This window comes from Stegostoma tigrinum, chromosome 21 (genome assembly GCF_030684315.1).
Source record: "Stegostoma tigrinum isolate sSteTig4 chromosome 21, sSteTig4.hap1, whole genome shotgun sequence".
NCBI lineage: Eukaryota > Metazoa > Chordata > Chondrichthyes > Orectolobiformes > Stegostomatidae > Stegostoma > Stegostoma tigrinum.
The window spans coordinates 36,535,505-36,818,640 of NC_081374.1; the positions used below are offsets into that span (position 1 = coordinate 36,535,505).

The 283,136-nt window shown below is 42.0% G+C and overlaps 4 protein-coding genes across 22 annotated transcripts; 2 read left to right on the forward strand and 2 right to left on the reverse strand.

Annotated features, from left to right (window-relative positions):
- Window positions 1-15,998: 15,998 nt before the first annotated feature.
- On the reverse strand, window positions 15,999-144,063 carry LOC125463012 (tetraspanin-18-like). 18 transcript variants are annotated; one of them, XM_059653448.1, is made up of 12 exons: window positions 87,977-88,128; window positions 63,953-64,071; window positions 63,394-63,480; window positions 49,762-49,871; window positions 36,621-36,779; window positions 27,857-27,957; window positions 27,303-27,497; window positions 24,504-24,578; window positions 24,314-24,412; window positions 22,534-22,707; window positions 21,726-21,809; window positions 15,999-20,158 (listed from the first exon to the last, which is right to left on the reverse strand). In XM_059653448.1, exons 6-12 carry the CDS (start codon window positions 27,929-27,931, stop codon window positions 20,111-20,113), a joined length of 750 nt encoding a protein of 249 aa, XP_059509431.1. In that variant the 5' UTR covers window positions 27,932-27,957; window positions 36,621-36,779; window positions 49,762-49,871; window positions 63,394-63,480; window positions 63,953-64,071; window positions 87,977-88,128; the 3' UTR covers window positions 15,999-20,110. The 18 variants fall into 18 exon arrangements, with proteins under 18 accessions (XP_059509431.1, XP_059509430.1, XP_059509427.1 ...); XM_059653447.1 differs by lacking the exons at window positions 63,953-64,071; window positions 87,977-88,128 and adding an exon at window positions 143,929-144,063; XM_059653444.1 differs by lacking the exons at window positions 63,953-64,071; window positions 87,977-88,128 and adding an exon at window positions 115,723-115,829.
- A 17,672-nt stretch (window positions 144,064-161,735) lies between these two features.
- Window positions 161,736-201,626, forward strand: LOC125462844 (NADH-cytochrome b5 reductase 3-like). Its single transcript, XM_048553276.1, has 9 exons — window positions 161,736-161,854; window positions 179,711-179,860; window positions 179,946-180,018; window positions 181,173-181,279; window positions 184,451-184,580; window positions 189,562-189,645; window positions 189,834-189,919; window positions 198,347-198,446; window positions 199,987-201,626. Exons 1-9 carry the CDS (start codon window positions 161,840-161,842, stop codon window positions 200,157-200,159), a joined length of 918 nt encoding a protein of 305 aa, XP_048409233.1. The 5' UTR covers window positions 161,736-161,839; the 3' UTR covers window positions 200,160-201,626.
- Window positions 201,627-206,431: 4,805 nt separating this feature from the next.
- Window positions 206,432-238,391, forward strand: fance (FA complementation group E). Its single transcript, XM_048553284.2, has 11 exons — window positions 206,432-206,533; window positions 207,215-207,428; window positions 209,907-210,549; window positions 216,976-217,020; window positions 217,734-217,787; window positions 225,972-226,115; window positions 227,380-227,503; window positions 229,104-229,179; window positions 230,690-230,756; window positions 235,467-235,592; window positions 237,996-238,391. Exons 1-11 carry the CDS (start codon window positions 206,455-206,457, stop codon window positions 238,095-238,097), a joined length of 1,674 nt encoding a protein of 557 aa, XP_048409241.1. The 5' UTR covers window positions 206,432-206,454; the 3' UTR covers window positions 238,098-238,391.
- Window positions 238,392-240,046: 1,655 nt separating this feature from the next.
- Window positions 240,047-264,495, reverse strand: mkrn4 (makorin, ring finger protein, 4). 2 transcript variants are annotated; one of them, XM_048553286.1, is made up of 8 exons: window positions 264,364-264,495; window positions 254,650-254,778; window positions 252,872-252,972; window positions 247,753-247,868; window positions 246,950-247,143; window positions 243,977-244,084; window positions 242,120-242,249; window positions 240,047-240,848 (listed from the first exon to the last, which is right to left on the reverse strand). In XM_048553286.1, exons 1-8 carry the CDS (start codon window positions 264,414-264,416, stop codon window positions 240,651-240,653), a joined length of 1,029 nt encoding a protein of 342 aa, XP_048409243.1. In that variant the 5' UTR covers window positions 264,417-264,495; the 3' UTR covers window positions 240,047-240,650. The 2 variants fall into 2 exon arrangements, with proteins under 2 accessions (XP_048409243.1, XP_048409242.1); XM_048553285.1 differs by having other exon boundaries at window positions 252,545-252,972.
- Window positions 264,496-283,136: the final 18,641 nt, after the last annotated feature.

Sequence of the window (283,136 nt, forward strand, 5' to 3'; positions counted from 1 at the left end):
CCCCTCCTCCCACCTCAAGCCCCACCCCCATCTCCTACCTACTAATCTCATCATGCCGCCGTGACCTGTCCGTCCTCCCTGGACTGACGTATCCCCTCCCTAACTCCCCACCAAAACTCACCTTTATTGGTTCCATCCCCGCCTCTTTGACTTGTCTGTCTCCTCTCCACCTGCCTTCTCCCCTATCCATCTTCTATACGCCTCCCCCTCTCTCCCTATTTATTTGAGAACCCCCTTCTCCTCCCCCATTTCTAAAGAAGGGTCTAGGCCCAAAACATCAGATTTCCCACTCCTCTGAAGCTGCTTGGCCTGCTGTATTCATCCAGCTCCACACCTTGTTATCGCATGTATTTTAATAGGCATGTCTAGTATATCACCTGAGAGTAAACCAATTTTAAATGATGACTTTATTAGTGGCCATACTGATATATCGCAGTCAATTTATTAGAAAGCAGTGGTAAAAATATCAAAAGTTTTCAAAACCACCTGTCAGATGCCTTGGACCTCAGTAATATGGTTTACTTTAAAATTCTCATCAAAGATTAGCCAAGACGTAGCTACAAACTCAAAATACTTCAGTTCTGGGGTGTAGCCATTTTTATAGGTGAGGGCCAGCCTCTAGTGCGGTGTTTTTGTAAGATGGCATGATCTTTCATGGAAACATGAATAAAACTTGCATTTAAAAATCTTGGCCTGCTGTGTTCATCCAGCTACACACTTTGTTATCTTTATTTAAAAATCTACTATCTTTTGCACCAATCTTGCCAATTTTGGATGCATTGCCACGAAGAAACTAGCAGTAATCCCTAGCCTACACCCATCAACATCTAGAATCATTCTTTCTTCTTCGTTGAAATGTGTGTAGTCTGAATCTGAAAGATCTCATTGCAGGCCTTCATTTTCAAATTTACTGTTTTATCTCCCTGCTGACTTTAACATATCTGGGTTGCATCAATTTTTCATTCACTCAAATTAGCCATTGTCTGGTTGAATACATTCACATTTGATATTTTAAGGTCAAGTATCTTAATTCTGAAATCAATGACTCCAAATGCTCTTCCACTGAGAGATTCTCCACTTTCCCCTTTCCATTCCACTGGACTTGATGCAGCTTACGTTTCTTCCTTATTGCATTGCAACCATGCTGATCATAAAAGTGCTTTTATTTGCCTTTGAGGATTTCCCACTTACATTTTACTCTTTATGTTGTCACAGTGTTAGAATAATTGCAGTCATCAATCTTCCTGCAGAGTGCCTGAACAAAATGTTCCTCTACGCCTTTTCCACAATTTGATGACTTTAGATACAGACATGACAGCCTCCTCCCTACTGTTCCTTAAAACTAACTCAACACAATTAACAAGTGGCCAGTACTGGCTATGGCAGGTGTGGGTAGAGGGGAGGGAGGGATTCTCATTGGGTACAGTTTTACTCCCAACCCAAGTCTGCCATTGGGATGTCCCTCCATCCCCTAGCCATGTGTCAGCCCATGGGATTCAGTGAAAATTCTTGTTGGCATGTTCAGAACGACCCCTCAGTTGATATAGCTGATTTTGGTATAGCTTGGACTGGCAGATGTCACTACCTTGGCCTTGCGTTTGTGAAACTTTCCTGGAGGCAGGGCCATAATGGGAAAATGGCACACCAGCCAGTGCTTGGTGATTGCAGACTTGTCCACCTCCAGCCCTCCTTGACCCTTCCACATTTTGCAGTGCCTCCCTGAGCAGTCACTGCCTTGCAGTGCATGTGCCCTAGACCCCCATTTTCAGAGCGTCATCTCCCTCTCCAGTATTGAAAACCACATTGCCATCTAGTCAGTAATAAGGAAGCTAACAAAGTGCAAAAAATCTAATGGAGAAAGACATCTAGACTGTCAAAATTAGTACCCATCAAAGACCTTGGGTAGGATCAGACAATGCCTACAAAGACTGTTGGAAATAGATAACATGGGACATATGAATGTTTAAGTGTGTAATTGAGATTATAGTACACATGACGTATCTGTATATAAAGCTTGAAGTAGTTCTGTAATTCAGCAGAGTACTGATCCTTTTGTTAAAACTTTTGTCCGTGTGTGTGAAATAACCAATTGTTACCTGTGCTCCTGCAGTCCTCTATCAATTTGTTAAGCACTCTGATAACAGGCAGGAATGGTTGTGGGAGTTTGTGTCACTGGCACTGCATTTGGGTGAGTATATTTTAATTGACTGCCCACAGTTAGAGCAGTGAACTGTGACGGACAGATGTAGACCAGATCCAATGGATCTGAAGGAGAGCCCAGAACAGCAGGCACTTTATGAGGAGGCTGAATGCTGGTGTGGTGGCAGAGTGTTAAGTGAGAAAAGTTAACAAACTGCGCAGAAAGGTCAGATGCCTCAGGAGCCACTAATGAAACAGTGTAGCTCAAAGCCACATGATCGGGAAAACCGGTGAGATAAATGAATCTTGGAGCAAAATAAGACACAGTCGCAGATGGAGCCTATTTGGCCCATCATGCCTGCACCAGCTCACTATTTATTGCCAATCTCCTTCATTCCCCACCCACCCACTCTCACACATTATTTTTGTCCTTATTCTTGCCGCCATTATGAGTGGGAACAGTTTCTCCACATTTACTCCATCCAGCCTGCCCATGACTTTGAAAATCTCTCTCAGACCTTCTTTTAGCCTTCTTCTGTCCAAGGAGAAGTTTCATCACCTTCAATTGTTCTTTTTTTCCTTGAAAACAGCTAAAGCCAAGGATCCAAGACAGAATTCAAATAGGACACACATTCAAAATGTATTTTTTAAAGGGTTTACATGATTCTGTGAGTGTGATAAGTCTAACTTCTGAAATGTAAAGGATAAGCATGTTAATGCCTGGGATCAAGTGGAATAGTTTGTTTTTTTGTTGTTAAGAACATTGTAAGGATGATTTCTAAGATTCATTAGAACATAAAAACAGTAAATGTGCTTTGTTTTGAGAACATGGAATATTTAATAGAGACAATAAGAGACACAGGGTGCAGTTTATAGAAGGAGAGCTGTAGGACCTTCAAGTTCATTTGAATTTCATAGTTAAAGCAATTGTGTTGAAGCAGGTAAGCCTTTGGCATTTTACATGATTATATCTCAGAATCACAGAATATTTATGGCGGGGAAGAATGCCATTCAGTCCATTCTGCCTAATGCCAGTTTCCTGCCTTTTCCCCATATCCTGCCCACTATTTCCATCCAAATAACCTTCCAATGCCTTATTGAACCTGCAACCAACACGTTTCCAGGTAATATGTTCCATACTAAACTCAGTGATTCCCAACAGTTTCAATAACTATGATGTGACAAACAATTCCACACCCGCATTTTCAATGGCATCGATGGCACATAAAGGGCACATTTACTTGCATTCCAGTGGTTACGGAGATAATGGGAACTGCAGATGCTGGAGAATCCGAGATATCAAAGAGTGGAGCTGGATGAACACAGGAGGCCAAACAGCATATTAGGAGCACAAAAGCTGACGTTTCGGGCCTAGACCCTTCATCAGAAAAGCTGGAGAGGTTTGAAACATAGTGCCTACCACAAGCTAAACAAGAATCAAATGCACTAATGTTTCAAATCCAACAGAAAAAATGCACTGCCTTTCACTAGGGCCATAGGTACATTTTCAAAATCTGCTCAATTTGATTATTTCTAACTACTCGTGGCCCTCTAGCCTGTCCCACACTCTGCACTCAATTCAGGGGTATGAATTTCATAGATAACAGTTCATTTTGTAACAATGCTTTTAGAATTATGAGCTTTATTAAATAAGTGAACTGATACATAATTGAAATTCAAATCAGATCAAAATACAAAGTAGCATACATCACATTTTCCAGGGTTTGTGGGAAACTATAGATAATATGTAACCATTTGAGGTTTTACATGATTATGTGGGAAAATGAAGTTGAAGGGGGTACATCACTTCAGAAAGAGGGTAAATATAGCATGAGACAGTAATTAAGGAGTGGGTTGCTAGGTCTGCTAAATTACCATTGTGGGCAGTAGTATAAAATGTCAAAGCACTTCAGAAGGACACAGACCTCATTCAGTTAGGTAACTGATGGGTAGTTGAGGCAGCTAAGAAAGCAGTCATAGCAAGCCCTGAGCATTACCAATTCCTTATGTAACTGAAGCATTATACATTTGCCTGTCTTCATGAAGCATTTTTTTATTATGCTTCTTAGTTGCTTGCCGTATCTGCATACTAACTTTATGTGGCACATACACTAGGTCACCCAAATCCTGCTGCAAAAGAGAATTTTGTCATCATTCTCCATCTAAATAACACATTTTTAAAATATTTCCTCCCAAAGTTTTATTCTCTTCACATTTTCTCCCATTATACACCATCTGGCAGATTTTACCCCACTCAATCAATTAATCTATACCTGACTGTTTTCTTTTTATGTCGTCCTCACAACATACTTTCCTACCTATTCTTTTGTGTCATCTACAAATGTAGCTACCATGCCTTCACTCCCCTCATCAAAGCCATTGATACAAATTGTAAAATGCTGTGCCCCAGCATAGACCTTTATGGGAAAATGACACATTTATGTATACTCAATTTTTTTGCCAGCCAGTGAACCTTTTGTCCATGTTGGTATTCTGGACACATTGCAATTGTGGGAGATGCTATGTAAATATGGAATCCTTTCATTATTAGGGAATATCAGTGAAATCAGCTCTCTTCCATTTAGCTGAGCTAGCTGCAAACTTAAGGAATTATTATTACAGAATGATTACCATCTAATTGGCCCAGTGAACACCCTCCTCTGTGAAACTAATTTTTTTTTTAATTGCTGAAAGTCTTTATCAATTTGGACACATCCAGCTTTTCAAACTTTCTAATTAAATTTGTGGAATACCTATTTATAGAAGACAAATGAAGAGAACAAATTAATATTTTAAAAGCTACTTTCCATTATTCGAAGCTTGTGGTCAAGGTTAGGAACTCCAATCATTCATTTAAAGGTATTATGTGAGACATAATTTTCCAATGCATTTAAATGTCCTTTTGAACACAATTCACAAAGTTAACTCATTGGGTGTCTCTTAATAAGGGCTACTACTTGTACGCATGCTGCATGTCTGGGTTTGGATTGCAAAGTAATGTAATTAGTATCTTGGTGAATGAATTAAATATAATGCAGTTTTAACTTTAAGGTGTGCCAGCAATTTATTCTCATTCGGTTTTCTTAAAAAATTATCTTTGTCTCTAGACTAAAGAGAGGCCTTCTTATATTAAAAAAAATCCAAATTGATTTGGACAAGTCAATTTCTGAAAGTATAAGTGCCTGGTTCAAGGATAAAGGTTCAGTCAAAGATTTGCAGTTTCCAGATTACCCAGTAATTTACCGAGCATTATTCAAATACCTCATCCCAGGCGGAATGGAAAGTTTAAAGTTCAGGCGGGTTATTCAGGAGCTTTTTGTTAATTCAAGTATGTGAGTGGAAAGGTTTTTTTTATGCAATTGGGATCCAGAAAGACACCAACGTCCTTAGAAGCACTTAGCTGAAATGCAAATGAGAGAAATGGACGAATATTAGAATCCAATTAGCAAACCTCATGAATTTTAAATGTCCTTCCCCGCTCTTGGAGGAACAAACAGTTTGCATAGTAAGGACTGAACAGTAGAATTTGAAATGGACAGTGTTGAATGCTGCAAACTTTGGAAAATGAATTCTGATTCACACAAAGTTGGTGTACACAGAGATAATGGTGACTGCAGATGCTGGAGAATCCAAGATAACAAAGTGTGGAGCTGGATGAACACAGCAGGCCAAGCAGCATCTCGGGAGCACAAAAGCTGACGTTTCGGGCCTAGACCCTTCATCAGAGAGGGGGATGGGGAGAGGGAACTGGAATAAATAGGGAGAGAGGGGGAGGCGGACTGAAGATAGAGAGAAAAGAACATAGGTAGAGAGGAGAGTATAGGTGAGGAGGTAGGGAGGGGATAGGTCAGTCCAGGGAAGATGGGCAGGTCAAGGAGGCGGAATGAGCTGGTAGGTAGGTAATGGAGGTGCGGCTTGAGGTGGGAGGAAGGGATGGGTGAGAGGAAGAACAGGTTAGGGAAGCAGAGACAGGCTGGGCTGGTTTTGGGATGCAGTGGGGGAAGGGGAGATTTTGAAGCTGGTGAAGTCCACATTGATACCATTGGGCTGCAGGGTTCCCAAGTGGAATATGAGTTGCTGTTCCTGCAACCTTCGGGTGGCATCATTGTGGCACTGCAAGAAGCCCATGATGGACATGTCGTCTAAGGAATGGGAGGGGGAGTTGAAATGGTTCGCGACTGGGAGGTGCAGTTATTTGTTGCGAACCGAGTGGAGGTGTTCTGCAAAGTGGTTCCCAAGCCTCCGCTTGGTTTCCCCAATGTAGAGGAAGCCACACCAGGTGCAATGGATACAATATACCACATTGGCAGATGTGCAGGTGAACATCTGCTTGATATGGAAGGTCATCTTGGGGTCTGGGATTGGGGTGAGGGAAGAGGTGTGGGGGCAAGTGTAGCACTTCCTGCAGTTGCAGGGGAAGGTGCTGGGTGTGGTGGGTTTGGAGGGGAGTGTGGAGCGGACAAGGGAGTCGCGGAGAGAGTGGTCTCTCCGGAAGGCAGACAAGGGTGGGGATAGAAAAATGTCTTGGGTGGTGGGGTCGGATTATAGATGGCGGAAGTGTCGGAGAATGATACGTTGTATCCTGAGGTTGGTGGGGTGGTATGTGAGAACGAGGGGGATCCTCTGGGGGCGGTTGTGGTGGTGGCAGGGTGTGAGGGATGTGTTGCGGGAAATGCAGGAGACGCGGTCAAGGGCGTTCTCGACCACTGTGGGGGGAAAGTTGCGGTCTTTGAAGAACGTGGACATCTGGGATGTGCGAGAGTGAAATGCCTCATCCTGGGAGCAGATGCGTCGGAGGCGGAGGAATTGTGAATAGGGGATGGAATTTTTGCAGGAGGGTGGGTGGGAGGAGGTGTATTCTAGGTAGCTGTGGGAGTCAGTGGGCTTGAAATGGACATCAGTTTCTAGCTGGTTACCTGAGATGGAGACTGAGAGGTCCAGGAACGTGAGAGATGTGTTGGAGATGGCCCAGGTGAACTTGAGGTTGGAGTGGAAGGTGTTGGTAAAGTGGATGAACTGTTCGAGCTCCTCTGGGGAGCAAGAGGCAGCACCGATACAGTCATCAATGTAACGGAGGAAGAGGTGGGGTTTGGGGCCTGTGTAGGTGCGGAAGAGGGACTGTTCCACGTAACCTACAAAGAGGCAGGCATAGCTTGGGCCCATGCAGGTACCCATGGCCACCCCCTTTGCCTGTAGGAAGAGGGAGGAATCGAAAGAGAAGTTGTTGAGGGTGAGGACGAGTTCGGCTAGGCGGATGAGGGTGTCGGTGGAGGGGGATTGGTCAAGCCTGCGGGACAAGAAGAAGCGGAGGGCCTTGAGGCCATCTGCATGAGGAATACAGGTATATAGGGGCTGGACGTCCATGGCGAAAATGAGATGTTGGGGCCAGGGAATTGGAAGTCCTGGAGGAGATGGAGGGTGTGGGTGGTTTCACGGACGTATACAGCTAGTGAGGTATTTGCTTCACAATCTGAGGAGTATAATGAGATGAAAAATGCCATCTTAACTGCATATGAGCTAGTAGCAGAAGCCTATAAACAATGTTTTAGGAATCTAGGGAGGGAACCTGGTCAAGCATAGAGTTTACGTACGGAAAGAACTGCAAATGCTGTAAATCAGGAACAAAAACAAAGTTGCTGGAAAAGCTCAGCAGGTCTGGCAACATCCTTGAAGGAGAAAACAGAGTTAATGTTTCGGGTCCGGTGACCCTTCCTCAGAAACATAGAGCTTGAAAGGATCAGACAAAGTAATTTTGATAGCTGGATAAGGGCATTGAAAATAAATCAAACATCAAAAAAATAACCAGAGGATTAGATAGGGTGGATAGAGAGAGCCTTTTTCCTAGGATGGTGACGGCGAGCACGAGGGGGCATAGCTTTAAATTGAGGGGTGAAAGATATAGGACAGATGTCAGAAGTAGTTTCTTTTCTCAGAGAGTAGTAAGGGAATGGAATGCTTTGACTGCAACGGTAGTAAATTCGCCAACTTTAATTACATTTAAGTCATCATTGGACAAGCATATGGATGTACATGGAATAGTGTAGGTTAGATGGGCTTTGGATTGGTATGTCAAGTCGGCACAACATCGAAGGCTGAAGGGCCTGTACTGTGCTGTAATGTTCTATGTTCTATGTGGTTCACTTGCTGAAGTAGCAAGAACTGAAGTGAAAGAGCAGAGAGCTAAGACTACCAGATTAGCAGCGAAAATGACGGGTGGTTATGAGTTGGCTGATAAATCAAACTTTGACTTCCAATATCATCGGAATATCATTAGGGATAGAAATTGGGGAAAAGAGAAATTCTCAGGTGATAAGGGAAAAGGAGATCTTATTGAGGATTGGAATGATAGTTTACCACATATGAAAAAGGAAATCCATGAAGGGTAAAGACAAGTGAAAAAAACTCAGGTGTTTTCACTGTAATAAAGTAGGTCACATGAAGTCGCAGTGTTGATGGTTTAGAAAAACCAACAGGACGATGGATGTGGGAAAACAGGGTAAGTCAGTGAGCTTTGTTGAAGTGGCAAAGGAAAGCACAGTGGAAGCTAAAAAGCTGCAGCAGAATGTGCAACCGATCAGGGCTTGGTTGATGAGTAAGTGACAGAACTCTTTAAAGCGTTTTCATGTGTGTATGGTTTACTCACATATGGCAGGAGAAGCAAGTAAAGAAATTAATAGTTTAAGGGATACAGAAGCATGTCACTCTTTGATGAAAGATGAGGAGATATGTAGCTCAGAAAGAGTATTGCCAGGAGAAAGAGGTGGTAATATGTGGAATTCATGGTGAAAAGAACAATGTTCCATTATATAAAGTGAGGTTAGGAGTCCATTGAAAAGTGGTAAAGTGGTGGTAGGAGTAATAGAGAAATTCTTGGTTCCATGGTAATGATATAGCTGGGTCACAGATGGGAGTGATGCCTACTGTGTTTGAAAAGTCCGTGGAATATCAGGCAACTGAGATGTTACAGGAAGCATATGCTGGGGTTTGCCCTGATTGTAAAAGAAGCCTACAAAGCCACAGGTGGAAACAGGAGGAGAAATAAAAAACAGATAAGGAATTTGAAGTCCGAAAGCTATATATGATCAAATCATTGAGAAAAAAAAACAAGAACAAGTGGAGGGCAAAGTAGATAGTTTTAGTTCAGAGAAATTCACTGAATTACAACAGAAAGGATGCAAAACTAAAGCAGTTGTATCAAAAGGCATACAGAGAAGAAGAATTTGAGTGTATTGCTGATTGTTGTTATCTTAAAAATGAAGTATTGATGAGGAAATAGAGGCTATCATATATTCAAGCAGATGAGAAAGCGGCAAAAATTCATCAAGTTATATTACTGGAAGGGTCATACAAAGGAGGTGTTGCAGATAGCACATAAATTACCAAGAGGAGGTCATTTGGGTGTAAGGAAAAGGCAAGCAAAAAAAAACTATTTTTATTGGCCTAGACCGCATAAGGATGTGGTTGAATTTTGCTGGACATGTCAATCGTGTCAGTAATTGGAAAACCTGAGGGAGTGATAAAACCAGCGCCCTGAATACCCGTTCCCACATCTGAGGAATCTTTTACAAGAGCGTAGACTGATTGTTATCTAAAACAAAAAAGTGAAAAGCATCATTTGTGAACCTTAATGGATATGTCTACTAGGTTTCCAGAGGATATTCCATTATGCAGTATCACAGCTAAAAGGATTATAGAAGAGTTACTCAATTTTTTTTATTATATACAGTATACTCACAGAAATACAATTGGATAAAGGGTCAAATTTTACATCAAAGTTATTCAAGGAAGCTGTGGAGAGTTTAGGAATGAAATAATTCAAATCCACTGCTAACCATCCAGAATCAGAAGGAGCAGCAGAATGATGGCATCGAACTATAAAGAGCCTGTTAAAGGCTTATAGTCAAGAATATCCAACGGCTTGGGATAAAGGAATTCCATTTGTACTTCTTGCAATTATTTGGAAAAAAATCATCAGGATTCACCTAACACATCAACTAAATTCAGTCCACTTGAATTAGCATTTGGCCATGAAGTGAGAGGATCGCTGAAACTAATTAGGAGAAATTAGGAGTTCAGAATTCAATATTGGATGATGTGTAAAATTTTAGAGCAACTTTAAATAGAGTTGGGTAAGTTAGCTAGATAGAATTTGAAAGTAGCACAGCGTGTGATGAAACAGGAAACAGACAATAAATCAAAAATTCTTAATTTTGCTGGTGGAGATAAAGTGTTGCTACCAGCGGTAGGTGAGCCTTTAAATTCAAGGTTTAGTGGGCCTTATTGAATCAAAAGGGGATATTGAGTGAATTAGGCTATTTGATTAGAACTCCAGATAGAAAGAAATCTCACAGAATATGTCCTGAATGTGCTCAAAATGTAATTTGGTAGGGAAGGAAAGCAAAAGGACAATGTGTTTCTGGTTACAACATAGAGTGAACAACCAAGTTCAGATGATTCTGAATTGGACATTCCTCAAATTAAATTGAACAATAAGGAAGTTCTCAAAAATTGGTGTAAATTATCGTGTTACCTTCCAGAGGAAAATCGAAATGACCTGAAAGAGTTATTGCAATCACATGGGTAGACATTTGGGAAGAAACTGGGCAGTACAGTTCTGTACAAAGCAGATGTAGGAAATGCTGTTTCAATTGCACAACATCTCAAGAGACTCAACACTCTAAAGTTAGCATAAGTCCAAAGAGAGATTGAATGCATATTCAAAGACAACATAATCGAAATGGAAAAATTTAAGAACAAAAATTCTAGACTGTTTGGATAGAGTTCATTATTGCAGCCATTCAATTTGAAAATTATATACATGGCAGGACGAAAGAACATAATTGCCAACATGTTGACACAACTTTGGTGAAGGAAGACGGAGGTGTTCAGTCATGGGAGGAAAACATATTGAAATGGGCTATGGTAGTGAGTGATTCCACATTTGCAGCCAACGTATGTGTATTATAATGTATTAATAGCATAGTGCTGAAGGTTTAAAAAAATGAAGACATCTTTGTATGTTGATGGTTTTAAGGGGAGAGATATGGCAATACTATGGATTGAAGAGATATATTTATCCTGGGGTTTTTTGTATGAAGAAAAGTTGAGACAAATGCACTGAGTAGTCTGCTCAAAGTCAATAAAGTAAACAGCTTGTGAAGTCTTGGGGCCTTATTTTTAAAGTTAGAACAATAGAAGCAGCCTGAAAGGATCAAACTCCCACAGAATCAAGATTTTTAGTAAATAAAACTGAAAGAACTGTGGATGCTGTAAATCAGAAGCAAAAACAAAAACAGTTCTGAGAAAAGGCCACTTGAACTGAAACGTTAACTCTGATTTCTCTTCACAGATGCTGCCAGACCTGCTTAGCTTTTCCAACAATTTCTGTCTTTGTTCAGGATTTTTAATGTTAGCTTTCTGCAGTTGCTGGGGTATAGAAGCTGTATGTGGGTGCTTTTATTCCTCTCTCATTACAGCTAAAAGCTGGGATTCTCATCCAGTTGCTATAATAACGTATGAGACAATCTGTTTTCTGAGTTTGCCTTTGCCAAGGGTGTGTTAATGGAATGTTACTATACTGGAATAACTAATTAGAAGTAGTTAGTGCATATTATTTTGTTAAACATTTCAATAGAATTACAGTTAAACCAATTCTTTACTTTTTATTTCATCCGCATTTTAACTGTAGTGTAAAAATAAAGCGTGTTTTGCGTAAATTCGAATAGTTTGACAAATGACACGCATCAAGAAAGCAACATCTTACACTTACCTTTAAAATAGAAAATGTTATGGTCCTGACTATCTTCTTAATTTATTTTAAGGGGGTTTGGTCTGGTTCTTAACTAGCTCTCTTCCATTTAGCTTAGCTGGCCGCACTCTCAAGCTATTGGTATATCTGATCGAATGTCATCAAATTGGCACAATGAACATTCTCCTCTGCGAAACTAACATTATTTTCTTTTAACTGCTGGAAGTCTTTATCAATTTTGATACAATGTATTTCTGCTTTTTCAAAATTTACAATTGAATTTGTAGCGTAGAATTATTTATTTTGAATGAGAGGAAATCTGTTGAAACATGTATGTTTCTCAGCAGACTTGAAAGGGTAAATGCAGAGAGGTTATTTCCCCTTACAGGAGAGGTTAGAATGAAAGGACACAATAGCAGAGTAAGCTGATTTAAGACCGAGATGAGAAGGGATCTCTTCTCTCAGAGGATAGTAAATCAGTGAAATTTTGTACTGCGGAGAGCTATAGAGACTGAGATAGGCAGATTTTTAATCCGGAACAAAAACAAAGTTGCTGGAAAAGCTCAGCAGGTCTGGCAGCATCTGTGGAGGAGAAAAAAGAGTTAATGTTTTGGGTTCGGTGACCCTTTTTCAGAACAGTTTTTTTTAATTAGTATGGGAATCAAAGATTATGAGGATAAAGCAGAAAAGTGGAGTGAAGATTATCAGGTTAGCCACAACTTCATTGACCAGCAGAGCAGACTTGATGGACCAAATGGCCTACTTGTGCTCATACATTTTATGGTCTGATAGATTTGCAGATTAATAAACACCATATATGTCTGTGTTCTAACAGCTACATAGCCGTCAAATCCGAAGATGGAACACCAAGAATTTGTTTCAAAAGTAAGATTACCTCCTGCTGGCCTCCAAACCTTAACTGCATTATTAGTTGGTGACGGACAAAGATGTAACATTTATAACTCTGGTATCTCAAATAATATGTAACAAGGAACTAGGTGTTGCCTAATGTTGGCCTGCCCTCACCTTCCACTCTTGAATCAGCATGGTGTTCTGTTATATGTCACTCAGGAACTTTGAGTTGCTGTGGAAACATGTGCTTCAACTGGCAGTCTGGAGCTGTGCATATTGATGTTATCGGCTTAAATATTCTCCCCATCATATGTCTGAAAGAGAATCTCTCCTGTTCTTGCTATCTGCTACTGGCACGTTGGAAGGATTTCAGATTGATAAATCAATCTACACAGCCATGTTATGAATGGATTCTTCCTGCCCATCAAGTCGTCATATTTGACTTGAACCAAGCGACAATAGGATATTTTATTGGAAAGTAAACATATTTACACCTGCTCATCTCTCTTAGCCATAGATTCTCCAGCAATGCTTAACATTTGTTTGCTCTCATCTACCATGCTACATCCATTTTGACCACAGTTTGACAGCTAAGGCAAAGCCTCTTCCAACTCTTCTCCTCCTTGTATGTCCCAAAGTTAATGACTCAGATTGCCATCATGAGACAGCAAGAAATTGGCAATCAGAGTCAATAACCCTAAAAACAAATGGATAGGAAAAGTGGGGACTGCTCAGTCCAGTAGCTAGACGCAGAAAGTGCAGAAGGGGCAGATTGACACAGGCCTTTGTCTAGTTCATTATTCTTGACTGCTAAAAACATAAAGACTGCAATATGTCTGTGTATAAAGTGGGCATTTAGCACATCATCCTTGTCCTGATTTCAGTCTGCCTTTACTTTTTGGGTGCATCTTAGAATCTGTACGCTTCTCAAAGTTCAGTCATTCCTTCTGAAATGTTTTCTCTCTCCACCTTTTGCCTGTCACTTGTTTTCTGTATAACAGTTGCTTCTTCACCCCTATGTAAGATTGGCATCCCTCCTTTACCTCTGGGTGTGACTGTAGTACTTTAATATCGTGAAAACTGCATGAGTTACATTGAAGGTGTTTGCCAACAGGGAGCCAGGGGCATGTGTCAACCTGTTGCCACTTCACAAAGACCGAGGCGGGAGTGTTGCCTGGGAAGAGGGAAACAAACATGAGACCTTAGGCTAATGGAAGATGGAGCTCCTAGCCTAGAGCCTAGAGCCTAGGGCCTGGTAACAGAACCTGATGCTGAGGGAGCCTATGACCCAGGATGAAAAAAAATCGGGAAGATGAGAATATGATGGGAACAAAAGGAAAAGTGATAGAATGGGAGTAATGAAACTTATCCTGGGTTCCTAAGTGACAATGATGAATTAAACTGATCCATGCTAAACATGTGACAACGAGGATTTGAGGTAGGTGGTTAATTGTGTTTTATTTTAGTTGTATATAGCTATAGATGAATTATTGCAACATTAGAGGTTGTTTTACTTAATAGCCTCTTGACTACAAGTATTAGACACTAAAAAGCTTTAAAATTATGTTATAATTACCCGAATGAATTTAGAGTCACCAGAATCATAAATGTGATCGCATTTGAAGGGAGATGAATGACACACTTAATTAAAATTTAAAAGGTGAACTTCAGAGACAAGGAGGGCCACCAAGGTCATTTGCAATCAAAATTGAATGGGATAGGAGGCTGCCCGGGAAATTTAGGATTAGAACACAGAATTCCTGCTAGATTCAGTACCAGGCCAGGTGAGGATGAGATTGCCGGATCCAAAATTGGTCCTTCATGACTTTGAATGTCTCTGTATATCTCCCCTTAACTTGTTCTATTCCATGGACAGCAAGCCCAGCTTCTCCAGTCTCACCATATAACTGAATTCCTACGTGCTTATGAGGCTTCCAACTCTAATATCTGTGTAAAGTCACATTTGTAATTTACTTCACGTGGCAATATTATTAGTTAATTTTAGGGTTCGCTAAAATTAAGGATATTTAAATTCCAATCAACGATTGTCAGATTTGTCAATTTTTGCACATGGTGCAGGGCTTGTTTTTTATTCTAAAATGCCTTGAGTTGTACTTCTCTGAAGGCTCATGTAGTTCATCTGGTCAATACCTGGGTTATGCAGACCAAACAAGCCCATATTTCAATCTCTGGTCTGTTGTGTTTCAGATGGCCTTAACTTTACCAACTAAACAAAACCCAAAAGAACTGCGGATGCTGTAAATCAGGAACAAAAACAGAAATTTCTGGAAAAACTCAGCAGGTCTGACAACATCTGTGAAGAAGAAATCAGAGTTAACATTTCAGGTCCACTGACTTTTCCTTAGAACTGTAGTAGGATTGGAGATGCTATTATTGACCTCGTTACTAATTTGGAGATTGGGAGATAAGCCAGAAGCTGATCCTCATGCATTGACCCAACATAGAAGCAAATTTATCGGATAAGAACAGGGTTCCCTCAAAATTTATATGGACTGTTGGCACTTTCTGTCAAATCACTTGGGTGGTTTACCAGTAGATGTCTGGAGCATGTGATATTATTTCCCACCAAGGCGCAGACTGGAAAGAAGACAACTTATAAAATGTGACCCTATGCCACCCACTATAAAAAGTGAAAGTGGGATAACTATCTGTGTCACTCTTTTTTTTAGCTAATCGTAATTCTCACTCCTAACATCTCCCTGTTCTGATGGCTCAGAATGCCAACACAAGCTACTTATTTCCTTAAATCCAACTCATGCAACATGAATGATCAGACTTGCAGCTGTTGTACTCATTGGAATGATCAATGTCAGAATGGGCAGCTCAATAAATACAAGCACTGATAAACTTAGGAATAACTTCTTATTTAGGTTAATTGTGCTGCACATCTTGAACTCAGCCAAAGCAATCACACTTGAAGTTTCCAAATCAAGTTCAGGGATAACTGCAAGTTTTGTGTCAATTGCAGTATAACCAAACCTTTTTTTAACCAGGATATCAGGATGAATAATTGTGATTAGGGCTGTTTATTCTCATGGAAGGTAAATGCAGACATTGACTGACTGTGCTGAATGACAATTTCTTATAATATTTCTTCTTTTCTGGTAACAGAGAACCACAAAATATTATTGCACTACTTGGTTCAGTCCCAAATTTTCAAAGTACCTTCAATGCCTTTCCACAGTAAAAGAATAATGTTACCCATTTTTTGGCTTAAACGTTACCAACTTACCAGATTTATTGAATAGCAAATACAAGTGAATGGGGGCAGTAACTTTTTTATACAACCAATGGTAACATTAGTTAGTGCCTATACAGTAAATTATAACGGTTTGCAACTGCAGTGTGAAAGTATGATTAAAATGTTTCTCTTTTTGAAGATTTAGACAGAACAGGTCCATAAATAGCTTCAAACCAGTAACAAAACCCAATTAATTATATTAGCATAATGTATACATTGCCTAGGAGCAGGACCATGGCTTGTGATAGTCTTTCCATGTGTTTCCAGGCCGCATTATTTTAAATTACAAATAACTTCCTTCAATTGTCTAAACATCTGACATTCATGTTCTCTTCCTTTCACTTTTTCCTTGAGACCTTCCCTCCATACCATCTTTTACAAGCCCTTTTCCTCTTCAGATCAAAGAATTCCTACTGTGGAAGAAGGCCATTCAGCCCATCCAAACCTCCCAAGAGCATCCAATCTGGACCCACACCCGCTATCCAGTCCTTGTAACCCTGCATTACCCTATGGCCCACCCACCTACTCTGCACATCTTTGGACTATGGGAGGAAACCATAGCACCCAGAGGAAACCCATGTAGACACAGGGAGAATGCACAAACTCCACACAGACAGTTGCCCAAGGATGGAATCAAACCCAGGTCCCAGGTGCCATGAAGCAGCAGTGCTATCCATTGAGCCACCATCCGGACCTGGCTCCCTGCTTTTCCCCAGTCATGTTCAACAAATTTCTTTCTTCATTCACTAACACCATACTTCATCACTGATTATTTTTCTCTGTCCAGCAGATCCTTTTCATTCTCCTCCAAATCTGTATTTCAAAACTATTTGGAAAGTTGGTCCCCTCTTTCCACTATGTCCTCATCTCACATCCATACAAAACAATCCTGGAAATCAAGCTGTCTGCAAATCACATTCAGCTTTCTGGTTAGCCACCTCCTCTTTTTAACAGCTACGCCCTTTCCTATTGCCGTCCTTGTTCTTATTTCTTTATTGAACTTTCTAACTGCAGATGTTATTGCTTTCCAGATATTTGAATTCTTGCATCTGTTTTGGTTCTCTTCTTTTTAATGAAATATGAATTTTTTTAGCAATTTTGAGACACGAATCATTTTGATTTTGTCAATGTTCATTTTCATTCCCAAGATCCTGACTGCTGTTAGCAATCTAACTACAAGCACTGTAACTTTTTTCCATCTTTGAGCCACACGCAAGTCGAACTAATGTTATCAGTCATTGCCCAATCTAGATACCAGATTGTGCGTCTTCAAGCACTTCTTTAATCATTGCTTTGTCATTGACATTGAAGAGCACTTGTAATAAACAACACCCTTGTTGTACTCCGCTTCCAATTACAAGTGATTCCAACTCCAAGTTGTAAATCACCAATGGGGAATAAGAAACAATTAATTATGTAACTAATATTAGCACAAGTTAGTAATCAGAAACACATTTGAATAAATCACACAAGATGTTTGTAATTGAATTGAATGACTGCTTCTATATTTGCCAAATGTGAGACAACCTAAGTTGCAAAATATGAATTCAGTTAATTTCCCTCCCTTGCATACTATTACAGAAGCCAACAGCATGATAAATCACAAGAGAGTACTATCTCTTTTACGTCACTGTTCATTCAAAATCGAGTGATTACTCCTCTCATGAAGTAATTCCAGACATCAGTCTGCAATCTGCTTTTTCCTAGTTCTAAGACGTAGTTCCTTATTCAGCTTCCACAGCTTAGTTTGTCATAACATTTTGAGAGTTACCTCAAGTGGAGTCAGCTTGAGAATTTTAAAGAAATACTTGGGAAAAACCCAAGTGACAAGGCAAAACCAAAGTGACTAAATGATGCTGATCAGAGCTAATTAGATTGAAGCAGAAATATTTTAACAGATGCAAGGAGGATAACTGCCAAACGAATTCTGATTCAGTTGAGAGAACCAAAATTTGTTGCCATTTTTTTATTCTTTAATGGGATGTGGGTTCCGTTGCCCAGTCCAACATTTGTCCCCTCCTAACAGCTGTTGAACTGAGAGACTTGCTGGTTATTTCAGAAAGCACTAAAGAGTCAACCACATCGCTGTCAATCTGGAGACATCTGTAGGCCAAACTATGTAGGGATGGTAGATTTCCTTCCCTCAAGGATATCAGTAAACCATTTTTTTAAATATGGCAATCAATGATGGGCTTACGGTCACCATTACTGAGACTTGCTTTAAATTCAAGATTTTATTAACTGAATTTAAATTCCATCAGCTGCAATGGAACCACAATCTCCACTGTATCAGCCTGGATTTCTAATCCATTGGGCATTAATAATAGATCACTATTTTGGCAAAAGATTACTATTAATGGAAATGAAGTTTATGGACAACTGAAAGCAAGGCAAAAGGTCACCGCAGGACATTTTTGGTTTGAGTTTCCAAGATATGGCTGAATGGTTACTTTGCATTGATTTCCACCACCATAGATGATGAACCAGTGCTGTTACATAGAGATGGTGCTAAAATGTAATATATGGAATTAAATGTAAGAATAATTATAAAATGGACCAAGCTGCTAGCCTTAACAGAATGTGTGTTTGTAAAGTTGTGGTTCGTATTGTATCTGCCATTGTCTTATATATTTAGGATCTCCAATAGTTTCATAAAACTGGAGCAATGTCTGTTTTTAAAAGGGAAGTAGGTCAGAAGAAAGACAGCATAAGTTAAACTGTTTATAAGCAAGTTGCTGTAAGAGAATAGATGCATTGCACCATCATCTTGTATGCTTTAAGTTTGTAAAATTCCAATTGATGACCCTGGTATCAGATATTCAAGTGACTTGCTCGGGTGCACAGGTCATAAAAAAATTAGGATAAAAATTCAAAAGGCATATTGATGATTTCCCTGGAAGCAATAATAAGGAAAGTTTCAAACATCCACTCCTAATGCTATTACCCACTGTGAGCTGTGCAATTTTTACCTCATTCTGGCCCAGTTCTGCTTTTCTTAGATATTTTAAAAAGTGTTCAATGTGTGGAGGACTGTCTAACTTTGGCAACAGGATCCTATTTGCGTAGCACAATAAATAGTATATAATCAAGGTCTATGCCTCTGCTGCTGCCTTTAGACACTATGCAGAAAAATTGGCTTCCACAAACTAAGGAAGTGACATAGGATCAGAGCGTGACTAAATAACAGAACAGTTCCCTCCGTTAAGAAAATCTTCATGGAAAGCAACACAGCTTCCACAATCACAATAGCAAATATACATTGGGGTTGTTGTTGCTTGTTACTGCTGTATTAATAATATTAATGTTACCTGCAGATCAAGCACAGGAAGCATGACATAACAACCTCCTACCCTAGCGAACAAGCACAAATGGGCTGGTTGACAAAGTGAATTTTCACTGGTAGGTGGAGGAGGGATGGTGTGTGGGATTGGCATAACAGTGGGGAATGGGGAGGGATTTGAAGGGTAGGGTGTGTGAGTTGCTTGAAAACAGAAATTAACAAGGTGACCCACATAATGCCTGTTGCATGCACTTCCACCTCAAAAGCACAAAGGTGTGAAGAAGGATAAAGGGGAGGTTTAAATTGCAAACTAGAGGGTATAATAAATTAAAAGGGAAGCTTTAAAAAGATATTCACTACAGAGGTTCATCTGTAAAGTCAAAAATACAACTGAGATATCACATTGAAGAAATATGAATATTCATATCACAATACTTATCTATTACACTGTAATATAATTAGCTCAACATTACATTTGTACCTCACTACACAGCCATTTAAAAATGGGCAGCAACACTGTTAAATAGTTAAGTAGCACATTCTTAACAGGACAAAACAGAGATTATAATTACAATAATTACAATTATAATAACTGAGTGGACAATATAAAAATGGCTGGAATGTCCTTTGTCATTATTAAGGTTTGCTTCACTCCTTTTCAAACTCAATTTCACATTGTCATTTAAATGCATTTTGGCTAAATCATAGCTGGCTCTGCACTTCCACCACAGTAATTGTCCTGTTGTCCTGTGTTTCTTGTTGTCAGGTTTCTCCTCTCCCTTCGTTCAAAAGTGATTTGTATGCATCTTCTGCCTGACAATTGCCATTGTTAGTTGTAGGTCTGGTACACAAAGGTAGTAAAAGCCATAGCAACAAGCTGCAAAGCAAAAATAAACAACCTTGGCTTAACATGAATTTTAGTCCAAGTTCATTGAAATGTAAGATGAAACAGCATAGAAGGAAGGTCAATCAGTCCCTTTTTGCACATGCTGGCTCTTTTAACAGTTTCGCTTGTCGGCCCTTTCCCCACAGTTCCGATATTTGTTCCCTTGCAAGCATTTATCCTCGTACCTTCTGAAAATTATTATTTTCTATTTACACCAACTTTTCAGGCAGAGGATTCCAGATCACAAGTCCCTATATGTAAAACAATACACCTTGCTTCCCTTCTGGTTCTGCAGCCGATTACCTTGAATTTTGAGCCTCTTGTTTCTGCCCCCTCATTTAACATTTCCCACACAGATCATCCTAGAGTGAAAGAGCATGTAGTTTGTGATGCAGAACAAGAATTAATGGGACAAAGATTTAATTGCAGAAAAGGAACTCAATTTCAATCAGATGTAATTATATTTTTCAAAAAAACAGAATTGATATTATTAAGTTTCAGAAAGTATTACATTTTAAATTATTTCTAGGCTTTACCTCGTAGTTTGCCTTCTACAGAGCATAATTTCATTCTGGCATTTTGAAAATCTTCATGGGTTTGTTTGTATTCATTGCATGATATTATATCAGCTGTCCAGAACACATCTCTCGATTATAGTTTCATCAACAGGCCGAGATGCATAATGCAGATGTCATTGCCACTATTTCATGCTACCAACCAAAGTTAAGGCCTGTATCTACGTGTTTCTCTTTCCCCTCCACTCTCCGCTTAAATATCGGGCAGGCAAATTTTATCATGGTTACCTTCAGTTAGTAGAAATCAACATCACAGTTTATACATAGCGTACCACATGGATAAAATTTATCCAACTCAGGCACAAAAGTTTGAGTTAAAGGTACATTTCTATTTAATATTTTGACCCACTAATTTGTGGGTTACATAATCAATCATTTTCCCATCTTCGCTTGAGGACACAAATTCTTGTTCCAGCTTGACCAGAATCAGCCACTCTCTTGTGTCTCCTAGGGACCACTGCAAAGCTCAACTTGGCCCGATATAAAGGTACCTAAGATCATAACTGTTCAGGCAAAATTGGAAGGAAAATATTAAGAGCAGAAATTAGTTCCTATATTCTCCCTTCCCTTTGTACAATTTCTCTTGAGAGAAGTACTTTGTTCAATATGATAGTTTGTAACCCAATAACGTAGAGATTGTCTTTTGGATCATGTCTGCTTTAGCTATGTAGTCTCAAAATTGTAAGTGGCCTGAAGCTTCTATTAGGTAATACTCCATTTATTCTGCCTGACACAAACCATCACTTTTCTGCCCAAGCAATGAGAGACTTTCATAGCTTGTGGTAACAAGGTACATATTTAGTGAATAATAAGAAAGTTCCTTTAATGCCATCAAGTGATGGCAGGAGACTTCCTCAACTGTAAACCTAGCTCTGAGAAGTATGCTTGCAATTTTACCATGAGCAATTTCACAACAAATAAGCTTCTCGTCCTATTTTTATGAAGCTTTTCAAACATTTAAATCTGGACAAATGTAGGCTTACCTCAATTAAAAGCACTAGTATACTAAATGCTCCAACCAGATGGACATAATTCCGAAAATTCTTTGCAATCATTGAGAAACATCCCTGAAAGAAGAAACATTAATGATTGTCTCAAGCAGTTACCACACTGCTATGACCTAAAATTTAGTGAATGCCTTCAAGACCACATGCATTTCTTGTATATGTTGCATTGTGATGTTTTGGAACACACTGACCAAAAGAGCAGTTAAGAGTGATTAAAACAAACTCGATAGTAATTTTCGAAATAGACTAGGGTATTTACTAGAACAGGAAAACTTTCACGGTAATGGGAGAGGAGCAGAAGAATGGGATTAACTGAATATCTCTTCCAAAGAGCTAGCACATGTAGAATGGGCCATATGAACTCCTTCTGGGCCTCCTTTCTATGAACTCAACTTGGAATCACGCAGGAACAGGTACAGAAACAGTAAGAGGCCATTCACACCTCCCATGTCTCATCCATCATTCGATAACATCATGCTTGCATAAAAGCAATGGTTCAAGAAGGTGTTCATTTATCATCTTCTCAAAGGGCAATTGTGATGGGACGGTCTTTCCAGTGATGCCCTGTCCATGCAGGAATTTTTAAAAAATTGTATCTCAATTCTATATTCCATTCTGTATCATCCAAAGATCGATGCTCCCTTAACTATACTGCATCAAAGTTACAATCACGTTTGAGCGATTTAAGAAATAATGCACATATAAATCCTAAAATCACACTGAGTTGCAACTAACTGTTAATTATCCTTCCATGATAAATACTCCATGTACATTTTCCATTCACCTTGCTGTTTATGTAGCCAGCACCTCCCTGAAAACATCTGTTCTTGTCCAGGAAGACAAGCGCTGTTTTGTTCTTCTTACAACATGCTTCAGGTAACAGCATATTGGGGAAGAGTTCATGAAAAGTGGAATTCTGTCCAAAATCTTGAGGCCCATTTACACCACAGCAGGAAAACTGAAATGACAAGACATTAATATTATGGCTCTGTTGCAAATTCCACTTTGGTCTGAAATGAATATCAAAGGATAGGGGAAGTAAGCAGGAGATTAGAGCTAGAGTGGTTGGGTGATGCAAAGAATAGCATTAGTATGGAATTTGATGGACTAAATGATCTGTTTATATTCTTGCCATGCACTACAGCAGTGGAGGATCCAATTCTATCATCACCTAAGACTCAACATTCAGTAGCAGTGCAGATGGTATGATGATGCTATCACTTTAAAAGATTATTTTGTCCTTTTGTTTGAAGAGAGGTTGTAAGACGGGAGTACTGAACTGACTACTTGAAGCTTGCTTAAGTATGCAACTTGGAAGGTCTTTAGAATTTTTCAAAAGTTGGAATCATGAAAGCAGCATAAATGGGTGCAGCCAGCTCTTACAGTTCTAGGTTTCTGGGTTTTGATATTTTCATTAACTCCAAAACCTTTAGGATCTCAAAAGAATTGGAGGCTTCAGTGAATGATTCCTAGCTGCTATTGTCTCTGAATTTTCTCTTGATATTTTTCCTCCTGGATTGGAGAAAAGCATGCAAGAATCTGTGTGTGAATTTACCTTTCTGCCAGGGGCTGTGTCTATGAGATGTTAGTATATTGGAACAGTTAATTACTAATAGGTGCTGTATCTACTATTTGGTTAAGTTTTCCAATAGACAGGTTATTCTATTTTCCTCTTTCTTTGTATTTTCATAGAATCCCTACAGTGTGGAAACAGGCCATTCAGCGCAACACCGACACTCTGAAGAACATGCCACCCAGACCCATTCCCCTACCCTATAACCCTGCATTTCCCATGGCTAACCCACACAGCCTGCACATCCCTAAACACTATGGGTAATTTAGCCCAGCCAACCCACCTAATTTGCGCATCTTTGGACTGTGGGAGGACATGGGAGCACCCAACAGAAACCCACACAGACACCGGGAGAATGTACAAACTCCACACTGAGTTTGCAAACCGCTGAGCCACCGTACTGCCCATTTTAACACTCATATTTAAATAAATTATGTTTTTGCTTAATGTCAATTAGCTTGATCACTCACATCTAGAGTCTAGGCTACCTTCGTAAAATATGTTAAGGGGGTCTGGCCTGGTCTGATCCATAAAAATGGTGACTAGACAATGTGACAATGAGCTCAGTGGAACAGGCTCAGTAACATAAACGAACTACAAAACAGCTCACTCATGGTAATGTTACCGAGGCTATATGTACCATAACAATCAACATGGGTGAGCCAATAGGTCAAGCTGACCTGACGTAATTCTAGATAACTGGTCGGCTTTGCCTAAGGAAGCAGCCAACTTGTTATAACCAGAGCTGCTATTCATTTTCCAGAGAACACAAAATGGTTCTGGATACAGTCAAGGCACAACTAAAGGAAGTGTGATGCATCACATTGCCAAGCTGCCTATCGATATCCATATTGTGAAGCATCAAACAGTAAACCAGCACGTCAACAGTCACTTGAGTAAGGCATGAGTTGGCAGCTGATGGCTGTGAATATATAGGCAGCCTGTATCCAGTTGAAATGGTTGGAAGGAGAGAATTTCTTTAAAAACTTACATCCATCATAATGGTGTTCCAGGTTTTTGAAAATGCATCTGTGGAATTGTCTCCTTTGTACTTCATCTGCAATTCCTTTAAGAAGTAATCTTTTCGTATCTGAATATAAATTAGAGGTTTCATACTTAGCTCATAGTAATTACTCTCAAATTGTTGAAAAGTAACACTTTTATTTGTGATCACTACTTACCTGTTTTCTGAAGACTAGTGCAAGGACAGCTGCAACTAACTCCAGGATGAAAATGATCAGAATCAATAGCAAAAACTGCAAATAACACAACACCATCAGTTATTCCTCATCTCTTCAACTAACTCTTTGACTTTCAATGAGGAAAATTCAGCTGTTTGCCATATAGAGCAAGTTCATGATAGCACATAAAAACGTATGATTTTAGTGATACTATAAATATCATTTTAAACATTGAGTCTAAAGGATTATTTTACTTTTTTTTAAAAATGAAGCCTTACACAGGCAACTGGTCTTCGATTTTCTCAAATCTGTCAGCCTGGGCGATTCTGAAAGTTTTGAGTCAAGCTGAAGAAATTCATCTGTAAACAGACCGGCATTACCTTGTCACAGTCAGTGAGGGAGAATTTAAAAACAAATTTATGAACTTGATCGAATTACAGCTACAGTGCACAAATTTATTTTTTTTAGTCAAAGGCACACACTTTTACCTGAATTCAGAGGAATTTAGAACATTCGACAAAGTGATTCAGTTTCTTCAAAAATACGCTGACAGAGTACTGCAGGGAGCAGTGTACGAGATGTAATAATGTGGTGAATTGGAAAATCACCAGCTGGGGTCGCTCACAACCCACTCTTGATGATAAGCTCTGTTATTTTGTGACGAGTAGTTTTCAAAAATGTAACCGGATTCTCTGCATGTTTAACCACTTAGATTCATTGGAACATACTGAAACTTGGATGAAGTGTCAGGAGACACTGTACAGAATACCATCAAAGAAGAGTAGAAAATCAAGAAAGTGAAAAAGGAACAGTTAAATTTATTTTAAACCGTATAGACTGTTTAAAGAAGAAATGCTGAAGGGAAAGCGGGAGAGGGAACTCCATTTATTTGATGCGGCGTGAAACAACAAATTACAAATAAAAAAAATTGTAATCAGTCTACATTTCTAGACAGTTTTAAAGTTTAAGGATGGCAGATTCACAATTATTTTTAAGTAAACTTGAAAGGAAAGTTAAGAGGAAAAATTGTCCATGCTGATGTATGTCAGGAAATCTCCTAATATGGAGTTTTGATACAAGCTGCTTTAAAAAAAATCGTTTGTGCTGGGGCAGCTTGCAAAAGAGTATCAGGTCTCGTAAAATTTTGTGAACATAATGTGGCACAATTCTTTAAATCACAGGTTGTAAAAGGTTTATTATTAGTAACATATAAACAAAAACTGGTATTTACACTGTGTCTCTCACCGGAAATAACACACTTTACAGCCAATTACAATGAAGTATCTTGAAGACGCAAATCAGAATTGTATCTTATTCTTTCATAGGATGTGGGCATCACTGGGGAAACAATTAGTCTTAACAACCGAATAGGCTTTCAGAGAGCAGTTAAGAGTCAAGTACATTACAGGGTGCCTGGAGTCACATGTAGGCAGACCAGAGTCAGTCTGTATTTTATATTGTTATTTTGCAGAAGATTCTAGTTCACAATGTTTGAAAGGACCACCTGCAATACTTATCCAAGGACACCCTTCAAGAACCAGATGGGGATTTTATAATAGTTTCATGGTCACTATTGCAGACAGCAGCTTTCGGCTCCTTTCTTTAAATTAATTAATTGAATTTAAATTCTATCAGTTTCCATGGTGGGACTTGAACCCATGTTCTCAGAGCATCAACTGAGCGCATTATTGCTACAACAGATTCTCCCATCGCATTTATCTTGATTGTCATTTATAAAACGGCCACTGTGCCAATGTGATGGTGGACAAATAGTCTGGCTTAATGATATTAGCTGAGTGATTAAATATTGGGCAGTGGAGACAAAATCCCTGTTCTTCTCCAAATAGCATCTCATCCGTCCAACCATTCAAAAAGTAGTTCTTCCACTTGATTTTGATTTTGTGAGGTGACAAAGCATTTGAGATGGGGTTTAAAATTAGCCACAAGTGAGTTAATCTCAACAATATAGTGATGAATAATAGTCTCAACATGCCTGCATGATGGAGTGAGAAATGTCCACCAATGTTTCTTGGTTCACATTACTGCCCCATGAGTGCTGAAAAGAGCGAAGGTGTGGACTGCAGACAAAAGGGTCATTGATTTTGGTTCTGCTGCTCCAGAGGCCAAATTCTAGCCACCTCACAATGGGTAAGATAGCTATGAATAAAACAAAGAGCTACGGATGCTGGACATTTGAATCAAAAATAGAAACTGCTGGAGAAATTCAGCAGGTCTGGCATCATGTGTGGAAAGAGAGCAGAGTTAATGTTTTGAATCCAGTGACCCTTCTTTAGAGCACAATGCTGAACTCAGAATATGAACTCTGCTTTCATTCCACAGATACCACCAGATCAATATGATGAATATTGGACAAGGGGCCCTAATCTTTGCAAGCCCTGCATCTTCAAAATGGATGAGGAAAAATATTACGCACTACAAAGATGTGCAGGTTAGGTGGATTGGCCATACTAAATTACCCATAGTGTCCAGGAATATGGATTAGGAGGATTGACCATGGGAAATGCAGGATTATAGGATAGGGTAGGGGGTGAATCTGAGTGGGATGCTCTTCGCAGGATGGGCCTGAACTTGATGGGCTGAAAGGCCTGTTTCCATGCAGTAAGGATTCTATGATATCTGATGATATTATCCTAACCAGGATATAATATGCATTTGTGCAATTAATCTCTTAAATTTGGGAATGCAGTCAGGGGAGGGAGAAGTATAGGTTGAATTTTAACCATTCTCTGAACTTAAATCAAAAATAATCTAAAAGAATGAAGATTTCAAGTTACGTACAGTCATAAGCAGTTGTTTGCTCTCTCGGATGGCTCCCCAGCAACCTAAGCACCCTAGGAAGAAGAGAATTACCCCGACTGACAGGATGATGTAAGCCCCAGTATAGATCAACGGGTTTGAAGTCACAATGTTCTTGAAGCCATTGGCATTTGTTGTAACCCAGATGCCAACTCCCAGCAGACATATCCCCCCTGCCTGTAAAAGATCACAATGAGGTTACTGCAGACAGTTGAAGCCTTCAGCGTTAATATTCATCAAGAATCTCACAACAATCTCCTCCGCTCCTGCATACTATTTTCATAACAATTTTTAAGATAAAGTACTCTTTATCTCATAATACAATTAAACTACATTCTGGACTTTAAAAAAATTACATGGTGTATATTTGATTAAAGTTATTGAATAACAATGCCTGTTGCCATGGACACAGCTTTTAATATAATTTCTTGTAATTACCAATCTCATGAATATTCTCAGAGTTTTCTACCCAAGTGTCTGTTTCACGTAAGTAGTCATTCTCAATTGTTCACAAAAATGAGCAAGCAGTTACTTACAAAAATTAAAGTATTGGACAGGAACATGAGATACTTTATACAGGTCCGAGACTTTTCTGTTTGAAATCCAGTCATTTCAATTGCTTTAAGCAGCTTTCAGTCTGAAATGACAATTGTAAGAGAACCACAGTTTAAACTGTGCAATCATTTAATTGCAAAGTTATTTTGGGTTAATGCCTTTGCATCAATCTTCATGTAGTTGAATTAACATGATAGCAAAAATAGTCATTAACACAAAAGAAGTGTAAATCAATTATCCATCTTTAACTTTGTCTTCATTATTTTACAGGATGTAGGTGTCCCTGGCTGGCCAGCATTTGTTGCCAACCCATATTTCTTTTTTCTTTATTTATTCACAGGATGAAGGCAGCATTTATTGCCCAGAGAGCAGTTAAGAGTCAACCACATTGCTGTAGGTCTGGAGTCATATGTAGGCCTGACCAGTTAAGAATGACCGTTTCCTTCCCTAAAGGACATTCATGAACCAGATGGGTTTTTTCAAGAATCGGCTAATCTAGTGGGATTATTCGAGGTAGTGAAGGAAATCCCAGGAGATCCTAGTCACAGGCTGGATAGTAAGATAGCTGCCGACCTTTTCAAGGACGTCACCTGTTTGGGTAAGATTTACTCGGGTAGAACAGGGGCAATAGGTAAAGAAATTAAAATATTGAAATATACGAGAGGTACTCTGTCTGAAATATTGCTGAAGAGAGTGGTAGCCTGTGGAATAAATGGAGTCAGGAGTAGTATTCCCCTGTGTAAGCTAAGGCTAGAAAGTCCAACCAAAACTGGGGAAGTGATAGAGGGACTGATTGAAACAGTGGCTATGCCAGGACTACAGTTTGTTCTAGGAAGTGGTATGGGTGGGTCACAAATGGAGTGATGTTCATTGTCGAGGGAAAGCCCAAAGAAAACCAGGGAATTGAGGAGTTAAAAGAAAAATACTGTGGAATTTTTCTGGACTGTGTGGCAATGAGATCCTGCAGCCATGAGGTGAAACAAGAAGAGAAACAAAAGAGAAAAATGAAGGAACAAAAGCAAAGTTGCTGGAAAAGCTCAGCAGGTCTGGCAGCCTCTGAGATGTGTGAAAGATGAAGGACTTGAGGTCCAGTTAGCTGACACTCTGTATGATAAGATGACAAAGGAAAAACCTGGAACAAAAACAGAAGTTGCTGGAAAAACTCAGCAGATCTGGCAGCATCTGCGAAGAAAAAAAGTCAGAGTTAACATTTCGGGCCCAGTGACCCTTCCTCAGAACTGATGGCAGCTGGGAAAACGTTGTAACCAGCAACTTCTGTTTTAGTTCCCAATTTACAGCATCCACAGTTCTTTCGGGTATTCTAAAGGGAAGACCTCAACAGGTAGAGGATCAGGCAGGGGTGCTTAGTTCTGAAAGATTAATAAAGTTGCAGCAAAAAGATGAGACAATAACGGACTTGTATCATAAAGTCTACTCAGAAAAGGAATCAGAGTGCATTCCAGAATGTTGATACCCAAAGAATAAAACTTTAAGGTCGAAATGGCGACCTTTGCAGGTCAGTGCAGATGAGAAATGGGCAGAGGTTCACCAGATTGTGTTGCCAATGGAATACAGGCAGAACATATTGCAGGTAGCACACAAATTACCTGTAAGAGGTCATCCAGGAATGACAGTGACTCATGTTAACATACTGAAGCATTTCTATTGGCCTGGATTACATAAAGATGTGGTTGAATTTTGCTGTACCTGTCATATATGTTAGATGGTAGGAAAGCCACAGACAGTGACAAAAACAGCGCCTTTGATGCCAGTTAATACATTTGAAGAACCTATTATGTGGGTAATAAATGATTGTGTAGGTCCCCTCCCTAAAACCAAAAGTGCAAACCAGTATTCGCTAACCATAATAAATGTGTCTACCAGGTTTCCACATGCAATTCCATTACAGAATGTCAAGGAGAAAAAGATTGTGAAGGAGTTGCTTGTTTTCTTTAGCCATTATGGCCTACCCAGGGAGACTCAGTCAAAGCAAGGGTCCAATTTTACTGCCAAATTATTTAAGGAGGTCATGGATAGTTTTGGCATCCAACACCTTAAATCAAGTAAGTACCATCCTGAATCCCATGGAGCATTAGAAAGGTGGCATCAGACCCGAAAGACAACATCGTGGGCTTATTGCCGGGAATACTGAAAAGATTGGGATAAAGGTATCCCATTTATAAAGCCCTAGTTCGGCCCCATTTAGAATACTGTGTCCAATTTTGGGCCCCACACCTCAGGAAGGACATACTGGCCCTGGAGCATGTCCAGCGGCGATTCAGACAGATGATCCCTGGAATGGTAGGTTTAGCGTATAATGAACAGCTGAGGATCCTGGGATTGTATTCATTAGAGTTTAGAATGTTGAAGGGAGATCTAATAGAAATTTACTAGCTAATGCACGTCTTAGAAAGTGTAGACGCTGGGAAGTTGTTTCTGTTAGGCGGGGAGACTAGGACCCATGGGCACAGCCTTAGAATTAGAGGGGGTCAATTTAAAATGGAAATGAGGAGACATTTCTTCTGCCAGAGAGTGGTGGGCTTGTGGAATTCATTGCCACAGAGCGCAGTGGAGGCCAGGACTTTAAATGTCTTCAAGGCAGAGATTGGTAAATTCTTGATCTCACAAGGAATCAAGGGCTACAGGGAGAGTCCAAGGAAGTGGAGTTGAAATGCCCATCAGCCATGATTAAATAGTGGAGTGGACTCGATCGGCTGAATGACCTTACTTCCACTCCTGTGTCTTACAGTCTTATGGTCTTATGTTTATTATTTGCTATTAGAGATACTCCAAATGAATCTACTCAGTTTACTCCGTTTGAATTGATATTCAGACATGAAGTAAGAGGGCCTTTAAAATTAATTAAGGAAAAATCGATAGGTCCGAAGTCAGGGATCTCACAGTTTTATTATATACGTGAGGTGAGAGATAGATTATAAACAAAGTAGGTGAATTAAGCCAGACAACATCTGAAGCTGGCAAATACTTAATGAAGGAGAGAAGCAGATAAGAAATCTAAAATTCATACTTTTGCCCATGGCAACAAAATGTTGGTGCTGTTAGCAGTCGGAGATCACTTCAAAGCAAGGTTTAGTGGTCCACATCAGATTGAGAAGGCGTTAAGTCAGGTGAATTATCTGGTGAAGATGCCAGATAGGGAAATAATTACCAGGTATGTCATGTGAACATGCTGAAACATTACTATGACAGGGAAAGAGAAACAGGCATTAATGACTGCCATTCAGAGTGAGGAATCAAATAATAATTTGCGAGTTCACAGAAGCATTGGTGGCGATGAGGAATCAGGATGCCCACCGGGGTTAGGACATGGATTAAGCGGAAAACATAACAGAAAAAAATACTCATTTCCTTGAACACATTTAAATCAGCCACTATTATTCTTTTCCTAGTACTGAGAAAAAGTAGCATATAAGCAAAGGGATGGAGCTAATGGAGGTACTAGAGGTCTTGCCTGCTCGACAAGGAGCATGTAAGACCGGCACATAGCCTCTAACGGGAAGGGCTGCAAAATTAAGCACGACTCAAGCTCTGAGAACCCAGCAGGATATCTTCCTGAGAATTAAAGGTCCCAGAGAAGCAGTGCCTGTAGCTGAAACAACACACACCCAAGGCCCAGGATCATGAATGACCCAAGGGACCAGTGGAGAGTAGGCCATTGAATATATTCACGGCAGGGTAAGACAGATTTTTAATTGATAAGGGAATGAAGGGTTATAGGGGGTATGGGTGAAAAAGTAAAGTTGAGGTCACAATCAGATCAGCCATGATATTACCAAATGGCAGAGAAAGCTCATTGGGCTGCATGGCCTACTCTCGTTTCTTGAAGGGCAGGCCCAAGCAGATTTAGAGGCCAGAGTCAGAAGAACAAAGGACATGATGAGAAGAAGACACCACCCTGAGCACAGAGACTGAGAGAGGCAAGTTCACTGGGCATCACTGAGAACCAAAGTTTCCTTTAATTTTTCCATCCACGTATTGAATGAATTTCATGTTCATAATGGGCCATCTATAGAAAGTTGCATTGTTACAATAGTTGTGAAAATGAACAATCAATATTCAATTTTCATTATTTTACTTTGATATCTGGGACTTTCATTGCCTCAAAAATGAGATCAAAAAAGACACTGCTGGCCTAAAATGGCTCCTTCACCTTATGGTGTTCACCTTAAAAGCCTGGGCAACCACAAGGAAAATGTAAAACTGTTTGCCTCAGAATAATAATCTTAATCAAGAGGCAGCAAGTGTCAGTGAGGTAGGAAGAATCTTTTGACAAATTCAAGTTGCGTCGAGTCTTTCCAGAGGGATTTCCTCTAGGTTTTCAAGTTTTCTTGCGGCGTCTCAGCAAGCACACATCGTTAACTACAACCCTATCCCTCTGGCATCGGTTCAGTCTGTTTCTGGCCCCATTTTATCAAACATCATTCCCAGTGCAATTCACCCCGCAGCAGATATCCACCAAAAGACCACCACACCTTGTGCTGAGTCATCTATAAAAAGGGCCTCGTGCACTTGGCATTCCAATGCTGCCCTGGTCATGAATTAATCCTGAACATTTCAGAGAAGGAGAAGATGGCCCTGCAATTGGCCAACAGGGATCTAAAGGCTCTGGTAGAGGGTTGATGCACAAGAGGGTCATCTTCTCAGAAGAATGGCAAAGCAGGTTATGCCACCCAATCCTGGCACCCTGGTCTGAGGTTGGCAATTGTATCGGTGCTATCTCCATGGTGAGGGGAAGTCAGCCAATAGTGCTGTGAGAAGGTTAATGACCTTCCCTGCTGTGCAAAGGTGAGTTTCACCCTCTTCTCTCTGCTACACCACACCTCACACTCTGCCAAATTTGCCTGTGACACCTTCCCTTACTCGCTGTCACTCCTAACATCAACCCCCCACACCACAGACTCTGCCTCCTCAATACCTCACTACCTTTTGCTCACCTGTACTGTGACCAACAACAGTGCAGCCCACTTTTACCTCACTCAATCCATGCTCTTTTTTCACTGCAGAACAGGGCAGAGGAAGCCTTATGGGTATAGGGGTACCAGACATTCAGCTCTTCACCTCCCCTGTGGACAGTAACCCGGCCCTCGAAGGAAAATACCAGGACTGTCCTTCTGGGGAGACCACATCCCCTGGCTCTCCCCTTTCTATTCTACTAGCTATTTCCTTAAAACAACTCCAGAAAATTTGTTAAGCATGATCTGCCTTTTATGAACCAATGCTGACTTTGTCTAAACCTGTTCATGCTTTTCAATTGTTCTGTTCTGATTTGGTTTCATTTATTATTGACCTAAGTACAGTGAAAAGTTTTGTTTTGCATGCAGGACAGGCAGACCATGACATACAAAGACAGAGACACTGTATTTTATGATAGACTCAAGCATTTTCTCCATTACAGACATTTGGAGAATGGGCCTATAATTCTCCGTGGTCTTCTCTCCCTCCATTTTTAAACACTGGGGTTATTTTAGCCACAGAAAACAGATCCCACTCCTGCTTTCCACTTTCATTGACAAAAATCCAGCGCTTTGTATCTGTGTTCAGGGTAGGAGACATGCTTGCCTGCTGTTATCGCTGTCAGTCTCACATACAAAACAATGAGTTTACAAACAATGAGAAGATTAATGATGCACTCTCCTGATGGATCTGACTGATTGCCTCCTGTCCTGGGTTTTGCTGATTATTAATGTAACTTTTTGCACACATGGGCCCAAGTATTGACCGTCAAATTTAAAAAAGCTCACGGATACTATGGGAAAATCAACGACAGGGCAACAAATATTGGATTTAGTTATGAGTCATCAAGCAGATTGAATTATCAGCCCAATGATATTTCAACATTTATCTTCTGATCGTCATATGGTTGAGGTCAGTGTGGAAAGAGAAATACAAAAGAGATTCTAGATTTAACTTCAACCGTATGAAATGGAAACAGTCTGCAGTAAACTGGACAATTCTGTTAATGGTAAAATCACAACTGATCAGTTGGAGGTATTCATAAGTGAATCGAACATGATCCAGGACTAGATTATACCCCCAAAGGGCAAAAGATCCACTTGCTGGTAAAGAGAGCCATTGGCAATCAAAGAGGTAAGGAACTAATTAAAACTGAAAGAAACAAGCATAAAAGATGCAAAACAAATTACACAGAAATTTAGGTACAGTTGAGTTGCAAAAATACATCTGTTTCCAGGTACTGTGATCGTTAGAAGTTCTTAATCTGGTACAGAAAATAATCAGAAAGAAAATGGATTGCTGGCTGTTGTATTCAGAGAGGTTAAAGTTGCCAACTCTCCCAAAATAGCCAGGGTCTGCCAACAATCTTTCAGTGCCCAAAGCAGGATGGGCAATTTTTAAACACTATTTTAAGCAAATCTGTTACATAATTCATGCAAAAGCCTCTGTAAGGGTTTAAATTTCATTAAACTGGTGACCCCATTGTATTGTGAGCAGACTTTGTTGTATTGACATGAATGCATCATCACTTAAGCCAGGACTGGATGTAATGTGTACATACCATGTGTAACCCATGCATACTGCAGCCATGAGCACCTTGCCTGCTTTCTCACTGACTCTGAGCCTCTCAGAGATAGAAAGGAGAGAGCAGTGGCCGACCAATGATAGCAACAGCAGCAGAAGTATAGCGCAAGGGCAGTGCCAGTGTGTCTCTGAATCTCTTGCTTTTGTGCTTGGATTCAGTTGACAGGTTAATTAATGACATCATCATTTTCAGGAGAACAATCTCCAGGAATGGCTTCTGTCACAGTTGACAACCCAAAGAGGTACAGAGTATAAGGAGACCAAGCTTTCACTAAACAGAACTCTGGCTGCCACAGCCAGAGTACTATGATCAGTTCTCGACACCAACACTTATGAATATTATATTGACCTTGGAGGGAGTGTAGCCTTGATTTAACAGATTGAAATAAAAGAAGTAAATGCTGGAAATATTCAGCAGCTCAGGCTCTCTCGGTGTTGGTTTCAGATTTTCAGCATCTGCAGTATTTTGCTTTTATTAGAGTGAAATTGCTGTTTTTTACCCCATGAGTAAAATGTTTATACCTAATCTAAAAGCTGTAACCTGCTTTAACTCATACTTCATCTGGTTGCAATAGTTTCTTATTCTCCTGTAGGCCAAAGTCACAGGATCAAATATTTCTTCCATGTGCTTTTAGATCAGAAAAGGATAGAACAGGGTACTTTCTAGATTGTATGAAGTTAAACACAGTGGATGCCTAAACAGACTTGGATAAATCTTTAAAATATCACAAACAGAAAATAATCAAGAAAGATAATGGAATGTTGGCCTTTATGTTTAAAGGACTGGAATATAAGGATGGAGTTATAAAAAACTCAGGTTAGATACCACCTGGAGTACTGTGGGCAAATATGGGCACCATACCATAGGAAGGATAGATTGGCCTGAGAGGGAGTGTGCAATGTAGGTTTACAAGATGATATCTGGAGTTCAGGGGTTAAGCTTGGAGCAGTGATTTCACAAATTAGACCTGTTATTTCAAAATTTAGAAGGTAAAGTGATAATCTGATTGAAATCTTCAAGCTATTAACAGGGTAGGTAAACCATTTCCACTAGTTGGGGATTCCAGAAATGGGGAACATAATCTGAGAATTAGGGCCACACTGTTCAGGACGGATGTTTGGAAGCACTTCTACACACAATGGGTGGTAACTGTTTGGAACTCTCTTCCAAAAGCAGCAGTGGATGTTGGATCAGTTGTTAGGTTTAAATCTGAGGTAGATACATTTTTGTGAAGTAAACGCATTAAGGGACATGGGCCAAAGGCAGGTTTCTGGAGTTAGGCCACAGATCAGCCATGATCTAATTGAATATTCGGAAGTGGTTCAAGGGGCTGAATAGCCTTCTCCTGTCCCTGTGTTTCCATATTATTTGGAACCTTGGCTCAGTGTCAGAATGCTGTCTCTCCAAAACTCTCACCCACCTGTGTGTGTCATATAGTCCCTGCTGTACGAGCAAAGTGCATGATTACTGATCAACAAAGCAACAAGTCTCAGATGAAGATAAGCATGATGGGAAAAGCAAGAGACAAAGAAAAAGACTGAAATTGCTCCCGGATAAATGGAAGGGTACGGAGAAGCTGTGAACATAGGGTCGAGAGCTGGGAAGACAGATATGGAAATGGAAATCAAACTGGAAAACTCAAAAAGTATTTAACATCAGGGATAACAAGGTGTAGAGCTGGATGAACACAGCAGACCAACGGCATCATAGGCGCAGGAAGACTGACGTTTCAGGCCTAGACCCTTCCCGAAACATCAGCCTTCCTGCTCCTATGATGCTGTTGGCCTGCTATGTTCATCCAGCTCTACACCTTGTTATCTCGGATTCTCCAGCATCTGCAGTTCCTATTATCTCTTTAACATCAGGGGACTGAAGGTGAGATGAAAGCAAAAAGAAGAATACAAATGTAATTTCCATTTCTATCCATGAACAACACTATAGCAAATTGACGGGAATTTATTATCAGCCATGATTAGGAATGTCTATTCTATATTCTCAGCACGGGATAATCCCGAATCTATTTTCATGTACCTCTCTTGCATTGAATATATTTGCCTTTATTGTCTATTCAAAGTGTGTGTTACCAACATCATCTACAGTTATGTTAATTGTGTTTCATTTTGGAATATATTTACTTCAAGCTTCGGTCACAAAACTTACAGCGATTGTCTGCACTTGTTACTTACTGTTCCCTGATGTTTTCCGGGAAATTCATGAGCCAGTTTGCATGGGATAATTATTTTCACTCTCACGTTTTTGTGAATTTGGTATACACAATAGTTGTTGCCATTTATTTAGGCTGGTATCAGTTTCTGGGGAGTTGGCCTTTTTCAGTCCTGTAGAGCCTTTCAGACAGAATATATTATATTTCAATAGCTTGAAATAATCAAAATCTCATTATTTGGCATAGATGGAGCAATACAATTCCTCAGCTATATAGATGCTTAGATCAAGATATCAAATACAATCATTTTTAAACATTTCCATTCCATGCATTAGCCATGAGCAGGCAAATTAGAAAATATAGAGGGCATTTTTAAAATTTCCCTTCGAATCTAGTTTTGTACCTAATCCTTAATATCACCTTCATAAATGATGGATGCACTTTGCCGTTTAAAGCATTAAATTCCATTTTTTGCTCATGTCTCATTATTTGGTTATTTGAGAGGTATTTACGAAAGAACTTCCATTTGTATGGTTTATTTTATGATCACAGCACATCTACAAATGCTGCACAGGCAATTAAATTCTCAGCAAAATTAAAGAACTGGTCATTGACTTTAGAAAAAAAAGAGGAGGACACACCCCCATCTACATCAACGGAACTGAAGTTGAGAGAGTGAGGAGCATCATGTTCCTTGGAGTGATGATAACCAACGACCTGCCCATGTAAATGTGACAAGCATGAAGGCACAACAATGCCCCTTCTTCCTCAGGTGGCTCAGGAAATTTGGCATGTCCATAAGGACCCTCACCAATTCTACAGATTCACCATTGAAAGCATACTGTCTGGGTGCACAATGGCCTGGTACAGCAACTGCTCTACCCAGGACCGTAAGAAACTACAGAAGGTTGTGTGCACTGCCCAGACCATCATGGAAACCAACCTTCCATCCATGGACCCCATTTAGACAGCTCGCTGTCATGGAAAGGCGGCCAACATCATCAAAGACCCATCGCACCCTGGTAACGCTTGCCTACGACGTCTTCCATCAGGCAGAAGATACAGAAGCCTGAACATACACACAAGCAGGGTCAGGAACAGCTCCTTTCTGGCCGTTATCAGACCGTTGAATGGACTCTAGCCTCATATAAAGTAACCTGCAATGTAACCTGTATGCCTCTGAGTCTTTGTCGATCTGTACACCCTTTGCTTGCTGTGATCTGCCTGTATCGCTCATAAACAAAGCTTTTCACTGTATTTCAGTACAAGTGACAATAAAATCTAAACCAAAAAAAAGTGTAATGTTGGAAAAAGGTATTGGTAATTTACACAAAGCAAGATCCCACAAGAGCTATGCGATGATGACCTAAGAGATTATCTGTCTTCTGTTTATATTGATAAGTTTCCTGTTCCTTCAAAAGGAATGATTTTGAATAGCTGACTGGTAGAGAAGACTAGGTGATGATCACTCAAGGTACCAGTCGCTCCAATGGCAAAGATACACACATGGGAGAGTCAGGGTTAGTGTTAACACAGAATGCTCCTTTTTTTTTAATTAATTTGGTTTTTTCAGAGCTCACGCATTGCTAAAAAACAGAGGCAGGCTGTTGAAGCATTTCACCTTGTATTTACCAGCGCAGACACAAGAATATGAAAGTTCAAAGAACAACAATTGCTACTGTAGGAGTAAAAGGGGGCTGTGGGGAAGTGGCTATCCTAATCAAATTATTGCTTGCTATATGTTGTTCACTCTTGTAAATTAGTTGAAGGCTGCCAGCTTTGGCCACAAAAACTACCTCAAATTACCCTGGCAGGATGAGGTTTCTCAAAAATCTGAGCAACAACTGAAGCTAGCCATTTCATGTTGGTATTATGCAACTGCAATATGAGTGGTATTCTCCAATAACAGGTTATTACCATCTGGCCAGAAAGATCTTCTGCCTACCGCACCAATGTGGAATGTGGCATATGATTTTCAGTTACTGTGTGATGCCTGGTATTTAGGCAGAAAGATTCAATGGCAGGTGGATCTGATCAAACAGTGTGTCCCTTTGACTATATTTAACACTTAGCTAACCCATGCTGTCAAACTCAGAACATAGTGCCCAGCAATCAATGTAATTCTGTGACTTGCTGAACAATCTTGACAGTGCTAAGAGTATTAACAATCAATTTAGGATTTTCAGGTGTACTTGTAATAGAGCTCACTGAGTTGCGGAAAGCTACATGAATCTGTATGCAGGGTCCTGTCAACTGCAAGCCTAAAGAACTTATGCAAGAATTGCACCTCTTTGAATTAAACAAAAGCCTTGGGGAGAACTGTTCCCTGGTGCATTCTCCATATACCATAGGAGAAGCAATGGCCTAAGTAGTATTGGTCAGAAATCACATGACACCGGATTATAGTCCAACAGGTTTATTTGAAAATGTAAGCTTTCTCAACCTCACACCTTCTTCAAGTGTTAGTGAGAGAGGTAGCATCAGGCACAGAATTTCTATGTAAAAGATCAACAGGTCACATCACTGATGAGGATGTATTAAACAAACCTAAGATTCTTTAATCAGGCTTTAATTGATTGATATGTATATATAAATCACCAAATTCCTTTCAAGCCACTGTCCTGACAGAACTAAAGGTTCTATCATTTTATCAGTGTAAAGAAGAGGTGACATTTTAGGTCAAACAGTGCATTATAAGTTTGAGGCCATGTTTAGAATCTGTTTTTGTTTTGGTTTTGAGTCCTCCACATCATGATTAAGTGGGATTATCACTAAACTACTTATTCAGAAACTCAGCTAAATGTCCTGGGGACTTGAGTTTGAATCCTGCTGTGGCAGATGCTGGAATTTGAATTCAATTTTTTTTAATGGAGTTAAGAATCTACCGATGATCATAAAACCATTGCTAATGGTTGGAAAAACCCATCTGGCTCACGAACGAACTTCGGGGAAAGAAATTTTCCATCCTCATCTGGTCAGGCCTGTGTGACTCCAGATCCACAGCAATATGATTGACCCTCAACTACCCTCTGAAATGGCCCAGCAAGCTACTCACTTCAAGGGCCCATGTCACTAATAAAATAAACCAGAACCAGATTCCCCCTGTCAATCAACCAATCAATGCCATTTTACTCACAGTATAAATTACCATTACCAATGAAATTTAATATTCCTGTGTCTGTTTTGATAAAGGCAAGGATTTTAATGATATCATGTACAATAGAGAAATTATACTCATTCTGATTTTCTCGCTATTCTTAATGATCAAAAGAAAATGGGTCACTTTCTTTATTAAATATTATTTTGTTAATATTAAAGATCAATTTGAATGTTTTAACCCTTCATTTATCCCTTCCCTCCTGACTTATGCTAGAGTACATCTGGAGAGTGGTGGTTGAGCTCCAGTATCTCATCTAACAGGACATTTGTCATGTACAGATGTGAATGTCAGGTAGAAGAAAGTTGCTTATCCATAGAGACATTAAAGTCAAGCTTAATTCTTTCCTTGCCTCAAGTCCATGAACGTCAGAAAGCAATCAGGAACATGGATTTAAACCATTCCTACATCTCATTTTAAAAAAAACAGGACATGGGTGTCACTGGCAGTGCTCTCATTTGTTGTCTCCCTTACTTGTACTTGAGAAGGGGCGCTGAGCTGCTTTGTGGGCTGCTGCAGTCCACGTGTTTTATGTACAAGCACAGTACTGCTACAGAGAGAGTTCTAGGATTTTGACCCAGTGACACTGAGCGAGCAGTAATATAGTTCCAAACCAGGATGGTGTCTGACTTGTGGAGGGACTTGAAGATGGAGACATTCCCATGTATCTTCTACCTTTTGACCTTCCAGGCAATAGATATGGAAGGTTTGAAAGCTGCTGCTAAAGGAAGTTTTGTGAGTCATTGACACACATCTTGTACGTAGCAATGAGCACAGTGATGAAGGAAGCGAATGTCAAGTTAATCGAAGAAATACTGATCAAGCATTAACTTTGTCTTCAGTACTGCCAAGCTTCTTGAGTATTGTTGGAGCTCTACTTGTCTAGATAAGAAGGAGAATATTTCATTACTCATCCTTATGGATAAGTTTTGGAAAGTTAGGAGGTGCATAAATCCCCTGTGACAGGGAACAGTTTTAAAATAAGGGGTCTCTCATTTAAGATAGAAATGAGAACAATTGTTTTCTCTCAAAGCATTATGAGTCTGTGGAGTTCTCTTCCGCAGAGAGCAGTGGAAACAGAAACGTTGAATGTTTTTGTAATGTATTTTTAATGTATTCTCAACTAATGGAATCAAAGGATATCAGTAAGAAAGTGGATTTGAGGCCATAATTAGATCAGCTGTGATCTAATTGAATGACTGAATAGTCTCACGGTGCTGAATAGCCTGCTGTTCCTGATGCCTGTTTTTGTAAATATGTACACATTTGCAGAATCCTCAGCCTCTCCCTGCTCTTGTAGCCACAGTATTTACATGGCTGGTGAAATTCAGTTTCTGGCCAATGGTTGTTGTTGATATTAACACATGTTGCTATTCCTTCGTTTTCACTGGGTGAAATCCTGGAACTGTGCTTTGGAGAGCACATAGTTTATACATACTGCCTAATGTACTGTTGGGTTTGGGTATACTTCGTTACAGGAAGAGATGAAAATTAACATGTTGGAACACTATTGATCAGCAGGTAACATGTGTTTGAAGAGTGTTCCTGGAATCCTGATATTCTTCAATAATGATCCCTTTGTTTAAATTAGCAATCATCATGTAGCATTTGGTATTTGTGTTAAAAGTTAATAACACAACAACTCCAAAGATGTTGGTCATTGGGGATTCAATAACGGTAATGCCATTGCAGTCAAGTAATGAACGCAAAGATGACCAGATACTCTGGGGGTCAATCCACCTGATTATCTTTGGTTGTGTATTATATCACGCACTCACAAAGCCCTTTTGTCCCAACATTGCCTTAAAAATAATATCCATAACTTCTCCTATCTTCTTTAACATTTAATCAAGACCTAGCTGTTAGCTGCTGATGGTCTACATCGACATATTGATGGACTCACCAATCCTTTCCCCTACTTATTCTACAAGGAATAGCCTCCATTCCACTGAGAAGGATAAAGACAGCAAACGCATATGAAGACCGTAATGTCCCTACTTGCCTTTAAGTCACAGACTATCCTGATATGAACACATGTTGCTATTCCTTCGTTTTCACTGGGTGAAATCCTGGAACTCCTCTTCTAGCAACACTGCACATGTACACACGTTACAGACTGCAGCAGTCCATGAAAATGACTCATCCCTCACCTTCTCAAGAGAGAAAAAACAGTGGTCTTTTCTATGACATTTACCTCCCAAAAAACAATGAGACACAAAATTCTATTCATTTCAAAGATTTTAAAAGCACTTAAAGGGAAACATGGATGTGATCCCACAGCTATGTGATAGTTGATATACCAATTGTAAGACAGAGATAAAAGTTTAAACATTACAATTGATCTTTTCATTCCAAAGTAAACAGTTGTTTCAAATGTTCTTACAAACTTAATACTGTATACAAAGACCATAGATATTCCCACACAGAAGGAGACCAGTCAGTATATCGTACTTAGAGTCATAGAGGTGTACAGCACAGAAACAGACCCTTCGGTCCAGCTCGTCCATGCTGACCAGATATCCTGAATTAATCTAGTCCCCCTTGCCAGCATTTGGCTGCATCACTATAAACCCTTCTTATTCATGTCCCCATCCAGATGCCCTATAAATGTTGTAATTGTACCAGCCTCCACCACTTCCTCTGGCAGCTCATTCCATACATGCAGCACCACTTGTGTGAAAAAGTTGCCTCTTCTGTCTCTTTTAATTATTTCCCTTCTGACCTTTAAACCTACTCCCTCTAGTTTTGGAACCCCCTACTCTGGGAAAAGGCTTTGGCAATTCACCCTATCCATGCCCCTCATGATTTTATAAACCTCTATAAGATCACCCCTCAGCCTCCAATGCTCCAGGGAAAAAAGCCCCAGCCTATTCAGCTTCTCCCTATAGCTTAAAGCCTCCAAATCTGGCAATATCCCTGTAAATCTTTTCTGCACATTTTCAAATCTAGCAACAGTTTTCCTACAGCAGGGAGACCAGAATTGAACACAGTATTTCAAAAGTGGCCTAATCAATATTTTGTACAGCCACAACATGGCATCTCAACTCCTATACTCAATGCACTGCCCAATTAAAATCTTCATCACTACCCTGTCTACCCGTGACTCCACCTTCAAGGAACTATGATCCTGCAGCCCAAGGTGTCTTTGGTCAGCAACACTTCCTAGCACATTACCCTTAAGAGCATAAGTCCTTATCCCAGTCCAATCTCCAGAATGGACAAACCTATGTTTGCACAGTACATGTCTCGGAAATGTCCCAAAACACTGTCTGTTCTTTGCATTCAATAAATTACTTTTGAAGTACCAATGCTATTACACAAACAAAAAAGCCACTTTATAAATGCCAAGATCCCTTCAAAACAAAATGAACAGAATTTGTAGGTGGACGAGTGAGTAGTTTTTATGATGACACATGAGGTATATTCCTAGATGACCACTCCTGATACTTTGGGGTATTTGCCATCTCTAATGGTATTGATGAAGAATCACTTGATGTTGTTTACTGTCACCAATGCTCCTCTGGCTTTGCTTTGGTTTAAGCCTATCTAATGATCAGTGGGTAGAGAATACACTGGAGTAGGATATCTGTGATGCTCCTCAGAGACAGCAAGAAGGTTTATTTAATAGTAGTGATAAGTACAACAATGTTTGGTCAGGCATAGATACTAGGATCTTAGGGAGCTGGTATAAATATACCTGCTCCCTCCAAAAGCCAGAGGAAAATACCTTGACTCTGATTGGTGCTCACAGAGGTGTGGGCGCACAGAGGTAGTTGAAATCCACAAACCCAACCATCAAAAGATACAACGCATCATCCTCCGACGCTTCCGCCATCTACAATCCGACCCCACCACCCAAGACATTTTTCCATCCCCACCCTTGTCTGCTTTCCAGAGAGACCACTCTCTCCGTGACCCCCTTGTTCGCTCCACACTGCCCTCCTACCCCAACACACCCAGCACCTTCCCCTGCAACCGTAGGAAATGCTACACTTGCCCCCACACCTCCTCCCTCACCCCTATCCCAGGCCCCAAGGTGACTTTCCATATTAAGCAGAGGTTCACCTGCACATCTGCCAATGTGGTATACTGCGTCCATTGTACCCGGTGTGGCTTCCTCTACATTGGGGAAACCAAGCGGAGGCTTGGGGACCGCTTTGCAGAACACCTCCGCTCGGTTCGCAATAAACAACTGCACCTCCCAGTCGCAAACCATTTCCACTCCCCCTCCCATTCTTTAGATGACATGTCCATCATGGGCCTCCTGCAGTGCCACAATGATGCCACCCGAAGGTTGCAGGAACAGCAACTCATATTCCGCTTGGGAACCCTGCAGCCCAATGGTATCAATGTGGACTTCACCAGCTTCAAAATCTCCCCTTCCCCCACCACATCCCAAAACCAGCCCAGTTCATCCCCTCCCCCCACTGCACCACACAACCAGCCCAGCTCTTCCCCCCCACCCACTGCATCCCAAAACCAGTCCAACCTGTCTCTGCTTCCCTAACCTGTTCTTCCTCTCACCCATCCCTTCCTCCCACCTCAAGCCGCACCTCCATCTCCTACCTACTAACCTCATCCCATGTCCTTGACCTGTCCGTCTTCCCTGGACTGACCTATCCCCTCCCTACCTCCCCACCTATACTCTCCTCTCCACTTATCTTCTTTTCTCTCCATCTTCGGTCCGCCTCCCCCTCTCTCCCTATTTATTCCAGAACCCTCACCCCATCCCCCTCTCTGATGAAGGGTCTAGGCCCGAAACGTCAGCTTTTGTGCTCCTGAGATGCTGCTGGGCCTGCTGTGTTCATCCAGCCTCACATTTTATTATCTTGGATTCTCCAGCACCTGCAGTTCCCATTATCACTCATTCAAGATGGCGACTGTATTTCCCATTTTTGGTCCAGGAGTGTGGGTTGGATAGGGAGACAGGCCGGGTGACCTGGGCAGAGTGAAGGAGACTGTTGGTTCCTAATGTGGGCACGCAACAACTCTGCATATGAAATCTGGCACTGCTCAAAGTTTAAAAATAAAAATTATAATGTAAGATGCTCCTCCTGCTCACAATTCTCAATCCATTCACTGCCTAATCTATACCATCCCACCTAATGAGTGGTACCCATCCTAATGACCTGTGCCCACCCTATGATCCCCATTTACTCCCTGGCAATCAATGCCCCAACCAATCCCAGGGCTCCTCGTAACCCTTATGCCAAGGAAAATCCGTCTACCCATTCCCCATGGCCCTTAATAAACCCATGCAGACTTGTACTCAAAGGCCGATCTGCTACAGCCTTCATGCTCCTCATTCCCAAATCACCATCATTGGATCTTTACAGACCCAAAGACAACTCAGTATCAACTCACAACCACTCTCACCACCCTTTGCCCTTCTTTCTCCAGGCCAACTCACCTTTTACCCAGCACAGGCATTCTTCTGTAAGCAGGCTGAAGAACATAAAATTGTCTATTTGTTGAAAATATCACTATTGAGAAAAGAAATCTTTAATTGATACAAAAAGACATTTCAAAACATTGAAATTTGTTCAACTATGTCGTTATGGAAACTAATATTTCACTTAGCTACTCAATCCCTTTTGTAAATAAACATAAAGAAACAAATAGTAATCTGCTCACCACCACCTTCTCAACACAACTCTGGGAAAGCAGTAAATGCTGTTTCAGAGATAGTAGGCACAGCAGATGCTGGAGAATCTGAGATAGCAAGGTGTAGAGCTGGATGAAAGTAGCAGGCTAAGCAGCATCAGAGGAGCAGGAAAGCTGACGTTTCAGGTCCAGACCCTACTTCAGAAGAAGTGTCAAGACCTGAAACATCAGCTTTCCTGCTCCTCTGATGCTGTTTGGCCTGCTGTGTTCATCCAGCTCTACACCTTGTTATCTTTATTGTAGCAGTAAATGCTGGCTAGCCAATGACAGCATTGTCTCACAAATGAATAAAAAAAATAGAATTCTATTCCATTGGCACTTAGAACTGTCCATCAAAATACTTACTTAACAGACATTCATTGTGAAAATGTTCGTTTGGGAAAACAGTCATGCAGCAGAAATCTTATAATGGCTTTTGTCATCAAGAAGGCTGAAGTACGAAAACTATTTTTTTAACTCCACACATTTTTACAGACAGTTCTGTGACAGCTCCAGCAGTCCAGATCACTCTTCAAGTCATCAGCAAAGTGACATGAGAGTTCATCAACAGTACTATTAAGGAGTATTTGCTCAAAAACTTCCCCACGGCTGATCAGCTTGGGTCTGTCAAGGCCATTCACCTCCTGACTCCATTACAGTCTTTGTCCAAACACGGACAAAGTAGATGAAATCCACAAGTAAAGTGCAAGGAACAAGACAACAAGGTAGCTTTTATCTGAGATAATAAAATGTGAGGCTGGATGAACACAGCAGGCCAAGCAGCATCTCAGGAGCACAAAAGCTGACGTTTCGGGCCTAGACCCTTCATCAGAGAGGGGGATGGGGAGAGGGAACTGGAATAAATAGGGACAGAGGGGGAGGCGGACCGAAGATGGAGAGTAAAGAAGATAGGTAAAGATAGTAAAGAAGATAGCGGAGGCTTGGGGACCGCTTTGCAGAACACCTCCGCTCAGTTCGCAACAAACAACTGCACCTCCCAGTCGCAAACCATTTCCACTCCCCCTCCCATTCTTTAGATGACATGTCCATCATGGGCCTCCTGCACTGCCACAATGATGCCACCCGAAGGTTGCAGGAACAGCAACTCATATTCCGCCTGGGAACCCTGCAGCCATATGGTATCAATGTGGACTTCACCAGTTTCAAAATCTCCCCTCCCCCTACTGCATCCCTAAACCAGCCCAGTTCGTCCCCTCCCCCCACTGCACCACACAACCAGCCCAGCTCTTCCCCCCCACCCACTGCATCCCAAAACCAGTCCAACCTGTCTCTGCTTCCCTAACCTGTTCTTCCTCTCACCCATCCCTTCCTCCCACCCCAAGCCGCACCCCCATCTACCTACTAACCTCATCCCACCTCCTTGACCTGTCCGTCTTCCCTGGACTGACCTATCCCCTCCCTACCTCCCCACCTATACTCTGTCCACCTATCTTCTTTACTCCCCATCTTCGATCCGCCTCCCCCTCTCTCCCTATTTATTCCAGTTCCCTCTCCCCATCCCCCACTCTGATGAAGGGTCTAGGCCCGAAACGTCAGCTTTTGTGCTCCTGAGATGCTGCTTGGCCTGCTGTGTTCATCCAGCCTCACATTTTATTATCTTGGAATTCTCCAGCATCTGCAGTTCCCATTATCTCTGATAGCTTTTAGCTGAGTATGGCACCAAAAAGCACTCGCAAAACTGAAACCAACGAGAATCAAAGGGAAAACTCCCCACCGGTTGCATTCATAACTAACACAAAGAAAGATGGTTCTGGTTGTTGAAGCTCTGGTATCCCAGTCGCAGGGATCACTGCAGGAGTTTGACATTTTCCAGCTGCTTCATCAATGGCGCCCCCCCGCCACCCCCCCCCCACCCCGCTCCTTCCTAAGGTCAGAAGTGGGAATGTTCACTGATGATTGCACAATGTTCAGCATTGTTCATGATTTCCCAGATACAGAAGCAGCCCATTTCCATATGCAACAAAAACAGGAGTTGCTGGAAAAGCTCAGCAGATCTGGCAGCATCTGTGAGTAGAAATCATTAATGTTTCGGGGTCAGTGACCCCTCCACAGGACACGAGCCCGAAATGTTAACTCTGATTCCTCTTCACTGATGTTGCCAGACCTGCTGAGTCACCTCTGTTTTTGTTTCTGATTTACAGAATCCGCAGTTCTTTCGGTTTTTATTTCCACATGCAGCAACTCGTGGACAACACACCACATTTAATCTGATAAGTGGTACTTAGAATTTACACCACACAAGTGCTAGGCAATGACCATCTCCAACCAGAGTGAGTTTAACTACTTCCCCTTTAAGTTCAATGGCATTACCATTATTGAATCCTCTAGGTACCAATATCTTGGGGGTTACCAATCATCACAAACTGAAGTCAGCCAGCCATATAAATACTGTGACGACAAGAACAGGTCAGAGGTTAGGAATTCTGTGGTGAGTAATTCATGTTATGTCTCCCCAATGTCTGTCTGCCATTTTCAAGGCACATCAGAAGAGTGAAGAAACTGTCTTCATTTATCTGAACGAATGTAGCTCTAACAACACAAGAGAGGCTCATGACAGAGCAGGACAAAGTAGCTTATTTGATTGCAATCCCATGCATCACTTTCAACATTCACTCCCTACACCGTCAACGCACTGTGGCAACAGTGTGTACCATCTCTGAGACTTGGAACTAAACCACTGTTCCTTCAATGGGTCAAAATCCTGCAACCCCAACCCCTCACTAACTTTACTGCGCCAAAAAGGCAGCTCACCACCACCTTCTCATTTGGGATGAACGATAAAGGTTGACCCAGCCAGCAACGTCAATATTTCAAAAATGAATGAACAAAATATGTTTACACATCGGGCTGTAGAGTCATAGCAATTTACAGCATGGAAACAGACCATTTGGTCCGACACGTCCAAGCCAACCAGAAAATCGGGCTGCTTTGCCCTGGATATTATTCTCCCAAGCCCACAATTACAATTTGGAATACTTTCACTGAAGGTAAGTTTGAAAAATAAATTGCACCACTTGCATTAGCTTGATAAAACCATTGATCACAATATTGACACTGGCTTCAGTGCAAAGTTTACATTGGCGCTCCCAAAGGAGTGAGAAGTGCTGCTTTGTCAGAGCTACAGCTTTCAGATGAGATTTTAAATCAAACACACCATCTGTTCTTTCAAGTGAATCTAAACAATCCCATAACAGTATTTCTAAGAAGATCTGGAGTTATCCCCAATTTCCTGACCAATGTTTTTTCCCTCTGTTAGTAGCACTGAAAGATGCTGTGTTATCACAATGCACTTCAAAAATTCTGTCCAGTTTAGCCCCACACCTTAACTTTGTGCCTATGATCCTACAGATTAATTTTCAAGTATGTGGCCTCTTGGAATTTCCTATGAAACCTGATCCACCACACTGTCAGGTGGTGCATCTAGTATCATAACAAGCTTTGGTGCAAAGAAATTTCTTTGACTTTCCCCATCAGTTCTTTTGCTGATTATTTTACATCTATGAACTCTAGCTACCAACACATTTGCTAAATAAAAAGCTCTTTTTTACTTTAATTGGGGCCCATATAATTTTTTAACATCAGTTAGGTCTCCCCTTAACTTTAAAGAGAATAAACTTCTCTAGCCTCCATACTTTGCTTAAATCTTTCATCTCTGGTGGCATGCTGTTAAACTTCTTGTCCCTCCTCAGGATCTTGACATCCTTCTTAAGATGTGGCACCCTATTGAGGCTGGAGGTTTGATGAAGTTTAGCATGACTTCCTTGCTTTTGCAATTAGTACATGATTAATAAAGCCGTGTCCCTTAAAGTTTTTAAGCCACTTTAACAACTTGTCCTGTCACTTCCAAAAATTTAACAGTGCATTCTAAGATCCCTCTGTTGCTGAACTTGCTACTATTTTGACAATGCTGCCTCTCCATGTTGCTTACCTCGACATGCATCACTTCACATTTATCCACATTAAAACAAGATGACCGTACATTTCATTGGTCTAAGTTCTCCTGAAGTCTGTTATGTACCTCTTCACTTCTTCGAAAAGACTTATGTTGACTGCAAACCTCAAACTTATATTCATGTTACTCAAGTTCAGATTATTTATGTGATAGATGAAAAACAATGACCCCAATGAGAGACATGATGCTCTGTGTCAATGTGTCAATATCACAACAGCAGCATGTGCCAGCAGCTTATGTGGCAAACACAATGAAAATGCTTCACGTGAATGGCAACATGTGAAAGTCAAAAGGGGATGGGTCCTCAGTAGAGTGAAGAAGAACTAGATTTAGTTGGGGTGGTCACAGTCAGGCAGGCACTTGGTCCTACCAGAATCCTAGGAACCTCACCCTTGTTTGGGATTGGGCCATGGTCAATCCTGCAAGTGCAGTCCAGGGATTACCAGCATGTCAGTCAGGAAGCTGTTGAGACATCAGACTGGGAGATGATCTAGTTTTTCCTGCAAAATAAGAGAAAGGGAGGGATTGAGTGTGATAGAAGTGGATACAAGAGCAGTTAGTGGCCACACATATGTAGGAGAGGTGGAAAGGTGTCCCCAGTGTTTGAGCAGTTACGTCAGAGGGCTGAAAGGGTTAGTAATTTAGGAGGATGATGATCCATTAAATCTCATAGGCTGTATGTCTGTACAACTGTAAGAGATATTCTCATGACATCATCGCTGTATCTTGGCATGTGGTCTAAGGTATAAATATTGTACACCCCATCTTAATTCAAATTACTTGCAAGGATGTTGCCAGGATTGAAGGGTTTGAGCTATAGGGAGAGGCTGAATAGACTGGGGCTATTTTCCCGGGATCTTCAGAAGGTGAGGGCTAACCTTAAGAAACTTATAAAATCATGAGGGGCATGGATAGGGCGAATTGTCAAGGTCTTTGCCCCAGGGTAGGGGAGTCAAAAACCAAATCTCAAAGGTTTAAGATGAGAGGGGAAAGGTTTAAAAGAGACTACAGGGCCAACTTTTATACGCAGAGGATAATGCATGTATGGGACAAGTTGCCAGAGGAACTGGTGGAAGCTGGTACAATAATAACATTTAAAAGACATCTGGATGAGTACATGAAAAGGAAACACTTAGTGGATATGGGACAAAAGCTGACAAATGGGACTAGATTAATTCAGCAGATCTGATCAAAATGGATGATTTGGACCAAAGGGCTGTTTTCTAGCTGTACATCTCTATTACTCTATCAGGAGAAAGGCATTACATGTAATAGTGAATGTTGCAGTCCTTGATGCTAGGTGATGTAGCAGAGAGAAGATGGTGGCGCTTATCTTTGCATAGCACTGAAGATTGGTCTTCTTGCAGAATTGCTGGGAGTGCATTTTGAGACAGGACACAGCTCTGTGTCCTGTGCTGCTGTGTGTGTCCAGACTGCCTGGGTCTGTTAGTATGATCTTCACCAGCCTGGCCACCAGAGCCTCCTGTTTCCTGCTCTGGAAGTGGGGAGCTAGCTTTCCTTTCCTCGAAGACAGGGTTCTCGGGATCAAGCTCTGCAGCCAAAGGGGTTGTCTTGCCAAAGGTGAGTTCATCTGCCTCACCCGCCACGCAGTTCCCACAGAATTGCGATCAGCAGCTTAGTGGCGTAAATAAGGAGGTGAAAAGCAGATGAATGCGTGTGGAAATCCAGCACGGATTAGACACAGTGAAACAAACTCGCCACCACACTTTAACTACAAATGGGAAGATCCAGCCCCAGTTAACATTTCAAGTCGATTATAACCCTCCTCTGAGTTTCTCTTCACAGGTTCCATCAGACCTTCCAAGTAATTCCAGGACATCTTGTTTTTAATTCAATTTTTGAGCACCCGTGATATTTTGATTTGCCTTTTTTCAGATGCATAGCTAGGTTGGCATTATAAAGGGACAGCACAATGTAACAAGCCAACAGCAGTCAGCAAACAAAAATTAACATTGGTCCAGTGTTGCCCTTCATTGTAAAAAAATCAACAACTGTCACTGCACATCCTGACAATTACAGTTAAACTGTTCACTCCCACTAATTTGATTTGATTTGATTTATTATTGTCATGCGTACCTAGGTACAGTGAAAAGTTTTGTTTTGCATGCAGTACCGGTGGATCATATGGCACAAAGTGCTTTAGGGTAATAGAACAGAGCGAAGAATACAATGTTACAGCTACAGTGAAGATGCATAAAGAGGGAGATCAACATTGGACTTAGAACTCAGGCACACATGGTTCTGTTCGTTCTGAACTCCTCAGGTACAATAAGAAGGCAGATGGGTTACAGTCAGGGGACGGAAAGGGAACCGGCAGGCAGTGCAGGGATCCCCTGTGGCCATTCCCCTCAACAATAAGTATACCGTTTTGGATACTGTTGGTGGGGGGGGAATTACCAGGGGAAGGCAGTGGGGCACAGGTCTCTGGCACAGAGTCTTTCTCTGCTGCTCAGAAGGGAAGGGGGAAGAGGAGCAGAGCAGTAGTCATTGGGAACTCCATAGTTAGGGGGACAGATAGGAGGTTCTGTGGGGACAAGAAAGACTCACAATTGGTGTGTTGCCTCCCAGATGCCAGGGTGCATGATGTCTCTGATCGTGTTTTTGGGATCCTTAAAGGGGAGGGGGATCAGCCACAAGTCGTGGTCCACGTTGCCACCAATGACACAGGTAGGAAGAGAGATGGGGATTTACGGCAGAAATTCAGGGAGCTAGGATGGAAGCTGAGAGCTAGGAAGAACAGATTTGTTGTCTCTGGTTTGTTGCCCATGCCACGTGCTAGTGAGGTGAGGAATAGGGAGAGAGAGGAGTTGAACACATGGCTACAGGGAAGGTGCTGGAGGGAGGGTTTTGGATTCTTGGATAATTGGGGCTCTTTCTGGGGTAGGTGGGACCTCTACAAGCAAGATGGTCTTCACCTGAACCAGACGAGTACCAATATCCTGGGGGGAAATTTGCTAAGGCTATTCTGGTGGGTTTAAACTAATTCAGCAGGGGGATGGGAACCAAAATTGTAGTTCGAGTATAGAAAAGGTTGAGAGTAGGGTGGTCCGAAATTAAGTTTCAGGGGCGCAAGATGGCACCAGCAAGCAAGAAGTTGGTTTGAAGTGTGTCCACTTCAATGCCAGGAGCGTCCGGAAAAAGGTGGGTGAACTGGCAGCATGGGTTAGTACCTGGGACTTTGATGTTGTGGCCATTTCGGAGACATGGATAGAGCAGGGACAGGAATGGTTGTTGCAGGTTCCGGGATTTAGATGTTTCAGTAAGAACAGAGAAGATGGTAAAAGGGGGGAGGTGTGGCATTGTTGGTCAAGGACAGTATTACAGTTGCAGAGGGGATGTTTGAGGATTCGTCAACTGAGGTAGCATGGGCTGAGGTTAGAAACAGGAAAGGAGAGGTCACCCTGTTGGGAGTTTTCTATAGGCATTCGAATAGTTCCAGAGATGTAGAGGAAAGGATAGCAAAGATGATTCTCGATAGGAGTGAGAGAGACAGGGTAGTTGTCATGGGTGACTTCAACTTTCCAAATATTGACTGGGAATACGATAGTTCGAGTATTATAGATGGGTCAGTTTTTGTCCAGTGTGTGCAGGAGGGCTTCCTGACACAGTATGTAGATAGGCCAACAAGGCGCAAAGCCACATTAGATTTGGTACTGGGTAATGAGCCCGGCCAGGTGTTAGATTTGGAAGTAGGTGAGCACTTTGGTGATAGCGATCGCAATTCTGTTATGTTTACTTTAGTGATCGAAAGGGATAGGTGTATACCACTGGGCAAGAGTTATAGCAGGGGGAAAGGCAATTATGATGAGATTAGACAAGATTTAGGGAGCATAGAATGGGGAAGGAAACTGCAGGGGATGGGCACATTAGAAATGTGGAACTTATTCAAGGAAAAGCTCCTCTGTGTCCGAGATAAATATGTACCTGTCAGGCAGGGAGGAAGCTGTAGAGTGCGGGAGCCGTAGTTTACGAAGGAGGTGGAATCTCTGGTCAAGAGAAAGAAGAAGGCTTATGTTAGGATGAGATGTGAAGGCTCAGTTAGGGCACTTGAGGGCTACAAGGTAGCCAGGAAAGACCTAAAGAGAGAGCTCTGAAGAGCCAGGAGGAAACATGAGAAGTTGTTGGTGGATAGCATCAGGGTAAACCCTAAGGTTTTCTATAGGTATTTAAGGAAGAAAAGAATGACGAAAGTAAGATTAGGCCCAATCAAGGATAGTAGTGGTAAGTTGTGTGTGGAGTCAGATGAGATAGGGGAAGCGCTAAATGAATATTTTTCAACAGTATTCACTTTAGAAAACGACAATGTTGTTGAGGAGAATACTGAGATACAGGCTAATAGGCTAGGTGGGATTGAAGTTCACAAGGAAGAGGTATTAGAAATCCTACAGAGGGTGAAGATAGATAAGTCCCCTGGGCCGGATGGGATTTATCCTCGGATCGTCTGCGAAGCCAGGGAGGAGATTGCCGAGCCTTTGGCATTGATCTTTAACTTGTCATTGTCTACAGGAATAGTGCCAGATGACTGGAGGATAGCAAATGTGGTTCCCCTGTTCAAGAAGGGGAGTAGAGACAATCCTGGTAATTATAGACCGGTGAGCCTTACCTCAGTTGTTGGTAAAGTGTTGGAAAAGGTTATAAGGGATAGGATTTATAATCATCTAGAAAGGAATAAATTGATTAGGGATAGTCAGCACGGTTTTGTGAAGGGAAGGTCATGCCTCACAAGCCTTACTGAGTTCTTTGAGAAGGTGGCCATACAGGTAGATGAGAGTAAACCGGTTGATGTGGTGTATATGGATTTCAGCAAGGCGTTTGATAAGGTTCCCCACAGTAGGCTATTGTACAAAATGCGGACGAATGGAATTGTGGGAGATATAACAGTTTGGATCGGAAATTGGTTTGCTGAAAGAAGACAGAGGGTGGTAGTTGGTGGGAAACGTTCATCCTGGAGACCAGTTACTAGTGGTGTACCGCAAGGGTCGTTGTTGGGTCCACTGCTGTTTGTCATTTTTATAAATGGCCTGGATGAGGGCGTAGAAGGATGGGTTAATAAATTTGCAGACGACATTAAGTTCAGTGGAGTTGTGGATAGTGACGAAGGATGCTGTAGGTTGCAGAGAGACATAGATAAGCTGCAGAGCTGGGCTGAGAGGTGGCAAATGGAGTTTAATGCAGACAAGTGTGAGGTGATGCACTTTGCTAGGAGTAACCGGAAGGCAAAGTACAGGGCTAATGGTAAGATTCTCCATGTACACAGATCCTTGAAAGTTGCCACCCAGGTTGACAGGGCTGTTAAGAAGGCATACAGTGTTTTAGCTTTTATTAATGGAGTTCCGGAACCAAGAGGTTATGCTACAGCTGTACAAAACTCTGGTGCGGCCGCACTTGGCGTATTGCATACAGTTCTGGTCACCGCATTATAAGAAGAATGTGGAAGCCTTGGAAAGGGTGCAGAGGAGATTTACTAGGATGTTGCCTGGTATGGAGGGAAGGTCTTATGAGGAAAGGCTGAGGGACTTGAGGCTGTTTTCATTAGAGAGAAGAAGGTTGAGCGGTGACTTAATTGAAACTTATAAAATAATCAGAGGGTTAGATAAAGTGGATAGGGAGAGCCTTTTTCCTAGGATGGTGACGCCGAGCACAAGGGGGCATAGCTTTAAATTGAGGAGTGAAAGATATAGGACAGATATCAGAGGTAGTTTCTTTACTCAGAGAGTAGTAAGGGAATGGAACGCTTTGACTGCAACAGTAGTAGATTCGCCAACTTTAGGTACATTTAAGTCGTCATTGGATAAGCATATGGACGTTCATGGAATAGTGTAGATTAGATGGGCTTGAGGTCGGTATGACAGGTCAGCACAACATCGAGGGCCGAAGGGCCTGTACTGTGCTGTAATGTTCTATGTTCTATGTTCTATGAACTTATCCAATAACGCTGATTTCTTACAATAATTATGAACGCCCTTTTTAATTTTCCTACAATCCTTGCAGAAATGCTTTGATTGTCGACCACTGTGTAATGCTTTCGCCAAGATGAGAACTTCCCAGCTGCACCCTTCACTGTGTAATCACAGCTTTCGTCACTTCCCCGTTCAATTCACAGTCCCCCAACCTCTAGTCATAAACGCTTACCCTTCAGAAGTGTAAGGCTATAGGTATCATCACTAGATTGGAAACAGCATGCAGTGATTGCTTCAGTAACTAGCACTCAAAACACCAGCATTTCACATCCTCTCACCCACTGGTTACAAAAACATTGTTCCGTTGGTAATTACAGCATTCATTGCTTGATCGTTCAAGCTCGGGTTGATTTTCACCTTTCCTTCATTTAAGTCAGTAAACTTGTCCAACCTTCCTGAACTCAACTCATTCCCCAGCCACACTTCTTGAACATTGAAATACTGGCAGTTACAGAAATACAGTCAACAGAACAAAACTAGAGAAATAGCCAATTATTGCACTGGAGAAAATCAGTTGCGATGAATCATAACAGTAAGTGAATCAGCATCAGCAGAAAATCCCTCTGCAGTCACAAAATTTGATTCATAGCAATATTGAGATAAAGGGATTATTTCAGTTCGTATAAGCTGTTCATGTTTGGCAACCAAAGACTGAAAGACTCAAATCTATGATCAACAGTTAACCATATGCCATTTAGAACAACAAAAGCTTAAGATAAATAGTTTATTACAAATGCATGATGCTTCATACCCAAGTGACATTCAGTTCAACTCACCTTTTTGTTGCCAGTATGTGTCTTTGGTGCTGGAAGCTTAATGTTTTCACACAGTTTTGAACACTTAGCAAGCATAACACTTAGCTACACACAGAATGTTAACCATCCGTCACATTGTAATAGAACACGACATGGACCAACATCGAGGGTGGGAAGCGGGCAGCCCTTTCCCTCAATGCTGCTACACTCAGTGACCAAGCCCACCGCAAAGCATTCTGCAGAGAGAAATATGCAGAGGAGGAGATAAAGAGATAAGGGTGGAAGTTGCTGTGAGCTCAAGCCTTTTATTAACAGCAATAAAAATGAAAACAGACTTTACAAGGTGTTTTTTTTCCTTAATGCAGAAGGACATAGCAACTGACCCATTTGATTAAAGTGAGTAATGTTTTTATCCCTGGAGAGAAGGAATTGTGTTTTCTCCCTGCAGTTGGTTTTTCTATATGGGGCTCAGGGGAGATTTGCTCAATGCTCTTTTTTCAGACAACAAAATTCGAGACTTGTACTGATTGAAGTTTGAGACCAAGCAACCCTGTGCTTGAAAAAAAGTGCAGCTACTGCTGACTTATTTTTGCAGTTCTAATCAAAGCAGTGTCTACATGGTAACTCTTGGCAAAACCTTGCCTTCTTCCTGCTCTGCTGGCCCACCAGCTCATTCACCCTTTGCAAAAGGTTCATAAGGTTTGTGATCATCTTTGAAGCCAGCACGACAGCATTGCAGAGAATGTACAGATAAAGGATACTGCAGGGCAAAGCATAAATCTTCCAATAATTACTTACATAGGAATCTGCATGAAAAGGTTCTTCATCGCCTGGGGTAGATTTTATATTTGTCTGCAATATGCACTCTCTCTTTCTAACATGACAAATCGCTGATATCTAATCCTGAATTTGCAGCACATTGTATCTTTCATGTTTCCGACTGTCAAGCTATAAAAGAGACAAGGGATGAAAGGGCTGTTCATTTTGAAAGACTGAAAATTTAAGGAATGTAGACAGGATTTCTCTTCCTTTCCTGAAGGTGTTGATTCTTACAAGGATACATTTCCAGAGGTACTATCTATTCCCTGCTCATCCATGTGATGATTGTTCTTGCGTGAAACTTACCAATGTAGCAAATGTGGGGAAATAAGCATGAAAGCCAAGGGTTGCCTTAGGCACAGAGGTTGGTCTAGCTAGATTCTGAGGGATCTTGACAGCATTGATACAGAGATGTTTCCTTTCCCAGGAGAATCTAAAACTAGGAGTCACTATTTAAAAAGCAGGCGTCACCCAGATTTGGGGCGAATCTTTTTAGTCAAGTGTCATGAGTGCTTGGAAATCTATTCCTGATAAGGTGGTGGAAGCAGGATCCTTAAGGTAGAGGAGGAGTCTGGTGAAGTAAGTGGGTGAAAGATTACCAGTAGTAGGTGATAATGCGGACTTAAGTTTGCAACGAGATTAGCCATAATCCTATTGAATGGCAGAGCAGACTAGAGGGGCCAAATGGCCTATTTCTGCTCCTCATTCATAAATCCATACAAATGTTTCTTTTCTGACACTATTTGCACAGATTTTACAGAGCAGATCACTGGGAAAAGGTCTGCAACAAAAGCCTTAGGGTTGATCACAATGGGTCATATTGTGGTCTCAAAAAATCAAACATCCTTCTTCCCCCATTGCTAATACTTTATGACATTAAAGAAAAACATTGCAAGAAAACAAAAGTTTGTTTTGCTCCAGTGATTTTTCACACAGTTTGCTCATGGCAGTGCCTAGAGATCATCTTTAATTCAGATGATCCTAGAGGCGTGACAACCCCAAGATGCTGACATATCCCCTTTGTTCACCTCCCTTCCATACTTGTACCCACTGCAGAACCAAGACAAACCAGGAATTTGTAGTGCTTCAACTGTTTAGAATAATGTGGAGTATGGAAGATTGAGGGGTCATGCAATGAGGATCACTTAAGAGGAACAAAGGAATTCATCGAATCCCTTAGGTGTGGAAGCAGGCCACTTGAATCCATACTGACCCTCCGAAGAGCATCACACCCAGACCCACCCTCGACCCTATCCCTGTAATCCTGCAATTCCCACCTACTTGCACATTCCTGGGCACAATGGGGAATTTAGCATGGCCAATCCACATAACCTGCGAATCTTTGGACTGTGACAGGCAATAGGAGCACATGGAGGAAACAGGGAGAATGTGTAAACTCCACACAGACAGTTGCCCAAGGCTGGAATTGAACCCAGATCCCTGGCACTTGAGACAGCAGTGCTAACCACTGAGCTACTGTATCACTCCATAATAGACTAGAGAGTGAGATGTAGAGAGAAAATCCGTTTCTTCATGTGGGGAAGTCCAGAACAAGTGAGCATAGCCATTTCACAGGCAATGGAATTCACACAAATGGTCATGGAAATTTGGAACTCTCGCTTCAAAGAGCTGCTGAGGTTAGGTCAGTCGAAAATGTCAAAACGGAGAGTGATCGACTTTTATTAGGCAGGGGTTTAAGTATAACTAAACCAAGATATTAGATGTAGTTATCTATGCTCTAACTGAATGACAGAAAATGTTCAAGGGGCTGAATGGCCTATTCCTGTTTCTACCATCCCATTTCTGAACTTCTCCTCTGACTGAGATCATTAATGTGGCATGGGTGTTAATAAGTCATCTGCCAAGTAGCTAATTCCTATGTGATCCCAGTTAACTTTCAAAAAGGAAAAAAGGCTGTATGTGGACGTGGACATGCATTTTACAGTTATGAAAAGGATCTGACAAACTAGAGAAGTTTAAGGTAAAGTTATTAGAAAGGACAAGTCAGTAGCTGGAAGGAATGAGTCATGCATTCTGTCCTAAATACTGTCCCAATTTTCCTTAAAAGATGAAGGCATAGATCACACATTGAGAAGTACCTCACTAATATCTCAAAGGTTTGAACCATTCTGGAAGAGACTTACTGACTGTACTGCTTTCCTGAGCCAATCTGTTTCCTCCGTAATAATTTCTTCACAGTTAGACTAACTTACTCACAGTATACATTGCTAACTCCTGACAGAAATTCTTGACTTTCCTAAACTCTCGGGAAGGAATTGGATCAAATACTGGTCTGGCAAAGATCAGAAGAGAGTTGGCCATAATACCAGAAATATTTTTCAGATAAAGAACAAACTGGAAATGTTGGACATCTGAAATAGATTAAGTAAAATCTGTTGGGTCTGTACACCAGCATCAATTACCATATCTCATCAAGTAAAGGCAGGCCAAACATCTCTTTACAAATGTAACCTTTTTTCCTCTATTCTTTCTCCAAATCTCAACAGTTTTTGTTAGCTCGATGTATTCTCTAAAGAAATAGCCATAGTGTTCGACTAGGGCTAAGTCGCACACATATTGAGATGAAACTTCAGGGGTGATGAAGGGGCCTACCCCTAATAGCATTGTTCCTAAGGACATTCGGTAGACAAATTCACTTATGGAAAAGGATAGATTGAAGTTTTTGAAAGGATCAGGTGTACTGGTCTAACTAGACATTTCTTCCTGTGCATGGTTGTTAATATACAGTTGTAAGGCTTAGAGTAATGAGCCTCTGCAAATTGCAAATTGCAAATATAACCCGATGCATTGCCAACATTATTGAATTTACATACAATCTTCAATTGTGGTGTTCCTGATACATTCATTGCTCCATTTTATCCAGAACCATTTGGGCATGTTGTGGAAGATCTCTGAAATCGGTGGGTTTCAAACCCTTGACTCCTGGCTCAGAGGCCGGAACACCACCCGCTATCATAAAACTCAACATTGTCTAGCAGTGGAGGTGGGTTAATTGCCAATTAATAGGACAGTTCAGGACCTCAATAGGCCTGAGGGCAGGCACCTATCGGACACCGTACCCACCCTCCATATAATAGGGAACAGCTCATAGATGGACAGGAAGGAGGTAGGCTAGCATTTTATTTTTGTGCCACCCCCCCCACCAGTAAAAACATGCCTAGCAAGATGTGGGGGGGGGGGGGGGGGGTGGCGGTGGTGAGGGAAGAATGGTGGGCATAATATGCATCCCTTGTAAACCATGCCCAGATATTTTCAGCCTTTGTATGTGGGCTCTGGTGGTGTTGTTTCTCCAGCTATGTTTAGTGACATTGTTCAACTCATTTCCAATTCAAATAAAGTGCTCTTTGTGATAACTAAGAGAATGTGAACCCTATCTCCATCTCCTACCAATTGCCTCTCCACCACATAGTTCAGTGAGTAGATGCATCAAAATGGTTTATAATGTGGCGTTTTGTCTGTTGTGCATTCACTATTTTCAAGCACAGCACAACTTTAAGCTTCAGAGATAAAGTGAGAACTGCTGATGCTGGAGTCAGAGATAACACTGTGTGGAGCTGGAGGAACACAGCAGGTCAGGCAGCATCAGAAGCGAGGAAAGCTGGCATTCAGGTCAGGACCCTTCTTTATGCTTTGTCAATCTTGCACGAGGGATAAAACTTGTTTTTTGACCTTTCACCCTCTATAAAGGCATTGATTCTTGGTGATGTGCAGTCCATGAACATGATGATCATTACATGTCACATTCATACATATTTATTCCCGTGTCAGTTTAGTTTGTGATTGTTAGCAAGCTTTTGGACAGCGTTATCTATAGTTCATGGTGCCCTTTAAATGTAAAGGTGCCATAGTCTTAACAGACCATAGAGCTGCTCTCCCATTAGATAGAGACAACAGGCATTGGTTTAACATAACCTGAGGGTCATCACACGTCAGGTGAGGGGTGAGGTTGAGAAGGTGAGTCCTTCATGATAACCTCAGCTTGAATGCCTGTTGTATCAGATGAACCGAAGAACGTAAGAAACAGGAGGAGTAGGCCATGTGGCCCCTTGACCCTGCTCCACCATTTAGTAAGATCATGGCTGATCTTTCTTGTTGACTCAGCTCCATTTACCTGCCCACCCACTATAACTCTTAATCCCTTTACTGTTCAAAAATCTATCTATCCTGGCCTTAAAATCATTCAACAAGGTCACATCACTCTACATTGTAAACCAGCCATATAGCCAACTGAGCTAAACCATACCCTTTACCAAAGTGCACACACCTATTATGGGATGTCGTGTGGCACGTGGTGTAGTGTTCCTTCAGAACTGTGAGTTCACATTCTATTCTATCACAGAAAACCCCACCCTCCCAACACTAGCCCCCTCCCCAAGAGATGATAGCCAGGATGGTGCTTTCATAATGTTGCCTCTACCATCATTATCCATGCCACCAGGATACAAGATAATATAAAAGTACAGCTTGCAATAGAAAGTCAAGTTCCTTGAGCAATCTTACTCACCAGCACACATTCATTTTTTCAGCAAGGATTAATGGGTTACCTTCCAGGATAATTGGCATTAAACCCATCTACATGGCATCCTTTATAATGCCACATTGGGAAGCAACGAAATTGTTCTTTATTCTCCTCTGTGAAGCAGCATTTGTTGGCCATCCCTAGGCTATTGCACATGTTAATTAAGAGTCAACCGTGGGCCTGGAGTCACATGTAGACCAATCAAGTAATGGTAAGAGGTTTCTTTCCCGAAAGAATGCTAGTGGACCAGACGGTTTTTTCAATAATAGTTTGACAGTTACCATTTCTAAGACAACGTTTTAATTCCAAATTGCTTAATTGAATTTCAATTCAACCAGATGCCTTGGCTACATTTGAATTTATGTCCCCAAAACATTAGCCTGGGCTTTCTGGATTAATAATCCAGTGACATTACCACTGGTTCAGACTGAACCTTGTGCTCGGTAGGGTCACCTACAACTGTGAGTTAGCCGGCTGCAGCCCCAGTCCATTGGAATGCACTAACAAAATGGTTTAAAGAAGCTTAAATTACATCACCGCAAGCATTTTCCAGATATGTATTTGTGAATATTTTGAAAAAAACCCAACATCTATTTCCTTTTGCTTTGCATCCTTTGCCTTGTCACCACCAATTTACATTTGACCAACTTTGAATTAGTAGGAATTAAAATAATTACACATTTGGGATCACTTCCCATTACACTATTTTTTAGACTGTAAGATATCAATGTAGCTTCATGGTTGCAGTTTGTTGTTGTTGGACTGGTAGCAAAATAAGGAATTATCACCAGTAACAGAAACATAGCTTTCCCAGGGTCAAAACACTAAAGGCTGAATCTTATGTTCTTTTGGCTGTGTCTGTTTGGAGCCATTGAGGTCTCTAGAACAAAAAAGGCCCTTCAGCCCATTGAGACAATGCTGTTCAAGACAACCACCTAACTATTCTAATCTCATTTTCCAGCACTTGGTATAAAAGACTCAACAACATTGCAGTACTCTGAGTCTGGTACCTCTAGCTAAGGAGTAGAAGTACAAAAATAGAGAGGTATGGCAGGGATGCGGCCAGTTTTCATGTAGGCTCTGAGAATGTGACTGCTATAACAGCAAGCAAACAGCTTGGTCCAGTCCACATGCTGAGTGTATGTTTCTGAGCACACAACGTCCTGTTGCAGCCCAAGATGCAGCATTTAAGTGTAGAAGAGGTTGGTACATGTCAAATTGGACCAGTAAATTCTAGAACAGAGACAAAATTGAAGGCTTCAAGAGTAGAAAATATCTGAGACATGTGTGAAGTGAGATGATGCTAAAGAGATAGAAATAGACAGTTTGAGTAAAGGTTCACCTGGTTAGAAGCTTATCTCCAAGTCAAATAGAATATCAAGTTTTCAAACAGTCACTTTCTGTGAGATAGCTGGAGTTTGTAGCTACACACAAAATTTTACAGGGGCCACCAAAGACAATGGTTTCAGTCTTCTCAAAATTTAATTGAGACACATTTCTTCTCATCCATTTCTGGAATTTGGATAAGCCATCTAATAGCCTGGTAATTTGGTGGATCAGTTGCATTGTGCCATGGTGGATGTGGGAATGATCAACATGTGAGTGGAAGCTTAGACTCTCTTATCAACAGCTGTCAATGAGAGTTACCATGTGTGTGAGAAAAACCACTCCCTCCTCCCCTGCACCCACCACCTCGACAAGTTGTAACGGTGCAAGAGCAGGATGGGAATCCACCGCACATGATATTCTGGTTGTCATCAGAAGGCAAGCATGTGCATTGCCACCTAGCTGGCAGAGACTGGGGGAGAATGGTTCTTTTAAGGTGTTTGTGCAACCAGCTTAGTAGCACACTGCAGTTATAGGACAAAGCATAACATAAGGAGAGTTGTTTGTGGGTTAACTTGCAGAATACTTATAAAATACTTACGTTCCAGGACCTAAGATGCAGAGGTCAGTGCTAATAATTCAGAGGTTATGGGTTCACACCAGAGTATTTTAATCTAGTTCAATAAATCTGAAAGTAAAACAAAATATAAATAGTGTCAGTATGCCAGAATTGTCAGAGAAACTCAGTTTGTCAAAAGAACATGATTACCAGGTCTGGCATTTACATGGCACCGTTTCCTCATCACTGTGGTTAGCCCTCAATTGAACTCTGAAGAATTCTTACAAGCCATTCCATTTTAAGCAGCAAGGCACAGTGAATGTCAGCCTTTACAGCCCACATCCTATGACTGTACTTTTGAAAAATTCCCCAAGTGGTGAGTTCTCTAGTCATGGAATTTTACAGCTCAGTGACAGCAACCATTTGGTCCATCACACCCATGTTAACTCTTTAAAAGAACTATCCAATTAGCACTGCAGTTTTACTCTCTGAGGGTTACAATTATTCTGTGATTTATCACCACCCAGATCACTGAGTTGTAGATAGGTACTGGATCTTCTACTACATGCAGCAAGATAAACAGCAATAGTGCTATGGGTACCTGCCATCGCCATGTCAATTAGGTGCCAAATCTGACAAGCTCACTTTCAGGAGGACAGCAGCTAAAGGCAAACTGTACATAAGGAAATTTCAGGTAGAACTCAGCACTTCTGACAGCATCTGTGGGGAGAAAGCAGACTTAATGTTTCTGAAATAACTCCACAGAGGCCATATTCCATCATCAAGTCAACCATTGTGTACATGTGCTCGGTACTTCAATTGTTCCAACTTCCTCAGAGCTAACTCTCAGGGTGAACAGAACCTCTGACACTCTTGTTTTGTATTTGTCAACCAGGGTTCCCTAATTGGGCCTGGTTAACAACTCCAGTCAGAGAACTCATATTCTACAAGGTCCACCTGACTCTACCGTTTCAAGTCCATAGTCCATTCTGTTCTGATAAAGTCACTAGACTCGAAACATTTGACTCTGCTTTCTCTCCACAGGTGCTGTGACATCTGTGGAGTTTCACCAGCAATTTATTTTTGTTTCAGATCAGCAGCACTTTCAGTTCTTTGTTTTAGTTCAAGGAATTTCAGGTTCCTTGTGTGTAGCTTGCAATGAATAAATGTAGACCTTTTAGGTGGATGAAAATTGGCATTCAAAGTGAAGAAAATAATTCCCATCAGATGTTAATCTCAACCTGAGGGGTTTCCAAGTTAGGTACTTCACAGTCCAGATGAAAAGTGTTGTCAATTTCACATCACAGCCATGCAGACGTGATGCTAGTTTCTATATGTATCTAATTTTATTCACAATATTTCAAAGTGTCTACAATGTGTTTCTAACTCTGGCTTCCAACTCTTTCTATAGTTTTATTTCCCTGTGGCTAAACCCAGGATTAACTAATTGAGCACCAAGATCATCAATAGTAAACGGACTCATAATTGAACACAGAGCAATGACTTATCCAATACTACAGAGTATGTTCCATCAGGAGAAGTTTTCAGCAAGTTGGAATTTATAAGTGGTATTGTAACCATAACAGGAGGATTCTCTCTGCTCATTACTTGAGATAAAATAGAAGAATAAAATGCTTGAAAAGAAGTTTAATTAATTCTGTAGAAAAAGAAACCAGAGGAAAACCTCCCAAAATTATATTAACTAAATCTCAAAATGATACCTTTTATAGTCTTTTTATTATTCATTCATGGGATGTGAATATTACCAACTAGGACAGCATTTATTGCCCATCCCTAATTGCCCAGAGGGTAGTTAAGAGTCAACCATATTGCTGAGGGTCTGGAGTCACATGTAGGCCAAACTAGGTAAGGATGGCAGTTTCCCTCCCTAAAGAATATTAGTGAACCATACAAGTTTTTCCCAACAAGCAACAATGCATTCATGGCCATCTTTAGACTTGGAAATTCCAGACATTCATCAAATTCAAATTCTACCGTCTGCCCTGGCAGGTTTCAAACCTTGGTCCCAAAACATTACCTGGGTCTCCGGAATAATATAGAACATAAAACATAGAACATTACAGCACAGTACAGGCCCTTCGGCCCTCGATGTTGTGCTGATCTGTCATACCGACCTCAAGCCCATCTAACCTACACTATTCCATGTACGTCCATATGCTTATCCAATGATGACTTAAATGTACCTAAAGTTGGCGAATCTACTACCGTTGCAGTCAAAGCGTTCCATTCCCTTACTACTCTCTGAGTAAAGAAACTACCTCTGACATCTGTCCTATATCTTTCACTCCTCAATTTAAAGCTATGCCCCCTCGTGATTGCCATCACCATCCTAGGAAAAAGGCTCTCCCTATCCACCTTATCTAACCCTCTGATTATTTTATATGTTTCAATTAAGTCACCGCTCAACCTTCTTCTCTCTAATGAAAACAGCCTCAAGTCCCTCAGCCTTTACTCATAAGACCTTCCCTCCATACCAGGCAACATCCTAGTAAATCTCCTCTGCACCCTTTCCAAAGCTTCCACATCCTTCTTATAATGCAGTGACCAGAACTGTACACAATACTCCAAGTGCGGCCGCACCAGAGTTTTGTACAGCTTCACCATAACCTCTTGGCTCTGGAACGCGATCCCTCCATTAATAAAAGCTGTATGCCTTCTTAACAGCCCTGTCAACCTGGGTGGCAACTTTCAAGGATCTGTGTACATGGACACAGAGATCTCTCTGCTCATCTACACTATTAAGAATCTTACCATTAGCCCTGTACTTTGCCTTCCGGTTACTCCTACCAAACTGCATCACCTCACACTTGTCTGCGTTAAACTCCATTTGCCACCTCTCAGCCCAGCTCTGCAGCTTATCTATGTCTCTCTGCAACCTACAGCATCCTTCGTCATTATCCACAACTCCACCGACCTTAGTGTCATCTGCAAATTTACTAACCCATCCTTCTACGCCCTCATCCAGGTCACTTATAAAAATGACAAACAGCAGTGGACCCAACACCGACCCTGCGGTGCACCACTAGTAACTGGTCTCCAGGATGAACGTTTCCCACCAACTACCACCCTCTGTCTTCTTTCAGCAAGCCAATTTCCGATCCAAATTGCTATATCTCCAACAATTCCGTTCCTCCGCATTTTGTACAAAAGCCTATTGTGGGGAATGTTATCAAACGCCTTGCTGAAATCCAAATACACCACATCAACCGGTTTACTCTCATCTACCTGTTTGGTCGCCTTCTCAAAGAACTCAATAAGGTTTGTGAGGCATGACCTTCCCTTCACAAAACCGTGCTGACTATCCCCAATCAATTTATTCTTTTCTAGATGATTATAAATCCTATCCCTTATAACCTTTTCCAACACTTTACCAACAACTGAGGTAAGGCTCACTGGTCTATAATTACCAGGATTGTCTCTACTCCCCTTCTTGAACAGGGGAACCACATTTGCTATCCTCCAGTCATCTGGCACTATTCCTGTAGACAATGACGAGTTAAAGATCAATGCCAAAGGCTCGGCAATCTCCTCCCTGGCTTCGCAGACGATCCGAGGATAAATCCCATTCGGCCCAGGGGACTTATCTATCTTCACCCTCTGTAGGATTTCTAATACCTCTTCCTTGTGAACTTCAATCCCACCTAGTCTATTAGCCTGTATCTCAGTATTCTCCTCAACAACATTGTCGTTTTCTAAAGTGAATACTGTTGAAAAATATTCATTTAGCACTTCCCCTATCTCATCTGACTCCACGCACAACTTACCACTACTATCCTTGATTGGGCCTAATCTTACTTTCGTCATTCTTTTCTTCCTTAAATACCTATAGAAAGCCTCAGTGTTTACCCTGATGCTATCCGCCAACAATTTCTGATGGCTCTTCTGAGCTCTCTCTTTAGGTCTTTCCTGGCTACCTTGTAGCCCTCAAGCGCCCTAACTGAGCCTTCACATCTCATCCTAACATAAGCCTTCTTCTTTCTCTTGACCAGAGATTCCACCTCCTTCGCAAATCACGGCTCCCGCACTCTACAGCTTCCTCCCTGCCTGACAGGTACATATTTATCTAGGACACAGAGGAGCTTTTCCTTGAATAAGTTCCACATTTCTAATGTGCCCATCCCCTGCAGTTTCCTTCCCCATGCTATGCTCCCTAAATCTTGTCTAATCTCATCATAATTGCCTTTCCCCCAGCTATAACTCTTGCCCAGTGGTATATACCTATCCCTTTCCATCACTAAAGTAAACATAACAGAATTGTGATCGCTAATACCAAAGTGCTCACCTACTTCCAAATCTAACACCTGGCCGGGCTCATTACCCAGTACCAAATCTAATGTGGCTTCGTCCCTTGTTGGCCTATCTACATACTGTGTCAGGAAGCCCTCCTGCACACACTGGACAAAAACTGACCCATCTATCATACTCGTATTCCCAGTCAATATTTGGAAAGTTGAAGTCCCCCATGAAAACTACCCTGTCTCTCTCACTCCTATCAAGAATCATCTTTGCTATCCTTTCCTCTACATCTCTGGAACTAATCGGAGGCCTATAGAAAACTCCCAACAGGGTGACCTCTCCTTTCCTGTTTCTAACCTCAGCTCATACTACCTCAGTTGACGAATCCCCAAACATCCCCTCTGCAACTGTAATACTGTCCTTGACCAACAATGCCACACCTCCCCCCCTTTTACCATCTTCTCTGTTCTTACTGAAACATCTAAATCCCGGAACCTGCAACAACCATTCCTGTCCCTGCTCTATCCATGTCTCCGAAATGGCCACAACATCAAAGTCCCAGGTACTAACCCATGCTGCAAGTTCACCCACCTTATTCCGGACGCTCCTGGCATTGATGTGGACACACTTCAAACCAACTTCTTACTTGCCGGTGCCATCTTGCGTTCCTGAAACTTAATTTCGGACCACCCTACTCTCAACCTTTTCTATACTCGAACTACAATTCTGGTTCCCATCCCCCTGCTGAATTAGTTTAAACCACGCAAATAGTCTTAGCAAATTCCACCCCCCCCCCAGGATATTGGTACCCCTCTGGTTCAGGTGAAGACCATCTTGCTTGTAGAGGTCCCACCTACCCCAGAAAGAGCCCCATTTATCCAAGAATCCAAAACCCTCCCTCCAGCACCATCCCTGTAGCCATGTGTTCAACTCCTCTCTCTCCCTATTCCTCGCCTCACTAGCACGTGGCACGGGCAACAAACCAGAGACAACAACTCTGTTCATCCTAGCTCTCCACTTCCATCCTAGCTCCGTGAATTTTTGCCTTAAATCCCCATCTTCCTACCTATGTCATTGGTGCCAACGTGGACCACGACTTGTGGCTGCTCCCCCTCCCCCTTAAGGATCCCAAAAACACGATCAGAGACATCACGCACCCTGGCATCTGGGAGGCAACACACCAACCGTGAGTCTCTCGCGTCCCCACAGAACCTCCTATCTGTCCCCCTAACTATGGAGTCCCCAATGACTAATGCTCTGCTCCTCTTCCCCCTTCCATTCTGAGCAGCAGGGACAGACTCTGTGCCAGAGAGCAGCAGGGACAGACTCTGTCAGAATGGTGCAATAATAACACCATTAGGCCATCGCCTCCCCTACATTCTGTGTGGTGTTATCCCATTGTATTGACCAGGCAAGCTAGTGATCACTCTGACCAAGATTGTCAGTTTTGTGCTGGTGTTGTTGAACAGTGGTTGGGAATATTATTTTCATTTAATTCTGGAAGTGGGTGTCATATCTATCAGTATGGATTGTGTTGGGTGGTAGATTGTGGTTGGTGTGGAGAGTTGCTGCCAATCCTCCTCTCTGTGCAAAGTTTAAATCCTACCTAAAATAACTAGCAATAAGAGGATAAACCAGAATTGAATCTTAATGAGAAGACACAGTTGCCTTACACAACAGTATGTTGCTCATGGCATGATACCAAATGTACAAATTATATTGACTAATTAGGCATTATTGCAAAGATTATCAGGAGCCAGAGATAACACAAGTGTATCCATTGCTGATGCTAGTCTTCAGCCAATTCACTGTACATGATATCAATTCACTGCAGGAGAATGTGTACATAGCCTTGACAACATTCCAGTAATAGTACTTCTTCTCCACTGAAGATTGGGTGGAGCTTAGTGCAGCTTCATTTAAATCTTTCAGAACCATTATCTTACACAACAGTAGGGATCCAATGGAATCAGGTGGAGTGTCACCTTATGATACTTTCTGAGATCAACTTCAAGAGAAAGCTGAGTAGTCAGGGTGCAGAATCACTAATGTAACCAATGTTAGGTTAACATGACAAACATACTCAGTATTTTCAGTGTGTCTCAACAAATTGTGTCTAACAATAATCTGGAGTAAATGAGAGCATGTTTCCAACACATGCACCAGGAGCTCTCATGTTTGGGAGAAAAATCCACAGCTCTTCTCTCCCAATTCTCACAACGCAACTAAAATATGCATTACACATTGCCGGAAAGACGGGAGAAATGGTTATAAGGGCGTGGCCAGTGAGTGCAGACGAGTTATCCCAACTTGAACCAGGATAAACCATATGAGTTTGAAATTTTCATGGAAACACATGATTCATGGAAACTTGCTGCTTCATTGAATGTAGGTTACGGCTAAAACATTGTGCTCAACGATATTCAAGTCTTGCGAAGAAATCGATCATCCTTCACAAAGTATTACAATTTGGATACTGAAGATAATGTGCCAGACAACAGCCAGATGGCTATGACAAATGATACATATCCATCTGCAATGACAGACAGTAGAGGGAAGCCATACTACCACATTCTGGTAGTTGTAGAAGAACTTAAACTAGTCATTTGTATGTCCAGCAAGATGTTATTTGAACACATAGAGACAAAATATCCATGATTAAGGTACAGATTCTAGACTGGAAAGGCATGTACCTTTAAAACAGTTACATGACATCACGACATCTAAAAGATATAAATTTACCTGCCTCAACTTCAGTCACTCTCAGTGTAATAGAGTCAGTGGAGTGTCTTCAATCAGTAGATATGTGGAAGTAATATCAGTAAGCATGGAACCCAGGCTTTTAGTTTAATTCTGTGATACTGTAATTGTATAACTATTTTGTGATACTAGTAAACTCAAGACATCTATCTCAACAAGAACCCAAATTTGTGGTAAATGTTGTGTGGACTTAGACATGAGTTAGGAAGCATGGACTGGGAGCAGTTGTTCCATGGTAAGGGAACTATAGACACGTGGAGATGGTTTAAGGAACAGTTGTTGGGAGTGATGAGTAAATATGTCCCTCTGAGACAGGCAAGAAGGGGTAAGATTAAGGAACCTTGGATGACGAGAGCGGTGGAGCTTCTAGTGAAAAGGAAGAAGGTAGCTTACATAAGGTGGAGGAAGCTAGGGTCAAGTTCAGCTAGAGAGGATTACATGCAGGCAAGGAAGGAGCTCAAAAATGGTCTGAGGAGAGCCAGGAGGGGGCACGAGAAAGGCTTGGCAGAAGGAATCCGGGAAAACACAAAGGCATTTTACACTTACGTGAGGAATAAGAGAATGGTCAAAGAAAGAGTAGGGCCGATCAGGGATAGCATAGGGAACTTGTGTGTGGAGCCTGAGGAGGTAGGGGAAGCCCTAAATGAGTTTTTTGCTTCTGTCTTTACGAAAGAAACCAACTTTGTAGTGAATGAAACCTTTGAAGAGCAGGTGTGCATGCTGGAATGGATAGAGATAGACGAAGCTGATGTGCTGAAAATTTTGTCAAACATTAAGATTGACAAGTCGCCAGGCCCGGATCAGATTTGTCCTCGGCTGCTTTTGGAAGCGAGAAATGCAATTGCTTCGCCACTTGCGAAGATCTTTGCATCCTTGCTCTCCACTGGAGTCGTACCTGAGGACTGGAGAGAGGCAAATGTAATTCCTCTCTTCAAGAAAGGAAATAGGGAAATCCCCGGCAATTATAGACCGGTAAGTCTCACGTCTGTCGTCTGCAAGGTGTTAGAAAGGATTCTGAGGGATAGGATTTATGACCATCTGGAAGAGCATGGCTTGATCAAATACAGTCAACACGGCTTTGTGAGGGGTAGGTCATGCCTTACAAACCTTATCGAGTTTTTTGAGGATGTGACTAGAAAGGTTGATGAGGGTCGAGCTGTGGATGTGGTGTATATGGACTTCAGTAAGGCATTTGATAAGGTTCCCCATGGTAGGCTCATTCAGAAGGTCAGGAGGAATGGGATACAGGGGAACTTAGCTGCTTGGATACAGAATTGGCTGGCCAACAGAAGACAGCGAGTGGTAGTAGAAGGAAAATATTCTGCCTGGAAGTCAGTGGTGAGTGGAGTTCCACAGGGCTCTGTCTTTGGGCCTCTACTGTTTGTAATTTTTATTAATGACTTGGACGAGGGAATTGAAGGATGGGTCAGCAAGTTTGCAGACGACACAAAGGTCGGAGGTGTCGTTGACAGTGTAGAGGGCTGTTATAGGCTGCAGCGGGACATTGACAGGATGCAGAGATGGGCTGAGAGGTGGCAAATGGAGTTCAACCTGGATAAATGCGAGGTGATGCATTTTGGAAGGTCGAATTTGAAAGCTGAGTACAGGATTAAGGATAGGATTCTTGGCAGCGTGGAGGAACAGAGGGATCTTGGTGTGCAGATACATAGATCCCTTAAAATGGCCACCCAAGTGGACAGGGTTGTTAAGAAAGCATTTGGTGTTTTGGCTTTCATTAACAGGGGGATTGAGTTTGAGTCGTGAGATCTTGTTGCAGCTCTATAAAACTTTGGTTAGACCGCACTTGGAATACTGCGTCCAGTTCTGGGCACCCTATTATAGGAAAGATGTGGATGCTTTGGAGAGGGTTCAGAGGAGGTTTACCAGGATGCTGCCTGGACTGGAGGGCTTATCTTATGAAGAGAGGTTGACTGAGCTCGGTCTCTTTTCATTGGAGAAAAGGAGGAGGAGAGGGGACCTAATTGAGGTATACAAGATAATGAGAGGCATAGATAGAGTTGATAGCCAGAGACTATTTCCCAGGGCAGAAATGGCTAGCACGAGGGGTCATAGTTTTAAGCTGGTTGGTGGAAAGTATAGAGGGGATGTCAGAGGCAGGTTCTTTACGCAGAGAGTTGTGAGAGCATGGAATGCGTTGCCAGCAGCAGTTGTGGAAGCAAGGTCATTGGGGTCATTTAAGAGACTGCTGGACATGTATATGGTCACAGAAATTTGAGGGTGCATACATGAGGATCAATGGTCGGCACAACATTGTGGGCTGAAGGGCCTGTTCTGTGCTGTACTGTTCTATGTTCTATGTTCTATGTTTTAATATATAGAAAGCCACAAAACACATCACCTCTGAGTATAAGGTTCCAGTTTCAAGACCCCTCCAGGACTTACAGTCAAAGAGCTGTACAACATGGAATCAGATCCAACTCGTTCATGCTAACCAGATATCCTAAATTAATCTAGTCTCATTTGCTAGCACTTGTCCCATATCCCTCTAAACCCTTCCTCTTCATAAAGCCATCCAAATGCCTTTTAAATGTTATAGTTATACCAGCCTCCACCATTTCTTCTGGCAGTTCATTCCATACACACACCACCCTCTGCTTGAAAACATTGTCCCTTAGGTCCCTTTTAAATGTTTCCCCTCTCACCTTAATCCTACACCTTCTAGTTTTGGACTCCCCCACCCTGAGGAAAAAGCCTTGGCTGTTCACCCTATTCGTGCCACTCATGATTTTATACACCCCTACGAGATCACCCCTCAGCCTCTGACTTGAGAACTAGAAATTTATGCTGCTGTTGCAACGCAATAATGTGAGCGGAGGTGCTGTCAGAGGTGCTGTCTTTTGGATGTGCAGTGATTGCATCAAAGTCAGCCAGCTGGACCTGGGCAAATATGTCCAAATAGAGAAGAAAGCTTTGGCAGTTATCTTTGGTGTGAGAAAGTTCTACCAATTGTTACAGATGTAAATTTGTAATAGTAACAGACCACAAACCTCTGCTAGGGCTATTCAAAGGGGGCAATGCCATGCTGCCCATTGCTTCAGGTCAAATGGGGCAGTGAGATCTCATTCTCAGTGCATACAATTACAAGTTGGAACATCATCCAGGAGGCCACACAGCAAATGTGAATAGCCTTGAGCTGCCTCCTGCTGGCAGTTGCACCTGTGGTGGAGCTGCCGCTAGAAGACCCTGTTCTGGTTTTAAACTTTCTGGACACCCTTCCGGTCACCGCTAACAATATCAGGCTGTAGACACAAAAAGATCTGGCCCTGGCAAAACTAAAACAGCTGGTGGTGTTGGGGCTGACAAAAGGCCATCACAACCAGAACAGAAACTATGCTGTATCTGGCGTGACCAGAAAACAATCGAGAACAGCATTTTATTATTGGAAGCAAGAACGATTGTCCTGGGCAAAGGTCACTGCCAGGTACCAGCTGAATTCCACCAAGGTCATCCAGGGGTGTCCAAAATGAAGATGTTGGTGAGAAGCTATGTCTGGTGGCCAGGACTGGATGTAGACGTAGCTGCATTGGTGAGACAGTGCCCAGAGTGCCAACAGGGACTGAAATAGCCTCCGGCGGCTCCCCCATATGCATGGGAATAGCCAGGTAATCCCTCGACTTGGTTATATGTCTACTATGCCAGCCCTTTCATGAGCTCAACATTCTTAGTGATTGCGGATGTCCACTCAAAATGCTTGGACTTGCATAGGGTTCTGTCATCAAACATGCGGACGACTATAGAAAAGTTGTGAGCATCTTTTGCAATTCATGGTTTCCCTGAGGTGTTGATCACAGATAATGGGCCATCATTTACCAGCAGGGAATTTCCTAAAGTCAAATGGCATTTGGCAGGTAAGAATGGCTCCGTACCATCTTTTGTCCAATAGTCTGGCAGAAAGAACAGGTTCACTCGATACCAACCTGTACTAATTCCTATTTGATTACCAGACAACCCCTCACACAACTACAGGGATAGCTCCAGCACAGCTGCTAATGGGGAGAAGACACCGCACCAAATTAAATCTGATTGTCCCAAGCCTGGGGTGGGGTGGATGGGTGGGGCGCAGTGAAATGACATCAGGAATGACAATTCTGGACATAAGTCTCCTCTAATCGGGGGAGAGAGTTTTTCTTCAGTGCATTATATTTGATGCCAATATCATGGAATAGGCCTGCATGTGTAAGAGACACATTCAAGGTGAGATCAAGCCCCATGATATTCAAAGTTTGGCTCAATGAGGCGGTTCTGAACAAGCACATGGACCAGATGAAAACTGCAAACCTTGCAGATGGAGTAGGAGCAAAACATACCCAGTCCCTGGGGACATCCAGAAAGGATGTCAGAATCCCATGGGTTCTCCCTTTAAGTTAGCATCAAAGAAACTTTGGAGTCTGGGATCGACGTGACAATATCACAGCCTCGATACCTTTACTGACTGAAGAAGAGGATGAATTTCTTCCAAAATGTTCCTAGTACAAGAGGCTGACACTACATGGGTAAGAGGCATGTTCAATATGAGGTGAGGTCCAGTAATATATAAAGTTCAGGCAGGTGTGATGGTCCTGAGCAAGCATGTGTACCATATGAAAGCTGCAAACCCGCCAACAACCTAGGAATAAAACATACCCAGTTCTTTAACAGTCTTTTCGACTGTTCCATAGCCCTCTCTGACATGCAATGAAGATACTGCGGAATCTGAAATGGGCACGGTGAATGTCACTGTCTCAACATCTTTGCTGCCTGAAGTGGAGAATGAACTTCTCTCGAGACACTTTGAGTGCAGGAGGTGAGCTGATGTGCGTTACAGGCTGCCTGTGACAGAGGCAGAGTTGGAGGAACCTGACCCGGCACTAAAACACTCCAGGAGGAGCTACAATAAAACAAAGACCCAGCCTATGTTCTCAGACTCAAAGGGGGAGCGATGTAGTGATGGCAATGAGGTCAGCTAGGTGGGCCTCATAGAACATGAGTTCCTGGATTGGGGCTGTTAATCTGGTCCAATCAGGCAGCCCTGGCTAAAAGAAATAAACAGAACTGTCAGAGGTTCTGCTCACTCTGAGAGCTGGCTCTGAGGAAGCCCAACCAGTGTCAAGTACTTGCATGTGTAAATATAGGGTGACCAGCCTCTGGGATACCAGCCTCAATGGAATTATTTCAGATGAGATATTAATCTGAGATCCCATCTAACCTGCTTGGAAGGATGTAGAAAATCCCACGACACTGCTCCAAAGCCGAGTGGAGGAGTTAATATTTAACCCCAAGTATCATTTATAACAATGCCAAAAATATTTATTAACTATAAGATGCTTTGAGGCTTTTGCTGGTTATAGAAAGTGCCACATGTTTAGGTGTTCCCCATTCTCTGCATAAAGATTGGGCTTAAACTAGTCAAATTTATTTATCAAACAACTCTTATAGCTGGAAAAAAAAAGAAACTTTGGCCCCAACAACATAATTCACCTCGGTCTAATTTTTGGAACATAGATGAATTGTCTTATTATTTAGAGAGCCCAGGATTCCAATCAGGCAGAATCCAATTGAAAATTGCTTTCTGCTAAATGGAAATACAAATGTGAAATATTACAATAAATTCAAGTTGCCATCTCCACTTTTCAATAATCTATTTGTCTTGTCAATTTCTGGATAATTTCTTCAGTAAGGAGAAAGGAGAAAAACAACAAATGGTTTGCGTTCAGGGTTAAAAGAAGAATTGTCTGTGACAAACACAATTCAGAAAATCTATAAAAGGAACAATAATTAGAGAGGAAATTTATCTAATCAACACCATATGGTATCATGAGACCAAGATTCATTTATATTACCAATGGTCAGGAACATTGGAAAATTATGCTTGGGACAGTAGCTGATTCCCTGTCACGATCCCAGTAGTCAGCTCTCCCCCTCCCCCCATTGTTCATACACCACAAAAGGCTGAATGAATTTAAGCCACGATACAACTGACCTGCCACTCAAAAAAAAGTAATGAAGAGAATGTAATTATGAATGTTCAGTTAGAAGGGGCTGAGACAGAATAAAACATTTTCAGATGGGTCGATGAAAAGAGCTGGGAAGAGGCATGTGGCAGCTTAAAACTCTATATTATAGAAACAACATGAAGTAATGCTCTCTGCCTGTATTCTTCTCCCTCTCAGTATGTAAAATATGGTTAGTTAGAGAAAAACTATATAGATATCCATAGAGTCTTTCCTTCTCTCTAACTTTTTCCATACATCCTGCCTCTTTCAGCAGCTTTCCCAACAGCACATAAACAGAGTCTCCAGTTTTATTCATCTCATCAATATGACTGATTTTAACACATGAAAGACAATTATCTGAGTGCTGAAGCCACAAATAAACTTAAGTATATTATAAACACTGCATACAAACTAAGAGCTATGACTCACCTGCCTCTAAGTTTTTTTTCCTAACATTGGTGACACTGCATACCCTCATAAGTTACAATTCTAATGGAATTCTGTGTTTTATCATTTGGTTAACCAAAGAACACATTACAGGCCTATGGGGAAAAAAGCAAAGGGATGGGACCTATTGGTAGTTATTTCAAAGAGTTGACACAGGTTCGATGGACAAATGGTCTCCTCCTCCTCTTTGATTCTATGAAAGAGCTGAACTTTCTTTACATTTTCTATGGCAAAAATAAAGGGCAATTCATTTTCCTCATGTGTTATTTTCTGACACTAAAGCTAAAGCTAACATCTTGCTGTCCCCAAAGCCATTGTACTCAAGCAATATCAGAACTCAAACGAACTGTGATTTACAGCACTGCCTGTGAGACTAGCTGTCTGGTTCTACAGGTTCCTGTGATATATGGCTGCGTACACTCCTGCTGACTGGCTATTCCAACTCTAATGATCCGTACGCAATCTCTTTAATAATATTCCTTCCAACATCTATAACATGAAGAAAGCAGTAATTGATCCATTGGGAAATGGGGTCAAAAGTGGAACTGTCTAATCACTAGAATGCTCATTGGTCCTGAATGCTTTAGGTTTGACAAAGCAAAACACTGCCATTTCTTCAAACTCAAATAAACTGCTCATTGAACTAAGCGAAGACTTTAACATGGATTATTGAACCACAAGGACCATAACATTCTCGGGTTCAATTTTTGGGCTGTGTTGAGGTGATGGATCTACCCTGCATTGAATCAACTGAATTTCTGTGTTGCATGTTTTGAGAGATATTTAGCTAGACTAATGTGGCACATTTTTAAGATGAACTTCACCTTGAAATTATCTAGAAATAACCTTTTCCATTGCTGAAATGTCCATACCTATAAACTCTCTTGACCAATTCAAGCATGTCTTGCAAAACAATAAGATACATAATCTTGAGATTTCTCATTAGACAGTGTTGAAGGATAGAGTTCCCCATCAGACAATCCCCTGCTCTGTTCACTTGGGAGTGAATTTTAATATGGAACAGCCTGTGGGTTTGAGCTATTATTTCGTTGAGGGATGGGGTTAAACCGGCCCAAATTCCATTCAGATCAGTGTTGGAGCACCACACCAATTCACAGAACCTTAAAACACTAATACTTAAGTATTCTAATCACTCCACTGCTTGACATTTGAACTTAACAATGCTTCTGCGGGTTTCCCAACATGACATGGAATGAGAACAGATCTTTGGCCTTACTAAAAATCAGGCAAATACAGTAATAAATAGATAACAAAGTGTGAAGCTGGATGAACACAGCAGGTCAAGCAGCATCTCAGGAGCGATTTGCTTGGCCTGCTGTGTTCATCCAGCTTTACACTTTATTATCTTGGATTCTCCAGCATCTGCAGTTCCCATTATCACTGATACAGTAATAAATATACAGATTTCATTGTCACTTTCATAGCTACCAGTGGGAAAGAGTCTAGTTAGAGCACTGGATATAAAGTCAGTTTCAGATCTGGGTAGCTCGTGCCTCACCAGACAGAGAGCATGGTCAGAGTGGCCAACAGGAATGGCCTCCAATGGAGATACCTGAAAGCAGAGAAGGGAACAGAAGTGTGGGATGGAGATCAATGGAGACGCTATCCATGGAACAGAGGGGTCAGCTAAATGTTCAGCTGCCCTGGCCTCTCAATAAAGTAGGGTTTCCAGTGACTAAGACAGTACCATCAAGTGGTATCAATCATCTGCAGCCTTTCGGAAGACAACCTGGTCCTGTTGAAGTTGGTAGACAAGGAGGACCAGCTAAAAAGTGACCACCTTGCTCAAGGGACACAATAAGGACTGTAGATGCTGGAAGCCTGAGAGAAGCACAGCAGGTCACTGAGGAGCGGGAAAGTCAAGTCTGATGCTGCTTGGCCTGCTGTGTTCATCCAGCTGAACACTTTGTTGTCTCAGACTTATGTCTCTGGCTAGCTTCTAATATTTTAAGATACATGTAGCAATCCATATCCCTGTAGAGCAATGAGGAGAGTTTAAAATGTCAAAGGTTCATTTCCATTAAAATTCAGTTGGTGTGAAACCACAGGTTTATGCAGATGGGACCAGATGCACAAGGAAATGCCATGACATTTTCATCCCATTGGTAGTCCAGGCTCCCTGAGCACTTTAGTCCAGCAAGCAAAATTATTGGATGATTGCTAGATAAGAAAAGAGACCATTTTCTAACTTGGCTGAGGGCACCCATTAGGAATCCAATCAATGTAGGCTAAAATTCACTAGAACAAAAAGTCATGTTACAATCAGCTGGCTCAAAGAGCAACTAGTTAACATGTCATACTCGTACACTTATTAACAGGAGGCAATGAACCATAATTAAAAGTGGAAACTCCAGATAATTTAAACGCTGCCTAGCCTAAGGCTGCCAATAGGACTCTCAATTATTTCCTGAGCTAGTATTAACTAATCAGCTGATAAATGGCTCACTGTGGTACTCAACATATATATATATATCTCTGCAACTATTATACTTACTAAATTTGACACAGTTGTAACATTCTGTTCATTGACAGCACATCATAAAATGTAACAAGATCTTTGCTGCACTGCTTAGAGCTAAACACGGTTTCTGTGTATCATTAATTTCACACAAAGAATAACCTTGGCTGGATGTTCTGCTATCTATTTGCACAATGGTTCACTCATTTATTGCAGTACAAGCAATTTTGCATTACTCATATTTTTTGAATACCAAGTTCCTAAACTGCTGTGCGGAGTCAGGAGATGTATGCTGCCTTATTACCTATCACTTACTTCAAACGGTAGCTCGTACACAGGTCAGAATGGCCCCTGAGCTACTCTTGAGTTAGTTGAAATCAGCAGTCAGGACTTTGTAATTAAGTTAATGTCTTTGAGTTGGAAAGATGAAAATTAACCAGGTAGCCATTCTGCATTGCTTTTCAACGTTTCACACATGAGAAATGTGTTGGCATATCAGAGAATGCCCAAACCGAAGGAAGTGTGCCCAGTAAGGAGTTAATGTTCTTGAAAATAGAGAAAATTGCTGAGAAAAAAATATAAATATTTATGTTTCCAATTTCATTGCAGTGATGTCTGTTGCATTTATGATTACCTGCCAAAAGTAAATATTAAAAATTGCAATGCATTGTAAACTTGTTTACATTGTAAAGAGCCAGCAGCAGTCTTGTGCCTTTATTATTAGGGAATTACTGACTTTGGCTCTACCCCTACATTCTGGGAACTTGTGTAATGTTGTTACTAAAACTGGTGATGACACAAAGAGATAGGAAAGTAAATGGTGAGGAAGGCATAAAGAGTCAACAAAGGGATTTATATAGGTTAAATTACATCTGCAAATATGAGAAATCCTCTAGAAAGATTGTAAAACTACAGCATAAAGGGATTTGGGTACTCAGGTATATGATTCACTGGCATGTAATATGTAGGCTGTTATGGGCCAGACTAGACGCGCCCCCCCAAAATATTTTAAGAAAGTAGTCTAGACCGTAACATTTTCTTATTTTATAGGCCAATGTAAAATGTCTGTTCCAGATGCAATGTGCTTGATCAGACTGCTCAACATCTAGTAAAGCACAATTTATTTAAACACTGTAGTTAAAATACAACCAAAGAAAGAAGAATTTGTCATAATTTAGTTCAACTGTAAAACATAACAGAATGATAGATGTAGTAACAATTACTAATTACAAATTACAAATTTGTACAGTTACAAATACTGTTCCAATACGGTAACATCTCATAAAAGTATCCCATGCATAAAGGCATATTTAAAAACAGATTCTCACATGCACTTCCACTATCGTGGACGAAAAAAGAATCAAGAGAAAATTCAGAGAGTATAGCAGCTAGGAGACATTCAGTGAAGCTTCTAACTCTGTTGAGACCCCAATATGTCTGATGATACTGAGAAACCAAAGCCCAGAAATCCTGGTCTATGAAAGCTGGCCACACCTATTCAGGCTGTTAAAAAAAACCCAAGGCCTCCTAAGCTGTTTACTCAAATGGTCTTAATTAGCCTGCTGAAAGCCCCTGCCCCTCAATCTCATTTTCCAAAAAAAACCAGGATGTAATAACTTCTTAAAGTCACAGCATTGTCACCAGGTAAAGTAAGTGATTAGGAAGGCCAGTTGGAATGCTGGCTTTTACTGCAAGGGAAAGAGAATAATTTTGCATTCATTTTCTAGAATATAGGTGAGACCATATCTAGACTGCGTGTCATGGTCTCCTTTCTTGAGAAAGCCTGGAATAATTAGGAGCAGCTCAAAAAAGTTTCATTCTACAGGTTCAGAAGATGAAGATATTATTTTTGGAGAAAGTTGGTCAGGTTGGGCTTATAGAATAGAAGATAATCTTACTAGAATATATAGGTTCCAAAGTGGAACTGGTATGGTGGATGCTGAAAAAATGTTTCCCATTGTGGGAGAGGTTAAAACTACAAGGCACTGTTTAAAAGAAAGGGCATATTATTTATAATGGGGATGATGAGAATTATTTATTTCTCAGATAGTCATTTATATGTTGAATTCTCTTCCCCAAAGACCAGTGGTGACAAGGTCAGTGAATATTTTTAAGACCGTGTTAGATAGGTAGCTTATTGATTGATTAGGGAGTCGAAGAGTGTAAGAAGTGGAAAGGAAAGTAAGTTAAGATCACAATCAGATTAGTCATGACTTTATCAAATGGTAGAGCAGACTTTGCAAATAAGCCAAAGAACTGGAGATGCTGGAAATCAGAAACAAAAACAGAAATTGCTGGGATAACTCAGCAAGTCTGGCAGCATCTCAAGAGAGAAAGCACAGTTAATGTTTCTGTAGAGGGCTCACTGGACCCAAAGCATTAACTAGTTTCTCTCCAAAGATGCTACCAAACCTGCTGAGTTTTACCAGCAATTTCTAACTAGGAAATTTTCAACTAATTTCTCCAGTCAATCTGTGAATCCCCTTTCCAACTCTGTGTAAAATGTTTGGGACACACATACACGCGCACTCTCACTCACTCACCGATATGTCTTTTCAGGAAATGGAAACAGCAAAGTATTTGCAATATTCGATTAATTGTGGCTTTGAGTTTCATTTCACTAATAATTTGTTAATTTTTTTCCTCTAAAATTATGTTTCATAGAAGATAATGACAAGTGATATTTAAATAATGCTTTTATTTGTTTCGTTTTACCCTCATATTGTGGGTGCTAAATTATTACACATTAGTTCTTGCTGCTAAAATGACTGTTTTTCTGTTTTCCATACAACATACTGCCTCACAGAAGCCATGATTTAACAAATGATTACCATAATGATATTTATAACTAACTTGAATCTCAGGAGTATTGAAAATGGCCTGACAATTTAATCACAATGCTATAACATTGAATTAAGCTATTACATCTTTCTCTGAGGAAAAGAAAGTGGAGTTAGTTTCCTTGCCTTGCCCCTAGCAAGGTTCTGTAATTCCCCACCTCTGTAAAGTACCCCGATAGGCTGTTTAGATGTATTTGTAATGAGTCATTATGCAATTGGTCGTAAGTTGCAACTGTAATATGTTTATAAGTATCAAGATGTAGTAGCTGAAGTTTTTCACTGTCATACACATTCCATTGAGGCAGAAACGTATTGACCTTTTCAAAGCATGTTGTCTATATTTAATTGTACATATAGTCTAAGGACTGTCCACAAGCTGATTGGGTTGCAATTGTAGACTTTACTAATTATTATTGCTTAAAATATATGAAGAGCACAAAACAGAAAATTAGAAAGAACAACTTGCATTGAAACAGGGCCTTCCATGATCCCAGGATAATACAAAACACTTCAAAGTGAATATAATGTAGTCACTGTTGTTTTAATAGGTAATGCAGCACCCAATTTACACACAACATTATACAAAGCAGCATTGTGATAATTACCACGTTATCTTTTTTTTTATATTGTTGAACGTAGGTCAAGATTGTGTCATCTGAAAGGCAGCACTTTTGACACTTCAACTGATCCTCGGCATTGCACTAGAAAATCAGTCAAGAATTTGGATTCAAGTTCTTTGTAGCAGAGAGATAAACCCACAACTTGCTAGGCAGGTTGGCTACCACTGAGCTTAGACTTTGGCACAAGGTCGCGGAAGATCGCAGAAGGGTAAATCATGAATCAATAGTTGGTGATGTCAGGCCAGAGTACTGTAGGAATGAGAGACCCATTGAAGAGGAAGGAGTTCCTCATGTTATAAGTGATAAGCCAGGAGATATCCAGCATCAAAGAGTTTACAATTCTCCTGCTTTAAGCTTCTCTAGAAGTAAAATACAGAGAGAAAAACAATGCCCATAATAATGCTGATTAACTAGTGACAGACAGAAAAAGAAGTTGGAAGCTAAAAGTGAGGAAAGGGCTTACAAAAGAAGGTGAAAACAGTTAGCAGACTGATGGTTGGAAGGCCAGTCTATAATCCGAGAACAGTCATCATTTTTGGGATGGAACTGGACTGTACAAGGAATTAAGATTTGCTCTGAATACAGGGAAAGTAAGAAAAAGGGAAGTAAAGTTGAGGTCACAATTAGATCTTATTAAATGGAAAGAAATGGCCCAAGGGGCCAAATGGCTTACTCCTTCATCTAATTTGTCTATTCATATGTGAATCAAAACAATAATGACTGAAATGCTGATTTACATCCAGCTTTTTCTTTTCGGTTTATCAATATAAATATGTTATTGTTGGGGAGTGGAATGTTTTCAGCATTAATCATTGTCAGGTAAAGGATAATGTGAAATATATGTGGAGTTGGTTCCTTGTGGTACATACGGAGTACTTCACTCAAATAATGCATGCAGAAAAGAAATCCAGTCAATACTACAGTGGCAAGAGTTTTTTTTCTAATTTCCATACCAGCTATCCTTACAATGTAAAATTGGCAATTATTTGCATGCATCTTGTATCAATTTTCTAAAAAGAACATAGCCCGAGAAAATAACATTCCACTATTTGTTTGTTTCCAAAGACTTCTTTTTAAGAAATGCTTGGAAGACTTGTTAGAAAATGAATGTAACAAGAGAGCTCCTCAGAGTAGTTGAATAATAATAATAATACTCTTAGACCACAATTTCAGCCTAGATAAATGGAGTTATTGTTTCCTTCCCTGTACCATCAAAGCTGAGTAAGTACCGTACTGTAAAAGGTGCCATCTTTCAGGTGAAACATTAAGCCGGGGTCCTGTCTTAAGGACTGCGGCGGTTCAAGAAGGCAGCTCACCACCCCCTTCTCAAATGTAACTAAGGACAGGCTAGAAATGCTGGCCAGCCAGCGACACCCACATCCCTCAAATGAATATAAAATGGATTTAAAAGATCCCATGGCATGGTTTCCGAAGAAGACTGGAGGAGTTATACCTGGTGTCCTGACTAATATCTACCTCTCCATCAACATTGCAAACAGATTATCTGGTCATTTCCATATTGTTAATCATGTTCCTACACAGTAATAGAATATGAGTATCAGTCTGAGATACTAACAAAACCAAAGGAAAAGCTTTCAGGGCTATTGGAATATCATCAGTTTTATGCTGCTCATCTTCGTTGATGAGAAAATAAGCACATAATACCTCTGCTTCTTTCAGATACAGTGCATTGCAACATGATGTTATTGTAAATAAAAACCAAAAGCACTGTGGTTGCTGTAAATCAGGAACAAAAAAAGAACTGGTTCTGAGGAAGGGTCGCTGAACCCAAAACGTTAACACTGATTGTTTCCTTCACAGATGCTGCCAGACCTGCTGAGCTTTTCCAGCAACTTCTGTTTTTGCTCATGTTTAATGTATTTCAGCTGCAATGATGGGAGGCCTTCAACAGGATAGGAAAATCTGCCAGTGATTGAGTCAGGATAAGATGTCAGAGGTGGTTTCTTTACTCAGAGAGTAGTAAGGGAATGGCACGCTTTGCCTGCAACGGAAGTAGATTCATTGGACAAGCATATGGACGTACATGGAATAGTGTAGGTTAGATGGGCTTGAGATCGGTATGACAGGTCGGCACAACATCGAGGGCCGAAGGGCCTGTACTGTGCTGTAATGTTCTATGTTCTATGTTCTATGTTAATAAGTTACATTTTAGCAATAGGCATGGATATTGCTGATGGTGCCACAGTGGGTACCTGTCATAAGTTGAGGGTGGAAGTAAATTGTTGAAGCGTCTTGTTATAAGTTGGCAGTCTTGCCATTTCTAGATATAGAGCTAGCAGATTTGAACAAAGCTGAAGCTACCTCTGTAGTTAGACAATAACATCATTCCTCCCGATGTAGGATGGTTCTGAGGTTCAAATACCATATTTCTTTCATTGCTATTCTATTTGAGTTGACAACCCCTAAATGAATGGACATAGTTTGATGTTAGAACAAAGAACAAAGAATGAATAACGTTATTGTACGATATACATGGTTTGAAAACCATGTCAGAAATTTTCTTAGTCTTCTTCCCTCCAATGAGAACAGTCCCAATTTCTTCAATCTATCCTCATAATTGAAGTTCCTCATCCCTGGAACCATTCTTAACAATCATTCCTGCACTCTTTCTGATGCATTCAAATCTTTTGTATAACGTGGCACCCAGAGCCGAGGTCTAACAAGTCTTATACAAGTTCAACAACATCTCCTTGCTCTTGCACTCCAAGTCTCTATTAATGAAATTGAAAATATTGTATGCTTTACTCACTGCTCTTGCCACATCTCTTGTCACTTTCAGTGATCTGTGCACATATACATCCAGGGCTGTCTGTTCCTGTCCCTCTTTTAGAATTATATTGCTATGCTATATTTTGGTTTTCAATTTAATTTTGGAACAGAAACATGAAACTACCCTTTCTTTTCCCCTTTACCAAAGTAATGAGAGATATTGGAGTGGGGTTGAAAAGCAGTATTTCTGGTGTTCCACTGTTTTGGGTTTTTCCTCCAATGTCACATCATGACCAAACCCTTAAGACTACTGATAGGCAGAGGGATCTGGGTGCACAGAAAGTGGCAACACAGGTGGAAAAGGTAGTCAGCAAGGCATACGGCATGGTTGCCTTCATTGGCCGGGGCACTGAGTTTAAAAATTGGCAGGTAATTTTGCAGATTTATAGAACCTCAGTTAGGCCGCATTTGGAATATTGTGTCCAATTCTGGTTGCCACACTACCAGAAGGATGTGGTGGCTTTGGAGAGGGCACAGAGAGGATTTACCAGGATGTTGCCTGGTATAGAGGGCATTAGCTAAGAGGAGAGGTTGGAGAAACTTGGGTTGTTCTCACTGGAACGACAGAGGTCTACTAGATTATGAATGGCATGGACAGGCTGGACAGTCAGAAGCTTTTTCCCAGGGTGGAAGGGTCAGTTACCATGGGCCACGGGTGTAAGGTGTGAGGGGCAAGGTTTAAAGGTGATGTACGAGGCAAGTGTTTTACACAGGGGGTGGTGGATACCTGAAACTCGCTGCTGGGGAAGGTGGTGGAATACTATAGTGACTTTTAAAGGGCATCTTGACAAACACGTGAATAGGATGGGAATAGAGGGATACGATCCCCGGAAGTGACGGGAGCTTCAGTTGTAGCGGGCTGCATGTCAGTGCAGGCTTAGAGGGTCGAAGGGTTTGACAATGATGTTTATTAGAAGAACCATTTTGGGATGGGTTTGACAATGATGTTCATTAGAAGAACCATGACATGCTTCATGTTTTTTTTCTACCTCTGACATCTTATCCTTACTCAATCACTGACAAGAGATGTGGCAAGAGCAGTGAGTAAAGCATACAATATTTTCAATTTCATTAATAGAGACTTGGAGTGCAAGAGCAAGGAGATGTTGTTGAACTTGTATAAGACTTGTTAGACCTCGGCTCTGGGTGCCACGTTATACAAAAGATTTGAATGCATCAGAAAGAGTGTTAAGAATGGTTCCAGGGATGAGGAACTTCAATTATGAGGATAGATTGAAGAAATTGGGACTGTTCTCATTGGAGGGAAGAAGACTAAGAAAATTTCTGACATGGTTTTCAAACCATTAGTGAACTAGAATACAATAAATAAGGAAAAACTCTTTCCGCCTGTAAAAAGAAGAAGAATGAGAGGATGTAGATTTAAAATGATTTGCAAAAGATGCAAAGGTGATGTGCAAGTGGTTAAGCTATGAAATGCGCTGCCTGGAAGAGTGGTGAAGGCAGATTCAGTTAAGGTATTCAAGAGGCCCCCGGATAATTATTTGGATAAAAATAATATTGGGGAAAAGCAGCAGATTGGCACTTGACAATGATGTTTATTAGAAGAACCATTTTGGGATGGCGTATCAAATGACCTCCATCTACACCATAAGACTTCCGTGCTTCTGTGACTTTGGCTATGTTATTCCACTGCACATTGTCTTGCAAATCTAACAAGTATTGCTTTAAAGAAAAATGCTTGGCAGCAAACAATTAGTGAAATGTTATTTTTCCAGACTATGCCCTTATTATATAATTGAAACAAGACACATGAAGCAGGCCAAGGACTATCTCCACGACCTCATGTGAAATCAACGGCACACATGAATCCTCAGAAAAAATGCCTTGGCAACGTTGCAGGATTTTTTTTTATGGAAGATTAGAGTAACAGAATTAAACAGTTCCTGAGTAAAGTCCCCTCCTCATAGAAAAGTTCCTGTCCTCTGTATCTGGTCTGATCATGGGTGAACTAAGCAAGAAGCATCTAACCAATGGGAATCTATCATTCTACCTACCTTGATTTTTGACTTAGCTGCCCATCTTAGAGAGTTTTTCCTATTCTAATAATTTTCATTGCCGGCCGAGTCTGAACCTCATTCATGGTGGAACATGTAAGAGTTAAACGATTTGACTGTCCTTCTGTTATTTACATGAACCAGTTTAAAGAAAAGGTGAAGGAGCACACAAGACACAGCTTTGAACTTAAAACCTGAACAAAAGTCCAATTCAAGAGTAGCAGAGTGAGAAGAATTTCCTTCATTACTGCTCTTATATATCAGAGTACAACTTACCAGATTTAAAATCTAGGATCTGCCTTAAAGACACATATGGATTAAGTGATAACAGTCAATATCACAAGTGGTGCTAACATCTTAATTTTAAGGCTATGCCAGTTATGCAAAACATCTACAATCAGAGATAGATTCAAAAAATACTTACACACAAAGGAGGGTTTTCAGCCTGATATGTTTATGCCAGCTGTCTACATATAAGTGCTCTGCTAGTCCCAATCCCCTTCGCTTTCCCTGTAGTCCTGAAATATTTCCTTTCAGCTGCTTATCCAATTTCCTTTTGAAAGCAGTGATTGAATCAGCCTCCACCGCAGTCTCGGTTCCTGTATTCCAGATCCCAAACACTCACTGCTTAAAAATAACCTTTCTTCATGTCATCGGCTCTTTTGCCAATTGTACAAATTTGGTTTCCTCTGGCTTTTGATCCTCCTGCCAATGGGAACAGTCTCTCTCTATCCAGCCCATGATTTTGAACACTTCTATCAAATCTCTCCTTTAGTAATGACAACCCCAGCTTTGCCAGTCTATCCACATAACTGAACTCTCTCCTCCCTGGAATCTTTCTGATAAAACTTTGCTGAACCGTCTCTAAGGTCTTCTTACAATACCTAAACAGCAGTGCACAGATTTGAATACTGTACACCAGATGAGACTAAACTGTAGTTTTATAAATGCTCACCTAAACTGCTGGATTATGTATTTAATTCATCTGGTTATAAAATTCTGGATCCCACATGTCTTTCAAACACAGCCATACAATTTTAAAGTGCAGTAAATAGTGCAGTCTTTATATTACATAATATTGAGTGCTTTACTCATGGGCTCATACTCATTTCTCTGATCTTTTTGTAAATAGACTGAAAACAGTTTCATGAGAAGCTTCACTGATACCAGCTGTTTGGTTGCTTTATTTTTCCGGCATAAAACAAGCATATAAATTGGTAACTACATTAAACATTACCTTTAAACCAATTAATTTCCTAACTCTCCTCAGGAACACGAGAGATTTTCTTTTTAAAAAATGACAAACTATCCCCATATTCTGGCTCACTGAACTTTTCCTGTTCAGCTTTCTGCTCATGACCAGCTTCAGGCCTGAGGAAATGAACTCATCCCTTTCGCTCAACAGGGTTCTGTTTCCAAAGTCAGTTTGGCAACATCTACCTTTGAGCCTCTTCCCGCCTTCACTGTTCCTGAAGAAACAGAATGACATAAATCCTACTCTTTTGCCATTAAGGGATTCGCCAGCCCCGTAGGGGTACATTCTCAGCAGATACCTGGATTCAAATGAATAGGGTCATTTCCATAGTGATGTGTGTTGAGCCATCAGAGATCAGAGTTTTTAAAACTGCCACCATCACTGTGAAAGCCTTTTTTAATGTCGAGCTCTTTAATAACTTCAACATCTTCTGACTCTTTGGCTGCAGCTTGTTCTTCTTTAACCTGCAGAACCCGATTGGTACTAGCACACTCTGATGTGTAATGTGCTTCCAAATGCTTTCGACTGAACAAAATCTGAAATATTACAGCCCCGTAAATGAAATCTGTCCACGCAGATAAAACTCCATTTCATGTTTATCGGAATCAGGTTTCAAGGCTACGGAGAGATTACAGTTAATTGGAAATTGTGAATCCATTTGTTATTTTCCTCACTATCCAGAGTGCAATATAAGCTGTAGAACGTAGGTCCCTTTCCATGGCCTCCAACTTATTTATTCTTTTTCAGGTTCTAGTTAACCCACGAGATTCCCTGATAAATCTGGTTTTGACTTGCTACAGGTAAACTGTTTTTATGTATTTAACATGAGTACATTAAATCTGTCACTACTCCACTGGAAGCATCAAGCCAGCTGGGAAATAAAATGACACCTCCAATTAAGCTGGTGGTCTTAGAAGCTAAAAAGGTGCCTCTCGTCCACACATTACTTACTTTTAAACAGTTTCTTTTCAATTTGTAGATTTTCCAATTCGTAAAATTATTCATTTGAGCATTTCCAGTATTACCACATGAACCGGTTGATCTGAGGTGGCTAAAGAAGTTGCTAAGAGAAAAAAACAATGGATTCATGGAACAGATGATAGACTCCATTTTGTGTGTGAATCAGAAAGGGTTATTACATCGTGGCGTGCAGTAAACACCACCCATTGTGATGAAGTTTTGAGGACCTGGGGGGACAGTGGTTAGATAATAAACTGCAAAATGTGAAAGTATGTTGCAAAGTTTCTGGACACTTACAACATTCCCACAATAGTGCTGAAGACTTGTGCTTCAGAATTAACCTCTAGCCAAGCCACTTGAGCACAGCTGCAATACTGACATCTACCTAATAATGTGGTAAATTGCCTGGGAGGTATGTCCTGTACACAAAAAGCAGGACAAATCCAAACCAGCCTATTACTGTCTTATCAGTTCACTCTTAACAATGTGTAAAGAGATGGCAAGGGTCATTGACAGTGCTATGCAGCAGCATGTGCAAAGGAATAACCTAACATTCACCAGGGGCACTTTGCTTCTGATCCCATTGCAACCTTGGTCCAAACATGGAGATTGGACATAAACTCCAGAGTCAAGGGTAGAGTGTGTTCCCTTGACATCAAGCAACATATGACTGAATGTGTATCAAAGATCCCTCGCAAAACTAGAGCCAACGGGAATCACGGGGAAATCACTTTGCTGGTTAGTCATACCTGGCACCAAGGAAGTTGGTTCTGGTTACTGGGAGTCAATCAGATCAGCCCCAGAACAACATTGGAGGAGTTCTTCAGAGTAACGTCTCAATCCTAACGATCTCATCAATACTTCATCAATGACCATCCTTCCATCGCAAGAGTGGAAGTAGGATGTTCATTGATGATTAAACAATGTTCAGCACCATTCACAACACCTCAGATACTTAGACAGTCTTTGTCCATATGCAGCAAGCTCTGGACAATATACGGGCTTGGGCTGACAAGTGGCAAGTAAAATTCAGGTCACAATACCTCCAACCAGAGAGAATCTAACCATCGCACATTGTTTTATTGGCATCACCATCACTGAATTCTCCCGCTATAAACATCGCGGGTGATACAATTGACCAGAAACTGATATGGACTAGCTGTGGCTATAAGAAATACTGTTTCTACAAGAGGTCAGCAGCAGCATCTTTGAAATCCTTAACTCTTACCCCGTAGAAGAGCAACTGCAATAGGAACACTGTCACTTTCAGGGTCCTCTCCAAGTCACACACCATTCTGACTTTGAACTATGTCATCATTCCTTAAGAGTCACTGGATCAAAATTCTATATCCAAACAGAAACTAAAATCATGGCATCCTGGAGAAAAGGTTTATTCAGGTACAGACCATCTTCTGAACTCGATACTAATTCAGAAACTGAACAAGTAAAAACTCTCTGTACACAATTAGAAGTATAGCAGATGATGTTACCACTTATAAAGTCATAAAACAAGCAACAGACACATTGAGGAGGGACTAAAAGTTTTTGACAACTGCGTCAGCTTTCAAAACTAATAAAGTTCTTAAATCAGTAACGTTTAACAGATAGCATCCGGGGGAATCCATAGATCACTTCAATAATTACTGTGGCAGGCTAGTGGAGTGATGCAACAATGGTAACAAAATCAGATTTCAGAAGAGACGGTAATGTTGTAAGCTTTACTGAAGATTCTTTATCAGATTTATTATAGTATAAAGAAGACCTGCTCTAGAAAATGTCATTCAGATAATGAGTGAAGCAGTGGTCTGGAAGTAATCCCAAAAGAAGGTCAGGTTTTGCACAGGAAAATTTCAGAATCCATTCAATTTTTCCGTAAAGAAACACAAAAGACATGCATGATAATCTAACAGAGTAGATACTTGTCCTTCCTATTGCTTAGGAGAGAAGTGGGCTCACAGGTGCAAACAGTGTTAAGTTATCAAAAAATGCTTTTATTGTAAAATGATAAGTTAATGTGTTGTAGCAGGAACAACTACAGAAAGGCAAAAGTCTGAAGTATTACTTACATAAAGCAATAAATGAGGTAGAAGAGGGTCTAGTAAAAAATTACCATAAACTTTCTTAGTGAAACTGCTGACCCAGGCCAAATATTTTGGCAAGCTGATATTCATGTTACAGAACATCTCACAAGTTTCGAATACTATCAGACAGTGATTATTGGTTGACAATACACTGGTTGTCGTCAACAGAAACTTAATTACACAGCTTGTGACATCACATTCAATGTTCAAGGCCTCCAACATAGAGGACACTGAGTACTAGGAAATGTAAATGTATTTCACTACTGGTAATTCTAATTCCTGAGTAGGAAAGCATGTATTCACCTCAATCTCATTCAAAGGCTGGAAGGGGTTAAACAGCAAAAGATCAGGGAATAGCTGGTCGAGGAATAGCCAATAAAAGATTTAACAAGGCTCCATAGCTCATGATGAAATATAAACAAAAAGTAGAATCCCCTGAGGCTAATTACACTGGAATAGAAAGTTTGTCTAATTCTATCTACAAGGTGAAAGTTGTGACTTGACAAATTTGGCAGCAATTTGTTTCCACTGCTAACAACACTAAAGACAGTGCAGATTCCAAATGCCAAGAAACTTTGAGAGTAAGATGAAGAGGTGCAACTGAACAATATATCCCACTCAACTCAATTGAAGCATCTGCAAATGATTTATGTTAGATTGCAACACAGTACAGTGTACAGTTAGTTTTGACAAATTTACGTCACTATACGCTGAGGTAACTAGGAAGGGATAAATTCAAGTTGAATATTTGATCTCTCTACCTTCTGAAGAATACTCAGCAACCATCATGGATATCATGTAACACAAGGAGGAACCCTCAGGTGAAATGGTTGGAAAGAAAACAAAGTTCAATTGTTGAGGGCAAATGACAAAGTCCAAATTAATCAACAAGCTAAAGTAATGATCTGCCAACTACCCACTTCAGCAAAAATCTACATCTGGATTGAGGTCAAAAATGTACTGGCACAATTTGAAAATGTCATGCAGAAAACTCTGTAGAAGACACCATTAAGAAGAGATAAACAATGTGTATATATTCATCATGCTGGAAAGAAAGAAATGCTTGCAGTAGCAGGGATAGTTTCCTCTGTGAATGAAAAGCTGTCCAAGACAACTAACTTTTTAGCCTAACAAACTACCATTCTATCCAGCCTGATGAGAACATATTCAGAGAACAAAGGGAAATCTCTATATGATCTGAATTTGGCAAGTTGAAGACTCAGGGGGAGATATTGTAGTGATATGTCTTATTAAATACACTTGTGCACAACAACAATAGTTATCTGGGAAAAGCTTAGGGCAATGTGTGGTATGTAAGTCTGAAAGGGTTAATACTTGACTAAGTGCAATAGGCACGATGCACTGTGATGACATCATGCGGACTTTTGGGAAGTGTAAAGTAGGATTTCATATGTAATAACTCAGGAAGCCTGATTGGAAACAAATATCATTTATCACTGAAAACCAAAATAGAGCCACAATTCATGGCATACAGCAGCTAGTCCCATGCCACGACCGTCAGTTGAGCAGATCCAAACTTGTTCTGCTTTGTTTTTCTTATATCCAGAAATGTTATTACACACAGCTGGATCTTGTTTTTCAACCACTTAATCACTGTGAATTTTTTTTTTGGTTTTTTTAACTATTAACTGCTGCCAGTAAATCACCTGTATGATCAATTGGATATTTACATGCAAAGTCCAAACCAGGCAATGTATACCACCAAACATGACGGAAGGGTAGCGAGAGAGGGAAGGGGCGAAATCAGAATGGAGTTGGAACGGGAGATAAAGCACTGTATCCCTGGCAGTCCACACTTTTCTCTAAAAGTATTGAGAGCATTGATAGGCACCAGGTCTTCCCTCTCCAAAGACACCTGGGCACTGCGAAAGAGGAGCAGACAGTCAGCAGATATAAGCCCCTCTACATCCTGCTGTCCTGTTATTTTCTTCACATATTTTCATCATCAACCTGTTCAGAAATGCTGTTACATACCTCTGGAGAAAATGGAACTTGAGTCCAGGCCTCCTAGCTTAGAGGAATAGACACAAGAGCCCTTTGAGTCTGCTTTGGCTTTATTCATACACAGAAGAATTATCACACAGAACTCAGTGACTTTCCCACCACCAAGGCCACTGTGAGTTTATTTTTTGTTTTCCTTTCTAAACACTAACCAGTACTAGTAAAACAACTGCGTAACCAATTAGATATTTATAAGTAGAGCCCAGTAATGGTAATGCAAACAATCAAAAATGAGTTTGGGGCTTAGTGGGAGTTGGAAAGGACTAAATCAAAATAGAGTTGGAGGGGAAAATAGAGCACCTCATAGGTCAGTTTTAGTTCTTGTGTTTTTCACACAACTGAGCAACTTTCCCACAAACAAAATCATTGTGATTTTTTTAAACTACTAAATGCCACCAGTAATCACCCACATACCCAATTAAGTATTTACAGGCAAAGCCTATTGCGGGCAATACAAACTATCAAAAGAAAAGGGGGTTATGGAGAGGGGAAAGGGGCTTGGGTCTACTAATGAAGGGCAGCTTTATTCTTATTTTATCCAGAAATCACATACAACTGAGCGGCCTTCCCACCACCAAAATCACCAGGAGTTTTGTTTTGGCATTTTTTAAAATTATCAATTATCACTACTAAAATCATCTGTGCAGCCAAATCAATATTTACATGCAAAGCCCATTAAGGATAATACAAACCATCAAAAGTGAGGGGAAGATAGGAACAGGACAAAGGGTTGCTTTATTATTTTTGTGTTTGCTTTTAAACCTGTCTTCTAATCAACCTGCTCTGCAATGTTATTGTACACTTCTGGCACAGGTAGGGCTTGAACACAGGCCTTCCTAGCTCAAAGGTAGGGATACTACCACTGTACTGCAACAGAACAGTTGCTTTATCATTTTTTACTAAGCAACTTGTTTAAAGATGACATTACACGCCTCTGGAGTGGGTCGGACTTGAACCCAGGCCTCTGGGTCCACAAGACATAAACACTACTATTATGCCTCAAGAGCTAAGGGATGTTTTATTTTCTGGTAGAGACCATGGTAAAGGTAAAGATGCCATAATCCTACTGGACCATAGGGCTATCTCTCAATGGAGAGATGACTGATGGCAGCTTAACCTGAGGGTCACTATGCCTCAGTGGTGATGGGAATTGAACCCACATTGTTGGCATCACAAACTAGCTACCAGCCAACTGAGCTAAACAACCCCAAGGGCTACTTTGTAATTTTTTATCTAACTTTTATCATTTAATATAATTTGCTAATCAACCTGTTTAGAGATGTTATTGCACACTTCTGGAGTAAGAGGTACTTGAACCTGGCCCAGGGATAGGGATACAATCATTTAAAGGGTTCAGGTGATGAGTTCCAGCTGGGAAGGCCATTGCTTGTCAACAATGGAACTCATACTCAACAAAGTCCATGAGGAGATCAATTGATTCCCAATGAACCTCCTAGGGGTCATGACATTGTGGGAGTTAGACCTAAGGCTAGGTCCTCCCAACAAACTTTGCAGTAATGTAGAGCATATTCTTACACTCTGTATATAGTTCCAACAATGTAATAAATTTCATCTTATTTAACCAATAAGACTGTTCACATTAGACATAAGGTGGCTATCTTCACACATTAGACCATGTCAGTCCTGGCAAGGTATCAGAGAAGCCATGCAGTGTGGAAACAGACCCTTTGGTCCAATAAGTCCACACTAATCCTTCAGAGCATCCCACTAGACCCATCTCCCTATAACGCACCTAATCTACACATCCCTGAACACTATGGGCAATTTAGTATGACCAATCCACCTAGCGTGCACATCTTTGGACAGTGGGAGGAAACCAGAGGAAACCCACTCAGACACAGGGAGAACATTCAAACTCCACACATCAGTAACCCAAGGGTGGAATTAAACCCAGGTCCCTGGCACTGCGAGGCAGCAGTGCTAACCACCAAGCCACTGTGGCATATGGATGGCAGTACTTGTTGAATCTGATTCTTATTTATTAGGACCTTTTCCATTCTTATTTATTAGGGCCTTTTCCAAAATGCAAAAATTTTTTTCAATACAAGCATATCATTTAGGGGCGACCTAAACTGAGCATTAAAACAATGTTATTTTTAATGCCACTACGATACTTTAATTGATTTCAATATCTGATTCATAATGTTTGTATCTACATTTTGGTATTTTGTTCAGCAAAACTGCTAACTTTTTTTTAAGTAGCTTAACACATCATCTCCGGATGTTCCAAGAAAGAAGGTTTTGAATTAATTAGCACTATTAACAACATTAGAACATGCGTTACAACTCACAAAATCCATTTAATATGTATTCCAAAGCACCATAGATCCTATAAAATTCTTTTAATCTCGATCTAGTGCTGGAAAAAGTGTTGTTATGTAGATGGATAGATGCAAAATCTTTATTTGTGCCAAATTTGTTTAATATTCTTTGCATTTGTACTGAGGGTACGGGTGAAGTTATTGCCTGAAGTTATTGCATATCCCCCTGAGTAGTGATTCTTTTTTATAACTGAATAGCTTGAAAAATACTTTCAGAGAGAATTAAAAATGAACACATGTAGGTTGGGATGACTGGTTTAGCAGGTAGACTAGCTAGATTCCTGTTCTGGAACCCAGAAGCTTGCCTGGGATCTTAGACTGACAATCTCTGGATTACTAGCCTCATACCATAAACGACTATTGGGTTACAAATGGGATAACTTACCAGTCTACCTCAATGATGGTAGCTGTGAAAGGAATATTGTTATGCACAGGTCAGGGGTATAATGGAACTTTTCTGGGTAAGTGCAGCTCCAAAAACCCTCATAGATCTCAACACGATCCGGGAAAAAACTGCCCATTTGATTGAAATCCATGCAATGTCTTAAACTCCCTTCCTTTCACCAGCAGTGCACAATGGCAGCATTGTCTTCTTCCAAGATGCACTAGAGAAACTAGCCCAAGGGTCCTTTGACAGCACTTTCCAAACTTATAACGTCTGTCACCGAAAAAAGTAAGGGAAGCAGATACCTGGGAACACTAACAGCTGCAATTCCCATCCAAGACACACACCGTCCTGAGTTGATAATATGTTGCTATTCATTCACTGTTGTCGCATCAAAATCCTGGAATTCCTTTCCTTTCGGCGTGGAGGCTATACCAACATCACAGTGTTTCAAGAAAGCTGGTCAGGACCATGTCTTCAGGGGCATATGCAACAAATTCCAATCTTTCCACAGCCCTCAAAGCGAAAGGATGGAAACTGTACAAGGTCTCCAAATGATTTCTAATCAACCTGTTCAGGCATATTATGATACACCTGCAGGATAGATGGGAATTGAAGTCAGACCAACAAGTCCAGAGGTAGGGACACTACCACTGCACCAGAAGAGTCCTTTAAAAAAACTCCTCAGTGTCATCAGCTTGTTACCTGAGGCTAGAACCTAAATCCAGCACCTAGACCGCTCAACCAGACTACCCCAGCTCAAAAGGGCGATGCATACCTGCCTTCAACCAATAATATTGGTGGAGGTTTTATAGTTAAGAAGCCAGTTCCGGATTGACCTCCATTAGAATGATTAAGAGAACACTTGCAATGACAAAGTATTTCATCAGAAAATAGGTGTTTAAAATGAGTGATGGGATTCCATCATCAAAGACCATGAGCCAGAACAGCCTGACGCAAGTACAGCAGGTTTTCTTCATTCTCTGTAGCCTACTTCAACATGCATTCCATGTGCAGGGATACAAAGCCTCGAGGTATCCAAAGAATTTGGCTGCCCCTTATCCACTTATCAAGTCATGTCACTTATTTTAGCAGGAGCAGATGAGAGTTTCATTAGAACCAGAATCAAATTAAAATATGCAAAATTTCACAATTAGACTAAATGTGCAGGGGAGGGGGCTATATTAGTGCAGAGGGTTACACATTACATCAATCTTAGTGAAAAAACAATGAATGTCATAATGAAGAGGTAATCAGGTGATTACAGGGATGCACACATATCGGTTTCTCAGTCCTATTCGTGGAGATACATGGATTTGCAGCACAGCAATTTTCTTTAGCCATGAATAATTGGCATCATATCATATTAATGTGGGAAATAGAAAATGTCACCTTGGAGGTATACTTGTGGCTCCGTAACAGTTCACCCACCATTTTTCCAGATTTTCCATCCCAGAGATTCTGATGTGACTTTCCTTTCCCTCTGCAGCGCACATCCCTGCATAATGGACTGCATCTGTCCCATTTCTCACATTTCTGTTCCCATCCTGCCAAAATTCTAATAATATTCTCTTTTTTTCTCCTTTGATCCCCAACAGATTTTGTGCTCAGTAGGTCATCACTCATCATTTACCCCATTCCCAGCAGGAGACTTTTTTCTCTTTCATGTGATGTGGGCATCACTGGCAATGCCAAATTTGTTACCCATCACTCATTGCCCATCAACTGAATGGCTTAACAGGTCATTTCAAAGGCTAAGTATAAATCAATCCCATGTAGGCCAGATTAAGACAGGACTGCAGATTTCCTTCCCTAAAAGACCTGAGTTGGGTTTTTGGTATGAATAATAATTTCACAGCCACCATCATTGAGACTAGTTCTCAATTCCAGATATTATTAATTGAATTTAACTTGTGCAAAATTTGGGAGGCATTTAATACTGTTATCTCTGTTCACCACAAGCTTTCCTACTTTGGTAAAACTGAGTATAGATTGGATGACCGCTTTATGGAACTTGTATATTCAATCCACAAGCAACACCCAGGACTTCCAACCACCTGCCATTTTAATTCTACACCCTGCCCCCACTCTGTCTTCTCTGTTTGTGCAGTGACTGTGAATAGGAGCAATGGCTTGTTTTTTAATAAGGCAATTTACACTCTTCCAGACTTGAAGAAGGGTGTCTGTCTTGACTCAGTGAGTAGCAGACTTACCTTTGAGTCAAAAGATTGTAGGTTCTGAACTTGACTATGAGAAGTTAAGGTCAGTCTCAAAAAAGTGTTCAGACTATTCGAAAAGAGATGAGGTGGGATATCCTCTTTCAGAGGGTGTTATATCTTTGGAATACCTATCCCAACCTCAATGATTGATTATATTCAAGACAGAAGGTGATAAATTTCTGAAAACGAATTACTTCAGTGGATAGTACAGGAAATGGTCTAAATGTTTGAATAGCAAAATGTTGAAAGTTTTCTACCTGAACCTATTTTCTACATTCTTCATGGAGTGCCATTTTGTTTATTTTTCTTCTTTGCTATTTCTTATTTTCCTCTCTTTTTTCCTTTCTTTGATTTTACATACTTTTTGTCATTCTGAAATCATTATATCATGAATCATTCAGATCCTGCTTTTCATGATTCTGCCATTCACACCTCCTTTAGACAAATATTCATCTCACTTTTTTCATGCCACTCTATTTGATTCTGCTTCACTAACTATTCTCACATTTAATATTGTCACATCTTCCATCCGATCACAGGCCCTGCCTTTTGTTCTTTATCCAACTCTCACCTCTTTCAATTTAATAAAGCCCATTCCATTTTCCCAGTTCTGATAAAAAAATCATTGACTTGAAACATTGGTTCTGTTTCTCGGTCCACAGACACTACGTGACATTGTTAAATTCTTCTTCTTGAATATAAATGCACCAATCACAAACAAGGATTCGTGAAATGATAAATGTGGATTCTTTACCTGAAGTATTTTTTATTAATTCACGTGAAGTGGGCATCACCGGCTAAGCCAGCATTTATTATCCATCCTTAATTCCCCTGCAAAAGCTGGTGGTGAGATGTCTTCTTCAACTGCTACTGTCCTTGGGCTGTAGTTGGAGCATAGTAATGTAGGAACAGGAATAGACTATTCAGTTCAACAAGCCCGCCTTGCCATTCACTGCACTCATGGCTCATTGAACACTTCAATGCCTTCATCCCCGTTACCCTGTATGCCACTAGTATTCAGAAATCCATCAATCGTTATCTTTAACATGCACAAAAACTGAGCTTCCCCAGCCCTCTGGGATGAGGATTCCAAAGGTTCACAATCCTCTGAGTAAAAATCTTTCTCCTCACTTCAAAATAAAAGGCATTGCTCTTATTTTTACATTGTGCCCTTGGTTCTGGATTCCCCAACCAGGGGAAATATTTTACATGTATCTGCACTGTGTATCGCTTTAAGTATTTTGTAAGTTTCAATGGGATCACCTCTCATTCTTTGAAACTCAACAGAATAAAAACACAGTTTACCCCAATCTCTTTTCATAGGACAGACATACCATCCCAAAAACAAGTCTGGTAAACATTTGTTGTGCTCCTTCTGTGGTAAGAATATCTTCCCTGAGATAAGAAGACACCAAGTTCACATAGTAATCCAAGTGCAGTCTAACTTTCCGAACAACTGAGGCAAAGCTTCACTGTCCTTGAACTGAAATCGTCTTACGACAACGGCTAACATTCCACTAATGTTCCTATTAATTTGATGCACCTGCATCTTAGCCTTCAGTGACTTATGGAGAAAGACACCCAGGTCTATTAGTAGATTTACATTTTCCAAACTCTTAACATTTAAGAAGTTCATTGTTCATTTGTCTCTCCCACAACAGTGGAAAGATTCAAACTTTTTTCTGTAATATTGTATTTTCTATATTCATCCACAATACTGTTTGGGAAGGAGTTCCAAGACTGTGAACACAGCACCAATAAAGGAGCAGCAATATAGTTCCAAGTCAAGCTGGTGTGCAGCTTGGAGGGGAACTTATGTGTAAGGCATTCCCATGTATCTGCCTCACAGATTTTATTTTATCACAGCTACTTCAGACTGGTCCTCAACTCATGGTCCTTATACATCGTACCCTGTCAAGATGGATATCAATTTAATGCAGTTTAAGATACACCTCCATAAAGGCTTATGCATATCATTTCACAACTGATACTGCCTGACCTGTTGAGTATTTCCAGAATTTTCAGTTTTGCTATCAAAGTCATTTTTGAAGAAAAAAGTGAAAACAAAAACTGTAAATGGGGGTGACATTTGTTAGTTTTTATTTGTAAAGGTTATGACTGGCAATTGAAAAAGAAAGGAAGAGAGTAGTAACGATGATAATATAGCATGAAAACGACACTAGCTCTGTGTTGATTCTTTAAGTCACCTTCATACAAAGTTTTGTCATATCCCAACGCAAGTCTGAGGCAAGTAGATTTGTAATTAGTGTGATGCTTGTAGACCTGAATTATCCTACCAGCCCTGTGGTATCTAGGGTGGTGGTTCATTCTTAATGGGAAAGGAGATATTCAACTGGATCAGCTAATGTTAAAATTAAACAATAATAGGACAGAAACTAATCTTGGGATCAAAAACAGAGGTTGCTGAAAAACCTCAGCAGATATTGCAGCTTCTGTGAAGAAAAAATCAGAGTTAATGTTTCAGGTCCAGTGACCCTTCCTTAGAACCGGGTCAACAGACCTGAAATGTTAATTCCGATTTTTTCTTCACAGATGCTGCCAGACCTGCTGAGCTTTTCCGGCAACTTCTGCTTCTTGCTCCTGATTTACAGCATCTGCATTCTTTTGATCTTAACCTTAGGATGTTGAGGGGTGACCTTATAGAGGTTTACAAAATCATAAGCGGCATGGATAAGGTGATCATCAAAGGTATTTTCACCAGGGTGGAGGAGTTCAAAACTAGGGGGTATATTTTTAAGATCAGAGGAGAAAAATTTAAAATGGACCTACGAAGCAACTTTTTCAAACTGAGAGTGGTTCGTATGTGGAACGAACTGGCAGAGGAAGTGGTAGATGCAGGTACAGCTACAACATTTAAAAGACATTTGGAGTGATACATGAATAGGAAATGTTTAGAGGGATATAGGCCAAATGCTGGCAAGTGAGACTAGTTTAGTTTGGGAAATATGTTCAGCATGGACGAGTTGGACAGAAGTGTCTGTTTCTATGCTGTATGACTATGAATCTGTGTGGCGCTTCTCAATAACAAATATATGTCTTGGTGCAAAAAGGACAATTGGAAATTTGTATGCCCCATTTGATGTGCGACACAATTTTCGCCAAAAAAGTAATGGAAAGAAAGGAAAATTGTATGAGTTACAAAATAGGCTAGCAATTCCCTATTGTGACATTCTTGGCTGAGTCTGAGGTTCTTGGGACTTGAAACAGCTAGAGAAAGACCAGAATGCAAAAGTGTGCAAGCTTCAACAATGGTTCTTTTGTTCAAACTATGTTTTTTCCTGCTTCTTGATACAACTCTCTTTACTGATGCTGCTCTACATGGCAGGTTTAAGTGAACACTATATAGCATCACAAATTCAAATCAGTACTGTGTTATACCTGTTATTCATTTAGTGCGAGTAATCAAGATAAATTTCATGCTCAGTGTTTCAGTAGTTTTAAAGTATTTCAATGGAAAATCTGGGTATCTTAATGGTTTGTTACAATTGTGCTACAACAAATGCGAAACTGAATCGATGTAAGTGTCAGGAACAGACCTGATGACATTGTGACAGCACCGGTTACATTTTGAGAAGCATGTCCTGAGGTCATGGAAGAGGTTGTAAAAATGCAAATCTTTCTTTACCTCTTTATAAACTCTGCACTTTTGCATTCTATATGGCTTTGCCTCCATTGGTAAAATTAGAGGAAGTATTTTGGTAAATGGAATTTGATTAACTTAAAAATTAGCCAGTTAAATTAAAAAGTCTCATTTTCACAAGTTCATCTTTAAATTAAGTTTTATCCATTTTCAGAATTACATTCTTTAATGCTTGCAATTAATAAATAGATTGTGCACATTTCTGAGTTTGTATGTTTTTAAACTACAGGTCAGTCTGATCTATACAAAGCAGCCGTCAGTAGAGCAAACACCTATAATTTAATTTTTCTTGTGAAACCTTTAACAATTTAAGCAATAACTTATTTTCCACAATTGATACATAATCACGAATAGTGTACACTTTTAAGGAGGGGCTCAGTGTCTGTGCCCATACCTCTGAGTCAGAAGTATACCATATATGCTCCAAAGGTTTCTAATAACAAGTCTGAACAGGCCAATTAAAAATTTCTACACGTTGTAATGATTATATATACTACTCTATAATAGAAAACTACTTCTTGCTATTCTGTACTTAGAAAATGATGTAATTGTTTGATAATATTTCAAGATTGCCAATAATATTCAGGCTATTTAAAGATTATTATTTTGGGCATTTGCACTAAATATTTTGCCTTAATTAGTATACAATTAACAAAAGAGTTTCGTTTTACGTGCATGGTTCCAACTTAGGGAATTATGGAGGATTGTTCAAAATAGTTAGCTGCTCCATATTGCAAAGTCAAGAGCCTCCCCACATGGAAAGAGAGTCAATATTCTTTCTAGATTATGCTTGCACAAGCCCTTGAACAACATAGGATGTGGCCTGGGGTTAGTCTTTGGTCATTAGTAGTGAATAAGATTGCTAATCCTACAGGTTGACTCTGAGTTTCCAAGTATTAAAGGCCAATTTCCAGGACCTTGTTGTGAGTAACTCGGCAGAGGGGAAATAAAATTGTGTTTTCTATTATCTTTACAGACACAGAACTATAGGAGGTAGCATAATGAAAGTATGATTTACAATCAACTACCTCCAAGATGCTGATGAGGAGTCCATTTACTTCGTGAGTGCAAAAGCAGAGCACCAAGAGAATGGAAATGTTGACAAACAGGAGCAGGAATGTGGGGGCATGAGGGTTGAAGGTTGGTGATCAGTTGATGAATCCTACAGGAATATGTCCAGGGTTTCCAACCCTAGGAGCTAGCAGAAATTTTACAAAAGAGTACAGCTTATAAACAGAGAAGGATTTTAACTTATTGACTTGTTGAGAGAAGGCTGCCCAGGAAAGTTGCAGGCCAGAATTTTCCCATGTGGCATTGAGTTCTACCTAAATGACACACATGTCAGATCATTAACAGATTCCTAACTGCCCCAAGAATTGAAAAAGAAGTGCCAATTTGATCATTGATCCCAGTTACAATGAGTGGATCTTATTCAAGAGGTTTAAGCCCAGGAAGTAAATCCAATTAATGGTCCAGGTGTCTAATTATTTATTTAAGAGACAGAGCATTTCAGTAGAAGATTGAAGCTTGAGGGATTGAAAACAGGGACATGGGGCAGTCAGGGATTGGGAAGGGATAGTCGGGGAGGTGAGAAAAAAGGGTTAGGAGGTTGTCCAGATGTTGAAGTTTGAGGGAGCTGTTGTATCAAATCCAGCAGGTTAATTGGAAAACTCTTTCCTTTCACATCTAACAACCCTCTCTGGTGAGACTCAGCTGGCCAGAGCTGAATTTAATGTGGTGAATAAACTAGGGATATGTAGTCTCAATAGAACATTTAAATTGCCAACCCTATCTCCTAACCATGGGCTGTTTGCTACACCTGTTTCACCTCCATTAAAACTTGGAAGGGATGGACTGGAGTTAGGCTGTGTCGAAATTCTAGTTTTTAACATGTCAGCCTTCTAGCCAAACCAACACCACCTTTTTTTAAGAAGTCTCACCAACAGTGCATTGTAAAACAGCAACTATCCCACACTGTCTAGGCAACTAGGAAATTGGCACATTCACCAAGTACATAGTATTGAACATTTTACATGGACAGATCTATTTATTATTTGTACAATGTCTTTTGCAAAGCTTTAACACTTAGTTAATAATAGATAGGCACTCATCGGCTACTATACCAAAGGAAGCTTAAGATGCAGGACTGTTAAAACTTAATTCAAAGTGGCCCCTTTTCCTCGTAAAATTGAAATGAATGAAATAATATTTTTCTAACATTTTTCATACACAAACTCAAACCGAAATGTTTAATGTTTTTAATTCCTGAAGATGTTTTCCTGTCAATGTGCCTATGCTATGTTACAGTTAACAAAACATGAAAGAACTAGTAATTTGTAATGCTGGTTTAGTTTCCAACAAGTGCTCTGTTTTCATTAGGATGGTAATCTAAAGGATTCACTAACTGAAAGGGTTCAATGTGCGTCTCTGTCCCTCCAGTTCATATCAAATGTGAACAGCACATGACAAGCTGCCAGTACAGTAAAGCAGATGAGTCGTGTCAATGTAACAGCTTCCTAAACAATAACACAAAGACAGACGTTAATGGCATGTCAAAGGAAAAGAACTAATTGGTAAAGGAATGCAATCTTTCCGCAGGAATATATATGTAAGAAACTTCTTGTGGTTTTGAAGTTATCTGAACTCACTGTGAATTTTAGTTGTGATTGTTGGATATCTGCCTTCACAGTCCCTTTGAGTGTGGTTTGCTTTTTTAATGCCCTGTGGCATATTAGTATGACATGCTTCTGCATGAATGACAGTCTCTTTACCTTGTCATCTGTTATCATTGAATTTAATTATTCATGAACTGGTCACCCATGTTCTTTTCATCTGGGGCATAAATGTCAGATTCTGTAATCTGAAAATGCTTTCAATTTATTAATGTCATGAAAGTATGTTATAAAAACTGTTTTTATTTTCGTGAGAAGATTTTTATGAGACTTCGTATGGAACGGCAATATTAAGATATGCTAAAGTTCAGTGCTCACTCAATTCCAAATCTCATCTTGGATTTGTTCTGATATTTCTGCAATTGGCCAGATGGATTAAGTTGTGCTGAAATTTGACAATCTGTTTTCCTGGTAAAGTGATTGACGTTAGAAGATTTTATCAATGTTCATGCAGATGCACAATTCGAATGTTACTCAATGAAAAGTAAGTGATAGCTTCTCTGAGCCCCAGCCTTGTCTAAGAAATGGATGTCTAATTATGAACCAAAATATGGGATTCATAATCCACAATGTCATTCAAATTCAAATCAATAGAATGGCAATGTATTCACAAAAGCAAATACATTACTGTGCTCCTTTCTGATGTTGACCTCTGAGTTCAGAAGGTTTGAAATTTAACTACTCCAAAGGGTGAATGAAGTTGAGCATCAGTCTATCTCACCAATAATACAGTTCATATTTATGTAATGCCTTACCAGATGGTAAACATCCTAAGGCCTTTCACAAGAATGTTATCAGGCAAATTTTGACCAAAGTTATGTGAGAGACAATCAGGACAAATGACCAAAAGCTTGGTCAAAGAAGTACATTTTAAAGGAGAAAAGTGGCAGACAAGCAGAGAGATTCAACAATGAATATCAGAGTTGAGGTGCATACAGTTAACATAACTACCAATGTTAGGGCAATTTATATCAAGAAAGTGCAAGAAGCCTCAACTGGAGTAACGCAGATATCCCAGATGGTTTCAGACTGGAGAGGGTTACACAGATGCTGAGGTGCAATGCCTTGGAGTGATTTGAAAAGAAGCAGGAGAAATCTGAAATTGAGGAGCTGTCAGATCAGGAGTAAGTCATCTAGCATTAGGGTGATTGGACTTGTCACCAGTTGGGACATAGACAGTAAAGCTTTGGATGAGTTTAATGGAGGATTGAAGTTGGAGACTAACTAAGGGAACATTGGAATCTGTAACAATGGAACGGATCAGGGTCTCAGAGGAGATGAGCCGAAGCTACGACAGAGACAATCAATACCCATCAGTTGGAAATTGTCCATCAAAGTGAAAAGTGAATGTATATTTGAAGGTTTGTCTTGGGGTCAAATACAACATCAAGTTTTCAATTGGTCCAGTTCAGCCTGTGATTGGAGTCAGTAACAAGGAAATTGAATTTCTGGAGAAGACTGAAGCAAAAGGTTTTTATTTTCTTGATATTTAGTTGAAGAAAATGTCTGCGCATTTGTTACAAGCAGTGCAACAAGCAAAAGGCAGTAAACAATGGTGTTACTAACCTGAAACTGTATGTGTAATAAATCAAGTGAAGTATTGGAAGATAAATGTGCAGATCAGCTCAACAGTCTCCAGCCAACATGGGGCTGAGAAAAACATGATGAAAATATGCATCACTACAGAAAGGATCACATTAAAGATCAATGAAGTGAAAGTAATAAAATAAAAGGCATTTGAACTCAATTCAGCTAATGTTCAAGCCCTGTGACTATTTCTTCCTGGTTGTCCAACTCAGTTATATTTAATAGGGAGTCATGAACAACTAATAAATCCTTTAGTGATTAGCTTCAAATCTCAATCTCCAGATTGCAGGGCATTGGAAACTCTCCCACATGTTGGATTTTTCACTGGTAGAAACAGAAAATGAAAGTATTCTATAACAGAAATTTCGCAGAAATTTGAGTTTCAGTGGAAGGTCACAGGACTCAAAATATGAAATTTGTTTCCCTCTCTGCAGATGCTGCCAGACTTGCTGAGTTTGTCCAGCACTTACTGTTTATATTTGAGGCTTGTAATTGGTCATTCAAAGTTGCAACTGCCATGTCTCCATGGAGAAGGTCAAACTTACAATCAACGCTCCTCTAAGATCTCACTTCCCTTTCATCCTACATTCTCTTCTGATTCACAAACTGCAAACGATGAAAATACTTCACACGTTTACTCTCCCCCCATTCCCCTCATGGCAACTCCATCCCTGTGCTGTTCTCTTTGATGAAATCCAGAAATTGCAGCCTGGCCATGATTAGGTGGAAAAGAAAGAGGTTGAAGGAAGATAGCGACGAAGAAAGAACATTGTCACTTTTAGTTATCAGCATAGATGTCAACAATGTGCCTACTTTACAGTGTAACTTAAAGGTGAGATCTGTATGTGATAAGATAGTAGATGCAAGTAGCCTACAGTTAGAGCTGGGGATAAATATACAGACAAGCTAGCTCACCGGGGGCAAGAAATTCTACTGCAAAGGATTCAAATGAGAATGTCGGAGACAGTCTACAAATAAAGGCAGCAGGGTACTCATATTTAAATACTTGAGTTGATGTCTTCCAGATTGCTTTTGTCAAACACATTGGAGAAACCCAGCATTAACTTCGCACATTGCATTGCACAGAATATGGAATCCAGCCTCTCGACTGTGGAAGTAGTGTCCAAGCCCGTGAGAGCATTTTCAGCTCAGCCATGATACAGTGTCTGATGGGTAATAACACAAGTAAAAGCCACTCAACATTGTGAGTGCAGAAGCAATAACAAAAATTGACCAAGCAAGCTCAGCTTGCTGCCATGTTCCCTGAATGACCGAGGCAGAAATGGCCTCCTGCCAACAACATTCCTTCCTCCCTCTCACTCTTCAAGCTGTTTGTCCTTCTCTGTATCACCTCTGATCATTCACCCAGCCATACTGTCATCCCATGGTCTACATTTTCTCCCATGCAAACGATTCACCCATGTCTGTAAACAACTGTCACACCTTTAAAGGCAGGGTTCTAGAGCCACTCTTAGCCATTTCTTATAGGCTTCAGTGGCTTAAGACAACTGCAGACAGCACCATAAACTTCCACATCACAGCAAAACCATCAAATGGTCAGAAAGTAATTGACCAGTGCTTGTAATGATAACAAGGAGATTGAGCGTGGTTGGGGTGGGGGTGGGGAGGGGATCCTCACTGCTGCTGAATGGAAGTTAATCTGTACTTTAACATTGAACAGTGAGAAATTAGCAATGTAGTGGTCTGCCTTCTCTGCATACTTCCAGTGGAAGATCCTCTCACCAAATGCAAGTAGCACCATGCAGCTGCATATACGTCACAGATGTTATTTTAAGGCAAAACGCCCATAGCACTGAAAAAATGAGTCTAATTCTATGTTTTGTATCTTTTGCAATCTACTGTAGAAATTGCAATCAAATGTGTCACTGATCCAGATAACTGAATCCGAGGATTAAATGTTAGGTTTCTTGCCTTTAATTGTTTTCCTACACTAACCTTAGAACCTGCCACATAAATCTTTTCATTTAGGCCCCAATTAGGCAATTACAAACTTGGCTTTGTATCTACCACTTAAATCAAAATGTTTCAAAATTAGTTAATAGTTAGAAACTGGCAAACCAAGGACTATGTAAACAGATTTATTTATTGTGATTAAATGCCAAAATTGTTTCTAAAACAGCTAATCAAAGAGTGTTTCTTTTGTTCAAAGTACTTCCTTGTTTTGTAATACAAAATAGTGTAATCAACTGAATTTTCTTCCACAAAGCTATTTTCCTCAGGGACTGGTCAGAACTGATGGCTAGATGGCTGGCATCCTGGTCAAAACCATACCAGATTTACAAGTTCAATTCCCAATCTAGCTGAAACAGACTAGTTCACTGTAAGTGGAAAGCAATGTTAAGCACCACGAACAAAAACTGCCATATGAAGGAAACATCTCAGATGAAAGAGCATCAACAGATGATGAGCCATCAAACTACCTTTGGGCAGAGAACACATCAATGAAAAAAACCCTTGAGTCACATCTCCCTTCTCACTATGCCACCATTAGGAAGTTATCCCACACTGCCTGCAGCAGCTCCACACAATCAGCAGAACCCCAGATTGCTGAATTGCTCGGTATCATCAGCAAACTGTCAACGCACCACCACTTCCTTAAAAAAATCAAGTGTGAGACAAGGGAATTGTCGCTATGTCACATTACTGTAGCACCCAGCAAGTAGGGAAACATAACTCTGTCATTGTACCTACCAGAGTTTCTCAACCAAAATTTCAAACAAAATTCTACTCTAGGAGGATGGAGGGAGAAAAAGTGTCTCCATGGGACTGTGTCTCAGAGCTTATGGAATTTCTAATCTGTACTTGTTATTTCCAAGCATCCAATATCATTTAACCATTCCGTGGAAGTCCAGCAAGAACCAGAATGTGAGGCCATGCATTTTATCAGCACCTCCGGATCGTTCCCTTGCCAATATTAATCACTGTCTAAAAAAACATTCTTGGACAGAGACTCCACTGGGATCATTCTCCGTCCACAAATCTCCTCACAGTCAAAATCTAATTGTGTGATATTCAACACGCGTGCAAAGAATAGACTTCCTGTGACCAATGACCTGAAGGTAGTTTCCAGACATGAAACTTGTATGTACCTTTTCCCTTCAATGCTTATATTGCAAGTGTTAGAACAAAGAATAAAGAACAAAGAAAATTACTGCACAGGAATAGGCCCTTCGGCCCTCCAAGCCTGCACCGATTGGTTCCCATCACAACAAAGAAAAAAGTGTTAAAGTGAGAAGAGGTGGAACAATATGTTTCAAAGCTTCTTGTTCTTCTGATTAGAATCATTGTAAAAATGCTTAGAAATGTTTCTATAGTAACTGCTGTATGCACCATCATCATGTGATTTCTATCTCACACATTAACTTAATAACACGTTACAACTATGTCTGTTCTCTCTCTCAGTAGAATTTGTGTCAAACTTTGGCTCATATTTCGTACAAGAACTAATAAAATTGTTGCAAGTTGTTTTTAAACTCCTAGCAGCAGGCCTCAAGTTATCTTTACTAAATTGCATACTGACCACCAGACAAAGGTTAGTGACATAATAAAGACATTAAAAATAACATTTACTGGAAGATAATTATCTATTCTCTACACAATGACATTTATCGTAAGAGGTTTACAACCACTTGGGAAACTTAGCATTTATTTAATGACTTCCAAAAGCAATCACTGAGGAAAATCAACAAAGTTGAAAATTACAATTCCCACAAAGCACCTACACTCACCATCACAGGAAATATTTTATGAGTGATATCAAGATTGACTGTACATAGAGAAAGGACTTGTAAATGAAGCAAATCGTGTTTCAATTCAGGCTGTCTGCCAACTATCTGTTTTGGTGGTCAGCAACAACATAGAAACGTTACCACCACCTCTAAACCACAAAGCATCCTGACTTGGAACTATCTCACAAAACTAGCCTGCAACATCTCCCTTCAATACTTAAATAACAGGTGAGAAAGACTGAAAGATTATGTTTTAATGATTCTTGATTTTACTATTAAAGTCACCGTAAAAATGTTCCAAATATTCAAAATATCCCTTCCTTGTAGCTCATTCAAAATCCTGGAATTGCCTTCCTAACCGCAGTATGGATGTATCTCCACGACATGGACTGCAGTAGTTCAAGAAGGTTGATCACCATTGTTGTATGGACAACCCTCACCACTGACAACCATGTGGTAAGAGGTTTTCTGTACTCTTGCTGTCACCTAGGGATAGATCTACTGCCACCGTCCTCTTCCAGGTACGAATCTACAGGACTCTCTTCATCTGGTATGGCAGGGGTAAATCACAAGCTCATCTAATAATAAGAAGTGCTTGTCTTAAAAAGATGTATGTGATTGCATGTTAGCAATCAGGGACAAATTGCATTGATGATAAAAACATTGTTACTTTGAGCTGAAGTTAATATTTCTTTCATTCAATGTGATTTGTAGTGAGTATTTTTAGAGGTTTCTTGCCACTAGACCTACTGGGATTTCTCACTATAATGTAGTAGAAGGTATCAGTTTGGGTGATGGGTTGCCTAGCATTCGGCTCCTCATACTTCATTGGACAGCATCCTGACCCTAACCACCTGGGTGGTTGACTGATTGTGTCCAAACCCGAGCATGGATAGTGGAGGCTGCTCTTGGCTTACTGTGTCAGAAGCCCCTGAAAGAAGGCAGTCTTGGTGTGATCTTATAGAGGCTTATAAAATCATGAAGGGAATGGATAGAGTGAATAGTCAAGGACTTTCTCCCACGGGATGGGAGTCCAGGGTATAAGTTTAAGGTGAGAAGGATTTAAGAGGGCAATGTTTTCATGCTGAGGATGGTGAGTGCAAGGAATGAGCTGCCAGAGGAAGTGGTGGAAGCTGGTACAATAACAGCATTTAAAAGGCATCTGGACGCGCATATAAGTAGGAAGGGTTTAGAGGGATATGGACCAAATGTTAGCAAATGGGGCTCGATTAATTTAAGATATCTGGCCAGCATAAACTAGTTGGACCGAATAGCCTGTTTCAGGGCTGCATTGCTTTATGACTCAATGAGTTGACTGAGGACCACTGACAACCCCAAAAAGCTTCCTAGCCTTGTGTTGGCACTAAATGTCAAGGCAAGAGTGAAGCCAATTTGAGTCCGTTAGCTCCAGCTAAGGGGGAAAACTGCACAGAGGCGAGGCAAGGAAAAGCAGGGGTGAGGATGCTGTGAGTATCCATTTGGGCTTAGAATGAGTGTGCATAATGACAATGAGCAAAGACCCTGGAGTTGCAGCCCTGGTCTAGTTCATGAGCTGGATATGTGTCCCTGAGCACACGGTGTCCTTGCTGCGGCATTACTATGAGAGTTGTGAGCACATCCTGAGGTGCAGCATTGAGATGCAGAAGCATCCTATATGTGGATCAGAGATGTGTAATGAGGGCTCTAAGTGGCTGCCACGTGCCATGCTTTGGAGCATGACATTGCTTGGTATCCAACATGGAGGTCCTTCAGATCAAGCAGCAAGCTGAAGTTGCCAGGTGCCCGTTCTGACTGCCATTTCTAGAAATCTCACATCTAACTTGTTCTGTGCATTTGGCAAGATAGGCTACTAAATATTAGCAAGACAGGTTGGCCATTAGCACTACATTTAACAAATAATCATCCCCATTATTTAGCAACTCACTGCTTCCAAATGAGAAATGCACCTCACCACTCAGAACATGGTGTAATTTGTTCCTGACAACAAAATGGGCTTTGCCAGACTTCTCACCTGATCCCACCATAAATCTCGCTATCACCCACGTCACACAGGCCCCTGTAAGATTCTGCTGAGAGTCTGTGGGGAGGTCCTGGATGGTGAGTCTCACTCCTTAAAGATCCTTAGCTGTTCTTCCATCCTTTCCGTATGACAGCATTATAATGAATGATACTTAAGGCACCCCATAGCATTAACTCTTTCAGACCATTATGCAACTTCTCAAGAGCATTTAGGAATGGACGATGAATGGCTACCTAGCCAGCAGTGTCCACATCCAATGACAAATAAAAAGAAATCCTCTTCCAGGTGATGATTTCTTGTCATCGTCTGACATTTATCAAATTACGTGTGAGGGGTTTCAGGAAGAAGCATAAAAGCTGGTTCTAGAATTCAGAGAGTCTCACTGGACTTGAATTAGTTTTCATCGAGGAAAATACAGGCAAGATTTGAAAGGTGCAAATGAAATGAATGCTTGAATTTGTGCATACGATTATAATTTCAAACCAGCAAGAGCTGAGTACAAAATTAATGAAACTACAAGCAAAGTAAAAAATTTGAAGACATTTCAAAAACTTGTAGATATATTTAATGCTAATTCATTTCATTCCTTTACAAAGGGAGATGAGAAAATATTTGATTAAGAACAGAATGAAAAGTTATAATAAGCATGAACAAAGACTAAATAAATGCTCTTAGGAATGCATTGATTCCCATGATGGAAAATTCGACTGTGAATACAGCTGGCCAGGATTGAACTATCTAACCTGCACGGTTAGATAGATGTCCTAAAGTTTTGCTAGATTTCTTCAGGGAATGGCAGAGAATGTTCACACAGTTACGTGTTTTGGAAAGTTTTTCCTCAGGAGATTAATTATATAGGCCATGAAATTCTGCTCCAGGTCAGGGTGAGGAGTGGCTGCAGCCTGTAATGTAATTACCATGGTAATGCTTTAGGCTGTTGCAAACTTATATATTTGTCAGCATTTACCTTAATTAAGAATAATAGGCAACACTTTAAAACCACATCAAAGAAGGCAACAGGGGGGAAAATAGGAGAGGGGTGTCATGGGTGGCTCATTTCCAAGTGTCAGCTTCCAGTTTTTGTCTCATGAACATTACATCCACCACTGGATTGAGTTCTTAGAGTGGAGGGGTGGGGGGCTGTGCCTTCATACCCTTGGTGAGTTTGTCCCATTGCCCCCAGCAGTGAGACAAAGTATCCATGTTTTCTTACTGACTGAATATTCTATTGGACATTGATTTTGCCAGGCCCTGATTGGCACCAGCTGTTGCTGCCTTTATTTTCACTTTTAAGAATTGTTTTTCTGAAAAAATTGTCAGATACATTTCCGTAGCACATCCTGGAAATTCTTCACTCAGTGATCAAAGCCAGCCTTTTCCCAATCATTGCTAGCTAAAATAAGGCTTCAAAAGCATTAAGCTTACTGGTGCTGCCAGATTCTAATTTCTTGCCCAGGGAACGATGTTCAGTGGCTGGGAAGATTCCATCCAATGGGATTAATGACAGTTCGCAATGGCTCTATTGCAACTAATAGAAAGTCATAGAGTCACAGAGCTGTACAGCACAAAAACACACCTTCAGTCCAACTTGTCCACGCCAACCAGATATTCCAAATTAACCTAATCCCATTTGCCAGCGTTTGGCTCATAGCCCTCTAAATCGTCCCTATTCATATGCCCATCCAGATGCCTTTTAAATGTTGTAACTGTACCAGCCTCCACCACTTCCTCTGGCAGCTCATTCTATATGTGCACCACCCTCAGCGTGAATATATTGCTCCTTAGGTCACTTTTAAACCTCTCACTTTAAACATATTCCCTCTTGTTCTGGGCTCCCCTACTCCTGGGAAAAGACCTTGACTATTCACCCTATTCATGTCCCTCGTGATTTTATGAACTTCTATAAGGTCACCCCTCCTCCTCCAATCCTCCAAGGAAAGTAGTATATTCAGCATTTCTTTATATCTCAAACCCTCTGACACTGGCAACATCCTTGTAAATCTTTTCTGAACCCTTTCAAGTTTCACAATGTCTTTCCTATAGCCGGGAGACCAGAATTGAATGCAATATTCCAAATGCACTGTCAATCATCAAGCTGACTGAGAAATATTGGGTATATTTCTGCTTTCCAGTGGTGGTGAAAATAGGTACAGGTCACTCATACACTCTAAAGCGTCTTTTTACTGTCAAAATAAGATGGGAATCGAACCATTCCTGCTGAAATTAAAATGTAGTGGAAAAGAAGCCGAGAATTTACCAGTATCTGGTGACAGCTCAGTCTGTTTCAAAATGAAATTTTAAAATGTAATTTTTCATATCTTAACCCAGCATGTTCCGAAAAAACAAAGTCAGCAAATGCTATGATCCAGTTGGTAACCTAATAAACAGCCATTATGTGGTTAATCTCACAAGCAAAGATTTCTCCACTATCTCACATGTTTCTTCAATGGCCAGAGTGATCACAGTACTTCAAAAAAATAGCCAGGCACTAATAACCTCAGAACAGCATATTAAAGTTATCAAAAATGACAGTCCCACCTCTCTGGCTTTCTGCTGGTCTCTATCAGCAAGTTTACGCAAAAGAGAGCAGTTAAATTTTGATTTTATAAATTTATGTCCATTTATTGGACAGTTTTAGTAGACCATTGAAAAATCTTTTATTAGTCTTCACAGTGAAACGTAAATATCAGCATGATTTGAATTACTTCTCCTACCAATCTGATCCTTAAAATAGGTCAGCATAACCAGCAACGCAAAGAGTAATGCTGAAGGAAATGTAATCCAAAGAGAGCCTGGCATTTCAATAGCACCTTTCATGGCCACAGGTCATCTCAGAATGCGTAGCAACCATTGAAGTAGTCACAATTATAGCGTCATAGTTGAAGTTTGAGACCGCACAATGGTGGAATTCATTTTTCTTCATTTTATTTATTTTCCCAAAAAAAAGCCACATTCTATCCTTGCACTCTATCACGTTGGAATTGATCAAAGCTGGTAAACACGACTTGAGCCACACAGGCGTATGCAGTTCCAATACTGGCTATGAAAAGCCAAAGAACGTACAGTATTTCACTTCAGCACAGTTCCCCACTGCAATAGCTAGATTAATCTTTCCTGATTAATCTCAGAGCTGTCCTGTTCGTCATCAAGCAGCCACTTTAGAATAGTTCATTAGCATAATCACTGAGGAGAGAGTGCTTAAAATGGTTTCACTAACCTGGTAACTCTCTAACTGAAGGAGGTGAACATCACACACATTTTCAGAGAGATGTAGAAAAGCAGTTGCTGCTCCTGTGTACACAGTGTATTGCATGTAAGGGAAATCTTGGCCAGCTTTGCGGGTTTTAGGCACTCACTTCGAAGCATGTTTAATGATATTTTCCTGTCTACTCTGTTTACTTTGGCAAAATATACACTAGTTCTGTAAGAAAGATCTTTGAAGCAGCCTGTGTAATATCATATTTATGGCACTGCAGCCGACCAGTATTCAGGACTCTGTACATTTTGCAGCAAAGTTAGAATTTTTCAACCATATTGAAAATAGTCAGGAGGAGGTTTCACGTACTTTAAAGTGGTTGAGAACTTAACTTTGATCAAAATTGCCAGTCACTTACACCCAATTAATAAGGACAAATTGCTGAACTCTACTTATTCCATTGGGTTAGTCCCAGAGCTAAATGCTGTTCTTAAATGTGGATTTAAGGGATATGGGGACAGGCAGAAAAGTGGAGATGAGGTTGAAAATTGATCTTATTGAAAGGCAGAGCAGCTCAAGTAACACATGGTGAACTCCTGTCCAAATTTCTTATGTTCTTAAATTCCCCTGTGTCATTTGGGGACATTCGAGCAATTGTTACAATGAAGAAATAATTCTGCTTGTTGAGTCCTGCGCTTACCATATCAACAGGAATGAATTTCTAAACTTAAAATTGGGACCAAGAGTTAGAGAAGTATTTTTCAAATGTAATTTTCTGAACATACAATGTATTTAATTTCTGACCACCCATGTCTTATGTCTTAAAAGCCAAAGCTATCATCAAAGTTTGAATTGCTTTGGATGTAATGTTGTTCATACTCTTCAATGTGATATATTCTTCTGAACTTTACTGTTAACTGAACAGTAAAACTAATACCACTGAGATCAATTTAGACATCATCTGTTTGAAAGTTCAACAAAAACAAAATGTGCAGCTTAATCTAAGGAGTAACATTTCCCGAACAGAATTTGGCACTTTCTGTTTTAATATTTTTCCATCAAACATGGAGGCATTAGTATCTCATTGGGGTGTAATCATTCTGCAGAATGTAGCATCTTGTTACATCTGTATGTGTATGGCGGGACTGAGAGGGTTGGAGGAATAGGGGATAGTGTGTGATGCTTGTTATGTTTGAGATGGGAGAATGGTTATGTGCAGTGTGTGTGTGTGTGTGTGTGTGTGTGTGTGTGTGTGTGTGTGTGTGTGTGTGTGTGTGTGTGTGTGTTGCATGTTTGTGTGTGTGTTGTGTGTGATGTTTCTGTATGTGGCATGTATGTGTGTGTGTGTGTGTGTGTGTGTGTGTGTGTCTGTGTCTGTGTCTGCATGTGTCTGTGTGTGTGTGTGTGTGTGTGTGTGTGTGTGTGTGTTGGCAGACTACACTACTGTGGGAAACATTGTCACTGACCTTCATCCTGTCTTTGTCCAACATTTAAAAAAGCATGTATTTTAAATAAGAGTTATCAACTGCCAATCCCTAAGCTATGCGATTTTAAATTATTCATAACAACTCATCCTCTGCGCAGACTGTTATTAGTTAACCCAGTAAAGATCAACAATTGAACCTGGAATCTTCCTGATCTGGTTTCATTACTCACCAAATTACTGTTCAAATGGTACGTACTGTCACTTTACAAAGAAACTAGTGGATTTTCCATTAGACTTACAGGTTTGTGAAATGTGAGGTGAGGAGAAAGAATGGAAGTAATATGTTTTTGATTGACACTGAAGTAAATTGATTTGATATGTCACACACCAGGCACATATCATGTACCATATACTCAAAACACAAACAATAACTCCTTATATTTATGTGGACATTTAACATAGTAAAGTAAACTGAGCCATTTCCCAGCAGGATTGTGGTGTTGTTACTGTTCATGCCACACACACTTTTACGCTCATGTTCTGGTCCAGCATGGTAAATGGAGACGATTGAGGTCTACCTATCACACAGCTGATGAGGACTCTCACTCCATCACCCCTTATTGTCTACTAATACCATGTTTAGAAAGATTTGCATTTGGCATTCATCTCATACATTCTGAATGTACTTTCCTTGACTATCAAGTGGGACTCAAATCGGGCCCTTCTGGTTTGTAGGCAGGAACAATCCCACACAGCATCACAAGATTTCAATGCATTAGGCATTGATAGGAGCATCAAATGAGATCACAAAATAACACAAAAGTTATGGCCTGGGCCTCACTGTCTGAGAAGCTGTTGGATATATTTTTTTTAGTAAATTACAAAAGAGAATTGGTCAAATACTTGAGGTGAAAATTGTTGTAAGCCTATAGGGAAAGAACAGAGCAGTGGCACATATTGAATCAATCTTTCAAAGAAGCAGCACAGGCGCAATGAAACAAAAGGCCTCCTTCTGTGCCTTGTTATTCTATAATTCTTGCTAACATCCTGGACTAATAAGTGATGACATCCACAGCATGCAATGCATCTCCAACAAGAAAGTGGCGAACCACCCCCTCATAACATTAATCAATATTACCTTTGATGAATTCTTCACCATTCCTAAAACTTCCTTGGCTGGAAATGAGGGTCAACGTGAGCAGAAATGTACCTAGATAAGCCAGGAAAATGCTGAGGCTATAAGAACAAGTCAGAAATTAAATATTCTGTGGTTACATCCTGACTCACCAATGCTTGTCCACCATCTCCAAGAGACATGTCCCAAGTGAGTCAGAACAGTCTCAACTTGTCTGGAAGACTGCAGCTCCAAAACTCTCAAAATATTTGACATCATGTAGGAAAAAGCCATCTCTTGACTAATACCCCATCTTCAAGATTAACTACTGGTGCAATGTGATTCCAGTGAGTACCACCTACAAGGTGTACTGAAGAAAATTACTAAGGCACCTGCAACATCAGTTTCCAAATCCTAATTTCTGCCACCCAGAAGAATAGCAACAGGATGGTACCGTCCCTTCAACATCACTGTGTTTTAAATCAGGAATTTCCCATGGAACAAGCAACATCAAAGGGCATTATACCACACCTGACTGCAGTGATTCAAGAAAATTGCCCACCACCACCTTTCTCAAGGACAATTAGGAATGGGCAATAAATCCTGAACTCGCCAGTTACAGCCACACCCCATAAATGAAAATATACAAAAAGCTCTACAAGATGCAAATACAACACTGGCATATTGTATGCACACACAAAAGAAGACAATTTGCACACAAACACAAGAGAAACACACAGCCGCATTCTTCATATCCATATTTTTCATTAGCATCTCTGATCTTTCTCCTGTACCAGTTCCTGTGTGGAGACAGTCAAGAGTTAACTCGTACCCAGCAATAATCTGTTTCATTGGTCTATAGGGACCATGCCCAGCCATTATTCCTAATCCTAGTGTGGCATTTTGCCGGCCACTCGGGGACTAACTTGCAGGTAGAAAGGCTGTTCAATTGGATACCATGGCAACAGAATGGCATCCATCACCTACCAACTTCCTCTTATAATTTACCAATAGCAACTGAGTCACTGGGGAGCTGACACAACCTTGGATCAGTTGAGGCCAATGAATGGCTACAAAAAGCATCTTCCCACTGCCACTGGCATTTTACTGAGGGAGGGTGGTTTATCCTGTACTCAATGGGGGCAGCGTCCAAAGCTAGAACCTTTTTCCTAATGCTCGTACTACCTCACAAACCTAACACCAACCTCCCTGAGGCCTGCTGGACTGATCCTGACGATACTAAAAACTTAACTGGCTGTCCGGCAACATGGTTTCTGTCCGCTGGGATTGCCCATGGCCCCCAGCAGTGGTCACCACTCCCAGCAACTCTCTCAGGTAGGTTTCTCTCAAATGAGGATGGAGTTCCCACGTGAGCCAATTAACAATCCAATGCAAGTTGTATCACTGTGAGTGACCTGACCAAGTAGAGATGGGTTTGCCCCAAATTTTCAGCCTATGGCTTGGGGGGGAGGTGTGATGGCACCATCTCGGTGCAAATTCAGAACCAAATAGAACACCATGGCTTTTCACTAACTGCAGGTGCAAGATTAATTCTTTGGAACCCCAGGTTATTTCTTTAAACCTAGCAATATAAGAGGTCACAGAGATGCCTGAAGTTCAGAAACGGACACTGCACCTCTGTTTTTCAGTCTATGCCAGTGTTTAAGCTCCACATCTGTTTGGATATGATGGACGTGATAGAAGGAAGTCAGAATACAAAGAGATAACAGATTCATAGACCACTTTATCTGAGCAAGGTTCTGCTGTTGTGATGATTTGAATTCCAGCGATTTTATCCCATGACTTCCTCAAAACCGATGGCTTTGAAACTCTGTGAAGGGTGCAGCCATTAGTTGTTTTTGTAAAATTAAATTTCTTCCTAATATTTTTGCGGTTGCAATAAAAACAAATACACAGAAGTTGTATTGAAGTAAAAACTCTTTCCAGCTCCATGCCATCTCAGCAGTTTGTAAAATCCTGAAAGCATTTCAAAGTTTTTAACTGCTAGATGTGAGAAGCACCACCAAAATGTGCCTTTGGTTTTCACCATTATGTTATTAGAATGAGCGCGAAGAAGGGAACATCAATACCCAGAGAAAGGAAGGCCATATCCCACCACAACAGTCTGAGAATTTAATTTCAAAGAAAATAACATCTCTAAATAAAAAGATTGCGTCAGTAATAGTGTCATAATGCCACAAAGCCCAACTGGCTCACCAATATCTTCATGGAAAGAGATCTGTTGTCCATCCAAGGTCTGGTTGTTACGCTCCACAAGCTCATATAAACCAATTTCACTCGTAACCACCTTGTGAAGAGCCTACCAAGGCATTCAGTTGTGTCAGACCATAGCGCAGGGGTTATAGAAAGGAAGGAACTTAGAACAATCATCATCGCTAGGGAAATAGTACTAAACAAGCTATTGGGATTGAGAGAAAACAAGCCCCTATGGCCTGATAGCTTATATGCTAACATCTGAAAGGAAGTGGCAGCATGGAAGGCTGGTCCAAAAGATAAGAACCCATGGGATCTCAGCCACATTGGCAAATTGAATCCAAAATAATAGTGTGGAGCTGGATGAACACAGCAGGCCAAGCAGCATCTCAGGAGCACAAAAGCTGACGTTTCGGGCCTAGACCCTTCATCAAAACTGGCTTTCAAATATGAGGCAAAATGTGACGGTGAAGGGATGTTTTTGTGATTGTAAACCCCGTGACCAGCGGTGTACTGCAGGGATTGGTGCTGGACCCTTGGTGCTTGTTATGTACATTAATGATTCAGATGTTAACATGGAAAGTAGAATTAGTATGATTAGTAGTGGTGTTGATAGTGAGGAGGATGGTCTCCAGCTGCAGTCTGATCTTGATTAGTTGGTAAACTGGGCAGAGAAATGACGGTTGGTATTTAATCCTGACCAGTGCAAGGTGAAGTGTTTTAGGATGACCAATAATAGAAGGGCATACACAATGAATGGTAGAACCCAAAAGAGCACTGAGGAACAAAGGGGTACCGGCGTATAAGACCACTGATCCCTGATGGTGTAAGCACAGATAGACAGGATGGTGAAGAACGTATACGGGATCTCCTTTCATATCCGTCACTCTCTGGGCTCCATCTCCTCCTATCCATTCACCTCTCCTTTCCCCCGTCTCCTCTAATCATGTGTTCAGCTTAAATACCAGTTCTTCCCAGCTGCTATCCATTCCAAAGGAGAGTCAGTGGTCTTGAAACATTAAATCTGCTTTCTGTCAATAGATGCTGCCAGACTTGCTGGGTTTTGCCGGAAAATTCTGTTTTTAAAACAATGAGGATGAAGGTGCTGGGGATTACAGTGGTAGAGTGGTAAGGGAGCACAGTTGATTCTGGAGACTAGGAAACAATGGGAAATATAACATTCAAAGACATAAAGATGCATTTTAGCAGCAGTAGGGGAATTATAGATTGGCAGAGTGAGTAAGGCAGGGCAAGTGAAAGCAAGCAATCCATTACTGGGTGGGATATGGAGCTTGAAGCACAAATTTGGAACAAAAATAATGTTGATGTCGAGTATGGAAATTGATGGCTTTGATATTCTCAATAGTAAATTGTGCATAATATATCAAATTCTGGCATATTTTAGTCTTAATGTCATAATGGATCATCAGGTCAAAGTACAGAGGTTGAGTTGGGTATTGCATAAATGTATGAGTGTTGATCACATGCATTTGAATACTGTTACAGGAAATTAAATATACAGGATTTATAAGAAGAGGATTAAAAATGAATCTTTGGAGAATTTGAGACGAGGCTGTGCACTATATGGAGGAGAGCCAGTCATTAGTCATCTCTCTAAAATTTCAACTGGAAGGTGGAAATTGATGAAATTGGTGAGGTGATTGTTGATGTTGATGTGGCATTAGACAAAAAAAGAGACTATTTTTGACTGCTTTGCCTCTTACTTTCGAATTTTGCAATGTTCTCAGTAAGGGGCAATAGCAGGGTCAATTGCTCTGTAAAAGATTATGCTTTGTTTTCTATGTTTGCATCATTGTCTGCCATCTTTTCTTTCAATTTTTGTGCTGATCTCATGAGGTCTGCCATATTTCAGGGGTAAAATGAGATTTAATCAGCTACACTAACTTTTTTGACAAGAGTTTCACTTGATGAGGCAGAAGCAACTCCTTCACCATACCTCTGGCCAGAGCTAGAAATCCCTCCCTCCGTCTTTTTTTGCCAATTCAACAAAATTGGTTGCTTTGGTGTGCACATTAGGACCCTGAAAAATCACTCACAGCCCCAGGCCAAACCTTTATCCAACAGGCATTGGATCCAGTTAATTCTCTAATGTTATCAGGGTCTTCAATGATCCCAATTGATGTAAGGATGTTAGATTCTTTCCAGCAATCATAGACAGCGTTGAAAGGCATGTCTCTATGGAGTAGACTTTTGTGTCTGAAACCTCTTCTGGTATGGTTGTAATGACTCGTTGCCCCATTATCTGGATGTGAGAGGTCAGTTTATGGGGGCAAAAACACAAGTTCAATGTCTAGATGCTAATCTGCAAGTGAGGGTGTTTGTCTAGTTGTATTTTTATGGATAAATAGGCTCTAAAATGACCATTCTTTTTCTCTTGATATTATACAGAAGGGAATTCCCAGACCAGCTGAACAGCACTGCAGCTGTATCCAAGGCACTGCATTCTGCCTTCCAATAAAACTGGTGCATGAGGTTTATACTTTTCCTTTCATTTTGGAGGACAGTCTGACCTATAAACCAGCAATGGGCCACATTGGTGCTCAGTGATGATGATAGCTTGTCCTTTGTTGTTTTAAAGATTGTCCTTTCTTCCTTTGATGCATAAGTCATAGGGCCCTAGAGTCATTGGGGTCTACAGCACGGAAACAGGCCCTTCAGCTCAACTTGCCCATGCTGCCCAATTTTCACAAGTAACCTAGTCCTATTTGCCTGCATTTGGTTCATAGCACTCCACAACTATTCCATCCATGTACCTGTTTAAATGTTTCTTAAATGAAAAAAAAGTACTACTACCTCCAGCAGCCAGACACTCACCACCTCCTGTGTGGGAAAAAAATATCACCCCCTGGACCTTTTTGTATCTCTCCCTTCTCACCTTAAACCTATGCCCTCGAGTTTCAGAGATAGTAGGAACTGCAGATGCTGGACAATCTGAGATAACAAGGTGTAGAGCTGGATGAACACAGCAGGCCAAGAAGTTTCAGAGGTGCAGGAAAGCTGACGTTTCAGGCCTAGGCCTAGTTTTATATTGCCTTACTATGGGGAAAAGCTGTTGGCTATCTAGCTTATCAATGCCTCTCATGATTTTATAGATCAGCCTGGCCAACCTTTCCTTATAACTCAAGTCTTCCAGTCAAGGTAGCATCCTAGTAAATCTTTACTGCACTCTTTCTAGTTAATAATATCTTTCTATAGCAGGACAAATTTGATGGCTTCTTCAGAATTCACTAGTTTTGTCTGTGTTAAAGGCTTTCTCTGGCTGGCTTCCTGTGTTAGTGACCTATTCAGCTCTTTCAGGAACTGTTCAGTTGTTGCCTGATTTGTGGATGCTGCAGCTCACTGCCCCCCCCCCCTCACTAATTTCATATTATGCAAAGCAAACACTTCTGAAACTGATCAAACCATTGCATTGTGATTTAAATGCTCTGGACTTCTTCTGCACCTCTTTCACCATCGTTATTATAACCACCACCAGCAGCTCCAGCCCCTACTTCTTTTTGTGTCATTCAAGTGCCTGATTTCTAATTATTGGACCATTTTTTGGCATCTGTTTTTAGCATTGCTCACAAGTCCTCTTGGCAAGTTACTTCTCCATTTCATCCAAGTGTGAATCTCTCCTACATATAGTGTTAACCAAGTAGTGCGACTACTAGAGATGCAAACACCGCCTCTTATTTTAACTTTAGAATAGCTAATACACCTAATTGTTTTGAAGACAGGTCACTGGATTCAAAATGTTAACTCTGATTTCTCTCCACAGATGCTGCCAGCCCAGCTGAGCTTTTCCAGCAATTTCTGTTTTTGATTTCATAGAGTAGTGTGGAAACAGCCCAACAAGTCCACACCGATCCACAGAGCATCCCACCCAGACCATCCCCCTGATCTGCACATCCCTGAACACTATGGGAAATTTATCATGGCCAATCCACCTAGCCTGCACATTTATGGACTGTGAGAGGAAACCAAAGCACCCAGAAGAAACCCACGCAAACGCGGGTAGAACGTGTAATCTCCACGCAGACAGTGGCCCGAGGGCAGAATTGAACCCAGGTTCCTGGCTCTGTAAGGCAGCAGTGCTAACCACTGAGCCACTGTGCCAGCCCAATTGACCCACCTTTTTGGTGCTGATGCTATGATTTCCTGCAGTTCTTTTGTTATTTTCTAGATCATTTATTGTTTGCTTCTATTCAAATGGGACTTCCAGCAGCAAGAGAAAATAAAGCGGGGGGATCACTGAGCAGAGGGGCTGTGATCTCCAACAGTGGTTGGTAATGGTGAGAGGGGGCAGATGGAGAAGTAGAATAGACCTTCTGCCAAGGAAAGTGTGTCCTTGGCAGAGGGAGAGTTCACAGGAAGAGTGAGCAGACAGACAAAAAATTCCTTAACGCAATGTAAACCATAGCCTTCATTCCATATAAATACTGTCAATATTTCCTTCTTTAACCCTAATGTCCCTTCATGTTTGTAATGATGCCTATGGAATAAAGAATCCCTGTTTCATGATCATTCAGCCTTCCATGTGTTCAAATCCCATGTTACATTGTTTTGTGTGGTTAGTAGGATTCCACAACACAGATGTCAAGTCATGTTGATGAGATTGAAAGATCCCTGGCTGAGTTGGTGTGAAAACTGGCAATGTCCATCAGGGAGGCCAAATCTGCACTGGGATCTTCAGAGGCTCAGATATTGCCAGAGGAACTGGGTCTTTAGGCAAAACCCAGGCAGGTGCTCCCCATGTGCATTCCCTTGATATTAAGGAGGGAGGAAGCAGCACTCCTGGTCATATATTCAACTTGCCAATGAGTAGCAAGCTGGACAGTTTCAGGAGAAGACAGAAAGGCTCAATGATCCAGCAATTGAAGATTAGGATTAAGGATGTGCAGCTGGTTATGGTATCCAGGGGCCTCTACACAAATGTGCAGGCAGTATTTATAATGGAACATCGATATGGAAAAGCCCATCTGAGGTATTAAATGACTCCTGTGCATCTGTCTGCACCAATGAAGAAGGTTATACTTGAACCATGTGAAAAAGGAGGTAATTCAGTAACTAGGCATTTTAAGTTGATGCAGAGAAGGTATCTAATAGGTTGTCTGTAATTAAAATGGGCAAGGCATCATTATTGGACGAAATGAAGCAAGGAAATTGACCGGTGAAACTAGAGCTTGCAGAGGCACTGGTCATAATTGTTCAGTCTTCCTCAGACTTATTTTGGTGGCAGAGGACAAGAGGAATGTAAATGTTACACCCATGTTCAAAAAAGGTGTAAACATAAATCCAGCAACTAGAGGCCAGTTGTTTAACTTCAGTGATGGGGAAACATCTAGAAACAATATTCCAAGGCAAAAGAAGGTCAGCATGGATTTATCAAGGGAAACTCACGTTTAGCCAAGTTGCTGCAGTTCTTTGATGAGTTAACAGAGAAAGTTGATGGGGATAATGTAGTTGATGTAGTGTACATGGATTTCCAAAGGTGTCTGATACAGTGTTGCTCAATAGTCTTATAAGCAAATTATAACTTAGGGAATAAAAGAGTCAGTAGCAACATGAATTGTCTGATTGACAGGAAAGAGTTTAGGCTAATGGATATTTTTCGGGCAAGAAAAGGTTTTGTAGTGGAGCTCCCCAGGGGTTAGTGTAAGGATCATTGTTATTCCTAATATAGACCTTAGTGTATAGGGCACAATTGAAAAATTTTCAGACGATATAAAACTTGGAAGCATTGCAAACTGTCAGATGGGCATTGCAGAACTTAAAAAAGAAGTTCTACCAGAAGTGGACAGGTAACAGATAAAGATGGATGTGGAGAAATGTAAGGTGATTCATTTTGTTTGGATGCACATAAAGAGATAATACAAACCAAAGGAAAAATGTCCAAAGAAGGTTGAAGAGATAAGGGTCCTGAGTGTATATGTGCATAAGTCTTTGAAGGTAGCAGGACATGATAAAAGCATGGCTTATAAAGTATACAGCATTCTAGACTTTATTAATAGGAGCATAGAGTACAAGAGGTTGAGTTGAATTTTGTAAAAGTTTGTCTTCAGTTGGAATGTGGCATCCAGTTCTGCACGCCACCCTTTAGGAAGGATGTGAAGTCATTAGACAGAGTGCAGAAGCAGTTTCAGTGATGAGGAACTTCAGCTATGAAAATAAATTGGAGAAGTTAAAAAGTTAGAAGTACTCCTTTGAAGAAAGAAGCTGAGAGGAGACTTGATTGAGATATTCAAACCCATAGGAGATCAAAATAGAGCAGATCGGGACAAATTCTCCCCCATCATCAGAGGATTGAGAATTAGACAGCGCAGATATAAAGCAGTGGATAAATGTAGTAAAAACAACATGCGATAAAACTTTTACACACAATGGGTGGTTATGGTCAGGAATGGGCTACTTAAGAGTGTGGTGGAGACATGTTCAAAGGGGAATAAGATCTTAAAGGAGAAGTGCCAGAAACAGATATTGTTGTCACCTATATTTAATACTTCAGAACAAGGATTGCGTGACAAGAAAGAACAAAGTGCTTTGCTCACAACGCAGAGGTTATCACTGGTGTTTTTGACAATGGTGCTGTCATTGCTGTCGCCAGGGTAAAGAATTAAGTAGTGTCAACGATTTGTAGAAAAGCTGCAAACAAACCTGACAGCCAATGATATTTCTCAGGAACTTGAAATTAAATCAGAATTTAGGGATTAGAAAGTAGCTGGAAGAGAGAGATAGGCCGAGTTTGGCTTTTTTAAAGGAAGATGTGGCAAGGGTGGTTTTTCCAGAACAGAGAAATCCATTAGGGAACACTGGTCTGGAGAAAGGAAACTGAGCAATCACCAGTTAGAATAGAATCCCTACAGTGTGTAAACAGGCCCTTCAGCACCCCAATCCACACTGACCCTCAGAGCATCCTCCTCAGACCCATCCCCCTATTTCACACATCCCTGAACTCTATGGGCAAATTAGCATGGACAATCCACCTAGTCTGCACATCTTTGGACAGTGGGAGGAAATCGGAGCACCCAGAAGAAACCCACGTTAACACGGGTAGAACATGTAATCTCCACACAGACAGTGGCCCGAGGGTGGAATTGAGTCCAAGTCCCTGGCGCTGTGAGGCAGCATTGCGAACCACTGAGCCACTGTGCCGCCCTCTTGTGCAAGACTGGCACAGCAATTGGCCCAAAGCACAGGGAGCTGGACCAAGATACCATTCAACCTGTCAATTTTTAAATTCTCTCCTGGGATGTGAGTGTTATTGGATAGCCCAGCGCTCCTAACTCATCACTAATTACCCGAGAGTAGGTTATGCCAAGCAACCTTGAACCACTACAGACTACATGAGGTGGGTGCACCCACAGTGCTGTTAGGAACTGAGTTTGGAAATTTTGAACCAGCAACAATGAAGGAGTAGTGATATGGTTTCAAATCAGAATGGGTTGTGGCTTGGAGGGAAAAATGCAGGAGGTGGAGGTCCCAGGCATCTGCTGCCCTTGTCTTTCTTGGTGTGGAAGTCACAGGCTTGGATTGTGTTGTTGAAACGGTTTTGATGACGGCGCATCAGTGGTAGAAGGACGAATGTTCAAGGTGGAAGTTGAAGTTCCAAACAAATAGAACAAAAACAAAGTTGCTGGAAAAGCTCAGCAGGTCTGGCAGCATCTGTGAAGAAAAAAAATCAGAGTTAATGTTTCAGGTCTGGGTTCTGAGGAAGGGTCACTGGACCTGAAACAGTTACTTTGATGTTTTTCTTCACAGATGCTGAGCTTCTCTAGCAACTTCTGTTTTTGTTCCTGATTTACAGCATCCGCAGTTCCTTTGGTTTCCAAACGAATGGTCTGCTTTGACCTCGACAAAAGTTTTCTTCAGTATTTTTGGAAATGCAGCTATTCAGGCAATGGGTATGCCATCACAATTCTGCTTTGAGCCTTGTTGCTGGGGAACAGGTTTTGGATAGGCAGGAAGTGAGCTCGGCTCAGATTCCAATCTGCTCATGTAGCCACATGACTGGTCCAGTTTGGTTTCTGGTCAATGCTAATCTCTGCATGTTGATAGTAAGAGATTCAGTGATGGTAATGTCATTGAACATTAAAGAAAGGTGGTTAGATTCTCTCTTACTGCAGATGGTCATTGTCTGTCACTTATATGGCATAAATGTTAGTTGCCACTTAACAAACTACCTTCGATGGTATCCAGGTCTTGTTGCATTTGGGTATAGACTGCTTCACTATCTGTGAAATTGCAAAGGGTGCTGAATATTGTGCAATCATCAGAGACCATCCTCACTTCTCACTGTATGACAAAGGGAGGGTAACAATGAAACAGTGAAGATGGTAGGGCCAAGGAGACTCCTCTGAACACTTCAGGCAGAGACATTCTGGGATCAAGTGATTGGCTTCCAACAACCACAAGCATCTTCCTTTGTGTCAGGTATGACTATAACCCGCAGAAAGTTTTCCCCTATGCATGTTAACTTTAGTTTTTTTGCAGCTCCTCAATGCCACATTTGATCAAATGCTGCCTACATGTCAAAGGCAGTCACTGTCACCTCACCTCAGTGGTTCAACTCTTTAGTTCATTATTGGATCAAGGCTGCAATGACATCAGGAGCCAAGTGACCCTGGAGAAACTCAAACTCAGTCAGCAGGTTATTGTTCAGTAGATGCAGCTTGGTAACATATCAATGACTTGTTCTAATATTTTATTTATGGTTGAAATCTGACTGATGGGGTAGTCATTGGTCAAGTTGAATTAGTCCTGCATTTTGTACACAGAATATACATGGATAATTTTGCACATTGTTGGGTAAATGCCAGTGTTGTAACTGCACTGGAACAACTGGGAAGTTCTCAAGCAGGAACAAAAACAAAGTTGCTGGAAAAGCTCAGCAGGTCTGGCAGCATCTGTGAAGGAGAAAACAGAGTTAATGTTTCAGGTCTGATGACCCTTGCTCAGAACTTCTCAAACAGTCTTTAGTATTATTTTTGGAGAAGCATCAGGGCCCAGTGCAGGCATACTGGATTACAGATTGTGGATGAATACAATTCCGCTAACAACATCTCATGGATACCCAGTTTTGAGTTGTTGGATCTGTATCACAAGTAGGTTACCTACTCAGAAATGAGGTGTATTTGAAGCCTTATACCAGCTTGAAACAGTTCCTGTAGTGCTGGGGAATGAAGGGGCAAAAAATAAACTGGTGGGAGGTGAAAATACAAATCTCTGTAAATCTTGACTATTCAAAAAAAATCTGACTTGCATTCCATGGTGTTTTTGTTTAACATTAGCTGATATTGATGTCTGGTGACAATTCCGGCTGGTTTGGACTGTTTCAGCTATCATGTTTGAAATATAGAAGAGGAGGGAGGCATTCTCAAGGGAAGAGTTCATAACTTTCACTCTTAAACATTCCAAACGCCCTGAAAAAAACTGCTACTATAAATTTCTTATCGCCTGCTTCTACTTCTGGTAGAATATATTGTCAACTTTGCAGGGCCATGCTTAGGCAATTACACAGCTATGAACTCAATGCACGAGTAATTCAAATTTTTCCCTCATCAATTGACTGCTATTCTTTGGCACTAATTTTTCTTCAGCTGTGAAACTGACTTTGTTCACACTGAAACTGATTTTAGTTTGGAACCATGTTGATTGTGTCATCTAAGCTCCAGTTGTTTTATGAGCCAGATTAGTAAGTTCCAGTTGGCTAGCTATACCATTATTCTTTGCAGACATTTTGATTTGAGTAAAACTTAATTTTATTAACAAGCAACAAAAACCAAGCAAAAAAAGAACTTTTTATTCATAACAGGCAAAAGTAAGCAACATACGTTCAAAATACGTCACGAAAGAATTTACACATGATCAATTCCATCATCAAGATAACCAAAAGCACAATACAGCCAGTTAATTACTTCTGAAAAGTAGCTCTGCAGGTAAATAAGGACAGGAGTTGACCATTAGTCTGTTGACCTTCCCTTCAATTCATTGATGGCTTCTCTCTACAGATACAACATAGATCTCCAGAAAATTAATTCTCAAAAAGCAGAGCCCACTTCCATTATCCATTCTGCCTCCCATTTTCATCGAACAACTAACTCAATTCACAAAGTTACCTGCAAACATGTGCTTTCACTTTTGCTGATAATCCCTTGTTTATTTTTTCAAAATTTCTCAAATACTTTCTGCAGGTTCATTTAGATGAGGTTCCGTGGTATTTCCCTATCAACGATATTATAAAAGAAAATTACTAGAACGGCCAGACTTGACCCATCCCTCACAAATTTCCAAGGATTTTGATGAACAAGCTCATAGTTGGCCTCATCTTATCTGGGAAACGTACTGGGAGCAGGCAGTTCAGATATTGTATGGGAAATCCACATTATACTAAATGTGCCTGTCAGTGGCTTTTTAATATGACCACACCATTTTCATTTTTACTTTCATGTTTCCCATTCAAATGATAGCAGACATGACTGAGAACCAAATAAAAACCAAAAGAACTGTGGATGCTGTAAATCAGGAACAAGAACAAAAGTTGCTGGAAAAGCTCAGCAGGTCTGGCAGCATCTGTAAAGGGAAAAAACAGAGTTAATGTTTCAGGTCCGGTGACCCTTCCTCAGAAAGTATCTCTCCTTAGAAAAGAGTAAGACTTAATAACGATGTTCAAAATATGAGGGGTCGAGAAAGATTAGATAAAGAAGATGTTACTGTTGGCAGAAGGATTTGAGAACTAGAGGACATGGCCACATGGATACAGTGTGAATGCTAAATTATAAATGGAAATTTATTTTCATTCAGCGAGTGGTTAGGATCTGGAATGTGAATGGGCATATGTTGGAGGTATGTTCAGTCGGGGCTTTGAAAGAAAATTGTATAAAATCAGAAAAGAAAAATATTTGCAGCTACAGGGACAAAGGCAGGAAAGTGAGTCTTGCTGAATTACTTCTGCACCCTCAACATAGACACAATGAGCCATATGATTTTGTTGTGAACTGTAACCTTTCTATGATTCTATTCTCCAGAAACAGGGGAGAAACCTTTGTCAAAGGCTGTGAGGATATCATTGGGAGTTGCCAAGGAAGTAAGCAGCAGGAGCCGTGGTGTCCATGCTCTTTGATGCCGTGCAAGATGTGTTGAAAGGTGGGGCTGGGGAAGGTAGGTGGGATGGTGATAGGTGAGTGCAGGTAGGCAGTGGTGGGACAGCCTCATGCCATGGGCAACCCTGCCTCTCATCCCCACCTCCTTGACCTGATACAATCTGTCCAACTTCTCTCCCACCTATCCGTTCCTCCCACTTCACTGACCAATCTTCACCACTGCCTTCCTATGGTCACCTATCACCATCCCATCTACCTTTCCCAACTCCATCCCTCCTCTCTCTTTATTTATTTCCCAGTTCCCTTTGCCCTCCCCCATTTCTGATGAAGTATAGTGGCCTGAAACATTAACTTTCCTGCTCCTCTAATGCTGCCTGGTCTGCTGTGCTCCTCCAGTTCCACACTGTGTTATCCATTAAAGACAATAATGGCTAGTATTATGGAGTGAACTTTCAGTAATCTTCCAGAAGTTTCTTAGGAGTCCATGTACCTCCTGATGGGTCAGGAATGCTAACTATTGTGTTATAATCTGGCAAGGGTATCTCTGCAAAAAAAAAGGCACTGCAAAATAGATAGCTAGTTACTACCTATCCTGTAAGGTGTGTTCATGATTTTTCGTTAGACTTTTGAGATGGGCAGTTGGTTATCTACAATTCAAGTATTGATCTCAACTGAACCCATTTTTTCTTCTCCCCACCAAGATGGCCTAGTCACTTGACTCCCACAGGGTTAACCACAGGATTTAACCATAGGATTTTGATACAAGCAACATTTGAGGGGTCAGGGCTGCTCCATATAATATCTTCTGAGAATATCAAAACCCTAACTCTGGGCTGCAGAGGAAAAGCATATGGCCTGCAAAATGCAGCTAACAACCTTCATTTGTGAACTTGGCAAGTAAAACTCTCTTTTACTGAAAAAAGTGATATTTTAACAATATTTTCAGGGGGAATTTTAAAGAGATTTTTAAAGAGAAGAAATGATCTGTGACTCCTGTACTGCTGACTAGCCAGTCTCTCACCTCCAAGAGGAATCCCAGACTGCTAGCACCAGATTTGGAATTTTAGACTCCATTTTAAATGTAAGGACATTGATCAAACTGGTGTCCTTTTGGTGATTTGTATTTATGTTGTTGCTAATTGACTAACCACTTTATTCTTTTTGATTCGATCTCTCCTTTTGCATGTCAGTAAGTGTGCCTGTGTTGTGACGTACTCCCTCAGTATCTGTATCTCAGAGTATGTGAAATAAAACCTACTTCCTGGCTTAGCTTTACCATAGTGTTGTTGTAGGCCTTATAAGGTAAGACGCCATAAACAAAAGAAATAGGAGTTTCTTAGAAGTCAAACTTCAATCATCCACTATTTAAAAACAGGAAAAAAATTAACTCACGCTCGGATTACACACAGATTGTGAGAAAAAGAAGAGATTCGTTGCAAAACTCACATGCCATCTACCAAGTATTATGAAAACCCCTAAAAAGACGCTTAGAAAGTGATACTATGAACAGATAAAGTGAATATGGTTTGCAAAGGTAAAATCGTGTGTAACGCATTTATCAAGGGTCCTTGAAGATACAAAAGGGTGCGTAGATGAAGGGGAAAAAGTATCTTTTCCAAAAGGTATTCAATAAGGCGCCGTACAAAATATTAACATACAAAAATAGAACGCTTAGAGTTGGCAGTAATATATTAGCAATCACAGAGGATTGATTAAATGACAAGCAGAAAGTGATTATAAGTGGGGTATTTTCATATTGCCAGGATATAATTAGAAGGGTGTTACAAGGATCTTGGTGACCTCAGCAATTTAACATCTACATTAACAACTTGGATGAGGGAGCAAGAATAATGTGTTTTTCTTTACTGATGGTACAAAGCTGGGTTACAAAATAAGCTGAGAGGACATTATGAGACTGCAAAGAGAGATAGAAATTTAAGCAAATGGACAACACACTTGCAGGTGGAAGATGTGAGAGATGTGAAGTTATTCACTATTAGTAGGAACAGAAAAACAGAATATTTTTTAATATGCATGAAACTTTTAAATGTTGACATTCAGAGAATTCTGAAAATTAACATGCAGATAAACAAGCAATTAAGTTGATGAATGACATGTGGTATTTCCATATTTAAAAAAGCTCATGCCTTCATTGTAGACAACACAGGAAAGATTCAGTGGTTTGTTTCCCAGTGTGAGAGGCTATGTGAATTTGACCTGTACAGTGGTAGTTTTGGGCAATAAGGTGCTTTACCCATTCCTTTTCCCTTATCTGAGTTTAAGAGTCTATTTCATTTACAATGGTAAAGGCTCTTATCTTCAAGAAAATGTTGTCTATCACATGTTGTCAATTAGCTACAAGCTACATTAGAAAGATAAACATTGTTGCTGAGTCTATGTAAATGCCTGTGGATATAGGTCTTCACTCCACAAGATCCTAAGATGTTCTGTCTTATCTCCACCAAAGCTGTATGACCTTATCAGACTGGGTAAAATTAATGCAGTCACCAATGTTGATTCTTTCAGGGCTATTATTGTATCGATATATGCTACTTCCTAAAAGAATGAGAAATGCCATTTCTGAATGATATAATTTTCAGAAGGGCTTCAAAGGGCACAGACTGAGAGGTTGTTTGTCCTGAACATGGGGAAATATTCTCAGGATATAGCAACATTCCCTCTATGCTGCATGGCTGCACAGTGTTGTTCCAGAACTCAGAATCACAAAGCACTATTGCAATTTGACGAGCAGATTAGGGTTCTTGTCCAAACTGAAGTAAAACATTTATTTTAGCATTCTGATAAGAACAGAAGTAAATATCAAAGCAATTGCAATTATTTGGCACTTAAACTAGAACCTTAATGACACACATTTACCCCAGGGGGTGGAACAATGGCTCAGTGTTTGGCACTGCTGCCTCATAGCACCAGGGACATGGGTTCAATTCCAGCTTTAGGTGACAGTATGAAGTTTGTACATTCTCCCTGTGTTTGTGTGGGTTTCTGCCAGGTTCTCTGGTTTCCTCCATGCTAAATTACCCATAATGTTCAGGGATATGTATGTTAGCCATGGGAAATTCAGGAGGCTGGATCTGAGTGGGATGTTCTTTGGAGGGTTGGCATGGACTTGTTGGCTGAATGGCCTATTTGCACACTATGGGGATTCTGTATTATCTCAAGATGCCATCACAACACTTGTGTAGCATCAATTTAGAAACTTTTCCTCCCATTTCATATCAACACAAAAGTTACACTATTAGCAGCACCAGAAATGGACTAAAAGCATGGGGAGGCATAAGCAACTACATGTCCTTCACATGTCAGCACTCTTTTTTGTCCTTTTCCATTATGAAAGCCGGAACATTCCCAGTTGGAAACGCATGGACACTTCCGGTCTGCCATTTTGGCACATTAGATGCAAAATCCAAAGTCCTTGAATGTATTCACATCTCCCAAAACATGATTAGACTGCTTGTTTAACAGAATTGGGTGAGTACAAAATTTCCTTGAACTGAATATTGGGAAGACTGTCTTCATCCCCACTCCAAATACCAACATGTCGCCTCTATCCCTTGCAATTATTTGTTTGATTAAATCAGCCAATTCACAAATTCCATGGTATGTATGAACTTCCTACAATTTACTTGTACCATCAAGACCAACTATTTCAATCTCCCTGATCTTGTCCAACCATCCTGCCTCTATTCATCAGCTGTTAACGTCATCATCCATTTTTTAAAAATATACTTTTGGTATTGACTTTTCCAATACTCCTTTGGCTGGACTCACATCTTCCATCATCCATAAATCTGGATCCATCAAAAACTCTGCTGCCTATGTTAGCCGCAATACCAATAATGTCTATGCTTTAAAATTCAATCTCTTGTTTCCTTCATGCCCTTGTTCATCCTTATCTCTGCAACCTCCAGCAGCCCTACAAACCTCTGAGGTCTCTGGCCTTTTGAAGACCCTTTTATTTAAATGACTCCATTATTTTCATCTAAAACTTTGGCTGCATGCCTCCAGAAACTTCTTCACCACTCTCTCAGATATTGCTTAAAACCTGCATCTTCTGTCCAAATATTTCATCATGTGATTCTGCATCGAGTTTTCTATGCTAGATCTCTTGAGAAATGCCTTATGTGGTTCTATTGCTTAAAAGGTGCTAGATAAATATGAGATAATGAAATGTGAGGCTGGATGAACACAGCAGGCCCAGCAGCATCTCAGGAGCACAAAAGCTGACGTTTCGGGCCTAGACCCTTCTGATGAAGGGTCTAGGCCCGAAACGTCAGCTTTTGTGCTCCTGAGATGCTGCTGGGCCTGCTGTGTTCATCCAGCCTCACATTTCATTATCTTGGATTCTCCAGCATCTGCAGTTCCCATTATCACTATATAAATATGAGTTATTGTTGTCTTGGAGTGCAGATTCATTGCTCCTTTAAAGTGGAGTCACAGATGGATAGGATAGTGAGGATGGCGTTCGGTATGCTTGCCTTTATTCGTCAATGCTTTGAGTATAGAAGATGTTGTGGCTGTACAGGACATTGGTTTGGCCACTTTTGGAGCATTGCATGCAATTCTGGTCTCCCTTTTGTAGGACGAATGTTGTGAAACTAGAAAAGGTTCAGAAAAGATCTACAAGGATGTTGCCAGGGTTGGGAGGATTTGGGCTATAGGGTGAGGTTGAATAGGCTGGGGCTATTTTCCCTGGAGCTTTGGATGTTGAGGGGTCACTTTGTTGTTGGTTGTCAATTCACAAGGGACATGGATGGTGAAAATAGGCAAGGTCTCTTCCCTGGGGTGGGGAGGTCCAAAACTAGAAGCATAAGTTTAAGGCGAGGGTCAAGGTACGTAAGGGACATAAGGGGCAACTTTTTCATGCAGAGTGTGGTCTGCGTACGGAATGATCTGCCAGAGGAAGTGGTGGATGCTGGTACAATTACAAAATTATTAGGCATCTGGTTGGGTATATGAATAAGAAGGGTTTAGAGGGATGTGAGCGAAATATTTGCAAATGAGACTAGATTTATATAAGGTATGTAGTTGGCATGGATGAGTTGCACCGAAGGGTCTGTTTCAGTGCTGTATATCTCTACAACTCTAAACACGTTCTAAAATCAGGTGTTTCTTGTCTCAACTTAAATTCAGGTGCATTAATTGATTATAGAATCATAGAATCTCTACAGTGTGGAAGCAGGCTATTTGGCCCATCAAGCCCACACCAACCCTCTAAAGAGTATCCCACCCAGACCTAGCCCCCCTGTCCTATACCTGTAGCCCCACATTAACCATGGCTCACCCACCTAGCCTATACATCACTGGCCACTACAGGGTAATTTAGCATGGCCAATCTACCTAACCTGCACATCTTTGGATTAGAAACTGCTCCTAAGGCTATCAGGAGTCTGCACTCCGCTAGATCCCAAGATGTGTTTCCTTATCCCCACGCAGGTATAATTGTCTCCACTCAGTCACTTCATGGCCTCAACAGTTCAACAAAAGTCAGTTCTAGATTCTTCTCCAAACATTTGTGATCATATGTATTCATATATGCTGATGATTTATTTAAAAATAGGCTAAAATCGAAACATCTGGCAGGAATGAGTAGGAAAATCAAAATTTTAGACCTGGCAGAACAATCTACTAATTTATGGAAAAGAAGTTCTCTGGTTACACTCAATGACTTCACAAGCATGTTCTTTCGAAGCATCTTCTCCATACTGTACTGCTACACAGAGTGATCAGAGCTGATCCCTGCTCTCCCTTAGACCCACCCATTAGTTCACAAAGCAAGTGTGAATAACTGAGGTAGCCCAACATCTGTAACAGGGCAATAAATGACCCAATTCCGCAGCTGAAAAATAATTAGTTTATAAAAAATATACATAAGTGATTGCAGAAATGGTCTTAATGCCATGCACTGAGTTCATGGCTGCGCATTTGTGTAAATATTATACTGTCGGGTTTTTTTGCTTTTAAAGATAGGAAGAAGCATGTTAAGAGAGGCTTATATTGAGAAATAATTTCCTTGGCCAGTGTTTTCTGAATGTATGCCAATGAACATCATGAACACTTCCCTCGAGAATGTTTTTACTCTCCCCTAAGAGTTTCCAAAGTATATACATTTCTCATCACAAGACTGGAAGATCTGGCATCCACTTCAACATCTGTAACTATTTTAGAATTGCATACAAAACAGTCAGGCAGGAAATAGTTTTGAAATGATATGGCAGGAGCAGCACATTTTAGCACCAAATTGCATAGTTTGTAAAGTTGCTCCTTGTAGCAGAGGCCTTTCAGTGTAGACATCTACACAAAAGAAGCTGATGTTGGCATTTGAGACAATAGTCCAGTAAAGATTTTAACAGCACTTTTCCCAACAACTGCAACCCTCTTGTCAACAGTGTCTCCCCATAAAACCTCACTCCCATCCCCCACCCTCAGTGCCTCATGCCCAGATGACGTAATATTGGGAAAATATTTTTGAAGTGTTTTCCTGCTGGCATGTCTGCATTTACATCTGTATGGATAATCTAGCAATTCTTCATGTATTCAGGCAGACTTATTAAACAAGCATCCTGGGCTACAAAACATCTATTTTTCACAACTGTCAAGTCTTTCATTGTTATGATTCCAAAATGGGACATGAGGTTCACTGTCATTTGTTTCCCTATCTCTCATTCCCCGTGAGAAGGCCGTGGCTTGTCACCATCTACAGCATAGTAGGGAAGTGATGTCCAAGATCTTGACCCAATGACAGTGAAGGAAGAGCAATATAGTTTGAAGTCATGATGATGAGAGGCTTGAAGGGAAACTTGCAAGTAATGACATTCCCATCTATTTGTTGCTCTTGTGCTTATAATAATGGTGGGTCATGGGTTTTGAAAGGTTATGGCAATGGATCAGTACTCCAAATGCCATAATGGCATTTTCTTTTCCTTTCATTTTCAAAATGTGTCCTTTTTTTTAAGGAAAAGAGGACTGCTACAGAGGAAAGAAAAATCTGTAGACATTAACTCAGTGACAGTCTGGCAAAGTCCTATGTGAAATACAATGAATGTTACTCCTGTAAATTATTAGGGTAACATCAAACAGGGAGAGATCTAACACAAGATAACTAGAGGGCTGAATATCCAAACCCCCTGCCCCCAGCAGAAAGCCATTTCATGCAGACATGCCTGCTTCACCATCCAGGAAATGTATGGAACAAGGAGTTAAAAACTGACTGAAACACTAGCCTAAGATAATAAAATGTGAGGCTGGATGAACACAGCAGGCCAAGCAGCATCTCAGGAGCACAAAAGCTGACGTTTCGGGCCTAGACCCTTCATCAGAGAGGGGGATGGGGGGAGGGAACTGGAATAAATAGGGAGAGAGGGGGAGGCGGACCGAAGATGGAGAGTAAAGAAGATAGGTGGAGAGGGTGTAGGTGGGGAGGTAGGGAGGGGATAGGTCAGTCCAGGGAAGACGGACAGGTCAAGGAGGTGGGATGAGGTTAGTAGGTAGCTGGGGGTGCGGCTTGGGGTGGGAGGAAGGGATGGGTGAGAGGAAGAACCGGTTAGGGAGGCAGAGACAGGTTGGACTGGTTTTGGGATGCAGTGGGTGGGGGGGAAGAGCTGGGCTGGTTGTGTGGTGCAGTGGGGGGAGGGGATGAACTGGGCTGGTTTAGGGATGCAGTGGGGGAAGGGGAGATTTTGAAACTGGTGAAGTCCACATTGATACCATATGGCTGCAGGGTTCCCAGGCGGAATATGAGTTGCTGTTCCTGCAACCTTCGGGTGGCATCATTGTGGCAGTGCAGGAGGCCCATGATGGACATGTCATCAAGAGAATGGGAGGGGGAGTGGAAATGGTTTGCGACTGGGAGGTGCAGTTGTTTGTTGCGAACTGAGCGGAGGTGTTCTGCAAAGCGGTCCCCAAGCCTCCGCTTGGTCCCCTCCCCCCACTGCACCACACAACCAGCCCAGCTCTTCCCCCCCACCCACTGCATCCCAAAACCAGTCCAACCTGTCTCTGCCTCCCTAACCGGTTCTTCCTCTCACCCATCCCTTCCTCCCACCCCAAGCCGCACCCCCAGCTACCTACTAACCTCATCCCACCTCCTTGACCTGTCCGTCTTCCCTGGACTGACCTATCCCCTCCCTACCTCCCCACCTACACCCTCTCCACCTATCTTCTTTACTCTCCATCTTCGGTCCGCCTCCCCCTCTCTCCCTATTTATTCCAGTTCCCTCCCCCCATCCCCCTCTCTGATGAAGGGTCTAGGCCCGAAACGTCAGCTTTTGTGCTCCTGAGATGCTGCTTGGCCTGCTGTGTTCATCCAGCCTCACATTTTATTATCTTGGAATCTCCAGCATCTGCAGTTCCCATTATCTCTGAAACACTAGCCTGTGAGTTTTATTGGTGAGGCATCCTGGTATGTGAACTGGGGTGTTGTGAGGGGCACAGCTTTGAAAGCAGCCTTTTTAATTACCCTTATTTCCACCAACTAGTAAAACTAAAAATCTGAAATCTTCTGCTCAACAGCTAACATCAATTATCGGTGCTATCCAATAAAGGCCGCAACATCGTCTGGCCTTCTCTTCATTAACAATTTGGAGATTGATCTGGATTTTTTAAAAAAACTTTTATTTGTAACTAATAATCTCACTCATTTTGTTAATTCAGGAAAACCTGCTTAGATTGGCTTATTTTAAACATAAATTTAATTGGATATGGCAGGAAGGCATCCACAAGTGAAGGGATCCTTTTTAAATGAACGTTGTTGCGACCAATAAGAATACAGGTGAATACCAAGGAGAGTCATTTTATCTTTCTTCAGTTGGGAGTTTAACAATTTGGCGTATCCCTTCTGGAACCATAATAAACTGGGAAACCTCTGCTTGGGTCTTATTTAACAAAGGTAGTATCAAATGTAGCTTAGTAACTTATTGCAATGCACCTTGTAGATGTTACACACTGCTGCCATATAAATACGAAATGTTTAAGGTGGTGCACTGAATGGTGATCAAGCAGGCTGCTTGGTCCTGGATAGTGTCAAATTTCTTGAATATTGTTGGAGCTGCATCCACCCAGGCAATTGGAGAATACTTCATCACCGTCTTGACTTGTGTCTTGTAGATGATGAACAAGCTTTAGGAAATTTGGCAGTGAGTTGCTCGCTGCAGAACTACCATCCCCTGATTTGCTCTTTTAACCACAGTATTTATATGGCTGACTGATTGAGTTTTTCATGAAACATTTTATCTATTCTTAATGCACAACTGTTACCAATGTCCTTTACTGTTATATTGTGCCTTTTAACATGAAAAGAAAAGGCTGTGAATAGCTTCACCAAAAGACTTGAGGAAAGTAGTTAGCCAGGCAGAAAGACAGGAGTTAAGACTGTACCTGAGTTGAGGAAATGGGTTTTTAAGGAATGTGACAGAGGCAGAAAGTCAAGAAGGATTACAAAAGGAGTCCTTGAGAACAGGACCTGAGCAGTGGTGCCAGTGGTAGGATAAAGTGAGAGAAATGCACAAAGGACAGAATGAGGCAAAACTCGTGTTTGAGATGGGGATGATAGAGCTGGAAGGGATTGCACAGAAAAAGTGAGGCATGTCTGCACAGCAACTTACAGACTAGGGTGAGTGTATTTAATTCAATGTGTTAGTGAGCAAAGGTAGGTCAGATTGGACTGGGGTACCATGAGAAAGGAACAAGTAGCAAGGATTAACGGACATTGCAGGATCAAATATCATTATGGAGAATGTTGGAGGTGACAAAACATGTACAAGGATTTCAATGACAGCACAGTTGAAGTAAAGGCAGTAACAGGAGATATTGCAGAGATCAAAGGATGCAGTCATTGCACTTGAGATGTTAGATAGCTTTCAGTTTAGTTCAGAGCAGAGAAGACTCCAAGTTTTAATCCAGCATGAGTGGTCCAGAGGTGGGGGGAGTTGAATCAGAACAAAGGAAGTAGAATTTGCAGCTTGAAAAGATGATGGCTTCAGTCTCCCTAACCTTGAGCTGCAGAAGGCTGTAAATTATCAAACACTGGATGCTGAGCTAGAATTCTAAAAATCCAGGTGTTGAGGGAAGGAGTGCAAAGGTATAGTTGGGTCTCATAAGCAAATGTATGAAATTTAATCCATGCCTAGTTTCTGTGACGTGAAAAAGTTGCTACATTTGTACTTCCTCCTTGTACAATTTGAAACCTGAAGCAGGCTGTACATTTAAAGAGGCTCTTATCTACACGCCTCCTTAAAGCAATGATACCTCACTGCTTCAAACAGTCACTGGGCAATCAAAATAGTTTATCATCTAAAATTTATTGAACTGAGGTTGCTGCATTGGGTGGCTAAAGAAGAGCAGTTAACTTTGAATCAAAGATGCAAGAAAGAGGAAAAGGAAACCTGAAATCAAAGTAGAAAATGCTGGGTCTATGCCAGAATTTGCAATGCAGAATAACGTTCCATCAGGTGGACATCATCCTTCAATACAGTGATATTTAATTGAAGAGTTGATGAAATTGTGAGCCAATAGTATTGCAGTAAAGGAAGCAGGGCATCTGGGACCTAGGTGAATAGGGTAACCAACTGTATACCTCTTTAAGCAATTGGATTTGGGGATTAAGAAACAAATCATGGAAGGAGTGAGAAGGATGTGATTTTAATGTTAAATCAGATAATGAGAAATTAATAAAGAAGGGGAAATGTAGAAACATACACAGAGAATGCTGGAAAAACTCGACAGTCCTTGTAACATCTGTGAAGAGAGAAACCGAAGAGATTCTCAACTAGAGTCAGTTAGCATTTCAAGTTTGGTGTGACTCTTCTCCAGAACCTGCAATTGTTTTTCTACAGGGGAATGCAGATTGGATTAAAAGGGGAAAGAAAGAGACAAGAAAGAAAATTAAGAAGAAAAAAGCACAGTTGTAGTAAAGGCAGTAACAGGAGGTATTGCAGTGGCATAGCTTTAAGTTCGATAGATTTTTTAAATCTCCATAACATAGCCAAAAATCTGATGAAATGAGATTTGCAGTAATTGTTTTTACAGAGTCAGAGTTGTTGATTGGCTGTAGCTAAGAAATATCATGCCGTTATAAAAGAGTACTTACTCTACAGTACCTACCCATCTGTAGTAGGTTTAGTCTGTAACTAGCATTCAAATACCTAGACATTCACAACATTCACTGCATTTTGAAGGTGAAGTGGATAAAGAACTGCCATTTTCACAAAACTAACAGCAAAGTGGTGCAACTTTGCTGATAATCTGAAGTCACTGTACCAATTATGGACAAAAGTTAAGGCCAATCAGGTTTTCCATTATTTCAACATCAAGGTCTCACTCAGTAGGCTAATCAATACCTCAAAGAAGAAAGGTTTCAATTGGTGCCCTTAATCAAAATTCATCTATTCACTTATTATTATTTAGTTGTAAATTACCTTTCCAGGTGGAGTCATTGTATTCACACAGATGTCTGAGAGCTGTGGACAAGCTGGTGAACAACAGAAGCACACAGGAAAAGAGGATTTGGGAAAAGTTTTTTGTTTTAAGAGACTGATGAAAGCAACAAAGAAGGTGACAAAGTACAAGGTAGAGAGGCTTCTGCAGTGGGTATTGATACTGTGCTTAAAGGACCATCACCATTGAGCCCAGAGCAAAGAGGGAGAATTAACAGTTTGCAGAAGGCACAGAGCATTTTTTAAAGTGAAGAGAGAATCAGCACAGGCAATGATGGATCAAATGGTCTCCTTCTGTGTTGCAGGATTCTGTAATTCTGTATTGCTGGAGGAGATTGCAGAAGAAAGCAGTAGCGAGTCCATGGAGTGATTTGGAAGTGAGGATGAGGATTGAGGCCACATAAGCCAGTGGAACTTGACATGGCTGGAACGATGTGGGAATGGGTTACAACAAATATCATTTTAAGCTGAACATCCTCACCATCCAGCCCCTTTAAACATCTGTTTCACAATTGTTCTCAGTCCTTAAAACCTTACTTTTTTCGCGTCTGGGATCTTGATTTGAAACTGTAAAACTTTGGAGTTGAACACATTTAATCTAATAACATAAAAGAGTAAAGTGACAGGAGTTTGAATTGTTTAGGGTCAAATTGGGATATAAATATACAGGAGCAGATTTATAAAAATAAGGGCCTTGGGTTGCAATGTCTAAGAAAATTTTACATGAACATCTGCCTTCTGTTATGCTGACAGAAGGAAATATCTTGAGAAGATATCTATGAAAAGCTTCAGTTTACTTTCACTGCTTTGCCTGTCCCACAGCAGCAGCCTTCCCATTCAACCACAACAACAATTCTAAAGTTAACAAATACGCAGAGTCAATCAACAACTTCTGGGGAGAATGACAAACATTCAACTCACCTGCACAGTTAGTTCTGTTAAACTCAGACCTCTGCCGTCTGTCTGATTTCTTTTGGCACCTCACCGTTTGCCTGTATGTTCCACCAGTGCCTGAGCTCATCTGTGCCATAACTGGCTCCAACAGCATCTGGGAAATCAGCAGTGCCATAAAATAGATTTGTTTGGCCTGCTTACACTGGGATAGTGTGGGGAAGGCACGTGATGCTGGAAATGATTCAGTGCAATTCTAACCTCAAAGAAATGACTGCAGAATTCAACTATTCCTTAGCTGTGATATTAAAGCAGGCACACTTTTTTAAAGCAGAATACTTTACAAACAGGATTCCAGACTGTGGTTTATTACTGCGGTCATGATTCCTATTGACTGTGAGATGTGAAATAACAGAGTACAAGCTGAATTGGAAAGGAAATACAAATGCCAAAAACTACATAGCATGTCACCGAACTGAACACGCAGTTTACCTTTGTTTAACAGCAGACTCAATTTTAAGATTACTATCTTGATCTTTCTCAGCGAGAATAATGTGGATTGGCACTTTGGTCTATTTTCAATGTATTGAATAGCATTGTTTTCCCTAGTTACATTGTCTGAAAGGAGCAGTTGGTGAAATATAAATGGGTTTGAAAGTCATATGCACTGAAGCTGATCTCCCGTGTTGGTGATTAGGCATGATAAGGTTAGCAGATTGTCTGCCCATTGTAGAACCTGTTCAATTTTTGGCCTGTGAAATCACGAGATGAGAATTAGACATGGAAGAGGTTGGTGATTTCTACCCGAAGCATCGCCAAATTTGCACCCTGGGAGGAGCATTTATATTACCCCAACCCATTCCATTAAGCTGCATCTATTAACCCCTGCTCTGAGTTTGTACATTGACACATCTATATGTCAAAGTGTTATTCTTAATTTAGTTTTACAGGAATATTTGATACAACTCTGTGATTTGGTAGGCTATTTCAAAGACCAGTTGGGTAAATTCAATTGAAGTTAAACACTCTGGGAGAAATACTAATTTCTGGTGATAGTGTAATTCAAACAATATCATATCAGACACAGGTTATATCCTTCATCCAAAACTCATTGTGAACTAATCCTATATTGCTCAGATTGCATAAACACAAAGGTTAAAATGATCTGCACTGTCACAGCCCAGTATAAAACTTACAAACTGATCTCTAAAAAGTGCAAGGAATGCACAGCAGGGCAATAACATTCAATTGGACTGTGTGTACCTTTATCCTGCCCAGTGCCAACGACAATGCTACTCCTGCTTCAATTCTTATTCATACATTTGTGTGTCTTACAGGTGTTATTCTTATTGTAATTTTGCTATAAATTTGATATAATTATGCGATTTGGTAGTTGTTTCAAAGGGCAGTTAAGAGTCAATCATCTTTCTGTGGTCTGGAGGCGCGTATTGGAGGCATACATATAGTTCCCGAAAGGACATTTGGGATCCAGACTGGTTTTTTTGCAATTACCTGGTAGTTTCATGCTCATCATTATAGGTACTGGCTTGTTCTTTTGATAGCTTTATTAACTGAATTTAAATTTCCCAGATGGGTGTGGTGAGAGTTGAAACAATGAGCAGGATTTTTCATACCAGATTGTGGGGGCAAGGTCTGCAGCTGTTCACCTTACCACCCAAGTCTCTCACTAGATCTCCGTTCCTTCAGTAACATTAAGTTAAAATCCTGTAAAAGATCACCTTAACAGCGCTGTACCCACACCCATGGGTAACAGCAACGAAGAAGGTGGCAACTTACCAGCATCTTCTCAAGGGCAGTTAGGTGTAGGGTATAAATACTGTCTTGTCAATGATACCTATATTCCTGAATGAGTAAAAATAAAGATTCAACACCACTAGTCTTCCTTTCAAATAAGTATACACTAAATTTTTTGACAATTTTTTTTCAATTTACATCCCCTAAACTATCCTAAAAACATTTCAGGATATCTGGAATTCTCTCCTAATGTTCCTTGACCCTGGTATAGATTCCAGGAATTTCTTGTTGACACTGTCTAGCCATTCTGTGTAATGTCAAAGGAGAAATAGAGCAAAAGAAGACAAGCCAAGCCCCTCCTGACTCAGAGCTCCAAATAAAGAAAAACTAAGATCCCTCTGTCAATAACTCTTGAATTAATCCAAATCCTACATTCCCACCAAGCTATGGGATACTACAAAAATGTTGATTAATTTTAGCTAAAAATGTTCTTTCTCCTGTCGATCTAAACACGCTTTTCACTTGTTTTAAACCTCTTTCTGGCCTACTATTTTGACATACTCTGCTCCAGTCCTACAGATTTATCCTGTTAGCTCCTTTTTTACTTAAAAAAGGCCAGCTTCAATTACTTTTAAGGACATTAAGAATTATTGATTTTCTCTGCACTATTTCCACAACTTGAACGATTTATATTTTGGTAACCAAAACCCAAACAGAGCACCCAAGGTACTGTACAATTTCAGAATGACACCTCCTGAATGATACTGAAATGGTCCAGCAGCATTACTAATTATCCAAATGTTCTGTTTATTCCTGCTCTTGGTGATAAGGTATCTGAATGATTGGAAGTCTGGGAAGTTAAATCAAGAGAGCTATAGAGCAGTCAGTTGAAGCAATATCACTTGTTTAATGCTACTGACAAAGATTAAAATGCCCTGCTACTTGTCAATAGATCACAGACGGGCTACAGCACAGAAGGAAACCATCCAGCCAATGTATTCATTCTTCTTTGCAAGAGCAACTCAGCTAGACCCAGTCAGCCACCTTTTCCCTAAATGTCTGCAAATATTTTCTCATCACATAATTATTCAACTCTTTTTATGCTAACCACTCACTGTGCAACAGCGTTTTTCCTAGTGTTGCCTCTAATTCTTTTGCCAAAACATCTTTGTAGCCTATACAATGTGGGACTGGAGGAACACAGCAGGTCAGGCAGTATCAGAGGAGCAGGAAAGTCGACATTTTGGGTTTACTGGGAAGGGAAAAGGGAGCTGGGAAATAAATACGGAGAGGAGGGGTGGAGCTGGAGGTGGGTAGGATGTTGATAGGTGGATGGTTGGTGGAAATTAGGCAGTGCGAAGGGTGGGGCACGTAGCTGGGAAAGAAGATGGGTAGGTAGCATCAGATCAAAGAGGCTGGGATAAGAGGGAGAGTTGGACATGGGATGAGGCCAGGGGGTGGGGAGATTTTGAAACTGGTGAGCTCTGTGTTGAGGCCATCAGGCTATAGACTCCCAAGGCGGAATGTGAGGTGTTGCTCTTCCAGTTTCCGGGTGGCGTCCTTGTAACACTGGAGGAGGCCAAGGATGGACATGTTACCCATGGAGTGGGAGGGGGAGTTAAAATGGTTGGTAACCAGAAGGTGTTATTGATTATAGCGTTCAGAGTGCAGATGCTCTGTGAATCAGTCACCGAGTCTGCGCTTGGTCTCACCGACATAAAGGAGGCCACGTCAGGAGCAACAGACGTAGACCAGTTTGGAGGATGTACAGGTGAATCCCTGTCAGATATGAAAGGTTTGTTTTGGGCCTTGGATGGAGGTGAGAGGGGGATGCAGGGGAAGGTATAGCATTTCCTGTGGTCACAAGGGAAGGTGCCGGAGGTGGTGGGATTAGTGGGGAGTGTGGAGTAGACGAGAGAGTCACAGTGTGAAGGCAGATAGGGATGAGAAGGGAAATATATCTTTGATTGTGGGATCAGATTGTGGGTGGCGAGGATGATGCGCTGGATGCAGATATTGGTGAGGTGATATGTGAGGACAAGGGGTATTCTATCTTTATTTTTGTTGAGGGGAGGGGTTTTGAGAGCAGAAGTGTGGGAAATGCAAAAGATGCGGCTGGCAGCATTATGGATCAACAGAGGGGGTATGATGTGGTCCTTGAAGTAGGAGTGGAATGGTCCAACTTGGGAGCAGATACAACAGACACAGAGGAATTGGCAGAATGGGATTGCATTCTTACAGGAGGGTGAATGAGAAGAGGTGTAGTCAAGATAGCTATGGGAGTTGGTGGGTTTGAAATAGATGTCAACGCTGAGATCGTTACAGGAGTTGGAGACAGACAGGTTCAGGAAGGAGAGGGAAGTATTGGAAATGGTCCAGGTGAATTTGAGGTTGGGGTAAAAAATGTTGGTAAAGTTAATGAACTGTTCAAGCTCCTCATGGGAGCACAAGGCAGCCCCAGTACAGTCATCACTGTAGCAGAGGAAGAGGTGGGAGATAGTGCCAGGGTAACATCAGAAGAGGGACTGTTCCACGAAGAGGAAGGCCTCGCTTGGACCTGAACTGGTGCCTATAACCATCCTTTAGTTTGTAGGAGATGGGAGTAGTTATTTCCCATTTCCCTTCCCCCTCCGCAGTCCTGATGGAAGGTGAAAACCCGGAACATTGACTCTCCTGCTCCTCTGATGCTGCACGGCCTTCTATGTTCCTTTGGCTCCACTGCGTTTTGACTCTGACTCCAGCATCTGCCATTCTTGCTATCTCTGATCATACAACACCCTGCTCCTTGGCTGGCATCTCTGTCTGTGGCTTGCTGCGGTGTTCCAGCGAAGCTCAGTGCAAGCTGCAAGAACAACATCTCCTTTTCTGCTTGGCGACCCTGCAGCCCTCTGGACTTGCAAAATGAAGGTCAATAATTTAAGGACCTAACTCTCCTATGTTATCACATAGCCTGTCATTACTCACTACCTATTATTAGTCATGAACAGTCCCCATTAACAACTATTCACCCTTCTCGCCAGATTATTCTCAACTCCTTTGTCTATGCAACTACTTTTCTCTCTCTTTGGGCTCTAACTTTGTGTTTACTCCTTACCCTATTCTCCATCCCTATTTTCTGCATATAAACTGATGTTTTCACAGCTACCATCAGTTCTGAGTGTGGGTTACCAGACTCAAAACGTTAACTCTGATTTTTTTCTTCACAGACGCTGCCAGACCTGCTGAGCTTTTCCAGCAACGTCTGTTTTTGTTCCTGATTTACAGCATCCACAGTTCTTTAGGCTTTTATTTAAGGGTGCCACATTGAAAAGTTTTCCAATCTTCTGGGATCTTCCTGGGATGCAGTGAGTTCTGGAATGTTCCAACCAATATCCCCGCTATCTCTGCAGTCACTGACATTAAAACCTGCGGATACAGGCCATCTGATCATAGTAATTTGTTTGCCTTCAATATCATTAGTTCATCAATTATTTTATCCCTTGTGATATAAACTGTTATAAGGTTGCTCCTCCCATTAGAATCTTGCTTAACCTGAGATCTTTGGAATGTTTATAGTCTCCTCGCTGTGAAGAGCAATGTAAAATATTGATGTTAATTATCTGCTATTTCCTTGTTTCCTGTTATTAATTCCCCGTTGCCTCCTCTAAGTTTCCCACCAGTTACCTCGGCTATTCTCTTCTTATACACACGTAGAATCTCTTGCTGTTTGTTTTTATATTTCTTGCCAACTTATTTTTATATTCAATTTCTTCCCTCTTTATTAGCTTTTTAGTCCTTAAAAAGAATCCCAATCCTCTAGACTACCATTAGTTTTTCAGTGCTTGACCGGTTTAATTTTTGATTTGATAAACTTCTTGACTGTGTTTTGTCAACCATGGATTGTTCACAGTTTCAATGGGTCCTTCATTTTGGGCAGAATGCGTTTTTGCTGTAAATTATGAAATATCTGCTTAAAAGTCTGTCACTGTTCACCCACTGACATTCTTCCTTTAATTGATTTTCCCAGACCACTTTAAACAACTCTTTCTTCACACCTCTGTAAATGCCTTTATTTAAATCGAGGACACTAGTTTGAGACTCAAGTTGCCCTCCCTCAAGATGAATTTGTAATTCTATTATGTGGCTAACCCTTCCCCCACAAAGGATCCTTAACTATGAGATCTCTATTTAATGTCACTTCATTAGACATTACTAGACCCAAAATAATCTGTTCTCGGGTAAATTCTGCAACATCCTGCACTAAGAAACAATCACTGACTCACTCTACGAATTCGTCTTCCATGTTACACTTGCCGATTTGATTAATCCAACCTATGTGCAGATTATAGTCCGCTATGATAATTACAGTGCCTTTCTTACACATCTCAATTATTTCTGGTTTATATATAATGCTCACAGTTGGCTCACTGGTCAGCACTGCTGTCTCACAGCACCATGAACACAAGTTTGATTCCACCCTTGGATGACTGTCTGTGTGGAGTTCATACATTCTCCCCATGTCTGCGTGGGTTACCTCTGGGTGCTCTGGTTTCCTACCACAGTCCAAAGATGTGCAGGCTAGGTGGATTGGCCATGCTAAATTGCCCATAGTGATCAAGAATGTGCTGGTTAGGTGGATTAGCCATGTGCAATGCAAGGTTAGAGGGCTAGGTTAGGGGGTGAGTCTGGGTTGGATACTCTTCGGCGGGTTGATGTGGACTGGATGTGTCGATTGGCCTGCTTCCACACTGCAGGGATTCTATGAACCTCCTATGAACTGAATTCTTCCCTTACCAATCCAAATTCTTTTCTAGCTCAGAACAGATGCCCTAACACTTGGCACTAGGTAGGTCATACAGAATCCTGTATTCTCTGACTTTATTGCAGAGAACAGTATCTACTTCCTTAACTATGCTATCCCTTCGTAATCCAACATTTTTCTGTCCCAAACCCAAGTGAATGGTGCTCTGAACCAATGTGCTGTGGTCAGTTCACACATACTCCCGGCAGTTTGTGCCCCTGTCAAAAGCAGGAACAAGATCTTGAACTTATTGAAGGCGGCTAAGGCTCCTCTAAAGCTATTTTCTGGATCCCTATACCATCCTCATTCTCAGTAACATATTATTGTCCCTGACTTAAGACCAAATTTGAAGTAATGAACCTAAGGGGTGTGGCTGTCTCAAGAAACACAACATCCAGGCACCTCCTTCCCCCTTAGAATCCCGACAGTGTAGAAACAGGTCATTTGTCTGCACTGACTCTCTGAAGAGCATCTACCCTATTCCCACAATCCCACATCTACCATAGCTAATCCACCTAACCTGCATATCCTTGAACATCACAGGACAATTTAGCAGGGCCAAACCACTTAACCTATGCATTTTTGGATTGTGGGAGGAAACCAGAGCACCTGAAGGAAACCCATGCAGCCACAGAGAGGACGTGGAAACTCCACACAGACAGTCACCCAAGACTGGAATTGAACCCAGGTCTCTGGCACTGTAAGGCAGCAGTGCTAACTACTGAGCGACTGAATCGCACTTCCTGTTGTGTTCTGGTGTGACTCTGAGCTGACGTCCCTTAAGCAGCCCACATCTGCTGCAGATGTAGCCATTGTGGATTGCACTTGCATGCACCAGCTCCCACGTACTACAGCTAAAACACATTGCCCTTCTAGCCATGTCTATTCTTACGTAATTAATTAATTTGTACGTTACCTATTTTAAAAATAAATTATTAACTACTCTTCAGCTGCAATAATGAAGCACTTGGCCACACAAACGAGACATAGACAAAATATCCATCAATCATCTGCTTCCTGTTGAAGGGGTCCCCTGCGGCTTGTTTTTATCTCCTTCTGCCACTACCCTTCTCACGCGGGTCCACTCTTCTCTTTATGAAGTTGCTGTCCTGCTCTGTCATGCAGTATGAAAAGCTGCTGACTCCATTGTCTCTCACACAGTATGAGAAGCACAAAGTCCTCATCTCACTCACTCTTTTAGATTTCTGGGTCCTCTGTCCCCCAAAACTCTTCTGTCAACACGGCACAGTTTCTCCCTATTTGTCCAGACCCCTCAAGATTTTAACTGGTGGATTGTAGCAAACAGGCATATCCCCTTTATGTCTTAACAACAAGCTAAATGTACCCAACCAGCCCACACGCGCAAAATCCAAAGCATGGTGTCCAATATTAGGTGTGATTCCATAATAGCATAATATTTGCTAGATAACATTGAGCATGCAAGGTATTACACTGACAACCAATTTTGCATTGTCAGCTAGGCTTGCAATGTGATGCACTTGAATCTGCCAGAAGCTGCACATATTTTTATAATAGAGCCCTGGTCTTTGCAGACAGAAAGGACATGTATACACTGCATCTTGTGAACCTCAACAAAATTGTCTGGTTCATCTCTTAGGGCAATGTCTTGACAAGCAGAGTCAACCTGCCTAGATTAGAATTCAGACCAGCCTTGAAGGGTAACTGTATTATGGATCAGACCAGGCCCATTCAAAATATTTTAAGAAGGTAGCCCAGACTCTAACTTTTTTTATTTTAAAAGCAAAAATAACATGTTGTGTTCAAGGTGCAATTTGATTGGTCAAACTATTGGATGTTAAGCAAAACACATTTATTTAAACAATGTAGTTAAATACAACAAAAGAAAGAAGAACTTCAAATGACTTTATTGGAAACCTTAAGTAAGAGATACAGTTACTGTTAATAATTAATTATTCCAATATAATAACATCCCATAAACATACCCCTTGGCAAAAGAACAAATTCAGGAAAATAGATTTCTCTCACAGGCAACCTAACAACAGAGAGAAACCCCAGCTTCCATCTGTAACCAAAAGAGGAAAAGGATGGCTTCTACTTCTTCAAAACTCCAGCATCTTTTGCCCTGCTGAGACTTCAACACCAACTGCTTAAAGCTAAACTTAGAAACTAAAAATAAAACCACGAATCCTGGTAGGTGAGAGCTAGCCACACACAGCCAGTCTGCTTCTATTGTTCCAATTTTTAAAAAACCCAATGCCTCACAAGCTGTTTACTCTATTGGCTTCTCAAGTTTACAGCTCATTACTGCTTTCTTAAAGTCGCTCTTTAAAAAAAAAGACAAAGGGCACTTCTTAAAGCCACAGCATCGTCTCAAATGTCAATCATAGAGTCATAGAGGTACACAGCATGGAAACGGACCCATGCCAACCAGATATCCTATAAAAATCTAGTTTCATTTGCCAACATTTGGCCTATATCCATATCAATCCTTCCTATTCATATTACCATCCAGCTCCCATTTAAATGTTGCAATCACATAAGCATCCACCATTTCCTCTGGCAACTCATTCTATACACACACCGTAATCTGCGATAAAAAGCTGCCCCTTAGCTCCCTTTTATATCTTTCCCCTCTCACCTTAAATCTATGGTCTCTAGTTTTGTACTCCCCCACCCCAAAGAAAAGACCTGCCTACTAACCGTATCCATGTCCCTCATGATTTCATAAACCTTTGTAAGGTTACTCCTCAGCCTCTGACACTCCAGGGAAGATAGTCTCAACCTATTCAGTCCCTGTCTATTGCACAAACCTTCCAACCCTGGCAACATCCTCATAAATCTTTCTGAACCTTTTCTAGTTTCACAACAACCTTCTGATAGGAAGGAGACAAGAATTGCACAAAAAACTCCAAAAGTGGCCTAATTAATGTCCTGTACAGCCATAACATGACCTCCCAACTCTTATACTCAATACTCAGGATGGACATGTAATCTGACAACTTCTCTTTCAATTTCTCTTACAACTTCTCTTTCAACTCAATGACGTCTCTTTCAATTCCTCCCACTTCCTACAGACAAAGGTGGGACCATGGGCACCCACATGGGCCCAAGTTATGCCTGCCTCTTTGTATGTTACGTGGAACAATCCCTCTTCACAGCTCCACTGGCCCTAAACCCCACTTCTTGATCCGTTACATTGATGACTGTATCAGCGCCACTTTGTGCTCCCACGAGGAGCTCAAACAGTTCATCCACTTCACCAACACCTTCCACCCCAACCTTAAGTTCACCTGGACCATCTCTGATCCCTCTCTCTCCTTCCTGGACCTCTCTGTTTCCATCTCTGGCAACCACCTGGAAACCAATATCCATTTCAAGCCCACCGACTCCCTTGGCTACCTGCAACACTCCTCCTCCCACTCACCTTCCTGCAAAAAGGCCATCACCTATTCCCAATTCCTTCGCCTGCACCGCATCTGCTCCCAGGATGAGGCATTTCACTCCCAAACATCTCAGATGTCCTCGTTTTTCAAGGACCGCTACATCCCCCCTCAATGGTCGAGAACACCCTCAACCATTTCTCCCACATTTCCTGCAACTCATCCCTCACACCCCCTCCCCGCAATAACAAACAAAACAGTATCCCTCTCTCCTCACATACCACCCCACCGACCTCCAGATTCAACGCATCATCATCTGACACTTCCGCCATCTGCAATCTGACCCCACCGCTGAAGATATTTTTCCCTCCCACCCTTGTCTGCCTTCCGGAGGGACAACTCTGTCCGTGACTCCCTTGCCTGCTCCACACTCGCGTCCGACCCCATCGCATCCGGCACTTTTCCCTGCAACTGCAGGAAATGCTACACTGCCCCACACCTCCTCCCTCACCCCCATCCCAGGCCCCAAAAAGACTTTCCACATCAAACAGATGTTCTCCTGCACATCTGCTAACGTGGTATACTGCATCCGCTGATCTCATTGTGGCCTCCTCTACATCAGGGAAACCAAGCGGAGGCTTGGGATCCACTTTGCAGAACACCTACGCTCGGTGCACTAAACAACTGCACCTCCCAGTTGTGAACCATTTCAACTCCCTTTCCCATTCCTCAGACGACATGTCCATCCTGGGCCTCCTGCAGTGCCACAAAGATGCCACCCAAAGATTGCAGGAACAGCAACTCATATTCCGCTTGGGAACCCTGTAGCCCAATTGTATCAATGTGGACTTCACAAGCTTCAAAATCTCCCCTCCCCCTACCGCATCCCAAAACCAGCCCAGCTTGTTCCTGCCTCCCTTTCCTGTCCTTCCTCCCACCTATCCCCTCCTCCCACCTCAAGCCCCATCCCCGTCTCCTATCGACTAGCCTCATCCTGCCCCCTTGACCTGTCCGTCCTCCCTGGACTGACCTATCTCCTCCCTAACTCCCCACCTACACTCACCTTTACTGGCTCCATCCCCGCCTCTTTGACCTGTCTGTCTCCTCTCCACCTATCTTCTCCTCTATCCATCTTCTCTCCACCTCCCCCATCTCCCTATTTATTTCAGATCCCCATTCCTCTCTGCCATTTCTGAAGAAGGGTCCAAGTTCGAAATGTCAGCCTTCCTGCTCCTCTGCTGCTGCTTCCCCTCCCCCATTCCTGAAGAAGGGTTTAGGCCCAAAACATCAGCTTTCCTGCTCCTCTGATGCTGCTTGATCCTGCTGTGTTCATCCAGCTCTACACCTTGTTAAAGCAGAATTCCAGCTCTGATTGCTGTGAGATTCTGTCACTGGTCAGTCAGTATTTCAAGGCCCTGTCTTCAATAATCACTTTCTGATGAAAAGAATGTAACTAGGTCATTATTCAGCCTAAATCTATTTACTATTCCTCAAGATTCAAAATTACTAAGTAGCCTTTTGTGCAGCACTTGAATAAAATCTTTTTTTTTGTAAAAGTCTGGATATCAGTTGGACCGCCATCATCCACTAATTTTGTAACTTCTTCCCAAAATTAAACAAAGCTTGTGATTTCTGTCCTTCCTTTCTCATAGTCATGCTTTGAATAACAAGTACCATTTTCCTTCAAAGGGATCACAGGGTGTATTTTCATATGATCTTTCTTTAGCAACTTGTCCACAACTGAATCACTATAATTTTCCAGTACAGAGTTGTTTCTAAATATAGCTACCACATGGGTACCTCCAGTATTTGAGTTTAATTGTAGAGTTCAGTAAGCAGTGATTCACAGAATATGAAAAAAATAAGAGTTTGGAGGAGGAGTGGGCAATTCAGCTGCTTGAGATTGTTCCACTGCTTAATACAATCACGACTGATCTCATCTCAGCTTCAACTCCACTTTCCTGCTTGCTCTTCATAACCTTTCAACGCACTACTAATTAAAAATCTATCTCCTCCTTGAATTTACTTAATGACCCAGCATCCACTGAATTCTGACATAAGTGAATTCCACACATCCATGATTCTTTGAGAGAAGTAATTTCTCCTTATCTCTGTTTTAAGTCTGCTACACCTAATCTTAAAACAATGATCTCTCATTCTAGTTTGCCCCACTTGAGGAAACATCTGTTCTATGTCTACTTTGTCAATCGACTTTAGCAGCTGATATACCTCAATTAGATCTCTCATTCTTCAACACTCCAGAGAATATAAGCCTAAACTGCTCGATCTCACTTCATAAGCCAAACCCTCATCTCTGGAATCAATCCAGTGAACCTTCTCTGAACTTTAGGATATCTGGTTGGCATGGACAAGTTGAACCAAAGGGTCTGTTTCCATGCTGTACAACTCTATGATTAAATACTTGCCTCCAATACAACTACATCCCTCCTCAAGTAAGGGAACCAAAATTGTGTGCAATACTCCTGGTGTGATCTCACAAATGCCTTGGACAGCTTCAGCAACACTTCGCTTCTTGTACACTTCCTTTCGAAATTAATGCCATTCCTTTCATAGGCCCTACTTATTAGAGAACCATAAGGTAAATGTCATCAGAAGCAGCAGCCAGATCGGTTTTAAGAGCAATAATTCTGTAATTTTGCATAATTAGTCCCAAATGCAGTGAGGGGATCGCGTGTGAAGAACCAACATCCTCTAATTAATCATTTGCCTCATCCATTAGTAGCTGTTTAAGGGACTTTTGAAAAGTAGGTAAGAAGAGAATTAAAGCTGAACAGTGACATCTCACGTTTAAAGAATGTACTACAGTTGTTGTGCATTACAGCAAACATTCTGTCTCAAGTTTGTTAAACTGATTTGATTTTAGTATGGAAGGACATTGCCCTGAAATCATCACCATAGAATAAAGTTTAATGGAGTAAAAGGGTTGAGCTCAAATTCACTGCTTGAGATATTGAATATTGCTGCATTACTGGCTCATGGGACAAGCTACAGATAGTGATAACCTTTTTTTGGAAAGGGATACTTTTATCATGTGGTATGCTGCCACATTATGAGCTTGAGTTCTCGACAACAGATGGAACTTGGAAAAGGCAAAACTAAGCAACGGCCTCAGGATGAGACTTCAAAGCAACTATACCCATTATACTTTCACACTAAATATGGCTGCAGATGGCAATCATAAGTATATCAGATTACGGTGCCAGAGCTACATTAACATTACTAACATCAACTAGTTAAGTCTAATGAATGCGATCAGGGGCCAGAGATGACACAACTATATGCATTATAAAATCAGAAATTGCTGGAAAAGCTGAGCAGGTCTGACAGCATCTGTAGAGTTAATGTTTCAGGTCCAGTGGCCCTTCCTTGAACAGAAATGTTAACTCTGATTTCTCTCCACAGATGTTGCCTGACCTGCTCAGCTTTTCCAGCAATTTCTGTTTTTGTTTCTGATTTGCAGCATTCGCAGTTCTTTTGGTTTTTATCAATTATATCCATTGTGGCCTGGTGCTGCCAGATTGCTTGATTCACTGTCCAAAGACTATGTTACATCATCAGATTGGGCAGAGGAAATGCAACTCCAACAGTACATCTTTCAGAACCATTAACCTATACAACACATGGTGAGCTTCATTTCTATAGTGCAGGCTTGACAAGCGGCATCTAGGATTTGTAAAGGTCCCTTTCACAGTCAACATGGGGCTGTTTGGATTGTTTATTTATCTTGGCCAGGTAATTTTTGGTTTCTTTCTTAATTGTCAAGTTTATTAAATCATCAGAACAATATGTGTTTTTCCACAACTTTTCCACAACTCAAAAGGCATTTTGCTATAACTACAAGGGCAATCTCAAAGCAGAGTCTCACTCAACAGGAATGTCAATTAGAGGGCTAGGCTTGGAGTCAGCATGTCTAAACTCCAAAATATTTCAACTTTGAGTCATCTTGGCATATTTTGCCTTATGTAGCCACACAGAATATGGCTCGCACCAGTTAATATATCAATACAAACTTGTACATCTGCAGCACCTTACAAAAAAGCTTAAGGAACTTCACAGAGAAATGCAAAAGGTAAATAGATATTAATGAAGAATGCTCAAGAATGGAAGAGAATAAACAGAGTCAACTAAAGCCATGTTTGAAGATGTGATTTTAAAACTGGTAAACAACATGAAGAGGTGAGGCCAGCACACTGACAGATGTACATAATTAGTAGTATGAAAGAAAATGCAGAAAAACTAGCAGTGGTTGAGAGCTAAGAGGAAAAATATGAAATGGAGTAAGTTGCCACAATATGGCCTTCAGACATGAAGGGATATGAAGATAGTTAGTTTCCAATAATGCAGACAGTTAATTCACGGGCACCGAGAATACGAAAGCTATAGCAAAACAGGGGAAAAATTTCACAATAATAGTTCTGGATGTAACTTCAGATACATAGATAGTTTGGAGAAGCTGGAGCTGCTCTCACTTGACAAGAAAGGTTTGAGAGGAGTTTTGATAGAGCTATTCAAAATCATAAAATGTTTGGACAGAGGAGATAGTGAGAAACTATTCCCATTGGCACAAGGATCATGAAGCAGGGAAAGGTGGCTGGCCAATAATTACAAACTTGTCAGCAGTGTCCAGATTCCTAGGACAATTTGAAAAACTACAACCTGGGGTTCCACTATCTTTCCCCCTTCCCAGAATGTGCATGTAGAGTATACAACGTATTTTATTATAGATTCATAGCCAACAGCATAGAGGAGGCCATTCGGTCCATTGTGTCTGTGTTGTTCAAAGATCTGACAACACTAATCCGAATTTCCAGCTCTTGGCCCATAGTCTTTGAAGCTCTGACAATACAAGTGAATATCTAAATACTGCTTAAATATTTCAAGAGTTTCTGATTCAATCACCCTTGTAGGCAGTGCGTTCCTGACTCTCACCACCGTCGAGATGAAAAGATTTCTCCTCAATTCTATTCTTGGCCTTCTAACTCTTACCTTAAGTCTATACCTCCTGATTACTGGCACCATACTAAAGTAAAAAGTGCCTTCCCATACACCTAACTATGCTCCTCATTATTTTCTATACCACCATCAAGGACCCCTTGGCCTTTCTGTTCTGAAAAAATCGACCCCAGCCTATCCAATCTTTCCTCATTGCTCAGAACTTCCATCCCTTGTAAATCTTAATATGAATTAAGGACTTTAATGTGAACTGTTACCATATTTCTTTATTTTCCGACTTGAATTGTGTTGGTCTGTGATGCTTAACTTTTTAACTTTGTATCTCTTTTACTACTTTGTACCTAAGTTTTTTACACCTATGTACCTTTTTACATAAGATGGCATTATGTGTAGCGACATTGTACACTTTTCATTGCACTCCTGTACTTCTGTACTTAGTAGACATGACAATAAAATCAAAATCAAAATCTCCTTTGCATTGTCTCTAGTACAATCACATCCTTCCTATTCTGTGGAGATGGAACTGCTGTCATGACTATCATTTTATACAACTCCAGCATAAACCCTTATAGCTCTTACATTCAATGTCATGGCTAACAAAAGCAAGTATCCCATATGCCTCCTTAACCACCTTATCTACTTGCCCTGCTACCTTCAGCAATCTGTGATGATGCACATTAAGGTTCCTCTGATCTTTAGTACTTTCCAGGGAACTATCATTCATAGTATATTCCCTTAACTTGTTAGCCCTCCCCAAGTATATTACCTCATAATTTTCCAGGTTGAATTCCATTTGCTAACGCTCTGCCCACTTCACAAGTCCATTGATATTCTCCTGGAATTAGCAGCTTTATCCTCACTGTTGACCACACCGCCAATTTTCACATTCCACAAACTTCTTGGATCATAGCCCCAGATTTAATAAAATCAGAAATTGCTGTAAAAGTTCAGCAGGTCTGGCAGCATCTGCAGAGAGAAAGCAGAGTTACCGCTTCTTGTCCAGTGGCCCTTCTTCAAAACTGTTTGTAGCTAGGAAAAGCTTGGTATACTTGCTAAAGATGGGGTGCGCCGAGGGCTAAGAAGTAAACAATAGATGAAGCTGGAGCCCAGAGAGGAAAAAGCAGTTGAGCAAAGGAATGGGTAAAGGTCAGGCTGGGAGAATCAATAGCTGCAAATGGTGGCCATCAGAAGCTGGCAGTGGGTTGTTTATAGTAGAAGCCCATATGATGACAAGGCCTGGTGTGAGCGGTTTTGGGAAAGAACATGAGAGAAGTTTTTCAGGCCCTAAAATTATTGAACACAATATTGAGTCCAGAAGGTTGCAGGATTCCCAAGAGGAAAATGAGGTGTTGTTCTTCCAGCTACATTTAAGTCTAACTCATTAATGTTCACCAGAAACAGAAATGGCCCCAGCACTGAGCCCTGTGAAACTTCAATGCAAATAGACATACAGTGATAAAAACATCCATCTACCTTCACCTTCTACTTCCTGCCTCTCAGCTAATTTTGGATCCAATCTGCCATTTTTTTTGGGTCCCACGGACTCTTAATTTCTTGACCAGTCTGCCAAAGGGAGCCTTATCAAAAGCCTTGCTAAAGTCCATAAGGGCCATATGAACTGTATGACTCTCACCAACACTCCTGTCACCTCCTAAAAGAATTAATCAAACTTGTCAAGCATAACCTTCTCTTAACAAATCCATTACTGCCTTATTATTCTTACACTTCTCTGAAATTTTACTACATGTCAGATCCTCTATCTCTCCCTCGCTATTTCAGGCTCTGTAGTACACATTCAACACCATGTTTGCCCCATTGTTTTGTGTTTTCTTAATTCCATGTATGTGGCCTCACTTGATGATCCTTCAAGATATATCTCTGCTCACTTGAATTCCTGATGCCTTGGTCACTATTGCAACCCTCCTCCTCTTCCATTCCCCTATCTTATCCGAATACCCTATAACCAGTAACATTGAGCTGCCAACTCTCCCCATCTTCCAAACAAGTCTCGGTTGCTGCTATGATGTCATATCCCTATGTGTCTATCTATTCCCCCAGCTCGTCAACCTTACTCCTCAGGCTCATGACATTTAAGGATAGTCCACTTAGCATTTAAACTCACATCTTTCTTATCTACCCTATGTTTTCTCTTCCTTCCAGACTCACTTACTCACATTTTAACTGCTAAGCTTCTTTTCCTTCTGAACTATTTGTCAGGATCTCACCCCCTGCCAATCCACTTTAAATCTGCTCCAGCAACATTGAGAAACCTCCCTGCGAGGAAATTGGTCCCATACCTGTCCTGATGTGACTAGTCTAACTTGTACTGTTCCCATCTCCACCAGAAACAGTCCCAGTACCTCAGGAATCTAAATCCCTCCTTCCTGCGCCATCTCTCCAGTGAAACAGTCTTCTACCCTACCTTTCAATTCCTATTTCCACTACTGCATGACACCAGGAGTAATCTGAAAAATTCTATCTTTGAAGTCCTGCTTTTCAATTTCCCACCTAACTCCCTAAAGTCTACTTACAGAACCTCTTTACTCTTTCTTAACGTCAAAGGTCCTGACAAGGACCATAATGTCTGGCACTTCACCCTCCCTGTTGAGGACGCCCTGCAGCTGTTCGGTGGCATTTTGAACCCTGGCACCCAAAAGGCAATATAGCCATCACAGGTTTACATCTACGGCTGCAGAGGTGCCTGTCTAGTCCCCTCACGAATGAATTCCGGACCACTATGAACCTATTACTCTTCTTCCTCACCACACCCCCAGGCCACCCACTAGGCCACGGCCTAGGCCTGGCTGATATCGAGAAAGGGGTTCCTTTGGTCGAAGGAATGATGTTTAAAACAGGTGACCACGCCGGGCAGCGATGCATCTTCCAGCCCGCTGGGTGGCGCTGTCCCTGAACAAGATGTGTCTTCCCGGCCGCTGGTCGGCGCTGTCTTCGGCATCCTTATTAATCTGGGTGGTGCACGCATGCGTACGCGGTGCGTACTGGGAGCCTGAAGGACTGTTGTGGGAGTGTGGATCAGTTCGTAGAGAATCTGCTATCTTGTCTCCCAGCAATGGGATATTCGCTGGTTAGTGGGATTTGTGTCTCCGGGCGACTTAGCTTATGAATCAGCAGTCTCCCCCCACCCAACAAATGGAAGTTAATGGCGCAGTACAACCGGCATTAATTGTAATGTAAATGAGGGTGGGGCTGGGTGGGGAAAGGTGGTCTCTGGGCTGGAAACGCTCGTCTGCACGTAGTTGTCAATGATTATTACCATGGACTATCTGTGAGCAAGTTGCTGATTTTTATTTTGCAAAATGCTTTCCTTTCATTGTTATGTTGTTGATACCCGTTTGGAATCAGGTCTGTAAAACTTGTTTTGGCATTCATTGGCATGGTTATTTAGGATTGCTGTTTGCTTTTGGTTGAAATGACTACACTGGAAGGTGTTGATACATCCTGAGCCGGGGGGGGGAACGTTCATGTTTGCTTTAATCTCATTGGGTGTCGGGGGGATACTCCATGCAGTTATATAAATGTAATGTATGTAGAGGAATATTTGACTAGTGGGTGGATCATTAATGGAGAATACTGCCAAAATGCCAGAGGATCTAAAAATGTGGCTGTGGCACTATGTCCTTGAAATCAGTTTGAAAGTTATTTATCCTTCAAGGAATGACATTGTATGTATTTGAGAAAAAGTTTTATTATTAATAACCTAGAACAGTTGAACTTTGCAGTACTGTTTGTTTGATTGCAATACAATAACTTTCATAAAGTGCTTTGTGGAATCATTGAAGAAATGAATATTATGACTGGCAAATACAAAAAATGTCCAGCTTTCAATTTAAGCTCATTGAAATATTCTGCATTTCTGAGCAATTTTTGTAAATTGCATTTTGGGTGGAAGGCTGACATGCCTGGCTGCCATTTCAAACTATTTCAGTGCTGACTATATGTGTAAAATAATGATGAGTATGCCAATATGACCAATTAGATTTTGCCTCCCTTTTGCCATATTTTGTTCAAATTGCTCTGCAATCTTACACTTTCTTTTCTTATTGCTCCTATTGACATTGGGGAGATTTATGGTTTTTCCATTTGTTTCAAACACTAGTTTGTGCATAGTGTCATAAAGCCTCCTGTGAATCTAAGTAGCTGTTTGATGTTCATTTGGTAGATCTACTAAAAACACTTCAAAGAAATCATTTTGACAGGTCATGGGCCCAATTTACTCCTGACCTGGTTAAAATTGTGGCTTGAGTCTGCTCAAACACATTTCACTACTGTAGTCAGAGATAATGGGAACTGCAGATGCTGGAGAATCCAAGATAACAAAGTGTGAGGCTGGATGAACACAGCAGGCCCAGCAGCATCTCAGGAGCACAAAAGCTGACGTTTTGGGCCTAGTCCAGGGTCAGCTTTTGTGCTCCTGAGATGCTGCTGGGCCTGCTGTGTTCATCCAGCCTCACATTTTATAATCTTGGATTCTCCAGCATCTGCAGTTCCCATTATCACTGATACAAGGCTAAGCAACATCTCAGGAGCACAAAAGCTGACGTTTTGGGCGTAGACCCTTCATCACAGAGTCTCTGATGAAAGGTCTAGGCCCAAAACGTCAGCTTTTGTGCTCCTGAGATGCTGCTTGGCCTGCTGTGTTCATCTAGCTTCACACTTTGTTATCACTACTGTAGTGCCAAGCTGCAAACATTTTATCCTAATTCAGGCCTAGCCTCGAGTGTTGACGCTTGTGTTCTTTTCAACTTGTTAAACTCAGTGATAACTTGCTTGATTTTTTTAACATTCTATTTAGCAAGTCGTATGTGTTTTCCTTCAGATCTATTGGTTTGATTTTGGATTGCAAAATGGCTTCCCAAATAAACTGTTAATTATTATCCTCAAACTGACCAGGAAGACAGCACTGTGAAATAACTGATCTGGCTACCATTGAATGTAAAAGTGACAACTGCTGAATTAAGTTATGCCTATCACTTGCTTGGGTATGAATTACAAAGCAGAGTCTTTTGTGATTTCTGTAGTATAACAATTTTAATTCACTACGGAATCCATTTTATGATAATATAACAGCAAGGTGCTTATTGATAGAATATTTTCCATATTACCATACTAATTATTTCCTGAACAAGTGTCCTTATTGTACATTTTATTTGTGATGAATATAAACAGAAATAGACTCTGCCAGAACTTAGCAAATAAAAACTGAAGAGGTCAGCCACAGAGAAGGCATGAATTAAGGCCATAAGGTGTAGAAGCAGAAATAGATCATTCAGCCTATCAAGTTTGCTGTGCTATTCTTGACTAATCTGATAATCCTCAATTACACTTGCCTGCCTTTTTCCCCATAACCCTTGATTCCTTTACTGATTTAAAAATCCGTCTGTCTCAGCTTTGAACACACTTAATTACACAACCACACGTTCACTACCCTCTGAAAAAAGCTGGCCTAACTGAGTGAGCCCCTACTGTTGAAATTATGCAGTCTGGATCTAGTCTCTCCCACAATGGGATACAACCTATCAACGTCTATCCCCTCAAATCTTTTACCTTTCAGTAAGGTTACCTGTCATTTCTTCTAAATGCAGTGAATACAGATCCAAACTACTCAACCTCTCCACGTAAAAATATCCCTTCATTAGGGAGTATTGCACAAACTAGTATAGAAAAAACCAAGTCAGTCCGGAAGCCTTAGCAAATGTAGTCAAGTTTAAGACACAAGTGAGCATGGCGTGTCATCTTAGCACTTAGTTTCTTGCAAAGAATCTCCCAAGCAAGCCCAACAAACTGACAGTGTGGATGAACAGTGGAAATATGATATTGCTGTCATGGAGTTTTGGTTGATAGTTGGATAGGACTGGTAAGTTCAATATTCTGGGGTATAGCATCTTCAGGTGAGATGAGGAGGTGTCTCAGTATTGATTTAAGGTGTCGGTTACTACATTTGAGAGATGATATCTCAAATAAAGCCAGCTGAATAGAACAAAAAAGTTGTGATCACATTTATGGGAGTCTACTATAGATTCCTAAACAGTCAGGGACAGCCAGAAGAATGAGTATAGGCAAATATCAAGAGTAAAAATAAGATGGTGATAGAAACCGCTCCAACTTCCTCAATATTAACTTGGATAGAAAAAGTGTGATAGGGTTAATGAGGATGGAATTCTTAAAACTGTATCCATGAGATCATCTTTAAGCCAGCACATAGAAAGCCCTACAAAAGAGGGAGTGGTATTGATCCTAACTTTAAAGAACAAAGCTGGTTAAGTGGTAGAAGACAACGGGATCTTGATCAGATGGGCCACTGGGCTAAGATGTGGCAAATGGAGTTGAATTTCGATTAAACATGAGGTGGCACGTTTTTGGAAAGGCACATCAGGTCATGACTTGTACAGTTAATAGTCCTGGGGACTGTTGCTGAACAAAGACCTTGGAGTGCAAGTTCATAGCTTCTTGAAAGTAAAGTTGCAGGTCGACAGGATAGTGAAGAAGGTGTTTAGTATGTTTGCCTTTATCGATCAATGCTTGAGTATAGGAGTTGAGAGGTCGTGTTGGGGCTGTACAGAACATTGGTTAGGTCACTTTTGGAATACTGCCTGCATCTCTGGACTCCCTGCTATAGGAAGGATGTTGTGAAACTTGAAAGGGTTCAGGAAAGATTAGGAAGATATAAGGTTTTAGAGTAGATCTGTAGCTCGGGTTGTGGATGTTGAGATTGGTTGTTTCACTGAGCTGGTTTGTCGTTTCACAGATGTTTCATTACCGTGCTTGGTAACATCCTCAGTGCAGCCTCTGAAGCGTCGGTGTGTTTTCCCACCTGGCTTTTAAACTCTGGGGTCCGTTGCGATGGATTGCCTCACTTCCAGGTTTCCTCCATAGTGGTATACATATGGACCGTGTATTGAACTTCAATAGTAACCATCCCAGCATGCACAAACAAAGCTGCATGCAAACACTATTTAAAAGGGCAATAACACACTGCAGCAACATGGAACTACACCAAGAGGAGGAGGAATACCTCCACCAAGTGTTCAAGGATAATGAGTATCCAGAGAACTGGGTCAGGAGATGCCTTCAGGAACGGCATCAGAAAGATTCTACATGCCCTGGTGCACTCATCACACTGCCTTACATCAGGAACATGTCAGAACACACCACAAGACTGCTACGACCGCTGGGCATCAGAGTGGCACACAAGCCGTCATCAACCGTACAACAATTGAGCACCTGAACTAAAGACCCACTCCCCACCATGGGCAGGACCCATGCCATCTACAAGATCCCCTGCAGAGACTGAGAAACATTACGTCGGACAAACAGGAAGGAAACTAACAACAAGAGTACATGAACACCAACCAGCAACAAAAAGACATGACCAAAACATACTCATCTCAATCCACATGGACAAGGAGAACCACAAGGACAACACCTGGGACAGGCTAGGCAGAGACATGCATGACAATTCCTGCAAGCATGGCACTCCACGAAGCATGCTATTAATAAACATGTTGAACTTGACCCCATATACATTCCACAATGGAGCAAACCCAGAAGTGAGGCAATCCATTGCAACGTACCCCAGAGTTTAAAAACCAGGCAAGAAAACACACCGACACTTCATCAGAGGCTGCTGTAAGGATGTTACCAAGCACAGTAATGAAATGTCTGCAGAACAGCAAACCAGCTCGGCGAGCCAAACAACCTCAGCAGATTAGGAAGATGTTGCCAGGATTGGATTGTTCTAGGGAGAGGCTGAATAGGCTGGGGCTATTTTCCCTGGAGTCCTGCAGACTGAGGGGTAACCTGATAGAGGTTTATAAAATTGTGAAGGGCATAGATAGTCTAAGCAGACAGGGCTTTTCCTTGATATTGGGGAGGAGTGGGGTGCAGTCCAAAACGGAAACAACTCATTGGTCTACAGGGTATGATTCTCGCTTAGGGTTGGGGCAGCACGGTGGCTCAGTGGTTAGCATTGTTGCCCCACAGCATCAGGGACCAGGGTTCGATTCCACCCTCGCCTGTGTGGAGTTTGCATGTTCTTCCTGTGTCTGCGTGGCTTTCCTCTGGGTGTTCCGGATTCCTCCCACAATCCAAAGATGTGCAGGTTAGGTGGATTGGCCATGCTAAATTGCCCATCATGTTCAGGAATGTGTAGGTTAGGTGAGTTATTGGGGTAGGTCTGGGTGGGATGTTCCAAGGGTCGGTGTGGGTTTGTTGGGTCAAAGGGCCTGTTGTTACACTATAGGAATTCTAAAGACTACAGGGCATAAGTTTTAAAATAAGAGAGGAAAGATTTAAAAGAGCAACTTTTAAGAGGGTAGTGGAATGAGCTGGAAGAGGAAGTGCTGGAGGCTGGTACAATTACAACATTGAAAAGGCATCTGGTATATGATTAGGAAGGGTTTAGAGGGATATGGGACAAATGCTATTAAATGTAACTAGATTAATTTAGGATATCTGGTTTGCATGGACGAGTTGGACAAAAGGGTCTGTTTTCGTGCTGCACATCTTTTACAGGTGTGTTTTGGTGTTAATGACCATAACTTGGTTAAGTTTGAGGTACAGTCAGTTCTACTATAATGTGATAGTTTGTGTTCTGCGCAACATTGTGTCATAGAAAATCGCTCTAGAGAAATAACGGGGCCTAAGGGAAAAGCAGGGCTCAGGGCAGACCACCAAAAAAATCACTCAAAATTGCTCAAAAATCACTCAAAAGCCTAATAAAGGACAGAATGGTTTGAATAAATATTTAATTCATATCTAATGAAATAAAATTAAAATTAACGTCTGACCTTTAAAATGCCAAAATTACTTGATGGCGAAGGAGGTTTTGAAGTTGCACTGTTAATGGATGGATGAGGTTTGTTACCACCACCACCACCTTTGGGACAGCTGTGGTTGCAGAGTTAGGATGAAAAAAGTTAATCCAGAAGTGGATGGCTGTGGTTCATTGCCCTCCGTTTCTTGGGGGTTGGCTTAAAGACATTGTTTTGCTGCTTTGCCCCGTCCTCCTTTTCATGACAAAGCTGTTCAAAGGGTGCCAAACAAAATCTTATTCCATGAGCCACTATCCTGCATTCTGCATTGTAATTGTTGCCCTCTAAGAAGCAGTTGCAGCTCTTAATTTCTCTCAGGATAGAAAACAAAGTGGAAAGCTTTTGTGATGCTACATCCTGGACTACTACTGCATCTCTCCAGCTTCGATGTCCCCTGCAGCAAAAAGTTGTGGGTCAGCTTTGGGAGGTCTTCACGGTGGGACTCATCAGTTAACTTTTTTACTGTAGGAGGAAATGCTGTCGTAGCTTTGCCACTTTGCCTTTTGTTATTGTAAAGTTTAGTATTTCTTAAAACTAACAAATCAGCCACTGCTGGTACATCTGTAGGATTTTCAGCTTTTCTTTTAGTTACATCTTCATAAAAGAGAGCCTCTTAAATTTATGGTGTGAAAGGTGATCCCAGATTGATTTCTTATCCACACGCTTAGAAGCTGCTCCATCTCCAGTTCCTTTTGTGCATGACCCAACAGATTTGGCAGCAGTCAGACCTGTTCCATCAATACAGCTTGCCTTAATCTTTTCTTCGTTGTCTCTAATGCTGCACACGACTCCTATGTTCCTGTTCCGTGAACGATATTGTACGTTCTGCCTTTGTGTTCAAAATGCTTAAACATCTAGCTTCACTTCTAGTGTTATAGCTTTTTTATGTTCTTCACCCCCAGTTTTATCACCAGGATGCTGCTTGTTAAAATTCTTGTACTTTGTTCTTGCAATTTTGTGGGCAATATGATAGAATTTTCAAAAATAAGTACTGTACCACTGCTTCACAATAAAATCTGTGAAATGATCGTATGATTTCGGTGTAGCAACTCCTTTGACGCTAATACACCATGTGCTCAGGACAAAGCCTGCAAAACGATCACGTGATGTTAAGACATACTCCTCTGCGCACCAATAGTATTGTGCTAAAGCCAACAAGTTTGTTTTAGAAATAGCTTTCTCCTATTCGTCAGTCAAGTTTTTAGCCAATTCGCGTTGCCGGAACGTTATAGTAGAACCAACTGTGGTCATCGGAAGGGGAAAAAAACATGGGGACCAGAAATGGGGATTTAGAATTCTCAGCAAGGCCGGAGGAAAGCTAATGTGATACCATTAGTCAGCGTTGGCAGGGATAAACCAGGAAATGACGTGCCAGGGAGTGTAACATCTGTAGTAGGGAGAGTATTGTATAAAATTCTGTCCTTCAGAATTAATCTCCACTTGAAGAGGCAAACATTAATCAAGTATAATCAGTCTGGCTTTGATGGGAGAGATCATGCCTCTCCAAATATTGGGAGGAAGGGACTATGCGGAGAGATGAGGGTAGTACAGTTGATATCGTATACATGGACTTCACTAAGGATTTTGCCAAGGTCTTGAGTAGGAGACTGGTCAGGAACATAAGAGAGCATGTATCCACAGCATTGTAGCACTTGGATATAAATTTGTTTCGGTGGTTGGAGGCAGAAAGTAATGGTGATTGAAGGCTGATTTGAACTTCAAACTCTGTCCAGTGATATACACAAGATTTAGCATTGGATCTCCTATTATTTCGAGTACGTGTTAATGATCTGGATGTGAATGTAAAGTCTGATTAGTAAACTCTCAGCTGAGACAAAAATTGATATGGCAAATTGCAAGGAGGAAAGCATTTGACTACATGGCAATACAGGTGGGCTGGTCAGTTAGCTGAACAGTGGCAAATGGAATCTCATCCAGAAAAGTGAGAGGTGATGTGTTTTGGGAGGACCAACAAGTCAAGGGAGTGTTTAATGAATAAGGGCCCAAATGGTTGACCTTGGTATGCATGCTGATAATACTTGATGGCAGCAGGGTAGATACATCAAGTGGTTAAGATGGCAAATGGGATATACTTGCCTTTATTAGTCAAGGCATTGAGTACAAGAGCAAGGAGGTTGTGATGGAGCTATATAAAATGTTTGTTAGACCAGAGCGGGAGTACTATATGCAGTTCTGGATGTGATTGCACCAGACAAGATGCAGAGGAGATTCACCAAGATGTTGCCTGGAATGGAGCGTTTCTCTTGAAGAGATTCTAGGATAGACTGGTATTGTATTCCTTGTAGCAGAGAAGCCTGATTGTGATTTACAAAATTGAGGTGTATGGATGGGAAAGAACTTTGCTCCTTTAGTACAGAGGCCAGTAGCCAGGGGCCATAGATTTAAGGAAGGGATAGGCGATTGAAGGGGTTTGAGGAAAAATATTTTTACCCATTAGGTAGTGGGGGGAAAAGTAAATTTGTATTTCATCTGCAAAGATATATTTTTTGAGGACATGGGCAAAGCATGTTCAAAGCCCCTGTGGTAAAGCAGCATGGTAAGTCTGTGTTTAGCATTGAACTGCTGTAATTGTTTTACTTGGCTGCACAGTTTCCTGTGCAGTAAACTTTGGTCTGTTGACCAACTTCTACTTTCAAAACCTGAAATAGAAGCAGACTTATTCTGCCTCACCTTGCGATTTGCAAATTTTTCTTAGAGCTGCACCCTGATTTTTTTGAGAGAAATGTTGAGTGTAACGTTTGCTATCTTGCCTGCGTGTTAGTGTCTTATTCTGCAGCAACAGCACAAGAAGTGTTGCTATGTCCCGAATTCAAAAGCATGTAATTGCTTTGGGCTGTAGCTATGCAAAGTGCCCCCTGATACAAGTTTACTGTTGCACATTTGGAGATATTTCTAGCTCCTATCCTAGTAAAGCTTGGAATGCTGATTCACTGTGTGGAGCATTCTTGCGCTGCTTTATTCTTCAGCTTTTCTTTGCAGCAGGGACACAATTATCCTTAAGTGTGCACAATTTCTTTTCACCCTGATCTTCTGTCCTGCTCAGTAGTATAGGCTGTTATCATTGCTGTTGCATTGCTACCGTTTTATTTACACTATTTTTAAAATATCTTTTTACTTTTGTGCAAAATTCTTTTGTATCTCAAACTTGTGACTTCAAACCAATTCTTGTGGCTTGTTCCAAAGCAGTTTGTCATGGGGCAGCATTTTGTGATCATGTCCTTGGACTTGAGTAGTAAATCTTCACGATTAAGCTCACGTGTTGGCTGCAGTGCTTTCCCATTGTTAGGTTCGGGTAAAATCTGACTCACTAGGCAATAATTTATTTTTGGCATTAGGCTATATCTAATACATTAGAGGGACCACATCTTGTCTTGAAATGTTAATCATAGGCTTGTGGTTAAAAAATCACCAGGTTTATCAATAGCATTTGGGTGGGGCACTTTGCTTGCAAGTTCCTGTCCTGAGCAAGCTTGAAGGTTTTGATGCAATGAAATCTGTATTCCCTGCTCTTAAATAGTGAATAGCATATTTTTACTCGCTCATTGGAGGTGAATAGGCCAGCATTTAATCACCTTAGAGAATGAAGTGGTGAGCTGTTGCCTTTCATTTGGGTGCAGCTGCACCTGCAGTGTTTGCGATTTTGACTTGACAACAGTTAAGGAGTAGCACAATATTTGCACATCAGGTTGGTGTGTGAATTTGGAATCATGCCGCTGGTGATGTCACTATCTGCTGCCCTTATCCTTCCAGGTGCTAGTCGTTATGGGTTTGGAAGGTGCGGTCAAGGTAGCCTCACATTGCCGCAGTGCATCTTTTAGATGGTGTACACCCCACTGTGTGGTGGGGGAAGGAGAAATGACCTTTTAAGGGAATGTGGGAGGCCAGTCACATTGGTTTTTATCCTGCATACGTTGTCTTGATTGTTGAAGCTATACTCCATCAGGCAAATGGTGGGTATTAAATCACTCTGGATTTTCCCTTCTGAATGACGAACAGGATAGACAGTTGAGTTATGGAATTTATAACTTGGAGGCACAATACATATGTGGTTGACCAGATAATTAGCTGGACAATGTTAGCTCCAGGATGTTAATGTTTGACACCATTGAACATTAAAAGATGGTGGTTTAGCTTTTTGTCTTCTGTTGAAGATGGTCATTACCTGATATTTATGTGGTGTGAATGAGATCTTGCCACTGCAGTCAGAGTTACACAACATTCAGCACTATTTGAAATCATTAGCAAACATCACCGCCTCTAACTTGAGGGTAGGTCATTGATTAAAGCGCTGAAGATAGTAAAGCCTAATACACTACCTAGTGGGCCTCCAACTGCCACAGCTCGTTAGGTATGAATCCACCCTTTGGAGAGGTTTTCCCCGAGTTACATTGAATTGATTCCAAATTTTACGACTTGATTTTACTCTAACTCTCGCCAAATGCTGCCTTGATCCCAAGGGCAGTTAGTCACCTTCTGGAATTCACCTGTTTGGTCCACCTATTTACAAAAAGTTGTAATGAGAAGTTGAGTGGGCATGGCAGAACCTCAGATGAACCACCTTGAAATTCATTCGGGTTGTAAAAAGATTGTATCAAGGTTTGAGACATGCCCAAGTATAATATTTGGGGAGAATGTTGAAAACAAAGTGGTAGTTTCAGAAACAGTTCCGATTGTGTGCACTTAATAGAAAGTGGACTTTTCAATACTTGCGCTTTTAAGAAAAGGGTTTGGATCCACCAATTAAAACCAAGGACACGACTCCAAATAAATGGAGGCAACTGATCCAGCTGCTTACAAAAGACCAGTAAGTTGATAGTGTTATAGGAAAAGGTCATACAAGGACTATTTTCATTTAGATATGATCACAGTGTGGTGTCAGCTTCTGTTCTCAGAGTATATAGCTGGTTTACATATAAAATTTGAGCAAATAAATGGTTATACTTGAGTGCCTGTTGAATGTTCAAGCAAATCTATAACTCCCAGTTTCTATTTTCTCCCATGGAGTTGAAGTTTAAACATTGGCGAAGTAAAAGGCTGTTTTGCTGTGTCAGACACTTAAAATAAGTGTCAGTAGAAATAACCACCTGCCAATCTGAACTTGGCAATGCATGGACATGGAACTGTCAAGCTGGAACCAAGTTAGGTACAAGCTAGGTCTTAATGCTCTTGTACAAAAACAGAAATAGCTGGCAAAACTCTAGTCTGGCAGCATCTGTGGAGAGAAAGCAAAGTTGATGTTTAGGAATCAGTGACTCTTCAGAACTGAATGTTGATACACATATGTTGAAGGTTTGGGTAGGGGCATGAAAGTGCTCCGGGCCCTAAAGTTATAAAAGTCAATACTGAGTCCAAAAGGTTGCAGGGTGCACAAGCGGAAAATCGGATTGCAGTGCTCAGTGCAAGCTGGACGAACAGCGGCAAGCCTGAGTCAGATGTTGGCCAGGGAACAGGATGGTGTGTTGAACTTGCAAGCAACCAGAAGGTTGGGGCCACTTTTGCAAGTAGAACACAGCTATTCTGCAAAACAGCCTCCCCAGTATAGAGGCGACCACATTATGAGCAGATAATACAGTGGACTAAATTCCAGGTGATGCAGTTCATGCAAGGTGTGTCTGGAGCAGAGAAGGCAGTAAAAATGCAGTTGTTACACCTGTGATTGCATGGGAACGTGCTGTGGGAGTTTGGGGAGGTGTTGGGATGGAAGACAAGTGGACCAGGGTATCCTGGAGGAAAGGTGACAAGGGGAATTGGGGGATATGTCTAATGGCATTCTCCTGGAGGTGGCATAAATGGCAGTTTATGATCCTTTGGATAGGGATGCTGGTGGGGTGATAAATGAAGACCGGTAGGGGGGAGCCCTTTGCAACTTCTGAGAAGAGAAGGGCTGAGGGTAGAAATGTGGAAAATGAGATGGATGTAGTGGAGGGGAGCTGTCCCTCCTTTTGAGGAAGTGGAGAGCCATGAAACCATCTTAATGATGGGGCTGGATGGGTAAAGGGATTATATGATAATGAAGACAAGGTGGCTGGTGTCTGTAAACTCAATTTTGAAACTGAGCGTTAGAAGAATCTCGGATATGAGTGAGAAGGGACTGGACAAGAGGAGGAAACAAAAGTCCATTCAAGGTAGGAAGAGACTAGTTCTGCAAGGCAGAGGCAAGCAGAAATAATGGGTCTGTCCAGGCAGTTCACTTTGTATAATTTTGGGAGGGAGGTAGAAGCAGGCTGTGTACGGGTTTAGGGGACTGAGGAGGCTGTGTACGGGTTGGTGGAGATCACGTGAAATTAGTGACTATTGTGGGCACAATAGCTTGGTATTTAATGATGGAGTAATGGTCTGGGGAGATCAGAGGTGGTGTCTGAGAGCTGTCTGTCAAATCTCTACCATGCAGAGGTCATAATGCCAAACAACAATGCCACTTCTGTCAGCAGACTTGATGACCAGAGTCACAGTTGGATCCGAGAGCACAGTGCAGTCAGTTCAGAAGGAGATCATTTCTCTGCTCCTGTCACCCATTTGAAATACAGGTGACTGGAGGCACATTGGTTGTGTGCAGGTAAAAGACCAGAAGGTGTGATGCAGCGGTGGCAAAGGCATTGGAGGCTGGTGAAGGGCTTAGGAGTCGGGAAAGAACTCTTGTCCGACGAAATAGGTATGAAGGCAATGAAAGAGAGTTCAGTGTTATATTGTGCCTGAAATGTATTTGAGGTGGGGCATAGAGGGGTAAAACTAAGATGTTTGAATGCAGAGCATTCAGCATCAGAGCAGAAGGTTGGAAAGAATAATGTTCTTGTACGCCTTTCAATTTATTTCCTACTTGTACCTGTGCAAACATTCCGTGTGAATAGTCAGAGGGAATATGAAGATTGGGCCAATGGGTTGAGGAGTGACTGATGGAATTTAATTTAGATAAATATTAGGTGCTGCGTTTTTTGGAAAGGCATATCAGGGCAGGACTTATACACTTAATGGTAAGGTCCTGGGGAGTGTTGTTGAACAAAGAGACCTTGGAGTACAGTACCCGGTGTGGCTCCCTCTACATTGGGGAAATCAAGCGGAGGCTTGGAGACCGCTTTGCAGAACACCTCTGCTCAGTTCGCAACAAACAACTGCACCTCCCAGTCGCAAACCATTTCCACTCCCCCTCCCATTCTCTAGATGACATGTCCATCATGGGCCTCCTGCAGTGCCACAATGATGCCACCCGAAGGTTGCAGGAACGGCAACTCATATTCCGCCTGGGAACCCTGCAGCCTAATGGTATCAATGTGGACTTCACCAGTTTCAAAATCTCCCCTTCCCCTACTGCATCCCTAAACCAGCCCAGTTCGTCTCCCCTCCCCCCACTGCACCACACAACCAGCCCAGCTCTTCTCTTTCCACCCCCCACCCACCCACCCACCCACCCACTGCATCCCAAAACCAGTCCAACCTGTCTCTGCCTCCCTAACCGGTTCTTCCTCTCACCCATCCCTTCCTCCCACCCCAAGCCGCACCCCTATCTACCTACTAACCTCATCCCACCTCCTTGACCTGTCCGTCTTTCCTGGACTGACCTATCCCCTCCCTACCTCCCCACCTATACTGTCTCCACCTATCTTCTTTTCTCTCCATCTTCGGTCCGCCTCCCCCTCTCTCCCTATTTATTCCAGTTCCCTCTCCCATCCGCCTCTCTGATGAAGGGTCTAGGCCCGAAACGTCAGCTTTTGTGCTCCTGAGATGCTGCTTGGCCTGCTGTGTTCATCCAGCCTCACATTTTATTATCTTGGAGTACAGGTTCATGGTTCCTTGAAAGTGGAGTCACAGGTAGATAGGATAGTGAAGGCATTTGGTATGCTTGCCTTTATTTGTCAGTGCATTGAGTATAGGAGTTTGGATGTCATGTTGCAGCTGTACAGGATATTGATTAGGCCAGTTTTGGAATATTGTGTACAATTCTGGTCTCTGTCCTATAGAAAAAATGTTGTGAAACTTGAAAGCATTCAGAAAAGATGTACAAGGATGTTACCAGGGTTGGCTGTTTGAGCCATAGGGAGAGGCTGAACAGGCTGGGGCTGTTTTCCCGGAGGATCAGAGGCTGAGGGGTGACCGTGTAGCGGCACATAAAATCGTGGATGTGGATAGGGTATGTCGACAAGGGATTTTCCCAGGGTAGGAAAGTCTGGACCTAGAGAGCATAAGTTTAGTGAGAGGGGAAAGATTTAAAAAGGACCTAAGGGGCAACATTTTCATGCAGAGACTTGTGTGTTTATGGAATGAGGAAGTGGTGGAGGCTAGTACAATTAAAACATTTAAAAGGTATCCGGATGGGTGTAGAGGGATACGAGTCAAATACTGTAAAATGAGACTCGATTTATGTAGGATATATGGTCAACATGGATGGGCTGGACCAAGGGGTCTGTTTCTGTACTAAACATCTATGATGAGTCAATAACGATCTGATTTAGTCAGGTCTGCTTGGAGAAATATTTAACTGAATTGAAATAATTAATCAATTTAGATTTGAAGAACCTGTACGAAGTGACTAAACTGAAGAGCAGGCTGAAATTGCAACTTTCCAACCTCATGTGAAGCTGCTACTTTCACTGACAGTTGCTTTAAGAGGAATATCATGTTTCATGCACAGTAACCAAAACTCAGTTATTTCAATATAAGGCATAAAAATAACTTCTACAGATTTAAAATCTATTGGTTTTGTTTATAAAAATGCAAATTCAGAATATCTGAATTCTGAAAGATCAGTTTTTTAGAATTAAAATTCACCTGTCTGAAATTCTGGTTACTAGAATGCCAAATCTTCTGCATGCAAGAACTGCGTTACTGTTTGTCTGCTATTGCTGTTATCTATCCAAAGAATTAAGTGCAATTGGTCAAACTGTGGTTCTCTTTGTTTTGAAATTCATTGTGACTATTGATTAATATTTTTGGTTTAGGCAGCCTTTTTTCTATGCCCATTCTTGAGTAAACCACTTTGAGTTGCAGTCGTGTAACAAAACTAGTCATATTTGTGTTGACTAATTCACTATTTGGATACTCAGCATCAGTTTTAGATGAATTAATCATCAATGCCCACAATTATCAACCTTCTATTCAACTTAAAGCCACTGTGAACACATACCCACATTCCCCTCTTTGATACTATCATATTCAAATTACTGCAACAGGAATAAATCAGCAACAAAAGCTTTTTCTAAAAATAACTGCCAAAAAATACCACACACATGTCACCTTAAATTCATTTTCCACAAACTGATGAAGTCAAAACTAACACATTTGTGTTAGGAAGACTTTAACTGAGCAGTTACTATTCTTACTGCATTTCCAATCGCCATCTCTTTTTAAATTTAATAACTGTTGTTACACTGTGACAGTAGCATTCACTACATTTTCCCCATAGAGTAGCTTCTGATCAAGTACAGTATTAAGATGGAAATCCCACATTCATTTGAAAGGAGTTAATTCTGTTTTTTTTTTAATTTTCCTAGCTCTTAAAATACTTTGGCAGATTTAAAATGGTGCTCTCACATGTGCTTCCTCAGTCTCCTGTCTCCCACCCTTCCCTGTAGCCTGCCAGTTTTCCCACCTCTTGCAGTGTACCCCCCTCTCTCTCTCTATTTGCAGCTTTCCACTCACCACCATCATTTTCCCCTACCTTTTTAAGGTCCATTTGCAACAGTGATCTCCGCAAACAGAAGTCAATGCTGTGAACTGCATCAGCACAACAATCACTTGTGCATGGACTGTTACAACATAGCCACACACTCTCTCTACCGGAAACATTTGCTTACTTCTCCGAAGCCTTTTTTTTTCCTTCCCATGCACCCTCTCCTGACCCAACCCCAAATATTGGACCCATTGATTGCTCCAGTGACTGAATTTTCTCAGGCGTTTTGGAGGCAAATGCAATCACCATCCTTGTATCATAATTACGTGAAGTTTGCTTCTGTTTAAATGATGATCACTACGTTGCTGTGCAGGAAGTTTAACTCATTAATAGTTGTTCCCCTCAATTTATCTGTAACCATCTTTTTCCCCACTAACGAAGCACGCCTGATGGCTGTTAGCTGTTGTTTATTTGCTGGTTACAGTATATTCTCGCCCAGTGACTTTAGATTCTTAGATTAATTGTTCCAGATAAAGCACACTTGAAACTAATCATCTTTTCAATTTATGAAATTGAGCTGTTGTAAACTTCAGTGAACTGGGATTGCATGGTTGCTTGGTGCCTGAGCATACTACTGTGTGGTAAATATGTGGATTCCTCCTCTTCTTTCCCCACCCTAAGAGCTGTTTCTTGCAGTTACGCCGTGGAATTTTGGTGCATATTGACTTTCTGTCCAGGCAAAACTGCTTTCAATTTGTGTAGATAACTGTGAAGCTGGATGAACACAGCAGGCCAAGCAGCATCTCAGGAGCACAAAAGCTGACGTTTCAGGCCTAGACCCTTCATCAGAGAGGGGCATGGGGAGAGAGAACTGGAATAAATAGGGACAGAGGGGGAGGTGGACTGAAGATGGAGAGAAAAGAAGATAGGTGGAGACAGTATAGGTGAGGAGGTAGGGATGGGATAGGTCACTCCAGGGAAGGAAGACAGATCAAGGAGGCGGGATGAGGTTAGTAGGTAGGAAATGGAGGTGCAGCTTGAGGTGGGAGGAAGGGATGGGTGAGAGGAAGAACAGGTTAGGGAGGCGGAGACAAGCTGGGCTGGTTTTGTGATGCAGTGGGGGAAGGGGAGATTTTGAAGCTGGTGAAGTCCACATTGATACCATTGGGCCGCAGGGTTCCCAAGCGGAATGAGTTGCTGTTCTTGCAACCTTCGGGTGGCATCATTGTGGCACTGCAGGAGGCCCATGATGGACATGTCATCTGAGGAATAGGAGGGGGAGTTAAAATGGTTTGCGACTGGGAGGTGCAGTTGCTTATGGCGAACCAAGCGGAGGTGTTCCGCAAAGCGGTCCCCAAGCCTCCGCTTGCTTTCCCCAATGTAGAGGAAGCTTGGGAACCCTGCAGCCCAATGGTATCAATGTGGATTTCACAAGCTTAAAAATCTCCCCTCCCTGCCCCCCCCCACTCCACTGCATCCCAAAACCAGCCCAGCCTGTCTCCGCCTCCCTAATCTGTTCCTCCTCTCACCCATCCCTTCCTCCCACCTCAAGCTGCACCTCCATTTCCTACCTACTAACCTCATCCCGCCTCCTTGATCAGTCTGTCTTCCCTGGACTGACCTATCACCTCCCCACGTATACTCTCTGCTTCTCCATCTTCAGTCTGCCTCCCCCTCTCTCCCTATTTATTCCAGTTCCCTCTCCCCATCCCCCTCACCTGATGAAGGGTCTAGGCCCAAAACGTCAGCTTTTGTGCTCCTGAGATGCTGCTTGGCCTGCTGTGTTCATCCAGCTCCACACTTTGTTATCTTGGGAACTGCAGATGCTGGAGAATCCATTATCACTGATTCAATTTGTGTAGGTTAGTTGGATTACCCATGGGGAATGCAGGGTTACTGGGACAGGGTAGCAGGTGTGTCTGTGTGGGATGCTGTTGAGAGGGTTGCTGTGGACTCTGTGGGCCAAATGGCCTGTTTCTGCACTGGAGATTTTGATTTGAGGTGGTTGACACCTCGCATAAATGAGATTTTGCTTTTTTCCATTTTAATCACGTGCCTAGTAGCATTGATAACAAAGTTGACTTTTGTTTTACTCATCATGTCCTGTTAAGGTAATTAGTTGTCTGTTGGCTGGTTGGCTCATTTGCAATATAGTGATGCCAACAGCATGGATTCACTTCCCACACCAGCTGAGGTTTACATGAAGGTTTTGGCTTCTCAATGTCACCCTCATCTTAGGTGTGGTAACCCTCCAGGTTAAACCACCACCAGTCATGTGTCTCAATGAAAGAGCAGCAATATGGTGTGGTTAGACTGGTGATGACTTTAACTTTCAGCTTGTATTTGAGTAATGCTGTTGGATTAATTCTCTCTCCTAAGTTGAGTAACCTTGACTCCCTTCTTATTAAAAGTCCCTCACTTTACGCTATAATTGTTGTGAAATGTTGTTGTAACCTGTTGCCATAAAGTAACTTTTCTTTTATAGGCCTCAGGCGTGCTCTTTGCAATTGGTGCTGTTCTCGTAACAACAGTTGGTGTTGTTGTGGGACACTATGTTTTGTCAAAAAAGAAGAAACCTGCAATCACTTTAAAAGATCACAATGAGAAGTACCCACTGCGATTAATAGATAAGGAGGTGAGTGTGACAGTAGTATTAGTATTCAGTTTTTTCAAACATTATCAAAACGTGCAACTACTCATCATTTTTGCTTTTTGAACAGATTGTGAGCCATGACACCAGGCGGTTTCGCTTTGCTCTCCCTTCAGCAGATCACATTCTTGGTTTGCCTGTGGGTAAGTTATTTATACTCTGAGCAACAGCTGTACTGGCTGTTCACTGTACAATGTCCCAGGTTCACTTGTCCTGACGCCACTATCTTTCCCTGCATGGTCTAACCAAAATGGAAGTTTCTGCATTAATACATTAATGTGCTGTGTCACATTGTACTAGTGCATTCTGTTTATTTATCCCAGCTTTGTATCTGACAATGAAGTACAGTGCAATGTCTGTAGTGCCTCATCTTTGTCTGTTGATTAGCTAGGTCTTTGTTTATCTTGCTGAACAATCAAAAGCACAAAGCCTTTGTTTAGGGCCACCTCATTGAGGCATGGAGAGTGAGGGAGTAGGACTGATATGACTTCCGTAACCTTCCCAACTGTGCTTTCCTTTTAGGGTGGGAAGTTAGTGGCAATGTCTCTGGTCTAATAAGGTTGACTTTCTGGGGACTTGGTCAAATCCTATACTAGCAACTGATGGAATCTAAGGTCAAGTAACTAATAAATATGGAAAAGAAAGCTGGTCTTGGTAATGGTAACCATAAAACTGTTAGCAGTTATCATAAATACCTATTTGGTTCACTTATCTCATTCAGGGAGGGAAATTTGCCTTTTCTTCCAAACCCAGTGACCTCAGCTGTCCTCTGAAGTGGCACTTGATGAATGGCAAGTTGGGGTTGGAATCAAATACTGGCTTGTCAGTAATGTACACGTTCCATCAAAGGAAGAAAATAATGCTTTTGTTGCTTTGAAAGTTAGGGTAATACATAAATACAAGAATTTGTGTATTCCTTGAAAAAAAAGCCTTGATTGCCTTCAATCTCATTTCTTGCAAAGGCAAACCCAGGTGGGAGTTAAGGGTACTGTTTTTCCCCATGTTTCTTCTCTGCTTTGTTTACTCCATTCCAGTGCTCTACATATTCTCATTCCTATACTTGTTTCCCTTGTAAACAGTTCTCACTCCCTTTTGTGCTGTGTTCCACTTAGCAATTTGTGGGAAAGCTACTCAACAGAAAAAGAAACGTACTTGTGGTCCACCAGACACAACCCTAACTACTTCTTCTGTAAGCAATAACCCAGGAAATCTGCTAGTTTAATTAAAATTCTATTAATTCACCTGTTTTTAGTTTTGTATTGAAGCACCAGTTGTTTGATTTGGAACTTCCCTACAGGGAAACATGTGTATCTCTCTGCAAGAATTGATGGAAGTCTTGTTGTACGCCCATATACTCCAGTTAGCAGTGACGATGACAAAGGCTACGTGGATCTTGTTGTCAAGGTAATACCGATTTCTTTTTCACCAGTCGAAATGTTGTTTCATATAGTTGTAAATAGGGTGAGTTCTGTGAACATAGAATTTTGAAATGGAAAGCAGGCAGACTGAAGAATATTTTTCACCATTAAACAAAAATGAAACTTGCCATTCACTATTAATCTATGAACAGCTGACTCCTTAAAGATTAAGTTTGATTATTTGCATCAAAATGCCTGTTATGTATTTGGGATCCTGATACCAAGTGTTGCATAAAGGTATAAACTTGCTTCACTATTCAAATAATGTTATAGTTGATTTACCTTAATTCCACTATCTTGCACTATCCCCATTACCTCAGTATTCAAGAATATATTCTAGACTTGTGATCCACAATCCTTTGAGTGAAAACTTTTCTATTATCTCAGCCCTAAGTAGCTAACCCTTTGTCCACACTCTTCTCTAAGCACATGAATGCAAGCAGCGGATACTGCTATTGCATAATTTCTAATAATCTGATAACAACACTTCTTATGCCAATCTAATGAAAACTTCTATTGTGCAAATTTCGTCCCGTAACTAAATTTGTTCTGCCTTCAAAGGTAAAATGCACATTAAACTGAATTATTTTGTCATGGTTTTGGTTCCTGTGAAAATAAATGAAGTACATTAAACTTTTCTGACCTGTAATCTCCCCAAAACTAATCGGGCTATATGTGTGCATTTATGATAATTTGTTGTGGCTTGACTGAAGGCCAACAGCTTGACCTCTGACCCTGTTTCCTTGTGTCTGTAGATTATCCAGAAACTCAATCAAACTAGTATTTTTTTCTTTCTGTCCCCAAAATGGGAAGTATCCTTGCAGAGCTATTCACAAGGTTCAGGTTGATGCCTTATCAGTTTAATCGCTGTACCTTCTCATATTATAAATTATCACGAAAACTGATGTGGACCAGACCAAATCTTGGTCTTCCTGCTGTGGCTTGTGATCACTTATTGGTTCATTTAGGAGGGTCTTATCACAAAATAAGAGACACACACTTGTTATCCAAATTAACAATGTAATACAATTACAGGCACAATGCTGTTTTCCACTTAAGCAGTCTATACTTTCTAGGACACAGTGAGTTCCACAACTTGTATGGCCTCTGACCCTCCATTTTTCTTGGATGGTCCCCATCACTGTAGCGAGTCTTGGGTCTGCTTTACTGAGAGCAAAGTCAACATGTTTTGCTTTCCATATCTTCATTTACAACCTATTTCGCATCTCCATTTCTCATTTACCACCATCAGTGTATTTTGCTCTGGCTGCCCTCTCCTGTCAATCGCACCAAAATGCTGCTTTCCAGTCGCTCTTTAGTTCTGAAGGTGTGTCAAGAGTCAGTGTGACTTGAAACATGAATTGTTTCTCTCTCCACATGATGTGGGCTTCACGGGCACAGTCAGCATTTGTAACGCAATCCTAATTGCCTTTGACCGAAGTGGCATGCTACACCACTTGAGTCAACCCCATTGTTGTGGTCTGATAACATGTAGGCCAAACCAGATTAGGAAGGATGTGAGTAAGAAGGGTGTATTTTTTACAACTGTTACCATTACTATGACAAGCTTTCCTTTCCATGTTTATTAATTACTTGACTTTAAATTCCATCAGCTGCCATTGTAAGATTTGAATCCATGTTCCAGACTAATGTTATGGGGACTTTGGACTGTTGGGGCAGCACAGTGGCTCAGTGGTTAGCACTGCTGCCTCACAGTGCCAGGAACCTGGGTTCAGTTCCACTCTCGGGTGACTGTCGAGTTTGCACATTCTCCCTGTGTCTGCGTGGATTTCCTCCAGGTGCTCTGGTTTTCTCCCACAGTCCAAAGATGTGCAGGCTAGGTGGATTGACCATGCTAAATTGCCCACAGTGTTCAGGGATGTGTAAATCAGGTGGGTTATAGGGGGATGGATCTGAGTGGAATACTGAGGGTCGATACGGACTTGTTGGGCCAAAGGGCCTGTTTCCACACTAGGGATTCTATGATTCTGACAGTCCAGTGATGTAACCACCATCCTCCTCCCTAGCTTGGAAGTATCGTGGAAGTAGCCCTAAACAAAGGCCTTATGCTGTGACTGGTCAGCAAGATAACAGTGTAAATGGTCTCCATTAGGTTAGCTTTTAGTTGCAGGTTTTGAATTAAAATCTCTTTTCTGTAGCAAACCTGCATGTTCCTTGACCTTCTAAAAGAACTACTTTGTTTGTCTCCCTGTATTGTAGGATACCTTTTTTGTCTCCTACCCTTCTTTCTAAGCACTGACTTACTCATTTCAGTGCATGTTAAAAACAAAATCAAGACCTGGCATCGTTCATCATAAAACTCTGTGAAACGAAATCTAAATCCTTCCCTCAACTCAAAATATAGTACAAGTTAAACTTAACTTTGGTTATAAGGTGGATAGCTACATGCAGAGGATCCAAGTAATATCATGAACCTTTGTTATTACAAATGTCAGATGGGGTATATAGCTAAAAATCTCAAACTGAGATACTGATTTTGTGCAGGTTTTTAGCCTTTTACATGTGCTAATTAAAAATTGCGACATATTTAGTAACAGTTTGTCTACGAATACTGTTGAGGGGAAGAATAAAAGGACAAAATGTAAAACTGTAGTGCTTTAAACAAATTAAGTGAATCATTGTTTAGAGTTGGTTAGCATTAATCTTGCAGTTCATTGGTCATAAATGTTAAGATTAGCTGGGTTAATAATTCATGGAAACAATGAGCTTACACAAATTAAAAATCCAGTGTCGTTGGGTAACTAGTAAATGATTGAAATAATTGGACTGCATCAGACCCAGCAGCTTTCTGCATACCTTGCTGTAAAAACACTGTATGAAAACTATTGTCTGACATAGGCTTACAAATACTTAATTAGACTAGCCTATGTCATTGCTTAGATCTGCCAGAGAGCAGAAAACTATGATCGTGATTAGATTCTATGTTCGAATATTCCTAAAACACAATTACAAGATTCAGTTTTCTATCTGTATAATTCAGCATTTACAAGATGCATGGCTTTGTATTTTAGATACCCATTCACTCATGCCTATTTTAATTTCCTGCTGAAGCTGATTTTAGTTTTGCATGGTAGCATGAAGAGCATGTGTAAACTAGTTTTCTCAGCTTACTGAAATTGATATTGTCCTCCTGAAGATCTATTTCAAAGGAGTACATCCCAAATTCCCAGAAGGTGGCAAGATGTCTCAATACCTGGAGGACCTGAAGATTGGGGACACCATTCATTTCAGAGGACCGGGTGGATTACTCTTTTATGAAGGAAAAGGTGAAATTTATGTTTGCAATCCCTTGCTACAATTTTGGATTTGAAATAAGAAACCAACTTTCACAAAACCATTAACGTAACATGGTTGTTGAATGGGGGATGAAATTAAATAGCAGAGGAACAACTAATTCTTGTTTTCTTTTGGGTGCACCTTTTTATGGGGTAAGAATCAATTCCACTGTATTGTACAGTGTGTTTCTGGATACTGAAAGAATTTGATATTGTCAGGTTATAGAAATGTTGGAATTCGAGTTATTGAGCAATGGACTAACCTTCATAATCACAAAATTGTTACATTAACATAAGTGGTGTGAGCTTTGTGTTTGGCTGTTTGACTGTTAGCTATAGAAAGGGTTCATAGCATCATTCCTTGTAATGTGTTCACTGATTCAAATTCTAAATTATGTAATGTCTGCTTTTCACTAACTTTAAAATAATTGTTATTATTGAAACAATGCAAGCTGGGCTGTGTTGTTTGTGATAATAGCCACAGTGATGGTAGTCTGCTATAATGATTTGAAGTATTTTAGGGCCAAGCAGCTTGTCACATCCCGTGATAAATTGGCTTGACACATGCATGTTTGACCTTCTCAGAAAGTAAAAAGTGGCAGGCATTTGCACTTGTTTGAATTAGGCTGTCACGTTTTAAACCCAACTAGAAGAAAAGTTTAAGATTTTGGGGGATACAGCCATTCTGAATCTTAGTTGTTGATCTTGCTAATTTTCAGACTTCCTGGGAAGAAGAATAAGGTGCTACAGTAGGTGTTGTAATCAAACCCTGTGCATTTTTGTGTGTAATGGTTCTTCATCTTTGGCTGCATTTTACTAAAATATTAAGTATTAGCGTGGAATTGTTGGACCTACAGGAAGCTAAATTTTAATATAATTTGTAGGTTTCTGAATACTTTCAATTTGTGTTTTAACAAGAGTACAATTTGGAGTGTTTTTTTCCTCTTGGATCTGGTTGACCTTCTGTTTATGTCCATCCTTAATTGCACTGAGAAGGTAGCTCAAGAACGTCTTGTCCTGCTGCTGTTCTTGAGATGCTCTCACAAAGGTAGAGAATTTCAGCATATGGCCCAGTGTTAAAGGAACCAATTATTCATCTAAGGTGAGAATTTGAGGGTATTGACACAATGTTGCTGTTTTTGGTCTTTTCAATGGCTGAGGCTTTAGCAGAAGGAAGCCTGATGGCTTACTGCAGTAGATTAGTTCAAAATTTATGGTGGAGGAATTGGAATTTGAGCTTCCTTTAACTTTGCACCAGCACAGGCAGATGGTGAGTGTTCATCCTGTTACAGCTACTTTTTGAAAATGGTGGGAAGACATGGGTCAGAAAGTGAGTCACTTCTTGAGCACCCGGTCTCTGCTCTACTTTAGATGCTACTGTTCTAACTTCCAATCATAAGTAACTGCCACATCTGGGGTAGCAAAGGTATTGCTAGACTATTAATCCAGAAACCCAGCTCATGTTCTAGGGATGCCCATAGCAGATGGTAAAACTTAAATTCAATAAAGAATTTGGAATTATGTGTCTAATGATAGTAACAAAATCATTGTTATTGGAATGACCCATCTGGTTCACTAATGTCCTAAAGAGAAGGAAATCTGTCATCCTTGCCTGGTCTAGCCTACATGACTATAGATTCACAGCAAAGTAGTTGACTCTTGACTGGGATGGGCAATTAATAGTGGCCTAGCCAGAGACTCCTACATCCCAATAGACAAGAGAGTTATTGAGCACAAGATGGAAGTGCAGATGCCATTATGGCGGTGCTATCAGACAAGAATGCATGGTTAGTAAGTTTGTGAGTGACACTGAAATTAATGACATAGAATACTTTTCACTGTCTACTATGATTATAGAGGGATCTTGATCAAATGAGACAGTGGGCTGAAAAATGGCAGATAGTTAATCTGGATAAATATGATTTGCATTTTGGTAAAACAAACAGGGTGGGCGTATTCAGTTAATGGTAGGGCCTTGGGTAGTGTTGTTGACAGAGGGACCTAAGGTACAGGAAGATAATACTTGGAAATTTCTGTCACATACAGACAGGGTGGTTAAAAACACATTTGGCATACTGCCTTCATTGCTCAGTTATTTGAGTATAGGAATTGGGAAGGTCATGTAGAGGTTGCTCAGGATATTGGTGAGGCCTCTTCTGGAATACTGTGTCCAGTTCTGGTCACCCAGTTATAGGAAGGATATTATCAAGCTGGACAGGATTCAGAAGAGACTCATCAGGATGCTTCCAGGTATGGAAGGTTTGTGTTATAAAAGGTTGGATAGTCTAACTTTTTTCACTGGAGAATAGGAGGTTGATAGAAGTTTATGAAATAATGAGAGGTATAGACAGAGTTAATGTTGTCTTTTCCCTAGGATGGGGGTAGTTTCAAGACTAGGACAAGGATTGAAGTGACAAGGAGATTTAAGACACGAGGCAAATTTTTTGAGGTTGGTTTGTGTGTGTAGAATGAACTTACTGAAGAAATAAATGGTGGATGAAGGTACAGTTAGTGTTTAAAAGACATTTGGATCAGTACGTGAATAGGAAAGGGTTGAGGGGACATGGGCCAGGAGAAGGCAGGTAGGACTAGTTTAGTTTGGGATTATGTTCAGCATGGATTATTTGGACCGAAGGGTCTGTTTCTGTGCTGTATGACCTTCCTTCTATAACATAGGAAGATGACAGCCTTTTTTTTTCTTGAGCAGATCTGTTGTATGTGGGCATGTCGTAAACTGCTCAATTACTTGCGGTACAGCCAGTATCACTGGCCTGATCCCTGCAGCCAGTTATACAGGAAAACATCGAGTCTGCTCCACCATTCAATCATGGCTGATAAGTTCCTCAACCCCATTCTCCTACTTTCTCCCCGTAACCCTTGATAATCAAGAACCTATCTATCTCAGACTTAATTGTACTCAATAACCTGGCCTCCACAGCCTTTTTCTGGCAGTGAATTCCATAGAGTCACCACTCTGACTGAAGTTTCTCCTTCTCTCTGTTCTAAAGAGTCTTCCCTTACTCTAATGCTCTGCCCTCGGGTCCTGGACACTCCTACCAATGGAAACATCTTCTCACCATCCACTTTGTCCAGGCCATTCAGTATTCGAAGTTTCAATTAGATCCTCCCTCCTCCTAAACTCCAATGATTATTGTCCTAGAGTGCTCAGACGTTCTTCATATGTTAAGCTTTCTATTTTTGGGACCATTCTCGTGAACCTCCTCTGAACCCGCTCCAGAGCCAGTACATCTTTCCAGAGATATGGGGCCCAAAATTCTGCACAATATTCCGCATGTAGCCTGACCAGAGCTTTCTAAAACCTCAGTAGTATAATCGCTGCTTTTATATTCAAGTCCTCTCAAATTAAATGCCAGCATTGCATTTGCCTTCCTGGCTATTGACTCAGTCTACAAGTTTACCTTGGGAGAATCCTGAACTGGATCTCCAAGTCTCTTTGCACTTCAGACTTCTGAATTTTCTTCCCATTTAGAAAATAGTCCATGCTCTTTCTTCTTGCCAAAGTGCATGACCTCTCACTTTCCCATGTTGTACTCTATCTGCGACTTTGCCCACTCTCCTAACCTGTCTAAATTGTCTGCAAACTTAGCCAGAATGCACAGTTCCTTTATCTAGATCATTTAATGTGTAAAGTTGTGGTCCCAGCATTGACCTTTGCAGAACACCACTTGTCACCGGCTGCCATCCTGAGAAAGACCCCTTTATCCCCACTCTCTGCTTTCTGCCAGACAGCCAATCCTCAGTACATGCTATCGCCTTGCCTCTAACACCATGGGACCTTATCTTACTCATTAGCTGTGTATATGGAGCCCTATATCTCCCCTTCTGTTCTTTACTGAACCTGACTTGGAATGTTCTAAGCCAGCTGTTCTGCTGTGGCTGGAATACTTCAGAATATTTAGTTTGGGCTGCTAGATTTGTCCTTACTCTATATTTCTCCTCAACATTGTGTCATGCCAGAGTACACAATGGAGGATTTGCTCCTGGTGGATGCAAGACACTGGCCGTGACATGTACAATGTTGCCCTAAGCTATAATGCCCTAAACAGGCTGATTACCAAATCCTGTTCCTTCATTCCCATCTATTAGGCTTAGTCCTTATCCTTGAATATCAAAACTTATTATTGAACTGCCTCTTGGTAGATGTTGAATTCTCCAGCCCAATGGGTATTTGTTTTGCTTCCCTCCAGCAGGCTCATTTAGAAGTTATCAGAAAGTCTTGTTAGTTGTTGAAGTTTGAGCACTAATTTTGGCTGAAGGCTTTACAAACTGAAACATGAAGTTGGTAATGTTCACCTTCAGGTGAATTGCAGATGTTTCATCACGAACGTAAGAAGAATGCATGTTTTCCAGTAATTGAATATATTTTGCCTCTACAAAATTGTCAGCTTAAGTGCAGTGTATTTTTAAGCTTGGACTGTGTAATAACACTAAATGCATTTAGTTAGTTGGACTACTCCTGCGATAGTTCATTTTCAGGCTGTTTTACCTGAACAGTGTATAAGAGTGGCGTCATCAAATATGTCAAAATTTCTTGGTTCTTTTAGTTTACTTTCTATCTCCTTGCTCCGTGCCATCTATTGAGTGAGTGATGCCTATCTCTGCCCACAAGATCAGCCCTGTAATGCTTTCCACCAATGTACTGTTTTAATATATTGCTTTGTTTTTAAAATTCCGAATGGAGACTGAGATTAAATGCTCAGCATGTTTTACCTTAAATCTCTCAAGTTGCAAATATGTTCAAACGTTTGTCTGCTTATAGATGTAAATTAAAGAAAAGGGTATTTTGCATGTATTCCAGATGAATAATTTTCTCAAAGTTATTTATTAGGATAAATGTGTAGCCTTTTTGCTTTGTATCCTAGCATAAATTTAAGATGACTGAAACTCAATTGTATTATGAGTCTGATGGATTAGAGAGGAACAGTTGTACAGTAACTTTCTCTTCTCCTAGGCAAATTTGCCATTCAACCAGACAAGAAATCGCCACCAGAAACAAAATATGCCAAAAAGCTCGGTTTGATTGCAGGTGGATCTGGTAGGTATTATATTTTGTTGAAAACATTATTAAACCTGTTAAATATTAGGTCATTCCCTAACTTCTATCTTGTGGAAATACAGGGATGAAAACAACCTAAATGAAATACAATGTTGGAAATCAGTTGGACAGTCAACTACATAAATTTATATGAATCCCCCACTAATTTATTGCCTTTTGTTCTGAAGGTATCACTCCAATGCTGCAGTTAATTCGAGCCATAATGAAGGATAATGAAGACCCAACTATGTGCTATTTGCTTTTTGCAAACCAAGTGAGTAGACTGGAATTTTAATTGTCCTGAGGCAATCTAAATGCAACTAACCAATTAAAGACATTTGTAATGGGAGCGTATAAGAGTTTCTATATGTGGAACGTTTCAAACCTTAGGATATCCTGAGAGTCACTGTAACAATGTAGGGAAATGTAGCATTTTTCTTGTGTGCAGCAAGGTGTCACAGGACAATCAGATTCATAGTGTTTTGATGTTGATTGAGGAGATTAAATATCAAACATACGAAATAGGAGCAGAGTAGGTCACTTAGGCCTTTGATCCTGCTCTGCCATTCAGTAAGATCATGGATAACCTGATTTACTTCACATTCTCAACTACCCCCAATAATCTTTGATTCCAGCTGATAGAACAATTCCAGAATGAAATCTGTCCTGATGGATTGTATATTTTATAATTAGTAAAGCATAGTCATGCTGTTTCTTCAAGAACAGAACAGAAGCTCATTACGCATTAAAGAAGAAAGATGCTGCCTAGATTTAGACCACAATTAGAACAAAATGTTAAAATCTTAACATTGAAGCTTTGTTTTGCTGGGTTTTTCCCCAGCACCACTTTACTGCAGATCAAAACCAGAGAATTTACCCTTCCCAATCACATCTTTAAGCTTGTAACTAATCCTTCCTAGGTGTCTCTTGTCAACTGAATACTCAAAATTGAGTGCAGACTTTCTCACCTTTTTAACAACATGCAGATTTCTAACCAAATAATACTCCTGGTCTGCAGGTTTCACAAATTAAACTCTTCTACTGATTGTGCATCCCTGAACTGGTCTGTACTTTTTCTTTTAGAAGAGGAAATTTATTTGCTTTTAACCCCAGTTGGATCAGGTCTGCTCTGAACTGACTAAAACTTCCTATTCCTGGGTTTTCTAAGCTACATCAATCTTTGATTATTTTGCTCTTAAAAACAAGCAAATAGCCTTCAATGTTTACACTCCTGTTTTAAATTGGAACAGTACAAACCATAAATACTCCAGGCATTCCTGTACTGGATTAGGTCACTGTTCCAGTAAGACAGACTAGCCTAATTTTTTTCTCTTGAACCCCTCAAAGGTAACCAACTCAAACCATTTCTGGATTTACATTTTAATGTATTTAAAAGTCATTAAATCAGACATCCTTTGTTGCATCTTTCACTTGCTAATCAAAAATTTATCTATCTCTACCTTTTTAATATTCAAAGACTCTGCTTCCACCAAAGACAGAACTAAGAAATAAAAGATTTCCTTAAGATTTCCTTTATCTTTGTTTTAAATGGGCAACCTTTATTTTTAAACAGTGACCTCCCTTAGTCCCTGGTTATTCTAAAAATGGAAATATCCTTTCATCATCTGCCCTGTCCAGACCCCTCAGGATCTTTTGAGTTCAGTCAAGACACGGGCATGTGCGCACACACGTTTATTGCAGTGGAGTGTTTTACATATAACCAAGAGAGCAGGCAGGCAGGACTTTGGTTTAACATCTCAGACTCAGGGCACCCTTGGTACAGCTACCAAGCCAGCCTGGAAAGAGCTCCTAGCCTTCTGATTCTGACTCTGGTGAGAGATGTAGCTGATGTCATGTAAATTGTTTTTGAACTACACTGCCTAAGAGGTTAAATGTAATATTCAGGAAACTGAAAACAGACCTCAAAACAAAAAAGGAAATAACTTTAAACAAGGAGTTAGTTCCAGGAGGCTTTGAAATATCCTTGGCAATAGGATTAAGGAATATCCCCAGGCATTTTATACATACATACAAGGAACAAGAAGGCCCCCAGGGAAAGGGTAAGTCCACTCAAGGACAAGAGGAAATTTATGCATGGAGCCAGAGGAAGTAAGCAAGTTCCTTAATGAATACTTTGTATTGGTATTTAAAAAGGACAAGCACATGATGGATGTGATAATGGGAACTGTGGAGCTGGATGAACACAAGCCAAGCAGCATCTCAGGAGCACGAAAGCTGACGTTTCGGGCCTAGATCCTCATTCGGGGAGAGGGAACTGGAATAAATGGGGAGAGAAGGAGAGGCAGACCGAAAATGGAGAGAAAAGATGATAGGTGGAGAGGAGAGTATAGGTGAGGAGGTAGGGAGAGGATAGGTCAGTCCAGGGAAGACTGACAGGTCAAGGAGGCGGGATGAGGTGATAGGTAGGAAATGGAGGTGCAGCTTGAGGTGGGAGGCAGGGATGGGTGAGAGGAAGAACAGGTTAGGGACGCAGAGACAGGCTAGGCTGGTTTTGAGATGCAGTGGGGGGAAGGGGACATTTTGAAGCTTGTGAAGTCCACATTGATACCATTCCAGTGCAGGGTTCTCAAGCGGAATATGAGTTGCTGTTCTTGCAACCTGCAGGAGGCCCATGATGGACATGTCGTCTGAGGAATGGGAGGGGGGAGTTAAAATGGTTCGCGACTGGGAGGTGCAGTTGTTTGCGAACGAAGCAGAGGTGTTCTGCTCACCTCCGCTTGGTTTCCCCAGTGTAGAGGAAGCCACACTGGGCTCAATGGATACAATGTACCACATTGGCAGATGTGCAGCTGAACATCTGCTTAATATGGAACGTCATCTTGGGGCCTGGGATGGGGGTGAGGGAGGAGGTGTGGGGGCAAGTGTAGCACTTCCTGCGGTTGCAGGGGAAGGTGCTGGGTGGGGTTGGAGGGGAGTGTGGAGCGAACAAAGGAGTCACAGAGAGAGTGGTTTCTCCAGAAGGCAGACAAGGGTGGGGATGGAAAAATGTCTTGGGTGGTGGGGTCGGATTGTAGATGGCGGAAGTGTCGGAGGATGATGCGTTGTATCCCGAGGTTGGTGGGGTGGTATGTAAGAACAAGGGGGATCCTCTTGGGGCAGTTGTGGTGAGAGCGGGGTGTGAGGGATGTGTTGTGGGAAATGTGGGAGACGTGGTCAAGGACGTTGTCGACCACTGCGGGGGGGGAAAGTTGCGGTCCTTGAAGAACGTGGACATCTGGGATGTGCGTGAGTGGAATGCCTCATCCTGTGAGCAGATGCGGTGGAGGCAGAGGAATTGGGAATAGGGCATGGAATTTTTGCAGGAGAGTGGGTGGGAGGAGGTGTATTCTAGGTAGCTGTGGGAGTCAGTGGGCTTGAAATGGACATCAGTTTCTAGCTGGTTACCTGAGATGGAGACAGAGGTCCAGGAAGGTGAGGGATGTGTTGGAGATGGCCCAGGTAAACTTGAGGTTGGAGTGGAAGGTGTTGAAGTGGATGAATTGTTCGAGCTCCTCTGGGGAGCAAGAGGCAGCGCTGATACAGTCATCGATGTATTGGAGGAAGAGGTGGGGTTTGGGGGCCTGTGTAGGTGCAGAAGAGGGACTGTTCCATGTAACCTACAAAGAGGCAGGCATAGCTGGGGCCCATGCGGGCACATGATGGATGGTGAGTTTAGAGTGTGTTTATATGATAAAGGTGGTGGTGTTGGCAGTTTTAAAAAGCATTACGGTAAACAAGACCCCATGACCTGTTGGGATCTATCCCAGAATACTAAGGAAGGCAAGGGAGGAAATTGCTGGGACCTTGTATGAAATCTTTGTGTTCACTTTAGGTGAGGTCGCAGAGGATTTGCTACTATCCAGTGTTGTTCCTTTGCTTAAGGAAATTGATGTAAGGTTCACCAGTCTGTAGTAGTAAGGAAGTGATTGGAGAAGATTCTCGGGGACTGGATTTACTCTCATTTGGGGAAAATTTGGAATTATTAACGATAGGCAGCATGGTTTGTGCAGATAGGGTTCGTGCCTCTCAAACTTTGAGTTATTTTGAGGAAGTGGCAAAGATGATTGACGGTAGGGCAGTGGAAGCTGTCTGCATGGACTTTAACAAGGCCTTTGACAAGGTCCCTCATGGTAGGCTGATACGGAAGGTGAAGTCACATCGGACTAATAGTGATCGGATAAGATGAATACAGAGCTAGCTTGCTCGTAAAAGACAGTAGCAGTGGAAGGGTGTTTTTCTGACTAGAGATCAGCAACCAGTGCAGGTATCCCTGTTTGTAATATATGGGATTTGGCGCAGAAGGTAGGTGGTCTGATTACTAAGTTCGCAGACAACACAAAGATTAGGGAGCGACGGATATTAAGGAGGATTGCCAGAGAATATAGCAAGAGACTCGGATGGAGAAACCTCAGATGGAGTTCAATCCAGACAAATGGAAGGTGATGCATTTGGAAGGTCTAATGCAGGAGGGAAGTATATCGTAAATGACAGAACTTTTTGGAAAAATTAACATAATTCTAGGTGTAGAACATAGAACATAGAAAAGTACAGCACAGTACAGGCTCTTCAGCCCACGATGTTGTGCCGTGGAATAATCCTAATCCAAAACTAAAATAACCTAACCTACATTCCGCTCAATTCACTGCTGTCCATGTGCATGTCCAGCAGTTGCTTAAATGTCAGTAATGACTCTGCTTCCATGACTACCACTGGTAAACTATTCCATGTGCTCACAACTCTCTGGGTGAATAACCTCTATACCTTCCTCCTAACACCTTAAAACTATGACCCCTCATGGCAATCAGTCCTGCCCTGGGGAAAAGTCTCTGGCTATCGACTCTATCCATGCCTCTCATTACCTTGTACACCTCGATCAGGTCACCTCTCTTTCTCCTTCTCTCCAGAGAGAAAAGTCCGAGCTCAGTCAACCTCTCCTCGTAAGACAAGCTCTCCAGTCCAGACAGCATCCTGGTAAACCTCCTTTGCACCATCTCCAAAGCCTCCACATCTTTCCTATAATAGGGTGACCAGAACTGGACACAATATTCCAAGTGTGGTCTCACCAGGGTTTTGTAGAGCTGCAGCATAACCTCGTGGCTCTTAAACTCGATCCCCCTGTTAGTGAAAGCCAAAACACTATATGCTTTCTTAACAACTTTATCCACCTGGGTGGCAACTTTGAGGGAGCTATGCACTTGAACACCAAGATCCTGCTGTTCTTCCACACTGCCGAGAATCCTGCCTTTAATCCTATATTCAGCATTTAAGTTCGACCTTCCAAAATGCATCACTTCGCATTTATCCAGGTTGAGCTCCATCTGCCATTTCTCAGCCCAGCTCTGCATTGTCAATGTCTCGCTGTAGCCTGCAATAGCCCTCGATACTATCAACGGCACCTCCAACCTTTGTATCATCAGCAAACATACTAACCCACCCCTCAACCTCCTCATCCAAGTCATTTATAAAAACTATAAAGAGCAGAGGCCCAAGAACAGAGCCCTGTGGGACACCACTCAGCACTGGCCTCCAGGCAGAATCCTTACCATCTACAACCACTCTCTGCCTCCTGTCAGCCAACCAATTCTGAATCCAGACAGCCAAATCTCTCTGTATCCCATACCTCCTGACTTTCTGAATGAGCCTGCCGTGGGGAACCTTATCAAATGCCTCGAAGTCCATGTACACCACATCCACCGCTCGACCCTTGTCAGCCTGTCTCGTGGCTTCCTGAAAGAACTCAATAAGATTTGTAAGGCATGACCTGCCCCCCTCAAAGTCATGCTGACTCCCTTTAATCATGCTGTGCTTTTCCAAATAGTCATAAATCCTATCCCTCGGAATTCTTTCCAAAATCTTGCTGACCACAAACGTAAGACTGACTGGTCTGTAATTTCCAGGGATTTCCCTATTCCCTTTCTTGAAAAGAGGAACAACATTTGCCTCCCTCCAATCTTCCGGTATGACTCCCGTGGAGAGTGAGGAACCAAAGATCTTCGCCAGCGGCTTAGCAACCTCCCTTCTCGCTTCCCGGAGCAACCTAGGATAAATCTGGTCTGACCCTGGGGACTTATCAATCTTAATGTTTGCCAAAATTTCCAGCACATCAACTTCCTCAATCTTGATCTGTTCAAGCCTGTTTTCCTGCTCCTCAAAGTTCTCATTCACAACAAGTTCCTTTCCTTAGTGAAAACCAAAGCAAAAAACTCATTTAGGGCTTCCCCTATCTGCTCAAACTCCACGCACAAGTTCCCTACGCTATCCCTGATCGGCCCTACCTTCTCCCTGATCATTCTCTTATTCCTCACGTATAAGTAAAATGCCTTCGGGTTCTCCCTAATCCTTCCTGCCAAGCCTTTTTCGTGCCCCCTCCTGGCCCCCCTCAGTCCACTTTTGAGATCCTTCCAAGCAAGCCTGTAATCCTCTAAAGCTGAGCTAGACCCTTGCTTCCTCCACCTTACGTACGCTGCCTTTTTCTTTTTGACAAGAAGCACCTCTGTACCCGTCATCCAAGGCTCCTTAATCTTACCCTTTATTACCTGTCTGAGGAACAAATTTATACATCACTCGCAACAACTGCTCCTTAAACAGCCTCCACACGTCTGCTGTGCCCTTTCTGTACTTCCCAACTCCTGTCTGATAGCTTCATAGTTTCCTTTACCCCAGTTAAATATCTTCCCCTGGTAACTGCTCCTTTCCCTTTCCATGGCTATGGTAAATGTGAGGCTGTTGTGGTCACTGTCGCCAAAGTGTTCTGACACCTGCCCTGGCTCATTGCTGAGCACCAAATCCAAAATGGCCTCTCCCCTCGTCGGCTTGTCCCCATACTGAGTAAGGAAACCGTCCTGAACACACCTGACAAAAACGGCTCCATCACTATTCTCCAGCATCTGCAGTTCCCGTTATCACTAATTCAACTAAGGACGTTCCAATCTATATTGGGAAAGTTGAAGTCACAGTTGAAGTGTACAAGCCTTCAGTTCCCTGAAGGTGGCAACAAGTGGATAAGATGGCCAAGAAGGTGTATCGCATGCTTGCCTTCATTTGTTAGGGCACAGAATATAAAAAATGGCAAGTTGTTGCAGCTGTAAAGAACTTTCATTAGCCCACTTTTGGAATATTCCATATAGCTCTGGTCGCCACACTACCAAAGGAACGTGGAGGCTTTGGTCAGGGTGTAGAAATAGAAGGTGTTAGCAGTGAGGAGAGATTAGACAAACTGTTTGTTTTCAGTTGAACATTGAAGGATGAGGAGTGACCTGTTAGAAGCTTTAAAAATCACGACAGGCACAGATAGAATGGTCAGTCTTTGTCCCAGGGTAGAATTGTCAACTATTAAGGGGTCATAAGTTTAAGGTAAAAGAGGGAATACCTAAAGGATATGAGAGGCAAGTTTATTTTTTAAAGACTGTGTGGTAAGTGCTTAAAATGCACTGGTGGGGGATGGGGGTGTAGAAGCAGAAATAATATTTAAAAGGTATCTTGACAGAATAGGCAGGGAAGAGAGCTATGGAGACAAAAGGTTCTGGTTTTTAAAAAGGTACTATGTTGGATGGGGTTGAAGGGCCTGTTGCTATGCTATACTACTTTGTTCTTTTGTTCTAAAACTGTTAATCTTGGTAAAAGACACTTGAATGTACAAAAGAAAAACTACTGCAAACTCAGGATGTCTGGAATGAAAACAGAAAATGCTGGATGATTCTAGGCAGCCTCTATAGAGATTGAGTTAGCATTCTGCAGATGCTGCCTGACTACATTTTGTTTTTAATTATGCTATATTGATTGGGCAAGTGGATGAAGGAGGATTAGGGAGTTAAATCCTGTGCTCATAACTCAGTTATTTTTTGGTTGGAATTTCACCTTTACAATCACATCATTGCAATTGGATGTTTTCAGGACCACCAACCTAGAACTGACACTTAACTCTGGGTTATTCACTGAAATCAACAGAAGTCTAGCATCAAGTCAGCAAAAATGGATAAAATGTGGAAGTTGTATCAATTCCTGTTTGAGGCCAAATCAAAGTTTATTTGGTCAACTGTTTGACAACAACTTGTTCATTTAGGTAGCACCTTTGAGGGGTAAAACATCAAAATGCTATGTGGGAGCATGTTTTTAAAAAAAGTTGGTACAAAGCCAAAGTTGTTAGGGTAGGTAACTAAAAGGTCAGATAATGCTAGATATTAACATGCCTCATAAAGGAGAAGATAGATTTATGAGGGGTTACATGTCTGGGATTTTGATAAGTGTTAATGAAATGGAAAAGGAATTTGGGAATGCACAAGAGGCCAAGAATTATGGAATGCATGTTTGAGTGTTGAAAAGCTGAAATAAGCTGTCTTGTTCCTCCCTGTCCTCGCAAATGTTTAGAGTTAGAGATTTATAAAATTGAGATATTAGCTGGCCAAGACTGATGCATCTTAAGTTATTGGGTGAGTGGAACTTGACGTGTTGTGAAATATTTCACGTTTTTAGGTGAGTTCATGTTTATAGAGGATGGAAACTCACTGAAAAAACAAGCCCTTAACTGTGGTGATGGGAGTGTAGTCAGGATTTTTCTACCTTTTTCTTAAACTCCTTTGTATTGGATTAAGCCCAGCTGTGGGGATACACCATCTGATTGCATGTTTTTATTCAAAGCAGCAGAAAATTCTAGAGCATGTGGGTTCATCAGAACATTTTGTCAAATATTTTTTGCCTTTAGACTGAAAAAGACATTCTGCTTCGTGATGACCTGGAGGAAATTCAAGCTCAGTATTCTGACCGCTTTAGGTTGTGGTATACAGTGGATAAGGCTCCTGAAGGTAGATTATAAACTTTTTTCTTTAGAGTAAACAAAGCAATTTTGCACTAAACTATTTTTATTATTCTCCTGATAGAGGGCTATTTAATTCATGTTCAATTCTGGATCATATTTTCACTATATAAATAGAAGTGGAGTCACAGTATTCAGTTCTAAATTGTTCTTTGCAGGTACGTAAACTTGTGTATTTAGGAGCCAATCATGAACCTTCAAATATGAATCTTTCTGAGATTGTCTTTGAGGGACTAATTCTGAACTTTTTTTATCTCTCTCCAATTTGCCAAAAGCATTTCCCTGTGTTTTGTTCCAGGCTCCAATACTAGTAATTGAAAATGCAAAATAAATGTTTTAATTTATTGTAGGGAAGGAGGAGGGTGAAGAATAATTAGATGTTTAGAACAAAAAGGAGCAAGAAAGTGTCTAGATGGATAGTTCTTCAAATCAATTGTAGATTTAGGGTTAATTTCTCTCTGCTACACTAAATGTATATTTTTTAGCACCTGTCCCTTTTTTTTTCCTTTTAACCCCAGGAACAATGAGGTTAACCTTAGCTAGGGCACTTCAGTTAACTAATTTAAAAACCTGGATCAGAACAGAATCATGACTTCAGAGTAACTGATATGGGAAACAAATTAATATTAAAAACATAGAGTTTGATCAGAATAAATGCTTATGCAGAGCAATCCCATTAGAACACAGGATGCCCTGCCAAGTTGATCTCAGCAGTTCAGAAAATATCAAGAAAACTGAATAAATGGAATGCTGTCACAGATTAGCTGGGCTGAATGGTCTTAGAATGGCTTGCAATGGCTAAGAGTTATTACATTTGCTATTCACACTTTTAATGGGTAAAATGGAGATTATTCTGAAGAATGCATATTTGCTCTAAAATCTTTCCAGAAAGGCTAATTATAGAAACAAACAGGAATTGCTAGAGAAAGTCAGCAAGCCTGGCAGCATCTGTGGAGAGAAAGTATTAACATTCCAGATCCAGTGATCTTTTTCAGAAAACAGCTAATTACACACTTCCTCCACAATGATCAGAAGTGTTAGCCAGTGCTGTAAAAATTAACACGAAAACAGGAGTTGCCGGAAAGGCCCAGCAGGTCTGGCAGTTTCTGAAGAGAAATCGGTTAACATTTCAGCTCTGGTGACCCTTCCCCAGAACTGATGGTAGCTAGGAGTTAAAAATTACTTTCAGCAGGTTCCAACTATTTCAGTTGTCCTCTATCCTTTTTTGTATAGTTATTTTTGTTTAGCACTTCTCTGGGAGCCTGCTTTTTACTTTTTAGTCATGGATGTGCACATTACTGGGCAGACCAGTGTTTTTGTTTACTCCTAATTGCCTTGATTTAATGTCCAAGTCCACTTGACCATCCATTTCTGTAACAATATCCTGACAAGGTAAATGGTATTCCACTGAATACCAGTGTCAAATGGGTATTTCTGACATTGACCTGAGTAATTAATAAAAGCCCACTCTTGAGAGACAAACTATCCAAAAAGACTGTTGCCTGATGTAAATAACTCTTCTGTTCCAGGTTGGGATTTCAGTGAAGGCTTTTTGAATGCTGAAATGATGAAGGAACACCTGCCACCACCTGGTGATGATGTCTTGATCCTCATGTGTGGTCCACCTCCCATGATTCAATTTGCATGCAACCCCAACTTGGACAAACTCGGATATTCGCAAGGAATGCGTTTTGTTTACTAAGTGTTGAGGTTCCTATATTTGGCTTTGGGGAGGTGTGATTGGCAAACTAAGTGGAAATATTTGCACTCTAAACAGGTGGTGTTTGCCTAACTGGTATTAAGCGATATAAGCTGGTTTGTATGCATGTTACATTCAATACTATCATCCTCCTATATCGAGTATGTTTGTACAGATTCAAATCCACATACAATGTATACAGTGCTGTACTGTCACTTAAATCTGTTTAGAAAGCTTAAAGTTCAGAGCTTCAAGTTCAATGCACCTGTAACCAAATACATAGATTCATGTTTACTACTGAAAACTCTTTATAGATGTCAGTTTGCTCCATTTAAATTTGTAAAACATCTACAAAGCAATCAAGAGGGAATGTGGTGGATTTTGTTAGACATTTTCAATTCTGCTGTCTTTGCTTATTTTAAATTTTTATTTGCCCTTCATGTATTATCGTACTGGCACCAAAAATCATGTAAGCTAGTGATTTCCTGATGCAACCTTTGATGACTAAGTGATGCAGTATCCAGGTTATGCAATAAGTTAATCTTCACTTTTTTAGCAATTTATCTGAATCCAAAGTGTGTGGGACTAGGTGGCGTAATAGACTAGCATGCTAACGGCTTTGTTTTACCCAAAGTTTAAAGGACTGACAGTTTCCTCTGGTACACTTTAAGTAAAATCAGGCAGGCTGGTACACTGTTAGGATGGTAAATTGGAAAGAGTTCTAATTTGAAGCCATATGTTAGGACACATTTTTGGATTTCTCCCAAGTTACAAGCTCACCAAATTTGTATAAGAATGCAAATATCAAACACACTAGCAATGGGATTTTCAGTATTTGCACGGCTGGCTGGATGTAGTTCAATAGCAGTAATAGTCTGAACAGAATCTTTCCATTTAAGGTTTCATACAATATATTCTCACATTTTAGTGTGCCTGTACAAATGATGAATTGCCATGTCTGTCTGAGCTGATCTAGTCATCAATGATCCCCAGTGATCAATTGTAATTCTACCTGAAGTATCTGTGGCTTAAGTAACTGGATTTGTTTTTTCGCTCCAATCCTTCAAGATGTTCAGTATCAAAGCCTGCATTGCTACAGGTTTTTCTTAATCTAATTTATAGAAGTTGTAATGTTTGCTTATTTAAAATATATGCAACTCTAAACTGAGTTTGATTTTCATGATCTGGGAATTTCATTTATTTTGTGGGAGAAACTGTCACATCAGAAGTTGCTCGGCGAAGAAGAAAATAGTATCTCAAATGACTCTTAGCAACACTGCATCACAGTCTATCCATTTCTGTACAAGGCAAACAAATCAGCTGCTTCAATTGTTAGTTGAAGTATAATTGAATGATACATTTTTGGATTTGTCCTGAAGATGCTTTTAGTAAATTTGAATGAACACTGATAATGTTTTTGAGATTCAGATGCATGGCACAGAATACAAATAAAGTTCTTTTGGTGAATAATTTTGTATTGTAATGACTTAGATCTTCACTTTTGAAATTACTGAAATTTGATATGAACAATAGAAGTTTGAGATTTCGAGCACAAGCTATTTTGCATTCCTCTGAGGCATGCTGTAGAAGTACAACGAGTAAACATTCAACACAAACGTTAAGTGAAATTATATAACACCTTTTTTAACACTAAAACCCATTCCGAGGTTCTTCACGGGAGTGTATGATAAGCCGCATGAGATATGGAGAGTGGCTGTTACCCTGGAGGGCAACCTGAATCTGTTGGTAGTCCATCCTATGTTACAAGACTTGGAGGAACTGGATTATCTTTACTTTACAAGCTTTAACTCCATTAATGAGGCAAGTGACCTCAATTTTAAAATGTCAACTTACCTCCTTAAAACCTGCTTGTTAGCTACTCACTGTCCTGCCTCAATTTAACCCTGTGAAACCTATCCATTCAGGTTTTCTTCTAACATTTCCGCCTCTTGCCTAACCTAACTTAAAGTTTGAAATTTGTCCCAATATCCTAAGGGAGGTGGGGGAGAGTGCAATTTCATTAAGTGCATTTACAGCTATACTATGTACTTCAACTGCTGCCTTTTTATGGGTTGGGAGTTGAAGAGAAAATCCATTTGGAGAGAAATTGTATTTGCTTTGAGTCTTGTTGCATTGCATTGGTTTACATGGAATATTATCCGCTAATAATCAACTTCCAGCAAAAGGATTTTATTCTGAGAAGCATCTTAATCTGGAAGTTATCTATGCAAGCTAAAAAGCAACAATCACATTTGTTAACATTGCCCCATCCCTTTCCCATAAAAATATTGCATGTTTTATAACTGGTTCATAATGAAACTCAGCCTGTAATGAGAATTGACTTAACCTTGAGATAATGGGAACTGCAGATGCTGGAGAATTCCAAGATAATAAAATGCGAGGCTGGATGAACACAGCAGGCTCAGGAGCACAAAAGCTGACGTTTCGGGCCTAGACCCTTCATCAGAGAGGGGGATGGGGAGAGGGAACTGGAATAAATAGGGAGAGAGGGGGAGGCGGACCGAAGATGGGGAGTAAAGAAGATAGGTGGACAGAGTATAGGTGGGGAGGTAGGGAGGGGATAGGTCAGTCCAGGGAAGACGGACAGGTCAAGGAGGTGGGATGAGGTTAGTAGGTAGATGGGGGTGCGGCTTGGGGTGGGAGGAAGGGATGGGTGAGAGGAAGAACTGGTTAGGGAGGCAGAGACAGGTTGGACTGGTTTTGGGATGCAGTGGGTGGGGTGGGGGGAAGAGCTGGGCTGGTTGTGTGGTGCAGTGGGTTGCAGGGGAAGGTGCCAGGTGTGGTGGGGTTGGAGGGCAGTGTGGAGCGAACAAGGGAGTCACGGAGAGAGTGGTCTCTCCGGAAAGCAGACAAGGGTGGCGCTGTGGTAGTATGGCGCACTGACCTCCACATCGCCGAGGCCAGACGCCAACTCTCCGACACCACCTCCTACCGCCCCCTCGATCATGACCCCACACCCGAGCACCAAACCATCATCTCCAACACCATTCATGACCTCATCACCTCAGGGGACCTCCCACCCACAGCCTCCAACCTCATTGTTCCCCAACCCCGCACGGCCCATTTCTATCTCCTTCCCAAAATCCACAAACCTGCCTGCCCTGGTCGACCCATCGTCTCAGCCTGCTCCTGCCCCACCGAACTCATCTCCACCTATCTGGACTCCATTTTCTCCCCTTTGGTCCAGGAACTCCCCACCTATGTCCGTGACACCACCCATGCCCTCCACCTCCTCCAGGACTTCCAATTCCCTGGCCCCCAACACCTCATCTTCACCATGGACGTCCAGTCCCTATACACCTGCATTCCGCGTGCAGATGGCCTCAAGGCCCTCTGCTTCTTCCTGTCCCGCAGGCCCGACCAGTCCCCCTCCACCGACACCCTCATCCGCCTAGCTGAACTCGTCTTCACCCTCAACAACTTCTCTTTTGACTCCTCCCACTTCCTACAGACTAAGGGGGTGGCCATGGGCACCCGCATGGGCCCCAGCTATGACTGCCTCTTTGTAGGTTACGTGGAACAGTCCCTCTTCCGCACCTACACAGGTCCCAAACCCCACCTCTTCCTCCGGTACATTGATGACTGTATCGGCGCCGCCTCTTGCTCCCCAGAGGAGCTCGAACAGTTCATCTACTTCTCCAACACCTTCCACCCCAACCTTCAGTTCACCTGGGCTATCTCCAGCACATCCCTCACCTTCCTGGACCTCTCAGTCTCCATCTCAGGCAACCAGCTTGTAACTGATGTCCATTTCAAGCCCACCGACTCCCACAGCTACCTAGAATACACCTCCTCCCACCCCCCCTCCTGCATAAATTCCATCCCCTATTCCCAATTCCTCCGCCTCCGCCACATCTGCTCCCACGATAAGACATTCCACTCCCACACATCCCAGATGTCCAAGTTCTTCAAGGACCGCAACTTTCCCCCCACAGTGATCGAGAACGTCCTTGACCGCGTCTCCCGTATTTCCCGCAACACATCCCTCACACCCCGCCCCCGCCACAACCGCCCTAAGAGGATCCCCCTCGTTCTCACACACCACCCTACCAACCTCCGGATACAACGCATCATCCTCCAACACTTCTGCCATTTACAATCCGACCCCACCACCCAAGACATTTTTCCATCCCCTCCCCTGTCTGCTTTCCGGAGAGACCACTCTCTCCGTGACTCCCTTGTTCGCTCCACACTGCCCTCCAACCCCACCACACCCGGCACCTTCCCCTGCAACCGCAGGAAATGCTACACTTGCCCCCACACCTCCTCCCTCACCCCTATCCCAGGCCCCAAGATGACATTCCACATTAAGCAGAGGTTCACTGGCAGATGTGCAGATGTGGTATACTGCATCCACTGTACCCGGTGTGGCTTCCTCTACATTGGGGAAACCAAGTGGAGGCTTGGAGATCGCTTTGCTGAACACCTCCGCTCAGTTCGCAGCAAACAACTGCACCTCCCAGTCGCAAACCATTTCTACTCCCGCTCCCATTCTCTAGATGACATGTCCATCACGGGCCTCCTGCAGTGCCACAATGATGCCACCCGAAGGTTGCAGGAACAGCAACTCATATTCCGCCTGGGAACCCTGCAGCCTAATGGTATCAATGTGGACTTCACCAGTTTCAAAATCTCCCCTTCCCCAACTGCATCCCTAAACCAGCCCAGTTCGTCCCCTCCCCCCCACTGTACCACACAACCAGCCCAGCTCTCTCCTCCCCCCCCCCCCCCCCCCCCCCACCCACTGCATCCCAAAACCAGTCCAACCTGTCTCTGCCTCCCTAACCGGTTCTTCCTCTCACCCATCCCTTTCTCCCACCACAAGCTGCACCCCCATCTACCTACTAACTTCATCCCCCCTCCTTGACCTGTCCGTCTTCCCTGGACTGACCTATCCCCTCCCTACCTCTCCACCTATCATCTTTACTCTCCATCTTCGGTCCGCCTCCCCCTCTCTCCCTATTTATTCCAGTTCCCTCTCCCCATCCCCCTCTCTGATGGAGGGTCTAGGCCCGAGACGTCAGCTTTTGTGCTCCTGAGATGCTGCTTGGCCTGCTGTGTTCATCCAGCCTCACATTTTATTATCTTGACTTAACCTTGAAGTTGGTTTCTTCCATCACTGGCTGTTCCTTGACTCGAATGGCACCTACCCACAGTTACAAGATTCTGTTGTGGATCTTCGTGTGATTTCAGAGGCTGATTCTCATCCTGCAGATTTTCCAGTGCATTGGGCAGGAGCTGGAGTACAGGATTGGGGAACACTGCCTCTCACCTTTTTGTCGTTGGTGACCATGATGACACATTCGGGTGTGCGTGCACTATTGCCACTTTGTAGTTACATAATTGTTACCATGGGTCCATTACATCTACCTTGTAATTGCATGGCCTCACCATTTGGAGCTCGTGTTCATCTTGTTATTTGACCACTGCGGGGGTGGTGGGGGGGGCGGGAATGATACCTTTGTAGTAAAATGATCTCAGCGTGGGGGACATTTTGTCTCCACCTTTTATTTGTAGATAATTACACCATAGGGGGAGAGCTGTGTCCACTTCAGAATCCCTATGTGGACTTTTGGGCTGAAGGGCCTGTTTCCACACTGACTTTCAGCACCCACCCAGATCCATCCCCATAACCTATCTAATGTACACATCCCTGAATGCCATGGATAATTTAGCATAGCCTGCACATCTTTTGGGCTTATAGTTATGTAACTATAACCATGCTGTGGGGAGTTGGTTTGGGTGTCCTGTCTACATTCTGTAGAACCATGGCAGGGGATGGCTGGTGTCTGCCTCCATGTGATCTCACAATGGACATGGTTGTGGTGGATAATGGGAACTGCAGATGCTGGAGAATCCACGATAATAAAGTGTGAAGCTGGATGAACACAGCAGGCCAAGCAGCATCTATTGTGCTCCTGGGATGCTGCTTGGCCTGCTGTGTTCATCTAGCTTTTTACACTTCATTATATTGGTTCCCTCTCCCCATCCCCCTCTCTGATGGAGGGTCTAGGCCCGAAACGTCAGCTTTTGTGCTCCTGAGATGCTGCTTGGCCTGCTGTGTTCGTCCAGCCTCACATTTTATTATCTTGGAATCTCCAGCATCTGCAGTTCCCATCATCTCTGATTATATTGGTTGTGGTGGGTGCTCACCTTGTAGTTACATGGCTTAAGCGTGAGGGCACTGTTGACAGCCTGTACGGCTATGAGAGCACCATGGAGGGGCGCTGTTCTTACGACCCGCCAAACGGAGCGGAAGTGACGACGGAGGTTTCGAATGGTCCGCGCGGAGCAAGGGAAGAGCCGAAGTAAACGGCCGGGAGTGGTGACAGAAATGGAGGGCATACCCAGAAAAGGTCTGTTTGTTTGTACTGGGACGTTGTCCTTCCCAGGGGAAAGGCAGTAACTCATTACCGTTTACAAGTTGAAAAGGGTGGGAGCAGAGTTTGACGTTTGCCGGTGCTTCAACCGAGCCCTCTGCCGTTATCGCCGCAAAAATAACAATATCGTGTCCAACTGGAATTCATCTACATTGTAAACACGGCTTTTAGTGTAACGTAATTCAGTAGGAAATAACCTATCGAGGGACCAGCAGTCGTGAAATAGAGCAGTAAGATGTGTGGGTCAGGTATTTAACAAGAGATTGACAGGACAGTTGGAGAGGAGGAACATGCAGGAACTGAAGGCAGTGATTAACAGGACAGGGTAGAGGAAGACAAGATGGCAGAAGCAAGGGGCTGTATAATTCCCAATTTACCTAAAGCACAGATAAACTGGAGAGCAGAATTCCAACCAGTATGCATGAGATAATGATGAAGGGTCTAGGCCCGAAACGTCAGCTTTTGTGCTCCTAAGATGCTGCTTGGCCTGCTGTGTTCATCCAGCCCCACGCTTTTGTTATGTCTGCGTAAGATAAACGTGTAAGTTGGAATGAAGATAAAATTTGGAGATGGAGGCTGTTTTTGCTGCTTCGGATAGAAACTCACGTGCGAACTCGATTTAAATCAGCGCAGGATTTTGATTGCCATTTCTCACAGGGGCCATGAGGGACTACAAAGAGCTGCTGGAACAGTTTGAGAAACCATTCCAAACCCTGCTTCATACACTGACCACCGGCATATCAGGAGCTACCACTGCTTTTCACGTTCTACAGCGCATCCAATCAAAGCAGCCTCTACATTGGAAAACGTTCACAGAGACATTATGCCAGCTTGAACCATTGTTGGAAGGGAAGGAGCAGAACATTTGTCTGTAAGAGCCTTTAACTGTTATCATTTCTGATACTCTGCTAATTTCTCCCAATTGGTAATAAATCTTAATCCACTAAATTCATTTTACTCCATATTTCGAACTCCGTGCACAGATTACTGGACTAAAGTTCAAGGTTCTCATCGGAATCTACGATACCTAGGCTCGTGTCAGCTGTGCTAACTTTAACCTTGCTTAGAAAGTTGTACATTCAAGTACTTTACCAGAACTTGAATAATGCAACCTGGTTTGAAACTACAGTACAATGTTGAGGGAATGCTACAATTCTAGTAGTGCTATCTTTTGAACTTTAATTGAGGTCCTGTCTGCTCTCGCCAGTGGATATGAAAAAAAAATTGAGGTGTAGAGCTGGATGAACACAGCAGGCCAAGCAGCATCAGAGAAGCAGGAAGGCTGACATTTCTGAAGAAGGGTCGAGGCCCGAAACATCAGCCTTCCTGCTCCCCTGATACTGCTTGGCCTGCTGTGTTCATCCATCTCTACACCTTGTTATCTCAGATTCTCCAGCATCTGCAGTTCTAACTTTTTTTTTAAAATTTGGTTTTGGGGAGAATCCCAAATCTACTTCAGTGCCCTAGACAATATTTATCACTCAGTCTTCATCCCAGAGACAGATTGTGATTATTGTCACATTGCTGTTTGTAGGAATTTGCTGTGTACGTGTTGGCAGCTGTGTTTCCTACAACAGTCACTGCACTTTGGGAATGTTTTGTGATGTCTCGTAGTCATAGAATTATAAATACGAGCTTTTTTAACATCCTAACACTACTCTTAAAAATACGGACTTTGTAATGTGTGTGAATGAAGACAATGTTAGTTCCCTCAGATGGTTGTGAAAGAATGTATGACACTTAAGAGTAGACCCCTTTAAAATATAAATGTTTTATATTTATCCCTCAACCAGGCACCACTAAAAACATTTATCTCATCTGTTTTGGGGGCCTTGATGTCTATGAATTGTGTGTCTGTTTTTTCACATTTATAGTTAGAAACTGCTTTTTCCTTAAGTACTTTGACTTGATGTGACAATGTGAAAGATAGCACATGTGCAAATTCTTCCTAACTTCATTATTTGAGGGTCATAATTTTTGACTTTATTATTTTTCTGTTTTTCTCTTTATCCCAAGAGGGCAGAGCAGGTATTGACCTGTTCTTGGGCATCTGCTGTTGTCCCAACTATGAGAAATCCATAAAGGTATCTTGTGACACTTGCACTCTCCTTGATTTGAAATACCATCCCTCCTGTTAGTGATGCCTCATGACATTTTTCTTCCATTAAGTTGTGAAGAGGATGTAAGAATTCTATAATAGATTAAGTAAGTGAGCAGAAACTTAGGAGCTGGAGTAGAATGCGGGAAAATGCAAACTTGTCCCTTTTGACAGGAAAAATAGCAAATTGGCATATTATTTAAATAGAGAAAGATTGCAGAACTCTGGGGTGTAGAGGGACAATATCTTTTGGTACATGAATCACAAAACATTAAAATCCAGTTACAGCAAGTAGTTAGGAAGGCAAATAGATTGGCAAGCACGTTAAGAAGTAGGACCTCAAATTGATCTCTGAATTGCTATCAGTGGCACTTGTGAGTAGAAATAGCAGGATATTATCTGATTAATTTGTGGCTGTAGAAGTAGTATAACTGGTAGGGTTTCAGATTCCTGGGACTTTTGGTTCTGGGGAAGGTAGGACCAGGACAGGTTGGATGGGTCGTGCCACGTGTGGAGTGGAACTGATGTCTCTGGGGGAACTATTTGCTAGTGAGGTTGGGGAGGGTTTAAACTGAAATGGCAGGGGTTTGGAGCTGATGAAGATAGATAGGAGAGAGGAAACAAGGACACAAGCATAAGAAAGAATGGGAAATAAGTGATAGGCAGAGAATTTGATGATGAGACTCAAACGGGGCTACAGTGCAAAATAATGCAAATCAGACTAAGAATGTTTAAAAAGACAAGCCATAAGATCTTGTGTCTTAATCTGTAGAATATCCACAATAAAGTGGATTAATTAGTCGCTCAAATATAAATGGGTATGATATAGTTGGTATTATGGATCCATGACTGCAGATTGCTGAGGGACAGGAACTGAATATCCAGAGGTATTCAGTTTTTACGGAGGACAAAGAGGAAGAGGAGGTAGGGTAACATTGGCGGTTAAAGGGGACGTTAACACTAATGTGAGGTAGGATATTAGCTGCAGAGCCTTCCATCTTCTTTGCTTATTGTATTTAGTATACAATTTTGCATGATTAGAGCAGTAAAAATTAATTGCAATGTTTATTAAATCAGGAAGTGCTTTGTGATCCTGATGTCCTCTGGCATTTCCAGTGCATCTGCAAAACTATATTGCTGAGGCAATAAATCGTGAAAACAAATTGTAGATGTCCATTTGGACATCGTTGAGGTGGAACAGAAATCACCTTCAAAACTCAAACTCACTGTTCTTTTGTTTGTTTTTCCTAGAAGACCATTGTTTTATCTTTTACCGGCGATGGTCAGAAGAAATCTTTTGTCATTTCTTCATCTGGGGAATGCTGTTATACCTAAAGACTGTCTGCATCATCTCATTGTCCAGTTGAGACAAAACCCACATGCTGATCTGTGGACACAGAAATTACTTGATATCCTGGAGCAGGATGTAGAAGGTGGACTAAGGCATTTGAAGTCTATTTCACAATCAGAGCAATCTCAGCAGCAATTAAAATCTCTCTGTGAAAAATTAGTGGGTATTTCTGAGGAGCGCTCAGATTCTGAGAAAAGGTTGGGGTGGTACTTCTGTCAACAGAAAAATGAATCCTCTGAAGGTACAGAAGACAAGCTGCTGTTAACACAGAACCCCAAAAAACGGAAAATCTCCTCAGAAGATGCGTTTCTCTTGGATGATGGTGAGCAAAATGCAACAAAGAAAATCAAGTTGGTTCAAGACATTTCCTGTTTGGAGCCCTGTGTTGGCACTGAGAAGCAGGATATCACCACAATGCCTGGGAGTTTGGAAAATGTGGAAGTTGTCTGTCCACAGGCTCAAGGCCATTTGGACATCGTTGAGGTGGAACAGAAATCACCTTCAAGCACACAGAGGAGCCTTGATTTTCCAGAACATGTTAAGGTAAATGTCAACTTCATTCAAATGTATGTTTAGCCAAACTTATTTAGTGTGGATTTTTCACATAATTTGAGTGATTTATTTCATCCAGTGTTGTGCATGTTATCTTTCTAGTGCTTTTTAAAATTGTTTTTTTAAATTACCTTATATCATTTGCATTTTGAAAATAGTTTATTTCAGGCAGACATACATAGGCTTGGAAATGGGTTGCTATATGTAGGTGAACCACAGTTTATTCACTTTGATGTATTCAGTCGAAACAAAGGACAGGTGAGCAAGTTGGGAGAGAGACCAAGAGGATGTAGGGGTAATCCCAAAGCTCCATGCCTCCCATCCACTTCCTGAGCTTTGTACTATCAGTTAATGTAATGACAAAACTCTCAACTGAACGAGAATATTTTATATCTAAGCAGTGGTTGAGCATATTACACCTCACTGCAGTACTGAGGGAAGGCTGCAGTGTCAGAGGTGTCTTTTGAATGAGATGCTTAGCTAAGACCCATTCTCTCAGTAATTTCTTCAGTCCTGTGTCCAACCCACATTGCCCTAATGTCCACCATGCGTAAGGCAAGATGACAAGTTCGAAATCCATTTCTTCTTAATTTTTGTTCTGCCTTCACTCCTTGATATACTTAGTGTCCTGATGTATGTCTTCTGCCCCCTAATCATGATAGAGCTGTGAAGCATGGAAACGGACTCTTCAATCCAGCTTGTCCATGCCGACCAGATATCCTAAATTAATCTAGTCCCATTTGACAGCAATCCCTCCCTATTCATGTACCCATCCAGATGCCTTTTAAATGCTGCAATTTTACCATCCTCCATTACTTCCTCTGGCAGCTCATTCCATTCACGCAGTACCCTCTGCATGAAAAAGTTGCCCCCTTAGATCCATTTTAAATCTTTCCCCTTTCACAATAAACCCATACCCTCTAGTTTTGGACTCCCCTTCCCTAGGAAAAACACCTTGGCTATTTATGCTATCCATGTCTCTCATTATTTTACAAATTTCTATAAGGTCACTCTTCAGCCTCCAATACTTCTGGAAAAATAGCCCCAGCCTATTCAGCCTCTCCCTGTAGCTCAAACACTCCAACCCTGGCAACATGCTTGTAGATCTTTTCTGAACCCTATCAAGTTTCGCAATATCCTTCCTATAGCAGGGAGACCAGAATTGTACACAATATTCCAAAAGTGGCCTAATCAATGTCTTGTACAGCCACAACATAATCTCCCAACTCCTATACTCAATGCACTGACCAGTAAAGGCAAGTGTACCAAACACCTCCTTCACTACCAGTTCTGGGCGCCCTATTATAGGAAAGATGTGGATGGTTTGGAGAGGGTTCAGAGGAGGTTTACCAGGATGCTGCCTGGACTGGAGGGCTTATCTTATGAAGAGAGGTTGACTGAGCTCGGACTCTTTTCATTGGAGAAAAGGAGGAGGGGAGGGGATCTAATTGAGGTATACAAGATAATGAGAGGCATAGATAGAGTTGATAGCCAGAGACTATTTCCCAGGGCAGAAATGGCTAGCACGAGGGGTCATAGTTTTAAGCTGGTTGGTGGAAAGTATAGAGGGGATGTCAGAGGCAGGTTCTTTACGCAGAGAGTTGTGAGAGCATGGAATGCTTTGCCAGCAGCAATTGTGGAAGCAAGGTCATTGGGGTCATTTAAGAGACTGCTGGACATGTATATGGTCACAGAAATTTGAGGGTGCATACATGAGGATCAATGGTCGGCACAACATTGTGGGCTGAAGGGCCTGTTCTGTGCTGTACTGTTCTATGTTCTATGTTCTACCCTGTCCACCTGTGACTTCTCTTTCAAGGAACTATGAACCTTCGCAGCAATAGAATGTGCTGCAGAACTTTTGAGGGGGCTGAATCCTGGGATGAAAATGACTGGCATAGCCATGTGTTGAAGTTTGTAATGATCGGGTCTCTTTTTCGGCAACATTCCCCAGGACCTTACCATTAAGTGTATTAAGTCCTGCCCCGATTTGCCTTTCCAAAGTATTCTCCTTAACTGCTTCTCTGACTTGTCCCAGAATATTGTCCCTCCTCAACAGGCCTAAAGCTTACTTTTACTTTGACCTGATTCTGATGAAGTGGAATAACACCTGGGCTCCTTCTGGATTCGTGGTCCAACTGTAGCTCCCATTCCAGCAATCTTCAGGCTGTCTGGTACTTCATGCAGGACATTTCACCTTTGAAAAATACCTTCCTGTTTGTACTGTTTGGCTCCTGAACCAGATTGCAAAAGTTATAGTTCAATCTGTCTGAGGGCCAGTAACTTGACACATTTTTGGAATCTCACATTTGTCTGAAAGAAGAAAACCACAAGATTTCCATGATTTTGAACAAAAAAGAATAAGAATAAAAGAATGTGGAAAATGATACATAAATATAAGTTTTTTTAAAATCTCTTGACCAGTACTTTATGAGCTATGAAGTACTTTGCAAAATTTAAAAGACACAATAAATATACAAGATTGTTCTTTGTTAAATTTTTTACGTTTACAGTTGTTCACTGGTCCTTTATCTACTATACAGATTGTCTACAAGCTGCATTGGTAAGGTGCCTTAAATATATTGACACCTCCTGAAGTTGTTTGATCCCAAACAATTTCCATGCTAGCTCCTTACTTATACTCGTCCCACTCAACTCCAAGCTTTCAACCCTGCTCAATCACCAGGCTCCAACCTACTCATTGTCTTTAATGTTTTCTAGTCAACCTCTCTATAATCTTGACACAGAACATTATAAGTAATGATAATCAGTTCATGGTGACCCCTGTTGTCAAGGCTACATGTTCGGTTATGTCTCCCTCATAGACTGTCACCTCTAACTTCTGTTGATCCTCCTGCTCAACAACCTTCCACGTCCTTTGCTCGAAAGGAAAACTCTTAAATTGAAACTTACAGTCAAAACACATAATCTGTGGAAATCTTACAGAATTCCTTTTGTAAAAGAAGAATACCGCAGATGCTGGAAATGTGTAATAAAAGCAGAAAGTGTTGGGAGAAACTCAGCCGGCCTGGAAGCATTTGTGAACAGGAAGCTAGTTCCGAAGAGTCTTTAGGCTCAAACATTAACTCTCTTTTCTCTTCACAGAGCATGCAAGGCCTGAGTTTCTTAAGTCGTTTTTGCAGAATTCCTTGACAGGTTTGCAGGAATTTCAATTTTCAACGACCAGTAAACCATATCCCAGGATACGGTCTTTCATTTACCTTTCCGCTTCAGAGATTGGCAACGGTACTAAGCATAAAGCAAGCACTGATATTAAACATAAACCTTCCCCAACCTGACCGTAAATAAAATAATTAGCATTGTCCTCCACAATCAGTGATCGGAAGGATAGTTTTAAGTGGCAAGAAAGATTTGAATAATTGCAGTTACAATTAAATTTGATTCTTCCGTATAAACAAGTTATAGCCATATTAATATTTCGCAATGCTTAAATTAGTAACACTGTGATGCCTTGTTACATTGAATTCAATTGATAATGTTCTGCTTTTGTTATTTGGTCCAGAGGTAGCATTATCACCACTCTTAGCTTGTCAGAACAAACACTGCTAAATGGAAAGGGATAGGTGTATACCACTGGGCAAGAGTTATAGCTGGGGGAAAGGCAATTACGATGAGATTAGACAAGATTTAGGGAGCATAGAATGGGGAAGGAAACGGCAGGGGATGGGCACATTAGGAATGTGGAGCTTATTCAAGGAAAAGCTCCTGTGTGTCCTAGATAAAAATGTACTTGTCAGGCAGGGAGGAAGCTGTAGAGTGCGGGAGCCGTGGTTTACGAAGGAGGTAGAATCTCTGGTCAAGAGGAAGAAGAAGGCTAATGTTAGGATGAGATGTGAAGGCTCAGTTAGGGCACTTGAGGGCTACGAGGTAGCCAGGAAAGACCTAAAGAGAGAGCTCAGAAGAGCCAGGAGGAGACATGAGAAGTTGTTGGCGGATAGGATCAGGGTAAACCCTAAGGCTTTCTATAGGTATTTAAGGAATAAAAGAATGACGAAAGTAAGATTAGGCCCAATCAAGGATAGTAGTGTTAAGTTGTGCATGCAGTCAGATGAGATAGGGGAAGCGCCAAATGAATATTTTTCAACAGTATTCACTCTAGAAAACGACAATGTTGTCGAGGAGAATACTGAGATACAGGCTACTAGACTAGGTGGGATTGAGGTTCACAAGGAAGAGGTATTAGAAATCCTTCAGAAGGTGAAGATAGATAAGTCCCCGGACGGATGGGATTTATCCTCGGATCCTCTGGGAAGCCAGGGAGGAGATTGCTGAGCCTTTGGCATTGATTTTTAACTCGTCATTGTCGACAGGAATAGTGCCAGATGACTGGAGGATAGCAAATGTGGTTTCCCTGTTCAAGAAGAGGAGTAGAGAAAACCCTGGTAATTATAGACCAGTGAGCCTTACCTCAGTTAGAACATAGAACAGTACAGCACAGAACAGGCCCTTCAGCCCACGATGTTGTGCCGACCGTTGATCCTCATGTATGCACCCTCAAATTTGTGTGACCATATGCGTGTCCAGCAGTCTCTTAAATGACCCCAATGACCTTGCTTCCACAACTGCTGCTGGCAACGCATTCCATGCTCTCTCAACTCTCTGTGTAAAGAACCCGCCTCTGACATCCCCTCTATACTTTCCTCCAACCAGCTTAAAACTATGACCCCTCGTGTTAGCCATTTCTGCCCTGGGAAATAGTCTCTGGCTATCAACTCTATCTATGCCTCTCATTATCTTGTATACCTCAATTAGGTCCCCTCTCCTTCTCCTTTTCTCCAATGAAAAAAGTTATTGGTAAAGTGTTAGAAAAGGTTATAAGGGATAGGATTTATAATCATCCAGCAAAGAATAAATTGATTAGGGATAGTCAGCATGGTTTTGTGAAGGGAAGGTCGTGCCACACAAACCTTATTGAGTTCTTTGAGAAGGTGACCAAACAGGTAGATGAGAGTAAACTGGTTGATGTGGTGTATATAGATTTCAGCAAGGCGTTCGATAAGTTTCCCCACAATAGGCTATTGTACAAAATGTGGAGGAATGGAATTGTGGGAGATACAGCAGTTTGGGTTGGAAATTGGTTTGCTGAAAGAAGACAGAGGGTGGTAGTTGATGGGAAATGTTCATCCTGGAGACCAGTTACTAGTGGTGTACCGCAAGGGTCGGTGTTGCGTCCACTGCTGTTTCATTTTTATAAATGACCTGGATGAGGGCGTAGAAGGATGGGTTAGTAAATTTGCAGACGACACTAAGGTCGGTGGAGTTGTGGATAGTGACGAAGGATGCTGTAGGTTGCAGAGAGACATAGATAAGCTGCAGAGCTGGGCTGAGAGGTGGCAAATGGAGTTTAATGCAGACAAATGGGAGGTGATGCACTTTGGTAGGAGTAACCAGAAGGCAAAGTACAGGGCTAATGGTAAGATTCTTAGCAGTGTAGATGAGCAGAGAGATCTCGGTGTCCATGTATACCGATCCTTGAAAGTTGCCACCCAGGTTGACAGGGCTGTTAAGAAGGCATACAGTGTTTTAGCTTTTATTAATAGAGGGATCGAGTTCCGGAACCAAGAGGTTATGGTGAAGCTGTACAAAACTCTGGTGCGGCTGCACTTGGAGTATTGTGTACAGTTCTGGTCACCGCATTATAAGGATGTGGAAGCTTTGGAAAGGGTGCAGAGGAGATTTACTAGGATGTTGCCTGGAATGGAGGGAAGGTCTTATGAGGAAAGGCTGAGGGACTTGAGGCTGATTTCATTAGTGAGAAGAAGGTTGAGAGGTGACTTAATTGAAACATATAAAATAACCAGAGGGTTAGATAGGGTGGATAGGGAGAGCCTTTTTCCTAGGATGGTGTCGGCGAGCACGAGGGGGCATAGCTTTAAATTGAGGAGTGAAAGATATAGGACAGATGTCAGAGGTAGTTTATTTACTCGGAGAGTAGTAAGGGAATGGAACGCTTTGCTTCAACGGTAGTAGATTCGCCAACTTTAGGTACATTTAAGTCGTCATTGGACAAGCATATGGACGTACATGGAATAGTGTAGCTTAGATGGGCTTGACATCGGTATGACAGGTCGGCACAACATCGAGGGCCGAAGGGCCTGTACTGTGCTGTAATGTTCTATGTTCTATAATCATAATGTATTTATTAGCTGCCTCTGCACCCAAGAGATTCACTCATAATCATAAACTGAAAACATGAAACCATTACATAAATGTAAAATACACAATCATATGTTTTAAAAAATGTGATTAGTAATATTCAGGGAAAAAGACTGGGAAATAGTAAAATCAAATGAAGTCCATTTAAAGCCATAGATGAACATTACTGGAGCAAGCCTTATTATTACAAGTGTAAGTTTCTAAACTTGTTAATTGATGTACAAACTGTTTTTCTTTAAGGCTTCTGTATCCAGCCTGAGGGATCTGTTTGGGGCTGAATCAGATGTAAGTGTTTTTTTATTTTTTACTTTTATTTTAATGTCTATCTTTAACAATATCTCCTTCTGGAGGAGGTTTACGTTCAAAATGTGGAAATAAATTTTCAAAGGTCCTCTGATTTATTGGAAATTTGCAGAAGTGCTTTTACTCATTAGAACTAAAGCCTGCTCATTCATCAAAGTGTTATATGATGGAAGATCCCCCTTACTAATTTAGTAATGTAATTTATATTTGGACAAAGCTTATTTCTAACTGGTGCCATCCAGTAACAGCGGTGAATGATGTAATCACATCAAACTAGTGAACTCCGAATGTGCCAGGGACCAAAATAACTGAGAAGAATATTTGCAGTGAATTACTGCAAAATAGTTGCAAAATGAACTGAGTTGTACTTAGTTTAATAGTTGAGGGCAAAACCACTGTCTGACCTACGGGAAACATAATAATGTCAGTGATGTCGATGATGTGATTTAGGGACTGTAATTATATAAAGCCCTCTGTTTGTGAACAGGGAGGTCCTGAAGATACAACTTTACAACAAATTGGTAGCCAGGTACAGAATTAGATAGGGTGCTGTCCTCAACTGCTTTCATTTGCTTCTCCTATCTGGCAAGGCTCTGTTGTGATCAATCCTGGATACTGAATTCTAGGAACATCCTAATTACAGCTCAGCTGCAGTTTTACCTCTGAAAACAAGTCTGTTGTCTTTTTTTTCTTAGAAGTTGGAAACGTCTGAAGAACTAAGCATCATGAATGAATGTGACACAAGTCAGGTAGGTCCAGAGTGTTTTCTTTTTCTGTCTTAAAGCAAGAACCTGTTTGCTGTTAACTGCACTTCACATTAGCTTTGTTAAGGTGATGGCAAATTTTGCCAAATCTCACTGGCCTAGACCTTCTGTTTGGAGCACCTGTCATAGGGTAGGCCTTCTACTTTCTAATGATATGCTTCCCTGACCCTGGTTATATTTTGGGCTCCCCGCATAATTAACACAGTATGGTCAAGAGCATTTACTCAGCATAGGCATTGTACCTGTGTTCAGTTTGAGTTCTGCCAGGACTACATGGCACCCTTAGTCCAAACATGAGCAAGAAAAGGGGCTGTATTCCAGAGACAGAAGTGATTTATTTTTGTTGGCTGGCCAGCATTTATTGCCCATTCCTAGTTGCCCTTGAGAAGGTGGTGGTGAGCTGTCTTCTTGAACCATGGCAATTCATGTGTTATAGGTAGAACCACAATGCCTTTTTGTGGTGTGTGAGTGATAATGGGAACTGCAAATGCTGGAGAATCCAAGATAACACAGTGTGAAGCTGGATGAACACAGCAGGCCAAGCAGCATCTCAGGCGCACAAAAGCTGACGTCTCAGGCCTAGACCCTCCATCAGAGAGGGGGATGGGGAGAGGGAACTGGAATAAATAGGGAGAGAGGGGGAGGCAGACCGAAGATGGTGAAAAAAAGAAGATAGGTAGAAAGGAGCGTATAGGTGAGGAGGTAGGGAGGGGATAGCCTGTCTCCGCTTCCCTAACCTGTTCTTCCTCTCACCCATCCCTTCCTCCCACCTCAAGCCACGCCTCCATTTCCTACCTACTACCTCATCCTGCCTCCTTGACCTGTCCATCTTCCCTGGACTGACCTATCCCCTCCCTACCTCCCCACCTATACTCTCCTGTCCACCTATCTTCTTTTCTCTCCATCTTCGGTCTGCCTTCCCCCTCTCTCCCTATTTATTCCAGTTCCCTCTCCCCATCCCCCTCTCTGAAGAAGGGTCTAGGCCCGAAACGTCAGCTTTTGTGCTCCTGAGATGCTGCTTGGCCTCTGTGTTCATACAGCTTCACACTTTGTTATCTTGCCTTTTTGTGGTGTTCCCTTTTAGGAGATTCCTGCACTTTTGATACAAATGCAATATGCCGACTTCTGTGAACAGCCACAGTTTATTTAAGCAAGTACAAGCTTTTGGAGGATCACTTCACGATCCTCGCAGGGCTTGTGGAGCCGTGTCAAACGATGCCCTCCAATAAGAGAACCGTCTTCCCTTTATATAGGATTTTAATCACAGTCAGTCATGTATGCAAGATACAACTTTTTACTTCCCCCATAGTCATATGCCTAGCAACAGTGATGGTACATGACTTAATCACCTAACATTAGAAGCAAAGGTCAGCTGCCCAAAACCAATATGTACAACTAGACAGTTCCTCACTTCTCAATCGTTGCTCTAGACAGTTCTGTATCTTTTTAGCCTTAGTTCAACATTTACAGAGAGCAGAGTATAATTAGATTACCACATTTTGTCTGCAATACTGAGGCACCCACGGCACATCTTAGCACCTAATTCCTTACATGTCAGCAGAACAAATATTCACTCTTTAACATTTCACTTTGGGAGGGAATTCCAGGATTTTGACCCAGTGATTGTCCTTGATATCAAGGCAGCACTTAACCAAATACTGCATGCAAGGAGACCTTTAAATAAAAGTCAAAAGGAATCTGGTAAAACTCTTCAAGTGATTGGAGCCGTACCTAGCAAAAAGGTTGATGGAGGCCAGCCCCAAGGCAATGCTGCAGGAGTTCCTCCAAGGTGGTTTCCGACCATCTTCAACAGCTTCATCAAAGAAGTTCATTCCCATCAAAAGGTCAGAAGTGAAGATGGTTGGAAACTACCCTGAGGAACCCAGTGGTATCACATTGTTTGTCCATGACTCCTCAGACTCTGAAGTAGTCCATCGGTTCTGCTTGCAGAAAGACCTGGATAACAACTAGGCTTGGGCTGTTAAGTGGCAGGTAACAGTTTATGTCACACCTATGCCAAGCAGTGACCACCTTCAACAATTAAGAATCTAAACATTTCCCCTTGATGTTCAACAATGCTGCCATTGCTGAATCCCCCATCATTTGTATCATAGAGGTTATTATTGGCCAGAAACTGAACTGGACGAGCCATATAAATACTGTAGCTATATGAACTAGTCAGAGGCCAGAATTCTCTGGTGAGTAACCCACCTTGTGATTCCTCAAAGCAAGTTCACCATCTATAAGGCACACATCACCAGTGTAATGGTATGAACCTGGATGAGCATAACTCCAAATATACACCTAGAAACATAGAAGCTAGGTGCAGGAGGAGGCCATTCAGCCCTTTGAGCTTGCACATCATCACAATCATGGCTGATTGTCCAACTCAATAGCCTAATCCTACCTTCTCCCCATAACCTTTGATCCTGTTTGCCCCAAGTGTTATATCTAGCTGCCTCTTGAATATATTCAATGTTTTGGCATCAACTACTTCCTCTGGTAATGAATGCCTCAGGCTCACCACTTTTTGGGTGAAGAAATGTCTCCTCATCTCCATTGTAAATGGTTTACCCCAAAATCTCAGACTGTGACTACAACTGTAGTGTCTCCCACCCGCCCTCCTCCTCTAACCTAGTTAATAAGATAAGGTTCATTCTAAACTTTCTATATTGAATATAAGTTTGTTATTAATTTGTTATTATTACTTGAAGTAAGCTTTCTACTTTAATACTGAGTGGGTGTTCAGATAAGTGGGGTATGGAAGCTAGGGCAGTTGCTTGCTCCTCCTGCAGAATGTGGCAGTTTGGAGACATGGCACACGTCTCCGCTGGCTACATCTGTGGGAAGTGCACCCAAATACAGCTCCTTGAAAACCGTGTTAGGGAAATGGAGCTGGAGCTGGATGAACTACGGATCATTCGGGAGGCAGAGGGGGTAATTGAGAGCAGTTACCGGGAGTTGGTCACTCCTAAGGCTCAGGACAAGGATAGATGGGTGACAGTTAGGGGGAGGAAAGGGGACAGACAGACAGTGCAGAGATCCCCTGTGGGCATTCCCCTCAGCAATAAGTATACCATTTTGGATACTGCTGGGGGGGATGACCTACCAGAGGAAAGCCATAGTAGTCAGTTCTCTGGCACTGAGCCTGACACTGTGGCAAAGAAGGGAAGGGGGCAGAAGAGAAAAGTACTCGTGGTAGGGGACTCGATAGTTAGGGGAATTGACAGGAGATTTTGTGGTCAGGATCGGGATTCCCGGAAGATATGTTGCCTCCCTGGTGCCAGGGTCCGGGACATCTCCAATCGGGTGTATAAGGTTCTAAAAGGGGAGGGTGAACAGCCAGAAATCGTGTTACATATTGGCACTAATGATATAGCCAGAAATAGGTTAAAGGATATAAAAAGTGATTTCAGGGAGTTAGGATGGAAGCTGCAGAGCAGGACGAACAGAGTAGTGTTCTCTGGTTTACTACCGGTGCCCCAAGATAGCGAGGCGAGGAACAGGGAGCGGGCGCAGCTTAACACGTGGCTACGCAGCTGGTGTAGGAGGGAGGGCTTCAGATATGTAGATAATTGGGATGTCTTCTGGGGAAGGTGGGACCTGTACAAGAAGGACGGGTTGCATCTGAACTGGAAGGGGACCAATGTCCTGGGTGGAAGGTTTGCTCGAGTAGTTCGAGAGGGTTTAAACTAGTATGGCAGGGGGGTGGGAACCTGAGCTGTATACCAGAGGTGAAAGTTGATGCAGGTGACGCAGTAGCAAGAGGTAGACCAGCTAGTGGGAAGGAAGCAAGGGATCGGTTAAAGTGTGTTTGCTTTAATGCAAGGAGTATCAGGAATAAAAATGATGAACTTAGAGCATGGATCAGTACCTGGTGCTATGATGTTGTGGCCATAACAGAGACATGGGTTTCTCATGGGCAGGAATGGTTGCTGGATGTTCCAGGGTTTAGAACATGTAAAAGGAATAGGGAGGGGGGAAAAGAGGAGGGGGAAGCACTACTAATCAGAGAGGGTATCACAGCTACAGAAGCTTCCATTGTCGAGGAAGATCTGCCTACTGAGTCAGGATGGGTGGAAATTAGGAACAGCGAGGGAGTAGTCACCTCGTTAGGGGTTTACTACAGGCCCCCCAATAGCAGCAGGGAGATTGAAGAAAGCATAGGTCGACAGATTTTGGAAAAGTGTGGACGTAGTAGGGTTGTTGTAATGGGTGACTTTAACTTTCCTAATATTGATTGGAAGCTCCTTCGAGCAGAAGATTTGAATGGAGCTGTTTTTGTAGGGTGTGTTCAGGAGGGTTTCCTAACTTAGTACGTTGACAGGCCGACGAGGGGAGAGGCCATTCTAGACTTGGTGCTCGGAAACGAGCCGGGGCAGGTATCAGATCTTGTGGTGGGAGAGCATTTTGGTGATAGTGACCATAACTGCCTCACATTCTACATAGCTATGGAGAAGGAGAGGATTAGGCAAAATGGAAGGATATTTAATTGGGGAAGAAGAAACTATCACGCGATTAGACATGAGTTAGGAAGCATGGACTGGGAGCAATTATTCCACGGTAAGGGCACTATAGACATGTGGAGACTGTTTAAGGAACAGTTGTTGCGAGTGATGAGTAAATATGTTCCTCTGAGACAGGCAAGAAGGGGTAAGATAAAGGAACCTTGGATGATGAGAGCAGTGGAGCTTCTTGTGAAAAGGAAGAAGGTAGCTTACATAAGGTGGAGGAAGCTAGGGTCAAGTTCAGCTAGAGAGGATTACACGCAGGCAAGGAAGGAGCTCAAAAATGGTCTGAGGAGAGCCAGGAGGGGGCACGAGAAAGGCTCGGCAGAACGAATTAGGGAAAACACAAAGGCATTTTACACTTACGTGAGGAATAAGAGAATGGTCAAAGGAAGAGTAGGGCCAATCAGGGATAGCATAGGGAACTTGTGTGTGGAGCCTGAGGAGGTAGGGGAAGCCCTAAATGAGTTTTTTGCTTCTGTCTTTACAAAAGAAACGAACTTTGTAGTGAATGAAACCTTTGAAGAGCAGGTGTGCATGCTGGAATGGATAGAGATAGAGGAAGCTGATGTGCTGAAAATTTTGTCAAACATTTAAGATTGACAAGTCGCCAGGCCCGGACCAGATTTGTCCTTGGCTGCTTTGGGAAGCGAGAAATGCAATTGCTTCGCCACTTGCAAAGATCTTTGCATCCTTGCTCTCCACTGGAGTCGTACCTGAGGACTGGAGAGAGGCAAATGTAATTCCTCTCTTCAAGAAAGGAAATAGGGAAATCCCCGGCAATTACAGACCAGTAAATCTCACGTCTGTCGTCTGCAAGGTGTTAGAAAGGATTCTGAGGGATAGGATTTATGACCATCTGGAAGAGCATGGCTTGATCAAATACAGTCAACACGGCTTTGTGAGGGGTAGGTCGTGCCTCACAAACCTCATCGAGTTTTTTGAAGATGTGACTAGAAAAGTTGATGAGGGTCGAGCTGTGGATGTGGTGTATATGGACTTCAGCAAGGCATTTGATAAGGTTCCCCATGGTAGGCTCATTCAGAAGGTCAGGAGGAATGGGATACAGGGGAACTTAGCTATCTGGATACAGAATTGGCTGGCCAACAGAAGGCAGCGAGTGGTAGTAGAAGGAAAATATTCTGCCTGGAAGTCAGTGGTGAGTGGGGTTCCACAGGGCTCTGTCCTTGGGCCTCTACTGTTTTGTAATTTTTATTAATGACTTGGATGAGGGGATTGAAGGATGGGTCAGCAAGTTTGCAGATGACACAAAGGTCGGAGGTGTCGTTGACAGTATAGAGGGCTGTTGTAGGCTGCAGCGGGACATTGACAGGATGCAGAGATGGGCTGAGAGGTGCCAGATGGAGTTCAACCTGGATAAATGCGAGGTGATGCATTTTGGAAGGTCGAATTTGAAAGCCGAGTACAGGATTAAGGATAGGATTCTTGGCAGTGTGGAGGAACAGAGGGATCTTGGTGTGCAGATACATAGATCCCTTAAAATGGCCACCCAAGTGGACAGGGTTGTTAAGAAAGCATATGGTGTTTTGGCTTTCATTAACAGGGGGATTGAGTTTAAGAGTCGTGAGATCTTGTTGCAGCTCTATAAAACTTTGGTTAGACCGCACTTGGAATACTACGTCCAGTTCCGGTCACCCTATTATAGGAAAGATGTGGATGCTTTGGAGAGCGTTCAGGGGAGGTTTACCAGGATGCTGCCTGGACTGGAGGGCTTATCTTATGAAGAGAGGTTGACTGAGCTCGGACTCTTTTCATTGGAGAAAAGGAGGAGGAGAGGGGACCTAATTGAGGTATACAAGATAATGAGAGGCATAGATAGAGTTGATAGCCAGAGACTATTACCCAGGGCAGAAATGGCTAGCACGAGGGGTCATAGTTTTAAGCTGGTTGGAGGAAAGTATAGAGGGGATGTCAGAGGCGGGTTCTTTACGCAGAGAGTTGTGAGAGCATGGAATGCGTTGCCAGCAGCAGTTGTGGAAGCAAGGTCATTGGGGTCATTTAAGAGACTGCTGGACATCATATGGTCACAGAAATTTGAGGGTGCATACATGAGGATCAATGGTCGGCACAACATCGTGGGCTGAAGGGCCTGTTCTGTGCTGTACTGTTCTATGTTCTATGTGACCCCTGTTTCTGGGATCCACCATCGGGAACATCCTTCCTGCATCTACCCTGACAGTCCTGTTAGAATTTTATAAGTCTGTATGAGATCACCCCTCACTCATCTGAACTCCAGCAAATACAATCCTAACCTAGTCAGTCTCTCCTCATGTCAGCCCAATGATCCCTGGAATCAGCCTGATAAATCTTTGCTGCACTGCCTCAAGAGCAACAGCATCCTTCCTCAGAAAAGGAGACTAAAATTGCACACAGTACTCTAGGTGTGGCCTTACCCAGGCCCTGTATAACTGCAACAACACATCCCTGCTTCTGTACTTGAAATCTCTTGCAGTGAAGGCCAAAAGAAGCTCAACACCATGAAGGACAGAATGTCCCATCTGCAATGAGTTAATACTGCAAGTAGTGTGCACCATTTACCTTTTACTGCAACAACTTACCAATCTTCTTCAAAAGCAACTTCCCAACCCATTACCTTTACAACTTAGAAGGACAAGGGCAGCAGATGGTTGGGAACGCCATTACTTCTAACTCAGCATACATGCATGCCATCCTGATTTGGAACAATATCAATGTTCCTTCACCGTCGTTGGGTAAAAGTTCTGAAACTCATCTCTGCCAACCCCCATCAAAAGCACAGTTTGAAGGTGGCTAACCACCACCTCAAGAGTAATTAGGGTTTAGCAGCAAGTGCTAACCTTGCCAGCAACACTTACTGCCATGAAATATTAAATAAACTATCAGATCTGGTAGATTTTGCCAAGGGATTTGTTTTGCCAACTATCAGGAGGTTAGAAAGCAGGTCAGTCATGAGCTTTATGAAGCAAATGTCATCATTTTGTGCTGCTGCTGCAACCCTGGTAAAACCATGCACAAAACACTTGCATCTTCCCCTTTCATTATACTCCTTTGCTCATTTAAAAATGCTGGAGGTTGGAACCTAGAGAAAGCCCTTGGACTTTATGTATGATCAGCGCTCATGCATACACATGGTGCTGTCCCAGGGTTGCCCTATAAAAAAAGTTGAAGGCTGAACTCGTCCCCAGTCCATCCATTCCAGATCCACAGTCAGCAGCCTGAGGTCATCACCACACATGGCTTCTCAAAAAAATTATTTTTTTTTTAAATGCTTAGGAAAAATTAATTGGGATTTAGTTATCCATCTAGTAATGTATTGTGGTAATTAATTTAACTTTGAAAGCATCTTACATAAACCCACTCAATGTAAAGTCCTTGGGGATGGTCTGACAATACAAATAAAACATTGGCAGCGCTATCATGCAACTTTTGACTCACTTCAGTGTTATCAAGAGCTGTGACCATACACTGTCCTGTATGACATTACTTTTTAAAAGCTCCATGTAATAATGCACCCTTTAGTTGGACAGTCCCCGGAAGCAAAATTTCCAGATTGCAGCATCTGGTTGACAGAGTATTGTAGTTGTATATATTGATCCTGTAAATTGTTTGTTTTGTTTCATATAGTTTTTAAAAATTAATTTGCATGTTACGTTTCTTCTAGCTGGAGAAACTCTGTTTATTATTGCAACTGTCTGAACTTCCAGAGCACCTCCTGCCTTTGACGTGCATCAAACTGATTTCCTTGTCATCTGATCTCAGTTACAGTAATGCGGCTGTGCTGGCTCGGAACCTCTTCTTGACAAGGGTATGGTGGGGGGGGGGGGGGGGGGAGGAGAGGGGGGAAGGGAGGAGGGGAGAGGGGGGAAGGGAGGAGGGGAGAGGGGGGAAGGGAGGAGGGGTGGTGGGGGGAGAGAGAGAGCGTGAGCGAAGATGATGGTTTCTGAAGATGTTTTCACCATGTCTGCCCTGGGTATGTCAGAGCTAGAACATCTTGAGCAGAAAATTTATTTTCTCGTGCACTGATAGAGGTGGGTCATGTTGATATTATTTTTAGTACAAATATTTGATTTGCCCTAACTGTACCAATACTATTGATATTTTTGTTTATGATGCTTTATGGCAAGATTTGGAGAATTGAGTGTTGAATGTTGTCTGGGTTTAATAACTTTATAAGGTAGTTCATACAGAGGAAGTGAAGATTGATATTGGTGTGCATTCATGTGGATATAAATGATATGTAGCTCTCCTATTGGTCCAGATAATAAAAGCAGTGTTTAACATAACCATGAGGTTTGTTAGCTTCCCTAGTTTGCTTTAAACCTGTTTCATCATGGCTCAGGAAGCCATTGGCCCACACAAACCATTCTGGCCCTCTAGAGAAAGCAGATTGCCCTATTTTCCAACTTAATCCCTATAACCTCCATGATCTTTATTTCTTTCAAGTGCCCATCCAAGTTCCTTTTGAAATGGTGGAATGTCTTGCTGGCCCCAGTTAAAAGCGAGTTTTAATTTGTTATCACTTCTCCATGAAATAATTGTAATCGGTTTACCATTAGAAATGTTCAATGCTATCCAGTGACGCCTGCTGACAATGCAGCAAAACTAAGTCGCAGCCTCCCATAGTCAAATATTATGTTAATGTTTGTTTTGTGTAATGACACTGTTGGGTTCAACTTGACAAACCACCAGAAGACTCTGCTACAAGTTATGACCACGCATTTGAGTTAGTGAGATTTACTAGCCTGAGTAAATCCAGGAGGTATTGTTTGTATTTAGCCGAAACTTCCTTATCTCGGCTGATCGCGTGGCCTAAGTAACATTAACTCCCTATATAGTCACTATACATCTGTAATCCTTCAGTTCTCTTTACTAAAACTCTTCGAACCCAAACTCCTATCCCTATTTAAACCTTAAATAACTGAAACTGCTTAAACAACCCCCTTCAGACATGTTCAGAAAGGCCACCAGATAAGGCAGTGAAAGTGGTTGTAGAATCATATCCCAAAAATGAAAGGCTTTTGGTAGAGGAAAGGCAAGTGATAAATAAGTGGAATTATGTGTATTTACAGATACTTTCACTGACAGAGCCTGCCTCACGCTTTCTAATGGCTGCCATCACTTCATTTTGCAAGAAATATGCACGTCCATCCTGCACCGCTCTGATTGGGCCAATCCTTCAGAATCCAGACATAGGTACGGTTTGATTTGAACAACTGTGGGAGATGCATTGGCAATAACTGTTATCACTGTCCAAAAATGACTAAAAGTTTCTTACTATAGTCAGACATGAACTTTTCACAAATCATTTTTCATTTTTTCCTTGCTTTTTAACTGAGTATCAAGCCAATATTCGCCTGCAAATTTTCCCAATAGGAAAAGACCTAATTAACAATGATTTCAGCAGTGAAGGAATAATCTGCATCTCGTTTTTTGCAAAATTGTGTGTTTGGGGCTGTGTGTTCTTCCACCTATGGAACGAGGCACTGAAACAGAATGTGGAAACTAAAGAACTGTTAGACGAAGAGTGTTTGAGGTGACTGTTTCAATTTTTGCAATCCTGGTAGCTGCATGATAGACAATCTAATTGGCAAATTGTAGTTGTAAATCTCTTAGTCCACAACAGATCTGAACGCACAAGGCAAAGTAAACCCATAACTGTGCAAAGTTTTAGGGACCATGGGTCTAAACCCTGTTCCTGCTTAGAAAGCATGCTGAACTTGTGCACTATGTCTCAACTTGTTCACATACGCCAAGTATGCTCACTTAAAGTTGTGGTTGCATTCCTGAAAATTGACTGAATAGGTTCCAGTACAAATCAATATTGAAATCAGAGTTAATTTCCTTCAGGAATTATCTATGTGGAGAAAGAAACCTAGAAAGTTGAAATACTATTTGCATACATTTATAGAACTGTACATTCCTAGTTGATTGACTGACTTCCAAACTAAAATATAAACTTTAAAAGGAATGTCGTATTAGCCCTAACACAATTCAGTTTTTTAGATTCATCTGGTTCCATCTAGTGGCTGATTTTAGTTGATGCAGGAAACTGCAGAGATCTTGTACTAACCAGCAAAATAAATCCCTTCAGTAGGAGTTCAAGACTGTAGTTAGGAGAAGGAACCAGTTTCTGTGGTGAGGGGGAAAGCCAAAGGTAAGAACAGAGGGAGACAAGGCCAGGCCCAGTGGATGGGGCAAGAGGGCAAATTGCTAGAAGGAAGCAATCGCAGAGGACAATCCAGGTGGCAAGTATAGGGGACAATGATGTTAAACCCCAAAGATCAACACAGGCCTTTGAATGTAAAGCAATTTAAAAATGAAATGACTGTATGCCAAAGTATGATCTTAATTTGACTTCCACTGTTAGTTCCAATTTACATAATTTAATGATAATAATGTTGCAAATTATGAAATTACAAATTTGGAATCTAGTGAAGTGATTTCTTTTATGCTGCTGTTGCTGAATATACTCCACATTGACACTGAGGATTGGATTGCTCCAGGTTATTGTATCAAAGCAAAATTCCATCATAAAAAGCTGTTCACAATGTCACTTCAGTGAACAGCCACAATGCTTCTTAACCCAATGTGGAATCTTTCTTTGTATCTGAAGCAACAATTGTCAGTTTCAGCTCCCAGTTGAAAACTTGCATCTTATGTCTTTGAGCGTTTTCCATTATGGCAAGTTTAAATTTCTACAGCCTCATCAACAACTATAATGTTTTGCTCTATACATTAATTTTACCAAATTAACTGCTTTGCCTGCAGTTTCATATTTCTGAATTATTTGCAGGAGGTATTCAAGTGGAACTGATTTGCAGACTTGCAGAAGACTGCCTCAAACCAGAGCATCTAACAATGATTTTTAGGTTGAGTTAATTCTATTGTTAATTAATGTTTGTTTGTTGTTTGTCTGACTTGTAAATTCCTCTCTCGGGCAAATGTATCTGAAAGTATCCAGTCTTACAGTCAAACGGAAGAGTAGAAGTCCTTTGTTTATAGAAGTAAATTTTTTCTTGGATACTCTGATATTAAATCAATCCACTGTTGTTGGCCGTGCCTTTTAGTTGCTTCAGCCCCAAGTTCCAGCATGTACTTCCCTATGCCTCTTTACCTCACCTTCCTCTTTTAAGACAGTCCTGAAGACTACCTGTTTAACCAAGCAGTCCTCATCAGACATTCTTATGTGACTTAATGTAATACTTTGTAATGTTCCTATGAAATGTCATGGGACATTTTAACATAGTGAAGGTATTATTGGTCGGTTGATAATTAGTAAGTACTTCCTGGCTAGTCTGCTTTGTTGTTGGCATTAATCTGGGAAGCTTCTGTTGCTTCTGCAGCAACTCTGTTGAAAATAGCGTAGACCCAATGTAGTGGAGCTATTGGGGTGTTCTGCAGCTGCAGGGTGGTTTTGCAGTCAAACTATTTTGCAAAACTGCCAAAGTACTTGTCACCTTTATTTTAGAGGCCTGGATCCTCTTCTGAAGCTGTTTAAAAAGTAATGACAAAATTTTTGTTTTAAAAATAAATTTAAGATGTGTGCCTCTGTGAAATCAGGACAGTATTTTCAACAAATGTCAGATTTTTTTATCTGCAGTCAAATTTCAGGGGCCGGACAAAACTTATGTACAATTTATTAAAAACAAAATTTAAGAATTGACTACTTTGCACTGCTATGATTGCGAACTTGGGACAATTACACTATTTGGAAAATATCTTTTCAGAACTGTTCCATCATGTTCATGAGGTTTAAATGCAGAGAAATAAGTATTTGAATCAGAACTCTGCAGCTTCAGCTGGTTTCTACAGAATACTTAACCAATTTCAAGAGGTAGTCCCTTGTTTTGAAAGCTATGTGCAAACAGTAAAGTTACTCCAGCATAATTGAGATAAATGAACAGTTAATCTGTTTTTGGATGAAGGATGAGTGTCAGTTCACAGCTTTTTTAAAAAAAGAAGAGCTTTTACAATCACTCCAATGAAGCCAACTGAATTTTGTTTAAAATTTTAGCCAAATTCTGGAACCTCCAACAATGCCACAGTGTACAGTGTGCTCAAGCCGTTAAGTTTTGTACCCACAGAGGAACCCACCCTAAATAAAACTGGTATACAACTTAGAACTGTACTTTGTACAACCTTTGCTGACTGGTTTATTTAGTGGTAGATGGTATCAGGACAAATTCACCTCCCTTCTATAAGGCAATTAAAGTTGAAAGAACCATGTGTGAGAATTGATACAGATACAAGAATGCAACGTTTTAATGAGGACAGAAAACTTTTTGAGAACTGAAAATATTGAACTGTAACAATGAAGGAGGATAATCCAGTAGGATTTATTTTCTTTTAGTGTTACTAATTAATGTGATATGTTCACAGGCACATCTTGTCCATTACATGGAGTGAAGACCTACTTTCTGTGGTACATACATTGCTTGAGAGGAAGGTGAGTAGCAAGTGATTACAAGTTAGTGATACCACATGACATACTAGGTAGTATCTGCCCACATATTATTCAGTAATCTCTGGACCAGGATATCTTGGTTCAAGTCCCACCTGCCACAGGTGAATCATAACAGGTTAATTAAAATAATAAAATACCATCTATAAGTGATTTGTATCAGATGTAACATACATGAATAGATTGTTTAATTGTGTTCAGGTAGAATACATTTGCACTCATGTATATGCAGGCCAAATGTGAGTGCCTCTAGTGGTGCAGTGGTAGCATCCCTGGCCATGAATGAGAGGCTTGGGTTCAAGTTCTGCCTGCTGCACCTATTACCATCTCATCAGGTTGATTAGAAAAATAGGTTGTATATTAAAAGGAAAAACAATGGGGGGTCAAAAACGAGCTAATGCATGGTTATCTAAATAGAACACAAAGTTCCTAACTAGCTCTGCGTTGCTCTTGGTGAGCACAACAGCTACCACAGTTGGACCAACAACAGCAGATTGAGAATAATCATTGCCAAGTGTAAAACTACTTCCCATTCATTTTTGGGAAACTGAGCACTTTGAAAAGTGTTAATTTTGTTTGATAAAATTGAGTTGAAAATGACTGTGTATATCAATTTATTTAATGGAACAACTTTTTCCCCTAGACTAATAAAATATTCTGAATTACTGTTGTGCAGTGTGTTCCTTTTTGTGTAACATTGCATTAACTTAATGTTCTCCTCTTAGTCAGCAATTACAAACATACCTCCCAAGTCCTGTTCAAATCTTGGTTCCACGTTTTGTTCACCCCATCTTTGGTAACAAGAATTAACAAATTCAACTATTTTTTTCCCCCCCCACAGTCAAGCAGTAAAAAGGCAATCTGCTGGTTAAGGTAATTATTTTGGGGGAAAAAAAAACAATCTCAATAGGAATTTGAGCACAATTTACTAAGCAAATTTAAAATCTAACATTTGCCCTTGTGAAATGGCTGATCACAAAGAGCTGGAGTTTGAAAAACCTTAATTTTCTCATGGATATCTAAGTTATTTTATAGATGAATTTTTCATTATTTTCTAGTCACTGAGTGACAAATGCTACAAACCAGCAGTTGCAAAATCTCTCAACTGACATACTAATAAATGACCAGATAATTTGTTTTCATGGTTGCTGGATGTTCCAGGGTTTAGAACATTTAAAAAGAATAGGGAGGGGGGGAAAAAGAGGAGGGGGTGTAGCACTACTAATCAGAGAGGGTATCACAGCTACAGAAGCTTCCATTGTCGAGGAAGATCTGCCTACTGAGTCAGTATGGGTGGAAATTAGGAACAGCGAGGGAGTAGTCACCTCGTTAGGGGTTTACTACAGGCCCCCCAATAGCAGCAGGGAGATTGAAGAAAGCATAGGTCGACAGATTTTGGAAAAGTGTGCACGCAGTAGGGTTGTTGTAATGGGTGACTTTAACTTTCCTAATATTGATTGGAACCTCCTTCAAGCAGAAGATTTGGATGGAGCTGTTTTTGTAAGGTATGTTCAGGAGGGTTTCCTAACGCAGTACGTTAACAGGCCGACGAGGGGAAAGGCCATTCTAGACTTGGTGCTCGGAAACGAGCCGGGGCAGGTATCAGATCTTGTGGTGGGAGTGCATTTTGGTGATAGTGACCATAACTGCCTCACATTCTACATAGCTATGGAGAAGGAGAGGATTAGGCAAAATGGGAGGATATTTAATGGGGGAAGAGGAAACTATGACGCGATTAGACATGAGTTAGGAAGTATGGACTGGGAGCAATTATTCCATGTTAAGGGCACTATAGACATGTGGAGACTTTTTAAGGAACAGTTGTTGCGAGTGATGAGTAAGTATGTCCCTCTGAGACAGGGAAGAAGGGGTAAGATAAAGGAACCTTGGATGACGAGAGCAGTAGAGCTTCTTGTGAAAAGGAAGAAGGCAGCTTACATAAGGTGGAGGAAGCTAGGGTCAAGTTCAGCTAGAGAGGATTACACGCAGGCAAGGAAGGAGCTCAAAAATGGTCTGAGGAGAGCCAGGAGGGGGCACGAGAAAGGCTTGGCAGAATGAATTAGAGAAAACACAAAGGCATTTTACACTTATGTGAGGAATAAGAGAATGGTCAAAGAAAGAGTAGGGCCGATCAGGGATAGCATAGGGAACTTGTGCGTGGAGTCTGAGGAGGTAGGGGAAGCCCTAAATGAGTTTTTTGCTTCTGTCTTTACAAAAGAAACGAACTTTGTAGTGAATGAAACCTTTGAAGAGCAGGTGTGCATGCTGGAATGGATAGAGATAGAGGAAGCTGATGTGCTGAAAATTTTGTCAAACATTAAGATTGACAAGTCGCCAGGCCCGGACCAGATTTGTCCTCGGCTGCTTTGGGAAGCGAGAAATGCAATTGCTTTGCCAGTTGCGAGGATCTTTGCATCCTCTCTCTCCACTGGAGTCGTACCTGAGGACTGGAGAGAGGCAAATGTAATTCCTCCCTTCAAGAAAGGAAATAGGGAAATCCCCAGCAATTACAGACCAGTAAGTCTCACGTCTGTCGTCTGCAAGGTATTAGAAAGGATTCTGAGGGATAGGATTTATGACCATCTGGAAGAGCATGGCTTGATCAAATGCAGTCAACACAGCTTTGAGAGGGGCAGGTCATGCCTCACAAACCTTAGAGTTCTTTGAGCATGTGACTAGAAAAGTTGATGAGGGTCGAGCTGTGGATGTGGTGTATATGGACTTCAGCAAGGCATTTGATAAGGTTCCCCATGGTAGGCTCATTCAGAAGGTCAGGAGGAATGGGATACAGGGGAAACTTAGCTGTCTGGATACAGAATTGGCTGGCCAACAGAAGGCAGCGAGTGGTAGTAGAAGGAAAATATTCTGCCTGGAAGTCAGGGGTGAGTGGTGTTCCACAGGGCTCTGTCCTTAGGCCTCTACTGTTTGTAATTTTTATTAATGACTTGGATGAGGGGATTGAAGGATGGGCCAGCAAGTTTGCAGACGATACAAAGGTTGGAGGTGTCGTTGACAGTATAGAGGGCTGTTGTAGGCTGCAGCGGGACATTGACAGGATGCAGAAATGGGCTGAGAGGTGGCAGATGGAGTTCAACCTGGATAAATGCGAGGTAACATTTTGGAAGGTCAAATTTGAAAGCTGAGTACAGGATTAAGGATAGGATTCTTGGCAGTGTGGAGGAACAGAGGGATCTTGGTGTGATCACACCCAGCACCTTCCCCTGCAACCGCAGGAAATGTTACACTTGCTCCCACACCACCTCCCTCACCCCTATCCCAGGCCCCAAGATGACATTCCACATTAAGCAGAGGTTCACCTGCACATCTGCCAATGTGGTATACTGCATCCACTGTACTCGGTGTGGCTTCCTCTACATTGGGGAAACCAAGCGGAGGCTTGGAGACCGCTTTGCAGAACACCTCCGCTCAGTTCGTAACAAACAACTGCACCTCACAGTCGCAAACCATTTCCACTCCCCCTCCCATTCTCTAGATGACATGTCCATCACGGGCCTCCTGCAGTGCCACAATGATGCCACCCAAAGGTTACAGGAACAGCAACTCATATTCCGCCTGGGAACCCTGCAGCCTAATGGTATCAATGTGGACTTCACCAGTTTCAAAATCTCCCCTTCCCCAACTGCATCCCTAAATCAGCCCAGTTCATCCCCTCCCCCCACTGCACCACACAACCAGTCCAACCTGTCTCTGTCTCCCTGACCTGTTCTTCCTCTCACCCCAAGCCGCACCCCCATCTACCTCCTTGACCTGTCCGTCTTCCCTGGACTGACCTATCCCCTCCCTACCTCCCCACCTATCATCTTTACTCTCCATCTTCGGTCCGCCTCCCCCTCTCTCCCTATTTATTCCAGTTCCCTCTCCCCATCCCCCTCTCTGATGAAGGGTCTAGGCCCGAAACGTCAGCTTTTGTGCTCCTGAGATGCTGCTTGGCCTGCTGTGTTCATCCAGCCTCACATTTTATTATCACAGATCCCTTAAAATGGCCACCCAAGTGGACAGGGTTGTTAAGAAAGCATATGGTGTTTTGGCTTTCATTAACAGGGGGATTGAGTTTAAGAGTCGTGAGATCTTGTTGCAGCTCTATAAAACTTTGGTTAGACCGCACTTGGAATACTACATCCAGTTCCGGTCACCCTATTATAGGAAAGATGTGGATGCTTTGGAGAGGGTTCAGAGGAGGTTTACCCGGATGCTGCCTGGACTGGAGGGCTTATCTTATGAAGAGAGGTTGACTGAGCTCGGACTCTTTTCATTGGAGAAAAGGAGGAGGAGAGGGGAACCTAATTGAGGTATACAAGATAATGAGAGGCATAGATAGAGTTGATAGCCAGAGACTATTTCCCAGGGCAGAAACGGCTAACACAAGGGGTCATAGTTTTAAGCTGGTTGGAGGAAAGTATAGAGGGGATGTCAGAGGCAGGTTCTTTACACAGAGTTGTGAGAGAATGGAAGGCATTGCCAGCAGCAGTTGTGGAAGCAAGGTCATTGGGGTCATTTAAGAGACTGCTGGACATGCATATGGTCACAGAAATTTGAGGGTGCATACATGAGGATCAATGGTCGGCACAACATTGTGGGCTAAGGACCTGTTCTGTGCTGTACTGTTTTATGTTCTAATATTGGCTGACAGGAATTAATTTGCAACTTAAACTTCCCATTTTGTTTTTGTTAAAGGTTGAAATAACACCTGAACTATTTGACCAGTTTGTTCAAAAGTTAAGTCAGCACGCAGGAAATTTCAGCAACTCCATGAAGTATGCCAAAGTGGTGCTGGCTGCACTTACAAAGTACCAGAACTACGTGAGTATTGTACCTGAGCTTTTTGGAAAAAAAACACAACACTTAGGCTGACCTCTTAGTTTTCAGGAGAGTTGCAGGAACAGAAATGGCAGGTATAGGGTTAGGAACACCAATCATGGGCAATAGGCTTGCTCTCTGCTCTTCCCACTTTCCCCTTCTGTCAGAAAATGAAGTAGTGCACTGGGGGAAATGGCAGCACTGTCTATCCATCTGGATGTGTACATAATAAGAATAGTATACAAAAAAGCGATAGCCTGCAACATCTGACATACTGCATTTGTGGCACTGGAACCCAGCACGAGGGTGCTTGTCTATTACCAACTGCTATGGCAACATAGGTCCCTTTCAAAGCATGAAAGTTTCAGTTTGGTCATAATTAGCCTTCCATTTACATTTTATTTTGGCAGACAGTGGTAACGGAAACCACAGGCAGATTGATGCCTGACAAAGTATTGCAATTGATAGTATTACCAGAGGAAAAAAAAAAATCAGCTCAGATGCAGGTGAATCTGGAACTGAAATAATTCTTCTATTGTCCATATGCCCTGATTCTTTTTGATGATTAAGTTCAGAATGTATTTAAATGCAATGATTTAACTTTGTGGTAATACATCAACGGTCACATTGTGGAAATGAAACAAACCTTTAAAAAGGCACTGGACTCGATACTTCTGCAGGAAAAATGCTTGTTATCTTTGAACGTTTTATGAAAAAATGCAACAGAGAGATTGATGAAAAGTTAATTGATACTTTAAAATATGCTCTTGCTGCAATAGATGCTACCCAAGTAAGCATTTCAACTCCTCTCCATAAAATGTATTGATGACCCCAGTCAGTTGCTTATTAGTTACACAAATCTGTTGTATTTAATGTTTTTGGGTGAATCTAGTTTACCAGTTAATATACACAATAGTTAGCATAAAATATAGTTTGTGGATCATACAGACTACCTCAGGATCCAATGCTGATACCTGAAGAAAAAGAGAGTCAGCCCCCGTTAACTTGTTTTCATTCAAATACAACATACCTGTGGTCCTACCAATGCTATTTTAGTCTAGACAAGAGACTGAAAGAACACAGTAAGTTGGGCAGCATCTGGGGAGGAAAGCAGCAGTCAACATTCTGGGTATAACCCTTCAGGACTGGATGTGGGGAGGTGGAGGGGAGAGTTGGTAGCAGAATGGTCGTAATATCCCCTGGTTCCCTTTGCAGCCCCACCTCCTCTTCCTTCCAACCACAACTGGAATCATATCTACTACTCATGTCCCCTAGCACCACCATTCTGCTGCCACCAAACCCCCACATCCAGTCCGGAACGTTGACTGCTTCTTCACTCCAGATGCTGCCTGGCTTATTGTGTTCTGCCAGCCTCCTGTTTGTCTACTTTGGATTGCTGCATCTGCAGTTCTTTTTAATCTCTAATCATTCTAGTAGTTGGCAGAGAGCACAGTCCACTAATCAGAGTGTGGCAGCTCCCTAACAATGTCGCTATCTCTCATCAGCATCCAAAGCTCCCAGAATGTGCTTCACTACTGTAACAAATTAACTAAAGTTCCAACCTCATTATGACTGCAGTTAATGAGCAAATGCTACCATCTAGAACAGCCCAAGCCCAACAAATCTGCTTCTTGGATTTTTAGAAATGCTGTTATTTTAGTTAAATATATCCTTCAGAATATTTATTCCAAAACAGACAATATTATAAAATATCTCCAGACTAAAACCAGAGCCATTTCCATCCAATTTAATACAGACTAACCTCTATTAGAAAACCAACCCAACACATCTGCCCATTTCTTCCAGGATCTTTTTTTTGAAAAAAAAACTTAACCCATTCTGATAAATACATGAGGAGAGATGTGATTAGCAACCTTTTGAAAAAGAACTAGTAAATAGAAAGAGGATTTTATAGATGTAGCATTCTGCAGAGGGCCCATGGAGGTGGGTAATATTTCAGCACAGACAGACATCGACAGTTTAAATCTAATAAGAAACCGTAGCAACAAATGGTGCTGGAAGACTGTAAATAGCTTAGGAAAATAAAAATACAATATGATAAAGTTTGTTTACACCTTTGGTACTGTCAGCAAACAAGAGGGTAAGTGGTATTGTATGGGTGAGTTAGGTAGAGTATAGTGAAATGCAAGAATAGGAAAGTAGATTAACTTAAAAACAGTTTAAGGGGGAAGATATGCTTGAAAAAGGCTAATGCATGTATACCTCAGAACAAAAGTACAGTTTTTAAACTATTCATTCCTTTACTTAAACGTGCCTGGATTTCTAATAGACTTTTTAAAATCACCCTCAAATGCTGGGTTATTGAGCAACTCCAATTGGAAAATATACTTAATCTTAGAATCAGTTTTCAAAAAAAGGAAACTAATTAAAAATACTTTTTTGTAGGTAACATCTGTACACAAGAACTTGCTGTCCTGTGCCCTAGATTTACACAAAACATTTCTGAAGAAATCAATGCAGGCAGCACTGAAGCACATTGATACATGAATTGTTCGACATCCAGAACAGGAGTGGGACAGGGATTGTATATTTATTATTTGTGAAACAGGCAGTACAATTCACAATAAAGTTATATTATGTAACAGTATGTAAAAATATTTGCAATTTGTCAGTTCATGCTGCAATTACTCTTTCACTAATGCATATTTTCACAACAAATAGTGCAGCTGCGATCATGATTACGCAGGGTAAATAACATTGAGTTACCCGATGTGGGCAACCTTTTGATACCATCTTGGATACACTAACTTTCCAGTGGCACCTAAAAATGTACTTCTCAGCCGTGTGACTGATTCTTAATATTGGCAATAAATTTCATTAAGGATATCGTCTACTTCTGATATGAAAGTGAAATGCCTGATAAGGACTGTAGAGAATTTAAGTCATGCCTTCAAAACCAATTTTCCCTGCAGTGAAAAAAACTTGAGCATTGCTGAGAGATTGAAGCTTTTCATCTTGAATATGCTGGACAGAGTACTAATACAAAAGAGAAAATGTACTGAGTGAGGCAATTAGAGTACTGGCTGGTAGAGGCATTAGTGTGGAGGTGCCAGTGAATAAATACCTGACAATTAATCTGAAAATCAACAAGTCTGGCAAACTGGGCAGAAATCGATGAAGAATTTCAATGAACCGACTTGGGAGTGGAGACAGGTGCAGGTTATGCATATGTTCTGTCTGTAAAGAACAGAGCCTTGTATTACTGGAAGCAGCACTTTTGGTGTACTTGCATACAAGGCCATCCCTATGGCAAAGTGCCTGGACAGGGGCAGAAATGCAGTATGGTAAAAGAGGAGGACCCAAGAAAAAAACCTTGGCATGAGAATACTAGAATCTCCAAAGTTTGTTTAGATACGCCATTAACTAGAGAATGCTTTACAGTCCATATGAAGGAATTTCCAGCAATTCACAGTAAATGTCCTCCAATAATCAAAAGCTGCCTATGCTTCCTTAAGCAAGTGGTGTATTTGAGAGTTTTAATAATAAAGGACTTGCTGCAGGATCCCAAGATACAATAATAAAAAAGGGAAACAATTATGTACCTCAACTTTAAGCTAACACCCTAGAGACAGATGCTAAATGCCCCATAATCATAAAATCATCTCTTAAAAACATCCCAAAGTGCTTTCACAGCAATGTACAAACAGGACTGAATTAGAAGCTTGGACAAAGTAATGTGTCATCATAAAAAGCACCTTTTTTTTTTAAAAAAAGAGGGGGTTAAAAAAAAACAACAGCCAAGAGATTTGGGTCAACAATTCCAGGTTGATGCAGTTAAATGCTGCAACCATCAGGCAAGAGGTTAAAATTGGGAATTTACATAATCAGGTTTGGAGGAACACAGCAATAGGGTAGATTCCAGCTGAGGCTGGGTGGGGGTGACCTGTAAAGAAGTTGAGAAACAACATTGTTAGACAGAGTCATTATAGGTCAGCAAGCACAAGAATTAGTGCATGTTCACATACAACAGATAAAGTGCATGGCACCTGGCCATCTGAAGTATTAGAACAGTCTACAGACAGACAACACTACCATTATGCCTTTTACACAGCCAGGGCATAAAAGTAGATTTTAGGAAACATGACTAAAACCAACCTGATGAGACAGAGATTTGGGAAAGGAAGTCTTGAGTTCAGAGTTCAATAGCTGACAGTACAAATGGCAGTGTCAGGAAATAATGAGTGCTGATAAGAGGTGGAAACAAGCAGACTTAGCTGATGGAACATTCAAAAGTTGAAAACTAAATTTCTGCACCAAATACCACAAAAAGTCATAAAACCATCTGGCTCAGTTCATGATATTCCAAGTGGTCATTAATAGTTATCCACAAATTTCAGGTTTTAGCACCCTGTCACTAGAAGTCCCATATCCTTATGACTTGAGAAAAGTACACATCTTTCATGTTTGCAAGAGAAAATCCAAGAATTGAACAACTATTTACAAAACATTTTTATTTGGACAGACATTTTAAAAACATCCCCCTCATTAAGCAATTGATCAAGTTACAAAGTGTCAAACATCTATTAATCCCCACATTAAATATGCATTCACCCTAGTGGGAAGGAAGCAAAAAACATTCTATTTCAGTTCTACTGAACCTACATTATTCAACTTTGTTTAATAACTCAGCATCACTGGAGTACATAGTTCACCTGCAATCAACTGGGTAAAATAGCCAATTGAAGTGAATGTTAAATCACAACATTAATCAAGGAGATCAGCACAACTAGTTTCTGAAAACCATCAAAACTGCCACAATGAACTGCTCGGATCATTTATGTGTATTGCGTGTGTCACACATTTGCAAAATGTAATATTCATCTATAACCTAAAACAGTGCAGGTTTCAGCATAAAAATAGCTAGTTTAGAACATCATAGTACACAATGGGTGCAAGATAAATTCAAAACTTGCATTATAGATCAGTGTAAACAGACTTAGTTACAAATGCCTAATTATATTGTTTAAGCAAGCTACCTGCAACAGGACTGCCAAAATATATCAATATTCCACCTGCTGTTTGCAAGAACACTGCTCCAGACTAAATGGCAAAGTCATCGTCATCAGAATCTGAATCATCCTGATTAAAATCAGATAGATCTGAATCAAAAAGTTCATACTCAAAGTGTGCCAAATTCTCTAAAAATGAATCATTGAGGGTAAGCACACCAAGGAGGTGAAGGGCATGGTAATAGTCTTCATCATCACAATCATCTTCCCACATAATTCCCAATGGAGACTGCAATACATAAACAGCATGTTAACAAAAATTGAGCAGTCAGTATTTTCCAACTCCTAAAGTGAAAAGGTTCAACCACAAAAAGTTGATCATTAGTTTCTTTTGACTTGTTACCAACAACAGCAAAAGCAGACAACCCATCAGTATGTTACTGTGCCACTACATGAGCAAACTACTACAATCCCTCAGTTTTTGTGCAGGAAATAGTAGACTTAATTGTCAAAATCATTTGAGATCTCCTAAGATAGAACTACTTAAAAATCAGAACAGAACCTTGTAATTGCCACACAGAGGGCAAAGCTTGGAAGACTGGGACCTGTGCTAGATTGCAATCTGGTTAACTCTCCCAGATTGGTAGGAAGTAGTACTAAAATTTAGCTCAAGTAAGAAATTTGATGGGTCACCAGGAAAAACAGAAGATCCCCCATGCCCCTCAGACACACATCCAATTCTATTTGGGTGTAACAGGTACTGCTGTAACACCAATTTTTTAGATTTTTTCAGGGGGTAAGGGAGGCAGTGGTGTTTCGAGCTGAATATTCCAGTTGAGGCACATCCAGCATTGCTATGGTTTTACTTCAATTGATTACTTTTGTACTCCTTGCACTGTACACTTTAAAAGGCAAGCATCTCTTACTGCTTTCAGTCTACATTTCGGCTTGCAATGAAAGTGACTGGGAATTTAAGAGGTTCTTCCCCCCCACCCCGAAGTGTTTGTTCTACTAAACCGGTTATTATTTGCTTCATGTTCAGTGGTCTGAAAAAAAAAGTCAAACAACATGGCATTTACTACCCTCCAAATCTATTGTATACAGGAGGTGGAAGAAAATTGCTTTTCTGACCAGTTACAGACAGTAGATGTGAAACCCAAATAAAATCTCTCCAGTCTTTTTACTTTTGAAGTTTTCCAAAACTGCAGATAAAAATTAAGTGTTGCGTTTGTCCAGTCAGTTAATAGGCTTCAGTGTGTAAATGCACAAATGATGCTACTTTGTACCAAGGTTAAAACTACTGACCAAATATCAATACGGATTTGAAATTACTTCAGTCCTTTTAGAGGTCGACAATGCCTTGAAAAGGAATGCTTTTGGGGTCATTATTGCACACACAAAGGCTACAGAAGACAACTTAATGCAGGTTTACCCTTGCTAGTTCAATTTGCCTGGAAACCAAGGTGATGATTAGACGTATACAGTATGTAATCATACTCCATCATTAAACACAACAGAACATATCACTACTTATGCCACAATATATGCCATATTCCTTACACTATCCCTTCGCCTCCTTTGTCGATGCTGGGAAGGTCGATATCCCTCAGGAAACTCATGCAAGTAAATGCACTCAGATTTAAAAGGACATCTGCCATTACTTCGTAGAAAAAATTTGCAATGTATTTTCCTGTGGAAAAGACAAAAGATGTTAGAGGCAAATCAACCTCAACTTCAAAGGCCATCTCCAGAATTTAATCACAAATGCCAGTTACAGTCCCAAAAATCTGCTTCATGTAGCTTAATAAAACAGGCAGAGGACAACCCAAAAAGACATCTACCCACCAGGAGATAATGATCAGGAACATTAACTGCAATAGAGACTAATTGCATCATGTTTGCTTCAACCAGAGAAAAAGTGTCAACTGGGGTTTAAACTTACAACCTTCTAGATCGTTTAAAACAAAAAAGGTGTTAGTCTCAAAACAGCCAAGTCAGTCACCAGCATGATAATATACTAACATAAAAAGAGGAAGAGGGGAAAAAAATGTGGGCCATGCTATTTAAAAAAAAACATCAAACCTGGAAATTGTTAAATTACTCAGTTGCACTTACAAGCCTGCAGAATGCATACACCTAGCTTCAGAGATTCAGAAGCCCTTTATGACTAAAGCACCTAATCTAAACATTTTCCAGGAAAAAAAAGCAAGCTTAGGTGGGTCAACTAAAACAATGATTTTAAAAAAAGTGAAATGTGAGGCATTATTCAGATTGTTGGTGGCCTGGTGGTCTGTGAATTCCTTGCACCAGAAGGTTTTCATGTCCCACCTCAGGATGCATTAATAGGCAAGATGCTAAACTACAACAGTACCAGTTTGACATTAGTTACAGCAAGTCTTGGAGAAATGTTGTCATTAGGTTCTTTGGAGTCACTGGGTAACAAAAAAAAGTGTAAGTATCATGTTTCAGAGGGACCATGAACTGTAGGAACAGAAACAGAAACAGGTCATTCAGTCCATTGAAAATGCTCTACCATGGCTGATCTCAATCCTCAAATTCACTTTCTCATCTTTACACCAATTGGAAGTCAAGGGCACCAAGTGATAAAAGGGTTGGTGCTGCAAGGCCAAAGAGACACTAGTGATGGACTTGAGAAAATGGTCTAAATGGAAAAACAGTGAACTGCTGCCATTCACAAAGCAGTAGTGTATTCATCAGGAGATAGACAAAGAATAAATAAATGGTGGGAAGGCTCAGTAGGTCTGGCTGTATCGTGGACATAAGGCAGTGTTAAGTGTTTTGGGTCCAATGATCCTGCTGCAAATCTGTACATTCATCCAGTTTGCCAGACTTCTACTCAACCTTGCTGTTCCCAAATAATAAAACCCCTTATTCTCAGCTTTACCCACCAGCCTTACATTAATCTCTGCCCGCACTGTGGACAGCAGTTCTTCATTGTGATATTCACAGCTCTTTAGTACTTATTTGGTATGTTTTCAAAAGCTGATAACAAATTTACCATGCAAATCTCATTTCCCACTGACAACTTCTGTTCTTATGCTGTTAGATATAGCATGGAGTACTTCCAACATTTTCTATAAAAAAAGTTTAGTTACAGATAAAACTAAAAACTAGCAGTGTCATTGAAAGCCTGATTTTGACCTGCTGAAGGTTATAGATGCTAACAATGTGCACACACCTGGCAGGTCTGATTGAGACCAAACTCCAAAACAGTTATAGTATGATCACTGTATTCTGAACATCAATTCTGAACTTAAACCAAGTTGAAATTAGACTGCAAAGGGTTTAAGGTTTAAACTTAAGTGGAAAATTATGACATTTATAGCATATTCTGATTTAGCAAATAGAATTAGAAATACTGTTTGGAGATACTGTAGTACCTCTAGGCATACATACCGCTTTTCAACTTTAAATTTTTCAATAAGTTTTTGTTTCTGTTCATCAACCACCCAGTACTTGTATGGTATGAAGTAACTGGCCACTACTCTACATTCAGGACACGCTCTGTAAATAAAAAAGATTTGAGGTTTAAAATTTTCCTCACTGCAAATAGTCCAAACAGACCCAGATCTTCATTAGTGGCAACAAGTCATCACACATTTGCTTTCCTAGTCATTTAGAGTTAAACATGTTCAAAAGACACTCACCATAATAGATTTCATTTATGAAAATGCTTACTTGCCTTTTGCTACACAAATACTTTCAGTTGTTAACAGTAACTTTTAGAACTGTCTTTTGAAATTGCTCCTGAAAAAGGTTCAGTAACATTTACTTATTCCAGACATTTTTGGTTAAGTTAAGGGGGGGGGGGGGGTATAGAATAAAGTTGCCCAGGGTAGGAAACAGGCGACAGTACAAATAATTTGCCAGTATGACGACAACTGCAAAAGCTACGTTGAGGCCTCAACTGTGCACAATATTATAAGTCTTAGGACAGAACAAGAGTTTCACATATTCACCAGTGAAAAGTCAGTATTCTTGCTGCTAATGTTATTGTCACATGCCCATTGTTTGTCCTCTGCTTGAAAGATTCCTGCGTGTCCTTGAGCAATGTTTGGTCTGTGCAATCTACGATGCAGACAACTGCATGTGCAGGGATTGCACCCTCTGATGCAAGTCAGAGACACTTGTGTGTATGATTTTAATATTAGAACAGAAAGCACAAAATTTGCCCATGAGCAAATTTAGTTAGCACAAGTAGAGTAATAGATGAAAACCAGTCTCCAAATGTTTTAAAATGCTCAAAACAATTTAAGCAACTGAGAGGTCATAATTTTGGACCAATGGTGATAAGCTATAACAAAGATTCAGGTACAACTGAAGGCATGCAAAAGGGGATTTACTTGAGCCCCAGTCATTTAATTATAACAAGATCTCAAAGTTGAGTTGCATTCCCTGGAATTTAAACAGGGTTTAAAAGGAACAATTTATAGGGCAGCACAGTGGTTAGCACTGCTGCCTCAGCACCAAGCACCCCAGTTCAATTCCAAACTTGGAGGACTGTGGGGTTTGCACATTTCCTCGGTGTCTGTGTCCACTTCCTCCTCCAATACAAAGATGTGCAGGTTAGCTGAATTGGCTATGCTAAATTGCCCATAGTGTTTAGGGATGTGTAGATTAGGTGGGTTATGCCAGGGGCAGGGGCGGGGGGGGGGGGGGGGGGTGTGCGGATCTGAGTGGGATGCTCTGAACTTCAGTGTGGACTTGTTGGGCTGAAAAAGGGTCTGTTTCTGCACCATAGGTAAACTTTGATCTTAGATCATTAGAATAACATGTTAAATGGGAAAAGATAGGACAGAAATAAGACATTTCTGCTGAGGGTCTCCCTAATGTTAGGCACTCCAGACTGAAGATTGGAGGCGGACTTTTAAAATCAAAAAAATAAATCAGAAAGCATTCTGATCACATCTAGACAATAGGTGGTGCAAATTTGAAATTCCATTCCACAAACAGATGGAAACTAGATTCAACTGTTACATTTTCAGAGATATTGGACATGGCGCAAAACAGAGCGTAGAGGATTTGAATTTTTTTTAAAAACATCCAACCATAATCTCACTATGTAAACCCCTTCACTTTTATGTTAACTGAAACTAGCCTGACAAATGCACCACCTAAGATTAGAGACCAACTCAGTGACTAGGGCAAATTTACTGAGCTCCTGGGGAAGCCTTGGGCATTTGGCTGTGATTTCATCTTACGTTGCTACCGTACATGGCAGATTTCAGTCTGGCACCTATCTGACTTGGTACGTTCTTCACCTCCCCAACCCAGTTTTATTTAGTCTGGTTATCTTTCACTGTAAGAAACACACAAGACTGTCAATTTAGTTGTAACAATAAAGGAGTTCATTGAACAAAATTTTAAAAAAAGTAAAAACAAGCTATAGCAGTTTTAATGATTCAAAATACAAGCAACAGAAAATCCGAACTACTCCCTAGTTAAATCAAATTCCAGAGACACTTTCCTTCCTCTATTCCATAGATTTGACTTAACTGCTTCCTTCATGACAGCTCCTGCAAGCTGGAGGGCCTTTTTCCTCTTGATCACTCAAGCAATCTTTAGATTTCATCAGTCCATTATTAACCTGCTGAACATTTGATTAAGTGTTCCTTCTCTAAAGGGTTCAGACACTACACCTATTCACTGCTAAATGTCTTTCCTTAAATGCTCTGAACAGCCTGACTAAGACTGTACCTGCATCAGTCAGGTCTCCTTTAGAAGTGAAAGTGAAAAAGGAAAAAAAAGCCTTGCACATGCTAGTTTTTGCTAAGCAAATGCTTTGAAATCTACTCTCTGGTTGTAAGTCCCAACATAATAAAACAAAATTTCTATTAGCACTCCAGAGAGGATTAAAATTATTCCACAAAGTCTAGCCAAGCTAACTTTTAAAATCCCCTCACCAAAAGCAAGCCAACACCCATGTGCTCAGAGATTCTTCGAACAAACTAAGGGGGTGGCGACATCGATGACATGGGTGCTGCCTCTCACTCCCATGAGGGGCTTGAACAGTTCATCAAACTTTACTAACCCCCTTCACCCCAGCTCGAAATTCACCTGGACCACTTCCAATACCACCTCCTCCTACCAGGGACACCTCTGTCTCAGCATCAACATCTATTTTAAACCCACAGACTCCCATACCTACCTTTACTACACCTCCTGTCACCAACCCTTCTGCAAGAATGCAATCCTTACTCCCCAATTCCTCCACTGATTCCACTCCCAAGGTATCCTCCAGCTCCACACTGAACACACCCATGTGCTACTAATTTAGAATCCAAACACTACAAATAAAACAATTTCAACTGCTAAAGTCAGCTAAACAACTGCAACAGAGAGATTGTTAATTTGCTGACATTCACTTACTTTATTACATTATTGGTAAACCCCTTGCTCTCTCGCCATTTTTTGATACAGGTCACACAGAAAGCATGGTTGCAGTCAGGAAGAATTGCAAAGCAACGGTCTCTGGCTGGTGTTTTTTCATAGACTTTTTCCATGCAAATTCCACAAATTATATCTTTACTCTCTTCAAAGGCTGAATCTTTAGTCAACTTTCCCTGGAATGTAAAAAGGATGTATTTAGTACAATCCGTATTGCCTCACATCAGAATTTGATCTCTTCCTCCAGCCCTTTGTATCAACAGCTCTGCCATCCAAGTTATCAGTAGCATGTGCCCAATAGTCATCTCTAAAACTAGCCTGCACGTGTATTTCAGCACTCTGAGGGAGGCAGGGAAGGGGAGAGAAAAAAAAAAGAGAGAGATGGAGATTTAACACTACGTGGGGGGCAGTCAATTCTTTTCTAGGTAATGGGTTAGCAGTCTCCTTGTCGTTCACAATTAGTTCAATCTCTACACAATGTTCACTACTGCTCAAATAACTAGAGACTAACAAAAGAATTAAAAAGTTCCTTCAACTTCCAACAATACACAATCTTTATAAAAAGAGGAATTGTGTTGTAATGCTATAAAGTGTTCCTTTATTGAAAGGGTGGGACATTCAAAATGGCAAATATAGTGATCAAAATAATTCCAGACACGTGTTCAGTCAGTTAGAAATATTCAGTTCTCAGGGAAGTATTAAAAAAAGGGGGGGAAACCCCTAAAGTTGAATGGGACAAGTTTTAATGGCTGGTAGGCCTATACGTTTAAGCTGAAACTGCATACCTGTGGAACAGATTGAGAAGTTGAAGACTCTGGCGTCAACACAGTTTGAGATTCACTCTTGACAGAACCAGGCAAATAACTGAAAGGACCTGCTGCCTGTGATGTTGATGCACAACCTGAAATATGCAAACAATTAACACATTGTGTGTGTAAACAGACAAAAATATATTTTGTCAGCTTTGAAACTAAGTTATGCACAGAAACACTATAGTAGTAGTCAACACTTGTGCTGACAAGTAAAATTTTAAATAAGTCAGGATGCAGCAGACCTGGCATTATGAAAAGAAGGGAATTCTCCAGGTGGTGGTGGCAGCATAGTGATTAGTGTCACTGGATTAGTGATCTAGAACCTCAGGCAATATGGGCTCAAATCCCACCATGGCTGGCAACAATGTCAATTCACATAAAAAGGTAACAAGCTTAATATTATCATTGTGGAATGTTGTACAAACACCCTCCAGGTTCACTTATGTCCTTAGGAGGAAGGAGACCTGTCACACTCACTTGCTCTGCATGCAAGTGACTTCAAATCCACAGCAATGTTATTTACCTTCATTTGGTCTCTGGGAAATTAGGATGGGTAATAATACCAGCCGAGGCGGTGTCACCCACCTATCAGCATTTAAAAACTGAGTAATTTGGGCAAATAGTTGGGCTGGTTTCAAGTTCCACAAACCATGTTGATGAATTTCAGAATTTAGAAAGTAAATATACATTTTGTTTGCGCTTTAATAACTTCAAAAGAAGAGAAACAATGGTTCTACAATTACTCAAATGAGGCTCTTTCAATGTGAGACACTGCAAATACAGCTCATTGTGACATCTTGCCATTGGGCAGAGACCAATTACCATTTGCCCTGGCTCAAACGGATTACAAAATTTTAAAAACAAAAATAAAACTTAACAAATGCATATGACGACAAGACATTGAAACTCAACTAGGCCATTCAGCCAATCAAGTCTGCCCCACCATTCTGAGAGATCATGGGTGATTGGATGATCTTCAATGCCACTTTCTGCCTATTCCTCAAAATCCTTCAATTCTCTTCTTACCTGTTTTAAAAGAAAAAGTCTCTCTGCCTTGAGTGTACTTAGAACTCTGGTAAAAAGAACACCATATAGATTCACTACATTATGGTACTTTACCTTTTATTAAAGCTAACTGCTTCAAGGAGGAGTCTTCTCCCAGCCCAGGTTAAGCACCAAGGTGGCTTCCAGTGGACTGGAATGCTGACACATGGTATAGTTGTCTCATCCAGGAGGGGCAGTTTCATCCCAGCATGGAGGTCTTCAGCAGCTTCATGGTATTCCAGCAGCCCACAGTGAAAGTCTAGTCCTGGCACAATGGTCACCTCTTAGCACATAGATCTTGTCCATGCTCCAGACTGCTTCTAGATCTTCCAGTGGAGGTTACATCTCAGCATGGCAGGGCAATGTAGTCACAGCCTGGTTTTCCAGCTTTCCTTGAACCCAGCTGCCATCAATTGAACAGCGATGGACTTTTCTTATTTAGGACTGTCATTAATTTAGGCACCATGGCATGGCAAGTTCACTTTTTTTGATTGATACAATAAATTCCTATTCTCAGAAGAAATTCCTTTTCTCAAGGTGTAACCCCTTATTCCAGTCCATCCTCTGCTCCTGGACTCTCCCACAGAAGGGATACAACCCTTCCACATCCATCTTGTCAAGACCCTAACAATTAGTACGTTAAAACGAGATTGGGTCTCATTCCTCCATACTCAAATATTCCAGGCCCAATCTACTAAACCTCCCCATAAAATAATCCCTCCAGGTGGAGTGTCAGATGGGCAAACAAAATGTTCTCAGGACTGCATCCAATGCCACTACATCTTTCCTTAGAGAAGGGGACCAGAACCGTTCCCACTGTGATCTGACTAGAGTCCTGTCTAGTTAAAGACAAATTTCCTTACTTTTACATTGCACTCCCTTTGAAATAGAGGCCAACATTTCATTTGCCTTCACTTATGGATGCTAGCCAACTCATAAAAAAGGGCTTGCAAATCCTTGTGTTTGCAGCTGTCACTCTTCTACTTAAATAATATTCAAATTATCTAGCCTTCCTGCCAAAGTGCAAAATCTTATGTTTTCCTACAACTTATTCCTCAGCTCCTATGTTGTCTCCACCCCCACCCTGCCAAAAACACACCAGATTCACTTCTCTATTTAAAAAAGGTCCCTCGACATGGATAGCCCCATACAGGCCCCAGTTGTTCAGTTCTGGAAGAAAGTGCATTTCCTGATCCCCATGGGGCCTCCAAAATGGCATTGCAGGGATCCCAGCGACATGATGCATGCCCAGCGGACAGTCACACAGATGATCCCTGGAATGGTAGGTTTAACGTATGATGAACAGCAAAAGATCCTGGGATTGTACTCGTTAGAGTTTAGAAGATTGAGGGGAGATCTAATAGAAACATAGAAGATAATGTATGGTTTAGAAGGGGTGGTCAATAGGAAGTTGTTTCTGTTAGATGGGGAGACTAGGACCCATGGGCACAGCCTTAAAATTAGAGGGGGTAAATTTAAAAACAGAAACGAGACAACATTTCTTCAGCCAGAGTGGCGGGCTTGTGGAATTCATTGCCACAGAGTGCGGTGGAGGCTGGGACGTTGGATGCCCTCAAGGCAAAGATCGACAAATTCTTGATCTCAAGGAATCAAGGGCTACAGGGAGAGTGCAGGGAAGAGGTGAAATGCCCATCAGCCATGATTTAAATGGGGGAGCGGACTTGATGGGCCGAATGGCCTTACTTCCACTCCTATGTCTTACGGTCTTATGATTACCAGAGATAACAAGGTGTAGAGCTGGATGAACACAGCAGGCCAAGCAGCATCTTAGGAGCAGGAAGGCTGACGTTTCGGGCCAAGACCCTTCTTCAGAAAAGGCCCTTTCTGAAGGGTCTAGGCCTGGAACAACAGCGTTCCTGCTCGGCCTGCTGTGTTCATCCAGCCCTACACCTTGTTATCTCAGATTCTCCAGCATCTGCAGTTCCTACTATTTCTGACAATACCAAACAGGTTGGATCTCAGTCGGATTTTTTTTTGCTAAAACCAAAACAAGCGTCTTAAAACATGCAATGCTGCAGATTTTGCTTCAGACGGTGAGAACAAGAACAAATGAACCAACTACTTATTACAAATTCAGATTTTGTTTAACAAAAACAACAATCCCGTTAATCCCAATATGCTTGAACAAAAAAACCTAAACACCAAAAGTTCCTATATCTAGACACCCTAGAATGTTTCAAGTCACTTGTGACTTCAATTTTTAAAAGACTGAAATTACAGATTACTTTTCTGGAACAATCATGCACCTTTTGTCTGGGATGAACGCTCATTCTTCACTCTAAAGTAACTTAGTTTAATATATATTCTTCCCCCACCCCCTCAGTAAGTCTATACAGCTATCCTATTTCAAAAATTTCAAGAAGGAATATTACAAACTCCATTAAAAGAAGTGAAACTGCAAAGTCTCCCACCAAGCTATAGGCATTCCCCCTCAATCTTAGGGACAAAGTTCCAGATAACACCAAACCACAAAGCACCTTATCTAACTTGGTGGGTCACAAAACAAAATAAATGCTAAATGTATTAGTGGCACAAAACCTATTCAGTCACACACTAAAAGGCAGGCCTCAAATTTTAAAAACCATTTCTGTGGTGACAGTAATGAGTTAATAATTAAACCTCAGACAGAAAGCCCAACAGTTACAAATTCAAAACGCAGAAACCTAAACAAGCAATGAAAATATATAAATCCCACCGTTTACATCCTAGCATTCAATAAAAAAAAGCAGCAGAACCAGGATCCTATGTAGGCCTGATTAGATGGCAGCAGATTTCCTTCTTTCTGAAGAAATCCGTGAACTAGTTGCACTTTTGAACAATCCTGTTGCCTTTACCATAATTTTCTAACTCTAGTCACAGTAAATTCATATGGAATAGGATGAATAGCCAAGGTCATTATGACTTCTGGTTTACAAGTAAACATAACACCAACTTTTATCCAGTATCTTGTGCAACATTCTTTTGACACTTTCAAGAAATAAGTTGGATGAACAATGCTGGAAAGTAGGACTGGTGTAGCTTTAGAAGTAGTTTTCAGTGCAGACTCAAATGGGCCAAAGGATCACTTCTATGTTGCACAATTTAAGGCTTTAAGTCCAGTAGGATTATAAACAAAAAAGTTCTTATATAAACATCACCCTTAGAATGAAAACATTTCAAAGTCAATAATTCACGTCTGAAGTGAAGCATTTGGTTGTTTCTAATTTATCAGGTTAACAAAGAAAGTGATTTATTGGGACCCCAATGGCCCTAACAGACATTACTTTCTGAATTTAGTCCCTGCCAGCTGACTTTGTTCCAACTTTCTTTCCTGCACAAGGCTGAGTAGGAAGTTCTCACACTCATACTGCCTGCCATTAACAGTTGCTGTGAGAATTTACAGGTTAATTCTCAATAGATTTTGCCACATTATGAATGCCAAGTCATTCTGGATGGAACTTGAATCCAGAACGTCTGGTTCAAAAGTAGAAATACTAACCAATACACAAGATCTCTACTTTCAAAGAGAGAACAGCAAAATAAAAACTTGGAGACAATTTGACAAAGACAAAGAAACATTTCTCAGCTACCTGCTCCCCATAAAAGATTAAGTACTGAGCACCAATAACTACTCCTAAACTTAATTCCATCATAAGCACTATAAGAAAATACAAGTTGCAAGTCATACCACTCACTTCTATGCATAGCCATTTCTACCTACCATGCTTTTGAAATTGTGGCGGTACAAACTCTGCAGCAAATGCCCATCTGCCTAAGCCTTCAGGTGTTTCATTCTCCTTCACTTCGTCAACATCCTCCTCCAGGCGTGTGCCAGAACGTCTAGTATCCCTACCAAAGTGAGTGAAACTGGAGACAGCAGGTTCAGAACCACGTCGACCCCAAGTACTTTTTGCTGTGGTTGAATGGACAGGATGTTCTGCTGTACGGACCTGCTGGAAAAATCTTCCTGGAATTCTGGGAATAGCAGGAGCAGAGCTACGTCTATTTCGAGAGCAGTTTCCGCCAGTAGGATCACTAGATTGCATACCATGGTACCTCTGGGATGATTCTCCAGCCTTCAGCTGAAGAGCAGGTTCAGAACCACGTCTGTTTCCGGATAACCATCCAGCAGGTTGGATGTGCAGGTATCTGATAACAAGATTCATTATTGTTCGTTAATGTCCCTTAATACAACTACATATAAAAAGTTGGCATTAGGTAGCAAGCCCTGGACTGCTAGGTAATAACAATCAGTTTAACCAACTACAATTATATCGAACCCAAGCAGCACAGCACTGAATAAAAGGGGGAAGTAATATTCATTTGGAGAATGGAAAGTCTGAATTGGTTCAGACCTTCAAAAATTTAGGCCAGAATAAAGTTGCCAGCACACTGTTCTAAACATTGAATCAAATTCAACTTCAGAATACTTCTCTAAATGAGAAGCTACCTGAAAGCTAATTAAGTCATACAAATCCTAAGCAGCGCAGCCACCACAGAGGATATCCGAGATTGTACAGAGTTTGTGGAATTTCCACTTTAGTCCACCATCACTTCTAAGTTTGAGTTACAAAACCGTGGTAGTATCTTCATAAACACAGCAGGGATCTTCTAAATGTTAGAAACAATAACTACAATACCGGTTGTGGCAAAAAGAAGAAAGAATTTCATCTGTGTAATGAGGGCTTCTGACTGTGCCAGAATTTATTATCCATCCCTAGTTGCTGTCAAAAAAACTAGTGAGCTATCATTTCGATTTGCTGTATTGACACCCAACAAGGCTGTCAGGGAGGAAGTTCTAGGATTCTGATCCAATTATTTAAAAAAACAAATCAGTGATATGGCTCAAAGTCAAGACACTGGTGGTTTAGAGGGGATCTTGATGTCAGTGTGCTCATGCATCTGCTGCCCTTATCCCAGTAGGAGGCAGAGGTTTAGTTTAGAAGGTGCTGTTCAAGGAAACTCAGTACACAATGCCACTGCAATACAGTAGAGGGAGGAGCAAACAGCAGTGTCAACCTAGCAGGTTGTTTTATACAGGACATTGAGTGCTGTACCAACAGTACTCAAGCTTGACATTCAGGTAAGTGGAGACAATTCCATCACACTCCTGATTTATGCTTTTAGATGAAGGGCACGCTGAGAAGTCAGAAGAATTACACACCAAAGGATTCCTATCCTCCAATTTGCTCTTGTAGCTACAGTATTAACATAGCAGATTTAGCTCAGTTTCTGGTCAATGGTAACCCCACAGGACTTTGATAGTGGGGGATTCAGTAATGGTAATACCATTGAGTGCCATGGAGTAATGGTTAGATTCTCTTTTGAAGACAGTCATTGCATGGCGCTCTTGTTTCATGGATGTTACTTGTTACTCAGTCAACCCAAACCTAGATATTATTGCTGCATTTAAAATATGGACAGCTTCAGAATCTAGAGTCATGAGCAGTGAGAGTGAACAGTCCCCATTCTGACCTTATGGAAGAAAGAAAGATGATTGTAAGTAGTTGATGGTTGGGCTTAGGATACAACGTTAGTTAGGTATGCAAAATGTTTCTGCATTTGGATAGATAAATACATACTAACTCAAAACTAAAGTGTTTGAGTCTGTGCTGTGACTATCCCCCTCCAAAAAAAAACTACTTTTCCTGCTGATGATGGAATGCACATCAACTTACTTACAATAGTCACTAATACAAAATGAAAATATTCAACATGAAGCACTTAAGTATGCATAAAATGCAACAAAATTTGAGACATGCAAATTCTAATGGAAAGCAAACCCAAACACAAATGTTATGAATTCCTACAAGTGACTAAACAAACCTGCAACTGTTTCCATAGAAGCAAAATCCACTCAAGTAGTGTTTGCAGATCTGGGACGACTTCAGCATAGACAGGTCATGTGAATAATAGCAGCTATGTCCCCATTTGCAAACCCCACAGACAAAGTTCCTGGAAAACATTAATTTGAAATCATATGACAGTGTTGAGATGTACAGTGAGATGCTCTCAAGTTAACCTTCATTACTCGGCCAATAACCCAAAGATAGGTCAGAAAAGCATGAGGGGACACTAAGGGGATTAATATGGGCTCAAGACTGAAAAGCGATTGGACGGCCTTTGTTCAATTTTCTTAGGAGGATCTTTCCAACTATGCAATAGTACATGTTCCAGTTTTCTAAAAGCCAAGCATTCTTACAATGAGAAATCAAGAGTAAACTAAAATAGCTCAAGGTTGTATAAAATAAACTGCATCTGTTTTGATGAGAGATAATGGGAACTGCAGATGCTGGAGATTCCAAGATAATAAAATGTGAGGCTGGATGAACACAGCAGGCCAAGCAGCATCTCAGGAGCACAAAAGCTGACGTTTCGGGCCTAGACCCTTCATCAGAGAGGGGGATGGGGGGAGGGAACTGGAATAAATAGGGAGAGAGGGGGAGGCGGACCGAAGATGGAGAGTAAAGAAGATAGGTGGAGAAGGTGTGGGTGGGGAGGTAGGGAGGGGATAGGTCAGTCCAGGGAAGACGGACAGGTCAAGCAGGTGGGATGAGGTTAGTAGGTAGCTGGGGGTGCGGCTTGGGGTGGGAGGAAGGGATGGGTGAGAGGAAGAACCGGTTAGGGAGGCAGAGACAGGTTGGACTGGTTTTGGGATGCAGCGGGTGGGGGGGGGGAAGAGCTGGGCTGGTTGTGTGGTGCAGTGGGGGGAGGGGATGAACTGGGCTGGTTTAGGGATGCAGTGGGGGAAGGGGAGATTTTGAAACTGGTGAAGTCCACATTGATACCATATGGCTGCAGGGTTCCCAGGCGGAATATGAGTTGCTGTTCCTGCAACCTTCGGGTGGCATCATTGTGGCAGTGCAGGAGGCCCATGATGGACATGTCATCAAGAGAATGGGAGGGGGAGTGGAAATGGTTTGCGACTGGGAGGTGCAGTTGTTTGTTGCGAACTGAGCGGAGGTGTTCTGCAAAGCGGTCCCCAAGCCTCCGCTTGGTTTCCCCAATGTAGAGAAAGCCGCACCGGGTACAGTGGATGCAGTATACCACATTGGCAGATGTGCAGGTGAACCTCTGCTTAATGTGGAATGTCATCTTGGGGCCTGGGATGGGGGTGAGGGAGGAGGTGTGGGGACAAGTGTAGCATTTCCTGCGGTTGCAGGGGAAGGTGCCGGGTGTGGTGGGGTTGGAGGGCAGTGTGGAGCGAACAAGGGAGTCACGGAGAGAGTGGTCTCTCCGGAAAGCAGACAGGGGTGGGGATGGAAAAATGTCTTGGGTGGTGGGGTCGGATTGTAAATGGCGGAAGTGTCGGAGGATAATGCGTTGTATCCGGAGGTTGGTAGGGTGGTGTGTGAGAACGAGGGGGATCCTCTTGGGGCGGTTGTGGCGGGGGCGGGGTGTGAGGGATGTGTCGCGGGAAATGCGGGAGACGCGGTCAAGGGCGTTCTCAATCACCGTGGGGGGGAAGTTGCGGTCCTTAAAGAACTTGGACATCTGGGATGTGCGGGAGTGGAATATCTTATCGTGGGAGCAGATGCGGCGGAGGCGGAGGAATTGGGAATAGGGGATGGAATTTTTGCAGGAGGGTGGGTGGGAGGAGGTGTATTCTAGGTAGCTGTGGGAGTCGGTGGGCTTGAAATGGACATCAGTTACAAGCTGGTTGCCTGAGATGGAGACTGAGAGGTCCAGGAAGGTGAGGGATGTGCTGGAGATGGCCCAGGTGAACTGAAGGTTGGGGTGGAAGGTGTTGGTGAAGTACTGACTGAGGACGAACGGTCAGTCCTGAGCAAGGGGCTCACCTTTGTCCCCCTACAACCACACATCAACGAATACCAGTCACGGTCGGACATAGAGCAGTTTTTCCGCCGTCTTCGCCTGCATGCCTACTTCTTCAACCGGGAACCCAACCCTCCTTCCACTGACCCCTTCACCCGCTTCCAACACAAGTCCTCCTCCTGGACACCACCCCCAGGCCTCCTACCCTCCCTCGACCTCTTCATCTCCAACTGCCGTCGAGACATTAACCGCCTCAACCTCTCCACCCCTCTCACCCACTCCAACCTCTCCCCCGCAGAACGGGCAGCCCTCCGCTCCCTCCGCTCCAACCCCAACCTCACCATCAAACCCGCAGACAAGGGTGGCGCAGTGGTAGTATGGCGTACTGACCTCTACATCACCGAGGCCAGACGCCAACTCTCCGACACCACCTCCTACCGCCTCCTCGATCATGACCCCACACCCGAGCACCATACCATCATCTCCAACACCATTCATGACCTCATCACCTCAGGGGACCTCCCACCCACAGCCTCCAACCTCATTGTTCCCCAACCCCGCACGGCCCGTTTCTATCTCCTTCCCAAAATCCACAAACCTGCCTGCCCTGGTCGACCCATCGTCTCAGCCTGCTCCTGCCCCACCGAACTCATCTCCACCTATCTGGACTCCATTTTCTCCCCTTTGGTCCAGGAACTCCCCACCCATGTCCGTGACACCACCCACGCCCTCCACCTCCTCCAGGACTTCCAATTCCCTGGCCCCCAACACCTCATATTCACCATGGACGTCCAGTCCCTGTACACCTGCATTCCGCATGGAGATGGCCTCAAGGCCCTCCGCTTCTTCCTGTCCCGCAGGCCCGACCAGGCCCCCTCCACCGACACTCTCATCCGCCTAGCGGAACTCGTCCTCACACTCAACAACTTCTCTTTTGACTCCTCCCACTTCCTACAGACTAAGGGGGTGGCCATGGGCACCCGCATGGGCCCCAGCTATGCCTGCCTCTTTGTAGGTTACGTGGAACAGTCCATCTTCCGCACCTACACAGGCCCCAAACCCCACCTCTTCCTCCGGTACATTGATGACTGTATCGGCGCCGCCTCTTGCTCCCCAGAGGAGCTCGAACAGTTCATCCACTTCACCAACACCTTCCACCCCAACCTTCAGTTCACCTGGGCCATCTCCAGCACATCCCTCACCTTCCTGGACCTCTCAGTCTCCATCTCAGGCAACCAGCTTGTAACTGATGTCCATTTCAAGCCCACCGACTCCCACAGCTACCTAGAATACACCTCCTCCCACCCACCCTCCTGCAAAAATTCCATCCCCTATTCCCAATTCCTCCGCCTCCGCCGCATCTGCTCCCACGATAAGATATTCCACTCCCGCACATCCCAGATGTCCAAGTTCTTTAAGGACCGCAACTTCCCCCCCACGGTGATTGAGAACGCCCTTGACCGCGTCTCCCGCATTTCCCGCGACACATCCCTCACACCCCGCCCCCGCCACAACCGCCCCAAGAGGATCCCCCTCGTTCTCACACACCACCCTACCAACCTCCGGATACAACGCATTATCCTCCGACACTTCCGCCATTTACAATCCGACCCCACCACCCAAGACATTTTTCCATCCCCACCCCTGTCTGCTTTCCGGAGAGACCACTCTCTCCGTGACTCCCTTGTTCGCTCCACACTGCCCTCCAACCCCACCACACCCGGCACCTTCCCCTGCAACCGCAGGAAATGCTACACTTGTCCCCACACCTCCTCCCTCACCCCCATCCCAGGCCCCAAGATGACATTCCACATTAAGCAGAGGTTCACCTGCACATCTGCCAATGTGGTATACTGCATCCACTGTACCCGGTGCGGCTTTCTCTACATTGGGGAAACCAAGCGGAGGCTTGGGGACCGCTTTGCAGAACACCTCCGCTCAGTTCGCAACAAACAACTGCACCTCCCAGTCGCAAACCATTTCCACTCCCCCTCCCATTCTCTTGATGACATGTCCATCATGGGCCTCCTGCACTGCCACAATGATGCCACCCGAAGGTTGCAGGAACAGCAACTCATATTCCGCCTGGGAACCCTGCAGCCATATGGTATCAATGTGGACTTCACCAGTTTCAAAATCTCCCCTTCCCCCACTGCATCCCTAAACCAGCCCAGTTCATCCCCTCCCCCCACTGCACCACACAACCAGCCCAGCTCTTCCCCTCCACCCACTGCATCCCAAAACCAGTCCAACCTGTCTCTGCCTCCCTAACCGGTTCTTCCTCTCACCCATCCCTTCCTCCCACCCCAAGCCGCACCCCCAGCTACCTACTAACCTCATCCCACCTGCTTGACCTGTCCGTCTTCCCTGGACTGACCTATCCCCTCCCTACCTCCCCACCCACACCTTCTCCACCTATCTTCTTTACTCTCCATCTTCGGTCCGCCTCCCCCTCTCTCCCTATTTATTCCAGTTCCCTCCCCCCATCCCCCTCTCTGATGAAGGGTCTAGGCCCGAAACGTCAGCTTTTGTGCTCCTGAGATGCTGCTTGGCCTGCTGTGTTCATCCAGCCTCACATTTTATTATCTTGCATCTGTTTTGATGCAAGGTGCTACACCAGCCAAAGCTCCTAATGTACACCCTCTGGGGAGACCAACAACCTAAGAATTCAACTTCCCCTGTTACTAGTTTGGCAGGATTTTACAATTTAAAAAAAACTTTTACTGCACGAAATGACTAAAGGGCAACATGCCTGTGTATGGTTATCATATATGTAGCATGAAAAGCTATAGAAAATGCTTCCTATTTATAGTTGTCACCCACTGCAGTTTCCAGGAAATTAGCATCCTTATAACAGTTGCACCAGTGTTCCAACTGGTTCCTGTAACCCCATTTCTGTAAGTAATAACTATCTTCAGTTGCTTCTGTAAATTTTTTTGTTAAAAACCCATCGCAAGCATATTTAGTTTGGACATATTCAAAAGAAGTTGAAAAGTTTTAAAAAACCAAAGTAAACAACTGTTTAAAAGACATCACAGCAGCTAGCAGGAAAAGCCAGGAAGTTCCATTCTGAAGTGTGTATTTTAGAAGGCAACAGAGACAACACACATGCACAACAAAAATCACTGAAGAGGAAGGCGAACAAATATGCATCAAAAGTGTCAAAGTAAAATGTTAATTACATGAAAACTACTGGAACCTCACAACTGATAAGAGATGACAAAGAATGTTACCACATGAATACCACTGGAAAACACAATAGCTCTTAGAAATAAAACATCTTTACTGATAAACATTTAGCAAGTTGTTACTTTACAGATTAAAAAAGAACCATGGTGAGATTAAAGGAATACCTGCAAGAGTACAAAACATCAAAAACCCATAAAGTATCAAAGCATCAAAAGAAACTCAGAATCCTGACAGTACAGGAGGCCAAACAGCCCATTGTGTCTAACGTGCCTGCACCAGTTCCTTTACTTACTGACCTATTACTCACTATTCTTTAATTATTTGTTGAATAAAATTAGAGAGAGATTAGAAACCCTTCATTCTTCCTTAAAAGATGTGCCTTCCAATTGTGAGAAGATACCTTAAAACCCTCAGCATACAAGTTAAAACTTTTACAAGGTGGATAGGTATTAAAAATTTCCACATACTCTATACTGATCTGCTTAAGAGTGCTGCTTGTTAATTTCTGTTAATTGCAACCGTCGTAAATAGTCCAAAGATTTTCCATTACAACTGAAATGAACCCTACTCGAGATATACTGCACAAGGAAGGAAGTGTATATTCTGGAGCAGGGAAAATCCGAGTCTTATAATATCTAGGATGCTTATAAGTGTAGATAAGACTTAAAATTAAGCAAGCTAATCAGGGGAACACAACATTCTCTGGCAGTTTCCTCAACAGTGCAATGGTTATGTCAAATTCTACAAACGCAAAACTAGAAAATTGTCAGATTGCTGAGTTTAACTTCTGCCTGCAGAAGTTCTCAGGAAACATTCCTAATCTGTTAGCTCTAAGTTAAGAGAAAAAAGTTAAAAGCTCTGATTACTTTATCCAGCCACACCAGGACAAACTTTGCAGAATCTTTCTAGAGGCTGTAGATGGTGTCACCGTGACGAGACACCATTTCCCTTCCACATCCAGCTCAATCAGAGCAACTTGCTCTGAATGTTGAACAGACAGAACTGCTGTCAACATATTGATGGATGTATAGGGGCAGCACAGTGGCTCAGTGGTTAGCACTGCAGCCTCAGCACCAGGGACCCAGGTTCGATTCGAGCCTTGGGTACCCGTCTGTGCAAACTCCGCACATTCTCCCCATGTCTGCGTGGGTTTCCTCCGGGTGCTCCGGTTTCCTCCCACAGTCAAAAGATGTGCAGGCTAGGTGGATCGGCCATGCTAAATTGCCTGTACTGTTCAGGGGGTGTGGGATGCTCCAAGGGGCAGTATGGACTTGTTGGGTTGTAGGGAATCTAATCTAACCTAACCAGATGTCAGTCCTATTCCCATGGAGATTAAACCCATTAGCTTTGATTCCAGGTAGAAGTGCTGATTTAGCTAGTTTAACCCAAAAATCTCAACTTCACATGAGAATGGGCAATTTTACAGACAACTTTACAAAACCAGCTTTCCAGGACTTGAGACTTGATCTGTAAACACAGGCGCTATGTTTTTGTCACAGTAAATACCTAGTTAATTTCAATTTTAAAAATTCAGCTTTCAGTTGATCTGGAAAAACTTTTGAAAGTCATTTCAGAACATGACCTATTAAATTTACAGGCAGTTTAGAAGCAGTGTAATCTCTGCCAAAACAAAGGCTTGTACTTCCCGCAGTTGTAATCGATTAGGAAGAATTGGCAGCATTAACAAGTTACAGACACTAAAAGTGGTAATCAAGTTCAAATTATCCATTTTTAAATTTACACAATCCCTAACCAATTGCAAGTTTGTGTATTTGACCCACTTTTCATCTAGCCACTGTTCCCTTTACAAAACATATTCTTAACAACGCAGTAAAATGGTGAAGAAGATGTACAATTAGGGAACACCAGCACATTCTCAATTTTCAATAAGAAAAATTGATAATAAATGTAGTTTGAAAATGCATTTAGTGGAAGGAAATTGAATCTAAATCTTCTTGACAATATTTTGTTATGCAATGTGGGACTCATCCCTGGGATGAAGGAATATTGTTATGTACCAATTAAGCTACCTAGGTTGCACAAATGCCAATTTGAGGCCAAGGGGCATTTTAATCTCCATTTGAATGTCTAGTCATCATTAAGAGAATCTCAGCAACAACTTAAAACAGGCTTGGCTAGCCTTTGCATGCAGTAAGGGAGTGGGGGAGTGCAAGACGACAAGAGGGAAGATGGTGTGACCATACACATTTCCCAACAGGAAGGCATTCAATCAGGTAAGGTTTAAGTAAATACTTGAAGGAAAATATGTCTTTTTGAAAGAAAATCCTTGCTGATTAAGTTTAAAAAATTGTGTTTGATGCAATGCTGGATACTGCTGAAGGTGAGGCAGCTTCTGTGGAGAGCGCAATGTTGGGAGTCTCTTGACATGAGATGCTATCTTTCCCTCTGCATGGTTGCTGCCTGACATGCTGTTTCTTGCATTTACTATTTCTCAATGGTATTCTGCCTGGATCGAACACCGAGTAGGCTCAGGGGTCCACTGGTGCTCATTTTGTCAAGACCTAATGTAAAATGCAAGAGCCTTAGGCTAACTCATTTCATCTGAATGAGCAATTGTCCTGTGTTTGAAACTGGAGAGTTTGGTTCTTTCTTCAGGGTGGGAGGTTATTAATGAGGGTCAGGGGCAGATTCTACCCCCCCCGAATACTGACAGACTTTGGGACTGTTTGCCTCAGAAGGCAGTGGGGACAGTACCATTGAATGTATCATCAGTGCACAGATTCGTTAGGCAGGGAATCTAAGATTCTTGGGGATAAGGAAATCTGAAACAGATCAGCCATGATCTTCTTGAATAACAGAGCAAGCTTGAAGGGCTGAATGGCCTACTCTTGCTGTTTGTATGTTTAATTTCTCTCTGGATGAGGGCTAGTGAACAAACCTCAGAAAGATAGGGCTTGCCACTACTGCAAATGCAAACTTTATTAAAAACTAAAGCCTAACAACTGATCACTTAAAATCAACAGAAATTAAAATCCCATCTGTCTGGTAATACTCTTCCTTCTTGAAGTTGTATAAAAGTAATCAGAGTCTTTGTGCTCAGAACATTTCCACTAGCACCTAAAGTATTAGCAGAGGCAACCCAATGGCCTAGTTTTCATTTGCTCCCTTTCTCTCTTCTCTCCCCTACCCACACACTGCCTGTACACAGCTTTGTAAGCCCCTCATATCAAAGCCTGTTATAGATAAACAAATTAAAGACAGTCCTTGCCAGGACACCCACAATGCGTTAAGTAATGGGAAAAATCCAGTACTCTCTAGGTGAGAAAAGGAATTAGAAACCAAAGTTAATGCAGGAAAAAAATGCTAGTTACAAGTCATAAATGCAATTGAAAACCCAAGCTGTATACGTAAGGCTAAAACTGGGATGAAAAAGATACCGTTACGAGGTGAACTTAGGCTTACAGAAAATTTAATAGTTTTCAAATCACGAGCTCTGGACAAAGTCGACAGAGAGAAATAACTCCTCAAGCAAGCCCAAAACCAATCATGAGTTCCTACAAGCGACCAACCAATCTTTAGTCACGGATGTATTTATAGTCAGGAATACACTGCCTTGACGTAAGGTGGATGCAAGCTCAACTGCTTTCAGGTAGTCATTAGATTATCGTTTACGCACGCGTGCAGGTTTCAGGGGAACGTAGCAAGTACCAAATCAAAGTCAAAGTGCTCCGGAGTGATGCTGAACGGCCTCCTTGCGCCCATTTTAAGAGTACAAACAAAAGGCAAGGCAGAGGGGGAGGGGGTTGAAAGCCATCACCTTGCAACACTGAAGGCTGGTTGTGTAGTAACTAGTGAGAACAGACACTTTCCAAGCTTAAAACTTCAGACCGCACATCGATATGAAACACAAAGTAAATGTACCACCCGATGGTGCTTTCTGGTTTGTGCTTCGGCAGCCTCGCTGCAGCGAGGCGTGAAATCACAAAACGTGTTCCTTTTTAACGTTAAAATAGGTAGAGAGCGCGGAACCCAATCTTAAGGCGATCGAGTCCGCCACCGCTACAAACGTGGAGACCTACAATGTAAAAAAAGGTACCGCGTCACCGGCACCATAAAAATAAAAACAAAACCGAAAGAACTGCAGACTCTAAGCGAGGAACAAAAACGAAGTTGCTGGGAAAGCTCAGCAGGTTTGGGCATCATTTGTGAAGGCAAAACAACAAAAACAAACAAGATTTAACGCTTCAGGTCCGGTGACCCTTCCCCAAAACCTGTGGCATTCGGGGGTTTAAAAAAAACAGAACCACGAGGAAATCCCGACAAAAATAAAACAGGGAGACTCACGTTTATTCCGTTACAGGAGGAAGGAAAAAACGACACCAATTTCCGAGGATAAAGACGGGAAAGCACCGGGAACTCTGCACAAGCCACACACCCCAACCCCCACCTCGCCACCGAAAGGGGCCCAGCCGAAACCCAGAACCACGCGGCCGTCGCGCGCACCAACCGTCACTTCAGCACCAACGGAATTTCTCTCAAAGTCCTCTTCCCTCTCCGTGGAAGAATCCCGGGGGGCGAAATACGATGGGTTCAGAGCCCCAACCATGCCCTCACCTGCACAAGATCCGCCTCCGCCGCGGACCACTGGCCGCACGGGCTTCGGCCATTCCAGTGCCGGACGCTCCGGTCACGGATCACAGTCACCAGCGACAGCCGGCCCCCAGGAGCCCCATTTATAAAGGGATCGGAACAGGCACACCGCCCCGATCGCCACTGACCAATCATTACCCAGGCCTCCACTTGCCCGCCCATCAGCGCCAACGATCCACCAATCAGAAAGACAGAGGGAGCCCATTCATTAGAAAACTGAGAAAACAGAGCGCGGGAGAAACGAGGCACTATCGCTCGGGACATGGGCATTGAACTGGATCCGGCAGAATTGTACTGTACTCCCCCCACACACATACTGTCTCCTTCTCCCTCCCCCTCCCCTCTCCTTCTCTCTCTCACATGAACGCACACACATATATAAATCTATTGGGTGAATTTGTATTTGCATATACATCACATTCTATTTTGTTCAAAAAGCAAGCAATTTACAGGTAATAAAATGTGAGGCTGGATGAACACAGCAGGCCCAGCAGCATCTCAGGAGCACAAAAGCTGACGTTTCGGGCTTGGACCCTTCAGTAGAGAGGGTCTCTGATGAAGGGTCCTTCCCTGGACTGACCTATCCCCTCCCTACCTCCCCACCTATACTCTCTCCACCTATCTTCTTTACTCTCCATCTTCGGTCCGCCTCCCCCTCTCTCCCTATTTATTCCAGTTCCCTCTCCGATGAAGGGTCTAGGCCCGAAACGTCAGCTTTTGTGCTCCTGAGATGCTGCTTGGCCTGCTGTGTTCATCCAGCCTCACATTTTATTATCTTGGAATTCTCCAGCATCTGCAGTTCCCATTATCTCTCACATTTTATTATCTTGAATTCTCCAGCATCTGCAGTTCCCATTATCACTGATACAATTTACAGGTAGTCTGTCTATGTGGCATTTTTTGAATTCCTACTTTCGATATAAAACCAGTCTTACTCCAAAACCAACAAATAAACAGATTCTAAACAAGTCCTCACACCTAAATAAAAACAAAAAGAACTGCAGATGATGTAAATCAGGAACTAAAACAAAGTTGCTGGAAAAACTCAGTAGGTCTGGCAGCATCTGTGGAGGTGAGGGGGGAGGCGTAGGGGCAGATGTAGTACTTCCTGCAGTTGCAGGAAAAGGTGCTGGGGGTGGTGAGACTGGTGGAGAGTGTGGACCAGATAAGTGATTCATGTGGAGAGCAGGCCCTATAGAAGGCAGATAGGAGTGGGAAGAGAATATATATCCTTGATTGCGGAGTTAGATTGCAGGTGGCAGAAGTGGCGGTGAATGATTCATTGAATTCGGAGATTAGCGGGGTGATACATGAGGACAAGAGGGATTCTGTTTTTGTTTTGTTGCAGGGAGGGGATGTCAGGGCAGAGGTGTGGGAAATACAAGAGATGCAGTTGAGAGCATTTTTGACCACTGTAAGGTGGGAAGTTGCGGTCCTTGAAATAAGAGGACATCTGGGATGTTCGGGAGTGGAATGGCCCATCTTGGGAGCAGATGCAGCCAAGGTGAAGGAATAGGGGATGGCATTCTTGCAGGAAGGTGGGTGAGAGGAGGTGTAATCTAGGTAACTATGGGAGTCAATGGGCTTGTAATAGATTTCAGTTACGAGGTGGTCACCAGAGTTGGAGACAGAGAGGTCCAGGAGGGAGAGGGAGGTCCAGGAGAACTTGAGGTCGGGGTGAAAGTTGTTAGTAACGTTGATGAACTGTTCAATCTCTTCATGGGAGCACAAGGCCACACCAATACAGACATTGATGTAGCGGAGGAAGAGGTGGGGGATAGGGCCACTGTAGCTGCAGAACAGGGAATGTTCCAAGTATCCTATGAACGCATAGGCACAGCTTGGGCCCATGCAGGTTCCCATGGCCACTCCCTTGGATCGTAGGACTATCCTCCCTCGACCTCTTCATTTCCAACTGTTGTCGAGACATCAATCACCTCAACCTCTCCATCCCTCTCACTCACTCCAACCTCTCCCCCACAGAATGTGCAGCCCTCTGCTCCCTCCGCTCCAATCTCAACCTCACCACAAAACCCAAGAACATGGGAGGCACAGTCATCGTATGGCGCACTGACCTTTACATCGCCGAGGCCAGGCGCCAACTCTCTGACATCTCCTCTAACTGCTTCCTCGATCATGAATGCACCAAAACATCATCTCCCAGACCATCCATAACCTCCTCACTTCAGATGACCTCCTGCCCATCGCCTCCAGCCTCATCACTCACCAACCCCACACTGCCTGTTTCTATCTCCTTCCCAAAATCCACAAACCTGACTGTCCCAACAAACCCATTGTCTCTGCCTGCTCCTGCCCCACTGAATTTATCTCTGCTTACCTTGACTCTATTTTCTCCTCCCTGCTCCAGGCACTCCCCACCTACACCCAGGACACCACCCCTGCCCTCCACCTCGTCCAAGACTGCCAATTTCCTGGCCCCCAACACCTCATCTTCTCTGTGGACATTCAATCCCTGTACAATTGCATTCCCCACTCAGATAGCCTAAAAGCCCTCCGCTTCTTCCTCTCCCGCAGGCCTGACCAGTCCCCCTCCACTGACCCTCTCATCTGCTTAGCCGAACTCGTCCTTACTCTTAACAACTTCTACTTCAACTCCTACCACTTCCCACAGACTAAGGGGGTGGCCACGGGTACCTGCATGGGCCCAAGTTGTGCCTGCATCTTCGTAGGATATGTGGAACAGTCCCTCTTTTGCAGCTACACTGGCCCTATCTCCCACATCTTCCTCCATTACATCAATGACTGTATCGTCGCTGCCTCGTGCTCTTACAAGGAGCTTGGACGTTTCATCAACGTTACTAACACCTTCACCCCAACCTTAAGTTCACCTGGGCCATCTCTGATACCTCCTTCTCCCTCTTGGACCTCTCCGTCTCCACCTCTAGTGACCCCCTCAAAATTGACGTCTATTTCAAGCCCACCGACTCCCGTAAACTACCTCGGCTACACCTCCCCTTACCCACCTTCCTGCAAGAATGTGATTCCCTATTCCTTATTCCTCAGCTCCTGCCACATCTGCTCCCAAGATGGGGCCTTCCACTCCCAAACATCCCAGATGTTCTCCTATTTCAAGGACTGCAGCTTCACACCTTAAGCGGTCGAAAATGCTCTTAACTCCATCTCTTACATTTCCAACACCTCTGCCCTCACATCCTCTCCCTGCAGCAAAAACAAAAACAGAATCCTCTTGTCCTCACGTATCACCCCACTAACCTCCATATTCAATATATCATTCACCGTCACTTCTGCCACCTGCAATCTGACTCCACAACCAATGATATATTTCCCTCCCCACTCCAATCTGCCTTTCTGTAGGGCCTGCTCCCTACACGACTACCTCGTTCACTCCACACTCTACACCAGTCCCACTACCCCCGGCACCTTTCCCTGCAACTGCAGGAAGTGCTACATCTGCTCTGACACCTCCCCCCTCACCTCCATCCAAGGAACCATAAAATTCTTTCACATCAGACAGTGGTTTGCCTGCACACCCGCCGATGTGGTCTACTGCATCTGCTGCTCCCGACGCAGCCTGCTTTACATCGGTAAGACCAAGCAGAGGCTCGGAGACCACTCTGCTCAGGACAAACAACAACACCTTCCAGTCGCGAGCCATTTCAACTGCCCCCTCCCACTCCCTGGGCGACATGTCCATCTTGGGCCTCCTCCAATATCACAATGACACCACGTGCAAACTGGAGGAGCAGCACCTCCTATTCCACCTTGGGGGCCTAGAGCCCAATGGCCTCAATGTGGACATTACTTGTTTCAAAATCTCCCCACCCCCAGGCTCATCCCATGACCATCTCTCCCTCTCATCCCCACTGCCTTGACCTGACAAAAACTGTCCATCTCCTCTCCCACCTCTACGCTCCTCCAACCTCACTGATCAATCCCCACTACTCTCTACCTGCAGTCACCAATCACCATCCCACTTACCTTCCCCAGCCCTACTCCTTCTCTCTCTATTTATTTCAGAGCTCCTACCCCCACCCCCATTTCTGAGCTTCCCTGCTCCTCTGATGATGCCTGAGCTGCTGTGTGCTCTAGCTCCACACGGTGTTGTAGTCTGAAGATAAGTTGTTGTTCCTCCAGTTTGTGCTGTGGTTCACTGGAACACTGCAGCATGCAGAGGACAGACATGTGGCCATGCGAGCAGGATGCTGTTTTAAAATGATAAGCTACAGAATGTCAGAGTCCTGTTTGCGCACAGACTGGAGGAGTTTCACAAAGTGGTCACTCAGTCTGCACTTGGTTTCCCGAATGTAGAGTAGGCCACACTGGGTGCAGTGAATACAATATAGAAGATTGGAGGAGGTACAGATATAATGTTGGTTCACCTGGAAAGACTGTTTAGGCCCTTGGATGATGAGCAGGGAGGAGGTGAGGGGGCAGGTGTTGCACCTTCTGCGGTTACATGGGAAGGTTGCGTGGAGAGGAGGGTGGTGTCAGGGGCTGTGGAATGGATGAGGATGTCCCGGACAAAGCGATCCCTGCCAAATACACACAGGGCAAGTGAGGGGAAGATCTGTTTGGTGTTGGCGTTCTGCTGGAGTTGTCAGAAATGGTGGAGAATGATCCTTTAAATACAGAGGCTGGTGGAATGGAAAGTGAGGACAAGGGGTCCCAATCACAAGTGATGGGAAGAGGCAAGGCAGAAATACAGGCGATTGATAGGGCCCTGTCAACCACAGTGGGTGCGGCGATTGATAATGGGAGAAGCAAGCTATGCCAGCTGCGCTGTTTTGAAAAGTGTACATGCCCTGTGTCTGGCAGTACACTGTACTGTATCTGAATTAGATTCAGCTGCTCTACACAAACATCAGTAGTGCATTCTCAATCATCAAGTGGGAATGAGAATCTCTCCTGATCAGGTCCAAAGTCAGACAGGTCTGCCTGCACTCTCCTGCATTGTCTGCGAGCTGTATGGAGCCTTTTGCAGAGTCCATCAGGAAGGACGTGAGCCCGGGAGCAGTGACTATTCCAGGTAGCAGAGGCCTGTAGGTCAAAGCCTCCCTGTGCACAGGTAATGTTGCCATTTTCTTCTCGGTCAGTGCGCAGACTCACAAACATCTGCAACCAGTTTAAACTGGCCTTGGAGGCCAAGGTAAATCCAGGCGAGAGAGGCCGCAATCTTTGGATACTGGGCTGATCAATTCTTCATACCCGTCAGTGTCAGGATAGATGGTGCTGGATATATGGTTTGGAGGGGCCAGGGCATGTGGGAGGAATGTATCACAAAGGTAAGGCAAAAATTGGGGCAGATGGGTGCACCAGTCCATCTCCATTGAGGGGAAAAAATCAGGTTATCAGGTCTGAAAAACGTTCGGTGTTGTATGTGGTACAAGTCTGGCTTATTCCCAGGGCCTGCGCCATTATATTAACCTGAGCTATCTTCCACTCCATCTGGAGGTCAAAGATGGACTGGGTCTGAAGGCACACCATCTACAAAACCCTAGATGGGGAGGGGAAAGTGGGTGTGGCGAATGTTCCCAGTGCCATCCTTATCCTGACGGCCACCTTTGTATATGGCTTTATCAGACTGCGTGCAGACCCTCGCTACATAAACACCAAGTGTCACTATGTACTGAGGTTCTACTGGACTTTCAAAGGATAGGTCTGACCTCATTGCCAGGGAATGCTCCAAGTAGGTGGAGTGTGATGTATCACCTAACACTTATGGAAAAAATGTGAAAGAAACGCCTTTGATCAGAGGCATCAGGCAGTGGTCTGCACGAAGCCTCCTCGAGACCCTGCAAAAGAAGGAGAGGGTGGATCCTGAAGGGTTATTCCCTGAGCAGACTTTCAAATTCATTTGACAGCATGCCTCATCGCCAGAATTTTCAAACAAGCACCAAGGCATTATTTGGCTGGTGGTGAGAAGGGCAGTACCCATGAGATCCTTCATGGTCAGTCTGCGCCACCACACGCTGCCCTCAAAGTGGCTGCCGGGGAGGAAGAGAGTGTCTCCTTCTGGGATGTGCCTTTGCAAAGAAGTCTGGAGGGAGATGCAATGATTTTTGTCAAGGTTCATATTGAGCAGCTCCATGACGTCGGACTCTGGCTCTCTACTCTATAGTCTAAGATAATGAAATGTGAGGCTGGATGAACACAGCAGGCCCAGCAGCATCTCAGGAGCACAAAAGCTGACGTTTCGGGCCTAGACCCTTCCTGAGATGCTGCTGGGCCTGCTGTGTTCATCCAGCCTCACGTTTCATTATCTTGGATTCTCCAGCATCTGCAGTTCCCATTATCACTACTCTATAGTCTGTTCCCCGGGACGAATACACACACAGACGAGCAATGACTGCACATGGACGACCATCAACTCAGTGAAAGATGTATTCTGGTCTGCCTAAAACATTTTGGTCTTTCAGTGCAAACGTTTGATCCCAATCAAGGTGTTGCAGACTGGCTTGTTCCAAGGTCCAGGACAACATGCTGAGGGATGCAGTAAAGCGTGGGGCAGCTGTCGGCAAGACACAATGGGGAAAGACCACTACCTGAAGTCTTTCTGCCAAAGTATAAAGGGCGTCTGTTTAGTTACTGGACCCTCCCACTGCCTCAGATACATGTAAATACTACCTCGCTTAATTAAGTAATGCCTCTGGGTTTGTTATAACCATTGAGAAAGTCAAATCCAGTATATGTCTTTCTCTCTGTATGCAAAGACTGTACAGATCTAAACTACTTGAGTAACTGTGTGTCTACATAAAGTTTTTTTAAATGAACAAAGCATATTTTTGCAAGAAACAATTCTGCAACTTGCTGGAGGTGTACAACAGTGTGCGTCTGGCAAATGGCTTGAGTGTCCATGGGTAAGGGTAGCATTACCCTCATCTACAAGCAAAAAAGAGGTGGGGGGGAGCACTAGAAATTGGCGATCAATTTCACTCAAACGTTGATTATAAAATCCAGCATAAGGTCATCGCCAATCAAATCAGGTCTGCTCTGAGATCAGGGGTTCACCACAACCAAACCTGTCCTCTACCAGGAAGATCTCACAGAGTATGACAATCGTCAGGCATATGATCACCTTTGTGCAGGACAGGGGCTGGGTATCTGCCTCATTAGCCTGGGCCAGGAGAAGGCCTTTGACAGGATAGCACACACCCACAGGAGGAACAGGGTCTCCAAAATGGGTTTTGGGAAGGAAATCCACAACTAGATCAGACTGCTGTGCATCAATATTAGTAGTGCAGTCTCAACCAGCGGGTGGGAAACAAAGCTTCCTGGTCAGATTTGGAGTCAGGCAGGGCTGCCCACTCTCTTCTGCCTTGCCTATGTGTTCTATAGAGCTTTTTCAAAGGTCCATCAGGAAGGATGTGAGCCTGAGAGCAGTGACTATTCCAGGCAGCAGAGGCCTGTAGGTCAAAGCCTCCCTGTACATGGATGACGTCACAATTTTCTGCTCAGATTCACAGTCACTACGCAGACTCATGAGCATCTGAAACCAGTTCAAACTGGCTTTGGAGGCCAAAGTAAACTGAGGCAAGAGCGAGGCCAAGTTCTTTGGGAACTGGGCTGGCTAATCCTTTATACCCGTCACCCTTAGGACAGATTACCTGAAGGTACAGGGAATATGGTTTGGAGGGGATGGGTGCTAAAACTTGGGAGGAGCATAATGCCAAGGTTAGGCAGAAACTGAGCACTGCCTCCTCTCTATTGCAAGAAGAAACCTGGTCATTGGGTGTGAGATACTTCTGGTGCTACTAATATGGCCTATTCCCCGAGCCTGCACCACTGCAGTCACCCGAGCCATCTTCCACTTCATCTGGAGGTCAAAGATGGACCGTGTTTACAGGGACACCGCGTACAAAGGTCTGGATGGGGATCACGTACCCAATGCCACCTGATGACCACCTTTGTGCGTGGCTGCATCAGGCTGTGCATAGACAGTGCACAAACACCAAGTATCATTGCACACTGAGTTTCTGTCTATCCACAGTGTTATGAAGAATAGGCTTGACCTTGCTGCTGTGGTACATGCCAAGAATTTGGACCGTTCTGTATCACCTGTCCCTCGTGGAACAATTTGTAACAGAAAACATCTTTGACCACAAGTTCATTAGGAAGTGGTCTGCACATAGTATCTTTGAGACCTTGTGGGAAAGGGGAGAGTTAATCCTGTTGCATGGTTCCCTGAGCAGACTGCCAAAACTTTCCAACAAGCACCAAGATGTAGCTTGACTGGTGGTGGGAAGGGCACGACACACCTGATCCTTCATGCATGCCCTGCCTCTCTGCACCACCAAACACAGCCCTCAAAGGTGACTGCAGGGGGTTACAAGGAGATTGTCACACATCTCCTTCTGGAAATGTGCCTTTGCAAAGTAAGTCTGGAGAGATGTGCAGTAGTTTTTGTCGAGGTTCATCCCAAGCAGCTCCGTGACAAAGGACTTGGTGTTCTACGGTCTGTTCCCCAAGGCGTACACCAAGGCATACATCAACCGTGCCTGGAAGACCATCAACCTGGTGAATAAAGTTCCTTTGTCTGCCTGAAACTTGCTGTTTTTCCAGTACAGAGTTGACTGCGACCAAGTATTACAGATCGGCACATTGCAAGTCCAGGACTGTATGCTGAGGGATGCATTAAACCTTGGGGCAGATGCTGCCAAGGCACAATGGGATAAGACCACTATCTAAGGTCCTTCTGCCAAAGTATAGCAAGTCTCCATTCAGTTAATCAGATCCTCATTTTGCCTCAAATGTATGTAAACACCGGCCTGCATGAGTAGGAAATGCCTTTGGTTTTTATAACTGCAGGGAATGTCAAATTCCAATGTTTGTTTTTTCTTTATATGCAAAGACTTACAGAAACTGCTTTTATGCCTATGTACATAAAGAATTTTATGAATAAAAGTATATTTTTGCAATACAAAGTCTGCACTGTACCTGGACTGTATATGGCAGTAAACTGTACAGTTCTGTTTATTACCAACATGCTGTTATATTTATATTTTCATCCTGGAACTATCACAATGTTCCAATGAGGCACAACACAAGCTGAAGGAACAACGCCTCATTTTGTCTTGGGCATTTTATAGCCGCTAAGTCTCAACAGTGAGATCCACCTCTGTTTCCTCAAATTTTCTTACTCTGCTGGTAGGGATAGAGAATGTATGTCTGGCTTTGTGCCTTCCTTACTTCGCTCTTCCGAATGAATATATTTTCTTTTTCTCACACATCTTACGTGTCTCATCTCCTTCACTTCCTTTGTCCCTCCCTCCAACACCCTTGCAATCTCTTTCACTTGTTGTTTCACACTATTTTCCAACCCTGTTCTGTTGTGAAGAAGTCATACCAGATGCAATTCATTAAACTCGTTTCTCTTTCAACGCATGCTGTCAGGCCTGCTGAGTTTCTCAAGCAATTTGTAGTTATTTCAGATTTCCAGTATCCCCAGTATTTTCTTTAAATCCAAACAAGTAACACTGAACTGAAGATATGTTCAAAAGATATCCTACTGGATTTAGTAAGTTGTTTCAGCATTTTCTGTCTTCTTTTCAGATCTCCAGCTTCTGCAGTTCTTTGGTTTTATGTCACCCAGTTATTTCCTTCTCAATTTTAATAGGTCCACTCAGTCACTTGTTCTGATTAAAATGTCAAAACGTGTTAGCTTTTCTTAATCAATCACCAACTGGGCCAGCATTCATTGCCCATCCCCGATTGCCTTTGATGAGATGGTGATGAGCTACTTTCTTGAACCACTGTAGACTATTTGGTGCACCCGCAATGTCATTAAGGAGGGAGTTCCAGATTTTGATCAGTGACACTGAAGGAATGGCAATATATTTCCAAGTCTGTGTAGCTTAGAAGGGGTCTCGTAGATGGTGGCGCACCTGCTACCCTTTTCCAGCTAAATGGTCGTACTCATGGGTTTGGAAAGTGCTGTTTAAGGAGCCTTGGTGAATTACTATGGTACATCTTGTAACTACAGTCACTGTAAATAACTCAAATAGTCCTCTTAAAATATGATAGTCCTATGTGCTTCAAAAGTCTTCACTGCTGGAAGGTTTGAATGTCACTAAGTGAGCGGTGATGTCAGGTCAGAATTTCTGAGAAGTAGCAATCTCAAGCAGATTCTACACCCATCCATTTTGACTTTGAACCAAATAAGGGAACACCACATTTCAGACAGGAGATTCAGATCAGGTCTCTCTTGGAAATAACAAGCTATACATCCACCTGACAGTTCTTTCATAAGGCAGAGCTATCAGAGGAAGGCAAACATTACCCCTTTCCACAGTTGTCAACTGCTATATTCTGACATTTAAAGATCCAGGCAGCCACTTTGATAGCTGCTGTCAAATAGTAAGTACATCAAATAACTGAAGGGGTGCTGGGAGATAGGGTGCCAGGGTAAGATGCCAGATGAGCAGAAAGGGCAGGGTGCCAGCTAGGTAGGGTCTAAGGAGACACATGGCTAGGATGTCAAGTGGGTAGGGTGCCAGGTGAAAACGTTAGTTACGCAGTATTTACAATAGAGCAGAGGGGTGGGAGAATTCAGGTCTATTTGGGCGGGTCTGCAGAGAGGGACATAGGGTTTTCTTTTAGGTTTAATGGCATTATAGGAGTTGCAAGTCAAGTCTAGTAGATGGGGTGGGTGAGTGTTAACTTGGGTCCAATGGCAGAGGAGTTGGGCAAGGTTCCGGGATTGCAAGGGGTCTGGGTGGAAAATGTAGACATATGAGGTAAGTAGGGCTTCGCACCATGTTATCTCAGATTCTCCAGCATCGGCAGTTCCTACTGTCTCTGAGGTAAGTAAAGGTCTGTTGAGCAGTTACTCAGGAGTTGTGGAACTATGTATTTAACAGTCCCACTTTTCCTGAGTAACAATGTTCAATTAATTTCATCAGAACCCTCCAGTTTGAATGGGGATTTTCAAATGGTTCCAGGTTTAGAGAATTGCCCAGCAACATCTTCAATATCACAGGTAATTCCTTCAGAATGTACCTCAACAGGGGTCCTGCAGGGTCTTCACAAGCAATTCCAATCTATGCTGGAGGAACAGCTATTGACATTCGGAAAATCTGGGCCATTATTTCATGAAGAAAATTTGAAAAAGTAGCAACGCTGGTTAGTAAGACTGTAACAAAAGCAAAGAAAGCATTAGGTTAACTTCTGGACGGATAAATTATATAATAGAGGAGTCACATTAAACATACATTGAGCATTTTTTTAGACCACTTATTTAAAGCAGTATTGTGAACAGCACTAACCTTCATGTTATCACCCAGATACAGACACACTGGAGAAAGTGCAAAAAAGTTAACTAGAATGATATCAACATTGAAAGATTATACTGATTAAGAACGAATAAACATACTGGGAGTCTTTTCTGTAGATAAAAAACTAAGATGTGACCTGTTGGGATCTTCAATATTACAAATGAGTTTGATATAGCAGCTAAAGAGTTATTTTGCTTTCATGCAAAAGCCGTAAATCAAAGATTGTCACCGATGAATCCAACAGAGAAATGCAGATAGTGAACCTATAACTTGAGTCTAATCTGAATCTATCAGAATAGGATAAAGTGGTCAAGGTTCTCAAGTTTTATTTTAATTGTTTGTTGCATCATGTGTGGTGACTGCTCAAGGGAATTAATAATCATCAAGAAAGGAGGCCAGATATACAGGCACAGGAACTGAAATAAACAGGGCATCAAAGTTGGCAAAAAAAAAGCCAAGTATGCTGGGAATGTATAAGCCAAAACAGACACAAGAGACAATTTTGCCTCAGGACAAGTCTCTGCAAGCTCCAAACCAAGACAATCAAAACTAGGGAGGCACCAGGAGACTCATTAGGAAGTGTGAAAGGGCAATTCAACACTTCCAGACAAAAAAATACAAGATGCATGGGCAAACATGCCTCAGTAAGACAAATGACCCAAATGTATATTCTTGGATGAAACCAGATTTCCAGGCCTAAGAGCAGACACATCAAAAGGGTTGCTGTTAAGTAGCATCTCGAGGGGATAAAGCCAATTAATTTGGCTTTGGTCAAGTTCCAGGAGGGTATAAGAACCCAGCCCCGCAGGATTTGGGTGTACCCCCACTCTCTAACCTACCTAAAGGCTCGTCAGGATACAGCAGTGACCAGAGCAGCTTGCCTTCCAACCAGAGAGAGATTCAACTCGTGAGGAGAGGAACAGACTGAACAATTTGACAGACTAGCAAAATTTACGAGCCCCTGGGAAGCATTTTAAGTTTGCTAAAGAATCAGATACCTAGAAATAGAGTTGTTAGAAGTGTAAAGTCTAACTCTTAACCTTTGTTGTCTTCAAATAGTTATGACCTGGTTCACTGACTGCAGACTCGTGCTGTGTAGTCCTTTCCTGATACAAGGTCAGAAGTCAAACAACACCAGGTTAGCATGCGAGATAACGAAGTGTGGAGCTGGATGAACACAGCAGGCCAAGCAGCATCTTAGGAGCACAAAAGCTGACGTTTCGGGCCCAGACCCTTCATCAGAAAAGTGGAATGAGGAGAGGATTCTGAAATAAATAGGGAGAGAGGGAGAGGCGGACCAAAGATGGATATGGGAGAAGATAGGTGGAGAGGAGAGTATGGGTAGGGAGGTAGGGAGGGGATAGGTCAGTCCAGGGAGGACGGACAGGTCAAGGGAGGTGGGATGAGGTTAACAGGTAGGAAATGGGGGTGCAACTTGAGGTGGGAGGAGGGGATAGGTGAGAGGAAGAACAGGTTATGCAGGCAGGGACGAGCTGGGCTGGTTTTGCTATGCGGTAGGGGGAGGGGAGATTTTGAAGCTGGTGAAATCCACATTGATACCATTGGGCTGCAGGGTTCCCAAGTGGAATATGAGTCGCTGTTTCTGCAAGCTACGGGTGGCATCATTATGGCACTGCAGGAGGCCCAGGATGGACATGTTGTCTAAGGAATGGGACGGGGAGTTGAAATGGTTCGTGACTGGGAGGTGCAATTGTTTATGGCGAACTGAGCGGAGGTGTTCTGCAAAGTGGTCCCCAAGCCTCCGCTTGGTTTCCCCAGTGTAGAGGAAGCCACACCATGTACAGCGGATGCAGTATACCACCTTGGCAGATGTGCAGGTGAACATCTGCTTGATGTGGAAAGTCATCTTGTGACCTGGGACGGGGGTGAGGGAGGAGGTGTGGGGGCAGGCGTAGCACTTCCTGCGGTTGCAGGGGAAAGTGCCAGGTGTGGTGGGGTTGGAGGGGAGTGTGGGGCGGATAAGGGAGTCGTGGAGAGAGTGGTCTCTCCAGAAGGCAGACACGGGTGGTGATGGAAAAATGTCTTCAGTGGTGGGGCCGGATTGTAGATGGCCGAAGTGTCGGAGGATGATGCGTTGGATCCGGAGGTTGGTGGGGTGGTATGAGAGGACTGGGGGATTCTCTTTTGGCGGTTATTACGAGGGAGGGGTGTGAGGGATGAGTTGCGGCAAATGCGGGAGACACAGTTGAGGGCATTCTTGACCACTGCAGGGGGATGTTATGGCCCTTGAAGGACGAGGACATCTGGGATGTGCAGAAGTGGAATGCCTCATCCTGGGAGCAGATGTGGCAGAGGCAAAAGAATTGGGAATAGGGGATGGAATTTTTGCAGGAACGTGGGTGGGAGGAGGTGTATTTTAAGTAGCTGTGGGAGTCGGTGGGCTTGAAATGGACATCGGTTTGTAGTTAGCTGCCTGTGGTGGAGACAGAAAGGTCCAGGAAGGTAAGGAATGCGTTGGAGATAGTTCAGGTGAACTTAAGGTTGGGGTGGAAGGTGTTGGTGAAATGGATGAATTGTTCGAGCTCCTCTTGGGAGACTGGGAGGTGTAGTTGTTTATTGCAAACCAAGCGTAGGTGTTCTGCAAAGCGGTCCCCAAGCCTCTGCTTGGTTTCGAGATCACAAGCTTTCAAACCATTACCCCTTTGGTAGGTGAAGTGAGAGAATAGCACACAGACACAGAGATCAAAAGATCATACAAGTAGTGTGGGTGGAGTGTCGACTGGCTGAATAATAGATCTCTGTAAATGATCTTCTACCATTTCTTCCGTCAGGCAAAAGACACTGAAGCCCGAACAGGTTCAAGAATAGCTTCTTTCCAGCCATTATCAGGCTGTTGAATGAACTCTAGCCTCAAATGTAACCTGTAGCTTTGGTGTCCTTTTTGATCTGTACATCCTTTGCTTGCTGTGATCTGCCTGTACCGCTCGTAAACAAAGCTTTTCACTGTATTTTGATACACGTGGCAGTGAAATCAAAATCAAGAGTGTCCGTGGTAAAGATGAGATGTTGGGGACCGGGGAATCAGAAGTTTGAGGAGGTGGAGGGTGTGGGTGGTGTCACAGCTGGTGTGACAGATCTATATCTGTAAAGTTTTCCCTATTGCCCGGTTTTGACACCATCACCTTGATAAAGTATGATTTCTCTACCTTAATTAGTTTGTACAGTTTTGGATTACTTATTACTTTGGTTAGACCATCAGCACGCGACTCTTATACCTGTCATGTTATTCCAGTCATCTGGTTTGTCTCCAGCACTTTGTTTTTAATTTTTTTGTAATTATCTCGGTCTCATTTAATTGGATTATGGGTCATCCCTTTGCTGGTTATTCAGCTGTTGACACTTTACACACACTGTCTGACACTCAATCACCTGCAGAGACCTATCATTCGGCCTGTCACGCTCCACTCACACCATTTGTATGATTTTTTAATTTCTCTGACCATTGATATTTGTGCCTATAAATTCCATGCCCGTGTGTACTCTCTGACTTCACCTGACGAAGGGGCAACACTCCAAAAGCTTGTGATATCAAGTAAACGTATTGGACTATAACCTGGTGTTGGCTGATTTCTGACCTTGTCCATGCCAGTCCAACATTGGTACCTCCACATCTTTCTTGATATATGCTAACTGGGTAAATTAATACTGTGTAAACTGGTTGAGGAGTCTGCAGGGTTTCAGAAACATGCTGTTCCAGACAACACGTGAATAACCTGAAAAGGCAATGCTCTAAGTTCAAACAATACCCATCTCAGGTGACCTCCCGCCCACAGCCTCCAATCTCATCGTTCTCCAACCCCACACCGCCCGCTTCTATCTCCTTCCCAAAATCCACAAACCTGACTGCCCTGGTTGACCCATTGTCTCCGCCTGCTCCTGCACCACCAAAAACTTATCTCCACATATCTCAACTCCATTTGCTCTCCCTTGATCCGGGAGCTCCCTACGTACATCCGTGACACCACCCATGCCCTCCACCTCCTCCAGAACTTCCAATTCTCAGGTCCCCAACATTTCATCTTTGCCGTGGACTTCTAGTCCTTACACACCTGCATTCCTCATGCAAACGGCCTAAAGACTCTCCACTTCTTTCTCTCCTGCAGGAGAGTCCCCCCTCCACTGACAGCCTCATCCACTTAACCTAACTCGTCCTCACCTGAACATCATCTCTTTCAATTCCTCCCACTTCCTACAGATAAAGGGGGTGGCCATGGGCACCCACATGGGCCCAAGCTATGCCTGCCTCTTTTTAGGTTACATGGAACAATCCCTTTTCCGTATCTACACTGGCCCTAAGCCCCACCTCTTCCTCTGTTACATTGATGACTGTATTGGCGCAACCTCGTGCTCCCACGAGGAGTTCGAACAGTTCATCCACTTCACCAACACCTTCCACCCCAACCTTAAGTTCATCTGGATCATCTCTGACACCTCTCTCTCCTCCCTGAACCCCTCTATTCCATCTCTGGCAACCACCTGGAAACCGATATCCATTTCAAGCCCACTGACACCCACAGTTACTTAGAATGCACCTCCTCCCACCCACCTTCCTATAAAAATGTCATCTCCTATTCCCAATTCCTTCGCCTCCACCGCATCTGCTCCCAGGATGAGGCATTCCACTCCCATACAACTCTCATGTCCTCGTTTTTCAAGGACCACAACCTCGCCCCCCCCCCTCAGTCGTCGAGAACGCTCTCGACCATGTCTCTTGCATTTCCTGCAACCCCCTCCCCGCAGTATCAACCAAAACAGAATCCCCCTCGTCCTCACGTACCATCCCACCAACCTCCGGATCCCACATCATTGTCCGACATTTCCACCATCTGCAATCCAAACCCACCACCAAAGACATTTTTCCTGCCCCACCCTTACCTACCTTCCAGAGGGACCACTCTTGTCCACTCCAGACTCCCCTCCAACCCCACCACACCTGGCACTTTTCCCTGCAACCGCAGGAAATGCTACACCTGCTCCTACACTTCCCCCCTCACCCTGATCCCAGGCCCCAAGAAGACTTTTCACTCAAGCAAACGTTCACCTTTACATCTGCTAATGTGGTATGCTGTTCCCGCCTCTACAATCAGGGAACAAGCAGAGATTTATGGAACCACTTAGGTGTTCTGCAAAGCTTGGTTTGCACTAAACAACTGCACCTCCCAGACTTGAACCGTTTCAAGTCCCCCCTCCCATTCCTCAGATGACATGTCCATCCTGGGCCTCCTGCAGTGCAACAACGATGCTACCCGAAGGTTGCAGGAACAGCATCTCATATTCTGCCTGGGAACCCTACAGCCCAGTGGTGTCAATGTGGACTTCACAAGCTTCAAAATCTCCCCTCCCCCTTTGCCCCCACCTCCCTAACATGTCCTTCCCCCTACCTGTCTCCTCCTCCCACCTGAAACTCCACTCCCATCTCCTAATTACTAATCTCATCCCACCCCCTTGACCTGTCCATCCTCCCTGGACTGACTTACATCCTCCCTAACTCCCCCCCACTACATTCACCTTTACTGGCTCCATCCCCACCTCTCTGACCTGTCTGTCTCCTCTCCACCCATCTTCTCCTCTATCCATTTTCTATCTGCCTCCCCCCCAATTTATTTCAGAATCCCCTTCCCCTCCTCCTCCTCCCCCATTTCTGAAGGAGGGTCTAGGCCCGAAACAGCAGCCTTCCTGCTCCTCTGATGCTGATTGGCCTGCTGTATTCATCCAGCTCTACATCTTGTTATCCACATACTCTATTGCCTTAACTCTCTCATTTTCAAAATCACTCCCAAAAATCAGAGGTGCACGTTCACATCTCACATGCTCCTGAGATGCTGCTTGGCCTGCTGTGTTCATCCAGCCTCACATTTTATTATCATGGATAATCCAACCTGCCTACAGGTTGTAAGGTGCTATGTTCCCAGCTGATGTTATTACTGGACAAGTAAGATCCCAGATTGAAATATGATGTGTCAGTTTCTTAAAACTAAAGTTTTGAACTCAGCAGTCTTCCTCTGAAACACAAGTACAGAATGCTGCAGATTTGGCTTTAACAACAAAATAGAAGTTTATTACTCAAAAGAAATCAAGATAAATAGAATAAACCAAACTATTTCCACATCATAATATAAGATATTTCTAAACACAAGACAATCCCTTCTATACCAACACCTTATTACAGAACTCCCATCTCCAACACATCTACCAGTTTCACCTGTTTCTTTCAATTACCAGTCTGGAGAGCTTGATAGTTGTGTGACTAAACAAGAAGCTAAGTGCAAACTTTATCTTTGAAGAACTCCTGCCGTGTTCTACACAAACTCTTGATATCTGGATTCAATTAAAACCCTTACATGGAGTTAACCTATTTCATAACTGTTCTATATTATCTCTTTTCTTCTGCCTTTGGGCTGGGGGTACACGGAGGAGGTTGGGTATTTACATCTAACTCCAACCAGGCCTAATAAAACCTGCTAACTAACCTTCGAGGCTATAAGATTTCCCCCTAAAAAAACCAAATTCCCAATCCTTCAAACTGAACACAAGTTAATGATTTTCAATGCTTACTCTGCCCACTGGCAAAATCTTCCCAGGAGCCCCTTCTCTCTTTCATAAAATCCCGGCTCCTGAAAAACTGACAAGTTAATCATTAACCTCTCATTCACAGATTAAAACCCACAGCCCACCAGTTCAAAATCCAAATTCTTAAAAAAAAATCAAATATATATAAATCATATCTAACATTTCAGTTCCAAAATCTCCCCATAAACACATACCTGTGACAACGGATTGATGTAAATCAACCTCACTTTGAGTACACCAGTGATCTCTTCATTCTGAGGCTGTGAACAATCCATTCACACGCGAGAATTCTATTTCTGTTTAGTCATTGTCACACAACAGTGTTTTAATGAGGGGAAAAAAGAAGTCTGGTTCATCAGTGGTCTTACAGGTTGGTGAGTAAGTGTTACTCTAATAACAGTTTGGATATTAACATTTCCAAACAATGTGAGCCCTGATCCAAAAGCAGCAGAGCCTGCTAACAGCTTGGTCATCTCAGTTCAATGATTAGGATAGTAACCTCAGTTCGACAATCATGAGGGACTATTTACTTCAGCTTTCTTGGTTAACAATCATTAAGTCAATCTACAATGCTTGTGTCTTTTAGCTCACAGCTTGTCTTTGAAGTTCATTAAAAAGTCCCATTGCTTCTCAAGCCATGTTAGGCTATGCAATTTGAGCAATTTCTCACGATTGGTAAATTCACAAATCTACCTTTACAGTTTAGAGATAATGGGACCCGAAACGTCAGCTTTTGTGCTCCTGAGATGCTGCTTGGCCTGCTGTGTTCATACTACCTACTAACCTCATCCCACCTCCTTGACCTGTCCGTCTTCCCTGGACTGACCTATCCCCTCCCTACCTCCCCACCTACACCCTCTCCACCTATCTTCTTTACTCTCCATCTTCGGTCCG

What these genes read in the sequence shown, in the direction of transcription:
- mkrn4 (XM_048553285.1), bottom strand. Translation starts at nt 264,416, where the DNA reads ATGGCCGAAGCCCGTGCGGCCAGTGGTCCGCGGCGGAGGCGGATCTTG. An exon ending in AAATTTAAAGTTGAAAAGCG is followed by an intron (nt 242,250 to 243,976) that starts GTATGTATGCCT and finishes TCTTTTCCACAG; the next exon opens with GAAAATACATTGCAAATTTT. An exon ending in AAAGGAGGCGAAGGGATAGT is followed by an intron (nt 240,849 to 242,119) that starts GTAAGGAATATG and finishes TATGTATTGCAG; the next exon opens with TCTCCATTGGGAATTATGTG.
- fance (XM_048553284.2), top strand. Translation starts at nt 206,455, where the DNA reads ATGGTCCGCGCGGAGCAAGGGAAGAGCCGAAGTAAACGGCCGGGAGTG. An exon ending in GGAGGGCATACCCAGAAAAG is followed by an intron (nt 206,534 to 207,214) that starts GTCTGTTTGTTT and finishes CATTTCTCACAG; the next exon opens with GGGCCATGAGGGACTACAAA. An exon ending in CCTTCAGAATCCAGACATAG is followed by an intron (nt 227,504 to 229,103) that starts GTACGGTTTGAT and finishes AATTATTTGCAG; the next exon opens with GAGGTATTCAAGTGGAACTG.
- LOC125462844 (XM_048553276.1), top strand. An exon ending in CATTCTTGGTTTGCCTGTGG is followed by an intron (nt 180,019 to 181,172) that starts GTAAGTTATTTA and finishes ACTTCCCTACAG; the next exon opens with GGAAACATGTGTATCTCTCT. An exon ending in AGTGGATAAGGCTCCTGAAG is followed by an intron (nt 198,447 to 199,986) that starts GTAGATTATAAA and finishes CTTCTGTTCCAG; the next exon opens with GTTGGGATTTCAGTGAAGGC.
- LOC125463012 (XM_048553623.2), bottom strand. Translation starts at nt 27,931, where the DNA reads ATGACTGGATTTCAAACAGAAAAGTCTCGGACCTGTATAAAGTATCTC. An exon ending in CACTAGTCTTCAGAAAACAG is followed by an intron (nt 24,413 to 24,503) that starts GTAAGTAGTGAT and finishes ATTTATATTCAG; the next exon opens with ATACGAAAAGATTACTTCTT. An exon ending in CTGGCTACATAAACAGCAAG is followed by an intron (nt 21,810 to 22,533) that starts GTGAATGGAAAA and finishes TTCTTCTTTCAG; the next exon opens with GGATGTTTCTCAATGATTGC.